Below are 229,766 nucleotides of genomic sequence, written 5' to 3'. Positions count from 1 at the left end.
TGGGTGATTGTCTGGAGAAAGGGGCAGCTGTGAGTTATCAGCATCCACAGTCACTGCTGGGGATGGGGGCTCCCGCTTGCTGAAAGGAGATCTGGGCAGGGCACTGTAGTTTCTACCACACCAGCCCTCATCATCTCTCACTTGAACTACTATAGTAGTCTTCTTGTTGGAATTTCTCCTTCTAGACTCGACTATCTTTAATTCACCATCCACACTGCAACCAAGATGATCTTTCCAAAAAGAAAATCTGATCATGCAGCTATTCAAAATTATAGAGAAAAAAAAGCAAAACTCATTAACATTTCACGTCAACCCTTCATGTTAAAACCTTACACCACCCTCCTAGCCTTATTTCCTAGAACTCTTCACCCACTTACACTTCTTGACTGTCTCACACTCACACACACATACATGTGCATGACTTGCACACATGCACACGCTCACCTTTGCTCTAGAAATAGCAAATGCAAATTTCATACTCTCATATTGCCATGCTTTTACACTCCTGCTTGATCTGCCTAGAAGATCTCTCCCTACCTGCTGCCACTTACCTACCTGAGAAATTTTCTCCTTCTCTAAGTGTAGCATCACCTAAAAAGCCTGCCCTGATTTCTTTAGTCAGACCCACGCAAAGCTCTCATGTACCAAATTATAGCACATGTCACACTGTGCTGTAATTGTGTACTTAAGCACATGTCTCTCCAGTTAAACTGTAAGCGCTTCCTTTTACCTCCTGGGACTAGCTTGGAGCTAAGGCTCAATGAATGTCAGCTGCTGATCTTTCAGGTTGATCGCACCTTGAACAATATGTTCCATTAGTGGAACACTCATGGTTTCATGTGATCTTTCCTTACATGCCCCCAAACTGTCTTCTTGAAGCTCCATGCCATATCCCCTTCTTTTAACATTGTAGAATTTGGTAAACAAGTCCATGTTAATGATTTTACTAACTTCAATGTTATTTTTCCTGAGTCTTCTGCAGGTTTAATAATTTATATTCGAGCTGAGTAAGCTTTAAAAACGGAGTGAGTTTTCTATAGATGAGGAATGAGAAAGTGTCCTTTGAGACTTAAGAAGTAGCATGGACAAAGGTGGAGGAATGAACGTGCTGGTGAATCAGAGCACTAACTATAGTGTCAGGAGGACAGAGGGGTGTGGTGGGGAAGAGACCAGAAACCAACGAGTGCAGAGCCTTGAACGCCTCACTGACTGAGATGCAGGGCGGAACTTGTGTAGTCAGAGGGTAAGCAAATCCTGGCTCCACCTGTCTTCACTTCTTGATCTTAGATAAGCATCTTAACCTCTCCAAGCATTGCTTTCCTTGTTTGTAAATTGAGAATACTATGAAAACTTAAAAAATACCTATAAAGACCAATTCCAAAGAAGGGGAACTGCTGGCTGGGATCTGGGAGGACTCCCCTAGTAGCTGTTGCTGGCCCAGCATGGGCAGATGGAAGCAGGAAGTCGAAACTGATTCCCTGGTCAGACTGAAAAATCAAAAAATGACTCAGGAGCTGCTACAGACTAAGGCCCAGCTATTGCCTGAGCAGCTTAACTCCCTGGGAGAGGTTTCCCATGTGGACTGAGAAATAGGAGAGAAGCAGGCCTTTCCCAGGTGGAAATTGGTTTGGGGGAGATGACCCAGTGGTTCTGACTCTGAACCTGGCACAGTTGCTCACCTGAGAGTTGACAGCAAATGCAGATAGTAAAGAAGCAGCATCGACTGTAAGAGCATTCACACCCATGGTAAGAACAACACATTTGGTCTCAGTGGGTGGTAGGACTAGAGAAGAGAATTCCCAGGCAACTGCATGGCTCGATGCACACCAAGATAATCGAGGAGCTGCTGGGGAACCCACCAACACCTAAAAAACAGGAGGTTCCTCAAAACAAGGCTTTTGAGGGATAACACTTAAGTTCAGTTTTTGTGGAGACTTAAGCTAGAAAGAAGTTCCTTCCTTCACTCCTCTTTGGGTGCTTGTATTTGGGATGAGCTGGGCAGATACTCATGTGAACAGCGAGTTTGGGAGAAGGGACAGGGAATATAAGGCTTGGCCTCTAACTCCATCCTCTTTGGGATTCAACCTGATCTCAGGACGCAAATGTTTTAGTCTGTATAGTAAAGAGATTGTTCTTGCAGGAAAAGGCCTGAGGTTGTCCTCAGCTGTTTGTCCCAGGTAGAAAAGTGCTGGATGTTCTTCAACTTAGCTCTCGTCAGTTAATTAAAAAAAAAAAAAGAAGAAGAAGAAGAAGGAAGGAAGGAAAGAAAAGAAAAATGCTGACATTCCTTTTAGTTAATTTTTAAAATATTTTTTTGCAATTGATAAATTAACTTTGTTGAAAATAAATTTGATTTTCTTTTCAAACTATCGGAATACTTCCCCTCACCCAGATTCCTAATTGAAAACATCTTATCACATATGCTCCATCTGTGTCTATGTGCTATATATACTTATTATATATATATTATATTTAATTATATACATGTATAAAACAATTAGTTGTTTTCTGAGCCTTTTGAGAGCAAGTTGCATCCATGGAGCCCTATCACCCCTAAATACTTCAGTGTGTATTTCCCCAAATCAGGGACACTTTGCTACTTACATGTCATGTAACCCTCCAACATTAATTCAACACCATCATCCAATTCACACTCGTGCACCCCTCCCACCCCAATTCAAATCTCACCAACTTCCCCAACAACTTTTCTTCCTTTCTGCAGACTGTCCCGTCCAGAAACACACACTGCTGTGGTTGAATCTCTTCAGGCTCCTCCAGTCTGAAACTGTTCTCCCCTTTTCCCCTGCCTTTCGTGTCCTCGACAGTTCTACCTCTCTGTCTGTGACAGTTTTCAAGAATACAGGCCTTCTACTCCAGAGAGATGGTCCTCAGCCTTTAGTCAGTTCAACATTTCCTCACATCCACACTTGGGTCTTGCTTCTTGGCAGGAACTGCTCAGAAATGATGCTGTGCACTTTTTAGGGTTGAGACGGGGCCTGTGTTGTCAATCCGTCTCCCGGCTGGCGATGGGAATGTGACTCACCTGCTCACGTTGGCATCTGTAGTTTTCCCTACTGTAAAGTCACCATTTCCCTTTGTCGTTGATTAGTACTTTGTGTTGCAAATTATGCCATCGAATCTCCCGTTAACACTCCTAGCCATCCTTGACAATGAACAGCTGCTTGACCTGAATGTTGGCCTGAATGTTCTACTACCTGCATTCCTGCTGCATGTATTAGTTATATTCTACTGTTAGGAAGAGCTTTCACTCCTCCGCATTTATTATTACATTTACTGATGTATATTAGTATGGACTCATGGCTTCCTATTTTATTCACTGGTTATAATAAATCGCTATCATTATTTTCACGCATAAATTGATCCAGGTTTGGCTGATGGGACTTCCATTAAGGGGCTGCTGTGATCTTTTGACAGGTCTTCATCATTTTGTGAATACTTTCTTTGCTTTCTGAAACAAGATATTCCAGGATTTTTCTGTTTATTCCCTTCCCCAGCCCTGGAGTCAGCCATTTTTCCAAGGAGTCCCGGTATTTTAGAGAAGGATGGTATTTGAAAACCAAGATCTGGCTATTAGATGTCCTCATTGCTACTAGAGTGTCATGGCTTCTAGACTTTTTTCAGTGGTCAGACTTAGGAAGTGTATATATGTATATATATACATATCCCTGAATTTATATCAATTTCTAATACCAATACATTTCAGGGTTCTTTCAAACTTTGCCTCTTTCCATGTTTTACCTTCTCTGATGGTGACAAATCTGGCTCTCTCATCATTATTTGCTCAATCAGTTTTCTTATTTGCTCAATGTAAACAGTCTCCCAGCCATGTTGGTTGTCTCCTCTGTTGAACTGCTACGTACACCATCTCTTCGTTCTTGGGCACCAGTGGGCACAACGTCAGTGTGCTCCTGCGTAGCTTCTTCCTCTCCATTTGAGTGTTCTCTGTCCTTGGGGTTGGGTGGGCATGCTGCCAAATCACCTCCATGCAGCTCACCACACCTCCCCCACCCCCTGCCTCACTGCCGCTCTGCCAGGGAGGAAAGAGAACGAAAAGGAAGAGAAGATGGAGGGGGGCGGAATTGAAGGAGAATGGCAGATTTTCTCTCATGTTAAAAATATCCATCTGACCAACTCCTTTGCCTTTCAGTTGATTCTGAATTGGGGAGGGGAAGGAGGTGTTTTTATTGACACCCTCCCTGCTCTGCATGCAAAACTCTAACAATGGAATTTAATTCCCTGAGAAGCAAAGGTTTATTGATTTTATATTTGGCTATTCCCCCAGAGAGACCAGGTGCATTTTCACAAACTGCTTAAAATTCAAACAGTGTAAATTCATTCATTCTGCTGCTGGCTGTATGCAGTTCACCTCCTCACCTTAGAAAGTGCCATCTATCCTTATCAACCTACTAGCCAAACTGTGTCTCTACAACCTGGGATGGTGCTTGGGGAAATACCTTGAAGTGAGTAATTGTTGAAGTTACTTTGCTGTGGGATCATAATCCTCCAAGGGATTTTTCTTCTGAACCCAGATTGTGGTTTGGTGGGCTACCTTCCAAGCAAAGTATAAAGGAGGCAGGGATTTAAAACTAGCCCATAGTCCTGCCTCTTTGGACACACGTTTTTTAAAGTGTTTATTTGAGCTGAAGTGATATCCCTGACAGATGGTTGGTCAAAAGGCCAATGGAAGTTGGAAAACCAGGGAAAGTCAGGGAGAGGAGTAGGGGGTGGGGGTAAGCAAACAGCAGACAGTCTGGACTAAATCTGGAGGTGAGACTGGGTGCAGCTGGAGGCAGTGAGTACTGAGATCACCAGCCAGGGCTGTGAATGAAGAAGGCTGAGCCACAGGAGAAGCTTTGTGCACTGCTGTGAGGCTCTGGAAAAGGACCCCCAGGCCTTCACACACACAGTACTTGCCTGTTTAATGCTTGCTTCAGACTATAGCGAACCTGTCCTTGCAAGCTAGCAGTGGAGTTCATTGTCAGAGGTCCACAAAGGCCAGAAGGTGCTTCTAGTAGTAGGCCTCTCAGCAGGCCCCTCCACCCACCTCACTTCCTCACTGCTAGAACACAGCTGCCCTTGCCTCTCCAAGGTAGGGAATGGTGGTGGAGTCATCCAGGGAGTTTTGTCACGTGCTTTCTAGGTAAGCTGTCTTCCCTCAAGAAGGAGGGTGGGGGTAGCACTCAGCCTTCGCTGGCCCTTTTCAATCCAAGCCTATGGTTATTGCTAGAAGAAATTCTTCTGGATTTGTAGTTCGTAGATGATTGATTCTAACCTTAGTTTTCAGTAGTGACAAATTATCTCCCCCTATATCCATGCTCTGTTGATTATTTCAGTGGACTTTGAGAAGGGAATTTCGAGGCTTCCATACTCTACCACCTTCCTGCTCTGAAGAGTCATACATAGGAGCAGGCAGAAGAGTCTTAGAAGGAGCAGAGAAGAGAAGATGAGAAGAGGTCAATGCCACAAAGGTCAACATGAAGACGAGTGCTCAGCAGTTTCAAAGACATCAATAAAGAATAGACTGAATCTGGCAGTCAGGAGGTGACTGAAGACAGCTGAAAGTACTATTTCGAAAGACTTATTAGGGTGTAAGCTGAGCCTTATGGAGAAATGAAAACAGCAAACACAACTACTTTTTAAAGACATTTGGCAATAAATAGGGGCACCTGGGTGGCTCAGTCAGTTAAGCGTCTGCCCTTTGGCTCAGGTCATGATCTCAGGATCCTGGGATGGAGCCCTGCATTGGGCTCCCTGCTCAGCCGGGAGCCGGTTTCTCCCTCTCCCTCTGCCTGCCACTCCCTCTGCTGTGCTCTCTCTGTCAAATAAATGAATAAAATCTAAAAAAAAAAAAAAAAGTAACTTAAAAAAATAAAGACATTTGGCAATAAATAAACAGACAAGGAAAGTGATGGGATATAGGTTGAGAGGGAGTAAGGTGAAAAGAGGAGGTTTTGTAGGGATGAACCAGTAGAGGCCGGCGTGGCTCCCAGTGTTGGCAAGTCCCCTTGGTTCCCTGACCCCGGATCCTCACCGCTGCACAGCTTGCTTCATTCCTACTGCCAGGCACAGAGTATGACCTGGGAAGGCAAGTCATCCAGGAGAGATCACCCTGGCTTCCATGCCAGCCTCTGTGACTTTCAATTTAACCTAGACCACATTGCTTCTTGCAAATCATGGCCAGCAGTAGAAAGGGCCCAAAGAACTGACGAAGTTCTTCTCTAAACAAACCCTAGCGACAATGACAATGAACTAACATGCTGAATACATACAGGAGACCTTCACTGTCCTACGTTTGCATAGCTCATCCAGTCCTCTCAACCTCTCTCTCATGTGGGGGTATTAGGACTCACATTTTACAGATGAGAAAACTGAGGTTAGGAAAGCTCAATTAGTTGCCTAAGTCATAGGGTTGGTAGCAAGAAAGTCAAGATTCAGAATTAGATCTTTCTGATTCCAAGGGCTCTACTTCTTCCCCTTGGGCACCTGAGGCCAAAATACAAGCTACAAGCAACATGAAACCTAAGGAGAGTCCATGAGTAGCCTAGATTCATAAAGAGTATTGAGTTATAGGACCAAAGAGAGACAAGTTAGGGCCAGATGGGTTTGCCAGATAAAGTACAGGATGCCCAGTTAAACCGGAATTTCTGATAAATAGCAAATAAATTATTAGTATAGTTACATCCCAAATAGCACATGTGATATACTTACACACACAAAAGATGTTGTTTGTCTAAAATTCAAAATTAATTGGGCACCCTGTATTTTTATTTGCTAAATGTGGCAACTGTATGGCCAGACGTGGAAGGTTCTAAAATATACTAAGGAATTTAGACTTTATTTCATAGCTAATATGGACCCACTGAGGATTCTGGCACAAGGAAGTGACACTGGTAAAGTGGTATTTAGGACAAGCCAGAAGACAACGAAATTCTGAAATATAAGACCAGGATGATGGAAGAAGGAAAGAAAAATGGCAGGAGCTAGTAGCCCGTTAAATAGGGACCGATGAAGAATAAGCAGAAATCCAGGATGACAAGTTTTCAGCCTGGATGATTGAAAGAATGACAGCTACTGATGGAAAGACACACGTCTAGAGGAGGAATGGCTTTGAAAATAAGTAGAAATGGACTTTGAGGTGATGTTGTATAGCTGAGTGAGTTTTACTAGAGGAAAAGTAATTTACTTTTTCTTCGGTACCTTCTCCGAGGTACTGCCGAGATGGGATGTTACTCCTCAGCCTACCGGCCACCCGGCCAGGTAACTACGAGAACCAAGATTGTCCAAGAGACAAAACCGGCACCACCAGCAGATGGCAGCGTCAGGTTTGCAGTCCCAGGCCGCTGGAATCAAGTCTGGGCTCGTTTCCGCTACTCCACTCTGCTTCCGATCAGAGATCTAGAAGCAGATCTCCAGGGAAGGCGTGGCGGAAGCTTCGGCTGCTGAGAGTTGGGAATCAGGAGCTGAAGGGGAGGAAGAGTTTGCTAAGAGGACACGGAGGAGGAGGGCGGGAGAGAACTTGGGCGCATCTCTGGCAGAGAAAACAGCATGGGGAATGGTTAGGAAGTTTGAGTGAGCCTTAGCATTTTGAAAACAGCAGCATAACATGTTGTTCCTAGCAAACAAAGAGAATGGGAGAAGGATGAAAGGACGTACAGGAAAGGAATACTGATGCGGTGTCCTTCCGGACCACGCCCAGGAGCTCAGAATTACCCTATAGGCAACGGAGCGTCACTGACCATCCGCCTTAAGCAAGACCGCACGACCAGATTTGTGTTTCAGAAGGGTCATGCTGGTGGCAGTAGTGTGACAGCTGAACCGAAGGCCAATTAGGAAGCAGCTGTGATGATCCAGGGGCGAAAGAATGAGAAGGGGAGGCAGAGGAAGTAGAGGTTTGGGAAAATCAATAGGACGTGGAGAGGAAAGAGATATGAGGTGACCAAGAGGCCTTTCCCAGGGTCACTGGGAATGGTGATAATGTTTACAAAACAGAGAGAGTGCAGGAGGAGGAGCGTATTTGGGAAGGAAGTGTGAAGTTATTCATCTTTGCATACCTGCAACATAACTTAGAGCTGACAGAGTAGACAAGCGCTAAATGCATGTTAATTTGCATTTGATTTTGGACATATTTAGTTTGAGATATCACTGGAACACGCAAGGGGAAATGTTTAACAAACCATTAGAAATATAGTTATAGAAGCTTAGAAGAACAATGAATACCTGTGAATTAGCTTTTTATTTTTTAAAAGATTGTATTTACTTACTTACTTAGAGGGAGAGCATGCACTGGAGCTGGAGAAGAGGCAGAGAGAGAGAGAATCTCAAGCAGACTCCCCACTGAGCAGGAAGCCCAATGTGCAGGGCTCATCTCACCACCCTGAGATCATGACCTGAGCTGAAATCAAGAGTCAGCTGCCTAACTGACTTAGCCACTGAGGAGGCACCCTTGAATTACCTTTTTAGTAAGGGAGTGAGAAAAGTCCATGGACAAAATCCTTGAAAGTACTTAGCATATAAAGAGCAAGTAATGGGGGTGGGGGAGTTAATGAAGCAAACAGAAAATGGGTAGCCAGAGAGGTAGGTGAACAAGAAAGTTTGATGTCATGAAAACAAAGAGATGAATTTCAAGGAAGGGATTTGCACACCCATGCTCGTGGCAGCATTTTTAATAATAGCCAGGTGGAAGCACCTAAATGTCCCTGGATGGATGAATGAATTAAGAAAATATGGTAAATACATACAAAGGAATATTACTCAGCTTTAAAAAAGGAGGAAATCCTGTTATATGTTACAACATGGGTGAATCTTGAGGACATTATGCTAAGTGAAATAAGCCAGCCACAGAAAGACAAATACTACATGATTCTACTTGTATGAGGTATCTAAAATAGTCAAATTCATAGAATCAGAAAGTAGAATGGTAGCTGCCAGGGTCTGGGGGGAGGAAGAGAGAGGAGTTGTTATTCAGTGGATATGAGTTTCAGTTTTGCAAGATGAAAAAATTCTAGAGAACTTTTTAACAATGAGCATATGGTTAATGCTAGCATACTGTACACTTAAAAATGGTTAAGATGATTTTTTTTTAAGGGAAGGGGTTGTTCCAAGGGTCTTGCTTCAGAGAAGCCTGATTAAATAAGGACTGGTATGTGTGTGTACCTTCAGTGAGAGCACTTAATAAAGTGGTTGTGAGGACAATTAAATTGCACTCGGCTGAGGAGTGAAGGGAAGGTGAGGAAGTAGAAAGAGCAAGTGAACTTCCCTTATGCAAGAGGATATGGATCTTTCCTGGGTCTAATGTCCAAAAATAGTCATTTAATACATTTTGTCCAGGTTCCTAATTGTTTACTGTGGGAGGACATTTTTCATACCAGTTAATTGTTTGTGGGCAAAGGTGGGACTCTCTTTTATGAATTAAAAAATTTTTAATCATTTAAAATATAAAATGGGGAGTGAAATCAGAAAAAAAAATCACCTTCCAGATCTTCCCTTTTTCAGTATCTCCTTGGGGATTCCAGAAAGGTCAACTTTTTTTAGCTCTAGTAGGTAACACTCTCATTCCGCATCCTCATGAACAGGGTCCCAACAGCACCTGCCTGGACAAGCTAATAATTTGGCATCCTCCCAACCTGTATTTTAAAAATATTCTTAGTGGGTGGGAGGCTCAGCTGTGCGGAGGAAGGCAGCAAGGGCTGCTGCTGGGGAAGGAGGATGCTTGGAGTCTAGCGCTCAGGCCACCTACACCTTCTCCTGCAGCAGACACTGTCCTGCCTACGTGATTCAGTGCATAGGCAAATGGAAACTGAAACCACCCATCAAGCAATAGGGACTGCCCTACAGGACCTCCAGCCAGCCCAGACCCCCCAGACCGCTTTGAGTGTAACCCCCAAATCACACCTGAGAAGACAGACCATGGCGTAACCTCTAGAATGATTGACAAGTACCTTTACTTTATTATCATTCTAAAATCTCCATCCAAGGAGGAGCACAAGCCTCATTTACATAACCTCCAAGGTATGTATAGGCATGTTTCCTTAAGGCACATGCATGGCCTTACGCCAGCCTCTACATATGATGACAAAGCTTCCCTATCTAAATATTCATCCTAACCCTAAATAAAAGGAACCCATTCACCCTTGCTTGGGGAGTCATGGCCTTGGAAGTTAGTCCCCATGATCTCTTTATCTGCTGCAGATAAAGTTTCCTTTGTACAACAACTCACCTGGCATAGTCTCTATCTGTCACTCAAAAGGAGCCAACTCACATTGGTCTGGTTACACTATGTCATTATCTTTGTTGATTTTTTCTTCATTTGTGAGCTGGTCTTTAATTGGGCATAACCCTTCATTGTCAAAAGCTTTATGTAATCTTATCAGGTTTATTTCTAGAAATTCTGTATCTTATATATAAAAATCTTAATTTCAATTTGCGGGTGATTTGTATTTGCATAGAAACTGAAGTATTAAAAAATTATTGGGAGAAGATAGAAATTAGTCTTAAGAGGAAAGGCCCACTTCCTATCGTCACATAGGTCATGTACTGAAAAACGTCAAAGGGATGACTGGAGAGAGAGATGGGTGGGGAATGATTAAATTTTATTTTTGGTTGGTTCCTAAGTGATTGTTTTGATGTTATAATAACATGTTTCTTACATAAGCACTAGAGGGACTCAGAAATTCACTAATGTGGTCATGAGAAGCTGCTTCCCCCACGACTGGTGATTAATAAAAATTATGGATTTGTGCACCTGGGTGGCTCAGTCGGTCGAGCACCCAACTTTTGATTTCGGCTCAGGTCATGATCTCGGGGTCGCGGGACGGAGCTCCATGCAGGGCTCTACACTCAGTGGAAGTCTGCTTGAGAGTCTCCCTCTCCCTCTGCCCCTCCCTCACCTTCTCTCTAAAATAAGTAAATAAAATCTTTAAAAAAATAAAAAATAGAAATTGTGGATTGAATGACTGAAAAAAATAAAAATATTTTTAATATTATGCAGTGAATATAGATGAAGCTTATTTTCTTTTTTAAAATTGAATTCCTCTTTCTTTATGCTGATAAACCCTATGTCAGCTGACCCCCTTGGCCTTCCTTTTGAGCTTTCCCAAGTGAAACTGCACTTATAAGAGAACATTACTAAGTGATGTAGAAGTACCAACTTCCTGAAATACATCCTTCATTTGCTCCTTCAGGGATAGATGAATGAAAAATCATCAGTCTTTCTTTGTCTGAAAATATCTTTAGTTCTCTTTCAGTTTAGCTAGGGATAGAAGTCTAGTTTGACCATTATCTCCCTCAGTACTCTGAAGAATTGATCCCACTATATTTTGGTCTTTAATTATGCTGATGAGAAGTTCATTGCCCAATTGTTTTATCTTTATAGTTAATCTGTCTTTTCTCTCTTCTGTTGAAATTTTGTTCTTTGTTTTTGGAGACCTAAAGTTTTACTACACTCTGTCTTCCTATACATTTATTTTGAGTCATGTTGCTCAGGACCTGAGGATCCTTGCCTCTCATCCCACTGACATTGACTCCAATTATGAGATCTCTTATCCACTACATTGTCTTGTGTACTTGTTTTCTACTGATGCCATAACAAATTACCACAAACTTAATGGCTTAAAACAATACAAACTGAGTATCTTACAATTCTGTGAGTACAGCACAATTCAGAAGTGCAACACATGTCTCTTTGGACTAAAATCAAGGTGTCAGCATGGCTATCCTCCTTTCTGGTGGCTCTACAAGAGAAACCTGTTCTTAACCTTTTACAGCTTCTGGAAGCCTCCCAAATTCCTTTGTTCATACCCTCTTCCTCCATCTTCAAAACCAGCAATGTAGAATCCAGTTGACTCCTTCTTCTGTTGTTATATCTCTTTCTTTCTTTCTGACCACAGCTGGGAAAGAACCATTTTTAAGGACTCGTGTGATTACAATGAGCCCATGGGGACAATCCCAGATAATCTCCACATCCCAAGGTTCTTAACCTTAATCACATCTGCAAAGTGCCTTCTTCCACATAGGGTACCATATTCACAAATCCCAGGGATTAGAACATAAACATCTTTGGAGGATCATTAATTAGTTTATTATGCCTTGAGATCTTGGCTTCTAATACCAAAGTTTCATCCAATTTTTGCTGGTGTTCATAAGGGTATCAAATTCTCTTGCTCCAGCTACTTTGTTGAGAGGCTTGGCTATCACTTCTACTACCAGTGACCTCTATGAGACTGTCATTCCTCCAGACATAGTAGTCATTGATGGTAATCAAAATTATGATGGTAGTCATCCAGAGCCTTTGGGGTCCCCAGGCTACATGGAGGCAGAGGGGAAAGAGAGAGAAAAAATGGCCTGTTTCCCAGCCCTATGGCTACATTCCACCCTCTCCCACCCCGAGTTTTGGAATATAGTGAATAATCCCGGTCTCTTAAATGTTTTCATTAGTTTAGAACTTTTTCTAAAACTAAGCCTGCTTTCCAAAGGAACTCAAAACTAGACCATTGGTTCTAACTGATGGATAAGCCCTATCCTATCCCCTCCTAGTTGTTATCTCCTTTTTCTCTTACTCAAAATCCCTGGCACACCAGCCCCACATGCCTACCAAAACAATGAAAGTCCTTGTGCATTTCAGTTCATGCCTGTGGCTTACCAAAGTGCTACTGTTCCATGGGCTGTCTACATTGCCACTTTCTGAATACATTTGGAGGTCAGTTATGACACCCTTCTATAAAATGATTGAGTTGATGAAATATTACAGGTTTAAACACAGTTTAGGTGGGAGATTCAGTCCCGGGTTATTTTCCTACAACCAATATTATTCAAGAGAACATCATGTCTGAGATTATCTCAATCTTTTTCCTACCTAGAGCCAAAGTCTCTTCGGATCTGGCTCTGCTTCACTTTTGTCAAGCTCCTTCCTATAGTATTCTGATCCCCACATATTCTCAGGTCCTACAATTCTTTTGGGATGTAGGCAAATTCCTTCTGCAGCAGGACCTGTACTTCCCTGCTCAGGCTGGGCAAAGCTCTGACACTGGCTGTCAGACTGAAGGCCAAAATGGTGATGGATGATCATATATGATCTCTAGACAAGGGGAGGTTGTTTTCCTCTGTTAAGGGGAAATGGTCTGCTTCTTTTAGGTAAGGAGATTTAGGGACAATTGGTAGCTCAAGGTTCTGTGGCTCAGTCAACCACATATTCATTGTCCAGGTCTTACAGTCTCACATTTTTCCTATCTGGAAAAGACTTTGACATGGGAGGCCTGTTGAAACTATGCATTTCTTTTTAATTATGCCACTCTAAATCTTGAACCTAATTTTCAACAGTGTCTAACTTACTGCTGCAAGAGATGAGAGTCTCCTTTATGGTTGCCATAGAAGTCCTCTGGCTTTTCTCACATTGGCAATTAACTGCTTCAAACTAGTGTGTGTGTGTGTGTGTGTGTGTGTGTGTGTGTGTCTGTGTGTGTGTCTGTGTGTGTGTCTGTGTGTTTTGCAAGGCTTGTAATGCTGTTAGAAGCAACCAGTCTATTCCTTAATTCTTATCATTATCATTTTACCCATACCAATCAAGTATAGCATCCACTTGGCACCCCAATGCCTCATCTTCCTCTTGTACCTCATCCCAATTAACTGTGGGTAAAAGCTTTGGTAACAGTGATACATGCCACTGCCCAGCAGGAATTATTATCCCACTTGCCATCAGGAAAACCATTCCTATTGCTTTCAAATAGATGGGCTATTCCCATTTTGGGGGTCTGCTCTTAAAGACCTCTTTTGGTACCAGCATTTTTAACTGAGGATCCTAAAAAAGTAAAGCTTGAAGCAAAAGATTATGTGCAAATGCTTTACTGATGGGTGCAATTCCCCAGGAGGTGAGAGAGAGAGAGGGAGAGAGAGAGAGAGAGAGAAAACAGAAGCGAAGCAGTGAAAAAGTAAAAACAAACATAAGGGATGTATGACCAAGATGGCCATAGCTTCATTGCAAACAGAAGCTGATTGTTTCATCTTACGGGGCATCTCCAGAGAGTACTTACAAAGCTACTGCTTCTCAGAACCATCCACCACACAGGAGGCAGAGTTTACAATGCTGGCTTCTTTCTGTCTCCTGTCTCTCATTGGTTGAGTTTTAACACATCCCCAGACTAACGCCCCAGCCCTTCTGGATTGTATTACCCAGTCCCACCAGGTAGCTTCTTGGGAAGCCAGAGCCTCTACAGTCTATTCTGGCCAATTTTCAGGTGCTTCGGTCCTTCCTCCTAGTAGTACTACATGTAGGGGCCAGATGGCAGCAGTGGCTATGGCCAAGGCTTTATGATTGCAGGATGCCTCACAGGGTTTTTGTCAGGACTCAGTCAGGTAGTACGCGGTGCCTGGCATATAGTAAGCACTCAGTAAATGTCAATTGTTATTATCAGTAGTAATTAAGTGAAATTTTCGTGCGTGACTATTATGTGGTTTGACTGTTAAAAGCATTTCTCCCATCCCTTCTAAGACATTGTTAAGCACCACTGAACTCAGTCAATGCTCTGATACAGAGCCGAGACACACGTGAGTCATTCAACAATGCCACAGGCTGTGGTCTACAGCCAGGAAGCCAAATACATTTGCAACAAACTCATAATAACGGTGGCCACCAGCCTGGCGGGATGCAGCTATGCAAAGGTGCTGAGCATTTTGCCTTTCTAAAAACATGACTATGATAATGCCTTCCACTGTCTAGCTACGTTAAAAAAATTCTTTTAAACTTTTAACTGGCCTCTGAAATTCCCTCAGGAAATAAATTGGTATAGTTGTTTGTTCTATAAATTATAGCCATGTAGCTGAAGGATAATTTGCCCATTCACAGAGTCATAGATTTGCTTCTGAAACCATGAATACAGGAGCCCTCAAATGTCAAATATCTGAAGGATAATATGCTCTTTGGGAAATTTTCTGCATCATCCTCTGAGTTTGGTTAATCATAAATGCATATCTTTCACTTAACGAATAATTCAAATCTTAGTCTTGTCACCATAGAAAAGAGGGCTACCCTCCTCTAATGTTTCTTTATGAGGTGTTCAGTGCCACAGACATAAATGTTTACTTCCCTTGAGGAAATGACAGTTCTTGACAAGTGGAAACATGATTTCACCAAAGAAATTGTTGTTCTATATGTTAAAAATGGCTTCAATATTCTGCTTTGATTTCTGCTTGAAAATATATGGAAAGGATTTTTATAGTCAAAGTAAATCTCTGTACTGATTAATGTGAGAGACATGAGCCTTAAGACAGTGAAAAAATGAACTTTGGGAATTCAAAAAATATGCCTTTGCCTTTCTGGAAGCAAGAGCTGTGTTTTGAAAAATAAAAGCTGATAGAAGTTATTCAGTCTAATGAAAAATGTAAGCTACGACATGGGTGGTTTCTAATAAATTTCCTACATCATGCTTTTCTTGTTGATGACAGATGTTTACCACGAGTGTCTGGTATTTGTGTTGAAACCATATAATGACCTAGCTGTCCCCGTTCCCTGATATACCTCGCCCCCATCACCTGGGAACAAATTTGGCTTCACCAGTTCTGATCTTTCGCCTTGTGCCCTAAACATGGCAGGGGGCTCCTGTCATGATGTTTCAAACCAACCTGAGCAACTGGTAGTTGCTCCCCATTCTTCTGAGACTATCTTTGGGCCCAAGAAAGTAGTAGGACATTCACAGGACATGGAGGCAGGTGCCATCAAAGTTGCAAGAAATATAAGGAATATATGGTAGAGTTACGCAGGAAGTATTGAACTCTAAGTTGGAAGATATGAAAGAGAAAGAAAGCCAGGAAACCAAGGAGGAACATTCTTTAAGCATCTCTATGTTCCAAATGCTTTAAAGTTAAGACATTTAATCTCTACAGCAACCCTTTAACAAAGCCATCTTATCTTCGTTTGTATAACCGTGAGAACAGAAGCTCTGAGACATTAGGTACACTTTTTTCAAAGTCCCTTAAGTGTAGATTTCTTAGGGAAAGTCAGGAGTTCTGTGTAATGATTGTGTACATGGATGGGTGGCATGAGATAGTGGTAAGAACAAGATTAGAAAGCTAGATTTCACCCAAATAGTGACAAGACTTGATAAACCATGTCCTTTTCACCTAAGTCTGGGTTAGGTCCTTGTTAGCTTTATAACCAAGAGCAAGTATTTAACATCTCTCTGCCTGAATTTCCTTGTCTTTAAAATGGAGGGGTGGGGAGTGACACCATCACACCTACCCCAGAAGGTTTCATTAGTTCCAATGAGTTAGCACAGGGGTACCTGGTGGCTCAGCCGCTTATGCGTCCAACTCTTGATTTCGGCTCAAGTCATGATTTCAGGGTCCTGAGATCGAGTCCCACTTTGGGCTCCATGCTGGGCATGGAACCTGCTTTAGATTCTCTCTCTCTTCCTCTCCCTCTATCCCTCAAAAAAAGAAAGAAAGAAATTTATACATAGAAAAGTGCCATACAAATTCAACTCGTTTCTTGTCATTTCTAGTTGCAAAAATTTACAATCCAGCTGAGAGGACATGAAATAAATATAACCATAAAAGTGTTAATTCGAGGTTTAGCTGTCTTGATGTTCCAAAAGTCACCCAACCCACTGGAGAATCCCCCATCCTATAAGATTTAATGGAAATGGTTTTGCACCCCCATCCTCTGTAAAATGAGACTCTCTGCTGACTGGACTGCCCATACCACACCATCTACACTGCACACCATCTAGATTCTTGAATTCTCCAAAATACCACTGGCAGCAGAACATGTATCTAGCAGACTTTTACTAAAGATTTGAAGGTAAAGCTGGTGGGGTTACAGCAGGGTAGATATGAGGTAGGTATCCTTGTTCTTTTTTTTTTTTTTTTAAGATTTTATTTATTTATTTGACAGAGATAGAGACAGTCAGCGAGAGAGGGAACACAAGCAGGGGGAGTGGGAGAGGAAGAAGCAGGCTCATAGCGGAGGAGCCTGATGTGGGGCTCGATCCCATAACGCTGGGATCACGCCCTGAGCTGAAGGCAGACGCTTAACCGCTGTGCCACCCAGGTGCCCCAGGTATCCTTGTTCTTAAATGCCCTTTGCCCCACTCTGCCTTTGAGAAATCCTCACTGGCCATCTCTTCACAAACAGCCCTAGCCCAGCATCATTTTGCTCCATGGTTTGTTTGTTTGTTTCTTTCTCTCTTTGCCTTCCCATTTTTACCTATACATAAACCCCACCCTATGTAGCAATAATAACTAACACTGATTAAAAACTTATTTTGTACAAGGAAGTATAAGTGCTTTATGTGTGTTCTTTGATTTGGCAGACATTTCCTCTCCTTTTGTTGTGCCCCAGGTATTCGTGCCCAAACCGTTGGAATTTCATCTTTTTTTGTTTTTCAACAAATATTAAACCTCTCTGTGTGTGTGTGTGTGTGTGTGTGTGTGTGTGTGTGTGTGTGTGTGTGTGTGTTAGGCGCAGTGCTACCTCCTAGGGCTTTGGTAACAAATCAAGCAGACTTGGTCTCTGCCCTTATGGAGCTCCACATTCAGAGAGCTGATAAAAGTAACTTGTTAAATGAAGTCAATTCTGTCTTTGAGGGAATTACCAGCGCGCACACGCGGAGAGGGGCAGGGCAGAGGGAGAAGGAGAGGGAGAAAACCTAGCACTGAAGACATGGGGCCCAGAGAATTTGTTGTGGGGACTGAACCTATGCATTTGAAGATGTTTAGCAGCAATTCTGGCCTTTATCCAGTAGATGTCAGTAGCATCCCCCCAGTTGTGACAACTAAAACTGTCTCAAGACCTTGCCAAATGTCCACATTGCCAAATGTCCCCTGGGTGGCAAAAACTTCCGCTTCTTCCCGCTGAAATCCATTGTTTTAAAGGATTCTCTGTACACTTGAAGCAAATCTGTCACTAAAACAAAACACCCCATCAAAGTAAGGGCCTTTAAGAAACGGATGTTCCTTGCAAGTTTGCATACAGGAAATATTTTTTGTTTCCTGTGTAATGATGTTAAGGAGTTGAAGATTTACAAATGTGTGACAACCAGAAAATTGTATCATTAAATATTCATGTAACTTTCGTATCTACTTTTGTACCATAAACCCAGCTCACCCACAGAACTCCAAGAAATATAGTTTTTCACCTCAGTACATGTTATATACCAAATCACTTTTACAGCACACTGCATCACATAATTATTAAGATGGCAGCTTGAAGCAAGATTTGCAAGACTTTTTTGATATGGTAATATTTTTTATTTCAAATCTAAGCTCAGACAGAGCCCATAAGGAATTTCCTATTTGGGTCAGCCAAATAATGGAAAGATATATGCTAATTTTCATTATTGGGGTACAGTGAACCAAAATGAAATTTTTACATTTACTGTTAAAGATCATGGTGACTTAATTGTAGAGTGGGAACTCTAAGCACGTAAACATCTTTGCCATCAAAAGATCATCAAGATCAGGACTGTTATGGAAATGGACCAGCTTTAGGCACAGACAGCATTGGCATAGAACTCACAGCAGTTAGCAAGGGCTATGGCACCGAACTCTATCTTCCCAGAGATGCAGGCGGAGGGGTGGGGCAGGAAGGTTGGTGCCATTCAGAGAAGAACTGGAATGAAAAGCCAAAGAGATACATAGTAGGTCAGATAAAAACAATGCAACAAGTGTATCAATAAGTTTTACCAAACAGCTGAAGAAAAACAAGAACGAAAACCTATAGATGGATCCATATAACTGAGGCAAAATTTATGCCTTGTAATGTGATATATAATTCAATTTATTCTAAAAACTAAGGTGGTATTCCAAAGCCATTTTCCTCTTGAGAAAAGAAAACAGCTCCTGCTTAATTAATTAATTAACTTTATGTATTTATATGTATGTATTTATTTATTGTTTTGGCTTTATTGAGGTGTAACTGAGAAATGCAATTGTAGGATTGCCTGGGTGACTCACTTGGTTGAGTGGCTGACTTTTGGTTTTGGCTCAGATTATGATCTCAGGATTGGGGATTGAACCCCACCTCTGGCTATGTGCTCAGTGGGGAGTCTGCTTGAGATTTTCTCTTTCCTTCTGCCCCTCCCCCACTCCGCACCCCACCCCGCTTGCACGCTCTCTCTCAAATAAATACATAAATTTAAAAAAGAACTATAATTGTAATATATTGAGTGTATAATATGATTTGACATATATATATGTGTGAAAGGATTCCCAACATTGAGTTAATTAACATATCCATCACTTCACATATTTATCTTTTTCTTTCTTCCCTCCCTTCCTTTATTTCTTTTCTGGTGAGAACACTTCAGTTCTAGTCTCTTACCAAGTTTCAAATTTCAGTTATATAATACGGTGTTATCAACTACAGTCACCATGTTATATGTTAGATCCTTAGATCCTACTCATCTTATATCTGAAAGTTTGTAGCTTTATACTGGTCTTTTCCTATTTCCCCTAATCCCCAATCTGAGGCAACCACCATTCAACTCTGATTCTGTTTTGGACTTTTTTTTTTTTTAGATTCCACATATAAATGATACCATGCAGTATTTGTCTTTGTCTGACTTCTTTCACATAGCATAATTGTTTATCCATGTTGTTGCAAATACCAGGATCTTCTTTTATAACAATGAATAATATTCCTTTGTGTATACATACCACGTTTTCTTTATCCATTCATCAGTCAGTGGATATGTAGGTTATTTCCATACTATGGCTACTGTGAATAATGCTGCAATGAACATGGGAGTACAGATAGTGATTTCATTTCCTTTAGATGTATACCCAGAAGCGGATTGTTGGATCATATGGTAATTTCATTTTTAATTTCTTCAGAAATCTCCATATTCTTTTCCACAGAGGCTGCACCATTTTACATTACCATCTATAGGGTATAAGGGTTTCCTTTTCTCCACATCCTTGTCAGTACTTATTGTCTCCTGTCTTTTTGATAATAGCCATCCCAGCAGGTATAAGGTGGTATCTCCTTGATTTTGATTTGCATATCCCTGCTAATTAATGATGTCGAGCACCTTGTCATGTACCTGTTGGCCATTTGGATGTCTTCTTTAGAAAACTGTCTAGTCAGTTCCTCTGCCCATTTTTAATTGGATTATGGTACTTTTGCTTTTGAGTTGTATAAGTTTCCTTGTATATTTTGGATATTAACCCCTTACTGGATATGTGGTTTGCAAATATTTTCTCCCATTCTGTATGTTGACTTTTCATTTTGTTGATAGTTTCCTTTGTTATGAAGAAACTTTTTAGTTTTATGTAGTCTTACTTGTTTATTTTTGCTTTTGTTGTTTGTGCTTTTGGCATCACATCCAAAAAATCATTGCCAAGACCAATGTCAGGAGCTTATCCACTATGTTTTGTTTTTTTTTTTTTTTTTAGGAGTTCTAAGGTTTCAGGCCTTATTTCAAGTCTTTAATCCATTTTGAGTTGATTTTTGTGTATATGCCGGCATAAGATAGGAATCCTGCTTCATTCCTTTGCATGTAGATAAACAGTTTTCCTGCACCATTTATTGAAGAGACTGTCCTTTCCCCATTGTATGTTCTTGGCTCCTTTGTTGAAAATGAATTGACGACATATGCATGGGTTTAATTCTGGGTTCTCTATGCTGTTCCATTACTCTATGTGTTTGTTTTTATGCGAATCACTATAGTGATACTATAGATTTGTTATATAGCTTGAAATCAAGACGTGTGATGCTTCCAGCTTTGTTCTTTCTCAAGATTGCGTGGCTATTCAGGATCTTTTGTGGTTCCACATGGATTTTAGGATTGTTTTTTCTCTTTCTATGAAAAATGCCATTGGAATTTTGATCGGGATTGCACTGAATCTGTAGATCACTTTGGGTGGTATGGACATTTTAACAATATTAATTCTAGTCCAGAAACACGGAGTATCTTTCCATTTCTGTCTTTTTAAATTTCTTTCATCAGTGTTTTATAGTTCTCAGTGTACTGATCTTTCGTCTCCTTGGTTAAAATTTTCCTAAGTATCTTATTATTTTTGATGCTTCTGTAAATGGGATTTTTTTTTTAAATGGGATTTTACTTCTTTCTTTTTCCAATAGTTGATTGTTAGTGTAGGGAAACAACTGATTTCTGTATATTGATTATGTCCTGAACTTACTGAATTCATCTATTGGGTCTTACTGTTTTTGGTGGAGTCTTTAGGGTTTTCTATATATGAAATCAAGTCATCTGCAAACAGAGATAATTTTACTTCTTCTTTTCTGCTTTGAGTGCCTTTTTTTTTTCCCTTGCTTAATTGCTCTGGCCCTGACTTCCAGTACTGTGTTGAATGAAAGTGATGAAGGTGGGCATCTTTGTCATATTCCTGACCTTAGAGGAAAAGTGGTCAGCTTTTCACTGTTGAGTATGATGTTAGTTGTGAATTTCTCATATATGGCATTTATTATGTTGAGGTACATTCCATCTGTCCCAATTTGTTGGAAGTTTTTATCATGAAAGGATATTGAATTTTGTTAAATGATTTTTCTGCATCTATTGCGATGATCACATCATTTTTATCCTTCATTTTGTTAAACTGGTATATCACATGTTGAACTATCCTTGCATCCCAGAAATAAATCCCACTTGATCATGGTGTACAATTCTTTTAATGTACTGTTGAACTTGGTTTGCTAATATTTTGTCGAGAAATTTTGCGTCTATATTCATCAGGAATGTTAGCCTGTAATTTTCTTTTCTTGTGCTGTTCCTGTCTGGCTTTGGTATCAGGGTAATGCTGGCCTCATAAAATGAGTTTGGAAGTATTTGCTCCTCTTATGTTATTTGGAAGTGTTTGAGAAGATTCATATTAAATCTATTTTAACTGTTTGGTAGAATTCACCAGTGAACCCATCTGATCCTGGGCTTTTATTTGTTGAGAGGATTTGGATTACTGACTCAGTCTCTCCTTCCTAGTAATCAATCAATCTCTTTAGAATTTGTTTCCTCATGATTCAGTCTTGGTAGGTTGTACCTTTCTAGAAATATATCCATTTCTTCTAGGTTATCTAATATGTTGGGGTATAATTGTTCAGATGATCCTTTCTGTGTTATCAATTGTGATATCTCCTCTTTTATTTCCAATTTTGAGTCTTCTTTCTCTCTTAGCTAAAATTTTATCCATTTTATCTTTTCAAAAAAAAAAAAAACCCAGCTCTTAGTTTCTTTGATCATCTCTTTTGTCTTTTTTGCCTCTATTTCATTTATATCTGTTCTGATTTTTGTTATTTCCTTTCGTCTATTAACTTTGAGCTTAGTTTGTTCTTTTCTAGTTCCTTGAAGTGTTAAATTTGGTTGCTTATTTTGAGATCTTATACTGCAAGCTTTCTGCTGACAAAATCATTTAGTAGTCTAATGGTGGTTCCCTTCCATGTAACAAATTGCTTTTCTCTGTTTTTAAGAATCTCCCTTTATATTTAACTTCTGACAATTTAATTATAATGTGTTTCAGTGTGGGCCTCTTTAGTGTCCCAAATGGAAGGATTGCAGTCAGCACGTACATACAGGCTGAAGCCAGACCCTTAGGTACCAGGCGGGAAAGTATGCAGTTAAACCCCTTTCAGGGAGAAACTGGGAAATGAACATTTTTGCCTGCTCCCTCTATGCTGAGCCTGGCTGGATAGCTACTGGGATTGCTTCTGCACCCACTTGAAAACTGTGTCTTTGTTTGCCATAGTTCTGTTGTGCTCAGGAATGCAAGCCCCATTTACTATCGGAGCTAGGTGACTTGGGGGCCCATCCCTTGGGTGGCAGTCATAAAAGTTGGGATGCTAGATATGTATACAAGCTCTTCCAAGGAGAAGCTGGCAACTTTATTTTATTGTTGGAGGGAGCTGGAGGGGAAAAGTGAACTCCAGGGAGGCTCACAGTCACCCCCTAGATGCACGCTGATTAGAAGCTGGATCCTCAGGCAGTGGCTTGTAAAGTATGCAGTCAGACCTCTTCCAGAAAAAGACTGGGAGATGGGTGTTTTTGCCTGCTCCCCCTGCACTGAGCCCTGAGGGTATAGTCACAGTGAGTGCTCTTGCACAAGTCCATTAACAACAGCTTCTTTGTCTGTTTCAGTCCTGTGATATTCATGAATGCAAGTCCTGTTGGCTATCAGATCCAGGCAATCTGGAAGTTCCTCCCTCGGGTGGCAGCCACAAAAGCTGTGGCACCAGACATGTGTACAAGCTTCTTCCGGAGAGATGCTGATGACCGGGTTTTACCATTGGAGTGATCTTGGGGGGAATGTGGGGTAGTGCCTACCAGCTTGTTCAAGCTCCAGGAAGATGGTCAGCACTTAGATACAGGCTAATTAGAAGCTGGACCCTCAGGCAGCAGCATGTAAAGTATATAGTCAAACCCCTTCCAGAGAAAGACTAGGAAATGGGCATTTTTGCCAGCTCCTTCTGCACTGGGGCTTGGAGGCATAGACACAGCGAGTAGTCATGTGCTATTAAGAATGGCTTCTTTATTCGCTATAGTTCTGTGGGACTCAGGAACCCCAGCCCGGTAGGCTTTCAGAGCTAGGTGTTTGGGGAGCCCACCACTCACGGTAGGGAGCCTTGAAAGTTGGGGCACTAGATGTGCGGCTCAACCTCTTTCCTTCACAGGGAGAAGATGGGAGTTAGAAGTTCTCTTGGATTGTATGGCGCTGTCCCCAGGCTGCAGTTCATGGGGAGACTGTCTCAGATTTCCCTACCCAATTAGATGTGAGTATTTTTTCAGTTGTCTGATATGTAGGAGTCATTCGGCCACTAGTTTCTGGATTTCTCTCAGACGGAATTACTCCATGTGTAGCTGTACATTCAACGCATCTATGGGAGAAGGGAAATTCTGGAGCCCTTATGCATCCATCTTGGTCTGCAGTCACTCCAGACTTGCTTAGTAAAAATGAAGTGGACAAAAACATGATCTCTTTCAGATTCTAAATGCTCAGGAAGTGACTTTAGGCAAAAAGTCAGTTGCAGTTTTGAAGGCAGAAATGAGCAGGAAGAATATTTTATTAAATTTTTAGGGAAGTTTAGTGATGTAAAGACAACTCATTGTTAAACAAAAATTAGCAATTTTCACTGTATTCATTTACTTAAAATTGTGCTTATAATGACAGCCACTGAACTGCCACAAGAACATAGGAATCAAAACTATGCCAGACCGTGATCCATCCAATTTGTAATTCATCTTTAATAATACATCAAAAGGATTATTTTTTCAGAGGTTGATGGGTGCCCTGTCTGATGATAAACTCCAAACACAGGAGGGTAACATCTGTTGATCTGGCATAGTAACCTGTTAAGCAGCTAGCATATGAACATCTACCTGTAGAGTGAACGAATCACTTACTTAATGATAACTTCCAAATCCATCTCCAGCTCTGATTTTTCTCCTGAACTCCAGACTCCAGTTGGCTTGTGAATAGTTTCATATGGTGGTCCCTCAGGTACCTTCAAGTCAACAAATACAACCGAATTAAGCCATAATCTCTTCACTTTACTTCTATTCCTGAAACAAGTCCTGTTCTTCACAGTGAAAGAATGGTACCCCTTAGACCTACTTGTCCAAACCAGAAAGAAGTCATTATGAGTCCTTTCCCATCCTCACCACCTTTCTCTACCATCTAGCAACGACCAATCCTATTGATTCTCCTTGGTCTAGTGCATCTCCACCCTCACAACCACCTAGGATCAGCTCTCATCGTGTCTCACTTGGGCATTACAGTGATGTGTTTATTGGTCTCCCTGACATCCAAGTGGCTACCAGAATGATCTTTGGAAAAAACATCTTAACATGCCAGTGTTCAAAATTCTGTCGGTCAAAATCTAAATTCTTAGCATTTCATACAAGGTTTTAAAAGATCTTTCAACCTCATCTTCCAGAACTCTTTTCATTTACCTATGTATCACTACTAATACACACATCTTTTGCTTTGGCAGTACCAAACATTCTAGTTCCTCAAATCTTTTTGTGTTCTGTAAATAGTGCTTTTAGCTTAATAATAACTTTTTGTTGTTGTTGGCTTCTTTCAGTATTTTTTCTTTCCTTTTTGACTTTCTGTGATTTCAAATGATATGCCTAGGTATAATTCTGGGGGGCATTTATCCTGTCTGGTGTTCTCTGAGCTTCCTGGATCTGTGATTTGGTGTCTGACATTAATTTAGGGAAATTCTCAGCCATTATTGTTTCAAATATTTCTTTTATTCCTTTTTTCTCTTTCTGGCATTCCCATAATGTGTATGTTACACCTTTGGTAGTTGTTCCACAGTCCTTGGATATTCTGTGGGTTTGTTTTTTTTTCAGTCTTTGTTCCGTTTGCTTTCAGTTTTGAAGGTTTCTATTGATAATATCTTCAAGCTCAGAAATTCTTTCTTCAGCTGTGTCCAGTCTACTAATAAGCTCATCAAAGGCATTCTTCATTTCTGTTACAGTTTATAGTGTTTTTTGATCTGTAGCATTTTTTTCCCCCTTGGGATTCCTATATCTCTGCTTACATTGCCCATCTGTTCTTGCACTCTATGCACTTTACCCATTGGTGTCCTTTGCATAATAATTGTAGTTGTTTAAAATTCCCATTGTGGTAATTCCAACATCCAGACATGGCAGGATGTCTTCAAGTTGTGTTTTTTGACTTTTAGTGTGCCTTGTAATTTCTTCTTGATAGCCAGGAATGATGTACCCATAAAAGAACTGCTATAAATAGACCTTTAGTAATGTGGTAGTAAGGGGTAAAGGAGGGGGAAGTGTGCTATAGTTCTATGATTAGATCTTGGTCTTTTAGTGACCTGTGCATCTAGACTGTAAACTTCACAAGTGTTTCTTAGTTTTTTTTCTCCCTCCTTAGGTGGGACAGGATGACTAGAGTGGGCTGGAGTTGGGTATTTCTCTTCTCCCAGGTCAGGTAGGCCCTGATAATACCCCAGAAGGTTAGGCCCTGGTTAACTAGTTTCCCCTGAGGGAAATCCTTGTTAAAAAGAACAGAATTCTCTGGTTTCAAAATTGTACATTTTCCCCTTTCCCTGCCAAAGCATTAGAGGACTTTTGTCCAATAGGACTATGAGAACCTGGTCTAGGTACTGGAGGTAAAACTCACAAAAGTATGGGGAAGTCCTCTGTGACTGGTACCCCCCAGAGAACTTGGGGGCCGTGGTTTGCCTTATGTTCTCACCTCTCCTGTAGATCCAAGAAGTGCTGTTGGCTTTTCAGCCTGTTTGTTTTTTCAGTTGTTTTTAGGATGGAGTAGTGACTTCCAAACTCCTTACATTCTATTCTAATAATATCCCAGAATTTGGTAAGCAAGTTCATGTTTACACTATCTAAATGCCTCATGGTTTTATCAAAACAACTATTTTTTTAAAGATTTTATTTATTTGAGAGAGAGAGAGAGCAGAGAGAGCACAAGTGGGGAGGAGAGGGAGAAGCAGGCTCCCTGCTGAGCTGGAAGCCCGACTGAGGGCTTGATCCCTGGGATCATGACCTGAGCCGAAGGCAGATGCTTAACCACTTAACGGACTGAGCCACCCAGGCGCCCCTTATCAAGACAACTTTATCCTCTCTCAGTCTTCCTCATTTCTGTCAGAAGCAGCCCATAATTTTTTAGCCACTTAGGACCACTGCCAAACCTTTACCTACAACCCATCTACATTCCAATCACAATAAATACAGTACCTTCTTATCAGGGAAAACACCCTTCCTTCCTTCTTCCTCTACCCTTCCACTTCCAGGAGCAGATGACCTGGGTGAAAGAAAGAGGTATCCCAGGGAAAGGAGGCCAGGAGCCAAGGACTCTCTCTGGAGCCTTGACTCAGTCTCCACCCTTCTCCTAACCATGTTCTCTCTTATCTTACTATGGGTCACAATATGCACAGTTTAAGGACTACTAACCGCACTTTAGAGGGATAGATAGCCCAACCTTCACTTGGAAAGGGGGATCCTGTATGTCTGTCAATTCTTCTAGCCAGCAGAGGGCAGCACTGATGAAGGACAACACAGCCAAAAGAGGCAATCAGGATGGCTGCTGCATTATCAACAAGGCCTATGGCGTCCATGGCTCCATTGCTGGTAGCTTCAAGAGGGTGCAGCTCCCAGCCCGAGAGTGCCTACCCCATCCCCCAGGACACATCCCTTCAGTGTGAGTGCCCCTCCAGCACCCAACTCTGCTCTCAGAGCTTCCCAGTGTTTACCTCACTCCTTCTGACACCTACTCGTATCCTGGCTGGCATTGTTCTCGTCTGTTTTCCCACGAGTTTGTCTCATCCATTTAAATTTTAAAATGCTATAGAAGAGAACTGGTACATTTCTTTTGTGTGTTCGCAGTGTCTGAAGCCATATACTTAATGAATGACCTTATGGAGTACATATTAGTTGCTTGAAAAGTACTTATTAAATTAATCGCAAATAAATGATTAAAGTCCAGTATTGATGACAGAATCAAAAGAAACCATGTTTGTTGTAACATTGTGTGTCAATTATACTTCAATTGAAAAAAATAATGTTTGTGAAAATGTTATGAAATTTAAAATGTTATGAAATTATGAAGACCCAACTATGTAAACTGTATCTAGTATTGAGCTAAAATAATGTTATTTATCATTTAGTGATAGGAATATTAATATGAATAAGGTAAACTTCTGCTGTTAGGAGTCTAGCAGAAGAAACTAAGCTGATAATGCATAATTTCAGCAAAATGTAGATCGCTATGGTAGAAGTGTACAGAAGTACCCTAAGAACATCTCAGAAACAGTTTATCTGCCCAAGGCCTTGAGAGAGAAAGACCTCAATACTAACTCTGTGTCAATTTGACAAGCCATTGTCCCTAGCATTGAGCTGATCAGTCAATAGCATATATTGAGCACCTACTCCATACAAATGTATCAAACAAGTATTATGAGAGAGAGCCTTCGTGTTAGCCCTGAGCAAGGCAAGCTATTGTCTCCTTAGAAACCCTGGAAAACAGGGGTCACAGGGAAAAACCAGAATATAGAGCTAACATCGTGCATAGCCCCTGAAGAAGATTTGGACCAGGACATTTCCATACATTCCAGTGTAAGAAGTCGAATCAGTGGTGAAGGATAACCAAATTAAGTACGCCCAGATAAACATTATTAGGTATGAAGTGTGAAAGCAATAAGCAGAATTTCCTTTGAGCTTCCAAGTTTTCTTTTATCAGTTATTGGCTGCCCATACTGTCCTCAGATATTTGACTTATTAGAAAGAAAACATACTTTTCTCAACCTGCTTTCTGCCACACTTTGTGTTTCCCAAAAAAAAGAAGATCAAAGGCCTTAGGGTGCTTACCAATCCCACAAAGATGCTTCCTGCCACAGCTAGGGGGTCTGTGGCAGTGGTACCTGTGGTGATTTGCAAAACCCAGCTTACCTAAAGGGATATAAAGACCTTAAGCATTAACATTAGCAGGAATCTTGGAGAGTATACCACAAAACCCCTCCTCCATTTTACTGGTAAGGAAACTGAGGCCCAGAGAAGTAGACTGGCAAGCCCAAGGCTAGAAAGCAAGTTACAGACAGAGTCTGGACCAGAACTCAGGATTCCTGGTTTCCAGAACAAGTAGCTTAAAACTCATTGTGAAATAGTAGTCCAGCTTATCTTCTGCCCCTACTCCGCCCCTCAGCTCACACAGACCCCGGACCTCACCATCTGAAACCCCGCGTGCTTGAAAGGCTTTGCCTTTCACGTTGATTTTACCACGCTACATCTTACACATACACATTTTTCCAAAATAGATGTCATCTTTATGCCTCTTGACAGATCACAAGATGAAAGGCCACTTCCTGACTGGTATAGGACAATGGCTCACCTTCTGAACTATCCACTGCACAAGGCCCAGGTAGCAGAGAATGGACATCACGCATCCAAACAAAGGGATGATTGGTAAGGACTGTAGTGAGAATGATAGGGCGACTGGTGAGATGAATGCGCTCATGTGTGCCGTAAGGGAACTGTGTTTCAGGCCTCTGAATTAAGCTCTCAGCATCCCAAGAGCAGCTGATACAGTATAGATACTCAGTGGATATTTAAATATAAGCTAGTTCAGGAATACATTTAAGTATATTACAAATCTATCATCCCATCAGTACTAAGTCACAAGGAAATGTTTCTGAGCCTTCCTCTCCAACCCCTATTTCATTTACATTTCCAAAGATAATGATCAAAGGGCAAGAGATTGGTGCTGCTTACTGATAGGATCAAATTGTCTTAGAATCAAATTGATGTATACACTGGCTCATCTCTTGGACACACATTTTCTTTCTCCTTTTTTTAAAGATTTATTTATTTATTTGTGAGAGAGAGAGAGAGAGAGAGAGAGAGCGCGCAAGCAGGGGGAGGGGCAGAGGGAAAGAATCCCAAGCAGACTCCAGCTGAGCATAGAGCCTGAAATAGGGCTCGATCTCAGGACCCTGAGATCATGACTTGAGCAGAAATCAAGAGTCAGATGCTTAACCAACTGAGCCACCCAGGTGCCCCTGGACACACATTTTCATCCTCTACTTTCTACCTGCCCCAACATTGACTCTCATTGCCCCCCATAAAAACAGATATGACCTGAAAAGCAATGACATTCTTGGCTGGCATATCAAAATTGGAGACAGCCACAGTGTAGTTCAGGAAAATTTGAAAGTAAAAAAAGAGAGAGCATGAACAAGAGTGAAGCCGGGAAGGACACGAGGGAAGATGGGATCGTGTCATGCCTGATTAGGGCCTACTGCTGCTACTGAGGTTGGCCTCCCTATGACCACATGGAGGTGGGCTACATCCCTATGAGCTGCTCGTTATGTGACAGAGGACTCAGCTGTTCAGCTCCCCTATGTATATGCTTAGTTGTACTCCAGTATGCTCTTTCCTTTCCCACCAGATCTCCTACTACCATCATTAAAAAGACACAGCACAGCCTCCTCATGTTTCCCCCAATTTTCATTTTTCTAGGATTCTGAAAGAGCTCTTCTAAAAGAGCAGAGCCCTCACATTCAATTTCTCATACCTGGATCTGGTCTCCCAGACATTGAAATGCATTAAATCAAGGATCATTTTTGATGACCAAGATCCCAAAAACAAACTGAAGACTCAGGCCCAAAACACTGCCCTTTAGGACACCTAGGACCAATTAGAACATTATTCCAATGTGAGTTCTGAATCCTAGTTGTCCATTACCTGGTTGGATTTTTAAACGGGAGTACGTGTACTCTGGGTGGAATCAACGTAAGACGTTAACAGTAAATCTGGGGTGAGATGGAGCGAGGAGCAGAGGGAAACAGGGAAATGATATATAAAGAGTCCATATGGTTTTTAAAAATGGTCTACAGGTTAGATGACATACATACATACAAATAAAAGTGTCATAAATCAATACTTTAATATTATTATGTGTAATGTGGATTCTCTATTGTATTCTCTTTTCTTTCTTTCCTTTTTTTATTTTTTGTTTGTTCTTTCTTTAACACTGGTCTGGATCCACAAATTGATATCAAGGTTCACTAATGGATCACAACCTAGAGTTTGAAAATAAGTGGTCTAAGGCTTCTGAGAACTTTAAAACTTCTCTGAGGAGCAAAACTGTCAGGGAAGCAAATTCCAGAGATTGTTAAGAACTTAGTTCTATGCTTTTGTAATCAATACTAGACACATGTATTTTTAATTAATAACACATGGCCCTTGGCTATGTTATTATGCCCATCCTGCATACCCCAAACTCAGCGCACTGTGGTGTTTGGAGTGGACAGAGGATGCGGATGAACATGCAGATTCCTGTGAAGATGATCAAATGCTCTCTGGACTCTGGTTCTCACCTCTCTCCCCCAACTCTTACAGAATGAAGTTAAAAGAGTCCAATCTGAGGACACGAGTCACATGACTTCCTTTTCCTCATTTCGTATTGGTAAGATGAGATATAAAGGTTTATTCTTGGGGTGCCTGGGTGGCTCAGTCAGGTCAATGTCTGCCTTTGGCTCAGGCGGTGATCTTGGGGTCCTGGGATTGAGCCCTGCATCAAATCCTGCACAGTGGGGAATCTGTTTCTCCCTTTCTTTCTGTACCTCCTTCGGCTTGTGTGCATCCTGTCTCTCTCTCTAATAAATAAAATCTTTAAAAAAAATTTTTTTTAAGATTTTATTTATTTAGTTGACAGAGATAGCCAGCGAGAGAGGGAACACAAGCACGGGGAGTGGGAGAGGAAGAAGCAGGCTCCCAGCCGAGGAGCCTGATGTGGGGCTCGATCCCAGAACGCCGGGATCACGCCCTGAGCCCAAGGCAGACGCTTAACGACTGCACCATCCAGGCACCCCTAAAAAAATTTTTTTAAAGGTTTATTCTTTAAGACTGTTCTAATGAATAACCAAATCTTGGTCATCATTATTCTAATGAATAATAAAAGGGAGGAAAATGATTCTTTTGGATCTTTTGGTCCCCTTTGGATCTCTACCCAATATCCAACCACTTCAAGAGCAAAAGTAAAGGCTAAGCCACAAATCAACTACTTACGGTCTGATGGCCCTTTGATGTACCAGACATGTTTAATCAATACACAAACTGGCTTCCTCAGGTCAGAGTATTGGACAAGGAAAGAAAATTAAAAGAGAGGTCTCAAAAGAAAAGAAAAGAAAAGAAAAAGAACATGTTATCCATTGAGATCCCTCAGGAACAACAATGACAAAAGGCTTTAAACAGGTCAGAGTTGAATTTCGAGCTGTTCTCTTTGTGAACTCATCGTACTTAAAGTGAATAAAATTTGGCTTCCAGAATCCATCCTGCTAATGAGTGAAGTCTTTTTAGCTCTATCTTCTCTGGGTCAAATAAATCAAGGATTGAAAATTTTAGGTAGTAGTCTGGTGTGTTTCTCCAAATTATCATTGTTGTGAACATTCTTTTTGTGTGTATGTGTGTGCGAACATTTTGTGTGTATCTATTAGAGAATAGGCAGAAAAGAGGAACTTCATAGAGAGTCTGAAAGTGATTGTCTCACCCCAGGCCTGTGATCGAAGGAAACGTGCTTGCTATAGTTAGATGAATCCAATTTAGTATACACTGGACAGTAAATTTCCCCCTAAACTTTAAGGAACTGTAAAGATATATATAACCAAAAATTACTTCATCCCATTTGTATCAATTTCCAGAATTTAGATTACCCGGCCGGAGGAAGAATTTTCTATTAATGAGGAAAGTTACGTAGCCAGGGGATAGTAGATAATATTGTGGCCACGGCAAAGAGGTCAGACCAAACCTTGCAAGGAGGAGGTCAGAATAGGCCTACCCAACCTGGACTAGTAATCAGTAATCTCCTCAGTAATCCCCTACCACAGAAGTGGACACCAGTCACATCAGGAGAGACTCTTGAGACTTGCTTCTCCCTTGTTCCTTAAGGACAGGGGGTTGTATAGCTTCCAGATTCAGAAAAGGGCCTGGGGCGCCTGGGTGGCGCAGTCATTAAGCCTCTGCCTTCGGCTCAGGGCGTGATCCCGGCGTTATGCAATGGAGCCCCGCATCAGGCTCCTCCGCTATGAGCCTGCTTCTTCCTCTCCCACTCCCCCTGCTTGTGTTCCCTCTCTCGCTGGCTGTCTCTGTCAAATAAATAAATAAAATCTTTAAAAAATAAATAAATAGATAGATAAATAAATAAATAAATAAATAAATAAAATAAAAATAAAAAAAGGGCCTATACTCAGAGGCAGCTTTGACCATTCTTCCCTAAAAACCACACGAACCCCTACCCCTGAGCTGTCAATCAGACATGCACTGACAGATTGGAAGGAAAACACCACCACCCTCAAGAATCCCTGGTGGGCAGGGCCTGAGCCAAGATGCCTGGCTAGTAGAGCTATTCCAGTTTGATTTGACATTGATATTGTGCTTTCTATGTGCTGGGCTCTTTGTTGGAACTTTACAAGCAGTAACTCCCTGACTGCTCCTCAGAGTTCTTGAGGTGGTTACTGTTATCTTTTCCATTTTACAGAGGTGGGAACTGGAAAACAGAGAAGTTAAGAAATTTCCCAAGGTCACGGAAGCTATAAGGAGCATAGACAGAATGCAAACTCAGGCCGCCTGGCTTCAGAATCTGAGCTCTCAACCACCCGCCTATGCTGCATCTTACCTGGGCCAGGCTCACCCGTCTCTGCCCTTCCTAGGTATCCTCAGCACACTGAAGTCATGTGAGCAAAGATCTCCAATTTCCAAACTCTTGGAAGGTCCAAAAAAGGCGAGGCCAGCAAGAAGGTCCCAGCTGGCCATCAATGCTGAGGCAGGCCAGGGCTGGGACCAGTCGCTAAGTTCAGATGCCCAGGGTCTTGGTTCACAGATTTCCATGACTCTTTCTTCACTGCTATCTCTCTCATCTGAGATGCTACCTCTTCCTTAACCAAAGCCTTCCTTTTCCCTCTTCCCTCCTCCTCATTTCCCCTTTGCAGGGAGCCCAAGCCTGTGTTAGCTGAGTAGAGTGTATATTACCAGATACAGGTAATCTGAGAAAAGAGAAAATAAATTTTATCACCACCTAACTGAATCAGTTCAAGAGGATACTTTAGGATCTCAAGAACTCTGTTGCCTTTCCATGCTTAATAGAGAGTGTAGTGAGTAAAAAGGATTGTTTGGAGGGATCAGTGCGCCTGAGAGACCTCATTATCTCTGCAACATCATTTGCAAAGTGTATCAAGGAACTAATTTAGTTTTAATCTTAGACGTCCCGTGTGTGTCAGGTACCTTTGGTTTGCCCCTCCAGATCCACTCTTCACCTGGCTCTGGACCCTAGGAGCCTAACCCTATGGACTACAGGCTCCCATACCCTCCAGCTCATCTAATTGGGTTCTACCAGGGGGACCCACAAAGAGATCAGAGTGTATGAAAAGACTGAGGTAATGTATCAAGGAGGTCTTTATCTGACTCTCCTGGGTTCTCTTACATCTTGTCCCTTTAGGCCTAGGAGTAGTAGTGGTTTATTGCTTTCCACTTCAGGTTCTTGGAGTATCCTTTCTTGTGGCTCTGCTACATCTTGCACACATCTTTGTAATGGTCTCTTTGTAAATAAACCCTCCTATAATCTGAATTTAAGTATTCCATCTGTTTCCTGTTGGGACCTAAACTGATACACTAGGTGAACCTGATTTAAAATTATACCCAGTCAAATGCCAGTTCAGTAAAGCCACTGCAAAATTAGAGGGGGTGCACTAGTCCAAAAATAAATATAAATCACATGCCTAGAAACGATTTCTGTCATCACTTCGTAACCACATTCGACTAATTCCTGGGAACCAAAGTTCAGTGGGTGCCACCAAAAATCAGATAAGAACAATCACTTTAGCAAAATCTATTAACAACCTGATCCTAGAATATCAAGTTGAAACTGGACTTCCCTTGTAAAAAAATTAAAAAAAAAAAAGCCATATGGGGCATTGCAAAGGAAAAGAGAAAACAAACTCTCACACCCTTTTAAGCCAATTGAGAAGCAGGGAATAGAGGTGTGGGAGTTCATGGTCTTGGTATCCTGCTTGGCCTGGGATCTTGTTAATACTACCTACCTAGCTCTTTGCTTTACATAATGGTACAATTTGAGGGTTAGTAACTGTGTTCTATCTGGAAGCTGAATTGAGAAAAAATCTGTCTGATAAATGGTGAAACATAATACCTTGGCCATAGTTTGCTGTGAAGTATGTACCCACTGATAAATTCTCCAGGTATGTGCATGGGTGGCTTTTCAGATATGGACTAACAATAGCCCTCATGTCTTGTGCTTACTGCCTGTAGCCTCAACTGACAGCAAGAAAGAGTAGGGTAAAGGTGGTGGGTAGTGCTAGCTGAACAGAGCATTAGTGGGTAGTACAAGTCAGGCTTAGCAGCAAAGGTGTTCGTGCATTTTCTCAATGACCTTATTCACAGGATGCAGAAACTTCCAACTAAGGGATACAGAGCTATGGAAACTCCTATGGTCTAGGGTATTAGCATTTAGCAGTGAGAATGGAAAGCTTAGGATAAGTTTCAGAAAATCCATCACCAGTGCTGCTGACATTGTGGCCCAGCCTGATTCTTTGATGGTCCTCAGACCATCTGTCAGATTCTAGCTTAAACTAAGAATGACTAAGTCTGAAAAGCAAAAAGGTTATCAATAAGCCAAAGTGGAAAGCCAAATAGGAGCTGGAAAACCATGTAAGGCATGAGAAAGGTCTATCAGATGGAGGCCAGCAAACTTACAATGGAGGCAGACTCTGTGAACCTGGGGATGACCATTTCTGAGAGCCGTCAGCCCAGGTAGAGTGAGAAGGGAACCTAAACCAAACATGGCCAGGTGCTTAATTGTGGAGTTGTGATGGATTGTATTAGCTTAGAAAAGAATGCTTTCTCCACAGAGTACCCAAATATGTTTCAGGTGCCCATTTCAGACAACAGAAAACATCAGATCTCCTTCACGCTAACAGTGGAGATCGAATGCCAAAGGTCCACAAAGACAGGAAGGTGAGATATCCAGATGACCCTTCAATCCACCCTCAACTTCTTCCTTCCAGAACTCTTATCTCTCAGAGTTAGAGATAACACTGGTTCAGACAGGCAGTAATGTCTTCCCAGATAAGGTGCTTTCTCTCACTGGGGAGAATCATGACTCTATCTCCAGTGGCCTTTTCAAGCCAAGTCCTAGGTTCTGTTGTTAGCAGAAGTTTCTCCTGGTTTTTAGTATACAGTTAATGCTGATCATGGACTTCCTATGCTGATACAATTTGCTCCTATTTATACATTCTTTTAACAATTTCAGTAGGAATCTGAGGACACAAAAGATCTAGCTTCTTCAGCTGCAGATAGTAGATGCAGGCCCTAATGAGAGAGAAAAAAAAAAAAGTGGAGGAGGGAAAGGAGCTCCTTATAAGGATGGGCTGCCTGAAATTTTTCACTTGGGATTTGCATTCACATGTAACATGGTCAAGCCTGAGATGTTCTTCCAGACCTCCTTCCTGGGAACTTGTACAGCTCATACCCACCCACCTAGCTTCCTATGTCCACCCATCCCTGCCAGGCTTACCACCATCCTCCCAGGAAGTCAGAACAGTTGCTCTGATAGGACAGCCAGAAGAGACAGCAGACTTAGTAGAAGCAGTTGGTGAGCTAGGAGGAAAAGTGAAATAGAGATCCAATCTGTAAGGAGGAGGAGAGATCAGTGATATTCAGTGATGTATAAAATCAGGTAGGATGGCAAATGAGAAGCTGCTAGATTTGGCAGTGAAAAGGTGACTGTTTCTATATGAGAGAGCAGTTTACAGGACAGTTAAGGACCGTACCAAGTACTAATGGGTTTTCAGAGCAACTGGACTTCTTATACATTGATGGTAGGAATGATTTCCACAAGAATATGCAAAAACAAAATACAAAAATCAACTGTGTTTCTGTGTACCAAAAGATGAAGATTAATGAAAGATACTTTAAGGTATAAATTTTAGGGGTGCCTGGGCGGGTCGGTTAAGCATCTGCCTTTGGCTCAGGTTGTGATCCCAGGATCCCTCTCCCTCTGCCCCCCACTTGTGCTTGCTCTCTTTCTTTCTCAAATAAATAGATAAAATCTTTTTTTTAAAAAGATGTAATTTTTAAAATAGTGTATCTTCAAATATTTTTTCTGTCTCTCCCATCTATCCCCTCTTTCTAGGACTCCAATTGTATGTATATTAGGCAACTTGATGATATCCCAGGGATCTCTTAATACTGTTCTCTCTTTCTCTCTCTCTCTCTCTTCCAGTCTTTCCCCCCATCACCCCCCCCCACTCTGTGTTTTATTTTGGACAGTTTCTATTGTTATGTCTTCAAGTTTACTAATCTTTTCTTCTGCAATGTCTAAGCTGCTAGTAATCCCATTCAGTGTACTTTCATTCCAGATGTGTTTTTATTTCTAAAGTTCAAATTCACACTTTTTTTTATGGTTGTTTAAACTGTCTACAGGTTAGATGACACACAGAAGACCTTCCTGCTCCTTTCTCACCCCCAGAAAGATTCCATTCTCCTCTGTGATGTCCTCAGCCATCTGTCAGACCGACAGAAAGCCTCTCCAGCACACCAGTAACCTAGCTGAAACAAACACACAAACAAACCAAAACACTCTTCACTCATAATTCAAATGCACAGTGGTTCATAGGCTGTTATGCAGCAGGCATTTGATAGATACTTGTTGGATAGTTCATAATGAAGAACAACTCAACACCCCCCCCCCAAAAATCCAAATAAAAAATGGGCAGAGGCCCTGGATAGACGATTTTCCAAAGAAGATATACAGATGGCCAACAAACACATGAAAAGATGCTCAACATGACTAATGATCGGGGGAAATGCAAATCAGAACCACAATGAGATGTCACCTCACACCTGTCAGAATGGCTAGAATCAAAAAGACAAGAGAGAACAAGTGTTGATGAGGAAACGGAGAAAAAAGAACCCTCATGCACTTCTGATGGGAATGCAAATTGGTGCAGCCACTGTGGAAAATAGCATGGAGATTCCTCAAAAAATTAAAAATAGAACTACCATATGATCCAGTAATTTCACTACTGAGTATTTACCCAAAGAATACAAAAACACTAATTCAAAGAGATACATACACCCCTATGTTTACTGCAGTATTATTTACAACTGCCAAGATATGGAAGAAGCCCGAGTGTTCATCCATAGATGAATGGATAAAGAAGATGTGTGTGTGTATATGTGTGTACATATGTGTGTGTATATGTGTGTACATATGTGTGTGTACATACATATGTATATGTGTGTACATATGTGTGTGTATATACCTACAATGGCATATTATTCAGCCATAAAAAAGAATGAGATCTTGCCATTTATGACAACATGGATGGACCTAAAGTGAAATAAGTCAGAGAAAGATAAACACCATATCATCTCACTTATATGTGGAAAAACAAAACAAAACAAAACAAATGAGCAAACGAAGCAGAAACAGACCCATAAATACAGAGAACAAATTGATGGTTGACAGAGGAAGGAGATGGAAGGGATGGGCAAAATGAGTGAAGGGGAGTGGGAGGTACAGGCTTCCCATTATGGAATGAATAAGTTATAGAGATGAAAGGTACAGCATAAGGAATATAGTCAGTGGTATTACAATAGTGTTGTATGGTGACAGATGAGAGCTACACTTGTGATGAACATAGCATAACATAAGGAGTTGTTGAATCACTATGTTGTGCACCTGAAACTAACATTGTGTGTCAACTATATTTCAATTTTTTTAAAAAGGGAACTTTTTAAAAAATAATGAAGACAGAAGAAATCATGCTGTAAGGAAAGGAGCTAGATGGCTTTGAACACCAGGATCTTTCAGGTACTCCTGAAATCTTCCCATGTGGTGACCCCTTCTTGAGCTCTAAGGTTGGGTCTGCCAGTGTTAACACAGTGCTGATGTCATTTAGCCATCTCTGGAGAAAATGCTGAAAATCTGTTTAAAATGAAGGAGTTATATTAAGAGGAAGGCCAAGAGACTGAAAAATTTTAAGAGACTGAAAATTCCAACTTTCTAATCATTGGCTGAGCTACTGTTGAGTGGTTATATCATCTTGTTATCAGCTAACATAGAGAACAGATCTAGAAATTATCCTGCTTCCAAGAGTACGACTGAAGAAATCAAAGTACCAAGGAGGAGTACTTGGAGGCCCTCCTGTTCCTCTCTTACTCAATGCCATCTTGTCTTTGACATCAGCCAGGGTCATAAAATACCTGTTATCTGGGGGTTTAGAGCAGATTATCTTGTAGAGTCATGTAGATTTTTAGAGCAAAATGGACCTTTAAGATCTTCCTGCTAACCACAACTGCACTGATTATAGATAATCCAAATCGTCAAGCCACAGGCAGTCACCTGATGGACGTGGCATGAGGACTGTGCTCTGCTGGCTCTGCATTCAGGTCCTCAATGAACTCAACAGCCTATTACAACTCCCACTTCCTGGAGAGGACATCCAATTCCTCTCTCTAACCCTGACCTTAAGAAGTCTTCTTCCATGCTCCTGTCTTCACCAAAACCTGAAAGTTATTTCCATTTAGATGACCCACTGATGCCCAGCACCACTATGTGTTACACAAGAACTCCCTGTATCAGGGGCACTTGGGTGGCTCAGTTGATTAAGGCTCACATCATGATCCCAGGGTTCTGGGATCGAGCCCCATGTCGGGCTCTGTGCTGGGCATGGAGCCTGCTTGAGATTCTCTCTCTCCCTCTGCTCCTCCTCCCACTTGTGGCTCTCTCTCTCTCAAATAAACAAATAAAATCTTAAAAAAAAAAAAAAAAGATCTTGGCTGCCTCCTTCTCCCAGTTCCCCTCTTACCCCCTGGGTAAAGCACTCCTTATACTTGCTTCTCTCCTCCTGTACCCACCCTCCCAACCCCCACCATTGGCACTTTCCCTCACTCCACCTTGTGTTGGAGTTAGGAGCAGAGCTTGTGTTAGAGCTGGGCCTTCAGCCCTCTCACCAGAGGGGAAGCTCCTTGAGGGAAGAGCTTGTGAGTGAGAAAAAGAGATGTGAAGTAGGGTGCAGAGGGAAGCATTTAAAGATATATTTCTTCCAACATCACAATTTTGGATAGGGTTGACCCTGAATACCAACCCATTTGAATTACTGCAGGCAGTTAAAATGGCAGGTTTCAAGGGGAGGTGACAAGTGTTTTGCAAGGATCCCATTATTTATATATAATCCCATTATTTTTGTTTCCAGTTATAGTTCATCTTTTAATCCTTGTCATTTCTCATGGGATTCTGATGCTTTTTTAATTTTGCCGGCAAGAATGTTAAGGTCTTTTTCTCTCTAGCTTTGTCCCACATGCAGGTTGCTGCTGCAGTGAGACACTGGATGTGTGAAGGGTGTGGAAAGAGAGGAGGGAGATGATAAATGCCCCTCCATGCTGCAGCGCTGGGCTTGGCCATACCAGATAACCTGCTCTTTCAGGAAAGAGTTTCTAAAAATACCTAACTGGAGGCGCCTGGGTGGTTCAGTCGTTAAGTGTCTGCCTTCGGCTCAGGGTGTGATCCCGGACTCCTAGGATCGAGCCCCGCATCAAGCTCCTCCACTGGGAGCCTGCTTCTTCCTCTCCCACTCTCCCTGCTTGTGTTCCCTCTCTCTCTGGCTGTCTCTCTCTCTGTCAAATAAATAAAATCTTTAAAAAAAATAAAAATAATAAAAATACCTAACTGAAAGATCAACCTCATGTTATCCTACCACACAGAAAGGAGAGTAGGAATAAGGTAAATACTAAGGGCTTACAACCTCTCTGCCCTCGCATTAGGGATTTCTATCTTCCCACCCTCCTTCCTCTGTTTCTACATCCTGCTTGTACTCTCTCTGACTCTCCTTCCCTCTCTCTCCCTCAAACCCACTCCTTCCATTCTCCCATCTCTCCTACTTACACTTTGCTGAGTATGCTGTGATGGAGAGAGCTCTGGGAAAACAGCCTCCAGAATGCCTGTGGGGCCACCGCAGTCCTTGCGGAGTTCAGCTGGTGACGGAGGCAAATGGTGCTGAGGGCGTGTGTGTCAGAGAGCAGGTGGGTGTCATGGCCTTGTGATGGGGATGGATGAGGCCTGGGGAGAACCCAGGGAGACCCTGTGAGTGTGTTCATGTGATATAGACATTCAGCATCAACAACCTTCTACAATTAGTCTTATAGGATGTGGATTCAAATCTTTATTTTCTGTGAGCTAAACTTTGTGGGAGACTTTTGGCTTGGGTTCTGGTTAGAAAAGCCTGATGTCTAGTACCCCTTATTGATTTATGATTGGCTAATTATTTTCCATAGCTAAATTGTGAGGTGGACGAGGTCTAAAACAGCTGGTGTTGGTCTCCCAGTCCTGACCCTCCCCCTAAATGCTCTGACGCTGATAAAAGTCTACCCTTGTTTGGAAAATAAGTTATAAGGAGGTAATCCTTGGCCTATCTGTTATTAAGCAGGATTTCAGGGTTTTTCTCTCTTGGGGTTTTTCACTTTAAAGGCAGGATTAGAAATATTTGGAGTCATGGGGTGCCTGGGTGGCTTAGTTGTTAAGTGTCTGCCTTTGGCCCAGGGCATGATCCCAGGGTCCTGGGATCGAGCCCCACATCAGGCTCCTCCGCTGGGAGCCTGCTTCTTCCTCTCCCACTCCCCCTGCTTGTGTTCCCTCTCTCGCTGGCTGTCTCCCTCTCTGTCAAATAAATAAGTAAATACAATCTTAAAAAAAAAAAAAGAAAAGAAATATTTGGAGTCAGAGGCTCTATGGGCAAAGTGACCTCATGACCTTGGGGAAAGTACAGTATTTAACTTCCTTGAAACTCAATTTCCACTTCTGCAAAATGGAAGTGGTGATAAGCATATCTTCCTACAAGATTGGTAATGATTAAATTAGAATCAAAGTGAAAGGGGAAAAAAAGACATTTGTATAAATGGTTAAGTGCTCCAAGAAGTACAAAGCCCTTAGCGTAGTGCCTGGTACAAAGTTAGTGTTCGCTTGGTCATGGCTATGCTGTCCTACATAAGTAACATAGCAGGAATCACTAGAGCATCTTAGAAGCAGGAGGTAGAAGGCGCCAGGAGAATAGAGAGAAAGAAATGGAGCGATGTGGTGGTTGCTACGCATCCATGTAAAGAGCAGGCCAGTAAGGTCTTTTCAGAGGTGGCAATGGCCAAGGAGCAATTAAGGAAAAGGAGATTTAACACCTGCTGTGCTGAGCTACAGCTTCACCCTCTTCCTCAAGTCTTTGGTAAAATCTGCTACACATACAGCTTGGTGTCAGTGGTACTTGGAGAATTCAGGAAGCTAGGGCATCTTTAATCAAGGCTGGTGAGGCATAGTGGGGGTAAGGGAAGGGCTACTTTTAAAAAGACAATCCACCTAGTAAAGTTAGAGAATTCAGCACAAGGGTGCAAACGGATCCAGAGACAACAAGGAGAGATTCGCCAAAATTTCTTAGAAATATTGGGAGTGATGGTGATTTTTCTCATTTTACAGGAGATGAGGATTCAAGACAATTTTATTTAAATATTAAAGTATGGGAGTTCCCAGCAGACCAGAGGAGTTTAGGGACATCTAAGTGGCTAACACTTCAGTCACATGTATGTTATTGTCGCTTGGTTTATGTTATGCCCCCTTAGCTGTATTGTAACCTCCTTGAGATAGCACCTACGACAGGGTGTTGAAACTGAATTTGTAGGGCTTTATCACCCTGTATGAATTTCACTCCTGTATATGGACACACCAGATCCTGGCAGTAACCCACAAATAGTATGCCAAGTGTCAGTATATTGCTCCTATTTTCAAGATAAGAAAATGTGGCCTCAGACTGGTGACGTCCTGTTCCCTGGGTGCCAGAGCCAACAGTGAGCCAAGCCAGCCTGGGCAATGAGGGTGCATGAGCGTAAACCTGGATGTCAAAGAGAAATCTAGATTTCCATTCCCTCTCTTACCACCTAGAGCCAAACTCACGCAACAGTCTGTGTCCTCTCTAGCCCCACAGAGGTATTTGTCTGTCCCCGCCAAATCTCACATTTACCACTTAGGGCAAAACCTTTAGACAAGCTATTTGATATTTAGAAGGCTAATACCAATGGCATCTTCACAGAACTATGGAATTAAATGAAATAAATAATTCATTTAATTAAATGAAATAATTAAATGAAAGTCTTTGACATATTGCCTGGTACATAGAGATGTTCAATAAATTTTCTCTCCCTTTTCTCTCCTCCCTTGTTTCTCTATAGCTAATTTTTTTAAAGGATTTTTATTTATTTATTTGAGAGAAAGAGAGTACAAGTGGGGAGGAGGGGCAGAGGAAGAGGGAGAAGCAGACCCCCTGCTGAGCAGGGAGCCCAATGCGGGGCTAGAGCCTAGGGCCGTGGGATCATAACCTGAGCGGAAGGCAGATGCTTAACCCACTGAGCCGCTCAGGTGCCCTCTATGGCAAATTTAGGTTCAACATTCAGCGTTCCATGCCCTGCTCCTTATGTTTCATTTTACCTTCAACAGCCCCTGTCACATGACTGATCATCTGACCCTTCACCTCAGGGCAACTCAGCAGAGTAGGACCAGCAGCTGGGCTGGGCTGGCTTTGGGCTTGGGCTGAGAGAGTCAGAGAAAGCCCCAGGCCATTTTTGAGGTACAAGGACAGAGATCCAAAGCGGTAGAGCCAAATTTGTTCTCAAGTCCAAGAGGTGACCTCCAAACCAGATCATGGGATAATTTCAACACAGATACTAGTCCACGTGAAAACTGTCAACAAAAGAGAAACACGGTCTGGAAAGTTTATTGGTGTATTAGCCCGTTTTGGCTGCCACAGCAAAATACCATAGACGAAATTTATTTCTCACAGTTCTGGAGGGTGAAGTCCAAGATCAGGGTGCAACATGGCCGGGTTCTGGTGAGAGTTCTCTTCCTGGCTTGTACATGGCTGCCTTCTTGCTATGTCCTCACATAGCAGTCAGCAAATAAGCTCTCTGGTTTCTCTTCTTATAAGGGCATTAATCACACCATGAGAGCCCCACTCTCATAACCTCATCTAACCTAATTACCTCCCAAAGCGCTCAGCTCCAAATACCATCATATTAGAGGTTAGGACTTCAACATTTGGGGAGGGGGGCACAAACTGCAGCCCGTAACAGTTGGCAATCACCACAGTATAGCTTTTATTTACTTTGGTCTATGCAATTTTGACCATTAAAAAAAAAAGATCTTTCTGAAATTTGACTTTGTTTCTAAACAAGCAAAATGTACACTTTTGAAAGCACAAGTTCAGTTTTTTAAAGACACAAGGCTCAAGGAGACTTCACTCATTAGTTTACAGATTTCCTGTGACTATAAATATCTTCCCACATATTTGATGTAAGAATTGAGACAGACTATTAAGCCTGATTTTTAACATATTTGGAGCCGCAAGTTCTTTGCTGAAACCTTATTTCTTCTTACCTAAAGCCATTGTTTCCTTAAGGGGAGTGAACATTATGTCTGCAACACTGACTGTCTAATGAGGACAGATGTCCTTACAAGAGAAAGGCAGAGGGAGGTTGGAGACACAGAAGAGACAAAGCAATATGAGGACTGAAGCAGAGATGGAATTAGGTAAGCCACAGTCCAAGGAATGCCTCGAGTCACCAAAAGCTGAAAGAGGCAAGGAAGGATTCTCCTGTAGGGTCTTTGGAAAGAGTGCAATTCTGAAAACACTTCGATTTTGGGCTTCTGGCCCCCAGAACTATGAGAGAACAAAATTCTGTTTTAAACCACTCGTTTATGGTTATTTGCTACGGCAGCCTAGGAAGCAAATACAGTGCCCACAGGGCAGAACTAAGCTGGAACCCAAGTCTCTGGACTCCCCCAGTTTTATGTTTATTTCCCTGCCACCTTTTCACATCCTCTAAGTTCTGATTTTGTCAGAGACATGAAAAAAGTCATACTCTTCACTGTTGAAAAGATAACTTCTGAGATGGAGGCAATGAAGAACATTGCCTGTGCTGCTGCTTCTATGAGTTGATGCTTAGTCCATCCAACAACAAAGCTTTTGGGCTCGAAAGTAATATATCTGACTAAGACTGGTATTAGGCATTAGGGAATCATTCTATGATCTGGAGGAGAGAACTGATAAAATATAGCCAGAAAGGTAAGCCAGTTGACTCTAACAAAATACACAGACAGCCCATAACAATATATAACTCACACAGTCTGTATGCAGTCAACAGGATTTACTGAGCATACGGTAATTTTTTTTTCTAGACTTCTTGATCTCAATGGGAATAATGGGATCTCAGGGTGGCAGGGGCTAAATGGCAACATAGAAATGCCTGAGACAGTATAATCATGGTTATGGAAATGGGATGCAAGTCTTATATGGTAATCAGGGTGGTCTGAGTTATAGGCCTCCTTGTCATTGGCTAATTGTTCATGATATCCTTAGAAGTAAGACAAATGTCTACAAAAGCCTTAATTGGGGGGGGGGGAGTTGGGAGGCCTGGCTGGGTCAGTCAGTAGAGCATGTGACTCTTGATCTTGGGGTCATGAGTTCAAGCCCCATTTTGGGTGTAGAGTTTGTTTAAAAATAGTAGTAAAAATGATAGTAGTAGATAGTAGTAGTAGTAGTAATAATAATAAAAACATGTCCACAAATCCTTTAAAAAAGACAAAAATGTCTAGATCTGGTAAGCAGAGCTCTTACTTGAGGCACCACAATGGAGAATACACCACATAGCTTTTGTTTCCTCCTCCAGATCCCCTTTCCATCTTTCTCATCCTGCTCTGACTAGTGTGAGCTACATCATCAGGCTGCCTCAGTGTCTGGTTTCTGGTTGGGTTTAGCCAGTGGGAACCACTGACAGGAGACTGGATATCTTTCAGTCTATTTCATCAACTACCCCAGTGTTTGTTCAATGGACTCATAAACAAAACGGCCATGGTGGCAGAGATGGAAGTTATGCATAGGCTCTACAACAGGGACTTCTCACCAAGGCAAATCTGGCCTCTCCTGCTGGTGATTGATGAATCCACCAAGAACAGAGACCAATGCTAAGCCCATAGTATGGCATTGTTCTTCAGGGGCTCTAGCCAGTCACCTGATAACAGGTTGATTATGTTGTCCCATCATGGAGGGGGTAGCAATTCCTCAATGAACTTAACAGTTATTCTGGATATGGTGTCCTTTAATACTTTGATGTTCCACAGTAAAAGTTAAGGGAAGACTACAGCAATACCATTCAGTCAGGACCACTAATAGTTCATACACCTAAGAGTACAGATTTGAGTCATCAGATAAAGAACCAACTGATCACCAGTTAAGAAAAAAAGACCTTAGTAGCTAGGCATATTTTTTCCTTGGTTTATTCTGTATACATGTATACTTGTTAGTTTCCTTCTCCTCCTTCTCTTTTCCCTTCCTGTGCTCTTCCATATAGGATGAGTTGATGACGGTTAACCTTATATTTTGTTTATAGTTTACAGGATATCAAGGGGGGGATCATGACGGAAAAAGAAAAAGGATGACCATCATAAATACAAGAAAAATGACTGAAAAGACTTTGGGTCTCCCCTTTTGAGGGGAGATGGTAAGGCATCTTTGTTTGTAAAAGAGAGAGTCACAGCACATTAGGTGTAAGCATTGTATTGTCACTACCATTGTTTGGAAACTAAATGTGAGTAAAATGGTATGTATGGATCCTGAGTACCTAAAATAATGAACTGCACTAGACTATCTACTGGCAACTCAGTATCCCATTTCTGTGCTCCCCCAAGAGTTAGGAATTCTGAAAAATATTTCTTAGAATCCCTTGACAACTGTTTTCCATGTAGATTCCACAAAGGAGAGGCACTTGCATGAAATGTAGAGAACAGAAGAGAGGCAGCTTCTTCAAGACTATTCAGACTTTAGTACAACATCCAATCATGATAAAAACCCTCTGCAGAGTAGGTCTAGAGGGAACGTACCTCAACATAATAAAGGCCTTATAAGAAAAACCCACAGGTAACATCATACTCAATGGTGAAAAACTGAGAGCTTTTCCCCTAAGGTCAGGAACAAGACAAGGATGTCCACTCTTACCACTTTTATTCAACATAGTACTGGAAGTCCTAGCCACAGCAATCAGACAACATAAAGAAATAAAAGGCATCCAAATTGGTAAGGAAGAAGTGAAACTCTATTTGCAGATGACTATGTATCTACAGAAAACCCTAGAGACTCCACCAAAAACCTACCAGAACTGACAAATGAATTCAGTAAGGTCACTGGATACAAAATCAACGTACAGAAATTAGTTGCATTCCTATTCACTAATAATGAAGCAGCAGAAAGTGAAATTCAGAAAACAATCCCATTTATAATTGTGCCAAAAACAATAAAATGTCTAGGAATAAACTTAACCAAAGAGGTGAAAAGTCTGTAGTCTAAAAACTATAAAACACCGAGGAAAAATTTCAAGACAATGCAAAGAAATGGAAAGACATTCCACGCTCATGGGATAGAAGAACAAAACCTACAGATTTAATGCAATCCCTATCAAAATACCAACAGCATTCTTCACAGAACTAGAACAAACAATCCTAAAATTTGTATGGAACCACAAGACCTCAAATAGCCAAAGCAGTCTTGGAAAAAAACAAAACAAAACAAAACTGGAGGTATCACAATTCCAGACTTCAAGTTATATTATAAAGTGGTAGTAATTAAAACAGTATGGTACCAGCATAAAAATAGACACACAGATCAATAGAATAGAAAACCCGATATAAACCACAATTATATGGTCAATTAATCTTCAACAAAAGAGGAAAGAATATATAATGGGAAAAAGACAGTCTCTTCAACAAATAGTGTTGGGAAAACTGGGAGCCTATCTGCCAAAAAAAAAAAAAAGAAGAAGAAGAAGAAGAAGAAGAAGAAGAAGAAGAAGAAGAAGAAGAAGAAGAAGGAGAAGAAGAAGAAGGAGAAGAAGAAAGAAAAAAGAAACTGGACCGTACACAAAAATAAACTCAAAATGGATTAAAGACCTAAATGTGAGATCTGAAATCATAAAAACCCTTAAAGAGAGCACAGGCAGTAACTTCTCTGACATCGGCTATAGCAACACTTCTCTAGATATGTCTCCTGAGGCAAGAGAAATAAAAGTAAAAATAAACTATTGAGACTATACATTAATTTCTGTGTCATCCTTGCACAGGGGCCATGCTAATCTCTATATTGTTCCAATTTTAGTAATATGTGCTGCCAAAGTAAGCCCTCTATTGGAACTGTATCAAAATAAAGTTTCTTTTTTTTTAATGATTTTTTATTATATTATGTTAGTCACCATACAGTACATCCCCGGTTTCCGATGTAAGGCTCGATGATTCATTAGTTGTGTATAACACCCAGTGCACCATGCAATACGTGCCCTCCTTACTACCCATCACCGGTCTATCCCATTCCCCCACCCCCCTCCCCTCTGAGGCCCTCAGTTTGTTTCTCATAGTCCATAGTCTCTCATGTTTCATTCCCCCTTCTGATTACCCCCCCTTTCTTTATCCCTTTCTTCCCCTACCGATCATCCTAGTTCTTATGTTCCATAGATGAGAGAAATCATATGATAGTTGTCTTTCTCTGCTTGACTTATTTCACTTAGCATTATCTCCTCCAGTGCCGTCCATGTTGCAGCAAATGTTGAGAACTCGTTCTTTCTGATTGCTGAGTAATATTCCATTGTATATATGGACCACAACTTCTTAATCCAGTCATCTGTTGAAGGGCATCTCGGCTCCTTCCACGATTTAGCTATTGTGGACATTGCTGCTATGAACATTGGGGTGCATATGGCCCTTCTCTTCACTACGTCTGTATCTTTGGGGTAAACACCCAGTAGTGCAATGGCTGGATCATAGGGTAGCTCAATTTTTAACTTTTTAAGGGACCTCCACACTGTTTTCCAGAGTGACTGTGCCAACTTGCATTCCCACCAACAATGTAGGAGGGATCCCCTTTCTCCACATCCTCTCCAACAATTGTTGTTTCTTGCCTTGTCTATTTTTGCCATTCTAACTCGCGTAAGGTGGTATCTCAGTGTGGTTTTGATTTGAATTTCCTTGATGGCTAATGATTTTGAACATTTTTTCATGTGTCTGTTAGCCCAAAATAAAGTTTCTGAACAGTGAAGTAAACAACAAAATTAAAAAGCACCCTAATGAATGGGAGAAGAAATTTGCAAATGATATATCTAAAAAAGCGTTAGTATCCAAAATATATAAAGAACTGACACAAAATCCAAAAAATAAATAATCTGTTTAAATGGGCAGAAGACATGAACAGATATTCTCCAAAGAAGACATCCAGATGGCCAACAGACATGAAAAGATGCTCGACATCACTCATCATCAGGGAAATGCAAATCAAAAGGACAATGAGATATAACCTCGCACCTGTCAGAATGGCTAAAATAAAAACACAAGAAACAACAAGTGTTGGTGAGAATGTGGAGAAAAAGGAACCTTCATGCACTCCTAGTGGGAATGCAAACTGGAGCAGCTACTGTGGAAAGCAGTATGGAGGCTCCTCAAAAAATTAAAAATAAAACTACCTTATGATCTAGTAATCCCACTACTGGGTATTTACCAAAAAAATACAAAAACACTAATTCAAAGAGATACATGTGCCCCTATGTTTATTGCAGCATTATTTACAATAGCTAAACTATGGAAGCAGCATAAGTGTCTATCGATAGATGAATAAAGAAGATGCGGCATATATACACAATGGTATATTATTCAGCCACAAAAAAGAATGAAATCCTGTCATTTGCAAGAACATGGATAGAGCTAGGGAGGATAATGCTAAATGAAATAAGTCAGAGAAAGACAAATACCATATGATTTCACTCATATGTGGAATTTAAGAAACAAAACAAATGAGCAAAGGAAAGAGAGAGAGAGAAAAAACAACCAAGAAGCAGACTGAAATATGGAGAACAAACTGATGGTTACCAGAAAGGAGGTGGGTGGGAGGGGATGGGTGAGAAAGGTGATGGGGATTAAAGAGTACACCTACCATAATGGGGGAAAAAACACAACTATTCAAATTTCCCCTAACACTCTCCTCAAAGCTCTTCTACTGTCTGCCCAGTTCCAAAGCCACTTTCATATTTAGGTGTTTATATTATGGCAGTGCCCCACTTTAAAATCTGTATCAACTATCTATCACAGTGTAACAAATTACCTGAAATTTTAGTAGCTTAAACTGATGAACACTGATTATCTCATAGTTCCTTAACTCAGGAATTTAGAAGTGACTTAGCTGAGTGGTTTGGGTTCAGAGTCTCTCATGAAATTGCAGTCAAAATGTCAGCCAGAGTACAGGCATCCGGAGGTTGACTGAGCCTGGAGGATCTGCTTTCCAGATGGCTCACTCACAGAGCTATTAGTCAAAGATCTCATTTTCTTGATGATTGTTAGCAGGAGTCCTCAGTTCCTCAACTCATGGGTCTATCCATAGGATGCTTGAGTGTCCTCATGACATAGCAGCTGGCTTCTTCTGGAGCTAGTGATGTGAAGGTGCCAAGGGGAGGCGGCCCCAAGATGGGCCACTCTGGCATGAACATTATTTTGAGTTACAAACAATCAAAACCCAGTAGATTCAGCAAAAGCTCTTTACATCTCCCTCAACTGCCTGCTTGAACTAGGAAGAGAGCTATTAACAGATTCTTCTCTACCTAAGTAACTTATCTACATAATAGGGCAACCTTTGTTTTCCAAACATCTCCTCTCACCTTCTCACTGTTGGTCTTTCTCCCCCCTTGTATCCTCGGGTTCCTATCCCTCCTCTTAGCTCATATAAGCCTCTTGTTGTCTCACTGTCTGGAATTCCCATGTCTGTGTGGATTCCCTGTACAAACAGGGATTAATGTGTGATTTTCTCCTGTTAATCTGTCTCGTGTCAATTTAATTCTTAGTCCAGCTAGAAGGACCCTGTAGGGTAAATTATTCCCCTCTGACAGATCCAAGAGAGAGAGCAAAGAGGAAGCCACAATGCACTTTATGACCTCATCTCAGAAATGACATACCATCACCTCTACTTTATTCATTTGAAGATGTCACCAAGTCTAGCCCTCACTCCAGGGAGAGAAATGAAGCTGTACTTCTGGAGGGAGGAGCATCAAAAAATTTGTGAACACGTTTTAAAACCACAAGTTCTCTTGAAGCATTTGATCTAAAGAGATTTAGGGAGGGAAGGAGATCTTAGTAGTTTTGATGATATAGTAAGAAAGAAAATCATCCAGACTCAGGATGAGGCCAGTGAACCAAAGGGTAGTCATGACACAGAAGTATTTTGACTCTGAAATTTAGGGAAAAGAGTCAAGTCTCAATTTTTACATGTGTCTCTCCCTTTTAACTTAAAATTACATTTGAAAATTGCATATTCTGTCACTATGTCAGATTCTCAACACCAACATGATATTAGGGTAACACAGATACATCGAAATATTTTCATACTATTGTAACTACCATGACTCCAAAAAGTTTTCCACCTTTGATATTAGAGCTTCCTCTCAAACCTCATCCATTTCCTTCATCCAACATGTCCATCCCCTCTACCTCTGAGCTAAAGAACCTTTGAATTTACTGCCCTCCAATCACACACCTATGGGTGTGATGTGAGGGAAGAGACCCTCCTTCACCCCCAGATTAGTCCCCCCAACCTCAACAACCAGAACCAAAAGCTGAAATTTTCTGTCTCTCTTCTGAATTAAGACTTTGTCAATAATTACCCATTTATACCTCATCTTTCTAAAATACAGATATGAGTATGTTCTCTTCTGCTTAAAAATGGAGACTTAAAGGAATGCCTGGGTGGCTCAGTTGGTTAAGTGTTTGCCTTCAGCTCAAGGCACAATCCTGGAGTCTTGGGATCGAGTCCCGCATTGGGGTCCCTGCTCAGAGGGGAGCCTGCTTCTCCCTCTGCCTGCTGTTCCCCCTGCTTGTGCTCTCTCTCTGGCAAATAAACAAATAAAATCTTTTAAAAAATGGAGACTTAACCGGTCCCCCAATACCTATAACAAGGTCTATAAATGGCCTTCAGGAAATCTGTGAATTCTTGACATTTTTGTCATAGGTACCTCATTTGGAGAACAAGCCTATGGCTTTAAATGGATCCCCCAAACAGTAAGTTACCACAAAATGTCAAGAACCGCTGGTTTCCAGGAAAAAGGCCTGACTCAACAAGGGGCAAGAGAATCATCACAATTTGACTCCACCCTTCCTCTCCCTTTCATATCTTATGTCACGGCTATGACTTGTCTTTCCCTGTGCTACCTGTATGTTCATGCTTCCTTGCCTTTGTTTCTGCCTTTCTCTCTGCCTAGAATACCTTTCCCTCTTTTCTGCCAGGAAAATTACTATGCATGTCTTGGAACCCAGCTCAAATGTCATATCCTGGGGGAATGAATGATCTAAGCTGTAATGCATTTTGTATATACTTCTAACATAATTGTAATTGTTTCTTCACTCTTCTGATTAACCCTGGACTGAAATGATCATCTCAGAGTTAGAACGAGTCTTATTCAAATTTGTATCTCCAAGGCCTAACATAGGTCATACTAGGGCCTACTATTTGTCGGGTGGGTGGAAGGGTGTTAGCTTGGACCACTGCCTGACAGAACAGGGATAACCTCCCTATGAGCATTCCCCCGCAGACCCCTTATAAACTGAGGACGATTTCTTTTCCCCCTAATGCTTTGCTCTGTAGTGAGCTTTGTACTTTTAGATTTTACTGACCAGTAAAATTTCAAAAATAATTTTGGAGATCAACATTAGATTGCCAATTTTTAATTTTCCAAGTAAAGACTTTAGAAGAAATTATCACTTACCTTCTCTAATCATGTTATAAAAGAAAAGTCACTTTAAAGCCTCAAAAGTATGAAGGATATAATCTCAGCCTAGAAGACAGTCCTTTGAGTTAAATACACTTAGCCTTTTTAAAAGCTTACCACATTGAGCTTATTTTCTTTCATTCCATGATGAAAAATTCCTCTCTGTTTATCAGTTCTAGAATAATGTTTGGAAAGCACTGATTTAGACCTTTGCTTCTGAAAGGTGACTCCTGCATTCTTCCTCAGGAATAAGTTTTAGGTCTCATGACAGGAATAGTCCTCAGGATCTCCCCATGGGTTTCTTGTTGCAGGAATAGAGAGAAGTACCTGGAAATAAGAGACCAACTAATGTATATTGAGCACTTACCATCACAGTTAAAAACTCAAGAAAGCAAGAAATGCAACTTTATCTCTTTTTCTTACTGAATTTATTTTCTATTTGAATATGTCCCACTGGGTGACAAATATAATCTTAATTCAGGGTCCCTCTCCCTTTCTTTCATCTTTGATCCAGGGGACTGATTTAGTGCACAGGCAGGGCTAGAGGACACGTCCCAAGATCTTAAGCACTGATGAGATTATGATGTCTTATATGTAACTGAAAAAATTTTAAATACATATAGTTCATTATTTCCCAATAAAGTTCTCGGGTTTTCTCTTTCTCCTGAAATTATCACTTCAGTGCTTTTTATTCTTTCAAAAAACTGTCCTACATTTTTGGGTAGATGCTTTGTTTCCCTGGTGTCCTTGCTAAGTTCTAGGCCAACCAGTTGGGGTCATCTGATTCTGCTCATTGGTCACTTGGATATATTTGATTTTATTGTGGGTCCATGCAGATCACCACAGAGTCGTCCTCACACACAAGACTGCCTCAGATCTGAAGGCTCTTTATGCCACATCTGAGCCATTCAGGGCTAGAATTTCTCTCTTCGGTGTAAAACTTTGATCCCTTTTAAAATGCAACACTTATTATTATCAGTCATCATACTTTGTACAGATAAAGGAGTTGAGGGAATAGAAGGCAGAGAACAGGAGGACACTGTATCACATTATTTTCCATTGGCTCAAATTCTCTTATTTATTTTTTGTTTAGCTTTCCTTTCTGATTCCTGCACTAGACTATAGGTCTATGAGAACAACACATTTGTCTTATTCATTACTATACCCCCAGAAACTAGAACAGTGCCTGGCACATAGTAGGCCCTCAATAAATATTGTTGATCTAATGAATGAGAATGATGTGATAAGAACACAAAGAGGTAGAAAAGTGTCAGAGTGAGGGGGCTGAAAGTGCTAGAAATAAAATTCAATTCTTTCACAGTTTGTATCAGTTTTCTCTTGGAAAGTTTTGTTCCACTGAGGCAAGAAATGCCTCTTCCTTCTACCATTTCATGTGTGTGTGTGTGTGTGTGTGTGTGTGTGTGTGTGTGTGTGTGTGTAGGGTGGGGAGAGGCTGGGGAAGAGAGAATGTTAAGCAGGCTCCATTCAGGAGGAGGGGCTTTATCTCAGGAGCCTGAGATCATGTCCTGAGCCAAAATCAAGAGTCTGATGCTTAACCAATTGAGCCACCAGGCGCCCCTCTTGTGTTGTTTTCTGATTGTTGCCTCTGGGCTAGTTGTTTCTCCTAGCTGGAAAACTAAACTATTTTGGGCAAGGAATATCAGTCTATACCTTTGCAGCTCCCCAGGATGCAAAGAACTTTGAGAGCTAAAAGATGCTAGTTTACTGAATGAATGAATGAATGAATGAATGAATGAATGAATGAAATTTGAGTCCTGAATATCCAGAGACTGTCTGAGGAATGGGCTCCCTTTTGGGGGTTAAGGCAAAAGTGGTGTCTCCCAGACTGAGTCTTAGCCAGCCTCGGTGTTCTGCATCCACTTTCTGGGGTGCAGCACCTCCTAGTGGAAGTCCAGGGGTGCTGCCTCCTCCCTAGATGGCCCAAATATGGGCCTCTTGGTGACTCCCTCCCAGAGCTCCACCTTGTTATCCTCAAAACCTTAATGTTACTCTCCTACATGAGGTCCAGTAGACTCTGGCAGGTCCCTTCTAGTAACCCCAAGTACTGACAAGGTGAACAATGAAGGGCTCCATTCCAGCCAAGTATTGTAGACAACAGCAGCACTTCTCAAACTTGAATGTGCAGATGAATCACCTGGGAAGGATCTTGTTAAAATGAAGATTCTGTTCTAGTAGTTCTGGGTTGCAAACCAAGATTCTGAACTTTGAACCACCTTCCAGGAGCTGCCAAGGCTGTTGGTCCAGTCTGTAGTACACCTCTGCGGTGACCAGCAGTTATAGCCGCAGCAACCCCCAGAGGCACCAGGTGTGACCTGGAAACCATGGGGTTGGCTGTTTATGCAAATACTCCGTAGCTGATAAATTACAGCTGTCCCCTTCAAGGATTACCCCTTAAAAGTCAACACACTGGGGGCTCAGGTCATGATCCTGGGGTCCTGGGATCAGGCTCCGCATCAGGCTAGGATCTGCATAACGCTCCGGCTCCCAAATAAATAAATAAAATCTTAAAAAAAAAAAAAAAGAATACTGTAGGTTAACTATACTGGAATTAAAAACTTAATAAAAATGTTAAAAAAAAGTCAACACACTGATACCAAAAAATATTTTGGTGGACTGTTGCCTAAAACATTTTTGGAATTGTTGTTGAAGCTTGTTGCAACTTAAAAACTCAGTTTTTCTTTTTCTTTGAAGGTAGATTTAAAAGCAGTCAAAAAACATTTCAAAATAAAATGTGACTATAAATATTTGAGATGGATTTACTTATATGACTTATAAATTAGGCTTGAAGGTAATCCTTAAACAAGAGTTCCAAAAATTTTTGGGGCAGCTGATTGGAGAAAGGGGAATATCTGCTTTGAAACACAACACTCATTTGGATTCTTAGTACCACTTCGTTCCTTTTTAAGGTATTGATTTTATTATGTCCTTTCTAAGGAGTTGATTTCATTACTAATTTATTTAAGTAAAACTTTAAAACTTAAACAGTGGCAGGCACTGTTGTTTTACAAATATTAATTCATTTAATTCTCATAATAAGCCTGCTTTTATTCCCATTTTACAAAGGAGAAAACTGAGGCACAGAGACATTATGTGGCTTACCTAAAGTTACCCCGCTAATTAATGCAAGAGTCAGGATTCAGACCCTAGGGAGCCTGCTTCCAGGTGTCACTGGCTCAATTATTAGGCTATGCTAACCTTAATTAGAGTTAGGACTAGCCTAAAGAGTGTCAGCTACTACAGAGTCTATCAGAAGGAAAAGAAAAAAGTTAAGTGACTTATAATGGAGACGGGAAGCCTACAAAAAATAACGAATCCAACCCAAACAGAAACAGCTGGAGCGGGCATGTGTGAATAGAGAGGTCTTACACCCCCTGCCTCCTTCCTGGTTCTAGAAAAGACCTCAAGGTGGAAGGGATAGCAAGTTCTCAGGTTGACTTTCTGCTATTCTGTTCTCTCATGCTCTGAGCTGTTATGTTTTGTGGCTTGAAACTCGTCAAATTTACGAAACTGGGAGCGCGGAGACCTTAGGAAATTACAGCCCGCGGTAGTGTCTTGCTTTTTACATGTTGTTCAGTGAGTCTTTGCTGATGGATTGTGGGTAAAGGGGGCACAGCCCCAGAGAAATGTCCATCTCTTCCAGGAATGCTTCCTGACTTGCTCTGCCACTTCCAGGCCCCCTGAGAGGAGCTGGGGAGGCTCATTCCTCACTCGGTCCTATCTCATTCCCTCCTTGACAGTGACACAGCCGCCAGCAGCTACCTGAGAGCCGAACCCAAACTTCACTTCCATTTTGTCTAATGCCAAACAACAGACCCGAATTTGGGGAGCTCGGATTTTTTAAGTGCACATAAAACAAACCAACAAATGAAATTTGCTTTATATCTGAGGTAGATGAGGGGGAAAATCCTCCAGGAGAGAACACCCTCTCACCTAGGAGGCTGTGGAAGCGGAGGCCCCAAGCCCCTCATTAGCACCCCTCACAGTGGCTATGGGAACCGGTGCCGCTGGTGTGGTCACGTTTTTCACCGGTGACAGCATCTGAACCAGAAATCGTTCGCTGTATTGTCTAATCTGCATTCTTCTAACCCTTAAGAAATGTTTGCCCTTGGTTCCTCTAACCCCTACACTGGAAGTACTGAAGTTCTAACAGGGTGAGGCTTTTCTGAGCACCTGGTGTGCGATTTGACCGCTCACAGGCCAAATGAGGAAAGAGGAAAGTACCACACAGAATGACGTCCTAAAACAATCACACAGCGGGGAGGACGGAGGAGGGCCGCTTCACTCGCACTCAGAGAATTAGAAAGAGGAAGTAAAGTCCCAGAGATCCGCAGAACTTCTGTCCACTTCTGTCGCATTATAATTTCGGCCCCAACGTCACCTACTACCAAGGGTGCAGTCGGGGCGCAGCCTCGGGATGCAATGTGGCTTCCCAAATCTAAAAAGGCGCCCTTGCCGTGCCATTGTTCCCACAATGCCGTGACTCGGATTCGAACCGAGGTTGCTGCGGCCACAACGCAGAGTACTAACCACTATACGATCACGGCGAGCTACCGGGACGCCACGAAGTTCCAGCTCCCGAGTGTGGGCCTTCTGGTTCAACCAGCCGCTGCCTTAGCCTTCCAACGTCGCCCACGGTTTGTCAGGCTGCCTGGCCCTCGCGCTGACCCTGAAGCGAAGTAGGGGCGCCGTGAACTTCCCCCGCGGGTCTCCGCCGGGCGTGCGCACGGATCGTGGAAGAAAGGACGTGAAAGTGATTTGCAAACGAAAGATTCCTAGGAGGTGGGGACGCTTCGCGTAGCCGGTACGGACGTGCTGCCCCGGGGTCGCCCGAATGATGGGTCCCTCTCACACGCACCATGCCCCGGCGCTCATGCTATCTGAGCGGATTCTGGCTAAGAACGGGGCTGTCTCTCGAATTCTACAAGAAGGAAAAATCAGTTCCGACCCATCCGCACAACTTCCTTCGAGGCGCGGGGGTTAGGGAAAGCTCGAGCGCAGCCTCCAAACGGGTGAAGCGGCGGGTTGTGGCCAGCGCAGACGGCTGATTGAATTCAAGAAAGCAGGGAGACCAGTGCGTCTGCGTGCACACAGGGAGAGGCGAAGCTGTTGGAGAGCCGCGAGAACAGTTACTGACGTGACAAGGGGGCGGGGCCTTTAACACAGAAAGACTCAGGCGAGGAAACCGAAGGCCGGGTCCCCAGTAGCTCGCCGTGATCGTATAGTGGTTAGTACTCTGCGTTGTGGCCGCAGCAACCTCGGTTCGAATCCGAGTCACGGCATTGCGAAGGCAATGGCACGGCAAGGGGTTTGACTTTTATCGCTGTCCTCCATTTTTATTTCGAATTTGTAACAACATTCTCGAAAATGGATCCCAATCCCCTTGTGACAGTTGGAAACGACGTTTACGTCACACCAGCTCTGGCTAAATTGGACTTCCATAGAATATAGGCTTCCGGTTACTCGGCCTACCCGCGATACCGTTCAGTTGGGACAAAGCACAGAGCGCTCACAGGGCTGATAATTGTTGTCATAGACATAATGTACGAATTTCCATGGAGCGCTGGAAAAGAACTCCCAATAATAATAGGAAGAGAAGGCTGCGCAGAGGAGGTGACTTTTGAAGTAGCTCTTAAAGGCAGAGAAGGAATTTGCCGAGCAGGCAGGATAATCTTGTGTGCAAAGGTATGAAGGCGGTCTCAAAAAGGAACTACCGGCAATTCCTCTCTATAAATCTTCCCCCTTCCCCACCTCTAAAGGACCTGTTGAGTGAATGAATGCAAGTAATTCAGGAATGGGAAACGACACTGAGGGAGGGCCAAGGGATGAGCTGGAAAAGGTGGACGAATTTCCAGCAGTCTGTGCGTGGGGGTGAGGGGTGGAGGAGTGAAAGGATTCGATTCGTGTTTAGTAACATCCCTCCGGTGACTCTGCAGGGGGTGAGGGTGATGATTAGAGCAGACAGGTGGTCACCGTGGATTCTCTCGTTAGAACCAGTGGCACCTTCTCAGTGAAGCATAAAGCTTCTGCCTACTGTGGACTCGGCCTGGTTCTAGGCGCTGTGGGGGCGTGAGCACTGATGGGCAAGAAGAAAAACCGGACTGATGCCTGCTGCCGCCCGGGGCACAACCGAGGTGGGCACCGGGTCCGGCGGCGGGACAACTGTGCGGGAGGAGTCAGGGCCATCGGGGCAAACAGACGCTGCAAGGAAGTTGATGGGGAGGGGATCGGCAGGGTGAGATGCGTTCATTCAGCCGCTTCTACGTGGCCAACCTGTCCTGGGGGCGTCCACATCCTCCATGGAGGCGATTTGGGGTCACTCCTGGGGGAATCAGCAGGGGCCAGAACCTCTTAGGAGCGCCCCCTGCAGACCCGGGACGCTGGAAGGATCTCCCAGGCACAAGAGGTGGGCATCTTCCTAGGAATGAGAATTACATAACCCGTGAACACTGAGTTCCGGCCAGTCCCGTCCCTGGATGCCCAAGTGGTCCCCCCTAAACTCCCACCTTATTCACATAGAACCCACCCATCCCCACTGCAACATCACCAGTTCTGTGGCTAACGGACCAAAACCTGAGAGAACCCGAGCAACGGCCGACAGCGCAATGCGCCTGCGCATTCTCAGATTTGGTAGCTGGAACTCCGCCCCATAGGTTGGGTCTCTTGGTGACGTGCACACTGCGAAGGCCTATGACTATTGAAGAGGACAATCAGAAGGCCATCCTTACAGGTCCCCGGTAGCTCGCCGTGATCGTATAGTGGTTAGTACTCTGCGTTGTGGCCGCAGCAACCTCGGTTCGAATCCGAGTCACGGCATTGTGGGAACAATGGCACGGCAAGGGGCTTAACTTTTTAAATTTTTCTTCTTGCAGTCGATGTTTTATAGAGATCACAATTCGCTTTCTTGAAATGAACCACCGCGTCTTTCTGCCTGGAAGAGTGAGCCACCCCTAAGATCGCCACCTCCAGTAGTTCTTAGTTAATGCTCTGAATTCAGTTTCACAAGTTATAATCCCTTCCCTTCTGAAGAAATTGAAAATCGGTGTCTAAATCATTCTACAGCAGCAAAACAGCGCGCCCCGTGACCTTGTGATTTCTTTTGCTTTTCATGAATTTTTAAAAGTTGAGTTGTTTATGTTTAAATAGAGAATACATGTGCACAAGTCCAGTGAAAATAAGTCTCCCTATCATTCTTCACCTCATCCACAAATTATTGCAGTTTCCTTCATATCTTTCCATGACAGTCCTTGTATAAACATTTACATAGCATATATGTATAAAAATATATCCACCCACAAACGACCTCTTCCTTTCCTCGCCCTCACCCCCAGAAGTCAGACAGAACTTGAGGTGATATATTTGCACTAATAGGCAATCTTCCTTTACAAGGAAGAGTACACATACAGGGAGGGAATATCCACCCACTGATCCTGTCCTTTTTCTCCCTAGGCCCTGGATCCTGGCTGGGGCAGGTGAGGGATGACTGGGTTGGTGAGATAGAAGAAAGGGATTCCTTATTGTGCTTATAAAAACCTTTGGATGGGAGCCTGGGCTCTGTTGAGAAGCAGTCCTATTTTGATTTTATGTTGCAAGGGCAGGGTAGCATCCTAGGTTTGGCGTTGGGAAGAGGGACTTGACTTAGTAGTCCATTTGGAGACCCTTCACTTCCATCTCTCTGTTATCTTATTATCGGGATCAAATTTAAATTACAGGCCACTAGAGTTAGAAAATTCAAGTTAATCAAAGGCAGAACTGAATCTTACAATGCATATGTTCTGAGCATACATGCTCTCCATAAATATTTGAAGAGAGGTTTCTTATGGAGTCCATAAATGAGTGAAGTGGGCCAGTTTACTTCATGATCATACCTTAGATTGTATTCTTTCAAATACATGTTATTTTCATATCAGACAAATAGAAAACTTGGCCCAAATGAAACTCCCATCTATATCTAAAATCTCAAGGAACAGAGTGCATACATGAGTGTGCTAAGACATGTTTGTCCTCTCAAGTTTGTGAACAGAGAAGGGTCTGAGGCAAGGCTGGAGACAGAAGGCAAGGACAGGTCTTAGAAGAAGGCAAAACCCAGAAGGGATCAGAACTCAGGAGAGGACTGGGCATCCAAAGTTAGACAAACAGAAGTGCAGACACCCCACTTACTACCCATTAAGAAAAGTAAGGGCTAAGGACTAGGCCTTGGGACATGCACGAATTTAGGAGGTTAAAGAAGGAAGAGGGTGTGTCCTGAAAGAAAGGAGGGAACCATAACAGTGTCATTTAAGGAAAGTTTGGAAGAAGAAGGTTTCAGGGATGGAGGTCAGCAGATTCGGGTGTTGCAAAGGAGAAAGAGGAATAAGATAAAATCATTGGGTTTGACACTTAGAAGTCATCGTTGACTTTAAAAATGTGAGCAACTAGGCAATGTATATAATGAGTCAGAAAAAAAAATGTACACCCTTTGTCCTAATAATTCCATTTCTGGGTATCTTGCTAAAGGAAATAATCCTAAACCTGGAAAACGTATCTGCATAAAGATGTTTATTACAGGGTTATTTAGAAGGGAAGAGAGTGCAAATATCTTGAATGCTCAACAAATAAGGTAATATTGAACCAAACTAAAATATGTTCATTTGATGATGTATTGAATAGTCTTTCTTAAAGTATCAAAGGTACGTAAATGAAGTATTAGGTCAACTTTTATTTATTTTTTATTTTTTTTAAAAGATTTTATTTATTTGACAGAGAGACAGCCAGCGAGAGAGGGAACACAAGCAGGGGGAGTGGGAGAGGAAGAAGCAGGCTCCCAGCGGAGCAGGGAGCCTGATGTGGGGCTCGATGCGGGGCTCGATGCAGGGCTCAATCCTGGGATCATGCGAGCCCTGAGCTGAAGGCAGACGCTTAACGACTGAGCCACCCAGGTGCCCCCAACTTTTCAATACCATTTCCAACTAAAAGGAGTCAGGAAAAATGACAGATTACGGGTCTGCAGCAGGGGAAGTACAAGTCTGAAATATTTTCTATAAGAAAGCAAGTTAACTGCTTAAAGATTGATGGGACCAACTCAAAAGGACACAGAAACGTCTTTAAAGGGCTCATATTAGCCAAATTTGGGTCAATTTGAGCATGAGAAAGTAATAACAGTAATAATACTAATGGATTATATCACACTGAATAGATAGACATATAGATAAATAGATAATTTTTGAGACCATGGGGATGAAAGAGAGAGACAGAGAGAGAAGCAGCAGCAGCAGCTCTTCTTTACAAGAGAATGTCAGATAATAAATGCAGAAGAAATGACAGAATTAGAGTCACCATTTTGCAGTCCCCAGCATCATAACAAATAGAAGGAGAGATCATCAATGGAAGCTAAAAACCACTGGGCAAAACATTGTTGGGAGCAAATAATCAAAGATCTCAGGATATGCCACCACAGCTTACTTTAAATTGTAAAGGAAAGATGTGATGGACTCCAAATTAACCAAGTGATCAAGCCCAGCATCTCCAATGAAGGGACAAATGTGCGCTACCCGGCCTGCCAGTGTAATATAGTGGGAAGTCCACAATATCCCCTATGTAGCGGTTCTTCCCAAAATGTCTAATCTGAATCGAATCATGAAGAAACTGGAAAAACCCAGAATGTGGGACATTCTACATGACAACTGCCCTGGACACTTCATAATGATCAATGTCATGAAAAACAAACTAACAACAATAAAATGGGGAACTGGTCAAGATTTAAAAAGACTAAAGAAACTTAACAAACAAATACAATGGGAGAGCCTTAATTAAATCCTGAATCAGGACAAAAGTATATATATAAAAGACATTTTGGCAAAGTGGAAAAAATTTAATACGAATTGCATAATAAACATTATTGTGGACATGTTCCAATGGCCCTATAGAATAATTCTTTATTTTTAGGAAATGGCTGCTGAATTATTTAAAGCGAAAGTGTCATGGTATTTGCAACTTGCATCAAACAGTTAAGGAAAAAAGAGAAAGGGATAAATATGGCAAAATGTTAAAAAGTAGTGAATTTAGGTGAAGGGTTATAGATTTCCACTGTACTTTCTTTGAACTTGTCTGTGGGTTTGACTTTTTTTTTTAATTGGAAGAAAATAAAGCTTACATAATAAAAATGGGGAAACTATGCAATGTTGAGTGAAAAAAAATAAGGACATAAAATTGTGTATACCACAATTATAGCTATATAAAAATAAGAACAAGAGAAATGATCTTTATTCATTTCAACATTTGTTAAGCTCCTGCCACATGACAGGCTCTGCACTAAGAGATGGGAGTACCCTGCTTTCCTGTAGAATCCTGATTTTATGGTGTAATGCTTAAAATGCAAGACTTTGGATCTGGCTAACCTCACCCAAGTCTCAGAGAGCCTTGCTGTGATGACCTCACCTCTATATCCTGGGTTCCTAGCAAGCTGCTTGGCCCCCGTGAGTAGCTCAACAGCCTGCTTCCAGGAGTCCACACTCCGGGGAGGGAAGAAAGTGCATTAACAGATAATTTAAGATAACAGGAAGTACAAGGAGCACACAGGGTATTAGTTTTTAATTATCATTTAAATTCTACCTTTATGATATCCACCCCCCTCCTCATCTAACATTTTTTCCTATTCTTCTCCACCAGGAATCCTCCCCTTCTTTATGCTGCTTCCTACCTCATTGCCTTGGCTCAACTCATGCTGACCTCATAGCTTGGAGTGACCTTTTGCTCTTTTGCTTCATCTGCCCAAATCCTACCCAGATCAGGTCTACCTCCCTCATGAAGCCTGCCATCTTTTGTGTAGGCTTGATTGATTCCGTTCCTCTGAGCTGTCAGCAGCTTAACTCCATACTTCTTAAACAAATGTGGCTTCATTTGACGCCTACCATCGAGAGCATTTTACAGGTTTCAAAGCCTGTTCATTGTCCGTCGTCTCCGCTAATCTTCACACAACAGTTATTATGCCCTTTGCAGGTATAAGGAAAGTGAGAATCAGTTGCATTGAGTACCTTGCCCAGAGATCTGGCTACAGCCTGCAACTATTGGACTCCTGAGTCAGTGTCTCCTACAACCCTACTACTCCAAGTGTGTGTGTATGTTTGGGGGTGGTGGTGGGTATCAGCAGCATCTGTATAACTTGTGAGTCTGTTAGAACTATAAGGCCGGGACCCCACTCCAGCTAGACCTACAGAATCAGAAACTGCAATGTAACAAGTTCTCTAGGCGACTGTGTTTACACTGAAGTTTGAGAAGCACTGTCCTATGACGCCAACTAGAATACGGACAAAGCAGAAACCCAACAAATATTTGGAGGCCTGGGCCCTGGGATTCCTAGGGGATTCACAGTTTCACCATCACATCTTTCTCTACTCCCCCACCCCACCTCTGAGCCCCCTTCCCTTTGGGGCCTAATGTGGCTCTTTGCTCCCTCCCATGGCAGATATGAGCCCAAGGGTGAGATAGACTCTGAGGCATTGCCTGGGGGGGATGATGATGAGGTGAAGCTGCTACCTTCCCAGCAGAGCCAAAAGCAAATGTTGGCGTTTGCTTCAGGGCTACATTACTTCTGCGGAGAAACTGGCTTTATTTCTAAGACAAAAATGCCTACCGCTTGAGCATCCGAGCCTCGAGAGGATAAGGGGTTTGTGATAGACAACGCTGGAACTGTTGCTAGACTGGATTTATTGACTTGTCTGTTTCTATTCTGTCACTAATCTGACTGACAATGAAACCTGGGATTTGACTTGAAGGGATTTCTGCGTGTGTGCACGCTGCCGTCAGGGCCGGGGGCGGGGGGGGGGGCTGCTCCTAGAGGCTGTGCCGGTGGGTGGGAGGCGTTCGTGTGAGGGCTGTTTGCATGTGAGGAGGGCGTGTGTGGAAACGACACGGGAGAAGTGGGTGTCACTAGGGAGTTGATTATCTGTGATGTGCCTGGGTTGGGAAGCAATGCAGTGGGAGCAGTTGGATGGGAGGAGGTAGGTGGGGCTCCCATGGTACACAGAAGAGAGGGGATTGTTAGACACATCTTACGGAACCGCCCCTTCTCTCGCCCTCCCAAGCTTTTTCTTGGGATATTTCCCAGTTAGGAGGCCTTGGGGGAAGGGAGGGGAGGGACGGGAGCGTCCAAGGGCTGGGAACCCAGGAGTCTGAGGCGCCGCGCGTGAGCTGCGAGCTGGGGAGGGGGAACAGATGGAGACAGGTGCGCCCCCACAGGGGCACGTGTGGGGACACGTGGAGGATTCACCTTCAGCCCAGGATTCGTCCCCTGCCTTGGGGTCGCCCACTTACTTCTCGTGCGTCCACACTGGCTGGAAACCCGCACCCCTTCTTCTCTTCCCTGGAGGGGGGAGGGAGACCCCAATAGGGAGAGGAACCCCGCCCCTCCCTTGTTACTGACGAGCCCCGCCCCCTCCTGCCGCCCGGCGGAGCTCCGCCCCCGCCCGGCCACTGAGCTCCCCTCGCTCAGTCTGGCTGGCCCCATGTTACTGAGCGGAGCTCCTCCGGCGGGCTCCGGCCCGGGGCAGCGGGCGCAGGCGAGCGCGGGGAGCGGCCCGGGGGGATCGCGCCGGGGCGCCGGGGGAGCGGGAGCCGGCCCTGGAGGGGGCGGCAGTGGCGGAGTGGCCAAGTGGCTCCGAGAGCACCTGGGCTTCCGCGGGGGGGGCGGCGGCGGAGGTGGGGGCAAGCCGGCGCCCCCGGAGCCGGACTACCGTCCCCCCGCACCCTCCCCGGCCGCGCCCCCTGCGCCACCCCCGGACATCCTGGCCGCCTACCGGCTGCAGAGGGAGCGCGACTTCGAAGACCCTTACTCTGGGGGGCCGTCCAGCGCCGCTGCTGCCCCAGCCACCCCCGCCGTCCCCGGCCCCACGCCGCCCCCGCGCCACGGCTCGCCTCCCCACCGCCTTATTCGGGTTGAGACCCCTGGCCCCCCAGCGCCCCCTCCCGAGGAACGGATCTCTGGACCCCCAGCCAGCAGCGACAGGGTAAGTGCTGCGCCGGGCGGGGGTGGCCGGGAGGAAAGGTGGTAGGAGGTCTGGGGCTTTCAAGAGAGACAAAGGTGGCCTGACCGGGGCGGGCCTGGGCCCCTCAATGTCACGGTTCCTGGCGGACAAGATCTTAATCCTTGACCCGGGGACTCGGAGCCTTCATCCACCTTTGTTCAATTTCTCGACCGACTAATCTGGGACGTGCGCCCCAAACTCTGCTTCTGTCCCTGTTATCGCCCCAGGACTAGTGACCCTCTTCCTCACGGGCTCTCCTCTCCTCATCTCAGTCCTCCGCCTCCTCCCGGGGCCTAATCAGCGAGCTTACTTCTAACGGTATTTGAGCACCCCCCACCCCACGCCAGTTTATGGCCTTTCTGCCCTCCGGGAGCAGTAGCTCCCTGCCCTTTGATCTAGCACTAAGCTCCATTCCGCCTCCTCCGGGAGGCCAAGCATCCTTGCAGGTGCTGGAGCCCCAGGAAGGAGGTGAGGGCTGGGGTTTCTCCCTGTGGATTCAGCAAGACCTGGCCTTTGCCTTACCCAGTGGTACGGGAGCCACATGGACTGTTGTTCTCAGGAAGCCAGAACAAGCAGTGTGTAGCTCTTCACCAAGGATACTGACCACTGAGGTCCAGGCAGGCCCACTCCTGCAGTACTGCCCTTGTCCCCCCAGGTATGGGGGCAGTCAGTGCTTAGAACCTGTTGCCCAGAAGGGGCTGAGCGGCTGAGCCCACTTGTCTCTTTCCTGGAAGGAGAGGCTAAAGCCTTCTGAGGGAGGCTAAAGCCTTTGGGGGACCTGAAGTGTGGGATGAAGGGAAAGCTGGGCATTCACTGTTCTGGAGAACATCCACTGTGCCTCAGAGGCCCTTGGTGGAGAAGCCATCCCTTGCCCAACCCCATTTCAGCCTTATCCCTCCTTGATAGCTGAAGGCCATCTCCAGGTCCCTCTAGTCCTAAATTCCATTACAGTGACTCTGTGGGCTGCCCTGGCTCTGTTGTCTCCTCCTCACACATCCCTGGAAGCTCAGCCCTGGGGCTTAATCCCTTTCCTCAGCAGAGAACACAGTTGTTTTTGATGGGAGAGCAAAGTTGCTGTCTGAATCCATTGGCTCCAGTGTTGAGGCTTTCAGTGGAGAGAGAGCCGTTCGCCCGATTTCCTGTATAGAGAAATGTGTTAAGGTCAGAGCAGAAGCCTCAGGAATGCGAATTATTTATCCCCTAGTTCCTGCCATGGGGCATGACTGCCCATCCTGAGCCAGGATCCTTAGCCTGCCGAAGGAGACTGTGCTTTCATCACGTCCTTCAGCTCCTCTCCTTCCTCATTGTCCCCCACTGTTGGGTGATGTGATGGTGGTGGCAGCAGTGAGGCAGAGGGAGCATTATTAGGCCTTGTTCTTACTATTGACCAGTTAGTGTCCTCTCCCTGACCACTGCCCATTGGCACATGGGCCTGAGCTATCCCTGGCCTTCTTCTCTGCAGTCTTGGAATGGCCTAACAGGCTGCCCCCCAAGCCATGGGCTCCTCTAGGACAAGGACCGTTGTCCTCCTCATGTCTGTATTTCCCAAGTGCCTGACATGCTTAGCATAAAAAGGGGTGAGTGAAATACGTCCATTGAATGATGACTGTCCATTGCTAGGGTGACCCGAAGGTCAGAGACTCCCTTAACTACAGCTCCCTTTTGTACATTTCCCCACAGAGACTCCCAAGGAAGGGGCTGCATCCACATGACTGTGGGTGATCCACAGCCTCTTCTCACCGAGGGCATCCACGCCTCAACCTGGGTCAGCTCTGTGATCTGTGGGCTGTTCAGACCTTAGGGGCCAAGAGGTGTCTGACTCTTTGTCAGCTGCAGGGACAGGAATGAAATCCAGCAGGATCTCCCAGGAGCTACACAATCTGTGGTTTCTTCAGTGGGTGTGATGAGAAGGATCCAGGACGCCATCCAAACTGGCTCAGGGGCAGGGACATTGTCTCTGCGGGCCCTGACCTGGAGCCTCCCACCATTGAGAGAGAGCCGCTCCACTCGTTTAGGAGCAGAGTTTGGGGGAATCCCAGAGTCTTCCCTTAGGAAGAGTCCAGGCTAGGTACCTTAGCCCCTTATCCTAAACCCAAGTTGCTGTGCCTGAATGGTGAGCTGGCCCACTGAGCTGGAGTTTCTGTTCTGTGAAGTGTTTTGTCCCAATTCTCTGTTTCTCTCCTCTCAGCCATGTGGGTCTTCTTGGCTTTTTGCTTTGGGGTCACTTCCTGAGGTGAGATAGGGACTGTAGACCAGGATGTGCCTTAGGCTGGCCCACTTTCCTTCTTCTTCTGGAGCCCAGTAGCTGGTGGGTGGGTCAGAACCCTGTGAGAGGGCCTGGGTTGTGAGGTTTGATGAAATGGGTGGAAATACTTCTGTAATGAGAAGATTGAGGAGAAATGAGCCCTGTGGAAAGTGAATGTGGGGGGCAGGAAAGAATGGGGATTTAGACAGGGCCCTGAGAGGACCTCCCCATGCAGGGCTCTGGCTACTGGCCCTCCCTGAGACCCACTGCTGCATTTGGCAAGGGGGCAAGGGTGGCCATCTGGGCAGGACTGGCAGGGCAGGTGTGGGAGCAGCAGGAGCCGCACCCTGAACCAGGCAGGCAGGGCCTCGCCATCTGGCCATAGGAAGAACTCCCTCATGGTGCTGGGCCCTGTCTGGCCTCCAGGCCACACTTTGGGCAGAGGGGTGAGAGAACGGAGCCTTCCTTGCTTTGCTCCCTTTTCTCAGATCTTCAACAGGAAAAACCTGATCTAATTAGGAAAGGGGGACGGGGAAGGGGCCCTAATTGGATGAAGCTTTGAGCTGCCTGTGACCATCTGCGCAGTGTGTCCTTTGCCTCTATCCTGCCAAGATGTGTGTGTGTGTGTGTGTGTGTGTGTGTGTGTGTGTGTGAGACAGAGAGGCAGAGAAAGAGATGATGTGAACAATAAGACAGGCACCCTGTATGCACTGAAACTAGGGCTCTTGTTCTTAGCTCATGGAGAGGCTTCTGGGGTTCATGAAGCTCCAGAAATTGTGTGCAAATATTTGGGTGCATGAGCATTTTTCTGGGAAAAGGCTTAGAGCTCCCAGATTCTCACAGGGGTTCATAGGGCCCAAAATATCAAGAACTTTAAAAAATAGATACACCTCATACATGGTGTCCACGTGGACTTGGATCCTCCAGGCCCAAATTTGGAAACAAGTGAAAAGAAAGGAAGAAGGAGGAAAGGGAAGGAGACATTGAGGGTGTCTGAAGTCAAACAAGACATCTCTGCCTCAGGGTCAGGAGGGCAAGTAGGGGCAGGGCTCTGCAGGATTGTGCCAGGATTTCTATAGCATTAAGTGACACTGGCCTGGGCGCTGAAAGGGACTCACCACCTAGAAGACTTGGTCCTTGCCTTTTTTGAGTTTGTTTGTTCTTGCTTTAATTTTTCTTCTTATGACTGCCACTGAATCTGGAGTTCTGATCTGTTTATTTTGCACATGTCCTCCGAGGGAGGCAGAGGGAGGAAAAGAGAAGGGTCCCAGAAAGGGACCTTTGTGGACTGGTTAGATCTCTTAACCCTTTGGGGCCTGGGCTGGCCATCTTTGCTGCCATTGGTGCTTTGCCGGGGTTGGGGGGCTACTGCTGAGGCCTGCGGCTACCAGGGGATTTTATGGCAGGCCCGTCCACTCTTCCCACTGCCGCCTTCTCACGCTGTGGCTTTCTTTTGGGAAGGCATCTGTAGCTTGTTGGCTTGGTCAGTGACTCAGCGACACCTCAGTCAGCCCTGGAACTCCACCTGTTGGGAGCTGGGAATGGCTAGGGCGCTGGGGAACATGGGTGGGAGCAGCTGGCTGGGGCCTGGGGCTTGGAAGGGTAGCTGCTGCCCCCTGCAGCTTGCCCTCCCCGCAGAACCAGTGGGACGCTATTCATGTGAGAGCAGAGGGGGAGCCCAGTCCCTGCATGCAGTGAGCGTGCGTTGCCTCCAGAGTCTGGGGCACAGCCCCGGGGCTTCACAGCACCTCAAGGTGCTTCACTCTTTTGGAGTTTGCTTTGTGGCTGTCACTGTGAGCTCCTGGAGGACCCAGAAATTTGGTCTTTTCGTCTTTAGTGATATAATGGCAGACAATTACCTAATACCTACCGTGTGCCTGGTACCATTTTGAAGCAGCTGATATGTTTTAGACCAGTAGCTTCTGACAACAACCCTATGAGGAAGATTCTGTTATTATCCCCAGGTGATATATAGGGAGACTGAAGCACAGGAGTGTTGGATCACATTTGCATGGTTTCACAGCTAGTAAGTAGGAGACAGCCTAACGGCAGACTGGCTGCCGACACCGTGCCATGGGACCATGGCACCTTCGGGGAGCCCTGCAGACAGGAGATGGGAGGTGTTCACCGAGCACAGGAAGGAGACTCAGAGAAGGAATGAAGAGTGCATCCCGTGCTGAGTTCACCATTTCCTGAACCTGAACGCCAACACTAGCCACCCAGGCCTGAGGTGGCCCCAGACACACCTTAAAAGGGTTGTCGACGTCCATTGTGTGTCTGTGATGTTCAAATGTCTTACAAGCATGACATCTCTTCGTACTTAGAAAAAGATGATAATAAATTTGTTTCATGTGAATGAGTTTCCATGGCAGATAAAATTGGGAAGGGTGTTGCAGTAAGTGGGAACAGAGGGTGCAAAAACTTTGATCTTGGGAAAGGTAAATAGTATACCATTTCCCAAACTGACAGACTTTCCGCAGAAAAAGGATTTCACGGTTAAATACTTTGGAGAAATGCCGAGTTAAACAAAATTAGACAGCTCTCTTTGCTACCTGATTTCTCAGAGCCTTTAACATGCTAAAGTGTATTTTAAATCTACAAGTAGAGGAGAGAAGATGCTACATTTCCCAAGTTGTCTTGGGAACAAGGCACTGAGAGTCAGGAGACCTGGGTCGCAGTTTTGTCTCTATTGATGCCGTCTGTGTACCCTGTCAAGCACCTAAACTCTGGGCTTTAGTGTCTGAATAGAAGAGATCAGCAGCAGGGCTAACATCTATCGAGCACTGACTCCATTCTAGCCTCCAAACTAAGGACTTTAACATTCATTGTCCTCTTCCCAATCCTATGAGACAGGTACTAATACCATCCCCATTCTACAGGTGAAAAACCGGAGGCTTCCAGACATTCAATGTCAACTGAAGACATGGAGGAAAGGGGCAGGGGTAGACTTTGGGGACCTTGCAGAGCCCAAATCCTGTAACATGTGCCCCCTTCTAGCTCCCCTTGGACTGGCAAGCCCCATGGGTGGGGTCAGGAACTCCAGCAGGGCCCAGCTGCAGAGCGGAAGGTCATGCCAGATGGTGGGCCTGCCAGCTATCTCAGGAGAGGCTGAGGCAGGAAGGAGAGTCAAAGCAGGACAGCTGCTCTGGGAGGGGCACTGCCCAGTTGGAACAGGCACAAGAGCCAGGTCTGGAGCCTGCTAGATGGCAGGAGGGAGGGGATCTGGTTGACAGGAGGCGTGGGGACAAGGGGACCTCTGAGCAGCAGCTACTTGCCTACTAGTTTGGAAGTATTTCAGCCTTTCAGTAGCGTTCTGTCTACCAGAGGGTTTGCCTAAATATTAGCTCTGGTTTTAGGTGCCTTCCCTGCCATTTCTTCCTTTTTGCCCTTGAACCAGAGGCTTTGCTCCCCATTCAAATGTTGGTTCTCCTGACAGCCTGCTCCCACAGCAGCTACTGGTCTGCCAGAGTGGTCAGAGTTGGGGTGAATGGGGATCTGAGAGTCTGTGTCACTCCAGAAGATAGAGTCTGAGGAGAGGGAGACCTTTGGAGCATCGAGTAAATGTGCACTGAGCGCCTACCCTGTGCCAGGCCCTGTGATGGAGGTGGTATACAACAGTGAGTAGAACAGTCAGGTAAAGGTCCCATAAACAAAATAAATCAGGATAGAGCAAAGGTGTCAGAAGCCTGCAGAAGCAGCTTTCCCCCACAGAGCAGTTTCGCCTCCTCACGTGACCTAGAAACCACTGGGAAGGCAGCCCTGGCCTCTGACAGGGATCCTATGTGCCCAGGGTGGGTACCCTTCTTGCCAACCTTCCCAGCAGGTGTTTCTGCTTCTGCTCCTGACTCCCGGCCCTGTGGGTGGCTCCTCTGGGTGACCCGCCCAGGGCGGGGGGCTAGGGTTTCCTGGAGCAGGGTGTGGAGTCAGGGATGGAACAGAGGAGCCATTGAGCTGCCCACAGAGCTGCCACCTGGTTGCCCACAGGCACCGTGGGCTAGCCCTAGGAAGGCCCGTGCTGGGCCTGGGAGGGGTCACAGCTCAAGTCCAGCCTGGGACTCCAGTGGGAAGGGCACTGGCTTGGTGAGGGAAGGGCTAGGGGAGTGGGGGCTCTGTAGAGTTGGGGGGACTGGGGCTTGGGCCAGGCACTTCTCACTGAGCAGCTTCCCGGGACTTAGTGCTTCCCCATCCCCCGCTGGATTCATGATGCTTTCTCTTATGAATAAACAAGGAAAAGTGCTTCCTTTGTCCATTCTTCCTGCTTTATGTGAACTAATTTAACAATTAGTGAGCCCTTTTAGGCACTGAGAATTTAGCAGTAAACGTGGTTCCTACCCTCAGGAAGCTCGTGATCTACAGGAAGACAGATGATAAAGCAAGTATTTGCTACACAGTGTAATAATAGCCCAGCACAGAGGCACCTTTCTGAAGAAAGAAAATCATCTAATCCAGGCAGACAGAAAGGTTTTTTGGTAAGACACAGCACAGAACTTGCAGGTAACAGAGGTGCGTAGGGAGAAACCGAAGAGGAAAGTGGACTCTTTAAATCCCCCTAACTTTGGACTTTTTCTTGCGGGCATTACACCATTTTAAGGATAGCACGCACATTGATTCAGTTACTGTTAAGTAGCTGCCACATAGGAGCGTGGGTCTGAGTGCCAGCTGCCAACTCCAGAGCCCCCTTGGTCTGGTGGGTGGGGCTGTGGGTGCTAGTTGGCCTGGGAGGAAGCAGCTTGGGGTGGGAGTGGGTTTCTTTTCTCTGCTTCCTGGAGCAAAGAGGACTAGGGGTGGAGGGCTCCAACGGGAGATAGGCAGTGATCTAGTAGAAACAGTTTTCTAGTACCTACTGTGAGCCAGGTGCTTATTAGAGCTGGAGAAACAGAAACAACAAAGAACTCTAGGCTAGTGGATGATCTGATGGTGGGGATGGTATGACCTGAGATGGTGGTGGTCTTCTCAGAAGCAGGTAGAGATTTAGGGAAATGAAGGAGCTGGGGACTTGGGTGGAACAAGGTGGAACATGGTGGGAGCTGAAGAACTGAAGGGGAGATGGTAGGAGTTGTTGGGATGTGCTTCAGAGACCCCTAGAGGGACTCGGCGGGGAGGCTCAAAAAACATGCAGGAGGAGTCTCTGTGGTGGACAGGCAATCAGCCCTCATAGCCTCCCTGCTCAATTGGCTCCCACAATCCTGATCTGGCCCAGACCCCAAGCCTCCACCAAGAATGGAGAAGAGGTAGGAGTGGCCCCTCCTTGTGCCGCAGGCCCCAGAGCCACCTCCTGTCAATGCCTGTCAACTCAGTGTGTGGTGCTTCCCCCGAGGTGCTGGCAGCCCTGGGTGGGCTGGGCTCTGTCTCCACCTTGGCCTCCCCCCTTCGAGGAGCCTGTGCCCAGCTTGGAGAAAGGCTCTATTGTCCTCAGCTGCACCCCACCCTGAGCACCTTGAGCTCTTCCTCAGGGTGTGTGGCTTACAGGTCGCTCTGCCTTGACTGGAGCAGGGACAGAGGGTTGGTCATGAACCACTTGTGAGGGAGAAAGGGGCAGTGTGGGATGTGGAGGGTCAAGGCTACGCCTTTCCTGTTCTTGTCCTCCAGGAACCAGGGGATTTCAGCAGAGCCCAAACCCTGGCTTTCTTCAGGGCTGTCCTAAGGTGGTCTCTCTCCCAGAATGGCCAAGATCCCCACGGGGGCAGGTTGGCAGCATAATATTGCACAAAGGACACAAGTTCCAATTGGGTTCCTCCACTTATGTGGAATGGTCTTGGGCACGTTGTTCCCTACCTGCCCTGAGCCTCCATTTCCTTAAAATGAATATAATAATACGCATATGACATGCTGATGAATGTTCTGAGGATAAACCAGCAGAGCTGTGCCATAAAGTGAGTAGTTGGCTTTTCTTTTCTTGCTGGTCAGCAAATTTTTCTTTGTTCAGCATCTGGGATTGAACTTGTGGGCATGGACCGAGTTAATCTCTGAGTTGCCTGCTATTCCCTACTTGTTCTTTGAATTCCTCCAACACCTTTGTAACCAGCTCTCTGAATTAATTCCCTCTGTTGAACCATCTAGTGTTAAACACCTCTATTGCCCTGCCTAGACCCAGACTGAGGCAGGCCTTAATGCTCAGAGCTTCATCCTGGCTATTTAACCTAAGGGATGGCCCAGAGGCACAAAAGTAACAGAAAAGGTAGATCTGCCATTCTGCTGGCAGCCTAGTAGGGGAACTCTGCAGAGGAAGATCCAGAGCTTGTCCCCATCCAAGCTCATAGCCTGCCCTTTAATACCTCGGGCTCTGGGTCTAAGACATTCTCTCCAGGACTCACTCCCATGGACAAAGCATCTGGGTAGAAGCAGAGCTGTCTCTCAGATGTCTGAAGCCTGCTCTCCTCACTGTCTTCCCACAGTTGGCAATCCTCGAAGACTACGCGGACCCATTTGATGTTCAGGAGACTGGTGAAGGCCCAGCAGGAGCTTCAGGAGCCCCAGAGAAGGTCCCTGAAAATGATGGCTACATGGAGCCCTATGAGGCCCAAAAGATGATGGCTGGTGCGTGATGGAGTCAGGGCTAGGGGATTGCTTTCTGAAGCCTGGGTATTTGCACAACAGACTCTGGGACCCACAAGACTAAGAGTGGTTCCATGATCCCTTTACTGGGTCCTTGGAGACCATGGGTCCACCATGGACCACCTTGGGTCCTTGGCCACTGCCTTCAAGAGAGTCATTTTGGAGAAGGAGCAATGACTCGTGGTGCCTGAGATGTGAGGTGGTAGAGAAGGCCATGCGACCAAAGGTCAGGCAGATAGAGTTAGGATAGTCAGGAAGGGCAGGATAGTGGTTGGACTGGGAGTCATGGAACCCAAAAAGAGAATCACTAACTTTAGGGAAGGTGGTGAACTTGAGATGATGTGATGTCATAGTGAAACATCTTTATGGCAATTGGAACCATATGGCTTGAGAAGGGCAAGCCTGTCAAGGAGTGGGGACAGACAGCAATGAATAAGACCTGGTCTTGGGAAGCAGAGCAGAGGTCAAGAGAGGATCCAGGGAAAGAGTGAATGGGGGTGATCCGAGAGGAGGACAGGGGTGAGTCAGTCCAAGGCAGGATGAAAGGAAGGTTTGCTCAGGGGCAGTTTTAGTGTTGGGCATACTGAGGAGCCAAGAAGAGAGGGGCCACAAGGGGCAGTGAAGGGCCTCAAAGGCTGGAATGAGGCATTTGGACTTGCTCCAGAAGAGGAGGGAAACTAATATGAATTCTTGAACAAGACAGAAATAGGATAAATATGGCATTTTAAGGGGATTATTGAGGCTGCGGTGTACAGAACAGACCAGAAGAACTGGGCATCAGAAAGACGAGTTAGCAGTTGTGGAAATTGCTGAGGCTTTAAGGGAGCAATAATTAACACCGCTTTCTTCCCCTCCTGAGCTTGGAGATCATTGAGAAGTCAAATTAAGGTAACAGACTGATGGAGATAAGAATGTCAGTTTTATTACTGATAAAATAGATTGGAGAACATTACTTAGCTATGTCTCCACAATGGGCTGCTTAATACTTCACAGAGTTAAACTTGCCCACTCAGGCTTGGGCCATGAGGCACAGCTGTAAGCCCTCTCACGGGGGCCAGGAGAAGAAAGAGCCAGAAGGCAGAGCTGAGAAAGAGAGCGAGCATCTACGGGTGATCAGATAAGCTGCTCTCCCTCCTTGGGAGAGGGGTGGGGGCCAGAGAGTGGTCAGGAGTGTTCTTCCACGGAGCTCATGGAAACGTGAGCCGGGAGAGTGGAGGTTCACCCTAGTAGTAATCTAGATGTGGAGAGACGAGGGTAAGAGTCATCGGGTACTGGTGGTGAACAGATGGAATTTAGACGGTGAACGGGGGCCAGGACCGACGAGAGCAGTGTAGTGGACAGAAGGAGAAAGTGGGAGGGTGACTGCCCTATTTAGATCAGAGGGGTGTGTATCCCTTGGAGGCCCATGAATGCCCTGGAATTGTATGTGGAGATTTGCACATTTTTCTGGGGAGTAGCCGCATAGCTTTTATTAGATTTTCACTGGGGTCAACGATCCCAAAAAGGGAATCACAGAACTGACTAGAAGAACTTCTGGGGAAAGTGGCAAGTTTGAAACATTAAAGTGAAAGATCTTGATGGTAACTGGAAGTGTATAGGGTGCCATGAGACTGGGCAAGGATGTGGGCGAATTAAGACCTGGTTCGGGGGAACAGAGACCGAGAGGGGCCAGGGGAAGAGTCCAAGGGTGATGGGAGAGGACAACCATGAAAATGACTTGGGGACAGTTTCAAGGAGGGAGTGATCAGGAGTATCTGGGCTATGAAGAAGGATTTTCTGATTGTCAAGTGATACTACTTGGGATGCAAAGGAAGAATTGGAGCTGTGTAGCCAAAAGGAGGTGGATTAGGAGAGGACCCTGCCTCAGTTTCCAAAACGTGTAAGCCTCATTTCCTAAGCCCTTGCTGGCCACCTAAGGATCTTTTTCTGTCTTTCACTCTGGTGCTTCTCTGCCCCTGCCTCCATTGGATCCCATGCTTTTGGAACCCCAGAGGTGTTTTAAGGGCAAGGGACCCCAGATGTCTGGCCATTGGGCCCCCAAAGCCAGTAGCATCTCTTCTGAAGGAGGCTTGGTGTGTTGCTGAGGGCGCTGCCAGAGGAGCTGAGGAGGGCAGCCAGGGATGCTCTCATACCTTCCCCCCGCCTTGCCCTGGCAGAGATCCGGAGCTCCAAGGAGACGGCAGCTCAGCCCCTGCCTCTATATGACACACCCTATGAGCCAGAGGAGGAGGGGACCACCCCAGAGGTTGAGGGGGCCCCCTGGCCCCGGGAGTCCCGGCTACCAGAAGATGACGAGAGGCCCCCTGAGGAGTATGACCAGCCCTGGGAGTGGAAGAAGGAGCGGATTTCCAAAGCCTTTGCAGGTAAGCCCCTGGGTGGGGAGGGTGGGTCTGCTGGGGCCTCTAAACAGCTCTCCAGGCCCAGGGGAGTGAAAGGAGTGGACCCCAGGGGTTGGGGGAGGCCCAGCAGCTGGGCTCCAGGGAAGCACGGTTGAGTGCATCACAGAGATTGGTGAATTGGGCAGTGTGGGCGCGGCACTGTGTGCAGGGTCAGGGAATGGGCACAGGAAGATGAAGGGTCTCCCTGCATCACCACCTCTCAGAGGCCAAGAGGCTTAGGCCACTTCCATCTTTTGGGAGACAGGGCCTATTTTAAAATAAAGAAATTCCAAACAAAATGATAAAACTTGTGACATATGTTAAATACTTACATTTAACAAAAGAAGGCATTGAACACCCCAGACAAGGAAAACGGCTGTGTGTGTAACCTTTCAAGAACCCAGCCCTGAATCAGAGAGCTGTGTCTCCCAGTAGCAGACTGTGCCAGACCAGGGACGCCTGTGTCCCGGAGGGGATTTCTGAGGAGCAGGAACTGGTGGGGAGAGGGAGGCTGTGAGAAATCCCCTTTGTTGAATGAGGGTTAGGTTTCTCCTGTACCAAGCACCCCAGCGCCTATCCCAGGCCTGGAGTCCCACCTGGGAAGGTGTGTGTTGGTGGTCTGAGTGGGTGCTGCTACAGCCTGGAGAGCCTGGAGAGTGCTTTAGCTCCTGGGTTCTTGATTCGGTGAGAACATAAAGGATATAAATGCCATTTGACTTCACCCCCACTCCCAGGGCCCCCCTCACCCCTCCTTGGGCAAGCGGCTCATCCTGGAGCCGGACTCAGCTCTCTGCCCTGTCCTCCCCTCCCTGGCAGCCAGACTAGGAAACCACAGGTTTCTGATTTGTTTCCTGTAAAGCATGCACCATTGAGGATGGACCGTTTATCTCCAGAAGTCTCCTTGGAGAATCAATACTGTTTGGATTGCTTAATGGGAAAATCTATGCTCGTCATTAGGAAACCTCGTTAGCAGCCCTGCAGCCGCCAGTGGCATCCCTCTCTTAATTGTCAGGGCTCGGGATTGAGGGTGTGGGGGGTAAATTTCAATAAAACATCTGCCCCCACATCGGAGTATTCATGACAGTCTGGAGCTGGGCTGTCAGTCTCACTGCCCATGGCTTCCCAGGCCGTGGGGAAAAGGAGGAAGGGCGGCAAGTCTGAGGGTGCCAGGAGGCTGTGGGAACCTGGGTGTGGTGCTGGGAGGTGAGGGCAGCTCGCTGTCCCTCGTTTCCTCCTTTCCTGGTCCTTTTGGGCCCTGGAGGCTTATGAGGGTTCAAGTGAAGGGGACCCACACGGCTGGCAGGGCAAGACTCTGCCTCCGGCTATTTGCTACCTGTGCCTCCCCCCCTTCGACTACGCAGCCTGGTGTGGTCACTGTGGCTCCATCCAACCCTCTGAGAGTCCTGCTCCCCCCTCAGAAGCCATCCCTGCCTCTGCTCTGACCCTCCTCCTTTCTAGGCTATCCTGTGTCCTGGCTCTGGGTTTTGGTGTCTCAACCTCTGCCTCTCTCTGTCTCTCTCTCTGTCTCTGTCCCTGTCTGTGTCTCTTCTCCCTGCTGCTACTGGCTCCAGTTGACATTAAGGTCATCAAAGACCTACCTTGGCCTCCGCCGGTGGGACAGCTGGACAGCAGCCCCTCCCTGCCTGACGGGGACAGGGACATCTCCGGTCCAGCCTCACCCCTCCCTGAGCCCAGCCTGGAGGACGGCAGCGGTGGGTCCTGTGGGAGCTTCTGGCCAGGGTGACATGTCCTCTCACGCCTCAGGCCCCGTGGGCTTGAGTTAGCAGAGCTGAAGTGGGGTAGGGTTTGGAGAACCTGGAGGAAGAAAGAAGGGACAAAATACACATTCCTCCTTCCTCCCAAAGGTATGGGGAAGGTGTCTCCTAAAGGAGTCCCTTTCTAAATATCTTGCCCACCGTGCCACAGAAATCCACTATTTTAAATTCACTTCTTTGTGTCGTATTTTGCCTGACCCAATCCTTTGGCAGTGCAAGTAACTCTTGAGGTGGGGGTGATGCTAGCATAGGAAGTGTCTGACCCCTTCGGGTAAGGGAAGGGTCTGGTCCTTGCATCTGGTGACTGAGAGACAGTAAGGTCCTGAAAGTGCTACAAGGAGAGAAAAAGCCCAAATGAGGAGAAAGGAAGCACTGAACACTTCATCTCTGTTCAGTTTTGTACAGAATGGGCAGCCAAGTGTTTGTGAACACCTGTTTGTACATTTGTGCCTGAGTGTGAGGGGTATTTTGTAAATGCAGGATGAAGGAGGGTCTCTATCACCTGTCGGTGTGTGCCTGTGCTCATGTGACCCACTGGCTTCCTCCCTTGTGCTGGCTCAGTGGTCAGGCCTACCCTGGTCTGGGAGGGCAGAGCCGCCTCAGCTGGGTGTCTCCGGTGGGGGCAGGGAGCCTGTGGGCAGCAGCCCTGGGGGCGGGGGAGGGGTGGGCCGGGCCGGCTGGCGGCTTTGGGCAGGATTAGCCTGTCAGGATGGCACCAAGGGGAATCGGATAATTGTTCTCAAATCGATAAGTCATTTCTACAGAATGGCTTGGCAGGGTGATATGGAGAACGGTAATGAACTCTGAGGAGGAGAAAGAAACAATATTATCAGCGCTGAAGCCACCAGGAGGGGGAATGGAATAGGGGAAGGCAGGCAGCTGCTCCAGAGGGAGAAATTTAAGTGGTTTCTCATGTTGCTTCTCTCCCCTCTCCTCCCACAGCGTAGGGACTGGTAGGCACAGTGTGGCATAGGAGGGCTGCGCCCCACCCCCAACCAGGGAGTGGACCCGGGATTCTGTCCCCACAGCCAGTCAAGCCCAGGAGCATGTCCCACTCTTCCAGAACATTCCTTTGACCCCTTTTGGCAGAAAATGGGGGTGGAGCACTGGTTATTCTATAGGGCTCTATCTCTAGGGTCCTCAGAGTCCATGACTGGTATATTCCCCACAGCCCAGTTTGAAGGATCTGAGAAGAGCTGCCTGTCACCTGGCCGGGAGGAGAAGGGGCGGCTACCTCCCCGACTCTCTGCAGGGAACCCCAAGTCAGCCAAGCCCCTAAACGTGGAGCCCAGCAGCCCCCTTGGGGAGTGGACAGACCCAGCACTGCCTCTGGAAAACCAGGTGTGAGTGTCTGTGTCCAGCTGGGGTCTCTCTCCCCTCCCTTCCCCTCCTGCCACTGGCTTGCCTGCAGGGGACACCCAGAATGGGTGGGCCAGGACGGCGAGGGACCCAGCAGAGATGCCCCCTTCCTCTCTCTTGTCCTCAGCTGGTACCACGGGGCCATCAGTCGAACAGATGCCGAGAACCTGCTCCGGCTATGCAAAGAGGCCAGCTACCTGGTGCGCAACAGCGAGACCAGCAAGAATGATTTCTCCCTGTCCCTCAAGTGAGTCGGGGTGGGCCAACTACCTGCGTTAGGCAGGATTAGCTTGTCAGGATGGCACCAAGGAGGATCTATGGGAAGACAACCAGCAGGACAGGAGAAGACTCCAAGCTTCACCCCATGCCCAGCCAAGCTGGGGAGAAGTCCATCCCCATGAACATTTGCTGACTCTGGGCCAGGCCCTAGGGATCTGGAGCAGTCTGAGGCTCCTCCCCTGATTTCAAGGAGCTCATAGTCCATTAGAGGAAATAGTCAAGCTGTAGTGCCCAGTTCAAAAGTTTATGTCACTTACTAGCTGTGTGCCCTGGGGCCCCCTTAACCTCTCTGGGCCTCAGTGTTCTTACTTATAAAGTAGGGGAATAATAATATCTACCTTATAGGGAAGGATCAAATGAAATAATATATGGGAGGCACTTAACATGGTGCTAAGTGCTAAATAAATTATCACCTTCATCTTTATTAATGGCAGTCCAAAAGTTCTTGAAGCACCGGCAAGGAGATAGGAACTTTGCCTGAGGGGCTCTACAGGGTGAGGTGGAGGCTGGATCCTGGGAGGAGGGTGGAGCAGTGGACACAAAGCTATCGTTCACTCTGAAGAAGTGGGCAGGAGGACTGACTGGGCGCTAGTGGCTGATAACTGAGTTTTAAAGGATCCAGGAAGATGGGGGAGGCAGGGTGCTCCCTTCCCATCAGCCTTCCTCCTAGGGAGTGGATATTCACAGAGCGGCATTGGCCTCCTACCAGAATGGCCAGCCCTCCCCTTGGTATCCAGGAGTTCTGCCTGATAGAGCCTGCACCCCACATGGCAGCCTGTCAGATAGTGTGTTCATTCACACCCCCCCATCACTACTGGGACATCTGTACCACCTCCTACCACATTTCTCAGGGGCATTAGAATACAGGTATACCCCCACTTCAAACAAATGCAATATACAGAAATTTGGGACTATTAAACAGATACATTTGAGGATAATTATTGAACTTCAACTAAAAGATAATGGGAAAATGCCAGTCTATAGTCAAACAAACTGAATTTTATTCTTGGGCTTAATAAAACTAGCTTTGTGACCCCAGGCAAATCATGTAACCTCTCTGGGCCTTGGTTTCTCCCTTTGCAAAATGCATTGATGGGTACCTCTTAGGTTTCTTGCAGCTCTCAAACTCTGCAATTGTCATAAAATCAAAGGAGCATTTAGGAAAAGTTCATCTGTCAAAAATCTGATATAACACTAGGAATGTGTGTTGCTTTAATAGTTAAGAGTCATAAGAGCATCTACTGTGTGCTGAGCAGTGTATATACCCTTTCCAAACCAAGTACCAACATGTAAGATGAATCTCTTTCTTATAAACAGAAATAAATACAAAGAGGTATGTGACTTGCTCAAGGCCACCAGGCAATAAAGTGCCAAAAGCAGGATTTGGACCCAGCTCAGTTCAGTCTGACTACAAGAACCGCACTATTCCATTGCATCACTCCACCAGTCATCAAGTCTGGAACAGTCCAAGGCTGAGACAGCAAGGGTCTGGCTCGGTGAATGGAGCAGGGCGGGGCTCAGCCTTATCCTGGGGAGTAAAAGGGGGAGGCAGGCCTGGATGCTGCTTCAGCCCAGGCTGATCTAGCCCCACCAGCATCTGTCCGCCAGAGCCTCGTTTGCATATAAATGGCTTCTCTGAAATACAATTATGGTTTCTCTGCTCTCTGTAATGGAAGGGCTTTCACTGGTAATTAAACAGCTTCCTCCAGAAGCCATGTCAGCTCTGGCCCTAAGGCCCAGCTAGTCCCACCCAGGCTCCTGAGGGTTGGGCAATGACTCTGCTTGGGACTTTATCCCAGGAGGTCAGTTATCCAGATGGAGGCTTGTTGCCACTTTATTGCCCGTTTTGGCCAGATCTGTCCCTCAAGGAGAAGATATAATGTAGTTTTGGGGAGAGGTGATTATCTCAAGTGGACTGTGGTTAGGGGGTTGTCTCCAAACTGTGAGAGGGTGAGGGAAAGCAAGGCCCAAGCTGCTGCCCACAGCTTTGGGCCTGGGCCAGGGCATAGGGCAGACAGGGGAGGGGGACTACTAACTGCCTCCCCTCTATACCACCCCCAGGGACTGCACATTTTCCTCAGGCCCTTAGCTCCCTTCCCCAGGGCCTGTGTGGTCACTGTCAGCCTCAGCCATTATCTCAGGCCTACAGAAGAAGGATGCCCCCACCACCCCCCTGCCCCCGCCCATATACACACACACACAGCTTGGGGCCCCCAGCAAGCTTTAGGGCACAGTATCCTGGGGCAGGGAGAAGGAATTGGAAGGGTGGGTGATAAAGGACTGTTTTTTCCTCTCTTCAGTCATCCACTCTCCTTCACTTGTGGGCCCAGTGAAATGGGTCCCGTCAGAGCCCTCTTTGTACCCAGGCAGGGGAGGAAAATGAGGTTTGTCAGCCTCACCTCATATGAGGGCCCCCCTCACCAGTCCTACTTCCCATACTAGTTTCTGAGCCCTGCACTTGTCCCCAGGTAGGCTCTGGCCCGGAGAGACAAGTATTCAGGCTTCAGGGCTCCCCCAAACACTGCTTCCTCCTTGCTTGTGGACCAGGCCTGGTAGCTTGGGCAGCCACTGTTCTTGCTCGGGCCCCACCCCCATGCTTTCTCTCTAAGACAGGGTGCCCGGACAGCTGGGAGCCGGCCAGAGCTCTGAGCAGCAGGGTCCTTGTCTTGTGGGCAGGGCCAGGCACTAATGTGGATTTCCTGGATTGTGTCAGGGAGCTGGGAGAGGCAGCGGAGCGTTTCCTCTCTGAGGGAGGGAATGGAGTTACAGCCTCACCGATGATGTCATCCCAGGCTGAAGGGATAGAGGAGCTGGGGGCTTGGCCCAAGGCCCAGTTAGCAGGAGGGTAAAGGGATATCCCCAGGACAAGGCAGTTGAGCCTCCCCGGATTTGGGGTGGACTTCCAGAGCAGCTAGCTCACCCCCTCCCCTGGTTTCTGCAAGAGAGAGCCTCAACCAAGATTCGCTCGGTTGTCACATCTGTCCACACACTGTCTTGCCAAGGATGTTTGTGTCTCCACATGAGTCACTAGGAGCCCCCCACCGGTGTCGTCCCCCACAGCTCAGAGATGGAGAGGGTAGACCAGCTTTGGCCACACAGGTTGGAGGGCACTGGTGCTTGAATCCCACGGTTTGGGGCAGGGAGAGTGGTCGCTCCACCTGCACACGCCCTGTACACTCACTACACACACATTCTTGGCACACCCAGTGCCCTCACCACAAAGCCAATGCCTATGGTTACCTACTCACAAAATCCCCTCTGCCTCCTCTCTGTTTTCTGGACTGACCTCCACCTTCCCTAGTCACCTCCACACACAGCTGGCTCAGAACAACCACATTTGCTGCAGGGGGTGGGGGAGGGCAGGGGGACTGGAGAGGGCCCCTACTCACCAGGGTCTCCTCTCCTCTTCCCAGGAGCAGTCAGGGCTTCATGCACATGAAGCTGTCCCGGACCAAGGAACACAAGTACGTGCTGGGCCAGAACAGCCCACCCTTCAGCAGCGTCCCTGAAATTGTGCACCACTACGCCAGCCGCAAGCTGCCCATTAAGGGGGCCGAGCACATGTCCCTGCTCTATCCTGTGGCCATTCGGACTCTGTAGATGTGAGGCCTGGGCACTGTGACAAAGCTGGACCCAGGCCTGTGCCCATCCCCTGGCTGAGGGCGGTGGCCCTTCCCAGGGACATGTTCTGTCAAGTCTTTCTTCCCCTCTCCCAGAGATCAAGTGGGACCTGGAGATTCCTTAATTTATTCTAAACGGGAAGGCCTACTGGGGCCTTGGAGTAAAAGATTGTCTGGAGCGGAGGACAGAGGAATCCCTGGGGAGAGAGGATAGCCCCTGGAGGAAGGGGGCTTCAGAGCCGCTGGTCTCCGGAGGAGTTTAAGATCCGCAGCTCCCTGCCTTTTCCGCCCCTAGGGCACAGGTGGCGACCCCCTTCCCCACCGCCTCCTTCCCCCTGGGTCAATGCGGGGCGGGGCAGGACGTGGGCCTGCGGGGCGCCCTGGCCATCTCTCCGCCTCCACCCCTAAACCACCGGCGGGCTCCGTTCAGAGTCTGGTGCGGGGATTGGGGAAGGCAGACCCCCCCCCCCTAGGACGGAGATGGCCTCAGGGGTGGGGAGACGAGGGGAAGGGCTCGGGCTGCCCCGGCTCCCGGCCAGATGCAATAAATAAACCCAGTCCTGCCAGGCACAGCCGCGTCCGCGCCTCCAGCGCCGCCCCCCGGGCTGTCGGGGGAGGGAGCGGCGAAGCGAGCGCAGATTCTGTTTATAAATCAGCTCTGGAGCCGACACAAGCCGGCTGTGAAAAGCACTTTCGAAGCATCAAGTTCCTTCCCTTGACGAGATGTCAAAACATCCCCCGCCGCTCCCGCCCGGGCTGGGGGCACCCGGAGCCGCCCGGCCGCCCGGCGCCCCCTCCCCGCCGCGCCGACGAGGGCCGCTCCCCAAGAGCGCGTCCAATTTCCTGCCAACAGCCATTCGTCTGGGAGGAGGGGAGCCGCGGAGAGACAAAGAGGCAGCGCGCCAGGAGAGGGGGAGCGGGCGGCCCTGCCACGCGGAAGCCGCGCACACGCAGAGGCGGGAAAGCTGGCGCGGCCGACCGCGTTTTCTTTCCAGAGGAAGCGGGGCCTGCCGCGCCTCCCCCATCCCCCGACCGTGAGTCCGGCCCCTGGAGACTTGCAGCCTGCAGGTCTGGGCCCGGATCTCCCCTGGGGCCGGGGCTTCAGACTCGCGGCCGAGCCTGGCGGGGTGGTCCGCGCGTGCCCCCTGCTGGTCGTGCCTCTAACCGCGGGTCGCGGGCGCCCGGCCACACCCGACCCCGGCCCTGGAGACGCCCCAGCCGCCCCCACGGCTGGACCGGCCGAGGCCTGTGGGCCCGGTCCCCGGGCATACCCCCTGCGCCGCCGGTCCGAACTGCTGTCGACCCACTCCAGGCCCGCCCTCCTGCCCCCACGGGGCTCCCCGCGGGGCTGAACAAACATCCGCTGCTCTGGGAGCGTAGTCCGAGGTCCTCTTCACAGAACCTGAGTAGTGTCAATCATGGGATTTCGGATTTTCTAATCCCCCGGCTATTTTATCGAAATCGAGGATATGTGACCTGACAAATGTAAGAATTCGGTGAGGACAATCGAAAGGCTCAGTTGAAATTGGGCCCTGCTTTAGAAATTCCCTCAGAGGGTTGCCCTAGACCTTGGAGGGTATTGAGTCACTTTCCAGATGAGAAAACAGGCTCAGAGTGTTCAGGTGATGTGCTCATCCATCTCCTTGCTTTCGTATCTTTACCTGGAACACCCATGGAGGCACGGGTGGTCCACTGGTGTTGCTCAGAGGTCCTGGAGCCAGCCAGGCAAACTCTGGCTCCTGCTCTGTCCTGCCACGCACACCTGGGAAAGGGGTCTCCAGCTAAAGCACTCGGCCTTGGGCTGGTTCCTTTATTCGGTAGATGCTGGCAAGTTCAGAGCACTGTCTGCACCAGCCTCGGTGAGCTGGCTGGTTAGTAGCTTCCTTTGCCAGTGCCTACCCCCATTCTGGGGCAGAATAAAGAAAACCAAAGGGCAGAAAAGTGGTTTATTTGTAAAGGAGACTACTGCAGTAGGAAGAAGAGACAAGGCCTGAGAAGCACGACATAGATATTGGGCCAGATTCTGACTACAGCACATGTTTAAAAACTGGGGAGAAATCAGTTGTGCTGTTAGGCTGGGATGCTGAGGGGGTTCCTGTAGATTTCTCTCTGTGGGCCCAGCCTCTACCCCACCCCAAGGCATTTGCCAGCCCTTTTGAGAGTGGGGAGCCTAGAGGAGGGGGAGGTTTGGGGGAGGAGTTCCAAGATGCCAGCATCTGTGCTCCCACTCCGTCCTTAGGCCCACAGCCCCCTAGTACACATACACACTGCTTGTCAGCTCCAGTCTTTTGAGGCTTTTTCGCAGTTTGGAAGAAGAGGTGTCACTTTGCCCTACAGTAATAATAGCTCTCCTATCTCCCAACCTCCGTTTCCTAGACGGTGCCTCCCGCTTCTCCAGGCTGAGACATTCTGCACTTGGGGGTCTCTGAACCCATATGGGGTGACTGACCATGGCCACCTGGACCAGGGTTGAGAGGTAGGAATCGGGAGGAGGCAGAGAGAGTCAGAAATAGGAAATATAGAGCGAGGTGTGGGCCCAAACCTCTGTTCAGCTGGGCAATGGGAAGAGCTCCTGAGCAGAAGGCCTAGAAGTTCTCATAATGGTGGGAGAAGTGAGTCCGGTCCTGCTTGTTGATGAGTTGACAGGCCTTTTCCACATTCTTGGTCATGCCAGGGGGGCCACAGCTAAACACCCCAATCTTCCGGACCTGTTAGGGGAAGGAAACGTGAAGCCTAGCTCAGTGTTCATGTAAAGACAGGCAAGAGTCTTTGGTGGGGGCTCCTTCCATGTTTCTGATAAAGGTTTGCTTCACACCATGTGTTGTGAGGGCTGGCTCGGTGTGTTTGCATCTAGCTCAGTTTTGGTAGACTTGCTTTGTGTGGGTTCAACCTCCACCCTCTCCAAGGCATTTGGGGTAAATGATCAGTGTTTCTGACAGGGGCTGGGTTAATCAGCGTTCAAGTTAAAAGCTAGCTTACTGTTTCATTGAGGGCTAGCCCAGTGTTCATGGTAAAGATCAGTGTCTAGGGTGAGGGCTGGCTCAGTATTCATGGTAAGAATAGCTTTGAGTTTATGGTAAGGATGAGCTCAATCACTGAGCTGTTCCTTCTGGACAGGCATCATGGCTTTAGAAGTGGCAATTCCCTGTTGCTTCTTCCCCCCTTAGCCCCTTAGAGTGACCACTACTGTTTTTCCATTCCATTCTCCCCACTTGGGTGATGAGTTCTTATCAGCCGTCAGTTCCTTCCCTCCTGGAGCTGGGCTGGGAGGTTTGCTTAGACCTCAGGTGATAAAGGCCAGGAGAACCTTGATATGGGGTGGACTGACCTGCGGGTGGACCTCCTGCAGGGACTTGAAGAAGGGCTCAAAGGGGGGGCGGCCAAAGTGGGTGATGGAGCGCAGGCCCGTGAACAGACTTCGGTTCAGCACCTTCTGGAAGTGCCGCTCACAGATGTACTGGGGGCACAGAGGCAGGTCAGGCCAAGGACAGTCAGGGTCAGTGCCTAGCCCAAGCCAGCCTGCAGCCCAGGAGACAGAGAATGGGGTGGGGAGGGAGCTGGAGGCTGAAAATCGGGACTACCATCTCTGTGCCTCCTGCCGTCTGAACTTGGCTGTCCACCCACCTGCCCTTGCCATCTGAGCCTCACCCAGCCAACCCATCGACCCACCTAGTTGCCCCGCCTGGCCGTCCCTGACCTACCAGCATGGTGGTCCTGAGGTCAAACTTCTCAGCCAGCTGGGTGATGTAGATGTGCACGGACACCAGGTCCTGACGGTCATTCTCCTCCACCTCCCGGATGATGTCAGCCAGCCACTCAAACTGCCGCTGGGTTCTCGTCACCCAGATGAAGTAGATCTGGGGACACAGCGGGGGAGTTTAGGACCTGGCTAAGCTCAGGCTCCCTATATCCCAGGGATCCCCACAGCAATAGAACTCTTCTGGTCTCCGTCAGCTTGTGCCTCTCCTCAGACACTCTGGGGAATGGAGTGTTGCGGGGGGCCCCAGGCTCTGGGGCGGGAGATGGAGTTACCCCAGGCATGGAGAGATAGAAGGGAGTGATAACCTGGGGTGATGAAAAAGGACACTTGTCAAGTGAGCTGAAGGTCTGATGGGGTGGGAAGCAGCTTTTTCACATGGAGCCCACTGTTCCACTCCCTGCAATGGGCCCTCCACAGGCTGCTGGGCTCCCAACCAAACCTAGCCCAGAGGGATAGGGTTCCACTAAGGGGCATGTCACAGAACAGCCTCAGGGAAGACCCAGCTGGCTACCTGGAGCAGATGGGAATGGGCTCAAAGAGAGACCCGGAGGATAGAAGCTGCCATAGAGGGACCGACCTCCCACTTCTGAAGAGGCTGAAGTGGGGCTGTGTGGGTTAAGAAGCAGAGGCAGAGCTGGCATGGACAGAGGAGCAGGGGAGCTGCTTGTCACCCTCTGAATGCTGACAGTACGTGGGCTTGGCCTCTGCCTGCTGCGTTCCTGTGCCCCTGACTCACCTGCCAGGCCCAGAGAGACAAGCAGGGGCCTGCTACCAGGTCCAGGCTGGGGTGAAGGGACCCAGGATAGAGGGGGCCTGAGGGCCTGGGCTGTGTTCCTGGAACCAACCCAGCCCACCAGCCCTGCCTCGCCACCTCCCCTCTTCTTCCTCTTGAAAGCAGAGCCGGTTTCACTGCCCCACCCCAAGTGTTCCCTTCCTTCTCCCAACCTGACAAGGCTCCCTTCAGGGGCTGGCCTCCTCTATAAGACAGAGTGGGTTTCTTTACCCCTCTCCAACTCTGTTCTTTAGGGTCTGAGGATATCAGACACCTCTGGGGTCAGGCCAACTGGGCCTTGCCGGGATCAGGCCAAGAATAGAGGCAGGAGAGACAGGCAGAGATGGACACAGTGATAGGGAGCAGGGGCCAGGGGTCAGCAGGAGGAGAGGGCACTCACCTTCTTACAGAACACTTGGCAGCTGACTGACGACTTGAAGACCAGGTCTTTGAGGATGGAGGCAAAGGGGGTGACTCCAATGCCCCCTCCCACCAGCACTGAGACCTCAAACTTATGCCATTCCTGGTGGCCCTCTCCAAATGGTCCATCAAGGTACAGCTGCAAGAGAAGGAGTGGGTTTGAGTTAAGCTGCACCACCACAATAGTTCTGAAGCTAAAAAATGGGAGGCAGGGAAAGGCAGGTATGTTTATGGAGTGAGGAGAGAGGGGGTACCGTGGCATTACCTGGAAAGGCCAGTCTCTGGATTGGGAGGGGAGGAACACAGTGGGTAGCCTGGGGCTGCAGGGCCAAGGCCTGCTAAGGGGATGTGGGGGCAGGTAGCTCATCTGGTCTGTGTCTGGTCACCTTTGGGTATCTGGCACAACCACCTCCCGTTGGAGGTGAGTAGATCTCCCTGAGCCGAGTGGTCCACGGCCCTGCCACCCGGATGTGCAGGCTAAGCGTGTCCTCGTGGGGTGCAGAAGTCAGTGTGAAGGGGTGGTACTCAGTGGTCCCCAGATCCAAGCAGGCAATCCGCACCCACTGTCCCGACTTGTACTCAAAGCCTTGGGGCCGCTGGAACTGCAGGTGGGTCACTCCTGAGGAAAGGAAGTGGGCAGGAGGCTGCTATCCAGGACCCAGCAACCCTGTGGCCTCCAGAAAGCCCCCCCCCCCCCGCAGCCTCAGCTCTCCTTCTGGAATATGCCAAGGCCTCTCCCCATCAGAAGGCATTACTCCCCTCCGGCCATGTCCACCCTGCGGAGGGGCAACGCAGCACTGGTGCTGGTGGTCAGCAGGGAAAGGAGCAACCTGGCCCAGGCTCCTCCTCCCTCTGTTGTGAGAGAGGCTTGGGTCCCCTGGCCAAGAGCCTTGCTTGCCAGCTCCCTCATCACTGCCGCCTCAAGGCCCCTGCCAACTCCACTGGGCCAGACCAGCGGGTTGCAAGGTCCAGGCTCTGCCCCTGCCCTGTGGGCTTTCTCAGAACTACCCAGCTGGTCCCTGACAGCCTGTAGGCCTGGTACCTGAAGGCAGCAGCTCGGCCTTCACCACGCTGATCTCCACCTTCTTCCGGCTCAGGCTCACCAGCTTGTCCCCCACATAGATTAGTGCCGGGACCAGGAAGAAGATGTGGAAACGGGGCAGCTGGATCAGGCCAAAGCTGCCGTGGATGATAAGCTGGATAGAGTGAAGAATTCAGCTCAGACCAAGTCATACCCACAACAGTGTCTGTGGCCAACTTGGGCCTTAGCCCCTTGCATCCTCCACGGGCACCCTCCATCCCCACCTCTCCACGTACCATGCTTCCTCCAGGTTCCCAAATCTAACCACTCCCAACCCAACCCCATCCTGCAGATTGTCCATGATGAGTGAGACTATTTGCGCCTTCCTGGCACCATCCTGAACCAGCCACCTTGACTCTTGCCTGGTCTTCTGCAGTAGCCTCCCTGCTCGTCTTCTAAGGGGTTGCCCCACTGTGACCCATTCTCTTCAAGGCAGCCACTGTGACTTTCTAAGTTTCATTTTATCACGCCACTGCAGCATAACCAGCCTTAGTGGACTTCCCATTATACCACAAGGCCTCGAGATGCTCTGGCCTCTGCCTGCCAGCGTTTCCCCCTCCCTGTTCTTCAAACATGGCAAGTCCTTTCTGCTTCAGGCCCTGGGCATCCACTGTTCCCTCTCCCAGGAATGCCCCCTCCCTGCTTCTTGCCCTGGCTACCTCTGTCTCATTTATTATTATTATTTTTTAAATTTTTAAAAAGATTTTATTTATTTATTTCACAGAGACAGCCAGCGAGTGAGGGAACACAAGCAGGGGGAGTGGGAGAGGAAGAAGCAGGCTCCTAGCAGAGGAGCCTGATGTGGGGCTCGATCCCAGAATGCTGGGATCACGCCCTGAGCCGAAGGCAGATGCTTAACGACTGCGCCACCCAGGCGCCCCTCTGTCTCATTTTTTAAAAATTTATTTGAAAGAGACCAAGAGCATGAGCATGAGCAATGGGGAGGAACAGAGGGAGAGGGAGGAGCAGACTCCCCGCTGAGCGGAGAGCCTGATGGGGGGCTCGATCCCAGGACCCAGGGATCAGGGATCATGACCTGAGCCGAAGGCAGAGGCTTAGCCAACTGAGCCGAAGGCAGAGGCTTAGCCAACTGAGCCACACAGGCGCCCCCCTCTATCTCATTTTTCAGGGCTCAGCAGAAACACCACCTCCTCAGGCCTTCCCTGGGTCCTCCGTCATATCTCCCAGTTAATTCCCATCAGCATTTGTCATCATCCACACTCATGTTGTTTCTTCATTCATTGACATGTTCCCCACTGGAGTGTGTATGTGTCCTTTTTTTTTTTTTTTTTTTTTTTGCCACCATACTCTCAGCTCTTAGCAGTTGCTGCCTGGCACATAGCAGGCACTTAATAACTGTTGAGTTAGTAAAAGGAGTTCCTCCAATTTACCCTCTCTCTTTGGAGACTAAGAACACATAACCAGGCCCCCTTTTCCATTAAATAACTGATGTAATTGTTTTCCATGGAATTGTATTTCCATGAAATAACTGAATAATTGTTTAGCTCTGGTCCTTACCCCAACAAGCTGGTCTAACATGGTCAGACATGATTTGCCCCCATGCTTCCCATTTGCTTGTTCCTAAGTCTGGTCAGTCTGGCTCCTGCCTCCACCTCTTCTCAGGACCTGCTCACTGGGGGCTCACCCATCCCATGAAGGTCTCCTTTCATTTGCTCCCAGGGCTGGCCGTCTGTGGCACTAGCAACCACCTGCTCCTTGCCATGTCTGCTGCTTCTCTTGGGCCACTCGCTTTCCATCTCCTCCACTGGCTCTCTGTTCCTTCTCCCAGCCCTGATCCTGCATGTTGCCCAAACCTGATTTTCTCACTCTCTGCGCTCCTCAGTCTATGCTGTCCCGTGTGGCATGGCCCCTCGGCAGCCCCCGCAGCCGCACAGGTCCTGCCACCACCTAATACCCTGGGGCCATCCACAGCCAGGCCTTTGTGCCCTGAATACACTATCATCATTTCCACCTCTGCACCAGTGCTCGTGCCCTTTCTTCTACCTGGAATGCTCCTCAGATTCCACTCTGCCCTGTCTAATCTTAGCCTACCTCTCCTTAAGTCTTGGCTCCAGTCCCATCTTCCTCCCAAATCTTCCCTAACCAGTTTGGCCCAAATGAAACCCCCTTCAGTGAGCTGCTATCAATCACTGTTTGGAACACTCAGCTCAGCAATTAATCCTATATTGTCTGCTCATTCTGATCATGGCAAGTGCACAGCACTCATCTCTACCCCAAATCCTAAGTTCTCCAGGGCAGAGCTTTGAGTCTCCCCCTCCTCCCCCAAACTAGTACGTAGCACCGAACAACTGTGTTCTAGACCCTTCGACAGATAACTATTAAACTGAACTCTGGCTCCTCAGTCTGCTCTGCCTTTCCCCAGCTTCGTGTTCCTTTGCTCACAGGACTAACTTAAACCTCTCTGGGCTCTTCTCTGAACTGGCTCCGGTTTCCCCAAGTTCCTCTTTCATTATGGAGCCCACACCCACCCCCAAGGCTTTCTGAGCATCTAACCAGGCTGAGAACAATGTCTGGGTGACCTCATACTGCTCTGTTTATACATCCCATTTGGTGTTGGCTCTACTTTTAAACCACAAAACTGCTGCAGATTCACGGTTGGCTGAGGAGCTGGGGGGGCTGCCGCCAGCTCAGCTTCTGCTGTGCTAGCCCTGCCCGCTTCTGCCTGGATCAGGAGCCCGGACAGCCTTCTGCAGGGCCGACTCCACACTGGGGTCCTTTACTTGTAGCTTCTCTTTCTGCCCCAAGTCAAGTGGACACATCAAGGGTAAATGGGAAGGAGGCAGGTGTTTTGGCCCTGATATCCCCCAGGTGAGACTGTCCCTAGCGGCCAGGGTTGGGTTGCCCAGCAGAGGGTCCTACACCTTTCTGAGCTGCTGACTTCCCTGCTGGCAGGAAGGGAGGCTCTGAACCCCAGTGATCCCCCAAAACCAGGGATAAGTCAGAAAGGGGTCTTGGTCTCAGGGAGCCAGTGTGGCCACTCTTCTGGGTCTCCCATTGAGTTCAGCTGCTTTTTCACCAGGAACAAGAACATCATCTCCACCCCTAACAGAAACAGTAACCGGGGAGCTAGGGCTCCACCCTAGCAAGGGTGGGTAGGGAGGGATAAATTAGCCTCAGCTTCCAAAGAAGGCAGAGATTTCTCTGGAAACAAACATCAGTTCTAGGAAATGACCTAAGCCAAGTGCTGGGTAATCATCTTCAGAACCGTGAAGTGCTGAGCCTCAGGCAACATGGAAACAGATTGTCTGATCATTGAGGACAGAACTGCACCTGGAGGAGGCAGGGCATCCCACAGGTGCCAGCTTGACCCAGGCCATGATGGACTCTCCCTCTGTTTCAGGACTGTGTGCAGTTCTGCCTGGAGCCAGGTGACAGATGGCAACCATCTGGGCTCTGCGCTTCTGAATGCTGATGGGCAAGTATCATTGGTGGGGATGCTGGGGACTTGGGACTTAGTTTAGCTTCTCAGCAGGACCCTCGGGTGCTCTTTAGGGAACTGCCTGTATCCATGAGGAAGGCAGGCCAAGCACAGATCAGAGTCCCTCTGGAACTAACTAGCTGACGCACCTGATGGCAAACCCAGGGAAGGTAAAGGGAACAGGAGGACGAGGGAAGGGAGGGAATGTGAAGGAAGGGAGGCAGGAGCTTAAGGAGAAGGAAAGGGAACAAGTAGACTCTTAAAAATCCATCTCATCAACAGTCCAAGTGAAGATGTTTTGAGCAAGCTCGTTAACTCTACAAGTGGCACTTTGCTGAGTGGGGTGCAGACACCCCAGGAAACAGGATCAGAACAAAAGTGGCAGAACAGAATTAAGATATACTTCTCTCTAAAAAAAAAAAAAAAAAAAAAAAAGCGTGATGCTCCCTTGAATGTGGGTGGTCAACCCTGGAGCTCACACCAGCCACCAGAACTGGAGAATGACCGGCTGGGCAGAAATGATGTGGGGGGTGTCTGCAAGGAATGCGACCAGCCTGATAGGGCTGCTACCGCCAGACCCATGCCAGGGCACCCATCTTCCAAGCGCTGCAGCCCGAGGTCCATCTGCTTGACAGGCCTACACTATACTCTCCAGCTGTGATGTGAGAAGTGGAGGGGATTCCTGAAATGACTAAGGGGATGGAGAACGGATGTCTCAGCCCTCATGGCCTCCCTGGGATCATCCTGCCAAGACCCCGACAGCCCTCACCAGCACGTAGAGCAGGACGTAGAGGTGGTGGGTCAGCCAGAAGCCCCGGAAGCTGCGGCGCCGGAAGTGGTGGGAGGCGAAGACATACATGATGGCCAGGACCACGAGCAGCAGCACCCCTGTGAGGCCTGCAAAATGAACACGGGGTGAAGGGCGGAGGAGCGGGGCTGTGCTGGGGCTGCCGTGGGTCAGGGTCCCATTCCACTTCATTGCTCTGGGTAGGGGCCATGGAAGCCCAGGCTTCTCCTCTGTTCTTCTCTCCCCACACCACTGATCACAAGTGCCTTTTATTTCAACAGACTCTGCTCATCCCTCCAACACCTTGTCCCGATTGTTATTTTTCAAGCACCGGTGTCATTCATTTTTTGTCTCACTTCCCTTTTGACTGTCAGGCCCACAAGAACAGGGACCAGGCTGCTGGTTCAGCACGGAATCCTACCGCCTTCTGTAGGGCTTGCCGCCTGTGGGCCTCGTCTACACCTGTGCTGACTGACTGAATGTGCGGGGCATCTACTCTGGGCCCTCTGGGTCAGACTTTGGACATTGCCCCCATGGAGTCAAGACTTGGTCTACGTCCCCCTAGCCCCCGACTTGGCTCCCACAGCATGAGCAGTGGCACCATTAGTGAGGAAGTGCGACCACCCGAGCCCCCTGGGTTCAGCCCAGGGTTGGCAGGAGGACCCTCCTTTCACAGGAGATCCCAGGCCTGGGGTACACAAGAGAGCAATACTAGATTCAGGACAGGAGTGTGGGGCCATAGAACGGCCCCTCAAATGATCAAGGAGGAGTGAGGCAGAAATTAAGAAGATTAGAGCCCTGCAGTCTGGAAAAGCAGAGGTTAAGAAGGGATCTAACCAAAGCCTGTAAAGGCCTGAACAGAGAGGAGGGCCTAAACACAGCCTTATCCACTAAATCCCAGTGTGCAAGAATTAGCAAGCACTCTGAAGTTCAAAGCAGGTTGTTTTAGGATTTAAAAAAAAAAATGCCGTTTTTCATGGAGGGGAGTGTAGAAAATGTATTATGCCAAGGAGGAATCAGACTGAAGATATAAATAGGTTCAAGAAGCTTTTGAATAGATTCACAGCTAATAGTTCTAAAATGGGTGATTATGGGGAGTAAGGAATACGTCCCTCAACAGCCCTTGTCAAGACAGACTACAAAGGGTGGGGGTCTCTGCCTAGTTTGATGAGCCTGGTCCCTCCACCATGCAGCTGGGACACAGCATTCCTCAAAGCCACTGTCATGGTAGGTGTGTAGGTTGGGGCAGGGGGAGAGGGGGTCCATTCTCATTCCACAGAAGAAGGATGTTCAGAGTTGGGGCAGGAGCCCAGCCTAGCTCCCAAGAGAAGGACTAGAGAGCAGAGGCTCCTACTTCCCAGCAGAGTTGTCAGGACCAGAGGGCAGAGCCTGGCCCACCGTGAGACCTGAGTGAGTGTTACTGGGCTGCCTCATGGCAGATAGAACCCGGAGCTCAGAGCTCAGAACCAGACCCAGAAATTTAGAGCAGGGAGGGCTCTCACCTGGCACAGTCTGGAAGAACCACCAGTAATACTTCTGGGGAAACTCAGACCTGTGGAGAAGGGAAAGCAAGGAAGGATGCTGAGAGGAGATGCCTGGGACTTCCAGAAAGAATCCTCCAGAAGAAACACCCCAACCCAGGCACCAGTCTCCCTTTCTGCCCACTTGGGGTCAGGGCTCCGGCTGGTCATTGTCTGTCCCATTGCCTGGAAGGTGACACTCTCCTCTGAGCCAAGAGAATTTGCTTCTTTCCATCCATAAAGGATCCCCCCACATTGACTCACACACACACACACACACACGCACACACACGCACACATGCACACAGTCGCCCACTCACTCACCCGTCGTCATGGAAGAGTCCAGGGAAGAGGCAGGAAAGGACGCTGAGCGGGCTGATGGAGAACAGGTACACATTTACCACATGGCCCGCACTGTGCAAGACTAAGGAAGACCAGACAGGGTGGGAGTGAGCCAGGGGGCAGCCTGGGGAGGGGGGGCGCTCAACCCATTCAGCCCAAGGTGGAGGACTCCAGCCACCCAGCCTTGGGGGCCCGAAGAAGGACCCTTGGGGTCTGCACTTCTGGTCTCCAGCCATCCTCCTGTCCCTCCCCACCCCTGCTGTGCCCCATGTATACCATCCACGAGCACAGCCACAGGAGTCTGAAATTATACCATTAGAAGTTCATTCTTTGGGTTTCTCTCACAGAGTATGTTTTCCAACATAAAAACTGGGAGAGATCACACATGATGTGCCCACGTTCTGAGCTGTTGCTAACTTGTCAGCTGGAGGCTGGAGAGGTGGCCCTGAAAGCATGGGAAGAGGCACCAGGCAGGGGCCGGGGTGGGGGGGGACTCCTGGGCTTACTTCACACCACTGCTGGCCAGCTCCATCCTTCTGAGAAGGACATCTAGGACTTACACTCAAGCACAAAAGAGAGGAGGGGCAGGCAGCAGGGGGCAGGAGGACCTGAACAGAATCCCTGGGACTCCCGGGCCCTGCCTGTGAGGACGATGGCCGTGGAGGCAATGAGCCGATGGAAATCCACAGCGGCGTCGAAGGGCACGTAGCGGTTGAGGAAGGTCTCTCGCAGGAAGGTGATGAGGTTGCGGCACATGGTGAGCAGGATGTAGGAGAACATGAAGGAGATGCTGGCGGCCGTGCCCCGGGACAGGATGATGCCCACACGGGTGGTGTCCGTGATGCCCATGTGGTGAGCCCCAAAACCGTAGTCTGTTGGGGAGCCCAGGCAGGTAAGAGGGGAGCAGTGTAGAGGAGAGAGCGCCGCTGAGGCGGGTCAAGGGCCAGCCCTGGCCGCCACTCACGCAGGCCCCCTCTGCAGCCTCCGTTCAAGCAGGCCCCATGTACCCACGGAAGCCCCGACCCCAGGGCTGCCCACACTCACAGTAGGCCCGCTCCAGGAAAAGGCCCCCGCTGATGGCGTAAAACACAGCCACGCAGCCGATGTGGCGGCGGTAGTTCTCGATGAAGCGCTTGAACTGCTGCAAGGTCTGGTGGCGCCGGCTGCGCTGAAACTTCTCCCGGTGGGCCTCCGTGAACAGCAGGGGCTGGAATGATGTTACCCTGGGGACAGGAAGTCTCGGCTCTGGCTACGAACCCCCTCTCCCCCCAGTGCAACCCGCCTCCTAGGAGCAGAGAAAGGGCACCAAATTGCTCAAGCCAAGCAGGGTTCAGACCCCAAAAGCCCTACAACACTCCTCTGACAAGGCCCTCAGAGTAGGGACAGCCTTGCAGTGCTCACTGGGTCAGTTCATCCCAGGGAATGTACTCCCTCTAGCCCAGGTCTCACTCACACTCAGACAGCTCTGTCCCCTCCCAGTCTGCAGCTCCCCATTCTCACCCTGCTCTGTTCTCACCCTTTACTGGAAGCACAGAAGTCACCCCCTCCAGGAAGCCTGCCTCGACTTACCAGGCAAAGGTGAGCACTTCCTTGAGCTCTGAAGCTCCTTGCTCTGACCACTGTCACAACATTCATCGGTGGGACATCGTAATTATCAATGTACCAGACCACCTTGTCAGACTGCGATCTGCTTGGGCGTGAACTATTCATCCTGCCTGCAGCCCTGCATGCTAAAGGGATGCATGAACTTAAGGAGAGGAGCAGGCGTACTTCTTGCCAAACCTCCGTCGAATCTCCTGGGGAGGGTCTGTGTCCATGGGGCACTGCAGTCTCTGTGCTGTCCACTCCACGTCAGCGTTGCTGTGGGGACAGCGAGCGCTCACTCTGGGGGAGGGACTAGGACAGGAATGAAAGAGATAGGATTTTGGCCACCTGAGCCACTTGATCCTCGCTGCCCCTGGTCTCTCTTCAGACCGACTCTGCTGAGGAGGGGTCAGAGCTCTCAGCCAGGGGCCAGCAGACTTCCCACAGAGACCTGGAGAGAGAATGAGTTAGATCCTGGGGACACACATACAAGCTATGTCCTTCACAAGGGCATCTGACCCTGGCAGCAGGTGAGTGCTGAAGTCCAGCAGGCTCTCTGCTCTTTCTGGTACAGGGCTGTGTCTGCCTATAGCAAGGAGCCCTTTTTTCTAATTTGCATGAAGACACTACATAGGCTGGTAGGGCCCCTGATCCCAGGCATTCTGGGGAGAGAAAAGGCAACCCCCCCAACCCCAGCCCTCCCTCCAACATTCCCAGATCAGGGCTCACCAGATCTTTTCCTGGCTGATGTAGGAGGCTCGCCGGCACAAGTCCTTGATGACTTCAGGCACCTCTACCCCTGTAACACAGAGCTGATCTTGGGAACAGCTTAGGGCCCAGAGCCCAGGAAGACCTGGCACTCACCCCATGTCCATACTGTAGAGGGTCCTTGGCCAGTACCCTTGCCTTTGGGTGCCCCAGCCCCAGCCTGTTCCCCCAGTGGGAGCTAGACCCAGCCATGAGGGGGCAGGGAGAAGGCCTGAATTTGTTGGCCAGACAGTGTCCCCTGGGTGTCCACCTTCAGCCCCACTCCTGGGACTGGAATCAGGTTTATGGGGTAGAGTTCAGAAACTGTGCAACCTGCCTGCTGAGACCATTCTACCACAAAAACCCTGCTAAACTCTCCAGCTTAAAGCCTCCTGGGAATTAAATGTAGTTTAGGTGGCGCATTTATGGGATCACCATGAAAGTCTTTCCACCTTCCTGTGTTTAAAAATGTTCATAATAATATGTTGGGGGGGAATACTCTCCCTTGAGTCACCCATTCCTCTCTGTCTGGCCTGAGCATTGCAGGGGAGGGCACGACTGAGCTTCAAAGCCATGTTCTCACAGGAAGCCTCGGAATCTCCCGGTCACTTCCGAGTGCTAAACTAATCTTGACGACTACCCTGGTCTACAGCCCAGAGGGCACAAGTGATTAAGTTGAATTTCATGAAATCAGAATGTTTACAAGAAAGTATAGATATTTATCTGTCAAATTTCAACAAACAGCAAATGTGGCGACATGGTAACCAAAGGCAGGTGAATGGGGAGATCTAGGTGAACGGGGAAGGGGATGCTTCCTGTGCTATTCTTGTACCTTTTCTGTAGGTACATTTAAAATGTTTCATAGTAAAATCTGAAGGAAACAACAAGGCACAACAACAATTAAAAGCAAAATAAAATATGACTCAAAGCTACCCTTCTGCATAATCCTCACTCCCCCAGCCTGGTCCTCCACCCCAGGGGCTGAGTGTTCCTAGGACTCTGGCCTGGGCTCACCTCCAGGCACCTGCCCCTGCTCAGCCCTCGGGCCCAGGTGCCTACTGCCCTGGCTGCCTGGGAAAAGTGAGAGCTGAAGAACCAGGAGTGCCGGGTCTGCACTCCAGTAGTTCTCCTCCAGCCCTGGGCTGTGGAAGCTTTGACCAGAGCCGCAGTTGTGTCCTGCCCAACTCGTCCCTCTCCCACATCTGGGCTGCTCAGCTCCCCCAAGTTCTCGTAATCCTGGGAGGGGCTGGGTTTGGTCTCAACATGCCCCAGCGAGAAACTGTGAAGGTACTGTAACAGCTCAGAGTAGACCACGGAGAGTCCTGCTACCTGCCCCCTCCTCACCCTGGCTCTAGCCTCCACCCACCTGAGACACAGGTGGAACAGGAAGTAGGGGGAAGGACAAGAGAAGTGGGGCTCCATGCACTCAAGCGACATTAACCAAGCACTCAGCCAAGGGATATAAAGGCAAACAAAACCAGAGCCTCCCCCTGCCAGCAGACACCCTAGCTCAGGCAAATATGGCCTGGAGAGGACTGTAACAAGGAGACACTGTCCCCCCACCCCACCCCCGTCCTGGGCACCTGGCACAGGGATCTTTGACAGAGAGCTGGAAGAAGCAGAATTCTGTCTGCTGTCCCCCACCCCATCCTGACCCTGCCCACCCACCCTGGGAGCAAAGCTGCATTAGGACTTTGTGGGCCCTAGGCACTGTCACCTTCCTAAACCACTTCGGCCCTTAAAAAAAAAAAAAAAGTATATACGTGTATTTATAAAAGATAAATATTTTTTATGATCATGTCAGTATGTAGAAGGATATAACCCAGACTGGATATATTATCACCTATTTATTATTATTATACTCATTCTTCTGACTTTAAAAGAAATTAAAGCATTTCTGTGGGCTCCTAAAAGCAGGTGGGCCCGATGCACTGTGCCTGCTATGTCTAATGGCTACGTCAGTCGGCCCCAAGGCCAGGCCACCCCACCTTTGACGCAGAGCTGTGTGAATCGCAGCTCGCTGTCATGGTCCCGCAGCATGAAGTGGAAGTCCTCCCACGTCAGCTCCTCCTTATCCTGGAAGCCGGACTCCCGGAACATAGACTCCACCACCTCCGTCAGCTGGGCCTTGGACAGGCAGTTGTTGGAGATCTCGATGAAGGACCTGGGGTTGGGGGAGGGAAACCATCAGGCCCTGAAAAGAAGCTTGAGGCCTAGGCAAGAGCGCCTACTGGCCATCCCACCAGGCGTTTGGAGCCCATATGGAAGGGCCCCCTCCTAGTTATAATAGTCTTTGGCTATATGGCCCCTGCTCTTTACCCTCTTGCTCCCACCTTCATGCCCCCACTTTTTTTCCCCCAGCAGGCCCTGTCCTGGCCCACTCTTCCGGCCATCCCACAGGACCAACCTCAGCATCCTGATGAACTCGTCCTTGGAAATGAGACCATTCCCATCAAAGTCATACATGCGGAACATAAGGCGAGACTTCTCCTCAGGAGAGCCTGGGAGGAGGAGGACCCCGTGAGAGCCCCAACCTACCTGCCTAAACCCCAGGCTGACCAGAAGGGGCCTCACATGAGTCTGACCCACTGCTGATCACAACAAGGGGTCACTCTGCTTCCTGATCTCTACCTGGGTGCTCCCAGATGTCTGCCGTGGCTGGAGACCAGCCCTGGCACTTCCCCTTCTCCAACAGGTCAGCTACCCTCCAGCCTCAGTCTCTAGCCCCTTCCATCTTCTCCTACCTGGCAATCACTTCCTTTTCCCCTACCTTTCATGAAGACCACCAGGATGTCCAGAAACTCCCGGAACGACAGGTAGCCATTGCCATCTTTGTCCGCCAGGGAGAACATGGACTCCACAAACATGTCCTGGGGCTTGAGGCCCAGGGACTCGGCAAACTCAGCTCTGCTCAGCTCGCAAGTGAGGGCCTCCCGTACCTTCTGTGATGAGTCCAGGGGCAGGGTCCCTGCGTCTGCCTGGTTGATGTCCAGCACCTGCACCCGGGCAGCAACAGAGGGAGGGAGAGAGAAGGAGACAGGATTTCCTTGATTTGAAGTCCAGCTGAGGCTTGTAGGAGCCACCTTTTCCAGGTGTCTGCCCAGCACCCTGTCTCCTGAGCACCTACCCGTGCCCTACAGGTGGTCCCTGGGGCCTTTTGTTCTACAGAGCCCTGGTCCTCTGTGTTAGCTGATTGGACCAGGGATGCACACTTGACCCAAGCAGATGATCTGGAATTGGGACTAAGAGGTCCCAGGTCTGTCTTGATCTGAGCACAAAAAAACTCAGAAGTCGTGGCCCGCCATGTTCTTCCAAGTGCTCAGAGACACAGACAGAGGGAAGTAAACACACAGAGAAAACGAGGCAGGCTAAGAGAGAGAAGTGACCTTGTTTGCTGGCAACTTTCCCTTTCCTAGCCCCTTCCAGGCCAGGTCACAGTCCTCCCTTTGGAATTCCTGAGACATCACCACAGCCTCAGAGTCAACTGACCTTTTATCAATGCGAGCTTGCTCTTAGACCCAAAGGAGTTTTGACTGAGAAAAAGCCTCAGCTGAACTGAGAAAAAGTGGGGCTTGGGAAAGGGGAATTCTCATGGTGGGCTATCTTTAGCCCACCCAGGGGCTGCCCCAGCATCAGAACAGGGGGTGAGGGAAGCAGACAGGCCTCAGGCACAGCACCTATTTTGCCTGCCTGTCAACCGGGGGCCCCCAGTCCAAGCCTGGCTGTGGTTTCATGATGCAAACCTCGTTGCTCCAAACAAGGAGCCTTAGTGGAAAGAGCCTGGGGCTGGAGGCAGAAGATCGGGTTCCTGTCCCAACTCCGCGACCCACTTGCTGTGTGACCTCAGGCAAGTCTCACCAGTTGTCTGTCATTCATTTTTCTTATGTGCCCTACTTATCTCACAGGGCTATTGTGAGAATCAACAAGAGACGTTGTATGGAAAATGTCTTGAAACCTGGAAGCACTGTGCAGACGGAGAGGGCTGGCAGCTACCCCTAAGACATGGTAGCACCCTCTTGCACCCCCAGAACAAGGGTCCCCATAGCCCTGAGTAGAGGTGCCCCAGCCCTGCCTGGGCCCTGGCAATGAGTCTCCCCACCTCGGCAGGGGGGGGGGTGTCCCTCCATTCTAGTGCATAGTCAAGTTCGACTGGCTTGGGGAGTAGATGACAAAAGCCATGTGCCTGGCACATCATAAATGACCATTAAATGGTCACTTCCCTCATGAATCTTCTCCCCAGTCAGCCAACCCTGTTTCTTCTCCTCAAACATTAATTTTTTTTGCTCTTCTACTAGACACCTCTGTGCAGTCCCTCCTGCTCCTTTCCTCTGAGCCAACAATTTTTCACCTCTTTCTAAGTCTTCGTCAAATCTGACCCGAACCATGACCGTCCACCGGCCTGAAGACTCAGCACCTTTTCTGAACTCCTACATTGCTTAGCTCCTGGCTGTTTTATAGTCATCATTCTGTGCTGGTTACCTTCCTTTCTGTGTCTGTTCCTTCTTCCCAGGGGGGTGACAAACTCCTTGAGTGGGGCCTGGGCTGGAGGGATCTTATCTCTACCAAGCTTCTCCTCTCCACCCTTCTGGACCCAGGCTGCTTTATTTCTGTGCCAGACATGGATGCAAGTCCTTACATTTCTCTTCCTGGCTTGTTTCCCCACATCTTCTCAGTAGTTCTTGGAAGTCTGGAAGGTGGGCTCATGTCCCAAGGAGGCCTCTGGCAGCGGCACTCCACCAAGGAGGGGGCACCAAGGGCTCTCGCTGGCCCCATGCCGACCCTGAGTTTCTGCGGCCTTTTGGCTAGGAGGAGTTAAGTGAGGGCAGAGAGGGTGGACAGCCCTGAGGAGAGAGCTGAGCGACACATACAGATAAGCTCCTGACGCGGCCTCCCTGGAGTGGCTCAGGTAGGTGTCAGAGCATCTCCTTACAGAGAGGCCAGGTGATTGGGCCAAAAATGCAGTAGACCTGATTATTAGTGTCAGCGCTCCTGACTTTCCCTGGAGTCACCCCATGGCTGTGTGCAGGTAAGGGCACCGCCATAGGCAGACATGCAGGGACAGACCTGAGCCTACCTACACACCTGGGAGAAAAGGTGCCTGAAAAAGGTCTCCAAGAGGTGGCTCCTCTGCTCTCGGGTCACGGCTGCCCTCATCAGCTCCTGCTCCCGCAGCTCCCACTCCTGGAACCTCAGCCCGCTCTCCTTCAGGGCGCCCCGAAGGTGTTCCACCAGCACCTGCCGCTCTTCTTCCAGGTTAAATAGCAGCACCTATGGAGTGGCGACAGGGAGGGCAACCATTTGTCGAGGACTCCTGGGGCCAGGAGCTTTGCGTGAGTTTTGTCAGGGGCCACTGGAAAGAATGCCCTTGTAAAAGGGATTTACTGTTATGTCCTGGGCTCGGTAGAGTTCCGGGCTCATTTATAGGCACAGAAACTGCATTCAGAGACATACGTCTGAAGCCATTCTTCCCTCTCTGTTCACATGGGAGAAAAGAGTCAGAAAGGCAGGGAGAACAGATGACAGAGGGGCCCGGAAGCCAGACAGTCAGAGGTGAAAATCAGCCTCTGATTCAGTTCCCCTCCAAACTCTCTAACAATTCACTAGATCCTAAAATCAGGGAGCAGAGAAGAGGGCCTGGCTTCTTCTAAGGACTCCAAGCTAGGGCCCACTGGGGCATCCTTTGAAAGGGGCGGGGAAGACTGCGCAGGAAGAAGGCACTGTGCAGATCATGTCACCCCACAGGCCCAGAGCGGGATGAATGTGTTCACATTTCTCTCTCAAGTACTACAGCCAGGGACTAGAAGCCAGAAACCCTGCCTGATTCAGCACTCCTTTCCCTCCACCTGGCTGCCTCCCTGGCTGTGGACCAGGAACGGGACCCGCTGGGCCATACCAGGTCATACTCCTTGGGGATCTTGAGCAGCAGGGCGCGGCGTCCACGGTTGCCGGACAGGATGAGGTTGACCTGCTGCGGGGGCCGCAGCTGGATGGTGCGGAGCACAGAGAGCCTGCCGTCCACCACGCACATCTGCCCAGGCTGCAGGTGCACGAGCACAGGCCGAGAGGGCTCCTTGTGGCCCTGCCATTCCAATGCTGGAGAGACAGGGCTGGTCAGCTGGGGCCAGGACGCAGGAGGCCGGCTTAGGGCTGGAGTTAGGTCAAGGCCTCCGTAGCTCCTGGCCCCTTCTTGGGTACTGAGGGTCGTCCCTTCCCCAACAGTCCTGCTGTCTTCCCACGTGAAGAATAACTACCATTTCCTGAGTGTTTACTGTGTGCCCAATACTGTACCAAGTACTTTGCGGGAACTAGTTAATTTAATCTTCATAAACCTTCATGAGGTAAGTGCTATTATTACTCCTGTTTCACAGATAAGAAAAAATAGGTTTAGAGGGATTAAAAAATCTGCCTAAGGCCCAAAAGCCCAAGTGGTGGAATCAAGATTCCAATCCTCCTTCAGTGCGATTCTGGACCTTCATTAATTACTTCTCTGTTGCCTTAAATTCCAATGTAAGATGCCACAAAGCATCCGTTGCTGGGGATTCTAGAGAGTTATAGTAAGCCTATGAAATGTAGTCAGGGCCCTGTGACTCTTCCCCGTGAGTCTATCACATCCGCTGTATGTGGGACCATGGGGAGGATCTACGGAGGGTGGAGGACTCCAGGTCCAACTTCCACCTGATGCCTCCATGGCTCTTTCCACCTGCCCTGACCTGCTTGGAGGCCTAGAAAAGGGGGGCCTTTTCCTTAGGCTGCTGAGGTGGGGGTGGTCTGCAGCCCTGAGTCATGTCCTCCCCCGCACCACCCTGGCCAGCTCCAGGCCTACCTTCCATGCCCCCCACGAGCTTCTCAGACATGACACTCTGCCGGTCCTGGCCCTGGAGCCTCTTGAAATTTCTCCTTCGGAGCTGGGCAACAATCCAGGCACTCAGCAGGCTCACTGAGACGGCAGAGGCAGGAGGATGGCCAGAGGAAGGTGGGGGTCTGGTGAGATCAGTGACCCCTTTCCTTGGCAGAACTCCCTCCTTTCCCCACCTCCTAGGTCGGCTCATTCAATTGGTTCAAATTTTGAAGCTCCCTGGTGGGGGCTGAGGTGGGGGTCGGGGTGGGGGTGGGGAGGGAGCTTAGGGTATCATCTAAGATACCAGCACAGCCTCTGCTGCTTCTACCACTCAGGCCCCTTCCCAGCCAGAGACTAAGACCAGAGTGCTTGTGCCAGAGACCGGACCCGCTCTGCCATGCAGCTGGTGGGCTCACACACAGCCATGCCAGAGGCGAAGTCTCAAGCCTTTGCCCAGCTAATTCTCAACTGGTTCTCAAGCAGGGTTTGCCTTGGACAGTTTCCCAGGCCCAGGCTCCTGCAAATAACTGTGAAATAGATTCCTTGTGGCTCTTGACCAACCTGGGCCCTGGAGGGACCCCAGGAGAACAGGAAGGCAAATTTCCTTGCAGCTGATTTATCTGCAGGTCAGACACTGCTCATGTCCCCTCCTGCTTTGATGTGTTCTGTCATGTGCCCAAAGAAACAGTACTCTACATGGTCAGTTGTCATAGATGAAACCACCCCACTGCCACCCCTTAGATTACGCATTTCACCCAACACCACCCTGCCCATCACTTTTACCAAGGGGGAAGCAGCAGAGAGTCCCGATGGTGACCCCAAAGCCAAATCCACTGCCTTCAAAATAGTCCCGCATGATGGAGGGAGCACAGGCTGGCAGGCCCTTGGTGCTGAGCTGTCTTGGCTGTGGGCAGGGGTCTCCTGGGGAAGTAGAGGAAGCTAGAGTCCTGAGGGGTGCTGGGCCAGAGGCTCTGGTACAGAATCACTGAGGAGGTTAGGGTGGCAGAAAGGGTAGGGTGGGGGGGCCTCTGGGTAGCAGATGGGTGAGAGCTGCTTACCCCTGTCATTATACCAAGAATGTGGCGTTTGCCTAGTGGGGTAACAAGTGGGGTCAAAAATGAACCTCACCTCTCTCTCCCTCACACGCACATATGTACACACACACACACACACACATACATACATACACACACAGCCCTTCCCTTGTCACTGCTGTGGAATGAGGATATCCTCACTGCACTGGGCCTTCCCGATATCCCACCCACCCCAGGCTCAGCCCAGCCGATGGGAGCCTTCCTCCCTAGGTCTCTCTGAGTCTTAGTCTTGCCCCCACTTGGGTACCTCCTGGGGTTGTGCAGAAGGGGACCTACACAGCCACATGTGGCCACCTTGGTGCCCAGAACCAAAGTTCCCAAGGGCAGAACCATGGCTCACTGACTCTGGAGGCCACTGCCAAGCTGCACCTGAACCAGGCCCATGGCTGAGGAGGGATGAGACACCAGACTCCAGGCCCCTCCAAGCACCCCCTGGCCACTCACCCGTATGCCAGAAGAAGACATTGGGCTGCAGGGCACTGGGGTTCAAGTTGGTGACAGCCACTAGAACATCCCGTAGGGAAGTGTTTCTGATCTCTGCGATTTCTTCCTCAGAGAACAGCCTGCAGGTAGGAGAGGTGGGGAGCTGCTGCATTGGGAGAGAGATGCCTGTTCTGGCCCGAGGACCCAGATGAGGAAAGAGACCCAGAGGGGCTGAGGAAGTGGGGAGGCCAGCTGGGAATCAAGGGCCCGTGGGGCTGCTGACATTACACGCAGAGGGCCTGGGGCCCAGGCCAAGGTAAGTCTGAGGAAGGGACCCAGGCCGGCCTTACCCATTCCTGGTGTTCTCAAACCAGTAGCGGTCGCCGTCCCGCAGTCTCACAAACTGGTTGAGGACAATAGCACTAAAGAGGGGCCCGGGGTCCCCATGGCTCTCCAGGAGCCCCCCAGGGAGCAGCTCCAGCCGGGACAGGTCCTTGTTGTACAGGGCAGCTGTGGACTCCAGCACCTGGGGCCAAGAAGGGACAAGAGTGAGTGCAAGGACCTGGCACCTGCCCTGGGGCAAAGAGGTAGTTCGCAGGGATCAGCCCCAGGGAGGATAATAATAAATGACAGTGACAATCACTCACTTATTATGCCCCAGGCACCGCTCTGAGTGCTTTACACAAGTTAACTCATTTATGGGAACTCGCTCACAGATTCAGCTGCCTATTTTAGAAAGTTGGAATAAAACAGGCAGCCAGTTCCCTATGTGGCTTGTTCTCAAAATGATATGAAAGTTGAGGGTCAAAATCACTACAAAAATTGGAAAGGTAGAATGATGTGTTAGAAAAGGTTTCTATTCTTTTTTTTTTTTTAAAGATTTTATTTATTCATTTGACAGAGAGAAAGACAGCCAGCGAGAGAGGGAACACAAGCAGGGGGAGTGGGAGGGGAAGAAGCAGGCTCCCAGTGGAGGAGCCTGATGAGGGGCTTGATCCCAGGACTCTGGGATCACGCCCTGAGCCGAAGGCAGACACTCAACGACTGAGCCACCCAGGCGCCCCGAAAAGGTTTCTATTCTTCAGAGCTAAAAAAGGTTCTTATAAATCAAATCCCTGCATATACATTGCCTTTTGGAGACAGACTTCAACATTATATGAGCAGCATTTTCTACCTGACCTTTACTTTGGTTCTTTTCTCTGCAATGTAAACAAACATTTGCTCAGCTTAAATTCCAGCGAGGCCCAGTGAAGTAAAGACTTGCTACTTTTGGTATGCCTGGTGATTCCTATCTTTATATTGATTTTATAAAGTTTATACGCCCCATGTGCATATTGCTTCTTCATCGGCCTTTCACTTCTCCACTTTCCAACAATCTTATAAAACAGTAAGGACGAAAGCAATAAAACAAGCGTGCAATTGTAGAAACGCCACTATGCCAAGATGGTAAGGTCACCAAAACTGGTCCGTTGGCTGGCAGGCAATGCCACGTGGCCCAGGCGATAGCTCAGGGTATAACAGTTGACTCCCCAAAGGCAGCTTGAGTATCAGTGTATAAAAAAGTACAGCTTGTTCCTGGGTTGAGGACCTTCTACACCTGCTCAGGTGGTTGTTGGGAAGAGTAAATGAGGTAATGCTTAGTAAGTGCCTGGCATGCAAGAGATGCTCAACAAACATTTGCTAGATCTGCAGAGTCACAAGGTCTACTGCCAAATCCTGCTGGTCTGGTAACTTCCATCCTGGTATATGATATTGGGAAAAATCATGTGGGTGAGTCCCATCCCTCTCACCAGGGACTTGTCTCTAGTGTTTGTACCTCACTGCCTTCCTTCCATGTCTTGGGCCAATGTGCCTTGGCCCTCCCACCCTGCCCTCTGGGTCCCAACCCCTCCTTACGGTGTGGTTGCTCTGGGAGAGTGCAGGGTTGATGTCCTGCCATCTGGTAATGGGAGGCAGACCCAGTGCTTCCCTGGCCTTGGTATAAGAGGGCAGGCCCAGATCCCGGCCCCTCTGCAGGCAGCCAGCCAGGTGGTCTGTACGAGAAAACTTCAGGGGTCCAGGCCAGAAATCTGGGGATGAAATAGCAGAGAATCTGAGGGAGCGCCCGGCCACCACAGCTCCACTAGCCCAGGACCCAGTATCCAACCAGCCCCAGGGGGACCAGAATCACACAGAGGGAACCATGGTCAACAGGTGTCTGAGCAGTGAAAGAGTGCAGGCTCCCAGCCCCAGTCACTCCTCCTGGCCTGACACTGGAGCTCCAGCAGAATCCCCACCCAGGTGACAACAGTGCACAGCCTGCAGGGACAGCCTCAGCCTCACCTAGCACATCCTCAACCACGACATGGTCCTCTCGCTCAGCGATCTGGGAGGCCATGCCCAGCAGCAGCGCGTCCACATCTTCAGCTCTTCGTAGATTTGGATGCTTTGGGAATGGGGAGGGAAGATGGGGTTGGAGGTTGAGCAGACAGGCTCTCCCCACACCACAGTCCATGTCCTGGGACCACCCAGTGCTGATGTTCCCTCTGAAACCAACAGGCCATTCCTCCTCCATAGGTTGATTCCCCACTCAGGGTGAATGATGTCCCCATCCAAGCTCATGCTGCTGAGAGACAGGTCTCCACAACACACAACGGATCTAAAACTTTACTTCTATTTTAGGAGACTTGACAGTATGATTGACAAAGGCACTAGAACATCTAGGTCTTGGTCCTTGCTCTGTTAGTGAACAGCTGTGTGACCATGGGCAACTCACAGGACCTCTCTGAACTCAGTGCCCTTCCCTTAATAAAAAGGGCATTAGGGATAATATTAAATTAAGTTAAATTAAATTAAAATAATTAGGAGGATACTGAGATCTCCTTCAATTCAGCTCTATGACTTTGATTCTGAGCTTTCCTCTTCTCCCCTTTCCTCCCACCTCACTTCTCCTTTACACAAAGTATTGGATTTTGCTTTAAATTATTTGTCAGTGCTCTTCACCCACACTAGCCTGGATTGGATGGACAGATTATCCCTGATAAGCTCAGAATTCTTCCCTCCTCCTTGTTCCCCCCTCAACATACACATTCACTGTCTTAGGTATGTCTAATTCAGACATTTCCTTGGGGCATGGGATGGCTGGGGTACCCCAAGGCCTACTGGGGACTCAGAGCTGTCAAGGGAGAAGAAAAATCTACAGTGAAGCAATGAATGTCAAGTAACACCTGCATAGGCCTCGCTGTCCCTCACACAGCCCTGAGGTGGGGGTGGGGGACTGACTCTTGAGCATGTACACCTGGCTGCCTGGGCCCTACTGCCCACCTTCATCACATACCTCAGATACACATACACACACACACACACACACACACACACACACACACCCATGTATGTGCCCCCAGCGCTGACCTTTCGGCTCCAGTAGCTATTGCAGACCCGGAGAGCTCTGGAGGTACTTGAGTTCCTATTGATGACCTCCTGGAAGTGACAACTGGCATTTCTGAAATGCAAGGAGCAGGGGAGTGATGACTGAGGCCATGGGGTCCTAAAGTTAGCCATCAGCTCTGGTCTCCAAGACTATATATAGCCAGGGACCCAGGTCATTGTAAACATTTAAAAATGTACCCAAAGCATGTGCATGCTTCCCCTCCCCCATCTTTTTCTCCATTTCTCTGTCTATATATATATTACTGAACAGCATGGGGCTCTGTTTAAAGCATCTCTTCTCTCCTGATTCCCAAAGAGAGAGTTTATATACCATATATATGATATATATATATATATATGTAAAACATTTTAAAAGGATTTTTCATTGTTCTTTTTGAAATTACTTATCTGTGGATAAGTCCATTGCTATGATTTCTTGGCTATTATTAGGCATATCCAAAAATTGTTTCGGAGTAAGAAAATCTAACCTCTGAATTGTTTTTTTAAAAAATATTTTATTTATTTATTTGACAGAGAGAGTGCGAGTATGAGCAGGGCGAAGGGGCAGAGGGAGAGGGACAGGGAGAAGCAGACTCCCTGCTAAGCAGAGAGCCTGATGTGGGCTCAATCCTAGAACCTTGAGATCTTGACCTGAGCCCAAAGCAGCTGCTTAACTGCCTGAGCCACCCAGGCATCCCTAACCTATGAATTGTTTTTAAATTATAATGCAATTGTAAAAAAATAAACTGAAATGTTTTGTTCCATATACATTTAATTAAATATATATTTTTTAGTTTAAAATTCCCTTTTCATTATTTTGGAGTCAAAATTTTTCTTCAGCTCTCACACTTTTTTTATTATAATTCCCCACAAGACCCAGGTCCTATGCTTATAGCTAAAAATGCCCCCAGTGCAGTGTCAAGACCTAAGGTTCAGACCAGCAGGCTTTGTGACTCACCCTCAGCCTCAATTAGCCTGTGTTTAACTGGGGAGTTAATATATACACCAGCTGTAGGAAAACGGACATAAAGTGCTTAAAAATCACAATGATGTCTTTTTTTAACAATTGTTCTTCCCCCTCCAAATTCACTGTTCTCTGGGGGAAATTAGCACACTTCAGACTGATAATCCTTTCCTGAGGGCTCCTGAGGACAGATTTTTCTCAAATGACATCCCCACTCCTCCCAACACACAAACCTTTGCACTTTGCCCTCACCTCATGTAGACGCCAGGAGGCACCATGGTAGAGAAGAATTGCTCAGAAGCGGCCAGGAACTCTGGGGAGATGCTGGGGTCCAGGAAAGGGTTGTGTCCTGGGGGAAGGGGAGAAGAGGGAGGATAGTAACACTTAGCCCTTAAACCACCCAGCCTCCCCCCCCACACACACCCCTTCTCCCTGCCCCAAAAAACTCCTGCTAGCTCTCCCATTCTCCTTCCCCATCCCCTCACCTGCATACTTGGGGGGTGTTTTCTGCAGGAAGCTGGGCAGCCACTCATACAGAACGATGTTCTGAGGGTCAAGAGAGGGCAAAAGGGAGGCAAGTGCTGGAGCAGCCACGCTGGGAGGGGTCTGAGCCCAAGGAAGGCTTAGGTGGGAGATGAGGGCCAGGCAGGGGCAGTCACGAGGGGGGCAAATGCAACAGGACAGGTGCGGAGGCCTGTGCCCCACTAGGAACAGGGGGTGGGAGTGGGCTAATAACTAATAACCACAGCCCAGTCTCGTGTATAATAGCCTTTCGCCTGCTCCTCATCTTCGGGGTCCATTCCTAGACGCTAGCTCCAGTTCTGGGGAGCAGTGTCCTCCTGGAAAAGGGCGTTTCTGGGGGCTGCTTGTGCGAGGATGGAGGGCTCTGCGGGGCAGCGGAGTCTCCCGCGCAGCAACGGGCGGGGGGGGGGGGGGCGGAAGGAGGGGAGGGAGGACGGAGAGAGGCCGAGTGACTGACCTGGTAAGTGGCGATGACCCTCTTGCGCGCGTGCTGGAACAGCTCCTCGTCCCCCCATTGCGGGTGCTCGCGGGCCAGCCGCTGCGCGCACAGGTTGTGGTAGCGGAACCACAGCAGGCCCAGCGCCTGCAGGAAGGGGTCGCGGTTCCCTCGCTCCGCCCCGAAGGCTACACGCGACGGGGCGCCGCAGGGGAGGAGATGAGCGGCGGCGTGACCACGGGCAGCGCAACTTTGCCGCCCGCAGCCCGCCCCGCGCCGCCCCGCGCAGCCGCAGCCCGCCCCGCCCCGCCGCCTCACCGTACAGCCCCCCGGGCCCGCGCTGTCCGGTGGCAGGGTCGGGCGCCGTCCACATGAGCAGGGGGCTTTGTGCGTCGCGGGGGAAGGCGGGGTCGGGCCCCGAAGCCAGCTGCCCGCCGGAGAAGCTCCGCAGCGCGTCGCTCCACGAGTGCGAGGAGCCATAGATGGCGCTGCCGTCCAGCCAGCCCGTCACCTCGTTGGTCTGCGGGGGCACCACGAGGGTGAGCCTCGGGTGAGCCCGGGGTCGGGTAGCGGAGACGGGTGTCGGTGGGCGAGGGGGTAGGAGTCTCTCCCCGCCCGGCCCGGCCCAGAACCCGGGACCCCGCCCGTCTGGTCTCACCAGGTCCCGGGGATTACTGGGGCTCTGTCCGGTCTCCGGGTCCCAGCGGCTCCTCTGGAAGGGGAGGACCACGTTCCCGCTCCGGTCAGGGTCGAACACCGGGTCCCCGGGCGGGATGTGGATGTTGAGAAACTCGGCTGGGCAGCCCGGGGTCTCCACGCTCACCAGGTCCGAGAGCACATGGTAGCCTGTCCACAACGGGGAGGGCGTGCAAGGACCAGCTAAGGACCACTCTCCCTTCAGCATCAGGTATCTAGTCTCCCTGACTCTCTTTGAAGCTTCAAAAGACGACTCAGCCATTTTTGGCAAGTCCAAGTCTTGACCTCCTCCACCTTTCCCAGTGCTTTGTTACACCCTGGTCCAAACTGTTTTCATTGCCGGTTTGGTCCTCTCCTTGGTAACTGGGAGGTGCCGGGTGAGTGTACCTAGGCAGTCAGGCTGGGAACACCTGCTCCAACATGCATCTGGGAGCAGCCCTGCCCAGAGAACCTGCCAGTCTCACTACAACACCGGACACTGGGAATCAAATGTAGGCACCTTGGGTGGCCAGCAGGAGCCCAACATACCTGTTGGGAGCCAACAACCCACAGTCACTGGGGTCAGACCACCCACCCTAGCACCCCCATTTTGACACCCTGGCCCACCAGCGCTCTTGTCAAAATCAGAACCCTGGCCTGAGACTGTTCCAGGAGTCACAGGGGCAATGAGTGAGAACAGGGTCCACCAAGAGCCCCTACCAGATTATTGTCATGCTCCAGCCTCTACCTGTAGTCCCATCAGCAGCTCAATGTGGGGCAAAATTTATGCCTCCCCCAATCAGACTTTCTCCCTCTACTTTTTCTTCTCCAGAAAAAGAAATACAAGACATAGCTTTCTTGACTTAAGAAAAATCATTTTAGGCCCCAGACATCTTGTGATTTATGACTATTTGCTCAAAGCACATTCTTGAGTTATCTTTGCAGGATTTAAACTTCTTTGAATACTCAGGTATCAGATCGATTAAAGGCAGACAATTGATGCCAACCCTTGCTGGCCCTTGTGACTTCCATCAATTAAGACCTGGACTCTGTCATTCTGTGATGACTTTAGCCTAAATTCTAGGCTGAATTCTCCATTGCACAAGTGCCTTCGTGAATCCATACGTACCCTTAGCTTAAAACTTCCCCAGTTTTGTTATTTGGGAACAGACTGCTTTGGGAAATATCCTCCATGTTTTCCCTTACTTGTTCCAAGTAAAACTCTTTCTAATCTTGGCTTTCTTGTGTCTTTTGGCTAAATACCCACCAAGAGGCAAATCCAGTTTTGGGTAAGAATACCCCATCCCATTGCCTGCCCCTTCATCTCTCACCCCCATCTCTAAGATCCACCATCACTTCTCTCCCTCACTTCCTGACTCCCCCCTCAGACATAGAGGTGTCCAGCTGACCCTACTGGCCTCCCTCTCCTAGAGGTTGAGGCCCTCACCAAAGAAGACTCCCAGCACTGTTCGGTTTCGCAGGGAGGCCTGCCCTGCAGGGCCCCTCATGGCAGTGTTGCTAAGGTCTCTGGGGTTGGGCAGGTGGGGTTCTCCCAAGGGCTGGTACACACCATCTGCATAACTGGCTGGAACCAGCCGCTGGAGCCGAGAGCCTGGGGTAGGAGGGATAGGAACAAAGATAAGTCCTCAGTGGGGCTCCCTTACCTCCCCTCTCCCAGGCTTCCCTCCATACCACAGATCCTAAAACCTTAAGAATGCATGAGCCTCTGCTGGTACCTGCCAGCCCTTGCCCCTTTGGGTAACCCTGCCCCTAGGCCTGTTTCCATTTGGCCCTCACCTACCTTTGCTGCCCCATCTGTGCTCCATGAGGTTGTTGTACCACCCATCAAATCGCTGCACCTCCCAGGAAATGGGGTTCTGAGTTCCTGTGTGAGAACAGAGGAAAGGGGCAGCTGGGCAAGTCCAGGCATGAGAGGACAGGCAAGCCTGCAGGATATGCGTCTTGGTAGCCTGGCAAGGGGAGCAGCAGAAGGTGGAAACCCAGCACAGTGTGGAAGGTAGGCGGTGGAGGGAGAGAACCAAGGACAAAGTGATATCCAAACTCAAGCTCATTCTTCTAGCTGCTCAGTGGGGGGAACATGGCAGGGAGCCCTGAAGCAGTGTAGGCAGGGGCAGTGTGTGCTGACAAATGACCTCAGAGAACAAGACAAAGCTGGAGAACAGTGGCAATGTGGAAGGGCATGCAGGAGCCTTCTACTGCCCTCACCCCTCAGCTCCCTAGGGACAAGGCAGGACAGAAACCATTCCCAGCCCTAAGATATACGGAGCAAGAGCCAGCCATTGCCCAAAAGCCAACCACTCTTCCACTCAGGAAAGGAGAGGTCATTCTGTGACCACTCCCTGGGTACGGGCAGTGTGGAGAGGGGCTTGGCCCTCTCCTGCTGAGCAGAGCCCCCCCCACCCCCCCCACCCCCGCAAGTGTGTGGGCCCTGGGGCTGTGGCTCTGCCGCCTGTTGCTACTCTGGTCTCTTTTCCAGTTTCTGGGGGTGGGATCAGGGACTTCCTGGTCATGGGAGAACCTTGCCGCCTCCTCCTTTGAGGAATCATGTTCCTCATGTAATTCCTCTTATTGACCCTATTATACTTTCCAAAAACTAGGATCTGGGAGAGAGCACTCAGTTGTTGAGGGAAGAACTCAGGCAGTGAGGGAAGAGGGAAAGGTTCAGAATCAGAGATGGAATGGAGGTCCTTCTGGTCAGTAGATCAGGTGACCAGTCAGATTCCTTTCCCCAAACTAGAAGGCGACAGGGCTACAGCTCCCTCTCTGCTCACTTCAGAGAACAGAACAAAGAAAAGGACCCTTATCAGCCATGGAGAGACCCATTCCTGATTGTCTTTCTACTCAGTCCAAGGACAAGATCTCAGAGCTACCCTCCTGCCCCGCACTCCCATGTGTGCACACTCACTCACCAGCAGGTCAGAGAAGAAAAATGACTCAGGCCCTGATGTTTGAGCAAAGAACTCAACTAAGGATACAGGACTTGGAGCACGAGCTAGGACAACTACATATATGTGATCTCTAAAATAAGAGGAACTAGTGGCAGAACAAGGGGGAGGAGGGTCTTTGGGGGAGAGCATAAGGGAGAATGCCTCCTGGGAATAAGTGGCAAGAGCTAACTAGAAAAGGAAAATTCAAGATCAAGGCAAAGAGAGAGCAGGAAGGAATGGGAATGTGAACAGCTCTGTCCTGGGAGAAGCTGCAGGGGTCTATTGCCTCCAGTCAGAATAGATCATTCCACAGGTTTTCTCTTGCTTCCTTTTCTTGTATCCTCCCATCCCTGATGATAAGGAACTGGCTTTTTTTTTTTTTTAAGGTTTTATTTATTTATTTGAGAGAGCAAGAAAGAGCAGAAGCAGGGGGAGCAGCAGAGGGAGAGGGAGAAGCAGGCTCAGGAGCCAGATGTGGGGCTTGATGTAGGGCTCAGTGCAGGGCTCTATCCCACCTGGGATCATGACCCACACTGAAGGCAGACACTTAACCGACCGAGCCACCCAGGCACGCCAGGAACTGGCTCTTTCTAACCTAACTTGTAGCACCTTAAGCCTCCTTCCTTCTCAGAGGCCCAGACTTCAGCAAATGGCTTCAGATTCTAGTAAGAGACTGTCCAAAGCTGACAGTAACAAGATGAACTCGAATGGACCATATTAGTGGTGGTGGTTGTCTTTTTTTTGTTTTTGTTTTTGTTTTTGTTTTTTTTCGTTTTAAAACATTGTGACTTCCCTTCAGCTTTGGGTCTAGTCTGACCACAAGATCCTTTATTGTCTTGTATGCCTCATCAGTCTTTTCCCACTTGGGACCAGGGGTCTTTGCTTTATGAAGAAAGAGAGAACACAGAGGAGAGAGAAAGGGCCGCCACACTGAAAGGAATGAAATAGGAGATGCTGACACAGGAGGGTTCCTCTGTTCCTAGCTATACTTCTTCCATCTATACTCACCGACGGATGTCCACGACCCAACTAGGAGTGTCCATGCCAGAGCCAGGCAGAAGCCCATGATGAATATGATAATAGGCCTTAGGTCTTAAAACACCCTAAAATGGAGACCCTAGAAAAAAAAGAATGAGTCCCAGCAATTCAGGAGAATCAGGCCAGGCCCTCGGGAGACCTCTGTGAATCTAGGTGAGGCCTTGGCCAACACCACAGTGGGAAACAGAGTAGGAGACTCACTGTCTCCCAAGAATCTTTCATTTATTCATTCAATAAACACTTGACAAGCCCCCACTATGTATCAGGCACTGACCTAGGAACTGGAGATTAAGTGATGAACAAAGCAGACAGAAATCTGTGCCTTCTTGGACTTACCTTCTTAGATTAACTGAAAAACCTTGCTTTGGCCCAGCTTCCCAGAGTGTATGTTCCTTGGATAGAGCCTTGCTTGGGGGCCAGGACACTGAGCTGCTGCTAGTCCACGAGTGTGGTCTTAGGCAGGTCACTTATCTGGTCTGGACCTTGGTTACCTTTTCCAGCTATGGGAGTAAACATGCCTGAACTGTCTATCTCCTAGCATGGTTGCCAGAATCAAAAGTGAGAATGAGGTTGAATTCAAAGCCAGAAAGGTGACAGGTGTTATGTAAATGTGATGCAGAGAGAGGGTGGGCTGGAGCGTGGCTCCTCTCAGTAGACTCAAAGAATGCAGCGCCAGGTGCTCCTGTGTTTGGTGCCAGCTTTCTGCTGTCTCTCCCCAGGCCAACAAACCACCCAGGGACAACAGGGAAACAGAGGCAGCAGGGGACTCAAGCCGTAACTCCTAACTGGCACAGGGAGGGCCGCAGGCCAGTAAAGATCTTCTAAACGCCACATAGAAACTGGAGGGTGAGCGGTGGGACTGGGGAACTATCTAGTGGAAGAAAGTGGAAGCTCAGAGAAAGTCTTATCTCAAACCAAACCCTCAGGACTCCTGAACAGGTTGTCTAGTCCCAGAGGAGGAGCCCCGGAGGGTGACCTCATCCCAACTTGCCATCTCCCATTAAACAGGTGAAGAACCTTAGGCCCTGTCATAACTCAAAAGCTCAGCCACTCCACCCACTCCATCCCAGAGACTGTCCAGATGGTGACCTTTGATAGTGTGTGAAGAGCAGGGCTCCAAACAGTTGAAGTAAAAAGGATGGACATGCTGAAGTGGCCATAGTGGTCCCTCCATGATCTAGGATGCTCTGCCCCTTCCCCCTTCCACTTCAGGATCCTGGGTCCCAGAGACCACTCAGCCTGTAAAACCATGCAGTGAGCTTTCAGGCCAGGCTGTGGGAATAAATCTGAAGACGAATGTGGGCATGCTTAATAACCACTCCTTTTGGGAGGGTAGCCACAATGATTTATACAACAACATTGGTTCAGTAACTTTCTAATAGCCTTGAGTGGAAGGCATAACTTTATGACAGGGCAGTGAAGCCCGGGCAGTGGCAGAACCAGGGAGAGAACACAGGGCTACCCTTGTTCTTGTCCCACATGGCTACTTTTCCAGCCTGAAGCCCTACAATGGTGTCCCTGGCATGGGGGAAATATAAGCCAAGGCCATAATGATTCCAACCTGGTCCAAAGGGAAGGCTGAGGGGAAGCGTGGACTCTAAAAGCCCGAAGTTCCCTCCCTGGCATAATGTGCTGGTGTCAGGAAGAACTCTAGAGAGATCTCTTAGGCCCAAGCAAACTAGGCCACCCGATATTCCCAGTTCTCGAAGAACCTAAAACTTGGTGGTGGGGGGGGGGGGGCGGGGGAGAATAGGCCTGAACAGGCTCCATTTTAGCCTCAGGCTAATAACGGAGGCGCCGGGGGGCCCGGGCTAGAATTACCCTTTCGCCAAAAAAGCGTGGCGGAGCTGGGGCGCACTCCGCGGAGGCCACGCGGGTGGAGCTCCCTTCCCCCGGAGCGCCTAGGCCCGCGGGCGCGAGAACCCCTTCTGAGTCTGACCTGTGGCCGCGGCGTCCCTCGACCCCGCAGTGCGGATTGGCTCCCTCCTGGCTCGCGGCTGGGCCGCGACGCCCGCTCCCCGCCGGCTTCCTCCGCAGCTCTGCGCCGCGCGGGCGGGGCTGGGGGAGATGAAGGGACGGCGCGGCCGGGTCTGAGGCGGGGCGGGGCGGAGTGGGGCGGGCTGCCAGCCGGCGCGCCCGGGACCCACCGAGGCGCTCGAGGGGACGGGGACGCGCCAGGTGAGACGGCGCCGCTCGCAGGCCGCAGGCAGGGGGATCTGTCCCGTCCGTGGCGAGGGCTCGGCTAGTGCGGCCACTTGGAAAAGGGCAAGTCTGCTGGGGCTGGGGAGTGGGCGGAAGACCGAGAGGGTGCGGGGGGACCGGGGATGCGCTCCCCCAAACTCTCCACACCTTCGAATCTGGTCTCCAAGACCAAGAGGATCGGCCAATGACGGCAGACCAGGCCTGGCGTCCAAGCAAGGTACTCGTCCTAAGACCCTGAAAGAGTCTGTGGCACCCCCCCCCTCCCCCGGGGTCTCAGGCCCTCGATCCCCGCCCGCGCCCCGCCGGCCCCCGGACTGCATCACCGCTAGGTTTGTGCCGGGGCCGCCCGGGGTTCTGGGCAGGGGACAGGGGGAGGAGGGGCCGGAGGGATGGCTGCGGAGGGGACGGCTCTTGAGCACGGTCCCTCCTCTTGTCCCAGGCTGAAGACGGGAGCAGCGCCTCAGAGCCTCGGGTGCGGTCTGAGAAGGCTGAGAACGACTTGGAGTGGCGGGCGGGGAAGCACCCGGACCCGGTTTGTCCGGTCGAAGCCTGGTCCTTCAGTGAATTAGGAGAAGAGCGGGGTGGGAAGCGAGCTCCGCCGAGAGAAAGGGAGTGAGTGCGCTTTCGGTAACAACGTCTGGACCTGGTTCCCGCCCTAATCCCAGCCGCAGGAGCGCTGCGCGTGAGCTTCCGCAAGGAGGAGGCGAGCCGCGCGGCCTCCGCGCACGCACCGTCTGCAAGACGCGAAGGTAGGAAACAGTGGTCCGGGTGCGAGTGGCGGGCGTGAGTGCTGGGCTCCGTGCGGTCTGGGAGGGTTTTGAAGGGGGCCTTAGAGTGCCGGCCCGGCCCCGGCCCCTAGGGGCGTACTTCCAGCGTCCACCGGGGCAAATTCAGATCAAGTGGGAGCTCCTCAAAGAGAGCTTGGTAAGAAATTAAGAGGAGGCCATAAATGCCACTAGGTTTACACACGTGGAATCCTTACCCCGGCTTACCTGGAGCCTAGATAGTGCGACTTGCCTGATTCAACACCCCTGGACTCCTTACTCACCTCAGCCCTTACTGGGGATTCCTGCCTCAACCCACTTCTCAGATCTTCTATTTCAACACTTAAATCTCTCCTTAGTGCAACAACACACATGCACATGTCCACACGCCTTCTTGAAGAGAAGAGGCTGGGACAGGAGTTCTGACAGGGTCGCCATAGCCAGCCAGAGCTATAAACTTTGAATGGGATCAACCCCAACCAGAGAAACAAAATATCACAATCTAGTAGCTGTGTATCATCAATCAGAGCTTGTGGCAACTCCAGCCATGTCACCTATTCCCCCTTTGCAGAGAATTAGTAGTCTTTCTGGGTTCCAGAAGATGGGGGAGGTGGGCAAAGGGAGGCTACAAGAGGGGCCACAGAGCACTAAGAAAGCATGTGACAACTTTGAATGCTGAAGACCAGCTGTACCAGGCTGAATTTGCTTGAAGATGTGTAACGTTACTTCTTGCCCACCCCTCATGCACCCACAGGAACCCCACTTCAACCTGAGATAGGTAAGGGTTAGGTAACTGTGTCTGAAACACAACTGAGCATTAGAAATACTTCAGTATTTTAAGGGAGCTCAGAAAGGGGAAAAAGTGGCCCTCACTTCTCCAGGCCAGGGAGGAAGGAGGATCCCAGAGTGTGGGGATTGGCCCACCCCATTGAGAAAGCACCTCAGTTTTGTCACTGGGGCCTCTGATTGAGGGTTTATGTATCTAGTTCTCTATGTTACTGAGAACTATTTTCTTCTTGTGTCTATATGTCTGTTTACATGAAACTGTGGGTGTATGTCTGACTGTATCTTGTGCTTATGTCAGTGTCCAATGTGTGTATCTGCCAGTCATGGTGGTGAGCTAGGGAGAAGTGAGTGAAGACTGACAAGACATTTTTTTTAGATTGGAAGAAATTCTACTGTCAGATCCTCCTTGACTAGCCAAGGAGGAAGATGTTCCAGAGGGAAACTACAAGCTTTAAAGGAAAAGCAGGATGGCTGGGCATGAGGGCTTTTCCTTTCAGTCCCACCACTTCATGCAAGAGGGTTGTTACCTTAATAATTAAAACTAATTTGGGATCAGGGTCATCCAAAATTAACTTTAGATTAGGCAATGTAGATTAATTAAGGAAAATCTAATTCATTAAATTAAACAAAAAGAAATTAAAGAAGGTGAATTTTATTCACCAACTATCTTTTTTCTTTAGTCACATTTAATAAATATTCTGGAGAATTGGAAATAAGTTAACATTGTTCTTTTGTACTTAAGATAGAGAGCCTTTTGTTAATGTTTCTTTGAAGCACCATGTTAATAGAGATGAGCCATTCTTGTAAAATATTTTACAACCTCCCATTAAAATATATGCAGGAATAATGTTAACATGTAACACTAACCAAAATACATTACACTATTATTTGCTTATATTGCAAATATTTGTTTTTGAAATTTCAGCATATAACATGTATTCATAGTATCAGCAAACTTGCTTTATTTTCCTACCTTATTACCCAAGATATTCTACATTTTATAGCCTTTTCTAAAAAAATATAGCTTTCCATCACAATTATAATGGCTTCAGTCTAGGTGTCATAGATAAAAAATTCTCAGGCCAATAAATAAAATAAATATCATATCACATATTATAAAAGATAACTTAATCCACAAGTTCTTAGTTATTTATCTTTAGTTAGAGTTGAAAAAATGTTTCAGATTCAATTAAATATGAACACTCATGCTTTGGATTCCAACTATTAGAAGAGAGTCTCTGAAAATTTTGTGAAAGCACTAAAAATGGTCAGGGTTGGTCAAATCCCTTCCTGCCCAATCCTTAGCCCTAACTCAACTAATGTTGAATGAGTTTAATACTGTCTAGAGCACAGAGGGAGCATAGCTCCCTCTTGTGTGTGAAATAGAAGATGCCACCTGCAGGGAGAAGAACTCACTCATTCATATATTCGTTCATTCAACCCACAGACTTATTAGTATATGCTACATGCAGGGGATGCAAAGATGGAGATTAGAAGCTAATGGGGAGACTGATGTTCAAACAATTACAATATGATGCAATTATTGTGATCATGGAGGTATATTCAAAATGCAATCAAAATGTTAGAGGTGGGAACATCCACACTGGCCCAATGGTATTAGAGGAAACTTCACAGAGGGGGTAACACGAGCTGAGGCTTGAAGGATGAAAGAAGTTTGTTAAGGAGTAAGAGCATTCCAGTCAGAGGACATAGCATATACAAAGGCATGAAGACTCGAGAGAGCACGTCAGATTCAGGGAGAGACCAATAGTTGAGTATGGAGGTTAGGTGGGCCAAAGACAGAGATGCAATGGTAGATGAGATCAGATTACAGAGGACTTCATATGTGACTGTGAGATTAGACTTTACCCAGAGCAAAGAAGTAAAATGATTATATTTGCTTATTAGAAAAAAAAATGTTCTGGTATCAGGCAAGATAGAATGAGGCTGAACCAGGGCAGTAGGGAAGGAAATGCATGGATGGTTTCAAGAAATATTTAGGAGGTAAGATGGTCTAGCTTTCTGATTTATTTTATTGGTACAATGGTGATGTCACCAAAGAGACAAAGAAAATAGAATAAAAAGCAGAGCAGACAGTGAATTCAGTGTGGGACCTGTTAAATCTGAGGCATCCATGTGAAAACCAAGTGAAAATGTCAACGGGGCAATTGGACTTTTTGTGTTTGGAGCCCAGGTAAGAGGTCTACATGGAGACATAGATTTGAGAAGCATCAGCCATGGGAATAGATGAGTTTGCCTAGGGAATCAGGGAGAGTGCTAGGAGAAGAAAGCCAAGACAGAATTCCGGGAAACAGAAACATTTCAGAAGGAGGAAGGACTAGCAAAGGAGCCACAAAAGGAATGGCCAAAGGCAGGGGCCCCATGAGGGCATGCTGTCATGGAGCTCCAAGGAAGACAAGAAAGAGGAAATAGTCCACACTAACAAATACCATAGGGAGGTCAAGAAAGATGAGAAGTGAAAATTTCCTTTTGGATTTAGCATGTGGTGACCTAATGGAGACGTCAGAGAGAGAAGTCAAAGAGAGAAGGCAGATTGCAATGGGTTGGGGAAATAAAGCAATGAAAACACCAACATAGTTTATTCTTCCAGAAAGCCTGGCTGTGAAGAGGGGAGAGTGGGATAAGAGAGTAGCTGGAAGCGACTGAGAAGTTCAAGGGAGAGAGTCCCTTCTCTTTGTGTTCCTAAGATGGGAAAAATTTACACATATCCTTGGAAGAAGGAGCCAGCAGAGAAAGAGAAGCTGAAAAGTTGTAAAGAGAAAGGGGATGACTAATGAGAAAGGTGGTAGTGAAGTTAGGCAGGATTGGAGAGCCCAGGAGGAAAAGTGATACCTATTCCTCTGGAGTGGAAGAATTGCAGAGTTAAGAAAAAAAAGCAAAACTTCGCATAAAAACTGAGACTCAGAGGTCACGTGATTTCTCCGAAAGATAGGATTAAAAGTTAAAACTGTCTGTCGCTTTGTCTTTTTGCCTGACACAATGCTACCCCCAGAGATAGCATAGGAGGTGGCCGGCCTGGAAGGAGAGTGGAAGGCTGAGAGCCACAAGGTATTATAGAAGAATCACAGAATTTAGAACCAGAGGGTACCAGGAGATCATCATATCCAATTGCAGATGAGGGAACCAAGGGCCAGGGAGGTTGTCATTTGCCTGCCCAATGTTTTAAAATTAGTGAAGAACTGGAACTGGACCCAGAACTGATTCCAGCCCAGGGTTCCCTCCAAGAAGGATTGGATAAAGAGGTAAAGGGAGTAGTAAAATGTCCCTTCTTTCCCATCTATTGATGTCACTCTGTTTCAGGTATTTTTCTTAGCAGTTTACACACACAGTCTTGTTTCACACTCACAATGACCCTGTGAGGTAGATGTTATCATCCCTATTTTGTAATAAAACCACGTCTCTGTAGGGGCCAAGTAACTTGCAAGAGGCAGAGGCAGAATTCAAACACAGAGCTGCACAACTCCAAACTTACTCTGTCACTATATCACTTAACAAGACACTACCTGGTCAGACTGTAAATAATGGAACCTCCCAGGCAAACCAAGGCCCCAGTACAGATCACACACAAGGATATTAGCAGAGCTGGGATCACTGACTGTAAGACGAAATGAACTCAATTCAGTTTGTTTATTCTAGAGTTGCCAGCGCTGCAGCCAGGGTGCTTGAGAAAGCTGGGCAGACCGGTGTGAGCAGTGCCAGCACTGGGAATCAGCCCTCTGATGATGTGGTTGGATTATATACTTAGCAGAGCTCTCTGGCCTTTGTTCCTTTGGGGACTGAGAAGGAAAGCCAATCTTTTTGTAATCTGTACCATCTTTCACCCTTATGCCTTCACTCGATAGTAAACATAAATCTTTTTATGTCCTGTGATCTGTCTGATTGTGCTGGAGGCCTGAGAGAGATAAAAAGAGAATTATATTTCTTAAGACAGTCCCAGAGGAAGCAGAGAAGCCTCGAGGGTGGTTGCAGCCCTGATTTAGGGGACCCACGGGTTAGGAAAGGAGCATGGGGCAACAGAGACTGATTGCCAAGACCCTTGTTCCCTCACATTCAAAACATAGGGAGATGAATGGCAGAGGGGCAGCAGAATCGCAGTCTCAGTAGCATCTGTTGAGCTCCAGAGACGAGGGACCTGGTCTGGTTTATCCCCTGCTGTATCTCCAGCATCAAGAACAGTGCCTGGCACATAGACATACACATCTATTGTCCTACAGCATACGCCTCCCTGCACAACCCCAGCAAAATGGCTACTTTGGGACACATATTCCCCTTCTATGTGGGCCGCAAGCCGATCTTCCCAATGGACACCACATTGGCTGTCATCATCGCCATCTTTCTGACTGCACTGGTCACCTTCATCATCATCCTGCCTGGCATTCGGGGCAAGATGGTGAGAAACAAGCCCAGCCCTGGAGACCCCAGCCCCAGAGAGATCTTGGCCTCAAGGTGAGGGGGCCAAACTCTCTGACTACAACCAGACTCAGGAAAGAAACTCCAGTCCTGAGAAAGTGTCACCCACCCCCACCCCTAGGAGGAAGCTCCCTACTCATCGATTCAATGGATAATTATTGAGCACCTATTATATGCCAGACACTTTGATCACAATTGACCAAGTGACCTCAGTTTCAGAACACCCCCCCCCCCACACACACACCCAAGTCTGGAAAGAGGAAGGGTGGATTTGGAAGGAGGGTGTTCCTTCCTAAACCCACCCACCCTGTGACTCAGAGGCTGTTCTGGCTGCTGCGAGTGGTGACCAGCTTATTCATCGGGGCTGTGATCCTGGGTGAGTGTAATCCTGGGCAACTGCCTCTGTCCCATCTAGTTCCCACAGCAGCCAGCCTCTCCTCTCCTTGTTTCCTCATGGCATCTTCTGGTTCAGGGAAGGGCGGGGAGGGAGGGCCATAAGCAGAGTGTCACCAAAGGAAATCTTGGATTCTGACCGCTTTATTCAGACAAACTAACCATGAGCCAGACCCTGAGCTAGTAAACAGATATATGGTTATGAGCAAAACAGATCTAGACCCCTTCTAGCTCTCCTTCTGACTCTAATCCGGTAATGCCTGGACCTTTCTGAGTTCCCATACGTCCAACTATACGACCCCAGCCGTGAATTTCAGTTCTGAGTGGTTCGTCGGCCGAGTCAGCACCAACACATCATACAAGGCCTTCAGTTCTGAATGGATCAGCGCTGATGTTGGGCTGCAGGTTGGTCTAGGAGGAGTCAACATTACACTCACAGGTGAGGGATGGCTCTTACCTGTGAGGGAAGAGAAGCTTTTGCTGTGTGTTTGGGACCTATTTTGGATCTATAGAATGGGGGGATGGTAGAAAGGGAAATTTCCAGAGACTGAGACCAGCTCCTATCCCTCTGCCCCTGCCCCCCAGGACATCCCTGAGCCCTTACCCAGGCAAATGCCCACTCTGGTCCTTGGGTTCGTGCTGAGCACAACTGCCCCATTCCCCAGGGACCCCAGTGCAGCAGCTGAATGAGACCATCAATTACAATGAGAAGTTCACCTGGCGCCTGGGTGAAAACTATGCTGAGGAGTATACAAAGGCACTGGAGAAGGGGCTGCCGGACCCCGTGCTCTACCTGGCTGAGAAGTTCACCCCAAACAGCCCATGTGGTCTACACAGCCAGTATCGCCTGGCGGGACACTATACCTCAGCCATGCTCTGGTGAGGGTGGGTTGGAGGCCCTGCTGGCCTGACACAGGAATGGAGTTTCTACCCATCTTTCCTCCACTTATGTGGAAATCTCTGGTGGGAGAGGGTGGCACCAGCCCCACTGTGCTTGGTTGGGAAACCTATAGGCAGAAATCCCTATCTCACATCTTTGGGGTGTTCTTGGGTCCCTGAGTCTCCTTGGGCCCTTCCAAGTAGAGGTGTCTAGGCCAGCCTTCACTGGGTCCTGGCTCTCCAGGGTGGCATTCCTCTGCTGGCTGCTGACCAATGTGATGCTGTCCATGCCCGTGCTGGTCTACGGTGGCCACATGCTGCTGGCCACAGGCATCTTCCAGCTGTTGGGACTACTCTTCTTCTCCACGGCCACATCACTCACATCACCCTGTGCTCTGCGCCTGGGTACTGCTACGCTGCACACTCACCATGGGCCTGCCTTCTGGATCACATTGACCACAGGTGAGGTACAGCCCTGAAGACAGACACTGGCGGGCTTAGGGCCAGGGAAGGAGGGCCAGGGACCGCCATATTGGTGGGGGTTGAGGGCCTGTGTCTGGGGGCCAGGATGCCTTTCCTCTAGTTAAAGCCCTATCCCTCTTACATCACTCACCTCTGGGCTTTGTGTCCCCAGTTCCACTTCCTCCTGCCATAGATGCCTACTCCCTGAGTCTTCTGTCTCTGTCATTTCCCTCATCCCCTAACTCTCTCTCCACCCAGGTCTTTCCCAAATCTTCCAGTCTTATGCCCCTGCCCACTTTCCCCAAACACTCTTCTCTGTGTCCCCCATTCCTTCTCTTTCCTTCTCTTTCCCTGCCTCACATAGCCTTAAATTGTCCTGCCGTTTCTTTTCTCCTCTTCTCTCATGCCCTTTCTCATGCCTCCTTCTCTGTGCCCTGCTCTTCCCCCAGGGTTCTCTGTTTTCAGAGTTCTCTCTTTCTCTCTCTCTTCTGAGATGTAATCAAAGAGCACTGGGCTTAGAGTCCAAAAACTCAGACCAACAGAGACACACCAGCTGCATGACCCTAAGTCAGTCACTGCTCTGAGCCCAAGTTGCCCTGAAACAGGGATGCTAGCAATTCTCTTAGAGTTGTTCTGATGCTCTTGAGAGATGTCCTTGGGAGGGTGTTATTATCACCAAGGCAGGACACCTGTTGTCTCATCCCCAGGACTGCTTTGTATGCTGCTCGGGCTGGCAATGGCAGTGGCCCACAGGATGCGGCCCCAAAGGCTGAAGGCTTTCTTCAGCCAGAATACAGGGGAAGATCCTGGACTGGAGTGGAATCCTGAGGAAGGGGGACTCCTGAGCCCCCGATACCGGTCCATAGCTGAGAGTCCTGAGCCCCAGGACATTCCTTTGTCAGAGGCTTCCTCTGAGGCATGCTGTATGGAGGAGCGTCGCAGACAGCCTGACTGTGCCCTATAGGGTTCTTCTCCCTGATGGACACCTGGACTTCCAGTCTGGTTGCAGATCTCATTGGAGCCCCATAAATTTGCCAGAACTAACTGCAGGATGGGGTGTATCTGACCTGTCCCCAGCCCCAATTTGCAGGTGGAGTAGGAAAAAGAGCCTCTTTCTATTGGTGTTTAAAAAAAAAAAGCCCTAATATGCTCAACAGACATTGGGACTGTCTATAAAACTTGTCTCTGTGTTAAGACAAAGCAGGTGCTGCCTGTTTCTGCACAGCAACCCTGCCTTCCCTTGATGCCTTGCCTCGTTGAGGGGCAATTTATTGAAACTCAGTTTCATCTACATTGTGTGTGTGCGTGGTTGGGGGTCACAGTGTGATTCCCACGTAGTCCCCCTCATCTCTCTGTACCTCTTATTTTCTTTTTTCCTGGGTCCCTTTTGTTCTTCTTTTACTTGTGTGATCTCTTGGTACAATGAAAGCCCTGGACAGCAGAAGAAACCATATTTCTTGTCCCAGGTCTAATATTAACTAAGTGTGCTACCTTATCTTTAAGCTTCACTTCTCAAATTTGCCAAATAAGATTGTAGGTCTTGCCATTACCTAATAAAAAAAAAAAATCCCAGGATTTACATTTTTATGCCTTGCTGACATCTACCCCAATTAGCCCTTGGATACTACCTCTTAATTGGTGAATAAACTGGAGTTAATAAATGACCTCAGAAATGTCATTCCCTCCTAGTCGACTCAGCTGAACCAGCGGAGGGGGATCCAATGGGAGGGTGACCTGTCTGGATACCACTACCTGCCATCCATCTGGAGCAGCTCCCGAAGATGCTGGCTCCAGCGGGTTCCCCTTTGGGCTCACTAGAGGGCGCCCCTCTCCCAGAGCCTTGTGGCAAGGCAGAGAGAATGTAGTAGGTTCTTCCCACCCAGGGAAGTCGGCCGAGGACTCATGTTCCCCAAGCCTGGAAAAGCCATGGAATGTAATAGAAACAAGTTTAAAAAATAAAAAAAAGAAAAAGAATTTATTTACAGCTCACCCTGGGAGACCTTTCTCCCGGGGGCAGGAGTGCGGCACGTCTGAGGCCGCCTGCTTTTCCCAGTGCCCATGGAGCAGTGACCCTCCTGGAGCTCTCCTGGCTGGAGCCCATATTGCTACACAGCCCGCATGTGGCCGAGGCCGGGTAAGAATCCGAGGTTGAATACCCCCTCAAAGGTTGGTACTGATCGTGAAGTCCAGGGCTCCAAACTGCTTATGCAGTGGGTTGTTCAGGATGAGAGGCAAGCTCCCTTTCACCTGGTTACCATAGTCCTTGACACTTCGGTCCAAGAAGGTGCGAAGCGCGCCCGGTCGAGAGTAGTGGAGACTCACCACCGCCACTCCGAGAAGGAGGCACAGGATTCCTGCAGCCGCGCCCATGGAAAGACACAGGGTAGTCAGGGCTCCAGGCCAGAACCTGGCCTGCTCCCCTCCAACTCCTGGGGGCTACCCCTTGCATTTCTTCCCCCAACCCACACGGCAAAAAGACCTCTAATACGGATTAGGTGATACGTGAGTGCACGTGCTAACTGGGGCAAGCCACGGAACCCTCAGAACCCTCTGGCCTCATCTGTAAAATGGGCATAACAGTGCCCGCTTCTAGAAGCTATTAAGAGGAGCAAATTAGATAATATATGTGAACTCGTTTTGTAAACGGAAAAAGCATACCTCAGTGTAAATCCCGTCCCCACCCCCAGCCTCCAGGAATCCGCCCCTTGGTCCTCACCGGTGGCCAGGGTGACCCAAAAGGCGGCACCGTAGTGAGTGGTGAGCGTGGAGGAGCCGAGGCGGAGCGGGCAGAGCGGCACGCTGGAGATGGAGGCGAAGGCGAAGATGGAGAAGAGCGTGAAGGCGCCGGTGGTCAGGAGAGCCAGGCCTCCGTAGAGCGGGACCGGCATGGAGAGCAGCGCGTTGGAGAGGAGCCAGAAGCAGAACGCCACCCTGCGGAGAAGACCCGCCGCACTGTGAGCTGGCTTCGCTCAGCCTCGCTTCCTCTGTGTCCCTACCCCAGAACGAAAGCCGGGGCTGGGAGGGCGAAGGCGCAGAGGAACCGTCCAGGAGAGCAGCCGACTCCCAGCCTTTGCTGGGTCTCTCTGGGTTCCGACGGTCTGTGCGGACCTCAAGAGGAGGTATTTCCTCTCCCGGCACTGTAGGGCTGCAACTATACCTCACCCTCCTCTGGCTCGCACGCCCCCGCCCGACACTCCCTCGCTCACACGTGCCTTCTCTCCCGCGCTCACCACAGCGTGGCGGAGGCATAGTGTCCCGCCAGGCGGTACTGGCGGTAGAGCCCGCAGGGACTGCTCGGGGTGAACTTCTCCGCCAAGTAGAGAACTGGATCGGGCAACCCCTTCTCCAGTGCTTTCGAGTACTCCTCGGCATAGTTCTCACCCAGACGCCAGTTGAAATGCTCGTTGTAGTCTATGGTCTCGTTCAGCTGCTGCACTGGGGTCCCTGCGAAGGGAGGGCGGCCGGTGTCCTGGAGCTGCGCACCATCCGGGACACCGCAACTAAGCTAGCGCGCCTAGGACAGGGGAGCTGTGAGAGACATGGGTTTGGCAGCGGTTGGGGAAAACACGGATCCTTGAGGACTAAAAGCTATTCGAGCCTGTGGGTTCTGAGATTTCCTCAGCTGCCCCTGCTACACTCCCCCAACCATGGGGTCTGCCAATCCAGAAGTTCACTTTGCCCCAGCCCCCTCACCTTTGAGTGTAATATTAATTCCTTCCAGGCCGACATGGAGACCAACGTTAGCGCTGACTCGTGCTGCACTGAAGGCCTTGTAGGATGTGTTGGTGTTCATCCCACCCACTGACCATTGTGCGCTAAAGTGCACGGCTGTGGGGAAAGACACAGTATGGGGGGAGGGTCAGGGAGAGGATTGGGGAGAGTGGTGATGGCAGGTAGGACACTGGGCAGAGAGATGGAGGGTCTAGGGGTCCAAGGTGGTATACATAGTAAGGGTGGAAGAGTGGGCACTAGAAAAGCTGAAGAATGGGAAGAGCAGGAAACAAACCCCAAATCTCCATTTCCCCAGGTGCCCTCTGCCCACATCCATCCTCACCCCAGGTTCTCTCCCCATCTGCTGCACCCACACTCACCCACAATTTCTGCGCCTATGAACAGACTGAGAAGAACTCTCACCAGCCAGAACCAGCGCTGCAGGAACAGGCACCCAGGTCAGGCCTGGTAACTGCCCAACTAGAGTCCCCAAGACCTCCCTTGACCCCATGCCACCTAGATCTTTAGTGCCCCTGCAACTGTCTCCTCTTGCCCCGCACTCTTTTCCCAGTTACATTCCTGATGTTTTGAAGCTAAAGTCTGTCTTGCTTTTTGTGCAAGTCCCTCTGAGCCGCTGGCATTTCTGATGTTTTCCAGCCATGCACTTCTGCCTCCCTAGCTCCATTTCCCAGTCCATTCTGCAACCTGGCTCTCTGCCTGGTGTTGTCTCATCACCTTTACTCCCCCAGCTATCTGGCTCCCGGTCCTGGTCTTGCCGGCTAGTCACTACTATGATGAGGCTCAGTGAGTCCAGAAGTGCTAGGCAGGCTGGGGTCACCTCCCCCAGGAGAGGGCAGCCCCAGGGTCCTGTTGCCAAGTAGAGAAGGTGGGAATGCAGCCTCTCAGATATTCCTAGGTGCACCAGTTTCCCAAGGAAACCAACACAGATCAAGACTCAGGGAAGCCAGGTACCCTTAGACTTGAAAAACAACTTAGGTTCTGGGAGAAGGGCGAGTCCGAGGAAAAGTCCTCAGTCTGCTACAACTTTGAATCCTGCATGGGAGTTCCTGAGTCCTTAGGATGGGAGCAACCATACACATGCACCTCAACCCAGCACACCAGTGAAACAATCTCAGCTGCTGGTTTCTGTCCACCTGGTCCACTGGTCATCACCTGAAGGTTGAGACTGGAGTGTAGCTACAGTCTGAGGAGAGGGGAGAGACTCCAGCAGCATGTGAAGACTAGAATTAGCCCCAGGATTACTGGACTGGGCACCCACTCTCCACAGAAGCAGCCTCCTGGATGATCCAGGTGGGGTCAGTCTCTAGAATGTCTTATATAGGGCCTCCATCTCTCCCAGTCCTCGGGCAGGGAGGGGTGCTTGCTTCACCAGACTTCCGGGTCTGCTCCACCTATGCTCCTCTGGTTCAACGTTTCATCTAACTATTCATGGAGGTCACTGTTACAGTATTACCTGTCCTAGATCTTCCATGACCCTCAGGCCCAAGCATCCAGCACCCCCCTTACCGATTGACCACGAATCCCAGGCAAGATGAGCAGGAAGCTGGCAGCCAAGGCCAAGAACACCAGAATGACGATGAGCAATGGGACGCTGAAGCCGGGGGGATGCCGGGGCTGGGGGTAGAAAGGCAGCTCTCCATTCCACAGAGTCATGCTGCAACTGGGCCAAGCTGGGTCCGCTGGAGAGGGAAAAGTGCCAACCTGGCAACCGAGCCGGGTCCCACTTCTCTTTACCCGATCCCCTGCGTTCTTGGACAGGACTTAATGGGCTGGTCAAGTCTGAGTTCTTCAACTTGCCCCTAAGGAAGCACTGCGGATGGTTGACTTCAAGTGCTCTTGGTTGGCCCAGGCGGGGTTGAGTAGGCAGGAGAGAGGAATTATTTCTCACTGGCTATAGCCAGTTACTTTTGCAGCTCTGTAGTTCGCTCTGTGTTTGGAAGTGGTGCAGGACATGGAGCCCTTTTATAACAGCCTGGGAAGCTTGCTGGGTGGATGTCAGGGCTTGGCAGCTGGGTGCGGTTGGGAAGAGATCTTGCAATAAGAGGCGGAGGCTGCTATGCAAATGAGGGGAGCCTGGCCTCCACAGCAGGAGGGCGAGCCTCCCGTTCAGATGCGGACACTTGGCGCTAGTCTGACCTGAGTGGACACCAGGGCAGCTGGCCTTAGAGGATCCAGAGAAGAGGGTAAGAGTGCTGCTGGGGAGGCAAAGGATCTTCAGAGCTGGGAGGGGTGGGGGGGTGATGGTAGTGCCGTGTTGGGAAGATGGAGGCTGGGAGGAGGTCAGAGAAGCAGATTCCAAGAGGAAAGACTTCTGACCCCAGACGGGGTTCCTAAACCAGAGGTTGGATGGAGTTTGGGGCTTGATCTTTCCGTCCTTCCTGTCCATGTACAGGCATTCACAGTAAAGTAGGAGGGGCTGCAGGTCCTGGGTTCCCAGCTCACTAACCGCTTTCCCTTCCCTGCCTCCTCTAGAAGAAGCAGTTACTGAGGGCATGGGGTTGGAGCTTGGAAGTTGAGAGTTGGAGGGGGGAGGGTGTGCGGGCAATGCGAGGCTGGAAGTGAAGTTCTGCCTGGGACTGACAAACCCCAGAGGACTAGTGCATGTGTGGGGAGGTCCTTTGGCCAGTGTTAGTTTTTCCACCAGGTGGAAGGTTGGGACCAGTGTCAGTGCCTACCAGTGGTCCTGAAAAGAGTGGCATGGGGATGTGGGTCCTTGGTGATGCTTCTAAAACTTTGCTTCAGAAGTGAAAACAGCAGGCACCTCCTCCCCGGTGAGGGCTGTAAGCATGGGGGACACCAGCTCCTTGTCCCTCATTTTTTACCTCCCACCTTCCCGGCGGCAGGGTCAGCATGCTCTGCGCAAGGCCAGAGGCAGTGGTGCTCCTGGGAGCTCTGCTGACTGCATCTCTGGATCCAGCGGGTGAGTATCCGGTGCCCCTAGCTTCGGGATGCCACTCTATACCTCCTGAGGGTGGGGGAAGAAACAGATGTAGGCAAGCTACAGGATCGGTCACAACGCAGCGCCGCTCAGTGAGCGGGAGAAGCTTGGGCGGAGGCCGTCGTGTCCCGGAGCGGTCGCAGGGAGGCTAGCGCTGAGCGGACCGCTCTCTGACCCGCAGGCGGCCGGGACTCACTCCCACTGTCCTGGGAAGTGCAGCGCTATGACGGCTGGTTCAACAACCTGAGGCATCACGAGCGTGGCGCAGCCGGTGCGTCCAGTGGTCCGGGTGGGGGTTAGGGGGGCGCCTGGAGGAGGGCCGCGCGGCGGGAGACCCGGAGCGGAGAAGCGGAGAGAGCGCGCCGCCAGCCGCCCGGTTGTCTGCGCAGCGAACTCCTACGCACACCTGAGCCCGGGAGACCCTAGCGAAGAGGGTCTCGCCAGTGAGGATGGGGATTTGAGGGAGAGGTTTGTGGGCTTGTTGCGGACCAGGTGCTCTGACAGAGCCCAGCTCCCTGCTTCCCACAGGCTTCCGACTGCAGCGCCTCGTGCCAGCCAATTACGCGGATGGCGTTTACCAGGCTCTGGCGGAGCCGCTGCTGCCCAACCCGCGCCTACTCAGCGACGCCGCCATGCGGGGCACAGCCGGGCAGCCATCCCTCCGCAACCGCACCGTGCTGGGGGTCTTCTTTGGTGAGAGCAAAGTGGGAGGACACCGGGGGTGAGCACTTAGCTCGGCGCCTGGGGAGAGGGGCCCTGCGGCCCGTCTGCAAAAGCACAGGAGAGGGACCCAAGACTCCCAGGCGCCTTCTCCTCCGCACTAAGCAACATTTCCAGCTCTTCTTTATCTCGAGGGATTTGGGAGTGTCCAGTCAGGGATATTTGCTTCTCTAATCTTTCTCTTACCCCTTACTCCAAACCTAGGAGTGTCATTGGACCTCCGTTGTAGCTCTAGGAGCTGAGTCCCCTGCCACGGCTCTTCTACCCGTATGGTTATATCCTCTTTCCTCCGAAGAGAAAGGGGGAGGCAAGATCTGTTGGAAGATGGAAATTGGTTTGGGGGAGCCCTTACATTAACTATATTATTTTGATTTTTACAACAACGTTATGAGGTGGGTGGAGAGAATACTATATCCCCACTTTGAAAATTAGAAAAAAGACCCAGAGCTGGTGGCAGAGCTCGCACTCCAACATGTCTTTTGCCTCTTGAGAAACCTGGAGAAACTCCCTGCCCACCGGGAGTGGTTATTCTTACAAGTTTGGCCCCCTTGGCTGCAGGCTACCACGTGCTCTCCGACCTGGTGAGCGTGGAGACCCCGGGCTGCCCAGCCGAGTTTCTCAACATCCACATCCCGCCCGGGGACCCGGTGTTCGACCCCGACTGGCGCGGGGACGTGGTCCTCCCCTTCCAGAGGAGCCGCTGGGACCCGGAGACCGGACAGAGCCCCAGTAATCCCCGGGACCTGGTGAGACCAGACGGGCAGGGTCCCGGGTTCTGGGCCGGGCCGGGCCGGGCGGGGAGAGACTCCTACCCCCTCGCCCACCGACACCCGTCTCCGCTACCCGACCCCGGGCTCACCCGAGGCTCACCCTCGTGGTGCCCCCGCAGACCAACGAGGTGACGGGCTGGCTGGACGGCAGCGCCATCTATGGCTCCTCGCACTCGTGGAGCGACGCGCTGCGGAGCTTCTCCGGCGGGCAGCTGGCTTCGGGGCCCGACCCCGCCTTCCCCCGCGACGCACAAAGCCCCCTGCTCATGTGGACGGCGCCCGACCCTGCCACCGGACAGCGCGGGCCCGGGGGGCTGTACGGTGAGGCGGCGGGGCGGGGCGGGCTGCGGCTGCGCGGGGCGGCGCGGGGCGGGCTGCGGGCGGCAAAGTTGCGCTGCCCGTGGTCACGCCGCCGCTCATCTCCTCCCCTGCGGCCCCCCGTCGCGTGTAGCCTTCGGGGCGGAGCGAGGGAACCGCGACCCCTTCCTGCAGGCGCTGGGCCTGCTGTGGTTCCGCTACCACAACCTGTGCGCGCAGCGGCTGGCCCGCGAGCACCCGCAATGGGGGGACGAGGAGCTGTTCCAGCACGCGCGCAAGAGGGTCATCGCCACTTACCAGGTCAGTCACTCGGCCTCTCTCCGTCCTCCCTTTCCTCCTTCCGCCCCCCCCCCCCCAGGCTGCTGCGCGGGAGACTCCGCTGCCCCGCAGAGCCCTCCATCCTCGCACAAGCAGCCCCCAGAAACGCCCTTTTCCAGGAGGACACTGCTCCCCAGAACTGGAGCTAGCGTCTAGGAATGGACCCCGAAGATGAGGAGCAGGCGAAGGGCTATTATACACGAGACTGGGCTGTGGTTATTAGTTATTAGCCCACTCCCATCCCATGTTCCTAGTGGGGCACAGGCCTCCGCACCTGTCCTGTTGCAGTTGCCCCCCTCGTGACTGCCCCTGCCTGGCCCTTATCTCCCACCTAAGCCTTTCTTGGGCTCAGACCCCTCCCAGCGTGGCTGCTCCAGCACTTGCCTCCCTTTTGCCCTCTCTTGACCCTCAGAACATCGTTCTGTATGAGTGGCTGCCCAGCTTCCTGCAGAAAACACCCCCAGGATATACCGGTAAAGAAGTGGGGGAACACCTGGACTGCGGGGGGTGGGGGTGGAGGGATGGTCAGGATCCATAGGGGAAAGAAGAGAGGTGAGTGCATGTGATGGCAGGATGTGATAAGGAGTCTATTTCTCTTATTACCCCTATGGGGCAGGGTATCATTCTTTCTTGGACCCCAGCATCTCCCCAGAGTTCCTGGCGGCCTCTGAGCAATTCTTCTCCACCATGGTACCTCCTGGGGTCTACATGAGGTGAGGGAGGGGTTGGCAGTGGGGGAGGCATAGCACACAGGGAGAGGTGAAGGGTCAAGGGCCTTGGGGGCATGGAGCCTTTTATACACCTCCACAGCTTGATGCGGGAAGAGAAGTAGATTTGGAACCCTAAATAGGACCCTGTGGTAGGAGTTTCAACATTAGCAACCCCTCCTAATTGCTGAACTTTAGTTGCTGAGAACAGGATTTGTCCAGCAGCTGGTTACTCTTGTCCCTCCTTCCCTTCCCACTCTCCGTGGACAAAGAGCAACCCATACCTTCAGTCCACACATACTGCCACATCCCTGCTGTGTTCAAAGAAGTTCAGTCCTCAGTCCTGGCCAAACCCCTCTGAGTCCCTCACCCCACTTAACCTCATCTCAGCTTTTTCCCTGAGTTCTCATCCCATCCTTGATTCCCCATTTCAGAAATGCCAGCTGTCATTTCCAGATGGTCCTGAACGAGGGTTTTGGCAACTCCCCAGCTCTCAGGGTCTGCAACAGCTACTGGCGTCGGGAGGTCAGCCTGGGGTCCGGGTCAGGGGAAGGTGGGTCAATGCTAGTCTTGATGCACAGGCTGGGAAAAGCAACCATTCCAGTTCTTGGGTGTTGCTGCTCCAAGTAGTAGAAGATGAAGGAGAGAATGATCAGAAAATTATCTGGAGACAGCTCAAAAGAGTCTAGGATGGGCCAAGGGCCCTTTGTCCTGAGGTACTGCAGTGGCTCAGGGTGAGAGGGACCAGGCTTTGGGAAGAGGCCCAAGAGCCTACCCTGAATGTGTTGTTTATTTCCAGAATGCCAACCTGAACAGTGCCCAGGCAGTGGATCAGCTGCTGCTGGGAATGGCCTCCCAGATTTCAGAGCTGGAGGACAGGATAGTGGTCGAAGATCTGAGGGGTGAGCTCGGGAGCCAGAGGGGATAAGGGCCCAGACGCCCGGGAGCCTGGGGACCCTTCTGGGTGAATCAACAGGCAGACCCCTAGGGTACCTACAACGCAGAGACACAGATACACACGCTGCAAACCGCCATTAGAAGAAAAACGCTTTTTAACTTTTTTTTTTGCTTTATTTGAATTTAATGTGGTTTTTATTCTAAATTACCTGTGTCTGAGTATGTGGGGGGAGGGGCCACAGCATGATCTCCTTGGTGTTTAGGTCTCTAAAGGTTTTCATCCAGTTCTGCCTTGAGGTTAAGGAGGTCGAGAAGAGGGAATACACTACTTGGTGACTAGAATAGTCTTGAGTCCTAGGGGAAGATTCTTGCCAGAAAAATTGCCCCTGATTACACATGGTAGCATTGCCCCCACCTGGAGGCGAGGTTGATATGGGTACAGGCCACATGTTGGGAGTGCTGGGGACGGGTAGTGCCAACAGCCTAACGTAAGGCTGCTGGGCAAAGAAGGGTCAGGAGTATTCAGCCTATATCCTGGTCCTCTCTCCTTCTCAGACTACTGGCCTGGCCCTAGCAAGTTCTCCCGCACAGACTACGTGGCCAGCAGTATCCAACGTGGCCGAGATATGGGGCTGCCCAGCTATACCCAAGCCCTGATGGCTTTGGGGTTGGACACCCCAAGGAACTGGAGTCACATCAACCCCACTGTGGACCCCCAGGTGAGAAATAGTAATGATGGCAATAGGAGCTAAAACTTTGTTTTAAGACCTGTGTACACATACCTCATTTAACTTACATCAAGAATGTTATAGGGTAGATACTCTCGTCATCCTTATTTTACCAATGACATAGTTGGTAAGTCAGTCAGAGAGACAGGATTTAAATTCAGCCAAGCGGCTCCAGAGTATGTTCCTCACCACTGCATTGCACCATTCCTGCAGGGTGGCCTGTGTTGGGTGCCATTGTCCTATTTCTGCAGGCTCCCTGCTCATGAATTGGGTGACCTTGAAGTGGCTAATCGTTGGGGCCAGATAGTCTGGGTAGTGGTGGTCACAGGATGTGGTCCGCAGGCACCTCACAAGGGTCTCACCATGGGCCAGACACATGGGTCACACACTGGTCCTCCCATCAGACTTGCCACTCCTGAGGGGGACTGCCTAGGAAGAGGAGACTCTCTTAGTCCTGAGCAGCAAGCCAGGCAGCTGACGGAGTCCTGCGTTTGAAGGATGGAGCAACAGTGGCTGCCCACCCTCACGCGCACATGCACGCGCACACACACGTGCACACACATACTCCTCACTTCCCGTGGTACCCCAGGTGCTGGAGGCCACAGCTGCCCTGTACAACCAGGACCTGTCCCGGCTGGAGCTGCTCCCTGGGGGGCTCCTGGAGAGCCATGGAGACCCTGGGCCCCTCTTTAGCACTATCGTCCTCAACCAGTTTGTAAGGCTGCGGGACGGCGACCGCTACTGGTTTGAGAACACCAGGAATGGGTAAGGCCGGCCTGGGTCCTCATCTAGATTCCACCTTGACCTGGGCCCCAGGCCCTTTGCGTGTAATGTCAGCAGCCCCATGGGCCCTTGATTCCCAGATGGCCTTGCCACCTCCTCAGCCCCTCTGGGTCTCTTTCATCATCTGGGTCGCTGGGTCTGAGATTGCTGAGGCTGGCAGCCCCTTCCCATCCCAACAACTCCTGGCTTTTTCCAACTTAGGCTGTTCTCCAAAGAGGAAATCGCAGAAATCAGAAACACCACTCTTCGGGATGTGCTGGTGGCTGTTACCAATGTGGATCCCAGTGCCCTGCAGCCCAATGTCTTTATCTGGCATGAAGGTGGGTGGCCTGGGAGACCATAGTGAATGGCAGCCAGAGAAAGGACCAAGGATGGGGGGGATGGATCGCTTGGTCCTGTCCAGGGAAGCAGGTGCCAGGTAGCCCCTTCTGTGTGGTGCTGGGAAGCCTGCATTAGGCTGCCTCCCCTAGTAGGGACTGAACTGGTTTGCAGGCTGCACTCTGTGGTCAGGCTGGGGTGGGTGCTGAGAACAGGATATGGAAGGGAACTTTTTGAGGAGAACAAGCTCCAGAGAGGTGGGCCTGGAAGGAGAAGGGTACCTAGTCCTGCACAGGAGAGAGAGGAGGAGTGCCTAGCCAATGAGTGAGATGCTCAGATTTTGAAGTCTTCTGTGTCCTTTCCCTCAGGTGCCCCCTGCCCTCAGCCTCGGCAGCTCACAACCCAAGGCTTGCCCAGCTGTGTGCCCCTGACCGTGATGGACTACTTCGAGGGCAGTGGTCCTGGTTTTGGCATCACCATTGTGGCTCTCTGCTGTCTTCCGCTAGGTGAGCTCTTCACACCCTCATTCACCCCTTTTCTCCTAACTGTCCCCCTGCCCGCTGACTATCCCTGCCCCTCATAACCTGCTGGTCTGTGGGACTAGCTCCTTGCTACCATCAAAGCCAGGCTCAGGGGCCCTTGCGAAGAGAGGGGCAACAGCAGAGCCCTCAGCAAAGCTGCAGGCAAGGGGCTCCCCTCCCCACTGGCTCCTTCTGATCCTTTTTAGTGAGTCTGCTTATCTCTGGGGTGGTGGCCCATTTCCGGGGCCGAGAGCGCAAGAAACTACAGAAGAAAGGCAAAGAGAGTGTGAAGAAAGAAGCAGCCAAAGATGGTGTGCCAGGTGAGATGGGGCTGAGGGGAGGGAAGGAGCTGGGGGCCAGATAGGGAGCCCTGGGAGAAAAACCAGGTTACAGATATGGGGAGAAAGCCAGGCTTTGGGGTGCCTGCGCAGACTGGTAGAGTGGAACTGGCTTGAGGTCAGGGGCCTGGCTGCCTCTGCTGAACCTCTCTGCCCAATTCTCCCTTCTTCAGCGATGGAGTGGCCGGGCTCCAGGGAGAAGAGCTATCCCATCACCATTCAGCTGCTCCCAGACAGGCGTCTGCAGGTCCTGGACAGGCGGCTGTCTGTGCTTCGCACGGTCCAGCTGCAGCCCCCGCAGCAGGTCAACCTCATCCTGTCTGGCAACCATGGACGCCGTACCCTGCTGCTCAAGATCCCCAAGGAGTATGACCTGGTATGGCCATCCTGCCTCCCCTACCTGGAATGCTCCTATATCTCCCCTCTCAGAGCAAGTCCTGTCAGCCCTCCCTCTCCTCAGCTACAGAGCTCCCCTGGGAAGGCAATGCTGGGGAGAGGCACCCTTTCAGCAGACCCCACACTCCACGTGACCGTCCCTCGGACCCTCTTGGGCCACTCACCTGGTTCCAGCCTGATGGACTGGGGGGGGCAGCTTTTCCCATCTTCCTTAAACTTAAGTTCCTTCTGAGGGGAGGCTGAGCCAGAGCTGGAGCTCCGAGCACTGGCATGGGTTTCCTCCCCCCAGGTGTTGCTGTTTAACTCCGAGGAGGAGCGGGACACCTTCGTGCAGCATCTGCGGGACTTCTGTGTGCAATGGGCTCTGGGCCTTGACGTGACTGAGATGAGAGAGAATGAGCTGTTCAGGAGGGCTGTGACCAAGCAGCAGCGGGGCCGCATCCTGGAGATCTTCTTCAGACACCTGTTTGCCCAGGTGCCATGGCTGTGTCTTTTGGAGACAGGACGTGGCCCAGGGGTTGGAGAGAACCTGGGCTGGACAGGCTCCTACACAGGGTGAACTAAGCTTCTGGTCTGTGGGCTGGAGACACACAGCCTCAATTGAATCGTAGCTTTGCCACTCACTCCTTCCCTGACCTTGGGCAAGTCACATCATCTCTGCTCTGTATCTCCATTTCCTCATCTATAGAACAGTGATTAAAATAGAATCCATCACCTTGAGTTGTTGTGACAATTCACTGAGAGAGTCCACATCAGTGATTCTCGAAGTGTCGCCCCTGGACCAGTAGCAGCCACCGCACCTGGGAATTTGTTAGAAATGTAAAACCTTAGCACTCCCCACCAAACCTAGTAAATCAGAAACTCTGTGGTTGGGGCCCCCAAGCCCTCCAGGGAATTCTGATATACTTTCAAGTATGAAAACCCCTGTTCTATGTATAGTGTTTAGCCCAAGTGCTTGGTACATTTTGGGCATTTAACAAATGGTAGTTACATGTATATGACTTTTAAAACCTTTGCACAATGGGCAGAGACCAAATCAGGCACATGGCAGCCTTGTCTAAATTGAGCAGAGAACATAACATATCCCTAGCCTCTCCCTGCCTATCCACCCCTGTCTACTTCATCTTCTGTCCCCGGTAGAGGCTGTTTCGTTTTGCATTTTGCACCTCCATCTTTGCCCCTTCTCGTTTCCACCCTCTCCCCTAGAGACCTCGCACCATTCCTACTGTATAAAGCTCTTGGATCTTGGGCCCAGGGAGAAAACGGACTGGCTGCTAGAGATTTGAGTCACCCTCTCAACAGGAGAGCAGAGGCCCAAGTCAGAAGTATAGCTGAGGACCTGGAGTGGCCACTGGGACTCACCCTTTCTGATTTGGACTTTGGAGAGATGGGAAGGGTCACTGAACTGCATCCAGCCCAGGCCTCACCTTCTTCTCTCTCCCTCCCTCTGTTGCTGCCTGGGTGCAGGTGCTGGACATCGACCAGGCGGACGCAGGGACCCTGCCCCTGGACTCATCACAGAAGGTACGGGAGGCCCTCGCTTGCGAGCTGAGCAGAGCTGAGTTTGCCGAGTCCCTGGGCCTCAAGCCCCAGGACATGTTTGTGGAGTCCATGTTCTCCCTGGCGGACAAAGATGGCAATGGCTACCTGTCGTTCCGGGAGTTTCTGGACATCCTGGTGGTCTTCATGAAAGGTAGGAGGAGGGTGGGCTATTCCAGGAACCAGCAATCTTTCAGCACAAAGGTGACCTGCATCCCTCTTTCTCTTCCCAGGCTCCCCAGAGGACAAGTCCCGCCTGATGTTCACCATGTATGACCTTGATGCAAATGGCTTCCTCTCCAAGGATGAGTTCTTCACCATGATGCGGTATGGTGTGGGCCCTTCCAGTTCTGAGACTCTCTGCTGTTTGAAACAGGGAAACGAGTCAATCGGAGGGTGGGTGAGGTGTGACCATCTGTATCAAAAGGTGGCTTAGCTGCTACATCCTAGACTCTTAGAACATCCAGCTTCATAAGTTTATTTGGCCAGGCCCCCGCCTCCAGGAGGGTCTGTGATCTGCACTGTCTGTACCAGCCAGAAAATTCTCCCTCCCTAGTTAAAAACAAACCGACCAATGACAACAACAACCAAACCAATAGGACCAATAACAAAAGTCTACTAGCCCCTTTTGGATGCCTTTGGACCTTTGTAAACTCTTGTACACTATACGTAACGCTGTGCTTAGCACTGTGAAACAATGGATGGAGGACGGATGTCCTTGGTCACTTTTCCAGTATTAATCACCATGACATGCGGGAAGAGAAACATGGAAAGTTCTATATTCCAACCCGTCTTTCTTCCTGCTGCATAAGCTATTTCTGGTTGTGGTGTGCTGGTGAAGACCAGTTTTGAGTGCATAGACTTCTTATTCCTGAAGACACCGTTCCAGTAACACTGTCCCCTTCAGCCCCGTAAGGCCAGGGGTCTTATTTCTCTTTTGTTTCTGACTGAATCCACCTCTTTTGCACTGTGATTGGCACACAGCAGGTATTCAATACAAACTTACCTGAATCGGATGGAATAAATGAGCAAATGAATAAATAGAAGGCATAAAGTGGTGCAGAGTCTTTTACCTTTTCTACCTCAAGGCTTTCCATTGCTTTCAGCATGCCCCCTAACTGCCCAGTCCCTCTTACAGCCCAGATCCCACAACTGGGCATGGGCTTCTGAAAGGCTAGGGTACCTGGGTGGCTCAGTTGGTTGAGCGCCCGACTCTTGATTTCAGCTCGGGTCATGATCTCAGGGTTGTGGGATCAAGCCCTGCATTGGGTCCATGCTCAGCGTGGAGCCTGCTTGAGATTCTTTCCCTCCCCCTCCTTCTGCCCCTCCCCCCCCACATGCTTTCTCTCTAATAAATAAATCAATAAATCAATAAATCTTTAAAAGGCTAGGGTGAGGCCGATTGCAGTCCATCCCTCACTGCATGTGCCATTGCAGTCCCAGGCCTTGGTGAGGCTCTAGGGAATCTAGGAGAGGGTTCCTGTCCCCCAGGGCTGAGCAACCACCATCTCCTCCAGCACCCAGTTGTGAATCTTACTCAGTCTCACTTGGGTGATGCGTTTTTTTAATGTGTTTGCTGTGCCATGCACACAAAGGTCTTTTTCTGCTGGACTCACACAAACGTGCATGGTGTGTTTGTTTTTGTCCCAAAGCACAGCCTAAGAAAAGAGTATGGCCACTGCATCTGCCACTCTGGGTGCTATCAGATCGGGTGTGGAGACACTCCTGTGTGTGCCCTGGGGTGTTGGCACAAGGAAGCAGCTGCCATTGTAGCTACATCTCCTTCCCCCACACCCGGGCTCTCTGTGCCCCCAATGGACTGTGAAAGGGGGAGGCCAGCGGTGGTGTGGGATGCACTTCCACAAGAGGGTGGGCAGAGGGCCTGCCCCACGAGAAGCCCATGGCCCATCTGGACATGTCCGAACACTAAATGGACTTTCATACCACCTCTCAATGCCCCCTTGTTTGAGGGCTGCTATCTCTAATTGGTCAAGGTCACTTTCAATTTCAAACCCTTGGCCACCCCACCCAGCTTCACGTCAGCTACAGGCTGGATGAACACCTTCTCAGTGCCATTTCCCGGGTCACTGGTAACCACATTAGATAATCTGGGGCCCGCTCCACCCTGCGCCTGCCTGAACCTGACCTTGCCAGATGACAGGCTGCTCTGTCTCTCCTCCTCCCCCAGGTCCTTCATCGAGATCTCCAACAACTGCCTGTCCAAGGCCCAGCTGACGGAGGTGGTGGAGTCCATGTTCCGGGAGTCCGGCTTCCAGGATAAGGAGGAGCTGACGTGGGAGGACTTCCACTTCATGCTGCGGGACCATGACAGCGAGCTCCGCCGCACACAGCTCTGCGTCAGAGGAGGAGGTGTGTGAGTATGTGAGAAGTGGTAGGACTCAGGGAGGGGTGTTCCTCCAAAATGAGGATAGGACCCAGGTTTTATTTCTCCTCAAGTCTTTTGTGCCTAGTACAGAGCCAGGCACTTGTCATCAAGGGTGTCACATATAGCTGTGCAGGTTGTGCACTGCACAAAGATGCCTACTGAGAGGTCAGGGCGTGGCCTGAAATCCAGCCTACATGCCACTCACTAAGCTCGAGCACATTGGCCTGCGGTGTATCTTGTCTGAGGAAGAGGCATTATTTTCTTTATGCGAAGGATGCAGTGGTCCCCTTTTCTAATTGTACCGAGTCACCACCTTGTCTAGCAGCACAAAAACAGGCTGCCTTGTGTACAGCAGCTGCTCAGTGTGGGCAGTGAGGGGAACAAGGCTGCAACAAGAGATGAGAACGTGACAAAGGCACTGACAAGTGCTGTGGCAGCCTTCCTAGTGAAGCGTGTGGGGGCAGTCTCCCACGCTTCCACCCTGGTGGGGAAGCCTGTCCACACTCTCGTTCTTTCTTCAGGTGCTGGAGACATCTTTAAACCAAACATCAGCTGTCGCGTCTCATTCATCACTCGGACTCCTGGGGAACGGTGAGCAGGAATGGGGTATCGGCAGGTCCCCTGGAGAGAAATGAAGGAAGTAGAGCTGGCTGAGTCAGTCCATGGGACCACATATTTGCCCCCTAAAAGTAGCTCTTAGCCTGTGATTGATTCTGGCCCAAATTCCAGGGCTTCCCACACCCCACGTGGCTCAGGAGCCTGGCTCTCTCCCTGCAGAACAGAATCCTTCTCTAAAACAGATGGCCGGATCGTAGTCATTTATTCTGCCCTGGGTTTCCTGCCTGGCTTCTCCCTGACCAGTTTTATGGGCAGGTTCTGTGGGCAAGGATGGGTCCCAGGATCCTTCCCCATCTTCTGAAGTTCTGATCTGGTGGTTCTTCTCCCGGCTGCAAAGAAAGGGGAGAACAAACCCCATTTTCCATTTATCAGCTCCTGCTCCCAGAAACTGGAGTTCTCTGCCTCAGAAGCCCCAGAGCTAGGGGGCCCTGGGCTGAAGAAGAGGTTTGGCAAAAAGTGAGTATTTTCCAGAACCCCAGCCCAAGGGAACACGGGGAGAAGTCTCAGAGTCTCTGGGCCCTGCCCACCCCTCCTGGACACACAAGGTTATGTGTTTCATTTCCTGACTGGTGGGCCACAGAGTCAAATGATTCTTCAACATCTTCCAACGTCTGCACCCTAATCTTCAGGCAAGGGGCCTGGCACTCAGATGCAATACCGAGGTGGCAGTAGGGGGTCTCCTGGCTCCTGCCTGCTTTGGCCACAGCAACAAGACCTGTGCAGGGAGTAGCAAGAGGGAAGGACAGACGGACAGGAGGAAGATGAGGTGGAGTAGTGTGCAGGCAGAAGAGTGGGGGTAGATGGAGCAAATAAAGATGAGAAGTACAAGCTGGGGTGGGGAGAGGAGTCTGCTCCCCAGATGCTGTTTCCTTCGTTCTGTTCTGGCCCCTTCTGACCCTGCCGGGTCGCCAGGTCTCCTTCATGGGGTGGCATTCAGGGGAGGCCGGGTGCCCTGGTCTCATGGCCAGTGCCTCCCACGGCTGCAGGGCGGTGGGGCCCACTCCCCGGCTGTACACGGAGGCGCTGAAGGAGAAGATGCAGCGTGGCCTCCTGGCCCAGAAGTTTCGGCAGTACAAGCGGTTCGTGGAGAACTACCGGCGGCACATCGTGTGTGCCGCGGTCTTCTCGGCCATCTGTGCTGGCCTGTTTGCAGAGCGCGCCTACTGTAAGAGCTCTGGGTGGCGGGCAGTGGCAGGGGGATGTGGAGAGCCTTCTGGTGGCTCTTCCCACCGGAGCCCCAGGCCCCGGGCCCCCAGCCTCTGTGCCATGCTGACCCACGCCTCGCCCCCTCCCCAGATTATGCCTTTGCCTCACCACCCTCGGGCATCGCAGAGACCACCCGTGTGGGCATCATCCTGTCCCGGGGCACGGCCGCCAGCATCTCCTTCATGTTCTCCTACATCCTGCTCACCATGTGCCGCAACCTCATCACCTTCCTGCGAGAGACCTTCCTCAACCGCTACGTGCCCTTCGACGCCGCCGTGGATTTCCATCGCTGGATCGCCATGGCTGCTGTTGTCTTGGCCAGTCCGTGGCTCCTGGGCATCCTCCCCCCCACTGTTGCAACGCCATGGGTCTAGCTGTGGGGGAAACAGTGAGGGGATTGGAGCTACTTATACTCCCATCCCTCCTCCCTGGGCTTCCTCTGTCCCTTGGGGTGGGAGGAAGAGTCGGTCCTGGATGGCATCTCTAACAGGGTCTCTCTCAGTTTTGCACAGTGCTGGCCACGCGGTCAATGTCTTCATCTTCTCAGTCAGTCCCCTCAGCCTGCTGGCCTGCATCTTCCCCAACGTCTTTGTGAATGATGGGTCAGTTCTGGGGAGGGCTCCCCCTTGGGATGCTTGTGGCAGGCTGAAGGTCATAATGGAAAAGAAATAGATGGCACTAGACACTCCACTCTCTCTTTGAATGAGAGTGAGAAGCCTGCTGGGGAAGCTGCAGGTGACTTCCTTGCCCTGGAAGGAAGCTGGCCGTGATTAGCCAGGGAAGATACTTGGGAGAGGAATTGGAGACCCTTTCCCATGTGTACCCGGCATAGAGCGTGACAGTCACTGGGCAAACATTTATGGAGCACATCTTATGGGATCATCCAGGTGCCGGAGAACAGGGAGGCCAAATCCACGCAGTCATTCAGCAAATACTTACTGAGTGTTTACTACGTGCCTGGCATTGTTTGAGCATAGGGATTAGAGCAACGAACAGAGCCACACCCTTGCCCCCACGGAGCTTACAGAACATGAAGCACGCACTCAAGGAAGCAATTGTCAGCTGCAGTAGGAGAGTTCAAGATAACACAGGAGGAAGAACGGCAGAGAGAGCGGAGCGTAGACCTGGGGAGGCTGGGTGACATGTTCCTTGGATGGACCCCTGGCCTCTCGAGTGGAGCCCAGTAACCTCAGCAGTCAGGGCCGGCAGGAGCAGCACCACATTGCGACAGTGGGGGAGCCAATCCTTCCCCAGCCAGAAGCTCCATATCCCTTTGCCCTACAGGTCCCAGCTTCCCCACAAGTTCTACTGGTGGTTCTTCCAGACGGTCCCAGGTAGGGAGTAGGACTGTATGTGGGATCTGGGGGATCTATCTGCGGCTCCCTGTTTGTCTTCATCTTCCCACGAACACATCCTTGTTTGTAGCGACCCTGGTTTCTTTCTAGTCACCAGGACAAGCCCCAGCTGCAGCCCCTGCAGACAAGCTGCTCTGGGGCCCAGGGAGGTCAGAATGGGGGAACGCTCTGTTGTATTCTCAGCCCACACTGAGGTCCTGAGAGTATCCTCTGACCCTGCCCCCTGCTCCCAGGTATGACGGGGGTGCTGCTGCTCGTGGTCCTGGCCATCATGTATGTCTTCGCCTCCCACCACTTCCGGCGCCGCAGCTTCCGGGGCTTCTGGCTGACCCACCACCTGTACATCCTGCTCTACGTGCTGGTGAGGGCTTCTTCTGGGTAGGGCCAGGCCACGGGGCAGGGATGAGGACTCGCGGGGCGGGGGGGGGAGGAGCAGGACGAATAGGACCTAAGATCTCAGAGGTCGGAGACCCCAGCCTCTGAAGTCTATACCGGCTTCATCTACCCAGCCCAGCCCGCAGGCCCGGGCAGGGTGTCTGGACAAGGGGAGCGCAGGAGGGGGACCTGGCTGGGCCTGAGCTGTACTAACTGGCTGTGTCTCCAGCTCATCATCCACGGCAGCTTTGGCCTGATCCAGCTGCCCCGTTTCCACATCTACTTCCTGGTCCCGGCACTAATCTATGGGGGAGACAAGCTGGTGAGCCTGAGCCGGAAGAAGGTGGAGATCAGCGTGGTGAAGGCCGAGCTGCTGCCTTCAGGTACCAGGCCCAGCCTGACCCCAGGCGGGGAGTGTTGGAAGTCAACTCATGGGATGTGTGGAGACAGATCCCCAGGCCTCCAGGCCACCACCGAGGCTTCTGATAGCCCCTTGGGGAACCCATGTAGCTCTCCTGATGCAAATGGAGCCCCAGAAAGGGCTATGCTTGCCCCCAGGAGGACTTGCAAACAATGAGAAGTGACCATGAGAAGAAACAGCTGGAAGTGCATACAGAGAGGTTTACGGACAACACAGACTCCCCCCCCCCCCCAGTGTGTGGCCTGGGTGCAGGTTGGGGAACCATATACACCCCTCCCTTCTCCTAGAATAACCCCCCTTCAGAGATGGGCAATTGGCCCACATTTCGAGAGTCTGTTTTTGAGAGTCTGTGTTGGCCAAAGGGGGGATTCACATCACTGTAAAGGCTGGCCGATGATTTTAGTTGTGTCACCATTTAATCTTCAGGACTAAGTAAGAAAATTAACCTCATTTCAACTTTATGTCAATTAAGATTACTCAAGGACAAAGCCTCAGCGTGGTGTTAGAACACCCTTTGCACTCTCCAGTACTTGCAAATCGACTTTTTTTTTTAAATCAATTTTTTTTTAACAAAGAGAGAACAGGCCTGAAGCTCAGCTATGGTCAGGTACCAAACAGTAGCCAGCTAAAAATCTGATAAAATGTGGTTCCTTCTATTTAGAACACATGATACTGGTTTTGCACCCATCTTAGTTTTCTGAAGTTTGTCAAGGTAAATCAAATTGAGAAAGTAAGTTGATTTAAAGAAAAACATTAAGTAGGGGGACCTGGGGGGCACAGTCATTAAGCGTCTGCCTTCGGCTCAGGGCGTGATCCCGGCGTTCTGGGATCGAGCCCCACATCAGGCTCCTCTGCTGGGAGCCTGCTTCTTCTTCTCCCACTCCCCCTGCCTGTGTTCCCTCTCTTGCTGGCTGTCTCTCTCTGTCAAATAAATAAATAAAATCTTAAAAAAAAAAAAAGAAAAACATTAAGTAAACAATAGTGCAGAGGTGTGCAGAAATGGCCCATCACAAAGGTAATTCTCAAATGGTGGAGGTTTGGTAAACACTGAGATGGTCCTTGGGGAACTCGAGGTCCCCTGCCCTGTAGGCTGACAAGACAGAGGTATAGGGCCTGGACCTTTTGTGGGAATAAGGAGAGGAGAGGAGGAGAGAGCTGGAACCAGAAGCAGAGAAACCCAGCTCTTGGGCTACCCAGGAAAGAGAGAAGGGGACCCTCCAACTCCCACCCCCAGGAACCCCACTTGTTCAGACCATATGCCCACTCCCTGTGCCTCAGGCGTGTGGAAAAGATAGGGTATCTGCCAGTCTTCGGGTACTAAGAGCAACCCTTCTGATCCCTGCCTTGCCTGCCTATGACCCCCAGGAGTGACCCACCTGCAGTTCCAACGGCCCCAAGGCTTTGAGTACAAGTCGGGACAGTGGGTGCGGATCGCCTGCTTGGATCTGGGGACCAACGAGTACCACCCCTTCACACTGACTTCTGCACCCCACGAGGACACGCTTAGCTTGCACATCCGGGCAGCAGGGCCCTGGACCACTCGGCTCAGGGAGATCTACTCACCTCCAAAGGGCGATGGCTGTGCCAGATACCCAAAGGTGACCACCACTGGGCATCACTTTTGAGGCTCCGGCATTGGCAAAGGGTTCCCGCCCTCCCCCACCCTGAGACTAGAAGCTCCAGCCGGTGCAAGGCCAGGCTGGGTGCCTCAGGAGAGGCTAGGATGTTGCCATACCCTTCTTTGCCCCACCCCGCCCCCATCTCTATCCTCGTAGCTGAGGCCAGGCCAGGCTCATCTCTTCTCTTCCTTTGGTTGGCAGCTGTACCTCGATGGACCATTTGGAGAGGGCCATCAGGAGTGGCATAAGTTTGAGGTGTCAGTGCTGGTAGGAGGGGGCATTGGGGTCACCCCCTTTGCCTCCATCCTCAAAGACCTAGTCTTCAAGTCATCCCTGGGCAGCCAAATGCTCTGTAAAAAGGTGAGTGTTTCTCTCCCATTCTTTGAAGGAATGGGTACAGACTGCCTGATTGTGTCCCCATGTCACAGCTGAGTAATATGAGGAAAAGCCCTCGGCTCGTAGACTGAGTCTGCTGGGGTCATTTGTACGCAGTTGTCCACATGCCCAATATTTGAGGGAGGGTAGGAGATATAGCCAGGAGGACAGCTGCTGGGGTCTGTTGGTTAAAAGCCTGTGGGGCTGCTAAGGCTTGGTGTCTGTGGGTGGTCTGAGGCTTTCCAGCTTCTCAGGTGAAGGCATTTGGAGTGGAGGAATCTTGAGCTGAGCCAGGTCCCCGTGTGTCCCCAGATCTACTTCATCTGGGTGACGCGAACCCAGCGGCAGTTTGAGTGGCTGGCTGACATCATCCGGGAGGTGGAGGAGAATGACCGTCAGGACCTGGTGTCCGTGCACATCTACATCACCCAGCTGGCTGAGAAGTTTGACCTCAGGACCACCATGCTGGTAGGTCAGGGCTGGCCAGGCTGGGTGGCTAGGTGGGCCACCATCTAAACTAAGAGCTGACCCTGGCTCTGCTTGGCTGTGCCCTTCCTCCTCTACTCCCTCTCCCAGTACATCTGTGAGCGGCACTTCCAGAAGGTGCTGAACCGGAGTCTGTTCACGGGCCTGCGCTCCATCACCCACTTTGGCCGCCCCCCCTTTGAGCCCTTCTTCAAGTCCCTGCAGGAGGTCCACCCGCAGGTCAGTCCCACCCCACCTGTCCTAAGACCCTGGCCTTCCCCTGCCAGGATATCCTGCCCTCAAGCACCCTGCAGATGTAATCTGAGTGGAGTGCCACCCCATGCCAGCCCCAGGATAGGGTCAAGTGTTGGAGGAAGGCTTCAAACTCAACCCCCTGCTGCTGCCAGCTCAAGCCTCCTCCTTAGGGCAGGGGGTCGATGCGTTGGCCATTCCAGCAGGCTTGAGAAGCAGCTTCTTCCCAGGGGTGAGCATTCTTAAGCCTTCAGGCCTCTCCTCTCTGCAACGATTCCCCTCAACACACTTGGCAGGTACCAAAGATTGGGGTGTTCAGCTGTGGCCCTCCAGGAATGACCAAGAATGTAGAGAAGGCCTGTCAGCTCATCAACAGGCAGGACCAGACCCACTTTGTGCACCACTATGAGAACTTCTGAGAACTTCCTGGTTTCTGTTTCCCCTCTGTGGACTAGCCCCGCCAGCGGTTTCTCTGTCAGAATCCACCTCAGGCCTCAGCTAGAAAGCTGGAAGAGCCCCTCTGCTCTGAGAAGGTAGAGAAGACCCCTCTAGCTCAAGTCACAGCAGGTTAGGGCAAACAAGAGCAGGGTGGGGACAGTCCCCACCTTGTGATATCTGTAGAGGTGAAGAGATACAATAGTGTTTGCTTGTAATAGGTCCTCATGTCTCTGTTTTCCTTGCACAAAATTGATGTGTTGCTTTGGTATTTTCTTGGCCAAGGCACTTGAGGGATAATGGAGGGGATATCTGATGTGAAGAGAGGGCTAAGTGAGACTCGCCTCAGAGCCTACCTCAGAAGCCATGATGCTTAGAACCTGGACAAACTGCCTCTATTCAGTCTCTGAGGCCTTGTCCCTCTAGCTCTACCCCCGACCCCTTCTTGCTCCTAAAGGGAGCTCAGAGAACAAACATGGTTACCTATTCCTGATGTTCTTGTGGTCAACCAGCAATGTCTGTTGCTGTGACTTTTGTGGCCCCTCCCTGAGCTTGTGGAGCAGCCCCTGGGCTCTGAGACCAAGGGAGTCCAGACTGTCTGCCAGACGCTCAAAACTCCCTCTCAGTTCCCTACCTCCACAGGAGCGGGGTGACCAGCTGTCCTGGTTTGCCCAGGACTCTCCCAACTCTACCACTGAAAATCTCCTGTCCTTGGAAATGCCTTAATCCTAGGCAACTCAGACAAAGTCAGTCACTCCACACAGGAGGCAGCCTGGAATGTCACCTCTATACTTGGCTCTTTAAGACACTTCCTTTTCCTTCTGCAACTGATCCTTTCCTAAAAAGCTGAGCTTTAAGTTTTTTTAATATAAATTTAAGTAAATTTGCATACAAGTGTACAAATCTTGTACATGTGTTAACACTACCCAAGTCAAGATATAGAACATTTCCATCACCCCAGAAACTTCCTTGTACCCCTTCCAGTCAGTCTCCCCCAAACAGTAGAAGCAACCCCTGATGTGATTTCTGACACTCCAGATTAGTTTTGGTCATACTGAATGTATCCTTTGGAAACTGGCTTCTTTCACTCAGTGCAATGTCTCTGCGATTCATCCATACCGTTGTGTGTATCAGTAGTATATTTCATTTTCATCCACTATAGAGATGTGCCAAGACGTTTATCCATTCTTCTATTGATGGACATTTCGATTGTTTCCAGTTTTTGATAATTCTCAATAAAGCGTCAATGAATATTCTCGCACCTGTCTTTGGTGGACCTAATGCACTCATTCCTCTTGGGTATATATCTAGAAATGGAGTTGCTGGGTCATGGAGTTCTCCAGCCAAACCGTGGCAGGGAGAGTTTCTGCCCATCTCCACATGCCTGCCCCAGGCTCCTGTCCTCAAAGGTCGGGACCAACCTCTTCCTACAGGCCAATGCCTTTGGTTCCCAACCCTCTATAACGAAGGAATCTCTCTGACAGAATGGAAGAACGTGGGATCCAAAACCAGGATTCTGGTGCCAACTTTACCCCTGAGTAGCTAAAGAGGAAAAAATCCTTAACTTTTCTGAGCCTGTTTCCACATGTATGAAAATGTCTATGTGGGTATTAGGAAGTCGGACAGCAACACTGGCCCAGAAAATTATTCGGATGAGAAAATGGATGTGTTGTGTGCCAGTCACAGCCTATCAGTAATCAGTGTTGTAGCTGGACCAGCCCTTGGGGTTCTCCTTATGACTGCAAGACACCCGCCCTCAGCACTAACCAACAGGAGACTTTGAAAGAGATGAGGTTTATTACTTATAAGGAAATCACATGGTACACCTGGGGCCACACAGTGAGGTCATAGCTTGGGCCTGGGGTTCTGCTTCTATTGGGGTAGAGGATGGGTGCTTAGAGTTTTGCAAGCTCACTCTTTATTGGTGAATTTAAAACATTAAGAGTGGAGGGGTGCCTGGCTAGCTGGGTTGGTGGGTGGAGCATGCAACTCTTAATCTCAGTGTTGTGAGTTCGAGCCCCATGTTGGGTGGGGAGTACTTAAAAATAAAATCTTTTTAAAAAACCCATAAGAGGAGTGCCTGGGTGGCTCAGTCAGTTAAGCTTCGACTCCTGATTTTGGCTCAGGTCGCGATTTCAGGGTTGTAAGATCGAGCCCCAGTGCGGAGCCTGCTTAAGATTCTCTTTCTGCCCCTCACCACCTCTAAAAAAAAATTTAAAAACCCCCGTAAGAGTGGGAATTGAAAGTACAGGAAGAGAAAAAACAAGCAGCTCAAATAGTTAGTTATCAAACAAACTCAACGTAGATTCCTAAAACAATGGAGCTTCCAGTGGTGAGGTGGGAGGGTTCACAGCCTGGCTCTTTATCTAGTTGTGTGGCTGGCAACGTGTTTATTCAAGATAGCCATCTTTTAAATGATTGCCTCTTTTCTCCCCCGTATTTATTGAGAAATAATTAACCCGTATCACTCTATTACTGTATAAGTTTAAGGAGTACAGCCTAATGGTTTGATTTACATATATTGTGAAATGATCACCACAATAGCTTCAGCTAACATTCATCATCTCATGTAACTCCCATAAAAAGAAAAAAAGAAAAGGAAAAATCATTTTTTTCTCCTTGTAATGACAACTCTTAGGTTTTACTCTCTTAACATCTTTCCCATATATCATACAGCACCGTTGGCTAACATAACGTTGCGCGTTACATCCCTAGAACTTATTTCTCTTATAACTGGAAGTTTGTACCTTTTTTTTTTTTAAGATTTTATTTATTTATTCAACAGAGATAGAGACAGCCAGCGAGAGAGGGAACACAAGCAGGGGGAGTGGGAGAGGAAGAAGCAGGCTTATAGCAGAGGAGCCTGATGTGGGGCTCGATCCCATAACGCCGGGAGCCGAAGGCAGACGCTTAACCGCTGTGTCACCGAGGCGCCCCTAGGAAGTTTGTACCTTTTGATCCCCTTCCTCTGCTTCCCCGTCCCCACCCCCACCTCTGGTAACCACAAATCTGATCTCTTTTTCTCTGAGTTTGGTGGCCTTTTTGTGGTTATTGTTCCATATATAGGTGAGATCATACAGTATTTATCTTTCTCTGTGTGACTTGTTTCACTTGGCGCAATGCCTTCAAGCTCTATCCACATTACCACAAAGGTAAGATTTCCTCATTTTTTATGACTGAATAATATTCCACATATATACTTACATACCACAACTTCTCTATTCATTTATCCCGCTCTAGTTGTTTCTGTGTGTTGGCTAATGTAAATAGTGCTTCTATCAGTACGGCAGAACAAATACCTTTTCAAGTTAGCGTTTCTGTTTCCTTTAGACATATTCCCAGAGGTGGAATTGCTGGATCATATGGTAGTTCTTGGTTTTCTTTTTAGAGGATCTTCCATACTGTTTTTCACAGTGGCTGCACCAAATTACAATCCTCCTGACAGAACAGTGCACAAGGGTTCCCTTTTCTCCACAACCATGCCAGCATTTACTATCTCTTATCTTTCTGATGATGGCTGTTCTAACAGGCGTGAGGTTTGAGTTTGCGTTCCCCTACTGACTATCGACATCGAGCATCTTTTCATGTACCTGTTTATCTTTTGTATGTCTGCTTTGGTCCTTTGACCATTTTTTAAAAGATTTTATTCACTTATGAAAGAGAGAGAAAGAGAACAGGGGGAGAAGTGGAGGGAGAGGGACAAGTAGACTCTGCACTGAGCGCGGAGCCCAACGCAGCGTTCCATCCCAGGACCCTGAGGTCATGACCTGAGCCGAAACCAAGAGTCAGATGCTCAACCAACTGAGCCAATGCCCCAGCAATCAAAAGTTAAGTTAATCACTTGCATTAAAAAAATAGAAAAGGAAGGAAGGAAGAACAGAAAGAAGGAAAAGAAAGAAAAAGAAAGAAAGAAAGGGAAAGAAAGAAAGAAAAGGAGGAAGGAAGGAAGGAAAGAAGGAAGAAAACGATCAGAGCCTGCATTGTAGTAGAAGCATGTATTACACAATTGCAATATGTGATGATTATTAATCTACCTACTTATTAACAGCATCAAGCCTATGAGTTTCCAGCCCTTCTGCTCCTCACTGGTGCACAACCAGTGATGAATCCCAAACTCTAGTCCCTCAAGTCTCGACTTTAGCTTCTTCCCAAATCTGGCCCCTCAGTGCCTTCTTTATTCCTTTCTAAAGACTGCTCGAAGTGTTTATCTGCCCCATCCTACCTCACCTCTCCTAGCCAGACTAGAGAACGTTGTTGATGTGGCTGTCGTGATTCTCCATAGCACTCTGCTCAGCCCTACCCTCCCTGCCATCTAGGGCCTGAGGATCGCCTGAAGACTCCATGATCACTCTTGCCCAGACGCCAATCTCAAGTGCATGTCCAGCTGGACAGAGGGACGTGCCATCATGATCTTGAATAACCTCAGGGGGCACTCAGCTGGCCTGGCCTCAGTTCTGACCCCCTACTCCAGCCAGGTTCTAGATGTCAACCCCAGGCATATATTCTTGTGGTCTGGCTGCTCAGTCTAACCTTGCCCAGATTTCCAGTTAGCCATTTGTTGCTGAGATAAGAGTAAGGGCCCCTGGGATAATCCAGGAACAGGCAGCCATCACACAATGTGCCTTTGGGTTGAGAAAATGAGGTCAGCGACTACACAAGTGGGTGTAGGGAAGAGGATAGGCTCTGGGAAATTACGTAAGCAAGGGAAGCTGCAAAAATACCTCAAGGAAAGAGGAGTGGGGAAGGATGACTTAGAGGAAATTCATGGAAACGTTCATACTGACAGTGTACAAGGGAACAAACTTCTGCCACAAGTCACAGATATTGATCACAGGCCTTGGGACAAAGCCCAACCCAAATTCTGCCTTGAAGGGATAAGGATGAGGACAAGAATGGAACATGGATGGAGAAGGAATCCGGCGGGATTGGAAGGCACTGGGATGGGGGATGGAGAAGACGCGGATGATATTGGACGGAAAAGCTTCAGGGTCAGGCGAGAAGGGAGTGGATGAGGATGGGGAGGTGCTAAGGCTGAGCTCTGTAGGAAAGGAATGTAGGCTGGCTCTTTGCCCCTTTTTCCAACTTTCCAGACTACTTTCTACCCCACTTGAGAGGAGAGAAAGTTCACAAGATGTGGAAACCTTCCCACTGATTTGTTAAGAATTTTTGAGTAAGTGGAGCCAATCTAGCAAAGTAGTTGAGAGTAAAGGCTCCCCCCTTTTTAGACTTATTTATTTATTTTAGAGAGTGCACACGCATGTGAACATGGGGGGACAGATGAAGAGAGAATCTTTTTTTTTTTAAGAGTTTATTAGAGATTTAAGATTTTATTAAGAGAGAGAGAGACCACATGAGCACAAGCAGGGGGAGTGTCAGGCAGAGGGAGAAGCAGACTCCCCGCTGAGTAGGGATTTTTTTCCCCCCTGCAGTTGGGGGACTCAATACCAAGACCGTGGGATCATGATCTTAGTCAAAGGAGACACTTAACTGACTGAGCCATCTAGACGTCCTGAGAGTAAGGGCACTTGAGTCAAGCTGGGTTTAAGAGCCAGCTGGGTGGGGTGCCTGGGTGGCTCAGTCGTTAAGCATCTGCCTTTGGCTCAGGGCGTGATCCCGGGGTCCTGGGATCGAGCCCCACATTCGGCTCCCTGCTCTGCTGGGAGCCTGCTTCTTCCTCTCCCACTCCCCCTGCTTGTGTTCCCTCCCTCGCTGGCTGTCTCTCTCTCTCTCTGTCGAATGAATAAATAAATAAAATCTTAAAAAAAAAAAAAGACTAAGACCCAGCTGGGCAACCTTAAGCAAACAAAGGAAATTCTCAGTGCCTCGTTTTGTAGGTTACAAGTGTTCAGGCAAAGATAATGTGTGGAGAGCCCTTAACTGTGCCTGGCACCTAGTAATACTGGTCTTATTATTATTTTCATTAAGAGAAGTTGAGGATCCGGAAGGCAGAGCACTATATTCTGAGGAATGTGGAGTGTTTGGGTCTTGAGTGATGTCAAGTGCCTGTCCTGTGCGACCACTCCCCCAGCTTTTCATCTCCCCAAGAAAAGAGGGGAGGAGGCTTGCCCTACTGTCTAGGGATACCTGGCCGCCAAATCATCTGGAAGTCAGTCCATCCTGGCCTTGTCTGACATGGAACGTGACAAAGTGAGCTGATCACCTCCTGACCAGTCTCCAGAATTCTGTAAAGGGTGTGAGAATCTCTCCATCCAATTTCACAGGAATTCTTCTCCCTGGAGAGTGACCTCAGATGAACTGTAATGTGAAGGCACTTCCTTTTCTGAGAGTGAGAGGTTAGCAGTGTGATTCTGGGAGAGACTGCCCAAAACACATTGGGTGCTGGAATCAAGACCTGGATTCTATTTCCAGCCAGCCTATTAAAATCACTGTGCAACCTTAGGGAAGTTCCCCCTGAGTTCTCTGGGCCTCAATTTCCTCACCAAGAAAGTAAAGGGATTAAGCTAAGATCCCTTGCAGACCTAAAATTTCACTATTCCTTCCTACACTTGTCATCTAAAATGAATGGATGCCCCCATATTAGGAAAAAGTCTTCGTAGGCCTCTCATTCCAAGTTCAATTGGCCAGGGGAAGGGAAATGACATTTAAGATTCAATATCAGGTTTACAAAAATTTCCTCATTTAATCCTCATACTAACTCTTGGGGGAGATATTGTTGCCCTTATTATACGGAGGAGGTGCCTGGAGCTCAGAGAGCAAATTGTCCACAAGTATCCAGCTGGTAACAGGCAAAATCAGGATTTGAACCCAGGTCCCATGAAATCTCCGAATCTCTGCTCTTTCCACCCTGGTGCCTCTAAACGTATAGAAAGAGAAGGAAATCACGAAGCAATCAAACTACAGTGCAGTGACTATAGTTAATAACACCATATCCATATTTACAATTTGCTGAGTAGACCTTAAAAGGAGTCATCTCAAGAAAAAAAAATTGTAACTATATATGGTGATGGATGTTAACACTAACTGTGGTGATCATTTTGGAATATATACTCGGAATCATGATGTTGTACATCTGAAACTAACATAATGTTTTATGTCAATTATAACTCAATAAAAAAGGCGATCAACATATTTATAATTTGTTTCTCACTGTTAAGTGTTCAAATGGTATTTATTGAGCAACTGCTGTGAACCCAGAGTGTATCAGATCACACAAGGCCCAAAAGGAATGAAAGACACACTCCTAACCCCCCCCCCCAGGAGTGGAAAATCAGCCCAGCTCTCTTGAGAGGAAGAGCGGTCACTCTTGCAAGCACAGTCCTTGTGTAGTGTCCCTCTTTCCTGTTAGACTGTAAGCAACCAGAGGTAAGATCGGTACCTTTGCTGTTCATGGTCATTTCCTCACTGCCTAGCACAGTGCTGGGGACAGAGCAGATCCTCAGAGGGGGTTTGGTGAATAAGTTATACGACACAATAAGTGATGGATGAAATGCCCAGATGATGGAAGAGTTGTGAGGACTGGAGGCTTTCAGAAAAGGTCTCTGAAGGAGGCAGACTGTGTTTGCTGTACCTTGAAGGACCGAGAAAGTCAATTATACAAATTCACCCCTGGGCTGGACTCTACTTCTATTCAAGTCCAGTCTTGAGCTGTGTTTCCCTTCCACAGTTAGACCTTCCTAAAGACAGCATCCTCAGAAGGAGAGAATAGCTCTGAATTTCTATTATCTTTGCATCTGCTAACACCACGTGTGATATGGCTACCTTGTCAGTGTCAGTGACTTCTGAAAGAGGGTTGTCACCTTAGCATGTCATCCTATAGGAAACAGGAGTCTCGCCTGGTCTGGGCCCAGGAGAGGTTGATATCTTTAGAATGCACAGGCTTTGGGGGATAGGCTGGAGTGGCCTCCAGAAGGGACAGAGGCAGTTAAGGCTGTGTTTTCCAGAGGACAGGAACAGCAGTACCTGGAGTGGTGGAAGGAAGGGTAGACAAAGTAATGGAGTTACTCTCTGAGTCAGGCCCAGGGCTGGGTTCCCAGCTACACTCTCTCGTCTAGTTTTTTCAGCAGCCCTGTGAGGTCATAACATCTGGACATCCAGCTGTAAGAGAATAGTTAAGTAAACTACAGAACCAAACAATATTATGTAACCATTTACAATGAAAATTATTAGGTGAGTAATCTCATAGTTAGGAAATTTGGCAAAGTATCTCCAGAGTAAAAATATTTAAGCCCTTCCCCCCCACTAATTCCTCTAGTAGGAACCTATCCCCAGAAAATGACAACAACAAAAAATCTGGACAAAGATTTACATTTATAGATGCAAATGCACCGAAATTGTCATAGTGATTATTTCTAGGTGACAATGTTATTGGTGATCTTATTTTTCTCTTGTAATTTTGTTCACTGTTCAAAAATATAAGATATTTCTAATAAGAGGAAAAGAGAAACATTAAAAATGGATTCCAGTTGGGCACCTGGGTGGCTTGGTTGGTTAAGCATCTGCCTTTGGCTCAGGTCATGATCCCAGGGTCCTGAAATCGAGTCCCGCATGGGGCTCCCTACTCTGCAGGGAGTGTGCTTCTCCCTCTGCCCCTCCCTCCACTCATTTTCTCTCTCTCCCTCAAATAAATAAATAAAATCTTTAAAAAAACGGATTCCAGTCCAAACAAAAGTCTTTTGGGAAAAACTATAATTACAAAGATGTTGTAAACATATGAAAATGGCTAATATTTATTACTATGTAAAAATAAATCATATCTATGTTTTGATGGTAACTACGAAAATATTTATAAATTGTTAATAGTTCTTATCTTTGGGGGTGGAGTAGAACTGAGAGTGACTCATTTTTCTATTAACGCATTTCTGTGATTTTTTAAATAAGACGTATATATCACTTTCATAATCATAAAAAATAGAGAAATTTTAAAATTATGATTACATATAAGCAAGGACTAGCAACAGAGAAAAAAGTTGACATGTTACAGCGATGGTTGTTGTCAGATCAAAATTTGTATTGTAGCTGTGTCAAAAGAAAAATTTTTTAAAAAATCAGTATTTCTGTTTTAACGCATTAGGTGTGTGTTGGTTTTTTGTGCAGCAATATAAAACTGTAACATCCTCTAACACATCATCCTGTATATTTTACTTTGTATAAAACCTACAAGGCCCAGTTGATCTCTTTCCTTCCAGTCACCACCCTCAATTAAATGTCAGCTCCATGTCCGTCTAAGCCATTTCTATGAATGGTGTCTGGCATATAATAAATGCGTGGAAAACAATTTAAAAAAAAAATCAATGTTTCACCTCAAAAAGGAAAAGGTGGTTAAAAGGAACCTAAAGAAGGAAGAAACAGTGGGAAAAATGCTGAAGAACTGCAAATATCCAATTGGTTAGATAGCATTTATTCTGAAAGAAAGAAAAGAGGAAAATATTTTCACCTCCCCAAAGGAGCAGATGGGTGATCCTTGAAAATTGCATTAATATCCTTCAGCATAGGGGCACCTGGGTGGCTCGGGCCATTTAGCAGCCGACTATTGATTTCAGCTCCAGATCATGATCTCAGGGTTGTGAGACCAAGCCCTGTATTGGGCCCCATGCTCGGTGGGGAGTCTGCTTAAGGATTCTCTCTCCCTCTCCCGCTGCACCTCTCCCTGTTTGCACTCTCTTTCTCTCTCCAAAAAAAACAAAACAAAAACAAAAACAAAACAAAACACCAAACTTCAGCATGGAAATCCTACTTCTAACAATCCTACAGAAATATTTTATGTATTTATGTGGAAAAATCCATGTACAATAAAATTCATTGTATTTATAATGGCAACATATTGGAAGAAACCTACATGTTCACCTACAGGATAATGATATAAGATATGTAATGATATATGGTACACCCATATATTCCACCCAGTGAAATAATTTTAGCATTAAAAAGAATGTATATGGTCTACACGGACTATCATGTAAATATCAGTACCGAGGATATGATTCCATTTTTGTACAATTAAATCTGAGTAGGTATGATATAGATATATGGATATAGTGTATGTATAGCGTTTGGGGTGTATCAACAAGGACATACTCCAAACTATTAACCATGTGGGGTTCTACAAAAACGGGGATTGAGGTAAGGTAGGGACACTTTGTTTCTCAGCTGAGTTAAATCTCCATTCTACAGGACAGCAAATAATTAGCAATGCCAAGAATACTAGCCTAGAAAGCCTGAATAGAGCCAAATTAAACAGAGAAGTTGATTATAATGCAAACCACCTGCCCCCACCACCTACCTAAGCAGCTAACCAGACAGAACACCAAGGTCCAAGGGCCACTATGATCCAGCCTATTACAAAGAAAATGCAGCATCACTGTGGTCGAGGGATCGGTCATTTGAGCTCAAACCCCCACGAGCCAGTGATCTCCACCCAAGTTCCATCACTGCACTGACCCTTAATGTGAGGGCAAGATGAGATAATATTTGTAAAGTGCACAGTGCGACCCAATCTTCCACATTTCCCTGCACAGCTACTTGCCAAGTCTGTATATTCTGAGATGAGATCAAATAGGATCATATAAATGTGGGTGCACTACTTGGTGAATGGTTGCGGGGGGCTGGTAAGAAAAGTTTTAAGAAAGCTAGAATAAAAATTTTTTGAGCCTCCCGTCTCAAGCATGGGGAAAGAGAAGAGCCTGAAAGAAAAGCCCCACAACACGAAGGTAAAGGAAGTCGCCGCATAAGGTAAGGACCCCAGTTGGTCTTGCACTCTAGGAACATATTTCAAGAAATGGAAACCTTGAAAGAATTCACCAACAGAGGTCATGGGTTGCAGAAGTAATTCTTGGTAACAGTGGGGACATGAACACAGAAGTGATCTGAAAGACTGAGGTCCTGTCTAATGGCATGAGGTCTAATTAAATGGTATATCAGCTTCGATATCCTGAGAACTACCAGGCAAGTGAACAGTGAGGTTCACAGGAGTTTCTAGACAGCCATATGCTATCAAAGGGTTGGTAAGGCTGGAGAGGAAACTTAAACCCATATTTCTCTAAAGCAAGATTAAAATATGAAATTGATAGTAGAAAGGATAAAAATATTCCATTAAAGATTCTCATGGTAAAAACCAGTTTAAAAAACTAGAAAGGTGAGGTGATGTTCTCTTCTGACCTAACTTCCAAGGACCCAGAAAACACAAAGTCTTCTACAGAAATTGCATACAGGGAAAGGAAGCAAAAGAAGAAGCCAAGGCAGGTCTGAGGGAGAAGGGAGCCATGCACGCCATCATCACAGCCACAGCGAGTACCAGCTGAGTTCCTCGGACAGTGGAAGGGTCATCGATGATTCATTAACAAAACTCGGCACAATGAAGATGCAGGCATCTGGGGACTCACAGGAGGCACCAAGGACTGACCCGCTGTTGACAGGCACTCTGCTGGTCCTCAGATACAGAAGTTGATTAATTAAAAAGGTGAAGGATAGGGGCGCCTGGGTGGCGCAGTCGTTAAAGCGTCTGCCTTTGGCTCAGGGCGTGATCCCGGCGTTCCGGGATCGAGTCCCACATCGGGCTCCTCCGCTATGAGCCTGCTTCTTCCTCTCCCACTCCCCCTGCTTGTGTTCCCTCTCTCGCTGGCTGTCTGTCACATAAATAAATAAAGTCTTTAAAAAAAAAAAGGTGAAGGATAGGGGCGCCTGAGTGGCTCAGTCATTAAACATCTGCCTTCGGCTCAGGGCATGATCCCAGGTCCTGGGATGGAGCCCCGCATCAGGCTCCTCCACTGGGAGCCTGCTTCTTCCTCTCTCACTCCCCCTGCTTGTGTTCCCTCTCTCGCTGGCTGTCTCTCTCTCTCTGTCAAATAAATAAATAAATAAAATCTTTAAAAAAAAAAGGCGAAGGATACAGCCTCATGACATGCGGACAGCTGGCTTCTCAAAACTAGCGGGTCCACCCCACAGGCCACATGACTGACCCTTGGGCTCATGATGTAACAGATCACCCTGCCCAGACTGCCCAGGGGTCTGCTGGGGTCAGGGGTAGTGTTCTAATTGTTTGAGAGTGGGTAGCTCCCTCTGTCTCCCTGCTTCTGGGAACTGGCTACAGCCAAAGCCTTTTTGGGACTGGAGAGTGTCCCCTGCCTTGGGGGTCCGTGCTGCTTATGCTTTTCTGTGGTTAAGTCTGAAAGCCAGTGGATTGTGATTCCCTTATTCATTTTCCTTCTTTCCATTTAAAAAGATTTCATTTATTTACTTTAGAGAGAGAAAGAGAGAGAGCGGGGGGGGGGAGGAGCAAAGGGAGAGAGAGAGAGAGAATCTCAGACAGACTCTCCGCTGAGCAAGGAGCCTAGCTCGGGGCTCAATCCCACAATCCTGAGATCATGACCTAAGCTGAAATCAAGAGTCGGCTACTTAACCCAGGCGCCCCTCCTTATTCATTTTCTTAAACTCCAAAAGTGATACAGGATCCCGGTTTAAAAATATTTTTTTTCAATCAATAGAGAAATGTATATGATTTTTTTTTGTTTTTTTGTTTTTTTTAAAAAAGATTTTATTTATTTATTTGACAGATAGAGACAGCCAGCGAGAGAGGGAACACAAGCAGGGGGAGTGGGAGAGGAAGAAGCAGGCTCCCAGCGGAGAAGCCTGATGTGGGGCTCGATCCCAGATCGCTGGGATCACGCCCTGAGCTGAAGGCAGAAGCTTAATGACTGCACCACCCAGGCGCCCCAAAAATGTATATGATTTTAAAAAAGAAATTCCTCCTGTTCCCCTCCCTTCACACAATACAAAACCTTGAAATCTTTTCCTCCAGAGTTAACTGCCATTAACAGTTTGGTGTCTATTCTTATAGGAATTTTTTCCTACATATATTCAAACATAAGCATATATGTGGTTGGGGGGGGGAATAAGGCAAATTACTTAACCTCCGTACCTCAGTTTCCTCAGCTTTAACATGGGGGAATGATATTAATCCACGGGGTTATTTGAAGGTGACATGAGTTAAGACATCGAGCATTCTTAGAAGTGTCTGGCCCAGACCGTACTAAGCCTTCAGCCATTAGCTATTATGATTATTCCCTCATTCTTTTTCACTGTGGAAATGTTAATGACACTGAGAGAGGTGTTACTGACCCCGCTACAGATGCCCAAGAACACACACAAATTAAATAGCTTTCCTAAAATTAGCTGGGGTGGAGGGGGTGTGTTGGTACCAGAACCGAGGACTCCTAACACAGTGTTGTTCTTACCACACCACGGGGCCCCCTACAATCCCTCTTAAAGCCAAAAAGGTTTGGAGTGGGCAGCTGGTCCCTATCTTATTTGGACTCCAGGCCGTCTCCTAGGTCTCCAGGACTGGGGCTTGCGGCTCAGGTGAGCCTTCCTCTTGCTGCAGTCCTGGGCCCTTGGGGCTTGACTTCCCCTTCTACACGCTGAGTCCTGCTGAGGTCTCCTGGCCACTCCGGGCTCAGCTCAAGCTAATGGGCAGGATGGCAATGGCTTGTAACTGAGAGGGAGGTCTGGCTGCTTATGAGGCTACAGATATTTCTAGAGCTCCTTCTGTGTGTGTGAGGCACTGCACTAACCAGGAGGGATATCTCCATGCCTCTGGGGGTCCCTGTCCCACTGGGACCCACTGCTCATGGCTCCTGGGCACAGGGCCTCCTCTGGGGGGTCTCAGGCGCAGAACAGGGCAGACTGGTAAGAAGAAGCTCCTGAGTACAGTTTCCTGGTTTCAACGCTCCTCTCTGTCGGCCCTCCAGGTCTACTTCTCGTGCCCTTGCCCTAACAGGTTTATGGAAGAGTTGAGGATGCTGGGTCGTGCCGGGCTGAGGCCTTTTCTGCCACCCTGGGAACTTCTCACAAACCTCCAAGCGCCTTTACAGACTCCAGGCGCAGAGCTGGAAAAGTCTTGGGGATCAGCCCCCCTGCTTGTTTACCAGGGGAAGAGATAAGGTTTGGTGAGGGAGAGGCAGGAGCACAAGCACTTATTAAGCACAATCATGGCACCAGTCACCAAGCTAAAGACTTCAACTCTAAGCTCTGTCCGGAGGTTTAGATCCACTTTCATCAATCCTTACAGTCTCTAGTCAGACCCCGGCTGCCAAAATGGTGAAGCAGATGGAGAGCAAGTATGCTTTTCTGGAAGCCTTGAGCGGTGCAGGAGATAAACTGGCAGTTGTTGACTTCTCAGTCACGTGATGTGGGCCTTGCAAAATAAGAAAGCCTTTCCTTCTTTTGGAATCTGTTCTCTCTCTCTCTCTCTCTTTTTAAATATTTTGTTTATTTATTTGACAGAGATAGAGACAGCCAGCGAGAGAGCGAACACAAGCAGGGGGAGCAGGAGAGGAAGAAGCAGGCTCACAGCGGAGGAGCCCGATGTGGGGCTCGATCCCACAACGCCGGGATCACGCCCTGAGCCGAAGGCAGACGCTTAACCGCTGTGCCACCCAGGCGCCCCTCTCTCTCTCTTTTTTAAACATTTTATTTATTTATTTGTCCAAGAGACAGAGCACAAGCAGGGGCAGCTGCAGGCAGAGGGAGAAGCAGGCAGAGGGAGAAGCAGGCTCCCGCTGAGCAGGGAACCTGATGCGGGACTCGATCCCAGGATCCTGGGATCATGACCTGAGCTGAAGGCAGACGCTTGACCGACTGAGCCACCCAGGTGTCCCAATAGGTGAGCCTTTCTTTCATTACCTCTCTGAGAAGTCTTCCAACGTGGTGTTCCTTCAAGTGGACGTGGATGACAGTTGGGAAGTTGCTTCAGAATATGAAAGCAGATATAGGCCAACCTTCCAGTTTTTCAAAAAGGGACAAAATGTGAGTGAATTTTCTGGAGCTAATAAGGAAAAACTTGAAGCCACCATTTATGAATTAATCTAATTATGTGGTCTGAAAACATAACCAGCCATTGGCTGTTTAAAACTTGTAATTCTTTTTTATTTACAAAAAGGAAAGATCGAGTATGAAGGCTATACACTCAACTGCCATCTGATTATAAGTGACAGTAAAATATTGATTCTTCCCTTTAAAAAAAGACACTTCAATATCACTTCATTCTGTTTCAGTGACAACCTTGAGCTAGGTGTTATTCTTCTTACTTAAAGGATGAAGAACCATGAGGCTTAAAGAATTGAAGTGATTTGCTCAAGGTCATAAGGAAATGGAGTAGGCTAACGTGTACCTACTTCTTTCTTACTGTAGGGAGGTGATGACATCTAAACGCCCCACTAGTCTCTTTCTTTACCACCTCTTCCAAATGCATGGGAGCTTTTCCTCCAGGCGGGCCCATGATGAGACATATTTTGGGTGACAGAAACACCTCCCCCGCCAATCGCTCCAACAATGTCTGTCTTCCCCTTGAAAGCCTCACTCCCTCGGGAACCCTATTCTGAGGGAAGGCAGCATGGCTTCTGGGAACCAGTAAATGGAGCAATGGTGTTCCTTGGGTTCTAGTTTTGTTGGGTGTGCAGCAAGATATGGGAATTTTATACGTGGTACCAGGAGAAGCCAAGTTGGGTTGGCTCAGGGAAGCTCTGGTTGGAGCCTGTCTGTCCCTGTGCTGTGCAGAAAGCCCAGCTGCTCCCCAGAACCAGCAGCCCCAGTCTCCAAAGGCCACAGCTGAGTCACATTCTTCACCCTGCCCTAGATTACTAATTCCTTTACCTCTCAGCTTTTTCCTCATTCACCCTCTCTCAGGTCATGCATTGTCCTCTTTCTGTTTACTGCTAACAGTTTTTTCAGAAGTTCCTTAGAATCTCAATCATTGATACTAGTGACCATGGCAGTCCCCACCCATCCCACTCCACAGAGTAGGTGACAAGAGAGATGATTTACTTTAGTGTTCTTGAAACACGGGATCATGAGCCGAAGGCATTGCTTAACCGACTGAGCCACCCAGACACCCCCGGCTATTTTCATTTTAAAACATAACTTTAGAAAGCAAGAAGTACTAAAATGTATGTACAAAGTAATCATTGCAACTTTATTGTGAGCCCCAAACCTTGTAGACTCTACAAATACCCAAAACCCCTGTGATTTGCTTTATGAGTGACAGTACGTGCACACAATGGAATATGGTGATTAAAAATAATGATGTGTGTAAATATTGACATAAAAAGGAATATAGCAATTTATTAAATGAAAACAAATGCATAACAGTATGTAGAGGACAAATGACCAAGTTTCTTCAACATTATAATGACATTTAAACAAAATGGAGGGGAACTATAATACATTAAAAGAAACTTAGAGACGTATTAGCCACATGCAATGTGTTTGGATTTAAGAAAATGCCTTGGAGCAGGGCAGCCTCCCTGCTAACCCCGGGCGCCGCCCCCCGCGAGGGGCCGGGAGCTGAGCGTGGGGATAGGGCTCCGCTGTATTATCAAGTCCTAAATTTTGGAATGGTTGTCTCCTCGGCTCTAATGATCTGGAAGGGCTTATTGCTCATAGCTGGAAGTGAAAGTCCAATTGCAGTAGTACTCAGTGGCAGCATGGAACCCACATTTCATGGAGATCTTCTCTTTTTGGAAGATCCCATCCGATTGGGAGAAAATGGCTGTTTCTAGGATAGAAGGAGAGGCTCCCAGAGTTCATGAAGTCTTGAAGACTCATGAGAAGCGAAACGGGGATGCCTGGGTGGCTCAGTCGGTTGAGAGTTGGCCTTCAGCTCAGGTCATGATCCCAGGGTGCTGGGATCAAGCCCCACCTCGGGTTCCTTGCTCAGCGTGGAGCCTGCTTCTCCCTCTGCCTGCCACTCCCCCTGCTTGTGCACGCGCTCTCTCTCTCTCTCTCTCTCTCTCTCTATGATGAATAAATAAATAAAATCCTTAAAAAAAAGCAGCAACAAAATGGACACAAGGAGATAACAACATGGTTGATGACCAAGTCCTCTATAAACAGGGACAACAATGGCTAGAGAAGAAAGATGTCGTGGGGAGAGCAAGGGGATTTGTTCCTTATATTGGGATTGTGACGATGCTCATGAATGACTATCCTGAATTTAAGTACGCAGTACTCCTTTGGCTGGGTTTATCTGTGCTGGTCCATCGTGAGTAAGAAGTCTGCCTGGCTGTTCCCAGCAGATGCCCTACTTTTCCTTACTGGATGTTTGGAGGAGATATTGGTCTGTGATTGGTGGAGTGGAGAACACACCTGTCTGCGCTGCTTGTTAGCAATGGTTTGCGTTAGTTTCTGTGTGCACTCGAAGGGACTCTCATAGGATTTCATATGTTATCGCTATCACACTTTCACATTTTGTACATCAGTGAATTTTTTTATATTAAAAGGTTGAGCTAAAAAGGAAAAAAAGAAAAGAAAAGGAAGGGAAGGAGGGAGAGAGAGAGAGAAAGAAAGAAAAAGAAAAAAAGAAGAAAATGAGGGGGAGAAAGTAATTTTTTTTTTTTGGATAATTAGGGAAAGTTGGACTTGGACTGATGGGGTATTAGATGGTGTGAGGCAAGTATTGTTAAATTTCATTAATGGGAATTGTGATTGTTAAGCAAAAAAAAAAAATCCTTATTGTTATGGGTGAAAATGGGGGGAAGTAGGTAAAGTACATTCCCATTTCTGATTATGAACACGTGTACATGCTTCCTATGTATAGAGACGCACAGGACAAAGCTGGAAGGAAGTTCTCCAACTTATTATTGTCCTTGGAGAACAGATTATGGCTGATTTTCCCTTCTTCTTACTTATCTGCCTTTATTTTCTTAACAATGTACACATGTGTGTGATAAGGGGAGGTACAGACACCGTTATCTCCTGGCGACAAGGGCTCTGCACACAACTGAACAGCTGAGCCTCTTGGGACTCCCGCAGGGAGAGGAGCTGAGGCAGGTCCGTGGGAGAGGCCTCCAGGACCAAGGAGCTGGTGGTTCAGTACACGGAGAGCCTGTGAGATCTGGGCAGGACACATGGGGCTTTAGCACCACCCCCCTAAAGGCTGGAGCTCGTCCCAAGGGAGCCGCAGCCCCCACTGTGCCTCGGTGGTGCTGTGCCCACAATGGGCCCACTTTTGGCCCAGGCCCACCTTCTTTCCAGAGCTCCCTCTTAACTACGGATGGACCCTAACTATGGGGTCGCCCACTCCCTGCTAGGCTGTGCTTCTGCCTCCAGTCCCATGTAGAGCACAGAAAGGCCAGTCGGTGATCACCAGCAGGGAAGTCAGTGGTGGAGCCATTTCTCCCAGGGCCTGGCTCTGGGCTGTACAGATGTCCTCAGGACCACACCTGCAGACCTGAGGCCAAGTAACAGAACAAGGTGATGCCCCGGACACCGGTGCTTCTTCAGACAGCATCCCCACCCCCACTTCCTCTCACCTCCGTCCCTCAGGTGACCTCTTCATACGCATACATATATATATGCACACACAGGACTGCAACCGAAACCCAAGACCCTCACACCTCCAGCCTGATGCCCCCCCCAAAAAGGGCCCCCACTCCCCAGGCCTTGGCATCTTGGGAGCCCTGTATAATATTGTAACTGAACTAATGTGAGTTCACTCCTTGGTGAGTTGCAGGTAGAAACTACACTAGGTGAGTTGTCACAAAATCTAAAATTTATTTGCAGCAAATAAGATCATGGGGAGTAACTTCCAAAGCTGTGACTCCCCAAGCAAGGGTGGACGAGTTCCTCTTATTTAGGGTTAGGATGAATATTTAAAAAGGGGATCCTTGTCATGGTATGTAGAGGCACGTGTATGACGTAAAAGAGGCTTGTGCTCCTCCTTGGATGGATATTTTAGTATTATAACGAGGGAAAGGTAATTGCCAGTCATCCCAGAGGTCACTCCATGGCTCTTTGGTGGCACAGGCTGGAGTCGGGGGGTTTAGCTCAAACTGGTCTGGGCCGCTGGGTCGTGTGGGTCTTATCAGGGCAGTTGTTACCGCTTGAGTTTTGGTTTCCATCATGGGATGTTATGCCCATTGGGTCTTTTGCCTGAGTTAAGAGATAAGCAGGAAAGAAGAGCTTAAGGGGAAAAGTGGGACAAAGGTCGGTGAGTACAGCAAATGGGCCGTAAAGATAAGTCTTAGGGTCTAGCTGGTGACAACAGCAGTGGGGATAGAGACCTTGAGATCATCTTGCCCAGTCCTTCCATTGAAAAGGGAGGAAACCGAGACTCGGAGTGGGGAAGTGACCTGGCAAATCAGTGAGTCACTGATAGGTCCAGGATGAGATAGAACCAAGAATCCTGCCAGCAAACTCTTTACAACGTGCTGTGTCTCATCGGCCCAGTGGTTCGAAGACCCTGAGGATAGAGGCTACACCCGCACCCCATCTACAGTAAGATTCGGTAAGATTCGCCGGGCGGTCTCCTGGCAGGAACACCATCTGCACATCCTGTGCCACGTCCAGCTGCCCAGGGAAGGAGCTCAGTGTCTGACTCCAGCAGGGTTTTAAGAGGAGAGGGAAGCCGAGAGTGGGGGATGGAGGCGGGGGGGGGGGGGCACGGACTGCCGTGCAGCTTCCACGTGGCGGGTACTGCGCAGAGCTCCTGGCCACACCACGTCCCTGCTGCCCGTTCCTCACTCTGCTCCTGCCTGAACCTCCCAGGACTTGAGTGTGCGTGCATGTGTGTGTGTGTGTGTGGTGGGTGGGGGTGTGGAGGTGGCTGCGGCTCAGGAATGTGGGTCCCGTTGTTGGCCTGTATTCCAAGCCTAGGCTGAGATCATGTGCAGAGGACAGTTCCGGGAAAAGGCAAATGCCCCATAAATCCTGTCTGCCTCCTGCACTCCTGGCCCAACCAACTTGTCCACAGCCCTCATTGTTCTCCCAAAGGGAGTAATAGGAGCCCAGAAGGAAGAGGCCGACTGCATACACAGAAGTGAGGCTGACCGGGATGGCCTGAGAACCAGGGACGGGCAGTCCGGACGTGACTTCACACCCACGTCCACTGGAGCTGAAGGTGGATGGCAAGAGGGAGTTGCTGGAGCTGTGGCCCCTTTTCTCCTTTAGCGTCCATGGGTTGGCCTCCCCCTTCCGCTGTCTAGCCTGTTTTCAGGGTCTTTCTTCGCAGCTGTCCACCTGTACACCTCCACTTGTACGTGAGAGTGGCCTCATGCTGGGAGCGCTGGCTGGGTGGGGTCCTTGGTGTTGATCGAAAGCCGACAAGGTGCCAGGCACTGGTGACAGAGCACACATTGGCCAGCAGGGCCATATTCTGGGTTCCGGGACTGATTCACTGAGTTAATCAATATTTATTGAGCACGTAGTAGAGGTGGTGGGAAGAAATCAATTCCTGGGCTTCCTGCACTGCCTTCCAAACAGCAGGGGGAACATTCCACAAGGCTGCAGAGGCCAGGGAGCCAGACAGAGCTCGGCAATTCCAGCTCGGGTCCTCTCACCGCCCTGAGGACTCACCTAGTAGCCAGCCGTCTGCCCCTGCTTGAGAGCTGTGAAAGTGCACCGTGGCATGGGAGCGGTGGGAGGATTTGGAAATGGGAGGTATTCTCTGAGCTGCTGTTTTCCATCAGGCTGACCACTCCTCATGATTGCCCACATGGCAGCAGCATGAGGCCCTGCTAAACGCACCAGGAAACAGAGACTGCAGGCCACCGACTTGGAAGATGCAGCCCAGTCACGATTGTGAGATAAATGACTCGGGTTTATCCTTGGTAGCCCCACCCTTCCAGGGTCCCCCCTGTCATTCCTAAGTCCCTCGCAGGTTCAGTGGCCTCATCCCTCCAACAAACCACAATCAAAGACAAACTGGCTACTTGTGAATTTCACAGTGAATCCACTTCCCTCGGGGGGCATTTCTGTTGGAAGCCTTCCATCTAGAAAGAAGGCTTTCTCATTCCACATTCAAGGAACTCTGGGCACCACGGATCTGAAAGGGGTTTCAAGAGGAGGCAGCTGGGAAGTGTGGCCCTGGAGCTAAGCTGGACTCTGAGAAGGAAGTAGGACAGTTCCACAAGTGAGCTACGTGGCTGCTGAGTGTGCACCCAAGTTTCAAAATTCCCTGCCCTCCTCCAGAGATAACATGGGAGAGGAAAGGCGGTGGGTGACCTTGAGCAAATTGCTTGGCTGCTCTATTTCCTTAGCTGTAAAATAATCCTGGGCATTTGGCTTGCTGTGAGGATTAGAGATCATTAACATAAATTTTTAGCAGTTAATGAAATTATATTTGATGCAGAAAATATGTCCCTTTCAAAAATCCTGGATCCTTCCCTTTATGAAATGAGTAACCGGAGTCCATTCCCCACCCCCTCCCCCAAAGAGGGGCACAAACAGGCGGCAACAGTGAGGCACCCCAACCACAATTTATTACCCAAAGCAGTTTGAGGGATTCCAAGCATTGGTCACGGCCCTCCCCAGTTACAAGAAAGCCAGAGCCTCTTCAAACTCAGCCTCCACTCCCAGCTGAAGGCAAGGATTAAAAGGCTGCAGCCCAAGTTATGTCACTGCTACAATATCCTCATTCTTGACTAATAATCTCAAAGTCACAAATGGGCATCAAGTGATTTGGACCCAAATCTTACACAGGAAAACCCTACAATTAAAATAAGACGGGAGAGATCATTCCAACAGAAAGATACCAAGAGCGTTAATGGTATATGAGGAGGGAATTCTGTTTATAATCATCAGAATTTAATGGAATTGTCTATCATCATCGGGGAGTGTGAAGGGAATGCTCATCCTGGGGCAGGAAGACAGGTGCACTGGCCAAACCCTCCTGGGCAAGTCTCCCAGGAGGACTCCCCTTGACTGTTGCTCTAAGGAACCTCCTGGTTGCCTAGTGACAAAGGAGCCCACAGTGACTGCCCCTGACTGTGTAGAGGGTGGGGGTGGGGAGTGTGGGGAAGGCAGTTACACAGAATTCTCAGCAGTTGAAGAAGAGGCAATCTTCCAGCAGTGTTGAGAACTTTCCTGACTATATATCTACATTTGGAGAATGCAAGCTGGGTGGACCTCACGTGGGATTTCAGTTTTGGGTTTTTTTAAAAAAATTGATTTAAAAATTATCCTAAAACCCAGGTAGGTCAGTTCCTTAAAGTTTCCTTTTATCATCAAACCAAATAGCACTTATGTCTAGAAACACTGTGCTCTAAAAACTGTTGCCAACCCTTCATCCCAGACCATGAACTGAGATTTTTCATGAAAATCAATTTCTGAGCCAGTTAAGTCTGGATAAAGTTGTCTCTTCGTAACTTAGCTCCCACCCCCACCTGGCCAGTCACGGTGGAACCAGGAACCCAATGGGCAGATTTCTTTCCTTACTTAACTCAGGCATTCCAGGAAGAAGGGGAGTTCCCGGCACCTGCCTAACAAACTCGGCTCTACCTGCTGAACTTTGCTCTGTATGAACAGGTAGGTCAGTCTGGCTGCAAATTCCCCCAAACTGTCCCTACTTGTTTTTTTAAGGCACACCAATTCCTCTGTGTAACGCTCTCTGCTTATAATGAATTATGTTAATTATTTTTGCTACTCAAAAGAAAATTCTGCATCAAGGCCCTCCCCTGCCCTGAGATACTGGTGTGGGTTGCGGCGGAGGGGGGGAAGCGGGGCAGGGATGAGGCCAGAGTCCAATTAATATTAGGGATTCTGGTCCTTGGGGTCGCACTTGAGCATGACTTTCAACCCCAATCCCTTTCTGGCTGTTTCAAAGGCCTCCAGAGCTTTCTCCAGAGGAAACCTATGGGTAACTAAGGGCATTACATTCACAGACTTGGAGGCAAGCATCGAAATCGCCATCGGCCACCTGTAAGAGATCACAAGTGTTACATTCAACCTACAGGAGGAAAGAACCAGGTCCCCAAAACCACCAAGCACAAGATCAGCTTGGCCATAGTTATTTATATGGCGCTGCGGTTCTACAAGGTCTATTCTACGGACAAACAATGGTAGAAATAATCTTATGATTTGCAATCTGGGAGTACAGAGTCTGTTCCCAAATGCCTCCACCCCTCTGCAGTGTCTGTCACGAAGCCTAGAATTCCTTTGGCGTGAAGGCATAAGGCAAACGGAGGCCACTGTGAAGAGGCAGATAAGCCTCAGAGAGGCAGCCGACGATAATCCATCCATATCCCTTTGCAGCTTGGCAGAGTTCACTGGCAAATGGCACTCTGCTGCCGGAATGGTCATAGGCTCTAGTGGTGGGAGTAGGGATACTGGTGGGGAAGGTGGTCCTGGGAAAGTTCCCCGGCTGGGAAGAGGCTAGAGCCACAGAACATGAGGTGGGGTGAACTAAGACCCGAGAGGGTGGGCCCTGGGGCTCTGCGGTGTAAACCAAGGGACTTGAGTTCTTGCTGTTGTCCCCCTTTCTCTCCTTCTTCCCTTGAAAGGGGGAAAATTAAGAGCTGGCCACTTGAGGAAATGAAGCAGAGAGGGCCTGGGTGATGAGGGCCAGACACCCAAGAAGAACGTGCTGCAAGATCCCCCACCTTCCCCCCTTCCCTCTGCCATCTCTGCCCTCCTGTTTTTTAACCAGGAGTGATGCTCTCTTTGGATCCCTACCATGACATGTGGCTGTCAGTGCGCCTAGGGAGTGCCCCTCATGAATAAACAGGAGAGACTCTTGGTCCCTGAGGCCGTGCAGGGGTCTTGCTGGCCGCTCGCCACCCTGGCTCACCCACAACATACTCACGTGTTGCAATATCGAAACACGCCCTTGATATCCACTTCCCGGATGGCTGCGTGCACCAGGGGCACAGTGGTCATCTCAGAGCCCAGCCCTACGAGCACCAGAGTCCCACCAGAACGAGTAGCCTGAAGAGGAGATGAGAACAAGAAAACCCAGGAGATCAGAAGACTTCTCACTCAAAATGACTTTCGTCACATAAACATCTGTTTGCATCAGGTGAGTATCCAAATATTCCAGAGAATACGATTCTTTCTCTACTAGTGAACTCTTGCACAGGTAGACCAAACTTAACGGAGCAGCAGAGTTATCTTCTTAAGGATCCTGAAATCACACACTTTACCAGTGGAAGACCAGGCAAAGCGGGGGCCCCTTCTGCTGTCCACACGATCCTTGGCAACAGCCACGGGTCTCCAGACCCCAGCGAGAATCTCCCCTACAAACAAGGTTAATCTTCAGCCCCCAAGCATCTCTCAGAGCCTTGCCAATTCCGTACCAGGTGTTGGCTCAGGCACCTCCTCATCTCAGCATCCATTCCTCCTCTAGGATGTCAACGCCACAAAAGACAGGACTTTTGTCAAACCTCTAAGGAACTACCCTCTTGGTGAGGAAACTGCCAAGCACATACAGATGGGAAGAGCCATTAGAATTCTAAGGCTTGAACATTGCTTTATACATGCACGCTGGCTGACATTTAGAAATATTTTTGTTCCAGAGTCATTCATCCCGAGTATCATCAGTCACACCGGCTTTTGTTTTCCTCGCACATCTATCTGCCTTACCAGTTCCCTCCTTGGAGTGGGCCAGACATGGAAATTTCTCCTGATAATCTCCACAGGATTCCACATGAGTGTTGTGCCTGCTCCAGAGATTTTTGGGGATCACTGTCGTCAGTGTTTGAGAGACAGAAAAATAGTTCACTTGCCTCAGTTTTCATGACAGTCGGCAGCAGCAAGCACTTCCGGGGACCATTCTGAGTTTAACCAGTAGAGCTGCAAAAGAGGCACGCACCACAGCCTCTATCTCTGAGGGGACGGATACACCATGAAGAGAGGCCTGCGACACAGCAGTGACTCTGGAATTTATACTCAACCAGCTTCCTCATGTGCAAGATCAGGATGTTGCCCCCCCCAGCAGGGTGGCTGGCCTAACAATCACAGTGCTCAGCACTAGGTTGGGCTCACTGGTTGGCACGTTTTCTGTTTTTATTGAAGCGCAGTCACTTACAAACCACCTGTGACTTATGAACGCTGTTGGTAAGGGGGGGGGATGCTCTCTCCCTACTGAAAAAGGTGAGGTGGGGCATGGGGTCAAAGTTGTGACTGAGTTCCAGAAAACTCTTGAATGAGAAATTTTCTTGGAAAACTGTTTCTCCAACAGCATTTCCTCTCCTCCTAGTGAGAAGAAGGAGGAATACTGCCCAACTGGCCAACCCAAGGTGCCAGGAACACTTGGACTACCTGACCATTGTTTTGTGGGCATGACCTCTGCACCAAGATGACATGAATTCTGCCCTAAGCATTTGCCTTGTCTCCTCCCAAACATTTTCTAGTCACAAATCTGGCAGGAAAGTGACTCTCAGCTATGTTCATATAAGGTGCCTCCACCTAACCATTGGCGGGGTGGCCTGCAGCATATAGCATCGGTCATGCATAATGGCTCCACTCCTCACTCAGGAGAGGCACCGGCTTCAGGCCTGGTAAGGCCCTTGGGTCACATTTACCTCTGCACCCACCTCAGGTAGCCTGGCAAATGGGCCCCCACCAACAGTTGCAGATAGATTCCAACTGTTCCCAGGGCTCTCCAGGCAGCAGAGAAGAGAAAGAAAGTCTTGCATTATGAAGCCATGTCTTTACTGCCTCTCTGTGGAGTGGGGGTCATTGACTGCCAACAACTTGAAGACAGTTAGACACACCTTATGCATCATAGCCCCCAAGGTCTCCGGACAAAGCCAGGACACAGCAGGTGCCCAAGACATGTCATTGGTGAACTGATCACACACAGACCCATTACCCTCTGAGTTTTGGGTTCTCTTAGCCCCTTCCCACAAGGCAACCATTATCTCTGACTGCAGAGCAGAGGGTGGGCCGGCTCCAATTGGAACTTTGGACAGAGCAAAAGTGGCACCTGTTCGTCTCCCATCCCACCGCTTCCTCACCCCTGATGCCAGGGGCATCCTGGTGGGAAAATGGCTGGGCAGCTCGGCCAGGGTACCAGGTCAGCTTTCCCCAGAAGGTCTTGCGTGGTGCAAAGTGCCCTTTTGCATGACCCAGCTGTGACTCAGAAGGAAGGAGGAAGCCCGCACTGCTGTGGGACAGCAGTGTAAGGAGGCAGGGCGGGAGTGCCCAGGGTGGCAGCTGCTGCTTCGGCTCTCCTCAGCCCCGTCCCTCCCACCCGAACATGGCTGCCCACTGGCTCCTTGTCCCCTTCTTCCCTTCTCTCCTAAGCAGTGGATAGAGTAAGAAAAGCTCAGGCATTGGAGCAGCATGCTCAGGGCAAGTCACCAGGACTCCTGTGGTAAAATGTGGAAAGGGAGAAGTAGTCTTCACGGCTCCAGTGCAGATCCGGCATCACACTTATAAAGCACCCAGCAGAAGACCCAGCACAGAGTAGGGCTGGAACCTAGAAGGTGTTTTTTCTCCCCTCTTTCCATCATACTTGGATCCGTCAACACCACTCCCCACCCCTGTGTCCCCCCACTCCCCCATTTCCGCCAACTTCCCATAAATTATGGGTGGGTTGCTGAGGGGCAAATCAGGTACTGGCGGCTTACCCATTCCCAAGTCCAGGAGAGAAGGGGAGTAGGCAACTGTGACCCTGAAAAACCACCCCACCTTGTGACTAATTAAATTAATGGCTGTTGCTTTGTATCAATGACTCAAAGACTGCAGATTTCCTCAATAAAAGAAGATAGGGATTTCCCACACACAACTAAGGCATGGTTTCCCATTCCTCTTGTTGAATTTTTTTTTTTTTTTACCAAGAGTCCTTTTATGATCACAGATATGATCACTTAAGGGGTGGGTCTCTTAACATCTTTCGAGGGCCATATACACCTGTTACCTCATTAAGCCTCATCCAATAAGGAAGGATGTGAAGCAGGTGAGATAAAACAAACGAGCAAACAAAAATCAGACATACTGAGGTCATCTCGTTTTGTCTGGAGGTCACATGGTAAGCTAGTGAAGACACTTGATCCCAGCACTCCTTACAGCTGCCCACCCTGTGCTGATTGCCCAAAGCTGCCCACCAGCTTCAGCCAGCGTCACCCAACTCACATAGATGCCTGACTGGATGGCAGGCTCCGCCCCTGTGCACTCGATGGTCACCTCTGGCTTGCACCCCAGCAGACCTTCCACTTTACTGGCCACTTCCTTAGGGCTCTCCTTGGAGATCTGGAGGATGATATCAGCCCCAACTTCCTTGGCTTTAGACAACCGAGAGGCAGACAGATCTAAAGTGGAACAAAAGTCTCTTTCAAACTGAGAACTGGATGGTGGATTAGGGAGCAAAAGGTGGAGGTGCAGGTCTGAATGGCAGTGCAGCCCCGGTGTAGTGGGTGGTGCCGACGAGCCCAACACACATACTCTCTACACCTTCCCACGCTCCCATGCACACCACACAGCCGTGTGTGCACACGCTCGCCCTCCCCCCATCTCTCAGATCACTTCTCAAACACCCACACTGTTCTACACCCCCGCACAACCCTCTACACACACCACACAGCGGCACACGCACTCTCTCTCTCTGAAAGGTCACTGCTCCTCATACACACGCTCTCAGATACCTTGTACACACACTCTGATACCTTCTTCACACACAAAACACATTCACTCACCTATATCCCTACTCCCCTTTACACACACTCCACACAATTCTACACACCCACACCCACACTCTCACAGACACCTTTACACAAACACACACACACATCCTTCTATACCCTACATGCTTCCACACACACTACACTGACCCACACATGCTGTCGCAGATAAGCTCTCCTCTCACACACACACATTTCCCACCCATACCACACACCTCACACATAAACACCCTCTTACATACACCCCACTAACTCCACATCACACACACACACAAGCAGCCCTTCTTTGCCTCCTGGGTTTTGTCAAATGGACGAAGGGCTAAGCTTCTTCTTAGAACCAAGTGAGCAGTAGGGACATCTGAGGTCCACACATAAAGAGCCAGGTCCTCCTCTTCATTGCATCTACCCTCTCCCAGAAGCTTCAAAAGAGTCTCCTCCTGACCTCTGAGTTGGTCATCCCCTGGGTGGGCTTTTCAACCCTGGAACCCAGGGGAAAAGAGGGGGAGCCCCTTTACAGACCTAGCACCCCAGGAAGAGAATAGCTCTCATGCCCTTGCCCCAAACCATAAGCGAGCTGTTTCCTCTTTAAGGAGATTTTTTTTTTAATTTACTATTTATTTTGAGAGAGAAAGAGCACAAGCAAGGGGAGCTGCAGAGGGAGAGGGAGAAGACTCCCTGCTGATCAGGGAGCCTGATGCGGGGCTCAATCCCAGGACCCTGAGGAGAGATCATGATCTGAGCTGAAGGCAGATGCTTAACTGACTGAGCCACTCAGGTGCCCCCCCTCTCCAAGGAGATTTAAAAAGAAAACCTTCTTACCAGTAACCAGCACTTGAGCTGCACCCATGGCCTTGGCCACGATCAGAGTGACGAGTCCAATCGGCCCTAAATAAAGCAGGAAATGGGAGATATTTGTGAAATATTAAACATCAGCTCTCCCCCTGTCCAGGCCATGGACAGGAACCATATCTTGTGTGCACCTCTAGCATCTATCCCAGTGCCTGACACATAGTGAGACCTTAACAACTGCTTGAATGCATAAGTAAACGAATATATGAAGAACTGTTCTCCACATGAAATTTTGCTTCTAGTGCTGAGTTCTATTTCATTCTCTCGGACCTCAGAGCTAGATATTTGCCATTTACTCTTGGACACTGCTTGGGGATAATGTCAAAGAACCAGAGGGCTCAAGGAAACATGTATTTGTTAAGAGAATAAGATGTCTCAGAAGGTCTGGATCCATTATCCTGTTCTCTCTTTGACTCCTATCTTCTTACTACCCACCACATCTCCCCAAGGAGAGACACATCTTTCACACGTGCACTCTGAGGACTCTCTTGGAGGGTGTTATTAAGTGAACTGGCTCCCTGGGTTGACCCAGCTGCTCAGGCAGCTCTAAGTTGTTCAGGTGCCTAAAAATCAGCCCGGAGACCACCTGCTTCCCACAGTAACTGCATGCTAGATGACACGGTTTTAATACAAAAAACCAGACCCACAAAATGAAGCTATGCATATTATCTTTGAGGCTTAGCTTTTTGACAGTGCTTTTGAAAATAATTTTGTGCATTCTGCCAAAAATCAAAACCCTGGAACATACTTGAAATGACCAACAAAGAGGTGATTAGCTAAACAAACTACAGTGGGGATACTACACAGCTCCTAAAAATTATGTCATAACTCTTCTATCTAGTGTCATGGAAAGATGCTCATAACATATTGATGTTTTTTCTTTAAAAGTAAAATAAAGTGTGTTTAGCATGATCTCATTTTTAAAGACCTGAAAGAGTCTACATCAAAATATTTACAGTGGTGCTCTCAGGCTGATAGGTGATGGGGCTATGGGTGAATTTCTCGGCATGTATGTACACGTGTGGGATGTGTGACTTCTTTTTCCATGTCAGAAAAGGTATTATGCAGATTTAAAGTAGATATGTCACTTGAACACTCTCCTCTGTTAGCTCATCGAGGCAGGTCTGTTCTACACCCATCACCTCTCTTAGAAAGCCCCGAAGTTATTTATTTGGCCCTGTCACATTAGTCCTGAAAACGTATGAGGACTAACTCAAAATGGATTAAAGACTTGAACATCAAGACCTAAAACCATAAAACTCCTAGAAGAAAACATAGGCCATAAGTTCCTTAACATCAGCCTCGACATGATTTTTGGATTTGACCCCAAAGGCAAATGCTTTCTAATAAAAGCAGAAATAAACATGCAGGACCATATCAAACTAAAAAGCTTCTGCACAGCCAAGAAAACCATCAACAAAATGAAAAAGTCAATCTACCAAATGAGAAAAAATATTTGGAAATCATATCTAATTAATATCCAAAAAATACATAAAGAACTCATACAACTCAATAGCAAAAAACCAAGCAATCTGGGGCGCCTGGGTGGCACAGTGGTTAAGCGTCTGCCTTCGGCTCAGGGCGTGATCCCGGCGTTGTGGGATCGAGCCCCACATCAGGCTCCTCCGCTGGGAGCCTGCTTCTTCCTCTCCCACTCCCCCTGCTTGTGTTCCCTCTCTCGCTGGCTGTCTCTATCTCTGTCGAATAAATAAAATCTTAAAAAAAAAAAAAACAAGCAATCTAATTTTAAAAAGGGCCAAGGATCTATAGACATTTTCTTTTTTTCTTTCTTTTTTTTTAATCTCTACACCCAATGTGCATGCTGTACTAAGTCAGCCAGGCACCCCTAAGTAGACATTTCCCCAAAGAAGACACACAGATGGCCAACAGGTACATGGAAAGGTGCTCGACATCACTCGTCATCAGGGAAATACAAATCAAAACCACAATGAGCTATCACCTCACACCTGTCAGAATGACTACTATTAAAAAGACACGAAGTAACAGTGTTGCTGAGGATGTGGAGAAAAGGGAATCCTCATGCACTGTTGGTAGGAACGTAAATTTCCAACTACTATGGAAAACAATATGGAGATTTCTCACAAAATTAAAAATAGAACTACCATATGATCCAATAATTCCACTTCTGAGTATATTTGAAGAAAATGAAAGACACTACCTCGAAAAGATATATGCACCCCCACATTCACTGCATCATTACTTACAATAGCCAAGATATGGAAACAACCTAAGTGTCCATCCGTGGATGAAGAGACAAAGAAAATGTGGTATATACATACACAGTGCAATAGTATTCAGCTATAAAAGGAAATCTTGCCATTTGCGAGATGGATGGACTTTGAGGGCATTATGCTAAGTGCAGTAAATGAGGCAGACAAAGACAAATACTGTATGATCTCACATGTGGAATTTAAACAAACAAAATGAAACAACAAAGCTCACAGATACGGAGTTCAGATTGGTGGCAGGGGGGTTGGGTGGGGTGGGTGAGAGGTGAGTGAAATACAGGGAAGAAGGTCGAAAGGCACAAACTTCCAGTTACAAATAAATAAATCACGAGCATATGATGTACAGTGTGGTGATTATAATTAATAATACCATATTGCATATTTGACAGTTGCTAAGAGAGTAGATCTTAAAAAGTTCTCACTGCAAGGAAAAAAAAACTTTGTATCTATGTATTGTGACAGATGTTAATTAGACTTACTGTGGTGATCCGTTTGCAAACTATACAAATATCAAATCATTACATTGTACATCTGAAACTAATGTCATGCTATATGTCAATTATATGAAAAAAAAGGTGTATGAGGAACACCAGACCACACCCACAAGGAGCATGAGCATGCTGTCTGTGTCACTAGCATTAGACACCTAGAATGGTTCAGTCTGAGGCTGCTCGGGTTTGTTCGGGTGGCTGGAAGCAGGGGAGGAAAGAAGGCAGCCAGCTGCGACTCCAACATGCAGAGTGCTGGCTCACGGTGGACTGGACTCCATTCCTTCCACCGGCCACGAGCAGGCCCCACCTCATTCCTGGATGGACCAGGAGGCCACTTCTCTGGCATGATTTGAAAGTCCCAAAAGTTGCCCTTCCCTTTACTACCAGAAATATGTCCCTAGTTTCCTGTCAAGTTAAAAAATAATTCCAAATTGCATTCTTTCAATGAACAAAAAGGTTATGTGGCCTAGGAAATCAGCTGAGTTACTATTACATCTGCAGACGGTTTATTTAGCAAAGTGCTGGCCCTGAGGGAAGGGGACATTGTGATCCTCGCCCACCCAGAAAGATTCTAGGGCCAATTTCAGCCATTGGAGGGAGAATGAGATGGGCAGAGGGATCTCCGCATTCCCTTTTAATGGACTCATAATCAGGGTGTCATTTGTCTCTTACCAGCTCCACACACGAAGACCTTGTTCCCCAGGGTGATCCCAGCTCGCCGGCAGGCATGGATCCCTACAGACAGTGGTTCGATCAGGGCCCCTTCTTCAAAGGTGACATTGTCAGGAAGCCTGGGGTGTCATTCAACACACTCAGTTAGTCCCTCTGGGTTAGTAATAAAAGGAGCTAATATTTATTGAGCATTTATTTATGTGCTAAGCAATTTACATCTATTTATTCACATAAATCCTTGGAAGAGTTCTGGAGTAGGTACTAATATTTTATAGACAAGGAAACAAAGCTTTAGAGAATTAAATGACTTGCTCCAAAGGTTCAAAACTAGTGAGAGGCTCAAAGGGTTTGAAATGGAAACCAGATAATGCCTGATTCCAGAGCCCAGGCCACACTGCCCTGCTCTGAAAATGGTTTTCTTTGGACAAATCACTTTGGTGAATGTGAACACATTATGTTTTCTTTAACATGTTATCCAAGACAAGGTATGGTGTGGCTGTCATTAATAACTGAGAAGTTTCATCTAACAAGAGGTTAATATAACCACATGCCAGGATCTCATCTGCTTCTCAAACTTACGTACAGCCTTTCCAGTTTCACCTCAGCAAACAATACCAACTATCAGCCGCTTTGCAAAATACTGGTTCTAGAAGAACCATATCTGATGGTAGCAGCTGCCTGGCTGTCCCTGGACCAGTCATGGTGGGAAAAGGGCCTGTCTTCCAGGTAGCTGGTTAAATGCTGTGTCACCTTCACCACCGGGTTCTTGGTTTTCACTGAGTCTACTTGACCCTACTACCCACCTCACTGATGATGACAGCAAACATTTGCATAAGGCTTTACAGATTAGAGGGCTTTCTCATCCATTATCTCATTTGATCCTCACTACAACCTTGTCAGGCAAGAATGGCAGGCTTTATTTTTACCTTTATTCTACAGAAGAGGAAACAGAAGCCCAATGACATTCGGAGATGTGCCCAAGGTTACAAGGCTAATGAATGGAAAAGCAAGACTTGAAGCCAGGTCTCCTCCTTCCACATCCCGCCTGCCCTGTATTAGCTGCCTCATGGTACAAGTGGCTCTGTGGATAATACCTCATTTCTGCTTGGTTGGTCCTCGCTGTCCAGTATTTTTATTCAGTGCCCCCAACCTCCACATGCTAGAACATAAAATTCCTCACGTTCCAAAAAGAAAGGTGGCAGCCAAACCAAGTACTCATTCCCATGATGTGTCACCAAATAAGGAGGCCAGAAGTCGGCCTGCCCGCTGCCCCACCTTGTCCCCCCGCCCCTCTGCTTTTCTTCCAAAATCTCCCCACTTCAGTCCTCTCCTGCTCGGATTGCTGCCATCACCCCTTCTACCCACACCACCTACCCTATCGATTCTATAAAAGGCACAAAAGTTTGAAATGAAATAATGAAGACTCCCAAACTCTCTCAAGGAACCCCCAACCACACTCTGTCAGACACGCCTGCCCCTTTACATCTGGGATTCCCCCAAAGCTTGTATGGGCTCTGAGCGGAGGGTAGCCTTTGGTTGGGACTGGCACGCTCCTTTCCCCTTGGCAGGAGAACACCCAGGAAAAATGAGGTTGGGGGTGGCAATGATGGAAGATTGTGATGGAGAGATTATTCTACTGACGAGGCGGAAGCACTGGGCAGAGTCCTAGGCCCACTGCCTTTGCCATTGACCTTTGGAGAGTCACTGGGTCCCCCTTCCCCGACCTTGTTCGGTGGGGATTGACGGAGAGAGAGGATGACAGCACCCTAAGTTTCTTCCCAGCTCCAAGCAATCATGACTTTATAAACAACAGAGAATAAGACAACTTGGTGGTTTTCACAGTAGGGTTGAGGGAATAGCAAAAGGTTAGAGGATGATCAAGAAGCCAAGGGGGAAGCAGGAAGATAAAAAGAAAGAAAATCAGTTGGGTAGGAAAATAAAGAGGCTGTGGCAGTACAGGAATCCTCACAAAGAAACCAGAGAGGCGGGCGTGGGTCCAGCGCTGGTGTGCGGATATGAGCAGAAAGCGCCCTGGGAGGAAAGGAAAGGTGGGAGGTTGCATGGCCCCTCCTCAGCCCTCCCACTAACATCGCCAACAGAATACACCCCCCCCCCGACCATGCCCTACAAACCCCGTCCCCCCATCCCCAGTATGAGGCTTCCTCTTAGACCTAAACTCTACCTATCTCCCAGACACAAGGCCACAGCTATGACACAGCATGGCCCCATTTATTGAGCACCTACTATGTGCCAGACCTCATGTTGAATACTTGATACGCTTTTCTCATTAAATTCTGTCAGTAATTCTATGCATTTCATCATATCGGTGCTATTATCATCTCCATTTCCCAGGCAATGACATTGAGGTTACAAAGTTTAACTCGCTGAAGGTCACACAGTTGGTAAAGGGCAGAGACCAGTGGTTAGTCTTAAACTTCACCATTTTGCTTTTCTGCCTTTCATGAAAACCTTGTTTGGTGCCTCGACTTGGAAAGGGCCCAAAGTGGGCTGGTTCAGGAACCACTTGCTGAAAGGTGGACTCTGCCCACGTAACCTGCTTTCTTCTAGAGCAGTTAGGTGTTGACTTAAACTCATCACGAGGTCTAGCCTGTGACTCCTCTTAAGGCTTCCAGTGGGCACTAGAAAACTCAGATCTGTCAGACTGCCCCTGTGACTGGCACCCGGTCTCCTTCAGGTAAGCCCTATCCTGGCCAACAGAGCCACAGCTGGGGCCAGGCTGGGATGGAGGAAAACACACCTGTCAGAAGGTAGGAAGGAAAGTGGTGCAGTAGCACCCACAGCCCCATGGAATGGGACCCATGCGGAAGGGGCAACACTTTGCTTCTGCCAGATACAAGTTCTTACCCCAAAACCAATTCAAGAGTTGGGATAGGGTAGTGAGCACTGGGCAGGAATTTAAGACTCATGGCTGCCCCAGCTTGACTCCTGGCTCTGCTGTGTGCCCAGTTAGCCTCCTCCGTCTGGCCTCTGCACCCCTGCACAAAACTGCCACACTGTTGCCCACCTCACCGCTGTTCTTACGAAGGTTAAGTCAGATAAAGCCTGCAAAGCACTGATGAGCCCAAGGCCAGGCACAGAGTACTAATGACTGTGACTCCACAGGCATTGCCTGATTGGGTCTCCAGGTGACTAAATGAGCCCAAAGCAGAAGGTGACATCATTTCCCCAAAGTCACTCACTAGGAGGGCATGGACCCAGGGTCCCAAAGCTCACATGCTGGCTCCAGGCCATGCTTCCTCAGTAAACCCCAGTGGCTGCTGTTACTGGTGTTGGGATCAGGGTCACTGCTGTAGTAAGTTCTCTTTCCTGGGAGCTGCCTTGGAAACCAGTAATGGAGGACGAACCACAGCAAGCTATCTGCAGGATGGCTGGAGGGGCGTGAGTTAGGCAACAATTTTCTATTGTTGCCCGAGGTGAGGGAGCTTCAACTCAGACACTAAACCAAGTACTGTCAGTCTCAGCCCTAGGCAAGCTACCTTCCCTCAGTGCCACCAACAAGGGCCTGTCCAGCGGATGCTTCGTGTCTGGAATTACGAGCTCAAAAGAACAAAGAAACCACCACAGGAAACTAGAAGAAAGAACCCCAACCAAACAGAGGGTGGAGAGGTCCCAGATGGCCCGGCCAGGCCTTGGGCACTAACTTGTAGCAGAAGTCAGCGTTGTGCTTATAAAAGCGGCAGAGGTTCCCGTCATCAGGGGGCGTGGCACAGAAGAAGATGGATGGCGACAGATTGTATCGGCCAATCTTGCAGAATTCATCCATTTCTCGCAGAGCGCCAGGCTCGATGGCAACACGATCCCCTGGAGACGAAAACGCGAGCAGGGGCAGAGCTTCTGTGAAGGGGCACGTTCTCCTGGGCAGGTGCCAGCGGGGGACTCGGGCCCAAGGAGCCACCCCCCTCCCTGGGACCCAGAGCACCTAGACAAGCCCAACCCGTTAGAGCTGCCACAGAAAACTCGGGATGCAGCACAGACTCACACTCTGGGAGACAGGGACCAGCATACTTCTCCACAGACGGGTTGCCTTCCCTTTCACCTCCTCGTGGAATAAGCCAACGCCCCCCTCCCTGCCCCCGCCTCAGCTCCACAACCACTTCCCAGCTTGGGAAACAGAGAACCAGCCCCCTCTCTAAGGCAAGCCAAGGCCCATCTCAAGCTGCTGTGTGGGGTTCACAGAATTTTTTCCTTCACCTGCTTTGAAAATATGGGGCAAGGCCTTTACAAATACAAGAGCCACAATTATGACACATCTTATGTTCAGTCTGGTTGTATTTAGACAATAACTAGGAGTTAACGGACTCCTGGGTTAGCAGATTGGCTCGGGCAAATGACCCACGGAGGTCTGAGACTCCAGTGGAGCGGAGAATAACATTCAGGCTTGTGAATTGGTGGACTTCTCCTCTGCCTCACTGTGCACTGCTTAGAAACCCAGCCTTCAAATTGCTCTTCTATCTTTTCATTATGGAAATTTTCAAACATGTATTAAAGTTGAAAGAACTGTACAGCAAACACCCAGATATCCTCCGCTTTGACTATTCAGTTAACATGGAGCTAATTTGCTTCATCACATATCCACCCATCCACCCCATCTATCCAACTCTCTTCTGCCCATCGCCCCATCTTCTTTCCTGATGCATTTCCAAGTAGGATGTAGCCATTGGTATACTCCATGCTGAAATACTTCAGCCTGCATATCATTAACCAGAGTTCAGTACTTGTCTCTGGTTATTTTTTAAGGGAAAATTTAGGTATTGATAGAATGCACAATCTTACATGGATCACCGGATGAATTCTGACAAATGCACTTGCCTGTGTAATATAAACCCCTATCATGATACAGAACACTACCACTCCCTTAGAAATTCCTTCCTTTGTGTCCCTTCCCAGTCAGTCCTCACCCCCACCCCCGGGGGAGCGTACGAGTGGAGCTGGGGCGACGCGCATCAGCCGCAGGTTTGCCCTTTACTAAACAGACAGGTGTTAAGTTATTTTTATGTCTTTTTCTGTTAAAAGTACCTACAGAGGAGTGCAGAGTGCTGGTATGCAGTTAGTGCTCGTTAACAGTAGTGGTGGCAGTGATGGTAGTGGCAGTAGTGATGTAAGTGATATCAACTATTTTTATTGTATTTAGCATTATCATAACTATCCGAGCTGGTATTATTGTACAGGAAATTCACACTGTAAGATAGATAGCCAGATTGTACATAAGTTAGGAATTCTTCCATGCCTTAGATTTCTTGATTCTTTAAGATCTATGTTAAAATTTTAGGAACAAACATCAAGAACTACTCAGTGAGTGCTTTTCTTCTTTCTAGACTAGCTGATTAGACCTTTTAGTCCAAATCAGCATGGGAAACACTTCAATAACAATTTTGTGTTCTAGGGGCGCCTGGGTGGCTCAGTTGTTAAGTGTCTGCCTTCAGTTCAGGTCATGATCCCAGGGTCCTGGGATCGAGCCCCGCATCAGGCTCCCTGTTCAGCGGGGAGCCTGCTTCTCCCCGTCCCTCTGCCTGCCGCTTCACCTGCTTGTGCTCTCTCTCTCTCTCTCTGACAAATAAATAATAAAATCTTTTAAAAAAGGATCCACAGAAATCCTTGCAACCACCAAAATGTGTTGCTCCACCTGTATGCATCCCTCTCTACTTTCTCTGTAGCCCTTGCTCCAAATTACCATTCTACCACTGACAGTGACTTCAAGCTAGCATTCAAGATCCTTATCATCAGGTGGAGTACTGTATGCCTCAGCCTGTCTTCTAATGATTACATTATAATAATATAATAATAACTCACAGTTGTATAGTGCCTTTTAAAGAGGGACTTTAATATAGATTTTGCATGTTTAACATCTCCACTAACTCCCCAACATAAAACCTTTACTCTGAACAACATAGAATTATTAGCACCCCAGATATGTTACACTTGCCTCTGTTATTTTATTACTTTGTTTCTCTTAACCAGAATATTCGCTTCTGACCTCTTCACTAACTCAAATACAAAACCATTCTCAGGTCCCTAGCTGCTGGACAACCCAGTCATTCTGAGCACTTGCTTCAGAGTCAGAAGGACCAAGGCCAGTACCCCAGCCTGAGATTCGCGAGTGTGTGGCTCTGGGCAATCACCATGCTTCGCTTTCTTCATTTGTAAAGGAAGAAAATAATGCCTACCTCAGAGCTGTCTCAGCAATGAAATACATAATTATACATGTAAATATTTAACATGGAGACTAATAAATAGTAAATCAATGAACATTATAATGCTGCCTTCTTCTTCCTGTAATTATTATTGTTAAATGTCCAGCTCAAAGACTTATCTCCTCCATGAAACTCCTCTAAACACCTCTGCCCACAACAAATGCCCTTTCCTTGAACTGCTAGAGTGTATTCTTTTTAACACCTGATAGCACGCTATGGTCTTATTCTCTAATTACTGGTATTTATGTATGTCCTGATGTCTGGTCTCCCCAACTAGATCAAAGTATCCAGGGACTGGATCTTCTCAATTCCCAGTATCCCTCAAAGCACCTGGCACAAGGTTAGACCCATTTTAGATGCTGACTAAGCACTTACTATAACTTAAAGAACCCCACTTTGTTATGACTAATACTAAGAGATCTCGTCCTACAGGTAAGAACTAATCAGTGGCTGTTGGAAACTATGGATCTTCCTCTTTGGGATAACATCACAAAATCTCAGGGGCTGCGTCAACTTCTGTACAGGATGACAGGAGGGCCTGACGATGTTCCTAAATGAAATACAAGTCCAGCTTCTTCAGGGCTGGATAGTTCCTCTCCGTGGAGCTGTGCTCAGAGAGCCTTATAACTGACACAGAATGGCGTCTCCTGCCAACCTTCTCCCCGTCTCGAATAATCTGATGTCCTCTCCAGGCTGTACAGTGGCCTCATCAGCAAAGGAAGGATAAAGTCAACAGCTGGCCGTGTCACACAGCTGGGATTTAATTCACTGTGTTGGGGAACATCACAGGCTGCCACAGTTGAGAATTCCTCCCTCCAAGAGCACAAAGTAAGCACATCTAGAAAAATACTGGTGGTTTTCCAGTCATCCAATAAGATCAAAGACTGTATCCAAGACCCTGTTTCTCAGCTCATGGTGGCAGTTTGTGGTTTCTATGCCTGGACCACTTCCCCTACCCCTTTACCTGGCTTATTCCTTCGTTGCCTTCAGATGTTGGACTAATTGTTTCTCCCTCTGAGGGGCCAGGGATCTGGTTAGAACACACAGATCACCTCACTATTCTTCTCTGTTGCCCTCAACACAACAGTAATTACATAACTGTATGTGTGTTCCAGACCTGTCTTCCTCTGTGGGAGGTTAAGATCCATGTGTGTAGAAACGGAGACTGCCTTGTTCACCACTGTAATCCCCGGGTTTAACAGAGGCCCAGCCCCAAGAAAGGAACACAAATATTCATTTATGTTGAAGAATAAATAAATCGGTTAGTTGAAGGGTTTTGCTGACCTGCTTTTAAGTGCTTTACCAGTGATCCCACTTTTATGACTGTCCCTGAGGCTTCATGCCCCAGCACCATTGGCTTTTCCACAACAAAATCCCCAATTCGACCATGCTGCCAGTAGTGGACATCTGAGCCGCAGATTCCAACGGAATGCATCTTCAGCAGCACTTCTGAGAAGAGGAAGGAGAAAACAAGTGAGGGAAGGAGTGACCCCTCTATAGTCTGAGGCACCACAACGCCTTCCCTCTGGATAGGAAGAGGGCTTGGTTTCAAAGGCCGGGTACAATATTTAGACCACAGAGGAAGACAAGCTAAACAGCAACACCAATTAAGGCTTATAAGCCAAGAAAGAGCAAAATAATTCCATTTGAGTGTTAATTCCATGTGTCAACTCAGCTAGGCTATGGTGCTTAGTTGTTTGGTCAAACAGTACTCGTTGGGGCGCCTGGGTGGCTCAGTCGGTTAAGCACCTGCCTTCGGCTCAGGTCATGATCCCAGGGTCCTGGGATCAAACCCTGCATTGGGTTCCCTGCTCAGGGAAGAGCCTGCTTCTCCCTCTCCCTCTGCCCCTCCCCCTGTTCGTGCTCTCTCTCATTCTCTCTCTCTCAAATAAATAAATAAATAAAAATCTTTCAAGGGGGGGCGCCTGGGTGGCACAGCGGTTGGGCGCCTGCCTTCGGCTCAGGGCGTGATCCCGGCGTTCTGGGATCGAGCCCCACATCAGGCTCTTCTGCTATGAGCCTGCTTCTTCCTCTCCCACTCCCCCTGCTTGTGTTCCCTCTCTTGCTGGCTGTCTCTATCTCTGTCGAATAAATAAATAAAATCTTTAAAAAAAAAAAAAATCTTTCAAGGGGCACCCTGGTGGCTCAGTCATTGAATGTCTGCCTTCTTCGGCTCAGGTCATGATCCCAGGGTCCTGGGATCAAGCCCTGCGTCAGGCTCCCTGCTCAGCGGGAAGCCTGCTTCTCCCTCTCCCACTCCCCCTACTTGTGTTCCCTCTCTTGCTGTGTTTGTCTCTGTCAAATAAATAAAAAATTTAAAATAAATAAATAAAAATCTTTCAAAAAACAAAACAAAAAACCAAAGAAAAAGAGTAGTTGTTGCTGTGAGGGTATTTTTTTAGATGTAATTAACATTTAAATCAGATTAAAGCAGATTACTGAGTAAAGCAGATTACTCTGCCTAAAGTGGGTGGGCCCCATCCAATCAGTTGAAGGCCCTAGGAGAAAAGACTGAGGTTTCCTGAAGAGGGAATCCTCCAAGACTGTAACATCAACTTTTACCTGAATTTCCAGCTTGCTGGTTGGCCCTACAAATTTCAGACTTGCCAGTCCTCACAATCACATGAGCCAATTCCTTAAAATAAATCTCCCCCAGCCCTCTCTCTATAGATATATATAATAAACCTATATATAATCTATATAATAAATCTTTCTCCCCTCTTTCTCAGTTCCATCTCTCTGGAGAACCCTAATACACTGCGTACACAAGATATTATTAATAGGAAAAAATGTATCAACCATCTAAGGGAAAAACTGTTTCCTAGGAGATAACTGATCCCACATAATTACTATGCTATGCCTGATTCTAATCTATCATGAGAGAAAGCCTGGCAAAATCTAGGCTTGGCAACACTTTGTGAGCTATCTGCGTTCTTCATGCCTGTTGTTTTATTTAAAAGTGCAGCTTTAATTTAAACCATCCAAAGGTTTCAAAGGGTATTTCCCCTTCACAGGTTTCCCCTTCCAAGTCAAGGGCAGCAAGAGACAAGAAAGCAAGAGCAGAAACAGTACCAGGGTCCTTTGAGTCCAAGACAGCCCTTGTTTGGCTACTTCTAGAATCAATACCAACTTTCCAGGACACAGTGAGGGGCCTCTTTCACGTTTCTGAACATGATATCTTGGTGAAAACGCTCAAGCCCTAAATATACATTACGTGCTGAACACTGACAGAAATAGCTATTGTCTGTATGCTTATCGCTATAAATCAATAAGCCAGCTGACCTTTGAGTAGCAAAGCTCTGGAGGCCTCAGGAAAGTTGCCTCCTATCCGATGTTCGCACAGAAGCTACAGTTCTGGGGTGAGGTGGGGAAGCACATCTCCAACTCACCAAGGTTGGAGAGGAGACCCAAGCGGCTGGGTATAGGATGAGTTTTCTAGAGACACTCTTCCCCTTGCTCTCAGCCTCACTTCAGAGTCCTGCAGATTATGAAGTGGGACTCTAGGGGTGGGAGGGGTTGGAAAACCGTCAGCAGGTATCTGCTCCAGCCAACAGGAGGCATGACTTCCCCAGGTACAGACACCACTGCAGGAAATGTGCTTCCAGCTGGGCCTTACCAGCTCTCCTAGTGAGAGGCCAGAGGACTGTTACAAAGGCGGCAGGAAGCCCACCCCAGAGCACCTACCCACTGTCTGTGCCTGGTTGATCAGGACCTTGGGGAAGCGCTCTGTGCGGCCCCTCCTATCCCCCACTGGACAGAAGGTCCTAGTCCTCCTATAGTGACGTTCTCTTTCTAATTAAGAGATCAAGCTCTGTAGACTCACTCATTTTCAAAGCTTGGGTTAGGGTTAGGATGGGATTTGGCCACCTGAATAGCAGCTTATAGTAGATAGAGTAACCCAACTCTAGGTTAGGTCAAATGAGGAACAACTCTGCCTTTGGTCCAGAAAGATATTTTATGTCAAAAACTCTGGGACATGTCAGCAGACTGATATGGTAACTCTTCTGAATTTATCACTATTTTATGTGGCAGTCAAGTTGAATCTATCCAGTCGTGCCGTGGATAACAGACTAGGTTGTTGGCCTAACAAAAAGATAGTTTTTCTTTTTTTTTTTTTTAAGATTTTATTTATTTATTTAAGAGAGAGAGAGAGAATGAGCAGAGGGGAGAGGCAAAGGGAGAGGGAGAAGCAGTCTCTCCGCTGAGTGGGGACTTGATCCCAGGACCCTGAGATCATGACCTGAGACCAAGGCAGATGCTTAACTGATTGAACCATCCAGGTGCCCCAAAAAGATAGTTTTTAATTGGAGGCAAAGTCGTAAACAGTAGGAAAATAGGGGTAAGCAAGCAATGTACAGTGTGTCTTCAGGGTAAGTAACAAGAAACAATAAAATGTAAGTCAAGTATCCCAAGGACCTACCATTTGGGCCTGGTTCAGGGATAGGATAGTTCTCCTAAAGGAAATAAAAACAGAAAAATCATTTAGCATGCATAATAACTTTCCCTTATGAACATTTTCAATTGTTTAGTTGATGTGGAGTTTCATTCAAATATTTCTTCTTAGAATGAACACAGGCTCAGACCATATCGCAGCTGGGTGGACACCTGGGGGGCCCACTAAATCGTGCTGCCTCTAATTCCTGACCTCACTGCGCCCCACCTCCTGGAGCAATTTGCCCTAGACTAATAAAAAATTGTACTAAATGCTCCCCTAGGCAGAAATGATGTCTGGACTGCCTTCCATATCAGATCCTTCCCTTCTCAAAAACCACATTCTTAAGATACAGATTTGTTTGGTCTGGGAAACTCTCACAGGGAGAAAGGTGGAGGTGTCTGGTAGCTGCATGTGAGGGCTTTGACCTCTAGGCAGGTTGGAGAAGGTGCGTGCTGCTGCTTTTCCCTTTACATCAGCACACGGACCAGCGCTCGGCCTTCTCTTCTGAAACCTCCCACGTGCAGTTTTAGAGGCCCTTTGGGAACACGTAGGACCTGCATTTTGGCCACTCTCCAGGTTCAAAAAGCAATCAGAGCTATTCTGGCATTCATAGCTATTATTATTATTATTAACCAACTCTTCTTTCCATTGCCAACTAGCTGGGAAATTCATGGTGACAAGAAGGAAGGACAGTGAGTGGCTAGATCCAAGGGTTCATTTTATGAATTCTTTGAAGAAAGCTAAGAAGAGGAAGGAAGGTGAAATGTTCACTGTACCAACTATGTACCAGACGATGTTTTGGCTTTACACACGTCATGGCACATGGCCCACAGTTTGCAGACAAGAAACCTGAGGCTGGGAAGTGAAATAACTTGGTCCAAGTCCTACCGTCACAGAGTGGCTAAACCAGGACTAAACCTGATTCCCCAGCCTGCCTCACTGCATCCCACTGCACCCCAATGGTGGAATAAGCCTTTTCTCCTTCCAGGGTAATGCAAGGAGCAGGCAGACAGGTGAGGAGAAGGTTGGGGCTGGGGCCCACGAAGAACACTCTGGGAGGGGCACTGCTCCAAGCTCGCCTCCTTCAGAAAGCCTCCCCCAGATACTTTAACAGGTAGCAGTAAATGACACCCAGGCTATTTTGCGAACAAAATAACCCTGATGCCAACGACCATGGCTTCAGTCTCTTCAGTGACCAGGCACAGTGCCCTGCCTCAAACATGGGGGAGCATGCCCTTACTACATAACCACTCTCCATAAGAGACACCAAGGAAGGTCTGTGGTTTTCGCTCATCTCAGATTACCGGCCTTTGTGTTGAAGCAGCTTGATGCTAATTTGACCTGCTTGTCCCCAGTGGAACAAAGAACAAAGTGACAATGTTAATGCTATTAGCTAACACTGGCCAACTTTTTTCTACCAGGTCCCGGGCTAAGTGCTGTACGTGCATCGTCTCGGTTCATCCTCACAACAACCCTATGTGATACCTTCTATTATTATCACCCCATTTTCCATATGATTAAACTGGAGGACTGGGAGATTTAGTCATCTGCCCATGGTAGCACTAAGGTAATTGGTGGGGCAATATCCAAAGCAGCTTGAGGTGGGGAAAAGGTGCTCAAGAGAGTTTTTCATCTGTTAGTAATTTAGACTGGCTACACCTGAAAGGAAGGAAGGAGGGGTGGGGGGAGGGAATCCATCTAGAAATGGGCAATTCAGGATAGCCGGCTGTCACCAAAATCCTTCTCAAAGTTGCTGGTCCCGTCTCTGACATTACCCAACATAAGGGATTGCTGTATAAAGTCATGTTTCTCTTATACTGGTTGAAATTTTAAACTGCAGGTTAAGTGAAACTGAAGACTAAGGCCTTTATTTCAAACATGGAACAGAACCCCATCTTCTCCAGTAAAGGCACTAGTAGGCAACTTCTCAAGCAACAAGAGGTGATTTATTCTTCATTATCCCTGCCTCCAATCAGGCCAGCCCTGAATACCCCATTTAGGGGTGGAAAGGGGGTAAGAATCAAGCTCAAAGCAACAGCTGGGCACACCAAGTAGGCCCTGGGTCACTGGAGATTACTACTGTAAACATTTGCAGGAGGGAACAGAGCTGACCAACTTCGGCCCCACCCCCCCCAAACTGCACTGACTTTCCTAGACACCAGAGGGTGCTGTGCAGACAGCCTGGCTTTTCCTTAGTGGCCTGATCGCACGTTATGGAAAACTTAAATACCTCTCCCCACAAACCAACTTTTCCTTTTCCTTCTCTCTTGCTGACTCTAACCACCCTTACAACTCAGCTCAGCTCCTGACTCCCCTCTCTGCAGGAGACATGCCATAGAAGCACAGGACCGTGTTAAGATCAGCCCTTACGTTTGTAAATGTTATCCTAAGCATGGCTGTGTTTTAGAAACACAGCTCGTTTTAGAAAGTTATCACGCGTGGTTACTTAAAAACAAAACAAAACAAAACAAAACAAAAAAACAACCTTGCTTTTCGTTTGTGGTTTCTTGGAATGACCTTGGCCACTATCCTCTGTTTACTTAATCTCCTTTTCTATCTCAGATTTCGGTGATGATATTCTTTCATTCACCCTATTTCTCATTTACCAGTTTCTTAGCTCCCCTGAGATTCCCGGCTTTCACTTTTATCCCCACAGCCCTTTCATCCCCAAAGTTTTGTTATCAGGCATATTCACGGTTTCCTGAACAGGACTTCTTACCTTCCTGTGAGTGACAGTAACAAAGGGATAAGGGGGAGGGGAGGTAACTGTTCTTTCCTGTAGTTATGTCAGTTTTCCAGCCTCTTTCACTTCCAGTCCGAAATACATCATGTACATATCCTCCCCTCCATCCCCTCCAGGTCTCCTCCCATCTCCCCAGTCAATCATAGAACTACTTCTGGAAGAACTCTGTGGGAGCATGAAATCATCCCAGGTGCCTCTTGCCTCCTAACTGTTATCTTGGATTTCCTAAATATATTTTGTCAAATTAGCCTAAATGTTTAGTTCCTAAATATATCCTCAGGGCTCCCCATCCTCTGCTTCCACCCGCACACCTGAGTTCACACCCTCCATGCATCTTGCCTGGGTTGAGGTAATGGCCTCGACATGAGGAGAAATCAAGGGAGAATGCCTTTTCCCTCCTGCAGCTGACCTGAGTGGAGCAGGGGTGAAGAACCCACACTCTGGAACTGTGCGTCTGTGTGCAAACCCAGGCCCCCCTCCACCAGCTGCGTGACCTTGGGGCAGTTACGTAAGCTCTTTGTGCCTTCAATTTCCTCCTCTGTATAAGGAGGATAATCATCAGATAGAGTGCCCAACTCAGAGTAAATAAGTTAGCTCTTATTACAAAAGAAATAGAATCAAAGTTCTATTTCCTATCATTAGCTCACAGCATGGTTCAACCAGCTCTGGACAGCCTTGTCCTTTTCCTTTTGAAAAGGGTACTTTTAAAAATTGTTTTGGGGACAAGTTATTTCCCTTGTTGTCATGTCAATGTTAAGAAAACTGGACTGTTCCTTAAAAGGCTGGAATTTGGGAGAAAGGAAAGGATTCTGGCAGTGTTTTAAGCCTGATTCTACTGGTTGTGGAAAAGTGTATAAAGCCAAGCTCCCTGCCTTGGAGTGAGGGCTTGGAGGCCGGCCTCACCCTGGGGCCCCCAAGCCCACCTTCACCACCTCCTCCCACTTGCCAGGTCTCCTGACAACCTGTCGGCTGGCTGCCCTGCACTCTTGAGAGCAGAGCAAGCCACCTTATTTTGCTTCCCTTCCTCCTCACTTTTCTTCCACCCTGGAGCATGTTTGGAGTGTGGGAGGAAAATCCAAAGGTTTCCTAATTGGCCATTTGGTCATAAAAGTCTTTGTTCTAGCCGCATTCGCCCTGGCAAACTCGGGGTCAAAGTAGAAGGTTCGAACACTCTCCCAAAGTCTACTGAGCCACTCTCCAGCCCATGCTCTCCGCGCTCCAACCAGCCTTCTTCTGCTACCAAGCTTTCTAAAATACAAGTCCATTTAAAGTGCCCAGTGGCCCTGTAAAATCCTAACCCTTCCACAGTGCAGCCACCAGGCTCTCTGCAAGCCCCCTGCAATTCCCGGCACACCCCTGCACTCACTCACTCACCTCCTGCGACCACTTCCCCACCCTTCAAGATTCCCTGTGAGGGGGGAAGAGAGACATCTGGGGTGCCTTCCTAATTCTTCCAGGAACTCAGGGAGATGGAGGTTTGGATGTGTTGGAATTGCAGTGTCTGGGACATGGGCTGTCCAAATAGGTGGTTGTACTCCCGGGACTGGCACTCCGTCCGACATGGGTCAGGGACAGAGGCTCAGGAACGTGAGACATAAGCACAGATTCAAACAATCACCTCCTATGAAAAGACTTCCTTGTCCACATGGGGCTGGGAAGGTGGCCCCTTCCTCTCCTTTGAGCTTCCCCAGCACCTAGGACTGGATCCATACAGGATGGTTAAAGGACTATTTCATTCTCAGCTGTGATAAATAGGTAAATTTCAAAAAATCAATTTCCTCCTAATTCAAAATGTAGAAACATAATTGTGTATAATTGTACCTATCGGATGGTTCTTTAAGCAAAAATATGAAGTCTCGCAGCTTTGTTGGATGTTCTAGTGAGTTAGTAACATTGAGTAAAGCTGGGTTCAGGTCTAGGAAATAGACATTTACATGTTTAAAAATTATTTATTATAATTATATAATTATAATTAATTATTTATTATAATTATATAATTATAATTATTTATTTAGCTGACTATCACTCATATTCCCTCCTTAGTGTAAATTGGATTTTGAGAAAACTGTCGGCTTTAACAGCCACACCAGAAGACTTCTCAGGTAGATGCCAATACCGTGGAAGAGTACATATTTCTCCTCCTTCTTAATTTCTCTCTCATGCAATTTTAAAGATTTTATTTATTTGACAGAGAGAGAGAGAGAGAGAGCACAAGCAGGGGGAGCTAAAGTCAGAGAGAGAGGGAGAAGCAGGCTCTGCACAGAACAGTGAGCCTGATGCAGGAATCCATCCCAGGGTCCTGGGATCATGACCTGAGCTGAAGGCTGACACTTAACCAACTGAGCCACCCAGGCGCCCCTCTGTCATGCAATTTGAAAAGAGAAATTTCCCCCATAGCCATAATTCTAGCTTTTCCCTTGGGAATAGGGCTACTTTCACTACCCATCTTAGTAGTACTAGACTTATTACATAGCATGTTAATATTCTGTTTGTAGTATTGTTGACTGCTCCTGCTACTCTTAGGGGAAAACACATTAGCTTTGGGCCTCTAGGCCTCCTGCAGACAAAGGCACTGTCCTTCCACAGCAGTTGGGAGAGATGGCGGTATTTGCTGGATTTAATTTCCTGTTGTTTATCTGGTTTGGGTCTTGTTTTATTACTGAAACATAATTAAGATAAAGGGAAGAGGTATTTCTTTGGGCTATTTGCTACTACCTGATCTTCTCTTTTTCAGAAGGAGTTTTATATTGTTATTTTCAGTCTTACGTTGTATTTTCAGTGCCTCTGACTGATTAATGTAGTTCAGGTGTTAAAGGGTTAAATAGCCGGTCATTTCCTCACTCGGTGTCATCTCCCAGTTTAATCCAGCTGCTACTTCAAGGCTATCAGGGCCCTTTAATTTGTTCTTAACAGATGTAGCTAGCTCTGTCCCTCAGCTGATGGCAAAAAGAACCAGGGAAAGAGACATGACGCTCAGGACCACTTGAGTTGCCCGTGTTGATGCCCCCTCATTAAATAATCCCCTCATCCTTACCCCAAAAATCTTAACAGTAAAGTACATATGCAAGGAGGGGATATTTTCACCGTGGTATATTACAGACACAGAATTATTTTACTTTAAAAAAATTATTACAGATGCAAAGCAATTCTTTTGACCTAGGCTATAATACATTTCCTCAAAGGGCCAAAACTCAAGAAATATCTTTGTGGGGCCTGATTAATGTTTAAGCTTGATGCTGACAAGTTTTCTCTGCCCTTTATAATTAAACATCAACCCATCATTCTAAAACAACTAGTTTCCCTTTAACTTGTTCTCTCCTCAAGGGGAGCATACTATGCCATCCCCAAATATATCTCTTTGTCGAAAGAATTATTTTAGGCTGATTATTTTTAACAAACAGCAGATTTAGGAAAAGCTCCGAAAACTGAGTAGAGGTTATCTTTTTGAAAGAGATATTTACATTACAAGGAAAATCTCCTTTTGTAAGATGTCTCCCTCTCCACATCAGGAAAAAAGAGGACTAAATCTCTCTTACCAAGGGAGGAGGCACAGATTTAAATTTGCCTAACAACCATACTCTTGTTTACTATGCTTTTCCTGAAAACCTCCCAGAACTGTCTTCCAAGAAGATCTTTTGTCTTTAGCTGGAAATGGTATTTAAGGTGGTGTCTTGGGCCATTTCATGAAATTACTCAGTTTTCATCATACCTCCCATAGATACAGGAGGTACACATTATTAAACTTGTTTATTTTTCTCTTGTTAATCTGTCTTTTATTACAAGGGGTCTCAGGCAAGAACCTAGAAGCACAAGGAGAAAATTATTTTTCCTCCCCTACATCATAAAACAAAAATCTGACCATACCCCATCCCGAACCCAGTGTTCAGCCCCCTGGAATGGGGGCTGAGTTGTTCCTTTCTTCTCCCTGGCCAGATGCTGGTGCCTGAAATGTGACAGAGCTGTCAGGCGTAAGGCAGATAGGGTGCCTGGGTGGCTCAGTCAGTTAAGCGTCTGCCTTTGGCTCAGGTCATGATCTCAGAGTCCTGGGATTGAGCCCCTTGCTGGGCTTTCTGCTCAGTGAAGGAGTCTGCTTCTCCCTCTACCCCTCCCCACTACTCATGATCTCTCTCTCTCTCAAATAAATAATTTTTTTTTAAAGGAGTAAGGCAGATAAAGTGTACTCAATGTGGTCGATGGCCTACTGCTGATATGTGATGCAACATGTACAGAAACTGAGTATCTAGAAATACAGCATTTTGACATTGCTGCAACATCAAAATACAGCAATACAAACATAATGGTTCATGGCTGAAAATATAAATAAAATTGGTGTTTCGTCTGGGACAGCAGATACCCATAATATAGTACCCACTCAACATGTTAATTCTGTTTCCCTTACCTTTCCAGTGAAACCCAGAGCATTAAAAAAACAAAGCCACTCCCAGCCCCCATCACCAAAAAAAGCTTCTGTGGAGAAAAACTCATTTGACTATTTTATATCCCAACTTCATGAACCGGTAACTCAGAGAGAATTCATCTCCCAATCAAAAGGAACTTCTGGATTTCTCAAAACTGACCAAAGAGGCACAAAGTAATTAAACTGGTAAATATAGATGAATACAAGATTATTGCCTGGGCCCACACTTATTCTAATTTAGTCAAGAATTGTCCATATAGGGGCACCTGGGTGGCTCAGTCGGTTAAGCATCTGACTCTGTATTTCGGCTGAGGTCATGATTTCAGGGTCCTAGTGATGAGGGAGCAGAAGGCAAGCTGAGGACAAAGCACACGGTGACACCTCACAACACCCCCCCCCCCCACACACATACACACTCCTGGATTGGATAAGTGTGACATTCTTCCAGGAAACTTCCAACTATCTTAATGTTAATTCCTTCCTAGAAGGAAAAACAATCTCAGCTTAACAATAGCAGGGCCTCCAATATCCTGAGGGTCTTTAGCTTATGAAAGTCCTTTTTGAAACCTCCCTTTTTCCTTACCTCCCCCAACTCCCAAGTTTATAATCAGCCATTCCTCACAACCCCAGTGCAGCAGCTCTTTCTGTTCAATGGGTCCTGTCCCAGTTGCTTTAATAAAATCACCCTTTTTGCACCAAAGACGTCTCAAGAATTCTTTTTTGGCCCTTGGCTCCAGACTTCACTAACATTCCAAAACTACATCAGTGGGATCGAGCCCTGCATAGGGCTCCACACTCATCGGAGGGTCTGCTTCTCTCCCTCTCTCTCTGCCCCTCCCCTGCTCACGCATGCGCTCTCTTTCAAATACATAAATCCTAAAAAAAAAAAAAATTGCCTACATAACACAAAAGAAAAAAATTGCCCACGTATTTGAAGGTCTTGGTCTTTTATCTCTTTTTATTGAGATGGTTATCTAAATCTTTTAAGGTTTTTTTTCTTTTTAAATTTTTTTTAATTTAACTAATCTGTTCACCCAATGTGGGGGCTTGAAATCACCACCCTGCGATCAAGAGTCCCGTACTCTTCTGACTGAGCCAGCCAGGCACCCCTATGCTGAGATGGTTTAAATGTCTGATTGTCCTAAGCACTAGCCTCCTGATTAACTCCACGTTAGCACAGGTCATTAGCTGTGCGGGGCCTTATACAGACACCACCTCATGGTAAGGGCTGGGTGAGGGCAGGCTGCCCCACGATGGGCCATTTTGGCATGTGGATTATTTTGAGTTGAAGGCAATCAAGGTCCTATGGGCTCAGGAGGAATTTTGCCCCTCCCTTAACTACAAAGAAGAATCTAAATTGGAGGGTCTTGACCACAGATAAATTTTATTTGAGTAATCCATCTATACGGGAGGGGAGGGGAAACATTTATTTACCAAACATTTACTCTTTTTGATCTTCCTGTGAATTGCATTCATTCCCTTTGAAGTCCCAAGCCCTGAACCCCTTTCTCCTTAGTTCAGAATAACACAGAGACCTCATTTTGCCTGTCTTTGGCATTTCCTCGTATGTGTGGATTCTATGTACATATAAACTATTAAATTTGATTTTCTCCTTTTAATCTGTCTCATGTCAATTTGATTCTTGGCCCAGCTAGAACTTTTGAGGGGAAAGGAATTCTTGTTCCCTGACACCATCTAGTCCTCACATAACCCAGAGACGAGAACTCCTGTCATGCCCATTATACAGATGGGAAATTGAAGCAGAAAGTAATTTGGCAAGTCACACAACTATAAACAGCAGAGCTGGCACTAAACCACACTCTGGGCCTCAACCTGGCTCGTGACTTTATTACTGTTTGCATTTAAAGAGGACCTCAGCGAGCTGCACTTTGAGCTGACACTTTTTGCTGACAGGCTGTTTGCCTCTTCACCCATCAGCTCCGCTGCCTCTCCCCTTGCTCCCTTCCCTATTTAAAATAGGGAGGGAAAAGTAAAAGTCCTTTTACCCCCCCTCATATTTTTGTTTCCCTCATTATAAAAGATAAACCACCAGTCAGTGTGTGTGTGTGTGTGTGTGTGTGTGTGTGTGTGTGTGTGTTTACACATACTCCCTGTCTCTCTGATTTACCACTCAACTTAGAAATGCCCAGAGCCAAGGCACCATGCAGACCTGAAGCCCAGAGGGTGCTGGAGCTGCCAGGGCCCTTCCCTTGCTGTGACTGAGGGGATCACTAGCTACATGGTAGGCAAGAATTTTAATTTTTCCTTCCCTGCAGCCCCAGCATCAAGAAAGAAAAGGGAATCCTTCCTGCCTTCTCCATAGGCAGGAACAAGCTAGGTGTTAGTTTTCCTTCCTGGCGGGTGGAAGATGGCAGGAGTTTGAAAAGGCCCAAGTCTAATGTCCCCCAAAGACCTCTGCCACGGATGCTGGCTGTTCCCTGGGCTTACCTGAAGTGGGATGGCAGCACTGGGAAGGGTTGAGCCCTTGATCCCTGCTTCAGAACCTTCCAAATCCTGCTTCAGATTTTAGAAATGGCCTGTCACCAGACAACTCCCTTCACATGAGTTCCCGAGGCACAACCATTTCTATCAGCGGACCCTGAACCTGGTTGGCCAAAATGGCCACAGCCTGCTATGCCCAGGAAATCTTGGATTTCATTTTGGTTCTCCCACAGAAAGGAGAACTGGTGTTCCCTCCCAAAGCTGCCCTAGGATGTTCCTCCTTGTTACTTCCTGGTTTACTAATAGTACCACCAACCCCAACCCCAAACTACTTACTTACTTGCCTTACAGGAGGGTGTGGAGGGGCAGAGATGCTCTACGGAAGTCAGGGGCCTCTCTGTGGAGGTGCTGGGGGTCCATCTCCGGAGGGAGTGGTGAGGGGCCAGGAGGGTCTGTGTTAAGGCACAGGCATCTCTGAGGCAGCATAGGCATCCCTGGTCACTCTTCTCAGCTGACAGCTCTCGGCCCCTTCCCCTGAGTGTGGGGCTCTCTCCAGGGTAACGTCCTCCGCTTGCTGCCTTCTCACTCTACATGTCCCACTCAGCCTAGGCAAGCTCATCCGTCTACAAATTCCCACTAGGGCACGACTTTGGGCAGGACAATAGTTTGTTGAGCTGGACACTGCTGTAAACCGAATGAAGTCTGCCCCTCAGTCATTGTGACAACCCCCCCTACACATTCCTAAACGCCTTGTGGGAAGTGGGTGCAGGACTGCTCAGAAAAGAAGCAGATGACTCCTGAATTTACATCTCCAGCCCACGAAATCATCCCTACATCCCAGATCCCTAGAACCAAGGTAATTTCTCAAAGACACCTTGATGTCGTGACCCACAGACATCTTAAACTCAAACCTAATCTCATCATTTTAATCTACTCTTTTGTCTAGTAAATGATCCTACCACTTCCTACTCTCAAACAGACCTGAGGCCCTCATGAATCCACCCTGAACCCTTTTAGTGTACCAATCCCACAACCACAGGCAACATTCTCCAGCCCGTCATATTTTCTAGAGCCTTTAGGATACACCCACCCCTATTCCTCCCTAATTCGGAGAGTAGATTCTAAGGCAAAGCTGATAAAATCAATCTTTTAAAAAATGTTTATTATTTTCCATAAAATCAATTTTAAGGTGAGCTTCCCGCCCCCTCCAATCTTCAAGGCTGTGCTCTAGAGAGCTGTGACAAAAAGAGAGGTCATCTGGCAGAGCAGTGGGCGAGCCTGAGTTTAAGAGTTAAGGCAAAGCAGATCCAGGGGTTGCAATTCTAGTTCCACTACTTACTAGGTCCATGACTTAAAGCAGGCCCTGAGCAGCAGGAGGAGCAGATCCTGTCCCCCTCTTCAGCTTCGAACTCCATGTACTGGAGTTTCGAACTCCATTCAGTACATGACACTATTTGCAGGGCCAGGAAACAGAACCTGTAATCTTGTACTTCATATATCTTTGCACTTGTTCCTCCATTTGCCTGAATGACTCCTACTCAACCTTCAAGAACCCGTCAAGTAGCATCCATCTCCTCTAGGACCTCTTTCCTAGGCCAAGGGCCCCTCCCTGTGAAGTCTTTACTCTCTGCAGCCTCCAACAAAGCCCTCAAACTATCTCATTGTTAACTTCATCTTGTCTGTCTCCCTGGAGCAGCTTGGGGGTACAGACTGTGTCCTCCTCTTCCCTTCTAGGCCACTAGCCCTCAGCCCAGTGTTTGGCATATGGCAGGCACCCTCTCATCTAATAAATGTTTTTAGACTGAAGGACTGAGTTGGAGATCAGTCTGTAAGCTGCACAGAGCCGTACTACTTTGCCTTCCTTACAACACTATCTGGTGTTGGGAGCAATAAACACTAATCATGTCATTTTAATTCAGGACCTTCAGTGAGGCTCCATGGTGAGTGGAGAGAGCACTGGAAGGGGAGCCTGGGCCCCTGAGTTCTCATCTGGGCTTTGTTAACTAATCAAGCCTGTCACCCTGGGGACAACACCTTCTTAACTGAAGAAATGGGAGAGTTGGCTCAGGGCAGGAGTTTGTAGTCTGGGGTCCACAAACCTCTAGAAAGTTGATGGAGGGACTTAAAAAAAGTCCACAAAAATCTCTGAAATTGCTGCCAAACTCAGTCTGTTTGCATTCTGTGGGGAGAGAGACCACAGATTCTCAAATAGTCAAGAACTGCTAATCTGGATAATCTCCTGAGTCTCTCCTCTCTAGATCCTGTGTATATTCTCTTTGAGGAGGAAGGAGGAGCCAGGGAGCAGTAGAGATGGCTGGCACCTGTCCCACACACTCACTGTGTGTGATGTACCAGGCCCATCTGCAAGGGGCTTTGTCAAGGGACCCCTGACATGACCACAGGGCTGAGCCTACAGCTCCCTGACTTTGGCCCCATGAGCCATGGAGCAGAGGGAAAGGTATGGTGCCAAAGAGACATACACACAATGCTCTTAAAGAAACAGGGGAGCGGAATCGGAGAGGAAATGGCCAGAAAGTGAACCAAGGGCGGACTAAGGGAGGTAAGGAGGAAAGAAGCTTTAGCGACATGGACACTATCCAGATCCAGAAGTCTGGCATAGGCACAGAGAACACTAGGAGTCCTGGAGATGAAGACCTGTGCTGGAAGGAAAAGAGGCAGGAACTGGCACTTTCTGGGTACCCAGTAAGTGCTGGGTACTCTTGTGATCATAATAATCCTGCAAAGGAGGTTTTATCAGCCCCAGGCAAGACAGATTAAAGAGGAGTTCCAAAGCTTTTAAGTGTCCCTCTGCCCTCCTTTCTGTCCCGCACTGTCTTCCCAGAGAAGTCAGGGCATGTCCTACATCAGACAGCCTCCAGGCGTCTCTTTCGAAAAGTGCCATGACAAGAGACTACGAATCTGCAGCTGGCAAAGGAAGGACAAAGCTTCAATCAGTTTGCAACCTTCTTGGGCTCTGGCCACGTGCTGGCCACGGGGCTGGGTTCCGGGAGGCACTCGACAAGAACCTTCCTCTTAGCACCTTACAACCAACAGCCCCCTCCCCCCAACATGGTAACCACTCTGATCCCAGTGGAGACAGGAGGTGCAGGGCCGTCACCAGGCTGGAACTGGCTAGCTGGGACCGCGGCTGAGTTTGGAGGCCAGCAGGGCAGGGTCGGGCTAGGCTTCCCTTTCCCCTTCCCGTTTTACCAGGCGCAGGTCTCCGGGTCCGTGCACCACCAGAGAGAGGTTCTCGGCCTTGGCCGCCGCCATGTCGTTTTCTCCCTGCCGGGTAGAGGCTGCAGTCTGCAGGACGCGTGATGGTTCCGGTGACAGCCCGGGGAGGGTTGAGGGTAAGAGCTGGGAGGCCCTGCTTGTCAGAAAAGGCGCAAGCTCGACCCGGGGCGGGGCTTCCTCGTCCCTTTACCGGGGCGGGGCTAGAGTGGAGGGCGGGGCCTCCCTGCGTCGCTCCGGCATTTGCCGATAGGGATTCGGGTGGGGGCTGGGAGGACGTTGGGAGGGGGCTGGGGAGGAGGCTGGGGAGGGGGCTAGGGAAGAGGCTGGGGAGAGGACTGGGGAGGGGGGAACCCCGGCCGCCGCAGCCATCTGCCGGCACTGCTGTTTCTGTCAGCCTCAAATCCAAGGGAACACCGCTGCACTGAAAGTAGCCTGCAGAGACAACAGCCACCTGACCATTGCCCTCAGACTTCAGCTGCAGGAGAAGGGGATTCTGCAAAGTGGAGCCGAGTCTCAGGACCAGCACTGAGATTCCTGATAGGGTAAGTCTAGGTCTTGCCTAGGGGTGAGGCCCGAGGGTCTGCATTTGTATTAGCATTGAAATGCTGAGGCCACAGGTAGGACACGCTCTGCACTTTCAGGTACAGGCTCTACACTGACGCAACCTCCACATTGTCCCCGTGTCCCCAGCATCCCGCGAAGCGCCTGGTACTAGTAAGAGTGAATGAATGAATGAATTGGTGTACCATCCCATGGGCTTGCTGCATCAGAGGAAAGAAGCTATGAAATGGAATCTGCAAACCCTCTCTCTCTTAAGAAGCAGGATTTCTGCCTATATTCTTCCTTGAAGTCTCTTTTTCCTCAGGAGTGGAGTTTCACTCCAAGGGGAGAGCTTCCCTCAGGACAGGCCTAAGTCCATAAAGGCCTTTCCCTCCTTTGAGAACAGTGCTCAGGATCTCATTCCCTACAGCCTCTCCCCATGCCCAGCCATGCTGCTGGTTCATTTTATCTCCTTCAGGAGACTTGCCCCAGTGCCCAGCCCTTGAAGATATCTCTGTGGCACTCAATGCATGACCCATGAATGGGTCCCAGCCGTACTTTCACCTGTAGTCATCCTTTCCCCAAATGCTCTGGAAGGCCACTGAGGGCAAGGCCTCATTTCTTCTTTCTTTCTTTCTTCTTTCTTTCTTTCTTTCTTTCTTTCTTTCTTTCTTTCTTTCTTTCTTTTTTCTTAATCTATTAAGTGTCTTACTTTCCATTTTCCTTTTAATTTTTAAACAGCTTTATTGAAGTATAATTGACATACAGTGAACAGCCAATATTTAAAGTACACACTATGATAAGTTTTGATATATGTGTACATTGTTAAGCCATCACCATATTCAAGATAATGAGCATATCTATCCTCCTCAAAAGTCATCTCCCTATCCAAAGTAACCTTTGCTCTTCTTTCTTCCCTACAGATTAGTTTGCATTTTCTAGAATTTTATATAAATGGTATAAAAAGTGGGTATTTTTTTAGTCTGGTTCTTTTCACTTACCACAATTGTTTTGAGAGTCATCCAAGTTGTTACATATATCAATAGTTCATTCCTTTTTACTGCTGAGTATCATTTCTTGGTATGGATATACCACAATGTGTTTTTCATATACATGTTTGTGGACACATGCGTTGTTTCTAGTTTTTTACTATTAACAAATATGGTTGCTCTGAACATTCATGAACAAGTTTTGATGTGGACATAGGCTTTCCTTTCTTCTGGGTTATTGGGTCATTGTTACTCTATGTTGAGCCATTTGAGGAACTTCTAAACTGTTTTCCAAAGTGGTTGCACACTTTACATTTCCAGCAGCTGTGCAGCCAGAGCTGAGAGTTCCAGTTTTTCCAAATCTTTACCAACAGTTGATATGGTCAGTTTCTAAATAATTTTAGATGTTTTAGGGCACCTGTGTAGCTCAGTAGGTTAAGCGTCTGCCTTCAGCTCAGGTCATGATCCCTGGATCATGATCCCAGGGTCCTGGGATCGAGGTCAGCATCAGGCTCTTTGCTCAGTAGGCTCCCTCTGCCCCTCCGCCTGCTTGTGCGCTCGTGCTCTCTCTCTCTCTCTGTGTCTCTCTCTCGCTTTTTACTCTCTCTCTCAAATAAATAAGTAAAATTAAAAAATTTTTAGATTTTTAATGCATGTGTAGTGCAGCTCATTTTTTTTAATTGAAGTACAAATAACATAGTGTTATATTAGCTTCAGGTATACAATATAATAATTCAGCAATTCTATACATTTCTCAGTGCTCATCACAATATGTGTATTCATAATTCCCTTCACTTATTTCACCCATCCCTTACCCATCTCCTCTCTGGCAGTTTGTTCTCTATAATTAAGAGTGTTTTGTTGTTGTTGTTGTCTCTTTTTTCTCTGTTTGTTTTGTTTCTTAAATTCCACATATGAGTAAGATCATGGTATTTGTCTTTCTTTGACTGACTTCTTTCACTTAGCATTATACCTTCTAGGTCCATCCATATTGTTGTAAATGGCAAAATCTTACTCTTTTTTATGGCTAAGTAATATTCTGTTATAAATATATACCAATTCTTCACTCATTTATGGATGGATGCTTGAGTTGGCTCCGTATCACAATTATTGTAAATAATGCTGCAATAAACATAGGGTGCATATATCTTTTCAAATTAGTGTTTTTGTTTTCTTTGGGTAAATACTCAGTAGTGGAGTTCCTAGATCAGATGATAATTCTATTTTTAATTTTTTGAGGAACCTCCATACTGTTTGCTTCAGTGGCCTCATCAGCTTGTATTCCCACCAACTGTTCATGAAGGTTCTTTTTTCTCTACATCCTCACCAATTTTCTTTTTCTCCAGAACCCTCGCCAAGGCCTTGTTTTTAAAAACAGAATCTGATGAAGTGTTTTGGACAGTGTAGGAGATCAAAAAAAAAAAAAAAAGATTTGATGATAGACATGGATCAAGCTCTGGAACCCCAGTAGTGACAAAAATGAAAGTATGTGTCAGGGCAGGGGGTAAGGTGTGACAATGCAATGGGATGAATTTTTGCAGGGGACTTGTAGAGTCTGTCATGTGCATTGCTTTGAGACACATCCCACAAGGCTAGGCTATACTTGGCAGGTCCCACCAGCACCTCCTGCACTCAGCTTCTGAGCAGGCTTTGCCTGGAGAGATGGACTAAGTTGGGGTTACCTGGCTTCCCTCATGCACCTGAACTTAAAACTCAGCTTTGCCTTCTTGCTTTGTGGAGTTCCTTCACAGTCTTTCAAGCGTGGCTTTCCAGTGGGTGAAGCTGATGATGAAGAAAGCCCTAGGAATGGCCTAAGAGCTGCGGGCCACTTGAAGTAGATACTCACTGACTTTTAAATTAAGTAAACAGAATACCAGAACCAAAGCAGGGGTCTGACACCAAAATATGACAGAATGGCCACACTTTGGAGAGGTATTTGTTTTCTCATGAACAATAACACTTTGAAACTGTATTGAAGGTTGTTGCCTGAGGGTGAAGAGATTTGGAAAGGCAGGAGACAAATTTAGAAATATATTCTATGACTGAGGCCCTTTTAAGAAAAAATAAAAGGGTGAGTTGACAAGGATTTTTAAGAAACTGACATTTTTAAAGTAAAAAAGCAAGTTATTATAGTATTTAAACAATTTGGTGTGACATTTCTACATAATTTCCTAACAGAGACCAGCATTCATGATGGTGAGGAACAGATTTTTCTAGGCATTTTACTGAATAGAGGATAAAATGCTGGCTTTGCCTTTGCTGGCGGCCTGCTCGGCCCAGTTCTCTGGGTCTCTGCCTAACTTTCCCATTCAGCACAGCACTTTGAGGCACTCTCCACTGAATACAACTCCAAGTTGTTGATACATTTCCTATTGGAATTTAAAAATTAAATCACAGGATGCATATCCTCCAGGGTCACATATCTAGAAAAAGGGAGACTTTAGTCCAGGCAGTATCCTATCATAAACACTGGGTTACTTCAGGTGCAGATAACACTGTGTACTAACGAGTAAAGTGTGCCATGGGGCCTTAGTTTTCTAAAGGTCAATAGAGTTGTAAAATCCTGATTTCGCCATTTGGTCATCAACTGTTCACGTTACTCCAATCTGGTTATTTACAACAAAAGAAAGAAAAACAAAACAAAACAAAGAAAACAAAAACAAAAAGAAAAAAAAGAAACTATGAAGTTTCTTGCAGACCTTGGAAATAAGGTTACCAATGAGAGTTAAACTAATAAAGTCCATATGCAATGAATGAGATGAATGGGCCTCCCTAAGGAACTAGTAACATACCTGCCATTAATAATGTTCAAGGAAGGTTAGGAAAAGAATGGGAAGCCTGGGTGGCTCAGTTGGTTAAGCGTGACCCTCCTGGTTTTCAGCTCAGGTTGTGATCTCAGGGTCATGAGATCGAGCCCAACATCAGGCTTCACACTCATCCCAGAGTCTGTTTCAGATTCCAGGCACCTGGGTGGCTCAGTTGGTTAAGCATCTGCCTTTGGTTCAGGTCATGATGTTGGGGTCCTAGGGTCGAGCCCCGCATTGGGCTCCCTGCTCAGCAGAGAGTCTGCTTCTCCCTCTCCCTCTGCCCTTTCACCCCCTGCCCCCTGGCTCATGCTCTCTCTCTCTTTCAAATAAATAAATAAAAAGTCTTTTAAAAAAATGAAAGAGAGAAAGAAAGAAAGAAAGAAAGAAAGAAAGAAAGAAAGAAAGAAAGAAAGAAAATCTCTGTTACAAAACAACAACAACAACAAAAAAAAACTTTAGGAAAAGGAACCAGGGCTGCTTAAAGAAATGATTTAATCTAGGGCTGAACAACAAAAGTACAAAATGAACCTGGAACATCTTGTTGTGCCAGAGAGTAAGGAAGTATACCACGAATGATGGGACATATCAAAGGACACAGAAGCCAGCTTGAAGAGGCTTCTACTGGCCAAGTCACAAGCAATTTGAACATAAAAATGAATTATAATAATAACAGATCATAACCCATTGAATAAAATAGGAACCATAAGTCCATACTGATAAAAATCAATTAATAAATGGAAACTTTGTGTATATGTAGTTACATAACCCAAAGCACCTCCCCACAAAATACTTACTAATTACATAGGGGAAAAGAGTAACTTTATAGTGGAGAAGCCTGGCATATACCAACTTAATCAAGTTATCAGACTTAATATGCGACATACTGAAATTATTTACCACTTGATGGGATGCAATGAGAAGAAAACAGTGGAGATATTCATACCAAAAAATGCATAAGCTGAATCTAATCATGAGAAAATATTAGACAGGCTCAAATTGAGGGACATCCTGCAATAATTCATCTGTAATCTTTAAATGTGTCAATGTCATGGGAGTCAAAGAAAGCCTGAAGATTGAAGGAAATTAAAAAGACAGGTTGAAGAAAATTAAAGGAAATTAAAGGATTGAAGGAAATTAAAAAGACAAGACAACTAAATGGAACATGTGATTCTGAATTGGATTCATTTGCATAAAGGACATTCCTGGGGCAATTGGTAAAATTTGAGTAGGTTTGGAGGATTATCTGATAGTAATACTATATATCAATATTAATTTCCTGAGCTTGATGGGATATAATGTTGACAATTGGGTTAGGAAATAAAGTTCTTTGTATTGTACTTGCAACTTTTCTATAAATAAATTTTACAAAATTAATGTGCGTGAAAAAATTAAATAATATATTTGCCTTTGTAAGAAAATAGCATAGAGATGAAAAGGAGCGAAATATCAGTGAATTTCTGATAGTGAAATATCAGAAAGAAATGAAATGTGAGCCAGAAGACCTCAGGAAGGAACACAGAATAAAACAAAATCATCCAAAAAAAAAATGAAAGCAAAACTGGAAGTATCACAAAGGAGTAGGCACTGCTAAAAACAGTGGAAGGCATAGAGGACAGGATTGAGGGAAGTGAAAAAAGTGAAATGGAAATGAACAAACTTAGAATAAAATCAGGAAGACCCAAATGAAAGGAATGAGATCCGACACCCCCAGAAATGATCTAGCCAAAGGGATTATTTGTAAATGTGTAACAGATGAATCTCAGAGACACCCAGATCAGATTAAACTGGTATGAGTATATTGTCATCTCAGGAAAATATGAACGGGATGCGATTAGATTAAGTTAGGTTTAAACCTAATCAATTACGAAATAACGTAGGAAGAAAAAAATGTGCTAGCAGGAGGGGTTTTTGGTTTCCAAAACCATCCTGGAGAGACAGGTCTCTGACCTAAGGATATGAGGAGCCAGTCCCACTAACAGCTGTGGAGGCATCAGGCCAGCAAAGCAGGGTGCCATCCGCCCTCGCAAACATCCAGCACACCCCCTCCGTCATCCCCTGGTTTCATGCTCACTGTGCAACCTTCTTAGTGACATTTCGATTTCCACCCAGATTTGCTCACAGGAAAGGGAGATGAACCAATAGCGTATCCGTTCAATCCCCTTGGTGCTGTATGGGTGGAAATCTAAAACCCCTAAGACTTCAGCCACCTTGATTCCCCTAGTTAGTGCCTTGGAGATGTTAGTAAGGATGCTCTGTTACTTATTGTAGTTTCCGTCTTTTTCTCCCACCCCAGTCCAGTCAGGGCATGTATCAGGAAGGAAAAAGGAGGCTTTGGTGAGTCAGTCTTCTGGGGTGGCTGCTGCAGAATTCATCAAAGACAAGGCTGTGATGATGATTTCTCAGATATACTAAATGCTGGCTAGCACTTACCCCTTCTGAAGAAAAACAGGTCTATTATGAGATGGCTCAGTTTTTATATGGCCACTTCTGGTTCTTTCTCTCAGATTGCTTTAGAGACAATCTTCAACTGCCTCCCCTTCTCTTTGCCTAATTCTAAGCTTTTGTTTTCTTCTTCTCTTTCATCATGTTTCATTATCTCTCAGAAATATGTGCCTTCATCACGAACTTTTTTTTTAACATTTTATTTATTTATTTATTTGTTTGTTTGTTTGTTTATTTATTTATTTATTGGGGGGGCAGCAGAGGGGAGGAAGAGGGACAAGCAGACAAAGAGCTGAGCTCTGAGCCCAAATGTGGGGGAGGGGAGGCTGGGGCTTAGTCTCACAACCCTGAGAGTCAGACATTCAATCCTCAATCAACTGAACCACCCAGGTCCCCCACCTTCATCATATAATTTCTATCACTTTTCCTTCACACTGCTTTTCTCCACTGTCACCCAGAATGCTTATCACTCTGACCTTGTAGATACCTCTTTCTTCATAATTTATTTGCTGATTTGACTTTCTCCTGTTGAATGTTGTCCACCTCCTACCCATCCCATAGTATGCTGAGTTTAACCACAGTCCCAACGTGCCAGGATAACTAGAACATTCTGATTAACAAAACAGTATTTTTTCTTTATGGATAAATAGGAGATGCTTTCCCAAAAAGTAGTTATAATCTCTACATGTTCCAGACCAATAGAGTGGCTGACCTTTAGAAGGTAAAACTAAACTCCTCTGTTTCAATTCACCTTTCTCACTGTGTCAGCCTCTGAGGGTTGGCAAAATAAGGATGTGGATTTTGTTCTGTTTGATCAGTATTGTTTGCACTTAATTGTCTTTATGGTCTCCAGCTTTGACAGTTAAATCAACAACATTGATTTCATTTTCAGTATGTACAGAGCACCAAGCCACAAGGGAAAGTGCACGATAGACTCCGTATCCTGAAACAGAGTCCAGTCCTTGGGGAAGGATCTCCCCTCCCCAAGAAAACATGTATCCATTCAAATGACTGAAATAGAAAAGTAGGATGGTGCTTCACCATTACTGTAAGGGGAGAGTAATAGGTGTGCTCCCCAAAGCCATACTGTGACCGTGGCTGATGGCATGGGCTCTGGGTTTAGTCTCTTGAGTTGGAATTCCACTTGCCGTCTGCTTTCAAACCTCTTTTCTGTAAGGTGGGGACACAGTCTCTACCTCATAGGGTTGTAGTGAGGATTAAATGAGGTGATACACATGAAGTACTTAGCCCAGTAATAATAATAATAGCTAATGTTTCTTAAGCCTTGTCTTTATGCCAATGTGGCAGGCTGAGTAATGGCCCCAAATATACCCAGGTGCTAATCCCTGGAACCTACGAATGTTACCTTATGTGGCAAAAGGGACTTTGCAGGTGTAATTAAATTAAAGATCTTGAGGTGGGGAAATTATACTAGATGAACTTGGTGGATCCTAAATGTAACCAGAGGTGTCCTTGTAAGAGGGGATCAAAGGCATATGTTACTACAAAAGACGGCAATGTGACGCCTAAAACAAGTCGCTGCACTGCTGGCTTTCAAGGCGGAGGAATGTGCCACCAGAGAATGCAGCTCTAGATGCTGGAAAAGACAAGGAAACAGGTTGTTTACTATGCCTTGAGAGGGTGTGTGGCCTTGCAGATACCTTGGTTTTGAAAGGCCCACTGAAACGGATTTCAGACTTCTGACCTCCACGACTGTAAGATAATAAATGTGTGGCAGCATTTGTTTTAAGCTTTGTGGTGATATAATTGACACATAACATTGTGTAAATTTAAGGTGTACAATGTGATGATTTGATACACATATATATCGGGAGGTGTTTACTGCAATAGGGTTAGTTACATCCTTCAGCTCACATAATTACCATTTTGTCATTGTTATGGGGAGAATAGTAAAGCTCTGTTCTCATAGCAACTTTCAAGTACACAAAACATTAATTGTTAATTGTAGTCACCATGCTGTACATTAGATCCCCAGAACTTAATCATTTTGTAACTGAAAGTTGTACCCTTTGACCACTATCCCCCCATCACTCCCACACCTCAGCCTCTGGCAACCACCATTCTACTCTGTTTCTGTGAGTTCAGTTTTTAGATTTCACATATAAATGAGGTCATGTGGTATTTGTCTTCCTCTGTCTGACTTACTTCACTCAGCATAATGCCCTTAAGGTTCATTCATGTTGTCAGCAATAGCAGAATTTTCTTCTTTCTCATGGCTGATTAACGTATGTTCCTTCTATTTCCAATTTGTTGAGTGTTTTGTTTTTTTTTTAAAGATTTTATTTATTTATTTGACACAGAGAGACAGCCAGTGAGAGAGGGAACACAAGCAGGGGGAGTGGGAGAGGAAGAAGCAGGCTCCTAGTGGAGGAGCCTGATGTGGGGCTCGATCCCAGAATGCCAGGATCACGCCCTGAGCCGAAGGCAGACGTCTAACGACTGCGCCACCCAGGCGCCCCTGTTGAGTGTTTTTATCATGAAAAGGTGTTGAGTTTTGCCAAATTCTATTTCTGCCTCTATTGACACAATCATACGATTATTGTCTTTCATTCTATTAATACGGTGTGTCATATTTATGATTTGCATGTGTTGAACCATTTTTGCATCCAGGGATAAATCCCACTTGATCATGTTATGATCCTTTTAATGTGCTCTTGAATTCAGTTTGCTAGTATTTTGTCGAGAAATTTTGTGTCTATATATTAATAGGGATATCGGCCTATAGTTTTCATGTCAGGTAGTGTTCTTTATTTTTGGATTTTTTAAGCCTTTTTAAAAAATTTAATTCCAGTGTAGTTAACATACAGTGTTATATTAGTTTCAGGTGTACAATATAGTGATTCATCAATTCCATATATTACTCAGTGCTCATAAAGGTAAGTGCATTCTCATTTTGTGTAGTGTTCTTATCTAGCTTTAGAATCAGGGTAATGCAGACCTTATAAAATGGGTTTGGGAGTGTATCCTCTTCAAATTTTTGGAAGAGTTTGAGAAGACTTGGCATCAATTCTTTAAATGTTGGGTAGAATTCACCAGTGAAATTATCCATTCCAATGGGCTTTACTTTGTTGGTAGGTTTTTGATTACTGGTTCAGTCTTCTTACTTGTTATTGGTCTATTCAGATTTTCTATTTCTTCATGATTCAGACTTGGTAGGTTATATGTTTCTAAGAATTTATCCATTTCTTCTAGGTTTTCCAATTTGTTAGTGTGTAACTGTTCATAGAAGTCTCTTATGATCTTTTGTATTTCTGTGGTATCAACTGTAATATCTCCTTTTTCATTTATAATTTTATTTGTTTGAGACCTCTCTCTTTTTCTTGGTAAATCTAGTCAAAGATTTGCCAGTTTTGTTGATCTTTTCAAAAAACCAACTCATTTTTGTTGATCTTTTCTACTGTTTTTCCATTCTCTATTTCATTTATTTCTGCTCTGACTTTTGTTATCTCCTTCCTTCTGATAACTTTGGGCTTAGTTTGTTCTTTTTCTAGTTCCTTGACATGTGAAGTTAGACTATTTATTCGAGATCTTTTCTTTTTCTTAATGTAGGCATTTATGGCTATAAACTTACCTCTTAGAATTGCTTTTTCTGCATCCTCAAGTTTTGATACATTGTGTTTCCATTTTAATTTCTTTCAATATATTTTTTTACTTCCCTTTTGATTTCATCTTTGACCCATTGGTTGTCCAGGAGCTTGTTGCTTGATTTCCACATTATTAGTGAACTTTCCAGTTTTCCTTCTGTTATTAATTTCTAATTTCATACCATTGTAATCAGAAAAGATACTTGGTACAGTTTCAGTATTTATTAATTCGCTGAGACTTGTTTTGTGACCTATCATAATCTATCCTGAAGAATGTTCCAGGTGTGCTTGAGATGAATGTGTATTCTGCTGTCATTGGATGAATTGTTCTCTGTATGTCTGTTAGGTCCACTTGGTCTAAAGAATAGCCAAGTCCAATGTTTCCTTATTGATTTTCCATCTGGGTGATCTATCCATTGTTGAAAGTGGGGTATTGAAGTCCCTTATTATTATTGTATTATTATCTATTACTCCCTTCAGATCTGAACATTTGCTTAATATATTTAGTTGTTCCAATGTTGGGTGCATATATATTTACAATTATTATATACTCTTGATGAATTGACCCCTTTAGGCTTATATGATGATGTTCTTTGTCTCTTGTTACAGTTTTTGACTTAAAGTCTATTTTGTCTGATCTAAGTATAGCTACCTCTGCTGTTTTTTCATTTCTACTTGCATGAAATATCCTTTTTCACCCTTCACTTTGAGTCTATGTGAGTTTCTGAAGCTGAAATAAATCTCTGGTAGGCAGCATATAGTTGAGTCATGTTTTTTAATCCATACAGCCACTCTATGCCTTTTGATTGGAACATTAAATCCATTTACACTTAAAGTAATTGTTGATAAATAAGGACTTAGTATTGTCATCTTGTTCATTGTTTTCTGCCTGTTTTGTAGTTCCTTTGTTCCTTCTTTTCTCTCTTGCTGTCTTCCTTTGTGAATTGATGATTTTCCATAGTGGTATACTTCTGTTCCCTTTTTGTCTTGTATGTATCTCCTATAGGTTTTTGTTTTATGGTTACCCTAAGGCTCACTTGAAACATCTTAGAGATGTTGTAGTCTGATTATTTCGAACTGCTAACATCTTCAACTGTATACAAAAATCTACCTTTTTTTTCTGTCGCCTACCACATTTTATGTTTCATACTTTACATCTTTTTATATTGTGTATCCATTAACAAGTTATTGTAGTTATAGGTATTTTTAATACTTTTGTTCCTCAAGCTTTATATTAGAGTTAAGTGGTAAACACACCACTATATTACAATATTAGAGTATTCTCAATCCGACTATATACTTGTCTTTACCAGTATGTTGTTTCTTTTCTTTTTTTTCTTTTTAAATATTTTATTTATTTATTTATTTGAGAGAGAGACAGAGACAGAGATAGTGACAGAGATAGCGACAGAGATAGTGAGAGAGAACAGAGCGGGGAGGAGGGAGCAGGGAGCCCACTGCAGGGCTCCATCCCAGGACCCTGGGATCATGACCTGAGCCGAAGGCAGACATTTAACTGACTGAGCCACCCAGGCATTCCTGTGTTGTTCATTTTCACATGTTTTTACGTTACTAGTTAGCATCCTTTTGTTTCAGCATTTCTTGTAAGGCAGGTCTAGTGATGATGAACACCCTTTGGCACCCAGTCTGGGGGTCATGGTGACTTATCAGCTCACGTCACTGGGGTCTACTCCATCAACTACATGATCCTTATCAAGTGCCCGTTGCCCACCCTGCTCTTCCTTTCCTGGTGAGGTGAACTCTTTCTAACTTGGGAGTTCCCTCTTGGTGCTAAGCAATGCTGGCTGGCGGGATGGGTTGATGCAGCAAAACAGAGCTGTTCTTCCTTCCCTTTTTGTGTGGTTGTTCTCAAATTTTTTGTTTAACTGCACTGCTGACGTTTATTAAGTGGACTCCAGAGCTCTCCAGCGCTATTTTTATTTGTGGATAACTGTCTAATTGTTGATCTTTATGGAGAGATGGAGGGGTTTCCTACTCTGCCATCTTGGTCATGTCACTCCCAAATGTGTGTTGTTTTAAGCTACTGAGTTTGTGGTAATTCATTACAGCAGCCATTGTAAATGAGTACAGCTAGGCATTTTCTAAAGGCTTCCTATATGTTACTTCATCCAACTCCACCTTTTCGCATCTCCTCATTAATCATGGAGAGGTGCGTTAGTAACTTGGCTCCATCCTCAGTTGGCCCCACCACACCTACCCTGTGCCCACATGTGCAGAATCTTCCTGACCTACTTTATTTTGGGACAAGGAGGACTCTGAAGAGCCTTAAGCCTAATGGTTTCCCTCCAACCACTCCCACACCACTTCCATAACCTAGGGTCCAGAGTAAGAGGGGAAGAAGTTGCAACAGGGAAAAAAGTAATTATATTTTCATTGACTTGTTTTTATAAATCTGGGTTTTTATATCAGGTTAGGTTGATGCATCTGTATTTACCTTAAAGTGGGTTGTGGTACAAGATGGATCCATCTTAGATTTCACTCATCAGGCTTTACTCTAAGTAATATCCTTGGTTTGAATCCACGGGGCAGTCTCTCTCTCACACACACAGCACATGCTCATAAACCATAGGTGAGTTCTAGGAAAACCTGCCCCTCATGCAGTTGTGGGAGGAACAGAGAGCAGCAGTAGCGTTGTCCTACTTCTGACATCTCTCTGCCTTGTAGTTTTGTTTCCAAGAGAATTCACTTAACACGTTCCATTGAGGTTGCTGCATGGGATTTCTGATGGCAGATTTAGGGTTGCATTCTGGCTTTGCCTTGAGTAACCTCTCTGTTCCCCAGTTTCTTCATCTGTAGAAGATAGAATGATATCTATTTGCAGGATTGTTATAAGGACTACAATGATACAAGTGAAAGTATCCTGGACATGGCCATCATGATGCTGAGAGAACTTGGGCAGCCATGTTTGTTAGTCCACAGTCGATCAGACCATGTGTGGGTACCTGATACCCCGAAGTCAGCCAGATCCACAGGCTGATCAGATACTAATGATGCAGTTCAGTGGAGAAATTCTGTCTAAAAAGTAAGATAACCGCGGGTTGCTCTCTAGAACCTGAAATAGAAAATAAAGAGGGAATCAGGCAATTAGGGACAAGAACTGAAGCTGAAAAGATGTTAAGAAGGAAGAGGTGGGTCCAGAAGCAAGTTGTAATTATGAAAATTAATAAAAGGAAACCTTTGTTCAGAAAGGAGTGGAGAGGCCAGCAGAGGGAGCTCTCACACCCTACTACTCCTTGTGAATTGCAAACCCTACAGGTAGAGACAGACCTTGCAGGTGGATATTTCTTCACCATCCCAGCACGAGGGAGAAAGTTTTTCCTTCGCCGTTGGCAACATCCTAGCTGGTGAGACTGTCACAACTTCAACCAATGAAAAGCCACTATACTTTGAACTCCCAGTTTACTCCAATGGACTTTTTATTTATAATAGCCCTTCCAAATTCCCGCTTTCCTCTATAAAAAGGGGTTCTTTGTTGTCTGGACTTGCCTATGGTTTTGCTGTAGCTTGCTTGTCCCGGATTGCAGTTCTCTGCTATTCCCAAATAAACCCATTGCTGGTAAAGTAACTGGAGTTTTATTTTTAAGGCTAACATAGTTCTTGAGTAAGGCTAAGTTACTGAGGAAACAGAAACTACGAGTATGCAAAAGTAGTGAGCTCCAGAAAAGCTACAGAATGGATGCTGAGGAAGCCAGAAGTGGGGAACTCTCCAATAAGCAAAGTCTTAGTAGCTGAGTCACATAAATGGCAGAACAGTAGAGTGAAGACCCCTTAACTTCTGCCCCTGAGATGCCTAGTGACATCCTGGATTCAGAAGAGTTCCTAATCTTGGATTTCCACAGTTTGCCTATCTTCTTTATTGCCACAAGTCATCTTAAAATGAAGTCCTATTACTTGAGTTTGTCTATGGATCCTTATTTCTTGCAAAAGAGTTTAATTAAAACAAAAGGAATCCAAGTAGTAGTTCTATCTCATTTTTTAAATAGATCTTGAAACAGTGGGGCATAAGGGAGGCAGAAGAATATTACTGGCAAAGGAAATATCAAGAGTCAAGGCTTGGAGCTGAGAGAACATTGAAGATATCAGTGCCTGGGCACAATCTTGGAGCAATAGTCAGACGGTTGTGATCTCTCACAAGGGGTAAGGGCAGTAGGGTAGAGCGGGATAGTTGGGAACCTAGATGCCCAAGATGGGCAACTGAACTGTGTTATCAGTAGCTAGAGCTCCTCCATCAAGGCTTTGTTATTCTCACACCCTCAGTGTTTTATTTCAGTAATACATATCATTTTTAACTTCTTAAAGATCGGTCAACAATGTGTTATAAATCCTCCCAGGCAAGAAGTATACTAACTTGATTAATGATCAAAAACATAGTTGTTGTTATGGAAGACTCTACCAGATCTGTCCCTTACCTTTGCTATTCAAGAGCTGTTTGGGTCTTCAAGGAAGCTGCTTGAAAGAAACACAGAAAACAAACCAACTCCCTGTCACATATGTTCCCATGGCCTGAGTCATAAGGAAATGCAGATGGGACAGAACCAGGTTTCCTATCTGTGGGCTGACTCTGCCCAGCCCAGACTCAAGTGATGATGACGGAAGTCCGTGGGAATTTGAATATAGGTCAGGACTGGTAAATACCACTGGGCTTGTGTCCTGATTCAGTATCAGAATCCATTTCCCTCAGGTGGTTTCCAAATTTTCTAGGCTCTCTGAACCTGAAGAACAACCTTTAGAACAGTGGTGTCCAATGCAAGTCCTATCTCTAATTTAAACTTGTGCAGTAGTCATGTGATAAAAGTAAAAAGACATGGGGTAAATCTTTAAAAAAAAAAAAAAGGGGGGGCGCCTGGGTGGCACAGCGGTTAAAGCGTCTGCCTTCGGCTCAGGGCGTGATCCTGGAGTTCCGGGATCGAGCCCCACATCAGGCTCCTCTGCTATGAGCCTGCTTCTTCCTCTCCCACTCCCCCTGCTTGTGTTCCCTCTCTCACTGGCTGTCTCTATCTCTGTCAAATAAATAAATAAAATCTTTAAAAAAAAAAAAAGTAAAAAGACATGGGTGAAATTAATTTTAATAATATTTTTTATTTAACTCAGTATATCTAAAATATTATTTTTAATGTGTAACCAATGTAAAAACTATATTTTTTGTCCTGTGTTCACAAACCAGAGCATTTTTTACATATATGTACATCTCGATTCAGACTGGTCACATTTTTAAAAAAGATTTTATTTATTTATTTATTTGAGAGAGAAAGGGAGAGCACACAAGCAGAGTGGGGGGGTAGGCAGAGGGAGAGGAGAGAGCATCCCAAGCAGACTCCACACTGAGCACAGAGCCGAATGTGGGGCTTGATCCCACGACCTTGAGAGATCATGACCTGAGCTGAAATCAAGAGTCAGATGCTTAACTGACTGAACCACCCAGGCATGCCCAGACTAGCCACATTTTAAGTGCTCTATAGCTCCATCTGGCTGGTGGCTACGTATTAGACAGCACAGGTCTAGAGGAACTTGTCTTGTTTCCTCCTTCCCACTCTACCTCCCACTCCCATCAGATGCAGGATTTTGAGGGGGTGGGCCGGAAGTTCAGAGGCCTTATTGTCTTGCCAATGCTAGGAGTCCACTAGAAAAAACAAAGCCACCCTTCTTCTGAACCATCCTCATCTATTCCAATATGCCTCTTCTTTCCCCTCCTGAAATCGAGGGCTAGTGCTGTCAGAGAATGTGCCGGTGTTACAGCGTTTTATTTCACTTTGCCTTACACTCAGTTGTTATGTTTCAGACTCCCCAGCTGGATTACAGAAGCCTCGAGGGCATTTGTCCTACTCCTAGTCATCTCTTTTTGCAGCACATTTAAGCACCTAGTCATCAATAAATGTTTGTTGAATAAATGAATGAATCTTTACAAGATTGGTAAACATGTGTTATGGAAGCCTCTGTTTTATCTGACACCCCTAGGTCCATACAGCTGGTTTCCTCATCAACAGTGAAGCCCATCACAGCACTGTTGGTCCCAGCCTGGACACTGGGGGAAATACTTGCCTTTGTCCTCCGGGGTCTCATGCTCACAGACTCAGTTCAACAAATATTTCTTGAACAACTCCCATGCCCCAGGCATTGTGCTGGGTACTATGGGAGCTGCACAGATGAGTAAGAAATATCCTTGCCCTCAAGTCCCTGACTAGTACGGGGCCTTTGATAGGTATACACAAATAATTGTAACTTCCGGTTGAGTAGCCTCAGTGCTGTAAGTGGAATAAAGAGGCCTGGTAGGAGAGGGGCAAGAAGAGGGACTCGAAAAAGAAGCTTCATTCAGACTTATCCTTGAGATGATGCTTGAAGTTAGAATAGGACTTGGACAAGTAGGAATGGAAGGAGGGAAGAAAACAGCTTTTAAAAATCTGACAAATGAGGAAGAAACATAATACAGAGGAGGTGTGGTGAAGAGACTCATTAGGACAAGGAAATGAAATGGACTCTGAAGATAAGAGCAGGGTGGAAGAAATCACAGTAGGGTGGCGAGGAGGAAATCCCATGAGAGGGGTGAGGGCTCCAGAGCTGGCAGGCACCCTTGTTGAAGAAGACAATGCCAGGAAGAAGGGCTTGCCAAGTGAAGCTGGGAATTCCAAAAGGAAGCGAGATAGGTTCATGTCACACACTCATGGTGGCAGAGGCAGGGACTGGAGGAATGAAGAGCCCTCTGATCAAGGAAATTAGACTCTCCTGAAGAATGTTAAACAACCAGATTTGAGCAGAGCCCCAGAGTGACAGGGAAAGGATGAAAAGAGATCAGATAAGCTGGAAAGAACTTTATGTAACACAGGAGACGTGGGCAATATTCTGTCTAGCCAGTACCGCACGCCCTGGAGATGAAGGGAGCAGTCAACACAGGAAATCAGACGCCAGCCTGGGAAATCAGCCCCCCTGCAGGGGTGATGGAAGAAGGGAAACAGCAATTGACTAGGTTGTAGTGGAAATGACAAGTTGCCATAGCCTTTCCCAATTACTGAAGTCGGGATTCTTGCCTGGAGGTGTGTAGGTAGTTCTGTACACATACAAAAATTGCACCAACAGCAGCGGGAGAAATTCCAAGACTGGCATTAGAGCCGGTGTACAAAAGGAAAGCAGAGAGAATCTGATTTAAGCAGAAGACTGATTTACTTTCCATTTTTTTTCTTTTTTTTTTTAATGATTTTTTATTATATTATGTTAGTCACCATACAGTACATCCCCAGTTTCCGATGTAAGGCTAGATGTACTTTCCATTTTATTTTTAAATTTCAGATACATCTATTGCCTCTAAGCACTTTTATTTCAGAGAAAAAACCAGACCATGCTCTACGTTTCAGAGCATGCGTACAAGAGTGCCTGAAGAACACGCGTTTCTGTACTCAGTGACACACACACAAAGCTGTAAAGGAGACTAATAGTGGCTAGCATACATTGAGCATGTGGCAACTGCTAGGCCATGTGCAAAGCGCTTTGACAGGTATTATCTCATTTAATCTTCACAGTATTACCTATGACAGGGGCATCTGAGTGGTGTAGTCAGTTAGGCATCAGACTGTTGGTTTCAGCGCACGTGGTGATCTGGGGTGGGGGGCGGGAGATCCTCGTGAGATTGAGCCCTATGTCTGGCTCTGCACGTAGCAGAGTCCACTTGGGATTCTCTCTTCCTCTCCCTCTGCCCCTTCCCGCCCACCCCCCATCTCTCAGATAAATAAATAGTCTTTTTTAAAAAACAGTATTACCTATGACATTATGTTACTATCTTCATTTCTCGGATAGGGAAATAGGTTACATGACTTGCTCAGATCACAATGCTAGTAACCTGTGGGACTGTAGGAAGCTTTTTATATTATAAATTCATTGTTTTTTTTATAGTTAGAGGGCTATTCAGATTTCCTTTTTTTTTGTATCAGTTTTAGTAAGATATATTTCCTAGGAATTTAGACAGTTCATTTAAATCTTCAAACTTATTGGCATGGATCTGGTCAAAAACCTTAAGTTTTTAATTTAGCATCTGAGGGAAGCCTGGGTGGTTCAGTCAGTTAAGCGTCTGCTTTTGGCTCAGGTCATGATCCCAGGGTCCTGGGGTTGAGCCCCACATTGGGCTCCCTGCTCAGGCGGGAGTCTTCTTCTCCCTCTCCCTCTGCCTCCCCTCCCCCATGCGCGCTCTCTCTCTCTCTCTCTCTCTCTCACTCTCTCACAAATAAATAAATAAAATCTTTAAAAAATAATTCAGGATCTGAGATGTATTCCTCTTTTCATTTCTGATATTCATTATAGGTACTTCTTTCTCTTTTCCTTGACCAGTCTTGTTAGAGATATATCCATTATATTAATCTTTTCAAAGAAACAATTTTTTGATGTTGTTCCTTTCTATTATAAATTTGTTTCCTATTTCATTAATTTCTCCTCTTATCTACATTATTTCTGTTATTAATTTTTTTTTGTCAAATTTCCCCCTAGTTTCTTGAAATGGATGCTTATTAGCTCATTGATTTTTAGCCTTTATTCTTATCTCAATTATCTATTTAATATTATATAATTTACTAAAGTATGGCTTTGGCAGCATCCCACAACTTTTTTATTTTACTATCATGTAGTTTAAAATATTTTATAATTTCCATTGTGATTTTTTTAATGCATGTGTTTTTTAGAAGTATAGCTCTTAATATTTAGATATGGGGATTTTCTAGTTATTATTTTTTATTGATTTCTTGCCTAATTGCACTGTGGTTAGAGAACATATTTTGAATATTTCAGTTCTTTGAAATTTGTTGAGACGTGCCTTATGACCCAGTATATGGTCTGTAGCAGATTATATTTTCCAAAGATGGCCACAAACATATCTCCAATGCCTCATGCTCTTTTGCTATGTGACTATGCAACTTCCCCATCAAAGGGGGAAAATCTAAGTTTCCATCCCCTGGAATCTAGGCAGGCCCTGTAACTAACCAAGAAAAAATAGCCTTGCAGCTTTTGCTCCCAGCTTCTTGGAGGATGGCTGCCATGTAAGAAGTGACTACCCTGAGACAACCATGCTGTGAAAGACTTGAGCCATGTGGAAAGACCCTGGAGGATGAAATACCTTGAGAAGAGAAGGAAAGGCCAAAGAGCATCCAGGCGCCAGCACATGTGACTAGTTATCTTGGATATCTAGTCAAGACTTCAGATGACTCTACTCTCAGCTGTTTCTGACTGTAATCACATTGGACACACCAAGTGAAAACTACCCATCTGAGCCCAGTCAATCTACAGAACCTTGAGAGATAATAATAAATTGCTATGTTTAAGCTCTACATTTATGGGTAATTTGTGATGCAGGAATAGTTCTCCAGAACATGGTCAATTTATTTAAATATTCTGTGCATGTTTTTTTAAATTAACAATAGTAATTGTTGGGTGTGGTGTTCTGTATGCATCAATTAAGTCAAGTTCATTGGTTTGTATATCTAAATCTATATCCTTAATGATCTGGTTTGCTTTCTGTGAATTACTGAGAGGTATATTAAAAATATCTCACTATAATTCTGTATTTGCCTATTTCCCCTCTCATTTGAGCAAAGTTATTAGGTCTTTGTGAATTACAGGAAAGAATACAGAGCTCCCTAAGTCTACTTAATTCCTCCATATCCAGTAACCCCAAGTTGAGTTTAGGAAGTACTAAATATGCCTGTAATAATACTAGATATACTAGATATGTATATACTAGATATGTTAGTATAGTACTAGAATATGCTAGTAATAATAATAATGAAACTACATAACTTTTTCATTGAGCACTTACTAAGTGTCAGGTGTTGTTCTAAGTACTTTACATGTAGCACTTCCTTAATCCTCATAATTTCCCTATGATTTTGGCATTATGAGCCGCATTTACCACAGACAGGTTAAGTAACTGGTCTAAGATCACTCAACTAGAAAAGCGCTATATTGGAATTTAAAACAAGACAGTTTGACTCTGTGCTCTTAGCCACTCCTTTATACTGCTACTAAGATGTGATACCCTCTCTAGGGCAGAAGATATGAGTCCAGATGTCATTTATGAGTATGTTTGCTTTGACATACTGCAGCATGCAAAGTAAATAGAAAAAAAAAAAACAGCTAAGATACTCCAGGAAAGGTTTATATATTTTAATATATTGTTAATAGCTTCTAGTGTGTTCTTCTGGTATATAGTAGTAACAGGATGATAGATATGTCAGTGGGCCACTAGGCCTTTCATTTGAGTACTTTAGCAAATCACTCATACTAAATAGAAATTTGTGCTAAATAGTTTTTCTGGGAATAATTTGTACCTAGTAAAATATGATAGACTCATAGGTCTGGAAGGTCCCTTAGAGATCAATTATTTCAGACCACTTATTTATAGTATTAACAATCATTATCTTTGAAGGTGACATTTTAAGGGACCTTTACTTTTTATATTATTTATTTATATGCTGTTTAATTTTTCATAAGAACACATCACACATAATCAGAAAAGTAAAATGGTTATTCCTGCTAAGACAAATCTGTGGGGGAAAAATAGTCTTTTCAACAAATCGTATTGCAACAACTAGATATCCACATGAAAAAGAATGAATTTGTACTCTTACCTCATACCATATACAAAAATTAACTCAAAATGAATCACAGACCTAAATATAAGAATTAAAACTATAAAAATCTTAGAAGAAAACATAGCCAAAATCTTCATGATCTTGGGTTAGGCAAAGACTTCTGAGATACAAAACCAAAAAATATATATATAAAAACTGGGCTTCATCAAAATTAAAAACTTTTGTGCTGCAAACAATGCCATCAAGGCACTGAAAGACAACCCATAAAATGGGAGGAAATATTTATAAATCATATATATGATAAGGGACTTATATCCAGAATATATTCAAAACTATTACAACTCAACAATAAAAAGACAGCCCAAACTAAAAATGGGCAAAGAACTTGAATAGATGTTGATTTGCAAATTCAGGAGCTTTGCAGGTGAAATCTGTAACTGGCCCCATACACAGAGGGCAAAGAAAGGCTGAAGAAAGAGGCAGACCATTCCAGATTGGTAGGTGACAGTTGAATAAGCAAGGGCACTTACATACAAAGCTTGTATTGGGCAGTTGCAAGATGAGTAGATATCTGCACCCACCCAACAGAATCTTAAATATTTCTATAGAGGCTTTAACTGAGTTCAGTATATATATCAACCAGATGGTCTTTACACCACATTGCTCTCTCAAGTCTGCATCCTTGAAAATAGCTCTCACTGTGGGAAACAGTGAGCAGAACACACATTTCAGGGACTCAGGAAGGGATGAGGAGCCTCCACTTGCCTGGGTCCAGGTTGCGGGTCAATCAGTGGTCACATCCTCTTGATGACCTCCTCCAACAATTAGACATTCCTCCAAAGAAGATATAAAAATAGCCAATAAGCATGCAAAAAAAATGTTCAAGATCATTAGCCATAAGGGAAATGCAAATCAAAAGCACAATGAGATACAACTTCACATCCACTAAGATGGGTATATTTAAAAAAAAAAAGATAATAACATATGTTGGTGAGGATGTGGACAAATTGGAACCCTTCTACATTGCTGTTGGATAAATGATGCAGCCACTTTGGAAAGCAGTTTGGCAGTCTTCAAAATGTTAAGCACAGTTACCACATGATCCAGCAAGTCCACTTTTATATACCAAAGAGAAGCAGAAACATACATTCACACAAATACTGTACAGGAAACGTTCATAGCACCATTATTCATATAGCCAAAAAAGTAGAAACAACTTAAGTGTCCATCAACTGATGAACAGATAAATAAAGTATAGTATTATCCAAACAATGGAATACTGCTTGGCAATAAGAAGAAATGAAGTATTGATACATGATAGAACATGGATGAACTCTGAATACATTAAGCTAAGTGAAAGAAGCCAGTCACCAAAGAGCATGTTTTTATGATTCCATACACAAAAACTGTCCAGAATGGGCAAATCTATGGAGACAGAAAGTAGATGAGTAGTTGCCTGGGGGTGGGGGTTGGGGGGCATGGGCAGTTACTACTAGTGGGTAAAAATTTTTCTGAGGTGGTAAAAATGTTCTTAATCATATCGTGGTGGTAGTAGCACAACTCTGTTGTGATACTAAAAACCATTGAATTACACCTATTAAATGGATGAATTGTATGGTATGTGATTATATCTTAATAAAGCTGTTAAAAAGAAAAAAAATGGCTATTCCATTAAATTTATACAATATTTAAGGTGGGCGCATGGGTGGCTCAGACAGTTTTGCATCTGCCTTGGGCTCAGGTCCTGATCCCAGGGTCCTGGGCTCAAGCATCCAGCATAGCTGGGCTCCCTACATTCAGAAAAAAAACTAGCAGACTCTGCCAATAACTCATAAATTATCTAATGTCACAAAACCCTACCAAAAGCTAGAGAAAAATAATCTGGTCACAAAGGATGAAAGAAATAAGATGAACTAAGAACTATACACTAAATTAAGCAGTATGAGGAATGACTATGTCTAACAGTGAAAAGCATCAGAGGAGACACATTTGCAAAAGGGTAAAGAAATAGCCAAAAGTTCTGAAGTGGGGAGAGCATTTTTATAAGATGGGAGCCAGAGGCAATATCCGTCAGCTATACTAGGCAAATAAAAAGAAGTGGCTTAAGTGAGCAATAAGTAAAATCATACTTCCTTTCACTTCCCATTAAGACCATCGATTTTTAACAAAACACTTTATCTTTGCCTATTTTATTTGTTTATATGTTTTTAATTCCTGAAAGGCTTACTTTATCAACTGATTTTTTTGCTGCTGGTAGTATTTCAAGGATATGCGTTGCATCTGGCCTTTTCTATACTACTAAAGATATAATTACTTTTGTTTGGGAATCACTGAGGCTGTAGTTTTTTATTTACTATATTAACACTATCAGAACAATACTTGAACATTTCCAAGAAATCCCAATGTACACAACTTAGTGTAAATTCACTTAATCCCTTTAATAGTTAATTTAAGATTTACAGACAGGCTTGGTTTCTATGTAAGAAACAATTTAATGTGACTGAGAAAAAGTGTTCAGGAGAGATAATATTTAATATGTTTCAGGAAAACGTCATTAACATTTTGTTTAGTTTTTTTTTTTTTAAAGATTTTATTTATTTATTCGACAGAGATAGAGACAGCCAGCCAGAGAGGGAACACAAGCAGGGGGAGTGGGAGACGAAGAAGCAGGCTCATAGCAGAGGAGCCTGATGTGGGGCTCGATCCCATAACGCCAGGACCACGCCCTGAGCCGAAGGCAGACGCTTAACCGCTGTGCCACCCAGGCGCCCCTGTTTAGTTTTTTTTTAATTTACAAGTTCAGAAGAGACAGTTTTAAAAAGATGATAGCTTCACAAAAAATATATCATGTATATAAAGTAATAAATCCACCATATTCTATATAGCATGACCATATGAAT

At 47.5% G+C, this 229,766-nt stretch overlaps 6 protein-coding genes, 2 long non-coding RNA genes, 4 other non-coding genes and 1 pseudogene across 13 annotated transcripts; 7 read left to right on the top strand and 6 right to left on the bottom strand.

The window, feature by feature from the left end:
- Positions 1 to 18,215: 18,215 nt before the first annotated feature.
- On the bottom strand, positions 18,216 to 57,439 carry LOC123801953 (uncharacterized). Its single transcript, XR_006782383.2, has 5 exons — positions 56,877 to 57,439; positions 54,484 to 54,852; positions 52,446 to 52,655; positions 24,360 to 24,460; positions 18,216 to 18,619 (listed from the first exon to the last, which is right to left on the bottom strand). It is a non-coding gene; the product is annotated as an uncharacterized LOC123801953 (long non-coding RNA).
- On the bottom strand, positions 47,610 to 47,714 carry LOC123801962 (U6 spliceosomal RNA). Its single transcript, XR_006782385.1, has one exon. It is a non-coding gene; the product is annotated as a U6 spliceosomal RNA (small nuclear RNA).
- On the bottom strand, positions 56,822 to 56,893 carry TRNAH-GUG (transfer RNA histidin (anticodon GUG)). The gene has a single exon. It is a non-coding gene; the product is annotated as a tRNA-His (tRNA).
- A 117-nt stretch (positions 57,440 to 57,556) lies between the features above and the next one.
- Positions 57,557 to 57,628, top strand: TRNAH-GUG (transfer RNA histidin (anticodon GUG)). The gene has a single exon. It is a non-coding gene; the product is annotated as a tRNA-His (tRNA).
- A 1,462-nt stretch (positions 57,629 to 59,090) lies between these two features.
- TRNAH-GUG (transfer RNA histidin (anticodon GUG)) lies at positions 59,091 to 59,162 on the top strand. Its single transcript has one exon. It is a non-coding gene; the product is annotated as a tRNA-His (tRNA).
- A 5,666-nt stretch (positions 59,163 to 64,828) lies between these two features.
- SHF (Src homology 2 domain containing F) lies at positions 64,829 to 84,128 on the top strand. 2 transcript variants are annotated; one of them, XM_045812257.2, is made up of 7 exons: positions 64,829 to 65,329; positions 73,988 to 74,129; positions 76,304 to 76,510; positions 78,097 to 78,237; positions 79,472 to 79,643; positions 79,787 to 79,906; positions 83,352 to 84,128. In XM_045812257.2, the coding sequence occupies exons 1-7, from the start codon at positions 64,829 to 64,831 to the stop codon at positions 83,536 to 83,538; spliced, it is 1,470 nt and encodes a 489-aa protein (XP_045668213.1). In that variant the 3' UTR covers positions 83,539 to 84,128. The 2 variants fall into 2 exon arrangements, with proteins under 2 accessions (XP_045668213.1, XP_045668214.1); XM_045812258.2 differs by lacking the exon at positions 78,097 to 78,237.
- A 1,092-nt stretch (positions 84,129 to 85,220) lies between these two features.
- On the bottom strand, positions 85,221 to 116,437 carry DUOX1 (dual oxidase 1). Its single transcript, XM_045812265.2, has 33 exons — positions 116,327 to 116,437; positions 114,172 to 114,255; positions 113,818 to 113,982; positions 112,354 to 112,541; positions 112,014 to 112,215; positions 111,717 to 111,883; positions 111,223 to 111,283; positions 110,990 to 111,086; positions 109,756 to 109,846; positions 108,688 to 108,790; positions 108,262 to 108,434; positions 106,716 to 106,891; positions 106,387 to 106,505; positions 105,632 to 105,769; positions 104,834 to 104,947; positions 103,904 to 104,103; positions 103,093 to 103,278; positions 100,781 to 101,006; positions 100,418 to 100,511; positions 99,999 to 100,174; positions 97,993 to 98,062; positions 97,450 to 97,575; positions 96,724 to 96,902; positions 96,321 to 96,551; positions 95,662 to 95,761; positions 95,320 to 95,369; positions 93,800 to 93,927; positions 89,553 to 89,706; positions 88,897 to 89,129; positions 88,491 to 88,649; positions 87,260 to 87,415; positions 86,887 to 87,015; positions 85,221 to 86,266 (listed from the first exon to the last, which is right to left on the bottom strand). The coding sequence occupies exons 1-33, from the start codon at positions 116,382 to 116,384 to the stop codon at positions 86,144 to 86,146; spliced, it is 4,656 nt and encodes a 1,551-aa protein (XP_045668221.1). The 5' UTR covers positions 116,385 to 116,437; the 3' UTR covers positions 85,221 to 86,143.
- Positions 116,438 to 119,008: 2,571 nt separating this feature from the next.
- On the top strand, positions 119,009 to 127,951 carry DUOXA1 (dual oxidase maturation factor 1). Its single transcript, XM_045812270.2, has 7 exons — positions 119,009 to 119,307; positions 124,344 to 124,519; positions 124,858 to 124,915; positions 125,237 to 125,371; positions 125,598 to 125,811; positions 126,056 to 126,273; positions 126,981 to 127,951. Exons 2-7 carry the CDS (start codon positions 124,373 to 124,375, stop codon positions 127,235 to 127,237), a joined length of 1,029 nt encoding a protein of 342 aa, XP_045668226.2. The 5' UTR covers positions 119,009 to 119,307; positions 124,344 to 124,372; the 3' UTR covers positions 127,238 to 127,951.
- A 312-nt stretch (positions 127,952 to 128,263) lies between these two features.
- Positions 128,264 to 131,945, bottom strand: DUOXA2 (dual oxidase maturation factor 2). The gene is made up of 6 exons (XM_045812271.2): positions 131,512 to 131,945; positions 130,365 to 130,422; positions 129,967 to 130,101; positions 129,504 to 129,717; positions 128,990 to 129,204; positions 128,264 to 128,627 (listed from the first exon to the last, which is right to left on the bottom strand). Exons 1-6 carry the CDS (start codon positions 131,656 to 131,658, stop codon positions 128,434 to 128,436), a joined length of 963 nt encoding a protein of 320 aa, XP_045668227.1. The 5' UTR covers positions 131,659 to 131,945; the 3' UTR covers positions 128,264 to 128,433.
- A 137-nt stretch (positions 131,946 to 132,082) lies between these two features.
- On the top strand, positions 132,083 to 152,061 carry DUOX2 (dual oxidase 2). Its single transcript, XM_045812272.2, has 34 exons — positions 132,083 to 132,188; positions 132,849 to 132,925; positions 133,125 to 133,214; positions 133,472 to 133,636; positions 134,222 to 134,409; positions 134,553 to 134,754; positions 134,885 to 135,051; positions 135,482 to 135,542; positions 135,686 to 135,782; positions 136,211 to 136,301; positions 136,576 to 136,678; positions 137,229 to 137,392; positions 137,991 to 138,166; positions 138,386 to 138,504; positions 138,871 to 139,008; positions 139,230 to 139,343; positions 139,535 to 139,737; positions 140,047 to 140,232; positions 141,225 to 141,450; positions 141,530 to 141,623; positions 143,485 to 143,666; positions 144,204 to 144,273; positions 144,673 to 144,756; positions 145,287 to 145,465; positions 145,597 to 145,827; positions 146,009 to 146,108; positions 146,791 to 146,840; positions 147,095 to 147,222; positions 147,466 to 147,619; positions 149,023 to 149,255; positions 149,478 to 149,636; positions 149,964 to 150,119; positions 150,228 to 150,356; positions 150,665 to 152,061. Exons 2-34 carry the CDS (start codon positions 132,856 to 132,858, stop codon positions 150,785 to 150,787), a joined length of 4,632 nt encoding a protein of 1,543 aa, XP_045668228.2. The 5' UTR covers positions 132,083 to 132,188; positions 132,849 to 132,855; the 3' UTR covers positions 150,788 to 152,061.
- Positions 152,062 to 164,852: 12,791 nt separating this feature from the next.
- Positions 164,853 to 165,626, top strand: LOC123801943 (thioredoxin-like; annotated as a pseudogene).
- Positions 165,627 to 171,990: 6,364 nt separating this feature from the next.
- SORD (sorbitol dehydrogenase) lies at positions 171,991 to 206,063 on the bottom strand. The gene is made up of 9 exons (XM_045812250.2): positions 205,871 to 206,063; positions 193,044 to 193,077; positions 189,908 to 190,072; positions 186,074 to 186,233; positions 182,412 to 182,530; positions 178,970 to 179,035; positions 177,606 to 177,781; positions 174,334 to 174,455; positions 171,991 to 173,448 (listed from the first exon to the last, which is right to left on the bottom strand). Exons 1-9 carry the CDS (start codon positions 205,931 to 205,933, stop codon positions 173,283 to 173,285), a joined length of 1,071 nt encoding a protein of 356 aa, XP_045668206.1. The 5' UTR covers positions 205,934 to 206,063; the 3' UTR covers positions 171,991 to 173,282.
- Positions 206,064 to 206,184: 121 nt separating this feature from the next.
- Positions 206,185 to 225,603, top strand: LOC123801941 (uncharacterized). The gene is made up of 2 exons (XR_015723187.1): positions 206,185 to 206,439; positions 215,515 to 225,603. It is a non-coding gene; the product is annotated as an uncharacterized LOC123801941 (long non-coding RNA).
- Positions 225,604 to 229,766: the final 4,163 nt, after the last annotated feature.

The sequence above is a fragment of the Ursus americanus genome, chromosome 36 (genome assembly GCF_024610735.1).
Source record: "Ursus americanus isolate L20-20 chromosome 36, mUrsAme1.1.p, whole genome shotgun sequence".
Classification (NCBI taxonomy): Eukaryota; Metazoa; Chordata; class Mammalia; order Carnivora; family Ursidae; genus Ursus; species Ursus americanus.
The sequence above is the reverse complement of the archived record's forward strand: the minus strand, read 5'-3'. Positions and strand labels throughout refer to the sequence as shown.

Excerpts from the sequence above, each read along its gene's own strand:
- SHF (XM_045812257.2), top strand. The coding sequence starts at position 64,829 with ATGTTACTGAGCGGAGCTCCTCCGGCGGGCTCCGGCCCGGGGCAGCGG. Across the intron at positions 78,238-79,471 it reads CAGCCTGGAGGACGGCAGCG|CCCAGTTTGAAGGATCTGAG; the intron begins GTGGGTCCTGTG and ends TATTCCCCACAG. Across the intron at positions 79,644-79,786 it reads CTGCCTCTGGAAAACCAGGT|CTGGTACCACGGGGCCATCA; the intron begins GTGAGTGTCTGT and ends TCTTGTCCTCAG.
- DUOX1 (XM_045812265.2), bottom strand. The coding sequence starts at position 116,384 with ATGGGCTTCTGCCTGGCTCTGGCATGGACACTCCTAGTTGGGTCGTGG. Across the intron at positions 111,087-111,222 it reads AACACCCCCCAAGTATGCAG|GACACAACCCTTTCCTGGAC; the intron begins GTGAGGGGATGG and ends CCCTTCCCCCAG. Across the intron at positions 100,175-100,417 it reads GAGTTCATCAGGATGCTGAG|GTCCTTCATCGAGATCTCCA; the intron begins GTTGGTCCTGTG and ends CCCCAACCCCAG.
- DUOXA1 (XM_045812270.2), top strand. The coding sequence starts at position 124,373 with ATGGCTACTTTGGGACACATATTCCCCTTCTATGTGGGCCGCAAGCCG. Across the intron at positions 124,916-125,236 it reads CATCGGGGCTGTGATCCTGG|CCGTGAATTTCAGTTCTGAG; the intron begins GTGAGTGTAATC and ends ATACGACCCCAG. Across the intron at positions 125,812-126,055 it reads TATACCTCAGCCATGCTCTG|GGTGGCATTCCTCTGCTGGC; the intron begins GTGAGGGTGGGT and ends CTGGCTCTCCAG.
- DUOXA2 (XM_045812271.2), bottom strand. The coding sequence starts at position 131,658 with ATGACTCTGTGGAATGGAGAGCTGCCTTTCTACCCCCAGCCCCGGCAT. Across the intron at positions 130,423-131,511 it reads CTGGGATTCGTGGTCAATCG|CGCTGGTTCTGGCTGGTGAG; the intron begins GTAAGGGGGGTG and ends CTGTTCCTGCAG. Across the intron at positions 129,718-129,966 it reads AATTAATATTACACTCAAAG|GGACCCCAGTGCAGCAGCTG; the intron begins GTGAGGGGGCTG and ends CTCCCTTCGCAG.
- DUOX2 (XM_045812272.2), top strand. The coding sequence starts at position 132,856 with ATGCTCTGCGCAAGGCCAGAGGCAGTGGTGCTCCTGGGAGCTCTGCTG. Across the intron at positions 138,167-138,385 it reads TTTGAGAACACCAGGAATGG|GCTGTTCTCCAAAGAGGAAA; the intron begins GTAAGGCCGGCC and ends TTTCCAACTTAG. Across the intron at positions 145,828-146,008 it reads GGCTGCTGTTGTCTTGGCCA|TTTTGCACAGTGCTGGCCAC; the intron begins GTCCGTGGCTCC and ends GGTCTCTCTCAG.
- SORD (XM_045812250.2), bottom strand. The coding sequence starts at position 205,933 with ATGGCGGCGGCCAAGGCCGAGAACCTCTCTCTGGTGGTGCACGGACCC. Across the intron at positions 186,234-189,907 it reads GGTAAAGCACTTAAAAGCAG|GGGATCGTGTTGCCATCGAG; the intron begins GTCAGCAAAACC and ends TTTCGTCTCCAG. Across the intron at positions 173,449-174,333 it reads GTGTTTCGATATTGCAACAC|GTGGCCGATGGCGATTTCGA; the intron begins GTGAGTATGTTG and ends GATCTCTTACAG.